Source organism: Alligator mississippiensis, chromosome 7, assembly GCF_030867095.1.
Source record: "Alligator mississippiensis isolate rAllMis1 chromosome 7, rAllMis1, whole genome shotgun sequence".
Classification (NCBI taxonomy): Eukaryota; Metazoa; Chordata; order Crocodylia; family Alligatoridae; genus Alligator; species Alligator mississippiensis.
Window position 1 is genome coordinate 43,737,153 of NC_081830.1, and position 221,854 is coordinate 43,959,006.

At 44.5% G+C, this 221,854-nt stretch overlaps 1 protein-coding gene and 1 long non-coding RNA gene across 10 annotated transcripts; one reads left to right on the forward strand and one right to left on the reverse strand.

The window, feature by feature from the left end:
• The first annotated feature begins 6,644 nt into the window (after positions 1 to 6,644).
• On the forward strand, positions 6,645 to 139,012 carry ST6GAL1 (ST6 beta-galactoside alpha-2,6-sialyltransferase 1). 9 transcript variants are annotated; one of them, XM_014602830.3, is made up of 6 exons: positions 6,645 to 6,665; positions 85,479 to 86,178; positions 105,213 to 105,310; positions 126,570 to 126,671; positions 130,061 to 130,235; positions 137,002 to 139,012. In XM_014602830.3, the coding sequence occupies exons 2-6, from the start codon at positions 85,530 to 85,532 to the stop codon at positions 137,241 to 137,243; spliced, it is 1,266 nt and encodes a 421-aa protein (XP_014458316.1). In that variant the 5' UTR covers positions 6,645 to 6,665; positions 85,479 to 85,529; the 3' UTR covers positions 137,244 to 139,012. The 9 variants fall into 9 exon arrangements, with proteins under 9 accessions (XP_014458316.1, XP_006266769.1, XP_059586902.1 ...); XM_006266707.4 differs by lacking the exon at positions 6,645 to 6,665 and adding an exon at positions 18,860 to 18,949; XM_059730919.1 differs by lacking the exon at positions 6,645 to 6,665 and adding an exon at positions 18,981 to 19,068.
• A 46,620-nt stretch (positions 139,013 to 185,632) lies between these two features.
• On the reverse strand, positions 185,633 to 210,882 carry LOC132243321 (uncharacterized). Its single transcript, XR_002087472.2, has 2 exons — positions 209,780 to 210,882; positions 185,633 to 188,707 (listed from the first exon to the last, which is right to left on the reverse strand). It is a non-coding gene; the product is annotated as an uncharacterized LOC132243321 (long non-coding RNA).
• Positions 210,883 to 221,854: the final 10,972 nt, after the last annotated feature.

Genomic DNA, 221,854 nt, shown 5'->3' on the forward strand with positions numbered 1-221,854 from the left:
CAAAGGAAGATACAGAGCTATCTGGCAGGTCAATACAGCTTGCATTTTCATGGGATTAGTGGAGTGGGATTAGTTCTGGTGTAGGGTAACTGAAAGTCTCTATTACCTGAGATGTTTTTTTTCCCCCTTGTATTCTCTTTCCATCTTGTATGAACAATTTTTTTCTAAGCACAGCAATTATATAAGCCACAGCATGTAGCTGTTGCGTAACAGGTGAATTTATCACAGAAGTATGAGTTATGTTTCTAAGGGTCCTTCATGCTGTATACTTCCAGAAGAGATTCTGTTTTGTTTTATTTTTATTCTTGAAGATGCATAGCTTTTTAACAGCTGCATTTGGGAGTCTTTTTTAAAGAGGTACAAACAGCAGGAGGCAAGACATAACCCTGCTGGATGAGAGGATCTCCATAATAAAATGCTTTTCTTACTGTTGCAAGTTGGTGGAGAACTGTTTGGCTTCATCTTCTGTAGCCCAAGGGTGAAGTGGGGTGAAAGACAAAGCTAGTACTTTTCAAGTTTGCTACGAAATGTTTTGATGCCCAAGGGTGTTTGGAGCCAAACCAATTAAGTATGCTCATTCCCCTCCCATTAGGAGACTATTGTTTACATTATAACAAACAGCAGCAATTTGCTTATTGGGCAAGTGTATAAACTGCTTACATGCATAGGAGTTCTTTGACCTCACTGTTTAGTTTTGCCTGCATAATTGATGACACTGGCTCGGTGTCCTCATTTTCGAGGCTTTTCAAGCAGCCTTGAGATGACGGTATCCTTCTACTAGGTAACAAGCCTTAATGAAGTGTGAAAATCTTCACTCATATTGCTCCTGCAGTTAATGGACAGTGTTCACACTGAGTTTGGTAAATGCATTTCCTGTGTAATTGCATAGCCTTTTTCTCACTTCTGAGGCCATGCAATTATACAGGAAATGCACAGTTAACTGTTACACAATATGCTATCTTTACTTGTAGGGGACTTCATTAATACTCAAATTCATGTGCCAGTTCACTTGTCCAGCACCCTTATTTTGGCAATACATTGGCAACAGGCTTTTTGTAACTATCTACACGTGGTATTTTGCATGTCTCAGATTAGTTTCCTATCACCATGCTAAAAACAGTAGGAAGGCTTCTGTTGCTACATGACACTTCTTTTTAGAGGCACAAGTACAGAGAGCTGGAACATGTGAGAATCATCCCATCACCACTCAAGGAAACAAGATTAGAAGCTGAACTGTTTCAGGAACCAGTGTCATACTGGACACTGATAACAAAGTATATTACCGCAGTAACAGTAATGTAAGTGCCAAGTTTTTGATAGATGTTTAATCTGTAAATAGGGTTGTAGGTTGTAGCCATGTTGGCCTAAGGACATAGACAGACAAGGTTCTTTAGGTACATCTGATATCTAATAAAAGATATCACATGTACCCAAAGAACCTTGTCTGCCTATGACCTGTATATGGAATTTCTGGTGGAAAAAAATTCTATGGGTGTCATGAAGCTCAAACCCTCACAAGATCGTTCACCTTGGTGCTAATCTGGATAGGCTCCAACATCTAGATCAGGGACTTGCAATTATTTTGGGTACAGGGCTGCTTACTGAGTTTTGGCAAGCCATCAAGGGCTGCATGGCAGGCAGCCTGGGGCAGATAAATATTAATTTTCTAAATTTTTTAGGGGCCCCGTGGGCCAGATAGAATGGCCTGGCGGGCTGCTTCTGGCCCGCAGGCCACAATTTGCCCACCCCTGATCTAGATTGTGATCTCTTTTGTCTGTGTAAATTCAACTGTATTGAAACTGATGCAACTTTGCTGGATTAAGAGCCATGTGTCCCAGGCATCAAAGCTCATATTAAAGTCTTTTCAGCCAGCAATGATATTTCTTATATGTGGTGTTTCTTCTCTTTGCTTCTGTTTGGATTTACATATACAATAATACATATTACAATTTACATATACAATACATGTACAATTTACAATATGCAATACATATTGTACAATACATGTACATGTATGTATTGTACAATACATGTACAATTTACATATACAATAATACATATTTCTGTTTGGATTTACATATACAATAAGTACACCTCTCTGAGGATTGTCACCTTGTTGTGGTGGAGAGGCTTGCGTGTTCCAATGACCCTGAGAGCAATGCCATCTGGAGCTCTTGCTTCCGGTAGGGCCACCCATGGTGGCAAGGTCAAGGGAGAGGTTCCAGACAAACAATGATCCAAGAAGTCCTCAACAGCAGAGCAGGCAGAGGAAGGCTGCAGCTCCAATGGCTGTGAAGGCGGGAGAACGCTGCAACAGAGAAGTGACCCCAGCCATCATGGTTCATCATGTCACTGAACCTGACCACCAACCACCAAGACTGCATGGGCCTGACTGTGCACTGGAGTCCCCACGCTAAATATGCCACGTGCAGATTTCCGTCAGGTCCAAAAGCCCTGTGGCGATGGAGGATTGGTGACAGGGGCAGGGCTGTAATACCTGGAGGCCCCCAGACAAGAATCTGTACACAGGCAGCAGATGTATGATGCTAGTCGGGCACCTGTGTCAGGACAGGGGTGTCCTTTGGCAGCTGCATCCACGACTGAACAGTCCTTTTTAGGATAGCCTCTGCTCACCCTAATGAGGAGGGGGCTAGAAAAGGTGATATGTGTATCTGGAATCAGGCTCCTCAGTCACCTGAGGACCCATCAAGCCTGATGGATGTCAGCCTCAACTCTGAGGGACTGCCGATGATGATGATGACAATAAGCACATCACATACCTTACCTTGAGCAGGCACTGTAGGGAGAGAGGTAGTTGTAACCAGAATCAAATCTCTTTCTGTCATAAGTAACGTTATAACACAGACCACTAACATAAGGAAAAATAGTCCTTACCAATAGCTGTAGTGTCCTGAAAGCAAGCTGACTGTTCCCCTTCTGCGTATTTTGTGGCTACCAACAACAGTGTCTCAGCTGAGATGGAAACACTCATTGGAATGAATTTAAAATACCTTCATATTTTAGACTCTAGATTTAGAACAGAAATAGTACTGAGGTTTGCATTTCAGTTAGACCATAGTCTAAGGCCCACAGACCTTTAGAAACTTTTCCCCTGAGAAGCCTGCATAAAATATGTCTGCAGTATTGACTGTCACTGATAGTCTTCAGTTTGCTTCACATAGGACATTTTGCATAATTAAGTGCCATTCTATCTGAAAAAAGGGTGCAGGATCTAGCTCCAAACAGCTATATTTTTGCCACTTAAAAATACAATTGCAACTATTTCACTATTCTACAAATCAGTTAAAATCAGAAAGGCTGAAGTGTGCTGAAAATGTACAACTGTATGCACTAAAAATAACACTGAAAGGATTTCAGTAGAACAAAAAATAAAAACCTCGCTTTCTCACCAAGAAATACTACCTCCATTGAAAAAAGGAAGAAACCCAAAAGCTTCAAGTCTTAGTCATTAGGGTGAGCAGGATCCCTACTTCAGGCATGTAACAGCATACCATCTCATGACCTCAGGTCTCTCAGGGAATGAGTTTTCTAGACCAGTGTTTCTCACTGTATGGGGCCAGAAGTGGATCACAAGAATATTTGAAAGGGTTGCAAGCAAATCTCAGAAAAATGTAGGAAAGCATGGGTTTCTGCTTGCAGGCTGGCAGCATGCCAGCCTTCAAGGAGCTGCTTGGGGCTATTGAAGGCAGCGGGCGCACACATGTCCATGCACACACATGCACATGGCCAACATTCAGCCAGGCAGGGTTGTGGGAGCAGTCTGAGCAGCTGGATGCAGGCAAGTGTATGAGGGGTGGGGGTTGGAGGTCAAAGGCTTGGGGGCTGTCTGTGTGTGTGTGTGTGTGTGTGTGTGTGTGTGTGTGTGTGTAGAGGGGATGGGTGTGTGAGGAGGAGGTGAGTGTCTGGGGGGTGTGTGGAGGGGATGGGTGCGTGAGGAGGGGGTGAGTATCTGCCAGCACTGGGGGAAAGTGGCCAGGCACTGAGGCCATGTTAGGACAGGGGGGGAGGCACCTGCCCCTCCAGAGGGGAAAGGGGGTGTGGGAGATCCTTCTAGGGTGGGGTGGAGCTGTGCGGCTGGTCCGACGGCACAGTGGCCAGTGCCCATATTTGCAGGGGCGGGGCACCTGGGAGATGCTGCTCAGGGGGCAGGTGGGTCCGTGACCAGGCTAACTGGTGTGGTACAGGAGCCCCAGCCCAGGGCAGGGGGTGCCACAGACCTCCCTTCCTCCTCTCTTCAGCCTATGCCAAGGCTGGATTCACTCTGATGCCACCTGCATGAGTTGGAGCTGCTGCAGCCACCGTGCCCCAGCCCAAGTGGGATGGGGGCAGCTGGGTGCCCTCTCTGGCAGGGCTGGTGGGGCAGTGGGTTGTGGGTTGTGAGTGAGGGCACCAACATGTCTGGAGGGGGGGCAGGGGATGATACATTGGGAGTGAGGGCACCAACAGGGCCAGTAGGCTGTGGCTTGGGAGTGAAGGGCATCATCAAAGCCAGGGGGCTGTGTGTCAGGAGTGAGGGGCACCAGCAGAGCCCAGAGGGCTGTGGGTCAGGAGTGAGGGGCACCAGCAGGATCAGGGGGCAGTGGATGGGGAGTGAGGGTCACCGACAAGGCCAGGGGTTTGTGGCTTGAGAGTGAGGGGCCAATGGGTCAGGACTGGCCTTCAATGTTTTGGACCAGGATGGGTCCTGGTACAAAAAAGGCTGAGAACCACTGTTCTAGACCAGCAGTTCCCAAGCTCTGACAGACTGCACGCCGCCGACTTAAAACGGTACAACCTTAAGTACCACCAGCAAATTTTTCAGTTCAAATGTAAGTGCCAACGGTAAATTTTTGTCATATAACATAATTATAATAAATCTGTTAACGAGTACCACTGACAGGTTGTCTGCATACCAGTGGTGGTACTTTTACCATGGATTGGGAACCACTCTTCTAGACCATTTCTTTCCACTAACCCTACAATGGGCAGGCAACCTGAACCATTATACCTAGTGAACACGTAGACTGAGTTGTAGGGGTGTAGGTTGTAGTTGTGTTGGTCTAAGGACATAGGCAGACAAGGTTCTTTGGGTGAATCTGATATCTTTTATTAGACCAACTAAATAGTTGGAGAACAATTTTTAAGCAAGCTTTCAGGTTCAAAAACCTTTCGTCAGGCTAAGGAAGTTTCAGCAGTTGGTGTGTGCTCTTCCTGGATGGAATGAAAAGTAAAGAAGCCAGGGGCTGGGCTGGGCTGGGCTGGGCTGCAGACAAGACAGGCAGTCAGTGAAGATGTAGACTGTGGAGTCAATGGGTGAGAGACAGGCTGGGGTGGGGAAAGAAGGGGGATGAATAGTGGAGACGTACCTGGGAATCAGCTGTCAGGCAGGTTATAATGTGTCATAAATCCAATGTCTATATTTAGTCTATGATTTTTAGTATCCAGGAGGTTGATGAAATGGAGTTCATAGGCTTGTCTCTGGGAAGTGTTTTGTAACTTGCCTTTGAGGATCAGGACTGAGAGATTGGAGAGAGTGGTTTTCTTGTGAGAAATGTGCCCCCACAGGTAATTGGGTATTCCTGTCTTTTGCAAACCTCACTAACTTTATCACCAGAAGCAAACTTCCTCAGTCCCAGAATACACCAAATGGATCCAGACCGTGCCAGGACAAGGAATGCAAAACCTGGTAACACATCTCCATCACCCCCACAATTACTACACCCCACAACACAGCCATCAGCATTCCCGGATCTTAAAGCTGCACCTCCAGAAATGTAATGCATCTCATCCAATGCACCAAATGCCCTAATGGAAAATACATAGGAGAGACCAAACAACAACTGCGCACCAGAATGAACACACACCGGAAATCTATCAAAGACAGGAATACCCAATTACCTGTGGGGGCACATTTCTCACAGGAGGGCCACTCTCTCTCCAATCTCCAATCTCTCAGTCCTCAGTTTCCTCAAAGAAAACTTACAAAACACTTCCCAAAGATGAGCCTATGAACTCCACTTCATCAACCTCCTGGATACTAAAAATCATGGACTAAATATAGACATTGGATTTATGACACATTATAACCTGCCTGACAGCTGACTCCCCAGGTATCTCTCCACTATTCATCCCCCTTCTCTCCCCCGCCCCCCCACCCCCCAGCCTGTCTCTCACCCATTGACTCCTCAATCTACATCTTAAATGACTGCCATGACTGCCTGTCTTGTATGCAGCCCAGCCCAGCCCCTGGCTTCTTTCCTTTTCATTCCATCCAGGAAGAGCACACACCAACTGCTGAAACTTCCTTAGCCTGACAAAGGGTTTTTGAACCCAAAAGCTTGCTTAAAAATTGTTCTCCAACTGTTTAGTTGGACCCAAAGAGCCTTGTCTAGACTGAGTTGTGGTACTGTGAATCTTATCATGTACTGTTCCTTGCAGCCAGACATAGAACATGACAGTGATGTGCTTGCTTTGACAATGTCCTTGCCCTCTAGTTGGTTCATCTGTTGCGTGTATTGACTAACTTGTGGTTAACCAGCAGTGAGGATATAGCTGTAGCAGAATTGAGCAACCTAGCTTTTCACCCTTGAGCTGGAGGGGCTTTCAGACTACCCTGGGCTTGATAGTCCAGGATTCTCCACTGGGTTTAAAGTGGAAAGACTCAGGTAAGCATTTAATTCTTAATATCGCTAGGGACACAGTTGCAGGTATGAGATGAGATAGCTGGAGGGGAGTTACTGCTTCTTGAGTTTTGCTTGGCTTCTTTGTTCAACTTCTCCAGAGTGGTCTAAAGCACTAGCATTCCTTCTCTGAATTTGTTCATGGGATCTTTAGGAATTGGTAGATACTCAGAGGTCCCAAACAGAGGTGGTTGGTAAACTTTTGTGGAAATCTTTTTAAAGATAAAATGCTCTTTTATCTAACTCCAAACATTTTGGCAAATGGTGATTTTAGTGAAAATGACAAAATATTTTAAAATGGGAAAAAGATTTGAGAATTTTGAAATTTCCTTTATAAATTTTACGTTATGGGATTCTCATTTTCACTTTTATGTAGGCATTATTTCATGACTTATTAATAGTGGTAACTCAAAAATATTGATACTCCTGATATGTCATAATATGACAGAATAAAATAGTTGAATTCTGTTTTTATTTTGAAATCATTAAGGACATAGCCTATTTAGTATGAACTGAAAAATATTCTCTTTTAGATCAATGTTTCTGTTTGTAATGAGACAGCTTGACACACAGTCCAATTACAATGGACTGACGACTGTCCACATCCAGTTCATTCTAAATTTTTTTGGCGGGGAGAGAGACAGGTGAGGAAGAGCAAAAATAAAGTTCATCCACAAATACTGACTTTCACTCAGAATATGTTTCTGAGGGGAAAAGTACCTACAAAACATCTGGCACATTCAGGAAACTCTAAAAGGTTGATATGAGTTGCTGTGAGCAAGATAGCCCCAGAATGCAGTGATGTATGCCAAAGGTCCACTGTGGTATAAGAGCAAAAGTATTGTATATTAAGTTCCCAAAGTAAAATTGTTCATCTTGTACTGTTGGTCTAATTACAGCACAACACTCTGCTAATGAGTAGGGCTGCTCTTCCCTTTACACATCATACTTTCCAGTTGTTCAGGTTTTATTGGAAATTTCTGTAGTTTGCGCCATGCACCAGTTGTTTCCAGTTTTGGCTAAATTCTGGTCAGCTGCTGGCTTGGTTTGAACAAAAGTTCTAGCTGCCCTCTCTTCAGCTTTGTAAGTGTCCTCCCTTCCTGTCTCTGCTGAAAATAAGAGCAGCAGAGGTTACTAACGCTCTGGGCATTAACCCTGAGTCTCTGAGCACGAGGGTAGTCCATGAACTTCCAGTTGGTAAGTGGGATGGAAAGGTTTCAGCAGGGGGGAGAATTGTAACTTCTCTGGTTTGTGTCTCCTGTTCCATCCCTTTGTTTACACTGCTCCCAAACTCCCAGTGACTGGGTACTGGGCTTCTCCCATATATCCCAGAAAGAAAAAAAGTGAGAGATCTCTCCAAAGAAGCTATATGGGATGTGACATCTTTCCAGGGAGGTTGATGTAGAGCTTGCTTGTGTTGGGACTGTGATAGCAGCTATGCCTTTTGTATAAAGCAGGGTCTGTCAACTGGGGGTATGTATGGAAAGGTCCTGGGGGGTATGTGCAGGCAGGCAGGGATGGAGTGCTGCCAACCACCACCCTGTGCTGCCACCTTCCAGGAGCAGGGCAGGGGGACGAGAGCAGCGGTGCCCCTCTGCGGGCCACATAGGTGCTGCCTGGCTGGTCGGACGAGGGCAAGGGGGAGCTCGCAGATGGTGGTCGCTGCCACCATCCACTGCTGCTGCCGCTGCCCGCTGTGTGCAACTGTCGCATGCCACTTTCCCACAATCAGTCATACACGTGGCTCCACAACCAGTCGCTGAATGGCAGCGTGCAATTGGCCAGGTGTGAGGCCTGTCAGCAGCCCACAGAGTCGCATGTATGATTGGCTGTGGTAAAGTGGGGCCCAGTGGCGGCAGCGCAGGGTGGTGGGTGGCAGCTGCCATGTGCAAGCCCCTTTTCCCCCGCTCTGCGTCTGACTGCTGACGGTACACTTCTTAAAAAATGTTGAAAACCCCTGGCATAAATCATACCTCCCACCATGAGCAAAATGGGAAACAGGAAAAACATGCCGTCAGGTCTGCCTGTGCCCAGTGTCTCTGTAAATATTGTTCATGATCTTTGAGACTGAAAGCGTATTTTCTGTACAATAGAAGTGAACATCTGTATGCTTAATAAATGTGAAAGTGCAAGTCTCCTAAATGAACTAGGGTTTAAACACGAGCCCAGACATGCCATTCCAAAGCTTTGCCTCCAGGGTATTGTACAATGCATTCAACTGTGACAGACTAAATCCAGATCAACATACAAGAACCTTCCTGACTAGCAGCTGCCATGGTCATGCTCTCATCGTTTATCTCTTGTATGAATACTGGTGCTTGTTTTAATGTAATTTCTGGTTTTATAATAGCAGCAAGTAAGGCTGTATATTGGTCATAGCCATGAAGTGGTAATGAAAACTGTTGGGCCAGATGCCTTTCTTCATTAGGAACTCTACTAACTGACATCACCAGAGGATCTAATTTTATATGGCATCTAGACTTCTATTTTTACTGACTTGTCTTGAGAAAGCTGCACTTTGGCTATCTGCAGGGTTGTAGAAAGACATTGTTAGGTTTGTAGACTGGTAGGTTTGAGGGGTTTTATACACTTTTGTACAATGAAATTTGTCCAACTTCCAATATGTGGATTCTGGTAGCAGTCCCCACTTCTCTCTCCAAATAAAACTGAATCTATTCTAAACTGAGTCTGGCATTATTTGGGGAATTAAGTGTAAAATTCCCCTCTACATTACTTCCTCGTAACACATCTCTTGTTGATTAGATTCTTTCTTGCATTGTCAATAGGGTTATACTCTGTATACTCTGTCCCAGAACTGAGATACAAGCTTTCAGCTTTGGAGGACTGAGTCAATATTTGAAAACATGGTTTAAACATGGTTTGGTTGTTTTAGCAAGATTCAGCTATGTTTTAACTTGTTCTCAAATTAAAGATGATTTAGTGGTACCAGTTTGGACCTTAATTTCAACTGACTGAAGCTCTGGTTTCATAATATAACCAGTATTCTAATCCCCCAGAAATGCATTGCTTATTATACCTGATTTGTGTAATCATTACATGGTAATTATATCCTAATAAGCACAGAAGATCAGGTGAAAAAAGCACCTAAAAGGATCTATTAAGCCATAGAAAGTATTGATTTTTCTCTACACAATATCATGTGCATTAATCCTCACTATAACAGTTTCATAATAAAGATGGGGGTGTAACTGTAAGCAATATCCACAAAATAGATTGGATCTTACTGGCCTTTCTAGATACATCCATCATATGTTTAACCCCCCCCCCCCCCGCCTGCAAAAGAGTGTAATGCTCTAGACTACTGGATTACTGTGGGAGGAATAGACAGAATTCACCTAATTCATCCTCAGTTCAGACTATGGGCAGACTCTGAACCCAGGACTCCTTGGCTTTGTTGACAGCAGGAAATTGCTTTTTTTGTGGAAACACTGAAGCCACCCTAGTGCTACTTGCAGTGTATGTATTAAGTGTAGATTTGGATCTAAGCAGGGTTAAATAGCATGTGACATTACACACTACAGCTATAGCTTCAGTCTGCTGAGAATTACAGGGAGGAAGCTTCTTAGTCTGGATATACCCCATAAGAGAGAAACCAGCACATATTCATCCCTCTAACCTGCTTTGTTGGATTTAGGTCTTTGTATGGTGTGATTTGGCTCTAATCCTGAGGTCCTTACACAGGTAAAGCTCTTCTTTATGAAGGCTGGAAGCTGTCTTTATTATCGTATTTTCATTCAACTTTATATTTCTCAGAACTTTTTGTTTCTCTCTGTTTTATTTGCCCTTCTTTTATGACTTTTTCCTGTCTGCTTCCTTGCAGAGGGGGTTTTAAAACTGTGGGCTTGGAAAAGAGTGAAGATCCAATACGAACAAAAGGCTAGTGGGTCATCTCTGGAGCCATTGCTGAGTACTTCCCATAAGGCAGGTTTAGATGCTCAGCTGTTGTAAATTGGCATGTCTCCATTCAGTCAATCAGTGACCCTAATTTATGCCTGCCGAGGACCTGGTTCCCTTTCTCTGCTGTTGCAGATTAAATGAAACTGCTGAAAGCAAGTTCACTCCTTGACAAACCAGGCTGAATTTTCCTGGTGCAAATCTAAGGCACCACAGAGAATATAGGCTGTAAAGAAACTAACAGCCAAAATCCATCCCTGGAGGAATCTTGTTCTAAGAAGGAACTTTATTGTCCTTCACTGCATTATAACGTAGTAGCACAGGATTTGCCAATGATAAATGGGTCCTTTCTGCTTTCTCAGGCTGTGTATCAGCAATCAGAGACAATTTAACCCCATTAGTAAGATGCTGAGTATATATTATGAATAATTCAATAGCTGAATGACACCAGGGATTGTAAATCTATCACTGTGATTGCTATTGGAACTTGGATCCTGCTTCTCATATGCTGGTTGGATATTTCTTATTTTTAATTGAGATCCACTATATCCTAAAATCAAGAACAGGAAATGTAATGCACTTGGGTAGATTTAACCAGTGCCACATGACTGCTAGAAGTCAAACAGAGAAAGACAGTGTGCCTTTATTGTTAAGAAGCCTAACAGCATACTGGGCTGCATTAGTAGAAATGTGGCCAGCAGAGCGGGGGAAGTAATTATTCCCCTCTATCTGCTACTGTGGGTGAGGCCACATCTGGAGTACTGTCTAGTTTTAGGCCTCCCACTACAAGGATGTGAACAAGTTGCAGAGAGTCCAGCAGGGGGCAATGAAAATAGTTTTGGGGTCTGGGGCATGTGACTTCTGAGGAGAGACTGAGGGAACTGGGCTTACTTAGTCTGCAGAAGAGAAGACTGAGGCAGGATTTGATAGCAGCCTTTAACTACCTGAAGGGGGGGTCCCAAAAAGATGGAGCTAGACTGTTCTCAGTGGTGGCAGATGACCGAACAAGGAAAATGGCCTCAAGTGCAGCAAGGGAAGTTTCAGTTAGATATTAGGGAAAACTGTCTCACTGGGAGGGTGGTGAAGCATCAGGATAGGATATCTAGAGAGATGGTGGAATCTCCATCCTTGGGGATTTTTAAGGGCAGCTCAACAAAGCACTGGCTGGGAAGATCTAGTTGAGGACAGTCCTGCTTTGAGCAGGGAGTTGGACTAGATGACTTCCTGAGGTCCCTTCCAACCCTAATGTTCTATGATTTTATAGACCCCATCCATAGTTCAATACTGCTAGAAGCCAAACTCATCTTACCAGGACGTATACATGACATCTTTAAGGCAATGACAAAATTCATGGTGAATTAGAGCACTATGATCATCTGGAGTACCTGAGGAAGCACTTGATAGTTCAGTCACTTTTTAAAAATCAGAACCATTGTGTTACTTCTTGTGGACAGCAGAGAAGAAAGGGGATTTTCAAGATGATGGTGTCATGGCATGATGGACCAGTGGTGGGAGTCCTAAATACAGCCCTACTGTGAGGTATATTGTGTATGGGCAATAAGGGAGTGTATGTGGGGGGGTGTGGTAGGGTCTGGATATGGTGGGTGGGGTGGGTGTGGGAATGGTGGGGGATGGGGGGTGCGTGTAGGGACTGTGGGGGGGGGGTGCTGGGTATGTTTGGTGGAATGGTGGGGGGGGCGTATGGAGGGGGGGATCCTCACAGTCCCCAAAGTGTGCCAGTCCCTGGAGCTGCATGTGGCAGTAGTGAGTGGGGCCAGCCCTGCCCAGCCCCATAATGTGCAGCTCCCTGCGCTCCCACCCTAGTCCCCAGCCACAGGTGGTGGCAGTGTTCAGGACCAGCCCCACTGAGCCCTGCACAATGAAGCTGGTGGTGCTGGTCATGGGGTTCGACCAGGGCAGCAAGGAGGGCCCAGCTCCACACCGTGGAGCTCTCCATCATTCCCTATGGCTTGTGTGTAGCAGTGAGTGGGGCCAGGCTGATGTCTCCATCACACGCACAGCTCTCCCAAGAGGTGTACAGCTCGGGTGGTCTGCATGCAAACTTTGTGCGATGGAGCCAGGCAGACCCTGTTCCCAGGCTCCACGCTTCTGCCACCCCACCCTGGGACCCTGCTGACCCTGGGGCACTCATGCGGGCTGCGCACTCCTGCCTGCTGCCACTTCCAACTCCCTCACTGCTGCCACTATCCCTGCTGCCACATCTGTGCTTCCTCTGCTGCTTCCCTACTTTCCCTCCTGCATGCCTGCCCACCTGCCACTGCTTTCTGCCTCCACCCTCCTGGCCAGGCTGCGCTGGGCTGGCTACAAGCCACACTGTGAGGTCCTGGCTATTCATCTGGAAACCACGTGATGCATGGCTGGGACCGCATGGTGTGGCATGGAGCCATTCTGGCTCGGCCCAGCCCCTGAAGAGTTGGGTGATTGCCACCAATCCTCCCCCCACCCTCCCTCGGCCTGTTCTTATCTGAGTTTCCACTCTTGGATGGAGGGAGGGCAGGGGAACAGCCCCATGGTCACCAGGCCAGAAATCTCTGCTAGTCAGAAGCTTCTGGTTGGCGGCTGGGGTGAGGCAGGGCCAGGTGGGCCTTGCTGCTGCTGCTGCTAGGTCCTGCCACCAGCTCCTCCTGCCACTGGCACCTTGTCACCTTCGATAGGCAGCCACTGGCAGGTAAAAAATTTTGAAATGGATAGAATGGCCTGGTAGGCCAAATCTGGCCCATGGGCTGTATTTTGTCCACCCTGTATCTGTAGCCTGCTGGGGAAGGCAGAATATCTGGCAGTGGCAGCAAAGGAGGGCTTTGATGTTCCTGGCATGGGTCCCCTCCGCCCTCTGTTTTTGGAACCATTTAGGCTTTTGTGCCCCCACATGGTTTGCCCAGGGGTCAAACCCTGTTTGTTATGCCACTGATCCCTTGATCAGTGATTCTCAACCAGGATTCTATGAGATTCTTTTAAGGGTGATGCCTAGTATTAGCACTGTTAAGTGTGCAAACACATAGATATAATTCACAAGATTAAACTGTGGCCACAAACAGGCATTCATTTGTAGCAATGAAAAATTTTCATCACTAGAAACATTTCCAGAAGAGGGAGCAGTACAGGCATTTGGTCTGTGATTGCCCCATCTCTCCTACTCCTTGTGCCTTCCCAAGACCCAATCTGGGGAGCAGTGGCTGCTCCAGTGCCCCCATTCCCCGGGGGGACTGGAGCTGTAAGGCAAAGCCCCTGCCCACTCCTCAGACTGGGGAGCAGCTGCTCTTCCACTTTGTTCTCAGTGGACAGGAGCTGAGCAGAAATAGAAGCACAGGAAAGCCCCTGCCCTCTCTTCAGTCTAGTTTGGAGGCTGGGTGAGTAATGGTCTATAGGAGGGGCAGGAGCAGCAGCCCATAGGGCATTTCCAGACCTCAGTGATCCTGGTCTGGGGAAAGCATGGGAGTCTTTCTCTGCTGCTTGACTCCTTTCAGGACCAGAAAGAGGCAAGCAGAAGCTGCTTCCTGTGCTTATGCCAGACTAGGGGGACCCTGGTCTCAAGAAGATGCAGGGAAGCATCTTTCCGCTGCTCAGCCCCTCTTGGTTGCCCAGATGAATTGAGCAACAGGGAAGTATGCAAGCATTTTTTTCTGCTGGAGAGACTTTCCTTGTTGAAAGAGGATGATTTTTCTTCCACAAGAGGCATTTTTTTTCCTGTGGGAGAAACTCGATGAATGCCTATACACTTCTGGTTTATATCAGGAAAACAGCGATTCTCCTGATAGAAACATAACACCTGTACATGGCCTGCATGTGAGTGCCAACTTCTACTCATGATTAGAAACAGAGAGTAAGAACTTCTCTTGCCAGATCAGAAAGAAGGCAGGGAAGCACAGCCTCTTCTTATCAGGGGTCCCTGTTTGTTTGCAAGACCTTGTCTTCTGATAAGCATAGCTCTGCTGTTACTGGAAGAAGGAAATAATTCTGGACATTGCTGCTCTACCTTGAATAACTTAAATCTTTCTCTAGTTAAGAAAGCTTATTGATACTGTGTAAAGCCAGTCTCCAAGATCATGGCTTACAAATCCCTAATCTCTCATCTGCAACCTCTCAGGGCCTTAAGTATCTGAATCAGAGCCTCAGTTTCTCTAAGGTATTTATTAGATCACTTAGGGTACAGACAGAAGCTACATTTGTCACGTGATTAGCTCCCTAAAAGTGCTATACAGCTGTACCATGACACGTGTGTATGGTTGCAGAACACTTTAAAAGTGGCCAACTCGGTGACAAATTAACCTTCATCAAATAAGTGATCAAATGAAGGTGCTCCACTTTTGAAGCACCTTGGGAAACTTCTGTTCCCTAGGGTCAATCTGTCGCATGATCAGGGTTGGGATGATGCAGCCCAGGCCTGGTCCCCAGTGCTGTCTACATCAAAGGTTGGGGGAGAGAGGAGGGGGAGTCAGCTGCAGGCTAGGGTTTGCCCAGCCTGAGCTGGAGAGAGGGGGGGGGGGTGGGTGGTAGCCATCCAATATTCCACCCCCTGCCTCCAGGTCAGGCCAGGAAAATCCCAGCCCACAGTTCACTCCCTCTCTCTTTCTGTAGACAGCACTGGAGGCTGTGGGGAGAGGCTGCACGCAGGCTCCTCCAGCTCAATCATCTCCAGAGCAGAGCTTGATTTCCCCCTATGCCCCTGACCCAAGAGACAAGTGTCTGTTGGACTGGGGGGTGACGGGGACAACACTCTAACTCATGGCGCTTTATGTAATGTGGCATGAATTAGAGCAGGGGCCAGCCAGTGTGTGTCTCAGTGCCCTTATGGTATCAGTTTACAGTGGTTCCCAACATTTTTTTGCTGTGACCCAAAATTGCCTCCCAACACGGCACCGCAGGGGCTGCTGGGAGCATAGTGAGGCAGTGGCAGCCCAGGGGCACCACCATTGCCCCCTTTGTGCACAGTGGCCGCTTCCACGTTCCTGGGCCATGCACTTGAATGTGCATGTGTGTGTGGGCCCTTCACGACCGTACTAAGGACCCCCCATGACCCTGATTTGGGTTGTACCCCTAGGTTGGGAACCAAGGGTTTAGAATCTGGTTCTGAACTTCCCTGTACCTTGCATAGTCACTTATACCAATGACAAATTTTGCATCCACTCTACAAATCAGAATTCAGCACTTACCTCAGTGGCAGTAAGAAAGAGTAATTTAAGAAAATATGGTAAAGTTTCTTGGAAAGCTAATATCTCCAATAACCTCTTACTGTTACCTGAGTTATAGTTTCCAAAATAAGGCTGAAGTTTTCCCTGTGTTTATCTTCAAGTGAAAACATGTTCAGTAATGGTTCTCCTGCATCTATGGCAACATTGAGATCATTTGGGAGGTTGCATCATAGCAGCAGCAGCATTGCCGGTCAGGAAAACCCCTTGCCAGACTTCCCCTTGCCAGACTTCAATAACAACCCCCTTGGTAGCATGAGTACATTCTCTGCTACCAAAACAGCATGCATCTTTTCCATTTCTGTATCATAGGATACAAAATTATGGGGCAAGGTGAATAAGAGCACAAGTGTATGCATTTTAAAAACTAATCTCTGTAAGTCAGTGCTAATCTTTCTGCCAGACTGAGCACCATAGTTTATAAACATGAATAAAACTCCACTATTTGTCTGTAATACATTTTACAGTATTTGCATACTACATAGCTCCCTTCATGCAAGGTTTTCATAGTGCTTTACAAATATTACAGCATATGCCATGAGGTAGATAAGCATAACTAATCCTCTCCATTTTTTGTTTTTCCTCTGCCTTGCACCTTTTAATCATCTGTACATGAGCAAAGCAGAAGCTGTAAAATGCTGCTGTTGTAATTAAGCAGTGATGGTTACCAGTTGAGATGTAGCATTCAGATGCCTGGTTGTTGTATTTTGCTCTCATGATTAAGGTCCAGCTGTTCCCCAGATGTGGGACTGGAAAGGAATTCCCCCCCCCCCCCCCGATCTGATTGATAGGTATTTTATGGTCTATTTCCTCTCCTACAGGTCAGCTGCTAGGATCATCTGTGCATAGCTCACCTATTACTCAACTCCCTGCCATTGTAGAGATCTTGAGTATTGGTAGCACCAGCCTGCCTTGTTCTTTGCTTCTGGTACAGAACAATTCAGCCTGCCAAGGACTGAACTGCTTTGGTCTAATGAAAGTTACAGGGTTTAATACAGGGGTGTCTGTGCAACATGATGCCCTGTGATAGACATAAGGTTAAACTAGATGATGTTCCTTCTGGCTGTAAACTCTGTGGAATACTTGACACCCAACTTGCACGTGGTCTGCATAAATCATAGAAAACAGTGCTGGAAGGGACCACAAGAGGTCACCTAGTTCATTTCTCTGCCCCAGGGCAGGATCCGTTATACCTAAACTATTTCTGACAGATGTTTGCCTCAACTATTTTAAAACACTTCCGGTGAGGGAGCTTCCACCACCTTCCTAAGAAATCTAGTCAGGTTCTTAACTTTTCTTATAGTTATTTTTCCTACTGTTTAACGGGATCTGTCTTGTTGCAATTTAAGCCCTTTCTTGTCCTTTACCCAGAGGATACAAAGAACAATCTACCTTCTTTGTAGCAACCTTTCTCATATTTGAAGACTGTTATCATGTCTTCCCTTTGCCTTCTCTTCCCAAGACTGAGCAAACACAATTCTTTCAGTTATTCTGCAAACACTATGTTTTCTAAACCTCTAATAATTTGTTGTTTCTCTCTTTGGGATTCTAGTTTGTGTACGTCTTCATTGAAATGTGGTGCCCCAGACCACACACGATATTTCTGCTGAGGCCTCACTAATGCTGAATAGAACATAAAGATTATTTGATGCATCTCACATAAGAAACTCCTGTTTGTACAGACTGGTATGATGGGGTCACTCAAGTTCAATTACCCACAATAACCTACACCATTTTAGTAGAACTTCTGCCTAGCTGGTTCCCCATTGTGCATGTGATTATTGCAACCAAAGTGCAGTTTTGCACTTGTTCTTATTGAATCGAATCCTATTTATTTTGGATCATTTCCCAAATTAGTCAAAATTAAGTTTGAATGCTCTGTCCTCCAAAGTGGTTATAACCCCTCCCAGCTTGCTATGTGTTTACGAAGTCCAGCTTACAAAAAGTTGTGCTCTCTCTCTATAGATAGATTTCTATATTATGGCTTGGTACAGAATATAGATATATATAGCACAAGCTTTTGTGAGCTGGGGCTTAGTTTATATATAGCACAAGCTATAAAATACACGTAGCACAAGCTTTTGAAAGCCGGTGTTCAGTTATATCTATAAATGCATATCTATATATATCTATATAGAACAAACTTTTGTGAGCTGGAGTTCAGTTAAGTATATATCTATCTATATATATTTATCTTTATACTGATATGTATATAGTACGAGCTTTTGTGAGCTGGAGTTCAGTTCATCAGACGCTGCCTTTACAGACACACCAAGCTGGGCAGGGTTATATGTACTTAATATTGCTTGCAAATATGTATATAACTAACTAACTCTATATCTAATTAGTCTATAAGGTGCAAGTCTACCTGCCTTCTACTTGACTTGAGGCTACCATGATTAAGTCTCTCTGCTAACTGAATAAGCACCAAGCTCAGGACTGAACCCAGGGGTGCCTCACTTCCCTGCTGCCCCTGAGCTAGAGAGAGCTGTTCTTTTACGTCTCCTTGTCCAAGCAGCTGAGTAAGCACCCCCTTGTAGCAGATGCATCCCTCCTCTCCCGCTTTGGAAGTTAGCTGGGGAGGATGTTCAAAGCCAGGACTCTTTGTTCATGGAGCTAAGTGGCCTCTGCGGCTGCTTCCCCGGCCTCAAGGCAGAGCCGCAGACAAGGGGCCGGCGCAAGCTGCTGGGTTCTCCGGGCACCCCTGCCGCCACTTCCCTCTGTTATGGCAGAGCTGCCGGGAGGAGGGCGGCTCGGGGATCTGTTCCAGCGTCCTTCCAGGAACTGAGAGGCAGCGGCGCTTGGAGCCAAAAGGAACCCTCCCGAGAGCGGCCGGGAGGGGAGGGGAGGGGAAGGGAAGAGGCCGCGGATGCAGGGGGGGAGCCCGGCTGCGCGCCAGGCCCCGGCGCGGGGGGCACAGCTCCCGGCCGCCTGCTCCTGCTCCGCGTGACTCAGGCCTCGGACAGCGCCGGGCCCTGGTGCGGGGGGCGGCAGCGGCCCCGGAAGCTGCAGGGGCGGCGGGAGCGGGGAGCCCGCACCCCGGGGCGGGGGGGAACGGCTCCGACTGCCCCACGTGCGCTCGGCGGGTCGCCGCTGGTCCCGCCCGCCGCTTTGTTTCCCTCCCCACGTGCGGCGGGCTGGCATGGGGTGAGTGCGGGACTGGGGCTGGGGCGCGCCGCCTCCGGGCACGGCGGGGACCGCGGCTCTGCCGCCTTGTGGGCAGCGGTGCGGGGACAAAGGCGGCGGCGGCGGGGCCGCAGCCCGCGGTGAGTAGCGCGTGGGAGGCCGGCTCCGGCCCCAGCGCGGGGCGGCTCTTCCTCCGGTGCCCGCGGGCTGGGACGGTGCCGCCGCCCCGCAGACATCTGGCAACTGTTGCGGCTCCCGCAGGACGCGCGGCTGCGGGCGCGAAAGCGGCATCCGCCTGGGGATGCAGCTGTGCTGTGCTGTGCTGTGCTGGGCGGGCGAGTTCCCGCTCGCAGGCTGGAGGCTGCAGCCCCTCCCCGGGGCCTGGGTCCTGGGTCCTGCGCCGGCCCCAGCTCCCGCCCGCTGAGCGCCGGCAGGCCCCGGCCCCGGCCCCGGCCCCAGGCTCCGAGAGCCGCCCTCGCTGCGCCTGCCGCCCATGGGGCACTTCCTCCTGCAATAGAAAGTGCCTCTACTGGGAAGAGCTCTTCGCATGAATGGGACTAGGTTAGGGCTGCCCCATCACTGCAGCAGCCCCGGTGCCGGTACCTATTAAATCTCCCTACTATTTATCTTTTGTCTCTGGCTTTAATCGTTGTCTTTCAAAGGCACATCCTGGGCTTCATTGGGATAGGAAGAGTCTGATGTAGGCGCTGGGCCCATCGCTGTAGGTATCAGCTATGCGGCTTTTTGTTTTCAACTTTGGGTGTGAAGGGATGTGGGGGGGGGGACGATGAGCACTGCCTGCCCTGCCTGCTCTGAAAGTTTTGTTCTCCGCTGGCAGGGTTTCGCGCTGCTTGTCGCAGGACTGAGTAAGCTGAATTTTTAAATTTGTGGAGTAGCGGGTGGCAGGTTCGGGTCTCAATGTGCTGCTGATTTATGGCCCTTTGGAAAGGGTCTCCTCGTGCAAGTGTATTGAACAGCGCTCCTGTGAGGTCTTTGCTCATGGGCGAGGCAGAGAGCTTGGCCCCTGGCTCACCCGGTGCCTTACCCTCATGCGAGGAATAGCTGAGAGCAACTGTAACAGTAATGGGGAGCATCATGTAAAGGTAACGTTGCTTTCTTGGTGGTGGGCAGATATCACAGGAACTGAGTTTTCTTAGACTTGGTGGGCAAGGATATTAATCCGCACTTGAAGGGTTCCCTCCATTTCAGGAACTGTATAAAATAAATCTCTTCGTTTTTGCCTTTATCACAAGCAAAATAGAAAAAGAGAGGTCTGACATTTGTAAACAGAGCTATGCTTCTTTATACGTATGGATGCCTGGCTGTCTTGTCCTCCAGGTTTCTCTTTATTCTGTATGCATTTAATTGTAATCTTCACTTCCCACATCACTGCCATCACCACCTTTTTTTTCTTTGTTTTATGTTATTCTGGGGAGGGCAGCAAAAGGAGTAGGAAAGGGGGCTTCCGACAGAATTGTTTATTGTTCATTTTCTCCAGATTGAATGGAGCCAGAACTGGTGTGAATGTTATTGTGTAGCAATATCCTACAAACATCTTTGTATGTGTTCATGTCTGGCCAGCTTTCTAGTTAGGTGCAACAGAGTCAGTGGGAGGCGGTGGAGAGTGGGGGAGGGGAGGGAGAGAGGAAGACTAAATTTTATGGCTCTTTATTTTTGCACTTAGCGAATAGAGTAGTAGGTTGATTTTTTTTTTTTCTTTTATCTAGACTGTTTCCACTCGGTAAAATTATAGTAGTAAGCAAGAAAGTCAGGGGCTTCAAACCCTTTGTTTCCCGTAGATGTTTTGGTTCTTTGTTCTGTTTTAGCCTGCCAGGAGCCAGTCTATTTTGTTTTCAGATAATTAATTTGTGTGATTTAATTGGCAATTTCTAACATAATTCAGCTTGCACTAACATGCTGATTATATCAAGGCGTGTTTCACTGGTACATAGAGAAATTGTTGGGAAAAAAATTGCTGAATAATAACAATAAAAAAGATAAACCGGAGCAGAGAAGGAGATAATTTAACCATCCAGTTTATTTTTCTCTTCTCCATTTGCTGTCATTTCAGTTTTAGGGCTAAATCTAATTTCCTTTCCTTGGAAGCCTAGTAGAGCACAAGTCACAGCCAAATAAAAGTGGTGAAAAAAAAGAATGAAAGAAGCTATTGTTTCATTAGCTTGGAGTGTTTTTGACATAACTATTTACTTGTTACCTGATCTCATCAGGGATAACATTGAAAGCAAAATATCTGATAGCAACAAGTGTCAGAAAGGTCCCATGGAAGCTGCATGTGATGGAAGAGAAAATGTTTCTTTGCTCTGGGTGAAGCACTATTTCAGAAGTTCCTACTGTTCCCCAGTGAAAAGGAATGAGATTTCTAGTATAAGGTCCAAGGCTTCTTCCTTGCAAGTATCCTTGTACAAATCACATGCTTTCATAATTTAAGCGTAAGAATTTAAGCGGCATCCTATTTTTTCCTTGTCTAAATAATACAGGATAATCAGCATTCTCTTTTCCAAAAACAGTTGAGAAGTTTCACTGGCAATATTGGAGAGTGTGAGATGCAGATGGGAGAAAAATGAGTTTGGATGCCTGAAAAATAGTTAATTTAATTTGTACTGAATATATTGTTGCTTTCTATTACTTGTAAAGTGTTATCATCATGTTTGAAAGAAGATTAAATAAACTGGGATACCATCTTATTGGTGATATTATGTACATTTTGCATCTCAATTTACAATATGACTATTAGCTAACTTTTGTTGGGCCTGGACTTAGAACTTAAATATTTGGAGTACTGTTCTCTGTATGTGTCTACATCCCTTCATTTTTCTAGCTTCCTAATTGCTTAGCACAATGCAAGTGGAGGCCTGTCTGTGGAAATAATCCCTTAAATTGAGTGGGAAGCCTGGATAATTTATTGTGTTTAAGCCTGGATATTGTTTGTTTTCCATTAGGACATTTTATTTTCTGTCTCCCAACACATTTTCTCTATCCTTTTCCACAAATCTACCAGTTTACTAGCTAAATTTGAGTTGGGCTTAAATTTAAATTATCACTGTGAAGGAAGTAGAAGAGGGATACCTATTTCCTGGCCTGTTTCCTGATCTCAAATTTTACTGTGAAGCTGCATGTTTAAATAGCTATGGTTTCTGGGTTTGAATGGATTGGATTCACATTCTAGAGTAAAAGGGGAAAAACTAGCGTATAATGCCACAGCAATTTATAATAATGTCGTATTTGCAGGAACTATAGTAATCCTCATAGTTTTAAATAAAAGAGGTAAGAACTTTTCTGTGTGTGCTCTCTGGGAGGTTCTTGGGGAAGATGAACTTCATTTTGGGGCGGTGACCTCTTTATCTTTCTGACTTTGGGAATACTCAGGAAAGGGAATTTATAATCTCAAGAGAAATGTCTTTTTGCTCATCTTCTGGTCTTTCTCACTGGCAGCAAAGCTGTTCATCTTATCCAAAGCTGCTGCAGATGCTGAGCCTAATGAAATAATCTTGTGTTCTTCCTTTAATGGAGCTCTCCCAAAGCATGGGCTTGTCTTCTGCTTCAGGAGGCCATCATGCTGCAGAGAACAGCAGCACCCCAGTCCCTCAGATCCCTGACACCCCTTGGTGGGCCAACCCAGAGAACTTGCAGCAAAGTAGCCTCTAGGGTCCCACAAGAAGAACAGTGTCTTGGGTGTTTTCTCAATATGTATGTGCCCAGTTAGATGTCTTCTGTTCTGTTCTGTTCTGTTCTGTTCTGTTCTGTTCTTCTCTCTTTCATAAGCAAAGTATCTCTCAATTGACCGTGGAAAGAACTTTCTTTCAGAAACCCGTGCCAAGGACTTTTATTTTGAATTGCTCCATTCTTTAATTAGGTACCTTTCTGACTAAATATAATAAACTGGGAGTTACGCTGTTACTCTAAGATGAGGCATTTCTTCCCAATTACTGTTTGTTTGGAAATTTGCTGTAATGGTTAAGTCAAATCTTGGAACTAGATGCCGAATGAAACCTGGCCTTTTGTTTACAGTGACGTGAAGTTATTTTGAAATCAACTATACAAATGCTGGACTCTTATCAAAGGATTTACAGTCATTACTATAGAAATAATGTGTTACCAGATTGGAATAGTCCAAGAAAAGGAGAAAGAGAGATTTTCATCATGAAAGTAGACATGTTTAATGGGGTCTCATGCACCTCATCTCTATCCCTAAAATGTACACATTTTAGTTTAAAGAAAAACTTGACTTTGGGGTTGTTATTTATTCAGATGTTTCACTTATCCATCTTTTCTTCATCTGTAATTGCTAGAGACTAGCAATTAGCCTCTAGCGAGACCAATATTAGGTTATATGTTGAAACACCGCTCTGTGCAAAGGGTGCTTTGTAAACCACATCGCCTCAGGAGGCATTTTTACCTGAGATAACTGAGTCACAATTTTCTCCTAGCATTTGCTTTGGCCTGGGTTTGAGGAAGTGGGAAATGAACATGTAGGGAATTGTTGTTGGTTTATAACCACAAATTATGGTATCACACTTCTCTCACTTTGGCTAATCTGTAACTGGCTCATGCTGTGAAAAGGTTGAAGATGCATCTTTTCCTCCACTTTGCCTCTTCTCACCCACTGTATCTGGTGGCTGGGTAGCCCAGGAAGAAGTGTAAATGTGTGTGAGAGGGTGGCCAATGGGGAGTAACATCTTGTTTTCTCCTACTTCCCTGAGCAGGCAGATAATTCAAATAGCTGTATAGCCTTAGGTAAGAACTATCATTTTCAAATTCCCAGTTGAACATTTATGAGGTTCACTGGGTAAAAAATCCTGACAGAATATTTTGCTGATGATTTAAGAAATGCCAGGATCTGCCTCATATCTTTTGGGTTCATTATTGTAACCTTTTAATGTAGATTGAAAATCTTCAAAGAGTTACTAACCAAAGGGCACTATAAATCAACTTAGTGTTTCATTTTAATTCCAGTCCTTCTTAGATTGCTAAAACCATATATAGGTTAGCTCTGACTTAATTTTTAAGGACTAGGCTTCCCATTACGTGGCATCGGGTACGCTGCTTGACTTTTGGAGTGATCACTTTGTATTTCCTGTCCTCTGGATGTTTCCACCTAGAATGCATACAGATATATAAAAAGGTTTGATTCATCCTGTGTGTATTCAAAGCTTGTGTCACGTGACTTACCTAATTTTTTATTCAGTGCCAAGGATTCAAGATTCTTTTTTAACTTAAATTCATGCTGAATATTCTAATTAAAAAAACTATGTGAAATGTGAAAAGGGCACTGTCAGTGTTGGTAGAAGTGATCTCTATGAACCTGTACTAAACATTTCCTGCATAGAACAAGCCAAAGAATTCTCTGCTGGTAAAGTATGTCTGCATTGTCACTAAGGGTGCACCAATAAAGATTTTTTTTGGACCAATACCGATGGCTGATTATTAACAAGCCATATTGGCTGATATGATCTCGTTGCCAATATGCAGCCAGGCAGCTTGGAGAGCAAAATCCGACTGGTAAGTCTGTTGAGGGGAGGGGGGGGGCAGATTGAGGCCCCCACGGTGAGGGAGGGAGTGGGGGTAGGGGTTGCCCAGCTGGGGTGGGGCAGGGCAGGAGACAGAACGGCGAGCAGCTCCTGCTGCTGTGTGCACCTTGGGAGAGTGGGTGCCCCCCAGATCTGTGCATGGGCAAGGGGGGGCTGCTGCTGTGCACTCAGGGCACAGTGTGGCACTGGGCTCTTCCCGGTAGGGGAGGTTGTGCCAGGGCTGCACTCAGGTGGGTGGTGGCAGCACTGGGAGGGAGCTTATGGGGGGGGCGGGCTAAGACAGTTTTGAGGTGGCTGTAGCCCATGCCATAGCCCTCTTTCCCAAGGCTGCTACTCTCCCCCCTCCCCCCATCCAAGTGCAGCCCTGGCCCCACCTCCCTGCTGGGAGGAATCCAGCACCACCCCTGACCCCAGCCTGCAGTGGGCAGTCTGCGTTTGCCCTGTGTACAGATCTGTGGGTCAAATGCCCCCCATGCCTCCCCTGGGGGTATGCACATTGGTGGGAGCTGGTCCCCTCCCCTCCCCCCCCCCGACTCCTGCACAAGCTGTTCATGGTTCTGTCCTGCACCTCACCCTGGCTGGGTAGCATCTGCCCCTGTCCTTGCCCCTTCCCTACCCCCAATCCCTTCCCCACAACAGACTTACCAGCCAGACGCTGCTCTCCAAGCTTCTGGTCTGTGTTCCTGGCTGTGCGCATGCTGTGTCTGTGCCCATGCACATAGCATTTATCAGCAACATTATTGGCCACATCAGCCAAAAAAAGCTGATTGCTGATAATGTAAAATTTTCTTTTATTTGTGCTGATCATAGATGTAGGGGCGGAAGGGACCTTGTAGATCTTCTAGTCCGACCCCCTGACCTGGGCAGGAGAGAAAACTGGGCTCAAATGACACCAGCCAGGTAAACGTCAAGCCTCCTCTTAAAGATCCCCAGGGTAGGAGCCATCACCACTTCCCTTGGAAGTTGGTTCCAGATCCTAGCTGCCCTGACTGTGAAGTAGTGCCTTCGGATGTCTAGTCTAAACCTACTCTCTAGCAACTTATGGCCGTTATTCCTTGTTTTCTCTGGGAGGCACTTGGGGGAACAAGGTCTCTCCCAAACCCTGCTGGTCCCCCCTAGTAAGTTTATGGATGGCCACCAGGTCCCCCTCAGCCTTCTCTTGAGAAGGCTGAACAGGTTAAGGTCCCGTAGCCTCTCCTCATAGGGTCTGCCCTACTGTCCCCAGATCATGCGAGTGGCCCTCCTTTGGACCCTCTCAATGCTGTCCACATCCCTCCTGAAGTGTGGCACCCAGAACTAGATGCAATATTCCAGCTGCAGCCTGACCAGTGTCACACGGAGGGGGAGGATCTCCTCCTTGGCCCTGCTTGTGATGCATCTGTGGATGCACGACAAGGTATGGTTAGCTCTACTGACCATGTTCTCGCATTGTTGGCCCATGTTCATCTTGGAGTCAGTAATGACTCCAAGATCTCTTTCTGTCACTGTGCTTTTGAGAAGGAAGTTCCCCAGCCTTTAGGTATGCTGCTGGTTCCTACTGCCAAAGTGCAGCACCCTGCACTTGTCAGTATTGAAACCCATCCTTTTTTCATTAGCCCACCCCTGTAACCTGTCCAGGTCCTGCTGTAATCTATCCTTCCCTTCTAGCATGCCCACCTCACCCCCAATCTTAGTGTCGTCTGCGAATTTAAACAGGCTGATCTTCAGCCCGTCGTCCAAGTCACTAATAAAGAAATTGAACAGTGCGGGCCCAAGGACCAGTGTACTGGATGTACAGTACCTGATGTACTGGACTGATGTATCGGTGCAGCTCTAAGGGTCACCCTTCATCAGCCTGAGCCTCCTTCCTAGCTGTATGTGACTTTCTGACCCACACTATATCTATACAGAGCATCAGGACCTTTTAGAAATCAGTCTTGTATTTCCTTCTGTGCTTTGCTTCAATTGTGGGCAGTCGAGACAGGAAGTAGCAAAAGGGCAGGACCTGGGGCATTGCTGCTGGTGCTTGGGGCCTGGAATGCTCGTGAATTTCTAACATGCTGTAGGGAGCAATGGGCAAGGTGGCAGGTTGAGCTGAGGTCTTGATATTCTAGGAAGCTGCTGCCATGTGGGTTGGGTTTAGAGGGTTTGCAGTATATATGGTTGTGTGTGTGTGTATAGGTAGTCCTCTGCATGGACTGCCACCTTGACAGGGCAGAGAGGCTTGCATGTACCAATGACCCTAAGAGCAACATCATTAGGAATCTTGTACTCCTGGTTGCGTCATCCACGATGGTAACATCAAAGGTGAAGTATCAGACAAAGAACAGCATAACACAACATAACATAAAGACCTCAACAGTGGAACAGGCAGGTGAAGAAGGCATATTTCTCAATGGCTGTGAAGGTGAATGAAGGCTGCAGTGGAAAAATAACCCCAGACATCTTGGATCGCCTTGCTACTGGGCACAAGTTCCTCTGTGCCAAGATCCTTGTGGTTGCTAATGTGTAACAGCCTCCTCACTTAAAACAAGTCACATGAAGGCTTCTCCCACTGGATCTAACATTTACCACAATAACCAGTCACCAATACACGTGCATCCTGAAATGTATGAACCCTACTAGATGACCCAAGCAGAGATGGACCTGAACATGGAACAGCTATTCTCTGTTTGCCTGAGAACTCTCCTGGTACAACATGGATATATCACTGCTGTCAGCAAGACCAGATATGCAAACAAAGGCCATCTGAGGGGGGTGGCTATATATTCTGGAAAGAAACCTGCAAATGACAGGTGAATACATGGTGATGGTTTCACTATTAAGAACCAGATTGTCACCTGAATGCCTGAATCTTCTGTTGACATTAATGAGCGCCTCATGGCTCTCTGTCCCCAACTGACCAGCAGTTGGTTTGTTATCGGTAAATATGAAACAAGACTGAGAAATCCATGATCTGACCCTCCCTTTAACCACCACCTGTGGTGTTTGCCAGAGACTCTGTGGCTCTAAGATCTGCCTTCTTAGCCATCAGTGGGCTCACCTAGGAACCTTTACTTGACCCGCGGGAGTGATGATTCTTGACCATAATGGATTGCTGCCGCTGCCGATATGCCTGGTGGATTTGGGTTTATGGTTGGCCATAAGGGTGATTTTACCTAGCAATGTAGTTATACCTTTATTTAAGCCATCGATCTACAGCAAAATTAAGATGGGATGGCCTTCTGAAAGTTATGCTGTAGTTCAGACTCCAGTTAGCAGAGAATCTACCTTTTCCCTTGGTGTTTTGTTCCAGTTGTTTTTTGCCTACATTGCAAAAATTACCTTGAGACTTGTTGACTTTGGCTTCTGCTCACTGGAACTTGTAATTCCTGTTCCAAGCTATGTGAAAAAGTCTTCCGCCATCACATCCTCTCCTCCTGTAGATAACTGTATACTGTGATCAGATTGCCTCCTAACTTCCTCTTTGATTCTGTTGGCACAAGAATAGATGGGTATAAACTGGCCATGAATATCTACTGCTGCAAATTGCAAGATTTTTAACCATCAGAGCTGTGAGTAGTGGGCTAGAAACCTATGTGGTTTTAAGCCTGATCAGTTTATTGAAAGGATTATATGGCATGCTTGCCTGCAGTTGTATGGGACAGACTGCAAGGACCACAGAGTTCCTTTCCTGCTCTGTGGTCCTACAAATTGGAAAGGTTTAGCTGCTTTGGTTTTCTTTGAAAGACATGATTTCCAGACTTGGATTTATTCCTTTCACCTTCTCAGAACCCTTGTACATCCACCTGATTCAACATACAGATTCTGCTGTTAGAAACTGATTCTGTGGCCATGCCTGTATTGCTTCCCTGTCAAGCCTGGTATCAAGGCCCCTAAGCTGGACTTTAGTTAACCTGGAGGGGTCTGGCATGCCTATCCCAGAGCATGTGAGTAGCACAGGAATGTAAAGGCAAGAGTTCTTTAAGCTGTCTGCTATGCTTGATTGCCAGGCTTGGGGGTGTGCTTAGTAGGAGTGAGTGAATGGGTGGGGTTTGCTCAACAGTGATCCTGGAGACTACAGAGATGTAGCCTTCATCTCTTTAAGTATACTATAGGCAGCCCTCAGATTTACGACACAATTGGTTCCTGAAAACCATGTCTTAAGTTGAAATGTTGCAACTTGGAACTGATTTTCCCATAGGAAACAATATTATAAAAGGCGAATTGGTTCTTGAACCAAGGCTCGATACTGTATTTTCACCAAAAATAACCCAGAATTTTGTACTCAGTCAATTATAGATGAGTAATATAGCTACATTAATGTATTTCTATTGTAAATAGTAATCATATTGATTTGGGAGGACTTCTTTGAGGTGCCTTTGCTGGACTTTTTGAAGGGATCTTGGCTGGAGTCTTCTCAGGAGTCTTGGTTGCAGGTTTTTCTGGAGTTTTGTCTGCTTTCTTAACAAAAGTGTCCAAAGAATTTTGGACAGATGTTCTCCAGGGAGATGAGCAACGCAGCAAACTTGTTTGCTAGTGTGGCATGGTGTTGGATCAAGTGTTGTAAACTTGAAACTGATGTCAGAAAGTTGAAACGGTGTCAATTTATAAACTTTGTAAGTGCAAAACATTAACTTGAAATGTTGTAAGTTGAGGACTGCCTGTACTCCAAAGCTGGCTGTTTTAAAGCAAAACTAAGTCAACTGTGGCAATCCCTCACAGTTGAGGATGATTGTCTTCCATGATTGCTTTATCTGTGGGTCTAAGATGGCTGATGAGGCTAGTCTGGGATTAACAGACTCTGTTGCAACTTGGGCATGTGTTTCTGTGTGAGGTGGGTGGCTCTGGATTCTTGATTTGTCTGCAACACACTGTTTCTGCCACTCCTGCTTTTCTGTCTCCTGTTTTCAACATAAGGTTGAAAAGTACAATAAAAGCTGCGCTATCTGGCACCTTACAAGCCAGCATGCTCTACTATCCGGCATGCTGGCTTGTAAGATAAAGTGAAACTGGAAGTGCCCACCATGGCACTTCCGGTTTCTCCGAGCCCCCACGGCTGGGGGCAAAGCAGCCTGCGCTGCCAAGCCCCCATGGCCTGGGGGCATAACAGGCTGTGCAGGGCCCACGGGATGGGTGGCAATGTAGTGGGAGGGACAGTGATGCCGTGGGAGGGGCGGCGGGACGCCTCAGGTATGGCAGGAGAAGCAGCAGCCGGGGCTGCTCAATTAACCGGCATATTTTATTATCTGGTATCCCCCATTGCCGGAGGATGCCAGATAACAGAGCTTTTACTGTACCAAGATCCTTGCAGTAAACTCTTCCTCCATTTGGAGCAGTCCTGGGCAATAGTCTCTCACGAGTTGATACTGATGTTACAATTTTTTAAGTTGGCCTTGAGGACATCCTTGAAGCACTTTCTCTGACGTCTTCTTGAGCATACACCTTGACTGAGCTGGGAGAATAGAACTTGCTTTGGGAGTCTGGAGTCAGATATCCAGATGGTGTTGCTGACTCACTGAAGTTCATCAGCGCTTTGATGCTCATGGTGTTTTTGCTTGTGAGAGGATGCCAATGTTGGCATGTCCGTCTTCCCACAGAATTCAAAACATTTTCCACAGGCAATGTTTATGGTACTTCTCCAGTGACTTGAGGTGTCTCCTGTACATTGTCCATGTCTCAGCTCTGTACAGTAAGGAGGGGATCATGACTGCTTGATAAACCATAAGCTTCTTTTCAGATCTGATGTTGTGATCTTCAAACACCCATTTCTTCAGGTGTCTGAAGATTGCACTTGCATTTCTAAGGTGATGTTGGATTTCTTTGTCAATGAATAACAGTAACCCAATAGATGGGTGTGGTATCATCTTTCAGCATCAGGCAGAGATCAGTATGTGGATGGAGAGAAGCTATTAATGCTGAAGCCAAGCGAGACTGAAATAATGGTGCTAGGAAGAAGAAAATGCTTTGAGGAACCCTTCTCCTTCATAACATCCCCCTCTGAGGGGACTGCCCACTAACTTTAAAACTGGTTGCCTCATAGCCTGTTAATGGATCTCATGTTCTTGAACTCACTCTTACACAAACAAAATTCCATTATCTATTCAAGTTTTTCCCTACAGAAAGAAAACAAGTGCTTGTTCTTTGTTTCTGTTAGCTCCTTGTTTGGGCACTGGGATACCATGGCAATGAAAGCCATGTAAGCTCATAGATGGTTATACAAGTTGTCTCCTTTCATTATAGCAGAAATAAATGCGTAAATGCTCTTACTCTATTAATATCACTGGTCTCATAGAGTGTTGATGTAAGAGCTAAGTTGAGACTTTAAATCTTGCACTGTTCCAGTTTAAATGTTTTAATACCATGTCCTTCTGCTCTTGGTCTTTCTCTCCCCAACAGGATAAACTGTTAGCATAAGTCAGAGTGGGGCCAGATTTTGTTGCTAGACTTCTTGGGGAAAAGTAGCCTGTGAGGCTTTTCCTCCTTCATTCATGGAGTTACTTTTTCAATTTCTTCCTCCCTCCTGTGTAAGGCAGGGCAGGGTGGCATCTTCAAACTAATGTGGCTAACTACCTCTCTTTTCTGTAGCAGGTGTATTGGAGAATGGACCCTTCACAAGAGGCAGTTGTGCACATTGTCTGACAAAATGACTTTTGTGGATTTAGTGACAGACCTAGAAAATTCTTCGTGACTATTTGCTCTTACTTGGACTGTCCTCTGGATTTTTGGCTGAGCTTGTGAGCCCAATTTAGCACAGTGCAGTCAGTGTGGGATGTCTCTAGCTTTCTGACCCTGCTGGCTAGGGTTATTTTAAAGCATGGAACTTAATTTTTTTCAGCTGATTTGGGAAACTGTCATAACATTCTGCAGAATATAAAACCTAACCACCCTAACTTTCTGCAAACCTGGTTTAGTGAAAACCTGTTGCAGTTAAGATACATTTTCCATACAACTAAGACAGGGCTTATTAGCTTGAGAGTGTCAGATGTTTACAAGTAGAGGCAGATACAGAGTGTAAGAGAGGTGTGTAGGTGCAGAGCCAGTCCTGTTCTGAGTGTCTGGGACTCTAACTGAGGAGTGCATCATTTGCATTAGCCTCTGGTTAGTGATTTATATGATAAATGGCAATGCACGCTTTTTACGTGGAAGAAGGAAGTACTGTGTGCTGCTATTCAACTAGTGGAACTACAACTACTAAAACACACTCATCTGAACATACCAATATCAAATCTGGTATTTGGCGCCTGCTCAAAGGAGTGGCTCTGTTACTCTCTTGACCTAATGATGATACTGATTGCCTGAGGGAGTAGACATTAGTATTGCTCTGCTCCTCCGCTCCTCCTCTGCCTTTCATTAATACTTGTGCTGCTTACAGCTGTTCTGAGTTTTCCCAAGCATTGGCAGAGTGAAGTGGACATCATTCTTGCTAGCTAGCAGCAGTGAAAATCTGTCAAAACTTAGATCACTGTTTGGTCAGCTGCAGTTTGGGAGACCTGTGAACTGTGACAAGGCCTTAGCTGTCAGTTTGAAGTTTTGGCAGGACTCTGAAAAATCTGCACTCATGTTGTATTCAGAGTTATAGCATTGCAAGAAAAAGAGCTAGTAGCTTATTTTTTAAAGGTTTACATTGTGAAGAAGCCTGACAGTATTTGAGAGCCAATATTTTTTTCAAGCCTTGTAGGCAACCTTCAGTGTACAGCCAATGTATCTCTGTCTACAAAGTGCCATGCAACCTTATAGTACTCTATTGAGAATACTTTTTGTTTTCAGACAGCATGCAACAAAAGTGTTATTAATAACTCTGTCAGACATCTTTAAAATCTATCTCAACTTAATGGTCACATTTAAGGAGGAAAATAAAGGTATGTGCTTACAAATGCTTGCTACCATGAATCTGTAAGCTAAACGTTTGTTGCGTACATGTGATTTTTATGAACGTGCACATGTTACAGATATATGCTCTGTTGTGCTAAATGCCCTTGCAAACAGGTGCATTTTTGCAGGTCTCAGGCATGAAATGCAACTTGGCAGTGTGAACTATTAGAAGCCCTTTCTCAAATGAAGCACTTAGGTTTGCTGATTCATCATTTTTGTACAGTTAATTGGCTGCTTCTCCTTCTGGGTTGATTCCTTATAGCTTTTACATCGTTTAATGCACAGTATATTGCTGCCTGGTGGAGCTGGTTTGGGATGTCTCTGGCTTTATAACTGTGCTGGCAAGTTTCAGGTTTTGAGCTTATTTTTTGGCTGACCCTCTGCCCTTTATTAACTGTCCTTTATCTCTCTCTCTCAATCAAGTACAATCTGTAAAGAAACTGGTGAAGGGTCCATGAAAGATGGCACCTTTTGTTTTCTCATATTACTCCTTAGCTTTTAAGACTGAACATTTCCTTTGACTGATCGTATTATCTAAAATGGAAATTGGTACAAATGATGGTATCTCTACTTCCCTGGTAAGGTAGTGCTGACTGGCAGAAATAATGCTATCGTACAGTTCCTCTCTTCTTTTCCCACTGCAATAAGTATGTCCTAGTCTGACAGAAGTATGTGAATACAGAAATAGAGAGCTCTTTGCTTATTCTTGCCAAAATTATATTGGCAACTTTTATTTCTTTTGCAAACTTGCAGCTGTCTAACACTACTAACTATAATATACCTCTATGCTACTGCAGTAACTACAGAGCCACAGATATTAATTTAAATAAGAAGCTGATATTTTCTGCTTATAAGAAGCAGAGCTTCAAATACTCCTCTCTCTAAGCCCTGTAGAGAGAACTTCCTGTTTGACTGAGTGGACTTTTCTAGTGAAAAAGTACATTAGATCATGGGAATAAGAAAGCCTGGCAGTTCCTAGACTGTGGCTGGCATTGTGCTGTTTGACAGGGGGTGAAAGAACACAAAACAGCTTTACTGTATTAACCAGAGTCTAAATCAAGGCTTCCTAACCTTTTTCTCAGCATGACCCCATTTAAACATTGGAAAATTTTTGTGATCCCAAAATGATGTAGCCAACATCAACAAGTCATAAATATGGCATTACAATGTTTATGGTCTTTATATTTGTCATTTAAAACATTTTAAATAATTTTAACTTATTTTTAGATTAAAAAACATTAAATACAAAGTCTAAAAAAGCTATTAAATGCATTTATTTGACATTTGTTGGGGTTTTGGTTGTAGTCATGTTGGTCTAAGGGCATAGGCAGACAAGGTTCTTTGAATAGATGTGATATCTTTTATTAGATCAACCAAGTAGTTGGGAAAAAGTTCTTAGCAAGCTTTTGGGTGCAATCGCCCTTCTTCAGGCATAGGGAGTATCTGCTGGTCTGAGACTCCAAGGAATAAGAGAGGCTAAACGTGTGGTAGGATGTCAGTGAGAATGTAAATAGGTGGAAGTTAGAAAGACAAAAGGTAAAGCAGGGAAGGGGGTGGGGGGCAAAGGGAGACACTACAGTGGTAGTGATTCAAGGTAGAAAAGAAGGCTGTCTGTGAAAAAGGACATAGTTGGAAATTAGGAAATTTTAGTTTCCCTCATTCCTTGGAGTCTCAGAACAGAAAAGTTTCCTAAGGCCTGAAAAAGGTGATTGCGCCCAAAAGCTTGCTAAGACCCTTTTCCCCCCAACTACTTAGTTGGTCTAATAAAATGTATCACATCTACTCGTAGAATCTTGCCTGCCTTTATTTGACATTTATTTCAGCTGCTTTAGCTGTGGATTATATTTAATGTGCTGCCATAACATGAAACAACCTTAGATGTTACGTATGCTAAATTGAGACTTAAAAGTATATAATACACAGAAATTGTACAGGATTGCCATTACTGTTCATTCTTAATGCTGCTATGCTTGCTCAACACAACCACCTCTCTAAACTCAACTGTTGTGTGTGGATGAATAACTGCCATGTGCAAGAATTGCATATTTATAAACAGGACTTTTACTCATTATAATCGGTCGACACTGTTGAGCCTCTTTGTGACTCCATTTTTTATTGTTGCAACTCAAAATGGGGTTTGGAAATCTAAATCTTCATGTTCCCCAAGCACAAGGGGACTGTTGCAGAACCCTTTGAATTTATTAGCTTCCCATTGAGTCCAGCAGCTTTTGGATTAGACCAATGAAAGAGTCCAACTCATTCTTTCTGGACTCCCCAGAAAAAGCAGGAATATGAGACCATTCACTTCTATGCCAGCCACTGGGATAGATTCAGTTTGCAGTGAGATGCACTCTGTCACAAGTTGGAAGCAGTCTCTGCTTTGTCTTGCTCTTCTTCTTCAGTGTATGCAGAGGTAGTCTGAAATCCAGCCATCATTCTTAAGTATGTGTTACTGAGAGAGCCTCTGCAGTTAAAATAAACTCCGTCTGTTTTCTATTTTGACTTCTATCACCTGTTTTCTTCTGCAGGAAAGAGTGCGGTCTGATCCACTGATTGAACAGATGGATGAATGCTTTAGTCAATTAGGCTGGTCTTCACTAATGCATGTCACAACAGAAAGGGCTCCCAGTCAAGAAGGAATGAATGTCTGTATGTGTGGGTGTTACACACATTCTATCCTCAATATGAGGTAGCAAAGATGGGATGCACTAGTTAATATAGTATGCAAACAGTTTGAGGCAGCATTTTGGCTGATAAGCTCAGTACTATTTATGTATAATTATGTATTACAAAAGGTTTTTTTTCCCTTGAAGTTTCCAAGTGTTAACTGTCTTTTCTGTATTTGTACAGCATCTGACCCAGAGTGATCTTGTCCCATAACCAGAGATATGGGTTTTCTGTAAGATTTTGAATTAAAAATTTTTCCAATTCAGAATTCCAACTTTCCAGAAAATTTTACAATGCCCTAAATAGAGCGTGAATTAATTTAGCATGTTTATTTGACCTATATTTAGTAAACAAAACTAAAAAAAGTACCCCCCATGTAAATTTTAGGCCCCAATAACCACAAGTATTTGAACTGAAATATTTGATTAGGAAAAAAATAAATACAGCACCCTTAATGTGGTTTAAATGTCATAGTAAAAAAGTTCAAAGCTTTATGTGGAAAGAAACTTCCCTTACATTGTTTGTTTAAATTCAAGAAAAAAATGAAGGCACAGAAAACTGTTGACACACTAATTTTAGCACACCCAAAGAACTGTGCATGATATGCTGTGCTTTGGTTTTGATTTGACCTGCACAGCCAATTAGGTGAATTCATAACTTAGTTTTTGGTTTGGATTATGTGGGTGTATTTATCCTCCTGTTTACAGATCAATAAAACATATATGTACTCTTTCTCACACGTCCTAGGGATAATCACCTGAAAAACATTAATTACAACTTTGAAACTGCTAAGCTTGCCTAATATTGTATTGGCATCCATGCATTGTTACTAATGAATTTTATGAAACAATGAATTTTTAGAAATGGAAAATTTCCCATGGAAAAATAAAGCACCACCCCACATCTCTGCCCATAACTGAGACTTGTAGGTGCAGTGGAAATAAGACTACTAAATAATAACCAGGTTAAAATTTCTGCTTTAAATATTTTGTTAGTCCTGCTTATCATTGGGGAAGTAGTGTGTATTTTTTAACTGTATTCTAAAATGTTGCAGAAAAATAAAAGTAGCTGACAGTAATGAATAACATTTTAATTTGGAGTGTGCTGTTTTAGCTCTTGTTTTTTGTAACTAGTATAACAGATACACGATATAGAATACAGTGATGATTGAAAGCAGTCTGACTGGATAGCTTACCAAACGTTCACTGTATGTGCCCTGTACATCGTAGCCTATAAGAAGAATAAGATGACAATATTATAGTTGTCCACAAATCTTACAAAAACAAGAACTGCCTCAGTAAAGGGGATTTTCCTAATTAATGAATTAGTAGGAAACCAAACATCTGCAGCAATTTTTTTTCCAACTCATTACTAACTCTTAGGAAATACTTTTTAGTGAGGTAGCTATTTTTTACCTACTGTGAATTAAAGGCTGATGTTCATTACTGAGGATTCCCACTCCACAGAACACCTTTTGTAAGTGAAAGATTACTAATGGAGGAATAGGGTAAAAGTTTGCTTGCCTTCTAGATAGAGTAACCTTCTAGATACAGTAACCTAGATGTGTACAGTACCATGAAACCACTTCTTTTGCCAAAACATGAAAATTCCAAGTTTCCCAAGAGTCTTGCTGATATTCTCTTCTTGTAAATTTTTATCATTTCCTTGTATCTTTGATAAAGGCCTTAAAGGAGAGTAACTGTTGGTCACCTCCTTAGGCTTTGATAGATCACAGGAAATATGTCCCTACATCTGAGCTGCTTTGCTGAGATGATTTGAAGCTTTGGTTTAAAATGCCAGTTTTTGTAGTGAATTGCCCAGAAAGAGCATGTTGATTTTGAACACCGAACAGTCCCTGAATAATCCTTTCAGTGATTCAGTATTATGGGTGAAGATTTTATGGATGCTTCTTTTTCGTATTTTACGGAAATCTTTGCAATCACTTGTTATCCAAAGCAGGACATTATGCTTAGTAAGGACCTCTGTCTCTTAGGGAACTTTAGTTCCATACAATGTTAAAAAATGTTGCAAGTGTTTGTCTATGGTTATTTATTGACCCACACTTGGACCCTGATCAGTGCAGACACAAGGAGGGTCGTTGAATTCAGTAGGGCACTGCACATTGTAGTAGTTCATTGCAAGGAGGTGATTGGCAGAATCAGTTATGTTTTATATTTGGTATTCATTCATCACTTTTTTTTTTGCCCGTAAAAGACTGGGGATGAGCTAGACATCAAGTATTTCTGCAGGTCAGGGTTTGGGTGCATTGCCAGAGACTTGAGTTGCATGAGGAACTGGCCATAAAGCTTTTACTGTTTGTTGTCATGGCAGGAATGCCTTTTAGAGATAAAATGAAAACTGATACAAACGTGCACCTAAAACACCAGCAAGCTTACTTTGAAATTAGAAGAGGTTTCAGGATGGACAAATGTACACTTGTGGCAGCTTCAAAAAGGGTGGGGAGAGGAGCTGCTGCTTGGGAATACACAGCAGCTTCCGCATGGTAATTGTCACATGTATGTGAGCCTGAGGGGAGACAAGTGAGCTAAATCCCTGGATGAAATAGGGTTAAAGTTGGGAGAAGTTTTGCTACACTTGGGCTGCTACACACTCATACACATGTTGAGAACCACTGCTGTAACTGTTACCTTTCTAGACTCAAGGCATCCTTCAGGACATGCCAACCCTTCCTTTTCATTTTATCTCAACACCCCAGGGTGCTGTAGTACCCTGCTTGAGAATCACTGAGTTATAGCATAGCAGCTGTCATGCTCAGGCTTGAGAGCCCCCCTCCCCTTTTGAAGTTGCACATCTGTCCACACCCTATGTACATCTGTTCATACTCTATGCTTCTCTGTCTCGCTTCTTATTTCTGTGCAGTCAGAACTGAAAGTACTGACACTGATTCTATTTTTGCTACAATTTAGATCAATCAACAAGAATGCCCCAGGTGCTGGTGTTGGCATTTCCTGGCCAATATGTAGTTTAGAGATCATGTTTATAACCTGTCCCCTGGGCATTCTTCATTGCTAGCATAGGGTATGAACAGAGGTATAGGTTTTAGCCATGTTGGTCTAAGGACATAAGCAGCCAAGGTTCTTTGAGTAAATCTGATATCTTTTATTAGACTAACTCAAGTAGTTGGAAAAATGCTTCTTTGCAAGCTTTTGGGTACAAATACCCCTGCCGGCCCCTCCCTGCCCAGCCCCAGCCCAGCCAGACCCTGCCCAGCTGCTCCTGCAGGAGCAACCCCAGGGCTGGCAGGACCCGGTGGGCATGGCGCACGGTCCCCATGCGCCGTGCCAGGTCCTGCTACCCTGGGCCTGGCCTGGTGGGAGGTACAGGGGCCCCGAGGGCAGCAGGGCCCGGCACACGGTCCCCATGTGTCACACCGGGTTCAGCCACCAAGGGCTCGGCTCAGCCCAGCCGGGCAGCAGGGGGGCCTCGAGGGCAGCAGGTCCTGCCACCAAGGGCCCAGCCCAGCATCAGAGAGGCCCCAGAACCCGGCTGGGCCTGGCATGCAGTACCTGCATGCTGCACCAGGTCTTGCCCCTGTGGCTCAGAGTGCCCCACTCCTGCTGCTGCTGCTAAAGGTAAGTTACGGGCCCAGGTCAGGTGGGGGCTGTGGCCCTCCAGGGAGGGTGCCTGGAACCTGGGAGGCTGGGGGGGCTGGGGCCCTCCAGGGGGAGCTGGGGCCCTGGGTCGGGGTGGGGGGGGGGGCTGGGGCCTTCCAGGGTGCCTGGGACTCTGGATGTGGGGGCTAGGGCCCTGTGGGGGATAGGGGCTCTGGCCCTCCAGGGGGGAGCTGGGGCCCTGTGTGGGGGGCTGCACCCTGTGGGGGCCAGGGGACCCACCCCTCCTGAGCAGCCCCCCCCACAAGGTCCCTCACACCCATAGTCCCCCCAGCAATCGCCCCACACCTACCCACACACCAACCCACATCCCTCCACACACCCATCTGCCTTCTCTCACACCCCTTCTCATGCCCTTCCTGCAAACACCACACACCCCCATCACACACCCGGCATGTGGAAAGAAAACCAAAAGTACATATCAACACACATAGGTATTTAGAATTTATTTTATAATGATGCTAGAGACACTGGTAAGCTTCCACATTGCTTTAATATTGCAAATATACCAATAAAGCATTGCCCAACTGATTGCTCTCTCTGTCTAGATATGTATAATATAGTGTGTATAGAGTGGTCTTTTGTGTTAACTGTGGAAAAACATGGATTTTGGGATATTTTTAAAAATGGATTTGGGATGCTGCTGCAGCAGTCCAGCTGGCACAAGGGGTAGTGTCCCCAGGTACCGAGTGGCTGAGCCCCAGAATTTCTAGAGAGCGAGCAGCCCTCAGCTACTTGCCAGGGCAGCTTTTTGTACTGATGGGGCCAGGACAGCGCAGCTTTTTATACTGCTGGAGACAGCACAGGTGCTGGCCCCGGGCTCTAGCTCCCCCTGGCTGCAGAGCCAGTCAGGGTTATTTTGCCCCAAGTGGCACAATTTGCTCCACAACAAAGTGCATGTTTGAGCATGTGCGCTGAGGCAAAAAGCCCCGGTTCAAACTTGCACCACTTCTATTTGAGCTGCTGCAAGCACAGGTGCTTGCATGTGTGGACGCACCGACAGTGTTCAGGTTAGAAGTATGGAGACTGGCTAAAGCTATTCTGTGGGAGGTTTTTCTGATGCTGTTGAATCCTTAATCTTTGACTTAATTCTGATTTATGCTGGTTGGCTTAGAAACAAATTTCCTGCTTCATATTTAAGAGCTCTGCTTTTTTTTTATCTCTTCCTTGTTCTTTATATTACACAGGAGGCAGCAGCTTTCTTAACTGGTACAGGTATTTGGCTGTTTTTCTTGTGTCAGTCTCAAGAGTTGAGAGAAGTTAATCATTGGTATATGTTGAGCACTTTTATCCAACCCCAATCTCTGGGTGCTCAGTGACGGTGTTAGCAGACTCTCTTTGCGCAGGGCAAAGTTCCCAACTTCTGCAGCAACTCACTCATCTCTGCTGACCTCAGAAATGGTAGGAGCTGCTGTGGGGACAATTAACTTGTCACATAGTTACTCTGAACACCATTAGCTTGCAAAATGCATAAAATAACAGTGACTGTTTGGAGCCATATCTATCATAGTGCTGCCTCCTTTTTACCAGATTTTCCAACAGCAGGGAAACTCGAGACAACATATCCTAGGACATACGCAACCAAGGTGTATGTTTTACTAGTGTATGGCAAAATTTGCGGTTAACAACCTGTTTTCATAATAGCTCCTCCTGTCCTGTGTCCATGACAGGGGCAGCAAGTGCTGCAGTCATCAAATTTGAGGTATGCAAGGCAACCACTAGGTTGTAGCGATACTACTGGATCTGTTGTTTCTGGAATACACAAAGGTCAGCTGAGTATATCCTCTGTCTGTCCTCAGACACTTTTGTTGATAGAATGGGATAGTATGACAAGGATACTGAACCAGTCCCTTTGCCATATTTATACCACACATCTTGCTGTTCCTTATCTTCAGCCTGACAGGTAGGGCACTGGACTGGAACTGTGTTCAAGTTCCAGGCTTTGCTGGTGGCTCGTGGGAAGGCTTTTGGCAAGATACTTTAACTCATACGTTTCTCAGTTTTGTTTTACTCACTGTGTACACTGGTAAGATCCGCTATGACTGAGATACAAAGTATCATGTAAAAGCTTAGTATTTATCTTTTCTTTTTCCTTTTGCTGTAGATGTTTTCAGCTGGTAGGAAGTGGGGACAAAAGCCTGGCTTACAGGATCTGATTAGCAAACATTTTGTCAATTCTTGATTCTGGAAGATGAACCTATAATGCTGGCTGTCCTTGAATATCTCTATTTGTAGGATGGGGGAAGAGAAGCCTACAGAACAAGGAATTAGCAGTAAGCAATCTTCTGCTTGTCACAGTAGATTAAAAACTTGTATACAGTACACAGTGGATCACGTTTGTTGAATTTTAATCTAATTTTAAGCCTCTTTTCCACTCTAAATGGAACAGGAAACTAACCCATTCTCCAGTTTATCCTAAGCTTGTAGGTTACTCAGTCTTATACATAATAGTATTGATTTGCAGTATATTTAGAAGCTGTTCTCAGGGCAAAAGGCTGTAGAGCTTGCAGCTGTTTCAGTAAAAAGTAATGTTCTTGAAAAATATTTCCTTTTTGCTCATTTGTATTCATGGACTGGCAGTTGGATTTCTATGGCTTTTGCATAAATATGCCACTGAAATGGTTTCATTTCTACAACACCATATCTATCTGAGGCTGACAGTATTTCCTCTGTAGGAATAAGATAAACGAGAGAGGAGACATTGGAGTGAATTACAGCAGTCTGCAGTGTTCTTTGGTTTGTCCTAGTGGCAGCCTAAAAGGAAACAGGATGGGTGGTTCCCTTGAAGCTTTTGACTTCTCTTTCTTCATAATCCACAGTGGGCACATCTACATGAGATGTTTACTGCACAGTTGACTAATTAGCTGGGCAGTAAACATCTTGGCCTCTACACATGCACCTCTATTAAGCTGAAGTAAATTAATTTATTCCACAGCAGTACATGTGTAGACACTGCACTGGCTGGCTGGGGCATGAAAGTGCTTTAGTACATGGGCTGCCTGCTGGCTAGCTGCAGTCTGAAGCACCCTTGTGCCCCAGACAGCCCTTCCACAGCAGAGAGAGAGAGAGAGAGAGAGAGAGAGAGAGAGAGTGAGTGGAGGGGATGTGGGGTATGGAGTAGCCCTGGGCTGGCAGCTGACCCCCGTGCCCTGTTGCCAGCTGAGACTGCTCTGGCCTAGCTCAACGTGCTGCAATCCTGGGCACATGTGCAGATGCACATCCAGCAGCAATGAGCTTGACAGTGATAAACTCCGGAGTATATTGCTGTGCATTAATAGGCATGTGTAGATGCACTCAGTCCTTTGTATCCATAGTTTCCTTCCTCAGCTATCTTTTGAGGTAACTGAAAGTGAAAGTAACAATGGGGTATAAAGAACCAGGTGGGGTACTTTAAAAAGGAAAAAAAAAGAGGAGTATAATCCCAGGAGATTGGATCAAACTTTAAAAAAACAGTGTAAACTACAAAAATCAGTCAGATTACAATGGGGTTCCATTTTGTAGCATAGGCAGTGCATAATTTAACCAGGCTAATAATCTGGAAAAAAATGAAAATTTAAATATAAATTCATAGTTCAACCTCTGCTAAGTAATAGTATACTGTTCCCAATATATAGTAATTCATCCCTAATTATGCTCTTAAATGTATAGTCTAATTGCTCTCACACAAACCTCTGTTAAATAAAACAACCACTCAAAGTAGGGAATGCCAGAATAGAGATTGCTTGGATAACTAATTCAACCCTGTTGTGTGTGTATATTATGACACGGTTTATAATGATATGATCATGTACTTTTTTTTTCTTCCATGGATCCCTTTGTGCGAGGCTGTGGCAGGGGTGACCAACTTGCAGCACGAATGATGCAAGTGCCACTGGCAGGTTCTGTGTGTGATAGGGCTGTGTGAAACAGCACCGTTTCACTTCGACTTCTGTTTCAACATTTCGACGGAACAGTGTTTTGTTTTGAGTTTAGTTTCGTTTTGAAAGCACTGTTCTGTTTCGTCAAAAGAATTTTGACGTTTTGACGCTGTTTCAACGTTTTGCCCAAGCTATAATGGGGAAGCACGAAAGTGGAGGAGGAGCAGCAACCCCTGATTGCAGACAGAGTGGGGCCTGCACCCTGGGAAGAAGTCCAGCAGAGCCCTGCAGCCCTCCTGGGGATTGTGGGTGGGAGGCTACTGCTGCTGCCTGGGACCGGTGCTGGGAGCTGAGCCAGTGGAGGGAGGTAGAGCGCAGCCCTGGTGCTGCGCTCTGCTACCCACCACCGGGCTCAGTTCCATGGGGCTGCAAACGGCTGGGAACTGAACCCAGTGGAGGTGGGCAAAGTGCAGCCCCCAGGTTGCACCGCACCTTCCACCAAGGTGCAAGACTGAGAACTGGGCCTGGTGGAGGCAGGCAGAGCGCAGCCCCTGGGGTGCAGCCCACCTCTCCACCGGGCTGCATGCTGCTGGGAACCCAGCCCGGTGGAGGTGGCCAGAGCCTGCCTCCCCTGCCCTCCTCCACCAGGCTCAGCACCCAGCAGCTCGCAGCCCCATGGAACTCAACCTGATGGCGGGAGGCAGAGTGCAGCCCTGGCTCTGCTTGCCTCCCGCCACTGAGCTGCACTCACTGGGGTTGGTGGAGCCGACTGGAGCACAGCCTGGCAGCGGGAGGTGGGCAGAGCTGGCGCTGTGCTCCGATTGGCTCCTCCAGCACCAGGGAGCACAGCCTGGTGGCAGGAGGCAGGGAGAGCCAGGGCTGCACTTCCCACCAGACTGAGCCACATGGGGCTGTGCGGAGCCACTGGGAGCACAGCCCTGACTCTCCCCTGCCACCTACCACCTGGCTGCTGTTTCGAAACTCAAAACATTTCAAAACTCTAGAAACGTTTTGACTGGACTCGTTTTGTTTTGAGGCTGTTTCGAAGCTTTCTGATTCATTTCAATTTTGCTGTTTCGAGCTCGAAGTGAGTCAAAACAGTGTCGAAATTAAATGGCTGGCAGCTGGAGCCAGAGCTCCAGGCACTGGGCAGAAGCTGCGGGGCTGAAGCTTCCACTTGCCCAGAGCTGCGCTGCGCTGCATGGCAGGGCAGGAGCAGGAGCTGCAGCTGGAGGTGAGGGGAGCAGAACAGCCCTGCCAGGCCCAGGCAGCATGTAGCTTCCCCTCGCCTCCAGTGGCTACTTCTTCTCCCACTCCCCTTCGCCCTTCTGCCCCTGCTGAGCTGCTTCTGGAGGCAAGGGTGGGGGGTAGCTTTAGCTTGGCAGCTTCTACTCGGAGCATAGAGCCTCCTTTCCACCCGCTTCCCCTGCAGGGGCTGCTCATTGCGACGGGCGGGCAGAGGAAGGCAGTCAGAGCTGGAGCCAGAGCTCTATGCTCTGGGCTAAGCAACACCCCCATTCCCCCCCACCTCCAGAGCCGTGCAACAGGGGCAGGAAGGGGTGGGAGAGTAGCCGCTGGAGGTGAGGGGAACGTGCGTGCTGACTGGGCCTGGCATGGCTGTTCTGCTCCCTTCACCTCCAGCCGTGGCTCCTGGTCCTGCCCCACACATGGCAAGAAGTGGGCAGGTGGAAGCTTTAGCCTCATGGTTTCTACCCAGTGCCTGGAGCTTTGGCTCCAGCTCTGGCTGCCTTCTGCCCACCCAGTGTGATAAGCAGCCCCTGGGGGTGGGTGGGGGGGTGGAAAGGAGCTGGAGCTGGAGCTCCATGTGTTGGGCAGAAGATGCCAGGCTAAAGCTTCCATCTGCCCACCCAGAACCGTGCAGTGCCAGCAGCGGCAGCTGGAGGAGAGGGAGGCAGAAAAGCTGTTTTGGCAGGGACACAGCACACAGCCTGTGGTGTGGCTGCAGCCTGGTTGGTGCTGCACAGGATAGGGGCATGGCAGGGGCTCTGCAAGCCCCCATGGCAGGTGGCTGCCAGGCTCTGGGCCTGCCGGCACCTCTGAGCCAGCCTAGGCAGCCTGCTGCTCGGCCAGCTGCCACCCATGCCCCCCAGCCCGAGCCAAGGGCCCAGTCTCTGCAGCCCAGCATGGGCCAGCCCCTGCGCATCCACACTCAGTAGTGCCTGCGGGCCAGCTTGGCTCAGCCCTGCAGCCCTATCCCCAGGCTCTGGCCAGGACCCCCCACTGTGCAAGTAGGAAACAGGTGGGAAAGCCGGGCAGACCCTGGCTGGGGTCCCCATGCCTGAGAGGGGAGACAGGAGTTCAATCCTCCTCCTCCTGCTTTTGGCAGCTAGGAACAAGCCTGGCAAGGGCTGCTTCTTCCCTCCTTCTCCTCCAGGCACAGCCCGGCTTAGGTCCCTGCAGGCCAGGGTGGGGGTTTAACCCCTCCGCAACCGAACTTAATGGCCTGCCAGGGCCTGGCCATGCCCCCCAGGTCAGCTTCCCTCCAGCCTTGTGACTGCTGACCTGCTGAGGAAGAGGAGAGAGGGCTTGCTTTAGTGCAGTAGCGTTGGAGGGCACTAACCCTGATGCAACCCTACTGTGCAATAGTGACAAGCTACTGCATAGTAGCTTGTTGCTACTGCAGAGTAGCATCAGAAAAAAAACTGCAGGGATGCTACTGTGCAGTTATTTAGTACTTGGTTATGCAGCTACTAAATGACTGTGCAGTAACAACTGCACAGTCCAGCGCTTGTATAGATGCACCCTGAAAGAGGTAAAGTTCTGTGAATAAAGCATGTAATCATATAATTCAAGGACTGTCTCCTAGAATTTTTTTTAAAAAAGCAAAGTGAGAAACAATATTCCCATCTTCTTGAAAACTTTAGACCCACTCCAGACTTCTTTCTTCCCCTTAAGTGTCTAAGCAACTGATAGTCATAGAACGATGGTGATCTTCTGTGTGGATCAACATTAAGAGAGATAATAGACAACTTTACAATTAAGTTTTGCAGGTATTGGCTGATGCTAGAGAAATAGTGATGTTTGAGGATCTTGCTTCCATGCCCTCTGTAATCTTGGCCAAGTTGCTTAGGATTTCTGCCTCAATTACCCAGCTATGAAATTGGGATAATAGCTGTTTTCTGTCTCAGAGGTGATGTGAAGATAATGACATTAAAAGATTGTGGGAGTCCTGGGAGGCATAGAAGTCCTTAAGAAGTAAATCGTCATCCTCTGTATGTGGGAACTTTTTTATGGATGCAGTTACTTAGATTAGTAGCCAGGTTTGTGACTGAATGTCAAGAATAAACACTTATATTTCTTCCCATTTTCCCTTGACCTGGAGAGGAGGATACACTCTGGTATCTTTGGAACATTTTGTAACAGGACTTGGAAGAAGTCCTGTAAAAACTACAAATAATGTTTTGAAAGATAGTAGAACAGCTGGTTCTTTATCAGTGTGCCTTGTGACCTTCTCAAGTCAGGGAGAGACTGCTTGAATATGTAAATAAAAGATAGCACTTGGTTCTGAGAAGGTCTGCTCCCCTCCCTCCCTCCCTTCCACACAGGAAAAAGAAAGCACTAATTCTGATGAGATTTTGGGAAGAGGTTTTCTATATCTAGATGTGAACAGAAGTTGGGATGGACCCACAGGGTTACTCTCTGGGGTGATAAACGGGGAAGTGGGAGCGATTGGGTATAGTGGGGTTTTCAAGTTTGGGGGAGTCTTGTTGTTTCTTATATTGGGGGTCGTTGGTCTCTTATTGTAAGCTGCCTTGAGCCTTGCTGAGTAGGGCGGGATATACATCTAAATAACAATACAAATATTTTTTTTTATCATCTCCCAAACTTCACTCCGATTTTTGGCATTGTCTGTCTCTAAAGGAAAACTGTTCCTTAAACTACTGTAGACCAAAGAGGCTAGGATGAGTGGCTAGTAACTGTGGTGCCTTGCCTCACAAACTTTTTGGGCTTGCTTTCTTTCTCATGATTCTGGTAATTAGCCTACTGTGCAGCACACATTTAACTGCTCAGATCTTGCACGTGAGAAGAGGAACAATGGAGTCTAGATCGTGGGAGGGGGCTAAGGTCTATGCTAATTACTGGCAGATATTTTTCCTTCATTGTTCAGTCTTGGATGCTCTGGTTTAGATTTGCTTTTGTTTTTCATATTCATAGTTTCTAGATATACCCCTATGTCTACAATTGGAAGACAAGAGCTGCTGTTGTTTTTGGCCTGAAGGCTTTTTCAAATTGTGTGCTGCTGTTGTAGTAATGGCTTAATGATTTTCTATTTAACTATAATTAACCTGACATGCAGGGTTTGATTATTATGTTTAGGGAAATTGCAGTGTTGGGCTTTTAATTTTCCTATGAATTAGGTATCAACAGTTAAGCAATAAAGCAAAATATTATTTCTCTAACAAAACACAGGACCTTGTGCTTTTTTCTTGTTAAAACAAGACTTAAATGTTTTTGCTCATGCTGCAGCTGTCTTCCGTTTAATGGGTTTTTTGCAATCGGTGAGGACCAGTGAATTTCTACTTCCTGCAATCAGAAGGAAATTGGAATAAAGCTTGGGGACTTCTTGCCTTATCTCTTATCAATAATTTCTCAAATCAACTATTACCTTGGCATGCCCATTGTATTAAAGGTGAGTCTGCTGCCCTCCTAAGATTCAGTAGCCTGAGCTTACAGGCATAAATATTTGCTGAAGTGTGAGCTGAACAGAGAAATAGCTGACTCTGTGTTAAGCATATTCTACTAGATCAGTCATTATTTTCATCTTAAATATGCTGATATTTCTTTAAACTAGTTTAGGCTGGCTCAGGAAGATGTTAATCTTCCTCTACAGGCCAAGGGAAAAGGGCAGAATAATAATGGCATAAAAGGGCTTGTAGAATCCTAATATGGATCACCTATTCCTGCCTTTATGAAGTGGAAAGATCCATTCCAGCTGCTTAGGGACTTTTAAGTGTCCCAGCATAGTCCTAGTCAGTTTTGGGGGATTTTTCAGTGGTGTGTTGGCAAGGTGTGTAGGTGCGAAGATGCGACTTCTCTCCTGGCTTCCATTTTTAGCTTTATAGGAAATAGAAAATTAGGGTTGGAAGGGACCTCAGGAGGTCATCTAGTCCAACCCCCTGCGCAGGACCAGTCCCAACTAGATCATACCAGCCAAGGCTTTGTCTAACCAGGGGTTAAAAACCTCCAAGGATGGAGAGCCCACAACCTCTTTGGATAACCTGTTCAAATATTTTACTACCCTCCTAGTGAGAAAATTCTTCCTGATATCTAACCTAAACTTCCTTTGCTACAACTCTGAGACCATTGCTCCTTGTTCTGTCATCTGCCACCACTGAGAACAGTCTAGCTCCATCCTCTTTTGAGCCCCACTTCAGGTAGTTGAATACTATTAAATCCCCTCCCAGTCTTCTCTTCTCTCAGTCTTCTCCCTTAGTCTTTCCACATAAGTCATGTGCCCCAGTCCCGAACCATTTTCATTGCCCTCTGCTGGACTTTCTCCAATTTGTCCACATCCTTTCTGTAATGGGGTGCCCAAAACTGAACATAATACTTCAGATGTGGCCTCACTGGTGCTGAATAGAGGGGAATAATTACTTCCCTTGATCTACTGGCCACACTCATACCAATGCAGCCCAGTATGCTGTTAGCCTTCTAGGCAACAAGGGCACACTGTTGGCTTATATTCAGCTTATTGTCCACTGTAACCTCCAGGTCCTTTTCTGCAGAGCTGCTGCCCACCCAGTCAGCCCACAGGCTGTATTGATGCATGGGATTGTTCTGTCTTAAGTGAAGGACTTTGCATTTGTCTGTATTGAACCTCATGAGATTCCTTTTAGCCTAATCCTTCAATTTGTCCAGGTCAATCTGAAAGGATCTTTCTTTGTGGCTTTTTGCTGCTGTTTGTACTGCTTGGTACTTACTGGGGGAAGAGTGCTCCCTCAGACTTTAGGGTGGCCACCAGTTGTCCATTGTGTTTTGATAACTTTTAGCCAGAAGCTGATAGAAAGGCTGGAGGGAAAGGCCATAGTGATTCCCTTGGTAGGTGATCATGTTAGCACATTGGGAGGTAAAGATTTTGAGCTGGGTCTCTGGAGGTGTAGTCAGGTTCTGGGGGAAAAGGGTTTATATATGCTTCCATTAATCTTGGCCTTTGCTGGTGACTTGTTCATTTATAGCTGTTTCCCACCTGTTTCACCAGCCCCAAATAGTTAAACTGCAAAGCATTATGGCTACACACCCAACTCCTTTGCAGGCATGACACTGACATACCCCTTTTTGAGGTGGTGTAAAGCAGAAAAGAGGGAGGGAGGTTTCACACTACTATTGTGATACTCATACCACCTGTAGATCCTCCAAGTTCCTTAGGAAGGATCTGGTTGCTTTACAGACTTTTTGTTTTAGTAGCTCAAGGGAATAGCATAGAATTGGTGCCATCATCTTTTTTTGGGCTATCTGGCTAGCAGGAGTCTCTTAAACTTGAAAAACCTTTGTGCCCTTCTTGTTAATCCAATGAGAAAAAGTTCTAGCTCACATTCTTCGCCCTCAGAAGCCATGTTGCTTCAGGTGTTTTCTGGCAATCTCAGCCCAAGGAACTGACTGCTGAAGGTTAGTGTACTTGGTTGTCTTTGCAGTGCTGGGGGTCTGAGGCCTGCAGGGTTGTCTAAAGGGAAAGAGCCATGTGAGTTCACTTGCGTACAGTATTCATCAACCAGCTTAGAGGAGGGTGGATGTCTTAGTAAAGAGAATGTTTTCTGATGTCTGTTCTGAGAAATCAGTCTTGTAAGCATATTCCCTCTGCTTCCTCGCACAGCTAATGAACTGGAGCAGTGAAAAGCAAAGCTGTATAGGGATGAGGAAGAACTCTGCTGAGATGCTGTGTTGTTCTGTACATAGAACTTTGATGTTGGTCCTGAAAGCTTGAAAAACTATTGAAACACCAAGGGTCTAATTTTCCTTTGCAGCTCACTTAGTCACTTCTGCTAGCATGCAGTGAGAGTAAAATGTTGATATCCTGGTTGCATTTTGCACTTGTGCCACACAAGCACATTTGTCTGTAAAAGATAAAGGAGAATTAGGCCCCTGAGTCTGAACAAACATAAATTGGCCTTTTGAGATTAGACTCCACCTCCTGGTTTCCTCCAAAGTTTCTGGTGCTGGTTTATCTTGTGCTTATCTCAAGCATTTTACATAGAGAATGTTGTCGGTTTTCATTGCCCCTCCCACTGCAAGAAACTTTCATGTACCCTGTTCCTTGCTCTGCCTTCACTGTGTTCAGTATGTGACTCATGGGAGGTGAACTTAAAGTATTAATTTTAAAATGAAATATCTGGTGCCTTCCTGGTAACCATTCAAACAGCAGTTACAGGTTACAAACTTATGAGTTAAAGGATTTCCTTGTTTTCAGTTCTGCATCTGACTGTAAGAGCTGAGCATTTGTTTAAAACGCAGAGTCCCTGATGTGGGACTCCTTAAAATGCCTCTCAGTTTGCTTTTTAGTCATGTATGAAGGGAAATTCAAGTAAGTCGTTGCAGGGGAACCAGATGTGGAATGTTGTATATGTTGTAAAGTGGTGCTCAAACCTTCCCACTTCTTTTCTACCTTTCACCACCGGGTAAGTGTCTGTCTCCTCATTTGGATGACTAACCTAATGTGGAGGAAGGAAGAATATAGACATCCAATTCCTTTCATATACCCTTGTTTGCTCCACTCGCACTCCCGTTTGAAACATTTTTCTGTGGTTTACAACGAGGGCAGAAAGTCCTTTGTGAATAGATCCCCAAGTAGGAAATTTTCTTCACTTGCTCTTAATCCCTGTGAAGCTACTGTCTGGGATTTCCTGGCCTGGTAAATGAATGCATGATGGCCCCTGACCTGCTAGGGCCAAGGAGTAAGCAGCTTCAGTGCTCTAGGAATGTAGTAGCATTCCCGTCCAAAGAATATCTTGTTCAAAGGACCTGATTAAAGAGTGATTCTCTCTTTCATTATTTTGTTCTTATGTCTGGCTTGTTGGGCCAGGGTAAAAGATGAAAATATACATATAGTGCTGATCTTTCACAGAAGAAGCAGACACTCTGGTCTGATATGACCCCCTTGCTGTTCCTACTGAGTTTCAGTATGACTTGCCCACAATGAGAACTGTTCCCGATTGAGTTTTATTGGAGAGTTTGTATTACTAATCTGACACCATTACTAAACTTCCTCTTTGTCCCCCCTGCCAGAAGGTGCAGAACACAGAACAGAGCCAGATCCAGGGGAGCCTTTCTCTGACATGTCCCACCTCTGCCATCCTGTTAAAAAGGGTCAAACCCAACACCTGCCTGAGCCAAAAGCACAGCTCCTGGACCAGTGGGTTAAACTGAATGTGGAGCTTCATTGTAACTAACCAGCAATTCCCTGGCTGGCATCATAGGCCCAGTGCATTTCTTTTTTTGGGGTTGTCTTTTTGTTTTCCTGTAACTGTAGCTGGTCATAGATACATACACATCATTTTCTTTGTCACTGACTTTTATATGCACACTCCGGCACTACATCCTCCTCAATGCCCTGTGTCTCCATTTGTTGCAAAGGTGAACACTACTAGCAGCATTGATTAGCCAAACAAAGAAGGGTTTATGGGGGCTTGAGTCTGTGTACAAGGCTACCTTTTCCATTCGTATGCCTGCTGGCAGTATAACCTGACTTTCTGGACCACCAGGTTAGGATTCATTCTCCTACTATCATGCATAGTTATTACACTTTGCACATGTTCCATTTCCTTGTTTCAGACACCAGTTGTGCTGGTCTCCCAAGCTCTGCTACTCTTCGTTGACTGTTGTAAAAAGTTATTGGCTGGTTCTTGATTGTTTTATTCTTTAATCTCTTGACATTTTGTTCATAGTGATGCAAATGTGCTAATATAACCAGCATCCATCTCTAAGTCCCCTGTCTGCAGACAGAAACTGTCCTCTTCCATCCTAATAGATAACAATACAAAAAGGACAGGCGGGAAAAATCATACCTTCATGCAGCATACTGAAACAGGTTAAATGAGTGAGTGGTTCGATATGTAGGGACAGAAGCATGATGTGGTATGCAACTTTTTTCACTAACATGATAAACGTACTTATATCAGTATGTTGATGGCAGTGGATAGAGACGCATTTGATTTGCATGGGACAAAGGCAAATTTGGATGGACTTTGGCAATGAAATAATGCTGAAAGACATGGAAGGCTGGCATATAATATCTTGTATAAATAAAACCACAGAAAAAGTTAGCATGATTACAACAAAAAGTATAGCTTTGTGGACACGATCCAGAATGTGGTAGAGCCACCGGAGATGCATGATACCTTCTCTCCATCTGTCAGGCTGAGAATACAGAAAGTAGTGCTCAGGAATGGTAGTAGTAGCACTGTGGATGTCCTGTCTTGGAGAATGGTGTGAGGGGGGAAAGGGGTTCCCTTCATGCTCTTCCTTAATGAATGTTTGCTGTAATCAATTAAAAAATCTTCAAAATGTTCGTTAAAAATGCAAAAAAAAGTTTGTTATGCTCCTGTGATGAGCTTTACAAGCTGTATTTTTCAGATATTTGCTGTATTCAAAAAGTACTCCCCTTCATTGTAAGTAATTAAGTATTTAAAGATCCAGTTTTCAATTTCAGCTTCTCTATGTGTGTTTGCAGAAGAGACCCATAAAAACATTTTAAAAAGTATCAGCCACTGATGGAGTAGAATTAATTTCAGTTGGCTGCTGTCACAACTGACATGCATGACTCCATACTGTGCTGAAAATATGTTAAAATCAGGACTTTTTCCACTTCTAACTTACAGAACCCCTGTAGTGTTGCAACTTTAATCTTAAAAAGTATGTGGTGGACTTAAGCTTTCTCAGGTGGTAAGTTATTCACGAAATTTGCAGTGCATTCATCTTGTAACATTCCTCAAGTTCTTTACTTTAGATTTAGGTGTGATCCTTCAAATCCCCAAGAAGCTATGAGGAGTTACAGGTCTGTGGGGCTGCTGTTGTGCATAAAAGTGATAACATGTCTGAATCCCTAGTCCTTCAAGGAGCTTCCTGTGTGCAAAATTTTTGAGCATTTGCAAAATTCACTTTGGGATCCAGACCCAGGAAATCTTTTTTTTAATTTAAATCTGAGCACTGTGAGTAATCCTGAGGAAGTCAATAGAGTTGCTCAAATGGTATAAAATGAAGTATCTTTCCATTCATCGTACAGAAAAAACAACAACCCCTTCCTTTTAAATAGAATTATAATGTGACCTGAAAAGTAAAAGCAAGTGAGAGACTATTGGTTTTTGTTCCCTTCTTGTATGAGAAAAGCTTGAACAATTTTTTGTGCTTTTTCTTTAGAAATATCAGGATTATTAAGGTTTTATTGAAATCTCTGCATTATTTTGAGTATTCCAAAGCAAAGAAGACCTGAACTTCTAATGGCAAAAAGAGAAGAAATATGCTTTTCTGGGCAGCTTTACATATTATAAATGTTCCCCACTTTTCAGATCATCAGTATTATCACAAAATTAAACACTGGTTTGTTCACTGGAGGAAAACTCATTAGCTGACCCCAGTCTCAATGCAGTGCAAGTTAGATGCAATGTCAGGTGCTGCACCAGGCCTTGAGTTCTGTCATTTTTGATGGGTTTACCTTTTTAGACCGTTTTTTATGACAGGTCCACATAAACATGGATGGGAAGGATTAAGGGCTTGAGGCATAACTCATTAAACTCGATTTAGCCACTCACTCTGACTTCAGTGCACTTTGCAGGATGTCCTAAATAACTTCCGAGGGCAAGAGCAGGACTCACTATATATAGAATGTAGTCAGATGCTCAAAGTAAACAGGTTAAAATGGGTGAGTTATTCAGCTTAATGTACCTTGGCTTACCAGTGTTGACTGAGCCTCTGGCCTCTGTCTGGGATCAGACTTTCAAAAAAGCTGAGGCCCCAGGTCAGCACAATGTTCAAGTATGTACCTAACTTTAAGCACGCAGGTATTTCTACTGCAGTCTGTAGATGTGATTAAAGTAACCACCTGCATAGGTATAGTGAATTAGAGTCCTAGTGTCTGTTTCAGGTAGTTAATATGCTCGCTCCTCTGGGAATGGCTGGGAAATGGCCTTTGGTCTTTTTCAGCCAGTTAAATGTTCTTTAATCTACGGTAGCTAATAGTGTGTCTTTTTTTCTTCAGAGAACTACTTCCCTTTAAGCCTGTGATTCTCAATTAGAGTGCCACAAGATCCTTTCAGAGGTGCCCTGGGGTGCCATGCAATGTTGGCACTGGTAGGTGTGCAAACATGATTCACAAGATAAACCCATATAGGGAAGAGATCATGGGGGTGTCCATTTCTTTCAGTCCATTGTGATTGGGGATCATTTGGCAAGAGTAGGGGTGCTCAACTCCTTGACCCATGGCCCAGATCTGGCCCTTGGCACCCTGTCATTTGGGTTGTGGGGCTCTGGAGAGCCCCACAGACCATGGCCCTGCAATGGTAGATTGGGCATGCAAGGTAGGGTGGGGCCCAGTCCCAGCTCATGGAGCTAAGCTGGGGTGTATGAAGCCAGGTGGAGGCAGTGCTTAGCACTGTTCCTGGTATATAGGGGTGATGCAGGGCCTGATTCTGGCACCCAGGTTTCAGTCTGGCCAGTGGACTGACCCTGTGTCATTCATCTGGTTCATGGGACCAAAAGGTTGAGTGCCACTGAGCTAGAGCATTCAGTTAGGTGCTGAAAGCCCTAGGAAGGAGTGTGGAATAGGTCTTCTGAAACCCTGCTGAAATGAATGAAAGAGAGCAGGAATGTGGCCTGTTGATTTTGCATATTATCCAGATCTATGTGGTAGGAACCGCCGCATGTGCAGAGGTAGCTGCATGGAGGGTTATCCATCCTGTGTTTCACTCTGGCAGGATCTATGTTGCCTTTGTCAGAATCTCAGAGGGACTCTTAGCAGCTGCTGGGGAAGCGAAGGAGACATTTCACAGATGAGAGTTATTCTGGAAGCAGCAGTAAATCCTGAATGGGGCAAGTTTGGATAGGCACTGTTCCAGAGAAAGCATGGTGCACAGGCCTTAATGATCAAGATGGGCCCCAACAAACTGAGTGTTTTCATCTTCTCCAAGCATTTGCTAATAACCAATTATGATTATATGGATTAAATGTAAGCGATTAAAAGGGAACTACCAGTCTAGTTAAGGCTGTCTGATGGTTTCCTTTCAACTTCCCCTGAATTTCTGCATCTTTTATATTTGGGTGTGAAATATTCTGGGTTTGGCCACTGTTAAAAGGTATCTTTCAAACAGGAGTTAGAACAAAAGAAGGAGAGAGACACTTTTCCATTGTATAGATAGCCTTGCTACCTTGCCCTCTGGCTGAACTGGTCTGAAAATTTGCACAAAATCACCCTTGTGGCCTCATTTCCAAAGAACTTGTACATTTTCACTGAGTATTTAGTCTTTGAAAATCATGTGCTGAATATATAAAGTGGGTTTGATTTAATTAATTAATCTATTTATTGCTATATTTTTCTTTGGTATGCTGCTTATAACTGGGGATCTAACTCGTTTGCTGCACATTTAATATGGTTACCCAGGGCTGAGGAAAGACCATTACAAAGTGTCTGAGGAACAACCGTGTTAACTTCATATTAGGACTGTCAGGAGCTCGGAGGCATGATGTGTGCAAGCATGGTGCATAGCTGAACAGGTTTCCAAAGGTATAGAAATGACTGTTGGGTTGTGGTATTTGAGGACGTAAGCATGTGATCAGAGAACTAGAGAATGTACTGTAATGTGTACAAAAATGGGGACAAAGTTAACTTTGTCTAAGCAGCTGAAGAGATAATAGCTGTTTCAAGATTCAAGTATATTTGCAATTTTTGATCTCTACTGCTATGAGACGTAATGCCTAAAACTGTCTTTAACTGAAAGGGTATGAAGAAAATACTCATAGATGTGTTTACTGTAAGCTGTCAATTTTACTTTCATTTCCTTTTCCCCGGAATAGAAAGACAGTTATTTTTCTTTTTAACTTAATGTGTTTGAAGTAAGAAGAAGCCCATGTTAACTCATCAACAAAACTCTATTTGTAAAACTCCCACCTGCCCCTCCTCACATACAGCACTGTATGTGTAAAACCCCTTTTTGTCCCTCCCAGTTTCTACGCTCTTTCTGTACTTTTGGCTCTCATCCCCAGGCCACAAATGTGTATGTTTTTTAAAAACATTTTAGAGAAGCTATTTCAGTGAAACTGTCCTTCAAATAACAATACCGGGACATGAGGGGAGTTGACCTCCCTCTCTCTGCTGCTGCAGAAAGCTCAGAAAAATGGGCTTTGAATTTGAAAAACAAACTACTGTCAACACAGTGTGACTTACAACTCTCTTCTAACGTATTTTTTTAAACATTTTAGCTTTGGGTGTTATCCCACTGCTCTAAATTAAGATTAATTCAGAACTTGAATTGGGGAAAGCACGACACCTCTCCCTTCCTTTTTAACTATGAAATGGGAGAGGAAGAAGAGTAGAGTAGGTGTGAAATAACTTCCATAAGAACATAAATTGCTATTTGCTGGCACAAACCAGAGGTCCAGCTAATGCAGTGTCCTGTGCCTCTCATGATGGCAGAGTGGATGCTGAGGGGGAGAGTAAACAGCATGTCTGGAGTTGTCCATTGCCCCACTTCTCTCCTGCTGCAGCTTCCAGGCTTCCCAGGCTTGGATTCCACCCCAAATACAAAAGCTCTAGTGGTCCCTTCTTGCCCACAACCCTGTGTTTTCACCTGAAATGTTTCAGTAGTTCAATTTCCCTGAGTGAGGAAGGGCAGAAGTTTTGTTTAGAAACACTGCCTTGGAGCCTCATGGGATTTAGGATCTGGAGGACTCATGTTCCAGTTCTCCTCTATGGGATGGACTTCCTGCTTTTTTCATTTAATGGTGTGCTTATAGGGCCTATTAACTATGTGGAGTCTAAGTTTACTAATCGGTAGTTATTGCTTGAGCCAGAACATCCCTTGGGTCTTGGACAGGCAGCTGTGCCTTGTGGTTGTTTTGCAGGTGGGAAAGTGGGAAATGTGATGATTTGGGAAATCTGTCTACAATGTGTGAAGTTGTTATGCACTCCTTCCTTGTCTGTATATTTACCTGGTGGCCCACCCTATTTTGGATATGCAACTCTTTGGCCTGGAGTCCCAAATGGCACTAATATTGGCCTAACAATAGAGGTGTATTAAGGTTCTCTATTCAGTTGCATACATTGTAGATGATGAGGTAGCTCCTGTCTTGCTATCCAGCAAAGAGTTGTGGTTCCTTGAGGCTGCTCCAGAAGCCACTGGACAAAGAGGCTCTGGGCTCTAAAATGGAAGGAGCTTGGGCCATTCACGTTTCTTAACCGCTTTCACTAGCCGTAGTGAAGGGGGAGTTGCCTGCACTTAGAGCCCAGTGAGGCAGGGACAACCTAGGTGTGTGTCTTGTTTACCCCAGAAGTGTACCTAGAGACCTCACCACTGGGGCACTGCCTAGAACCTGATCAGATGTTTTGGGGGAAAGCATGCACAATGGGATTCCCTGACACCAGTTTGGTGAGTTTCCATGATGGGGACCTGTCACAGGCTTTGTCTTCTATCTTCTCAACTCCTGGAGAGGAGAAGTGGTATACCATAGGAGACTGAATCTGGCAGAGATGGCAAAATAGTATTGTTTTGTAAAGGGGCAGGGAATTAGGGTGACCACCCGTCCCTAATTGGGTGGGACATTTCTGAAATGTGATATCAAGTCCTAGTCCTGGTCCTGGGCAGAATGACAGCATTTGTCCCAGATCCCCCTGCTCAGCCAAAGGATGACAACAGAGGGAGCAAGTGCCAAGCCTTGCTCCAGTGGTAGCCAAGAAGCCGTGGAGGCAGTGGTAACCAGGGCCAGCCAGATGCAGAGAGCGCCTCTTGGTGCGGGAGCTCTGGCATGACCTGTCCCAGCAGGGAGGACGTTGACCGCTGACCCTATGTAGCTGCCCACCCATATTGTTCTGTGTGTGCTTGGGCAGGTAGCGTGGGTCCTGCAGACAGCCCATTTCCCAGGGCTGGTGGCAGCAGTGACAGCATGGAGGGAGGGGGGTTGTGCTTCTCCCCCTGTGGGCTCCGATCGGGCAGCAGGGCTGCACCACATAATCCCCCCACGTGGCTGGCAGCCTTGTGTGTCTCACTTTTGCATTTTGAAAAAGTGGTCACCTTAGCTGGGAAGGGTGGTTAAGTCAAATAATGTTTCTGATGAAAATGTTCAATGAGCCCTACTGGGGAATGTCAGCTAAGATTGTGTCTGGACTGGAGAGTAGAGTATCCAGCCACTCTCGCTATATAAGGTGGGGGCTGAGGTGACACGGGTGCTAAAGCACACGGTTGACAGCCCAGAGGTCACAAGTTCAAGGCCATGGCTTGTGGCATGGCTCTGTCAGATTCCAACAAATGTGCAAATTCTGCTAAATTCCTTGTCACAGGACATGAGCCAACAGAAGCATTGGAGTAAATGAGGCAGTCCAGATTGCCTCTGAATGTGCAGCACAGAAACACCGACTGCATGTCTCAGGTGCTGGCAACATCGTTCCTTCTTTTTACCTCTGGTCAAAGAAACAAATGTGTGGATGTAGTTTAATTAAATAAAATATGAGTAATCTTCCCCCAAGAATTGAACTGAATCAAAAGTCAATTTTATTTAATGTTTGGTGAAGCTGTTTAAATAAATAGCAGAGTGGCACTTCACACGTTTTGGTTTTGGCTAGATGTCTTGCTAAACAAGAAAAGCTGCTAGAATCTCCCAAAATGAAAACTGAGAGTGATTAGATATGATGAGAGAGTCTGTCCTGGTGACATTTGCCCTCCTGTTCCAGAATGACCTCTTATTCGTTATTTTTAGGTTACAGGATAAACATCCAGTCATAGCTTTTGGACTTCTTGTGGTTAATTGGCTGCTATAGTAACAATTAATACTCACGATCTGTGCTCTGATCTAGAAAAGCTCTACTGCCTGGGAATTCACCTCATGTTTAGTGCTTTGCTAAATGTGTAGCCTTAGGTTCTTTTGAATGTTTATTTATGCCCATGTACAAATGCTGAGATACAGATGGTACTCACTGGAAAACTGAAGGTCACCTAGTTCAATCTTTTGCTCAAGGTAGGATAATCTGTGTTTAAACCACCTGAGACAGACATTTGTCTAACCTGCATTAAAAAAATTTCATTGACCGAGGTGGAGATTTCACTACCTATCTACATTACTTTTTGCAGTGCTCACCTATGCTAATAGTTAGAAAGTTCTTCTGAATATCTAACCTAAATCTCCCTGCGGCAATGTATGTGAATGGGGTTCTTATCCTGTGCCTGGTGGTCATAGAGACCACTTGATCACCATCCTCTTCATAAGAGCCCTTTTTGCATTTGAAGACTGTTAATTAAAAAATGTAATAAAAGCATGATGCATAGAGCTTGAAGACTGATATTAAAAGAGAATAAATTCATTTATTTATACTCGCTGCATAAAACTTCCCCGGATTTTGTTTCCATGTCAAGTTTTCTTTTGGTGCTAACATATAATGATTTGTTAATGCAGAGGTGTGCACTGATAGCCAACATTTTGGCATTAAAATCCTTTTTCCCCTTAAGAAAAAATATTATCTAAATAATTTGGTTTGGTTTTTTTGTAGTGTAGGAACATTAAAACACTTTAATATACTCTGTAAATAGGTTTTGTAAGACACTTTGTTAGATTCCTTTTTATATGAATGTGGTAGATCCGTTTTTCATCGTTCAAAAAATGCTGCTGGACCTCATGTTAATTCCAGGATATTTAACCTGGAAAACAATGTTGACTTTATGTATTAGAAGAAAAAAATAACTTCCTGATTATTTAACTGACTTTAAGACCCTTGACTCAAAATATAATTTCTTGTCTCTCATCTTTGTAAACAGACGTAAAACTATATCTGTCAGGGTTTATTAGGAGAATGAAAACTGAATCTTGGAAGATAGGGGGGCAGAGAGAAGCTAGTTTTCTTCTTATTTTGGTGTTGCTTCCATTAGGAGTTTCTAATGGCAAGTGTCAGTTTGGCTGGTAACATAGCAACTTAGAATGTAACTCAAATCAATTCTTTATTTATTGCATTTCAAGAAATAAGTTGAGCTAGGAGGACTATTCACTTGTTTTCAAGCATAGGAAATCTGATTTATGGTTTTTCGAGGGTTAAGTCAGGTTTAGCAACTGCATGAAATTAAAGGGTCTGTGTTTGAACGGCAAAACGCTAATAAAATTTATAGCATTCAAGTGTCTAGACAGGGCCAGTTCCCGATGCAAAAAGATCACAAATCAATTAAATCCAGTTGTTTTGCATAGTTCTTTAAAACTAGCAAATTGCCCATCAAGAATGGCTGGAGGGGTAGGGGCAGAGCACAGCATGCTACCACCTCGCGCCATCACCGGCTGTCAGGAGCAGGGGGCGGGGGGGCCACCAGCTTGCGCTGCCACCGCATTGCATCCAGCTGTGTGCTACTCTTCCCCCCGCCACCCTACTGCTCCACGTCTGGCCCCGCAACACTGCCCCACAGCCCTGCATCTGGCCGTGTGTGTGTGTGTGTGTGTGTGTGTGTGTGTGTGCGCGCGCGCGCAGAGCATTCTGATTGGTTGTTTCAGTAAGCATTGTGATTGACTGCCGAGGCAACCAATCGGAGTACTTGAAGAGCATTATGGACAGACAGACAACGCCATTTATATATATGGCGTTGTCTGTCTGTCGGTCTGTCCGTCCATAACGCTCTTGAAGTACTGTTTGAATATGTATGTTGTATATATGTTGTGTGTGTGTATGTATATATGTGTGTGTATATATATTATTTATTTATTTATTGGCTACCGTGTAAAATATAAAGCATTATATTCAAAATATATATTCAAATTCATACTGTTTTTGTGTGTGCATGTGTGGATTCTGTTAAACTAGGTATTTTGAATATGATGCTTTATATTTTACATGGTAGTAAATGACTTTTGTTTGTTGCAGTTGTGTTCCAAAAGCACAAGTAACTTTGGCTAGACATTAGTTGCCAGATTCTGTAGGTTGAGATGCATTAGTTTTTTTTCTTAAGGGTTGGAAAGCTTCTAGCATCCCTGGCTTTTCACCGGATTTGGGCAGTATTCAACTACTCGCAATGAAGCTTTGTGCTTCACAGTAATGCCCTGCAGGGCTCTAGTGTCTGTTCCTTCAGGAGATTTTACCACACCTTCACTTCTCCTATGAAATATCAGCTTTTATTTCTACCTAGGAGGACTTTTACAATCTTTTCACCTATGCCTGAAGAAGGGTGCCTGTGCCCAGAAGCTTGCAAATAAAGAAATGTTTTTGCAAACATGTACTTGGTGTAATAAAAGATATCACCTCTACCCTGAGTTCTGATTCCTTCTTCCTTCCTTTTGCTTTACTTTTCTTAGTATTGCTATCAGCTATCTAGGCTATGTCACCAGCTGGTCACTAGCTCAATAGGGAGTGAGAGCAATAGTTTCTCTCCACTAAACAGCTGGATCATTCAAATCAAATCAAATAAAAGCCTCTTGCAAGATACCAGGTTCTTGGTGCTTTTGAAAACAGCGCAGAACCATCTTTGGTTGAGTACAGCCCTGAGATTACAAGCAGGACAGCTTAACCTAGGTATGGTTGAGAGGTTGCTTAGTATTCTGTATACAGGATATCCCATATTTCAGGAACTTTTTCACATTCCTTTTCACGTAGGTGTGCATGGATCAAACTAATATCTCTAGCAGATGGAAGAAAACTACCTCACATCTCCCTGGCCATTTGCCTCCTTACCGGGTAGGAAGAGGAGAGGCTGCTAGGGAGCTACATGCTTGTAGAGCCCTTTATACCTGTACGAGGTTTGAAGCTGTAGTCTTCGGTGGCTTAGGAATTCTGTAAGGGTCTGATCCTTGGCAGTCCCACTTCCCATTTAATAGTTCACTCAACCTGTTCCACTAGGGAACTGGTTTGCTTTGAGGAAGCTAATTGTCTGTCTTGCTTCCCCTGGTCTTTGACTTGTGAGGCCCTGCTCTCTTTCAAAAAGCTCCTCAGTTCAACTTTATTAAATCCCTTCTTTAAAACTCTGCTGCCTTCAGGTTGCTTCCATCTGCCCTTGGTGCATGCTGTTCCTTGTTATTTGCCTGCTAACCCCTTGCTACTTTGTTGTTCCATCCACCCTGTTTCTCTGCTTCATCCATCTGTTGGGTCCATGTTGACATGCAGACCACGAGGGCTAAGTGTTGCCTTGTACAGACACACAAAATACATCAGTGGGTGCCTCTTCCTGATTTGATGTAAACGCTTGGGAAATGGAGTAACTGCAGTGGTAGCCTGGGTTGTCTGGTAATGCAGGCTGGTAGCACAGAAATTTTGGCAGCACCTAGTATTACTGACATTTAGCAAAGATTAGGTTTATCTAGGTGGTGCAGGACTTGTTACTTTCCTTGAGAAGGTGGGGAGGAAAACTTCACTTCTAATGATATTCTGTATTTATTAGAGAAAGATAAAGGCAGAATTGCCTGCATAAAACTTCAGTGAATTTATGTGACTGAAAGAAAAACTAACCTATTTTTAAAGGAAGCATGTATTTTCAGGGCAGTAACTGCAAGCCGTTGTTTGCATTTGCTTTAACCTTTCCCAGGCACCACGATCAACGTTGGTCAAACTTTTTATGATTGTTTCCAATGCACTGCCTCAGGAGTAGTCACTGGTGTGTGCGGGCACGAGCTCCAGGAGGTTTTGCCAGGTTTGTGCCTGATGTGCCATTTGAATGGAAAAGCTTTCCATGGCAGTTTTGCCTTATTTTGGCTTTATAGGGCTTTTCTATTTCTATGTTCCCAATTTTTTGTACCAAGTTTTCATTGTTTCTGTTTAGTTTCTCTGGCAACATACTTCTCTTTCTCTAGAAGTTGTGGTGTATGTAGATGTTTACTTCCCTGTATTTTAGCTTGTATCTTGCTCGCACACAGTTTCCCTATACAGCATAGCTTTGGCAATGATCTCCATGGCTGGTCTGTTAACCGAGTCTTGTTGAACAATGAAGACTCCCCCTGATCCCCAAGGGAAACAATTTCTGGTGAAAGTCTTAACTTAAAAAACATTTTCTACTAGCTCTGCTGGCAGGTGCCTGCCCCTCCTCGACTTATTCTGGTGTGTCTGGTTTTGATTTATTTTATTTACTTCTTAACTCTCTGTTACTCCCAACACAAAATACACTGAGCTCTCTTGCTCTCCCCCTAAGTGCTCCCACCTGGATCTGCTTAAATATTGGTGAACTTTGACACACATTTTGTCATTGTTTTTTATTTGAAAAATAAAAAACATTTTGCAAAAATGTTCTTTATTTTTGTTGACCCACTTTTGTACCACAGACTGCAGTGCAGAGCAGGCGAGAGGCAGGATACTAGTGACTGACTGTCCCCCTCTCCTCCCTTGCCTCTGCTATGTTTGGCAAGAAGCTCATTCTTTTTTTGATTGGCCTTAATGCTTGACTGCAACTTCCCACCTGGGGGTTAAATCATTACAAAGCAGCCCACTTAAAGGCATATCTTAAAATCATCAAGGAACTGAAACTAGCAAAGAAGGAAGCAATCCCCTTAGCAGCATTTCACACAGAAGTTCACACTGGTCAACATCGTCACAAAGTTTAACATTAGCTTTGGTGTATAAGGCCTAAAAATTAATTACTTGAGTGATTGTCATATCCACCTCTGCATGATCGGGCAGGAGTTGTAATTGTCCTGATTGAAGGCATTAGCGCTCAGATAACTTGGTGAGGTGCAGCAGCGCAAAACTCTTCATCTAGTGATTGTTAAAGTCAGTGCCAACAGCCTTTGATTTAAGCAGGTGATGGACTGAGGTTTAATGGGGAAAGAGCTGCTAGGAAGTAGGGCTGTGCAAAACGGCACCGTTCCATTTCGACTTGAGTTTTGAGGTTTCGATAAAAATGTGTTTTGTTTCGAATTTAATTTTGATTCGAAACAGTTGTTCCGTTTTGCTTCATCAAAACAGTGAGGCTGTTTGGAAGCTGTTTTGATGTTTCACCCATTAGCTATAATGGGGAAGCTCGAAACAGCCTCAATCATCTGGCAGGCAGATTGGGGCTGTGGGCCCCTGATCTGCCTGCTGGATGAGAGGGGGAAGCCAGTGCTGCCTCCTGGGACTAGGGAAGGGAACTGAGCCCGATTGCTCAGTTCCCCTCCCCAGTGCTAGACTGGGCTGGGGATGAGACCCCAGTTCCTTTCCCTAGCCCGATCCCAGCACTTGGGAGCCTGAGCTCAGTTCCCTTCCCCTGAGCTGTGATCGGCTTCCCACAGCTGGGCAGTGGGAAATGGGGAAAGCTGGGGCTGCACTCCCGGCTGCTGCTGGGAGTGCAGCCCTGGTTCTCCCCTGTCTCCCACCACCTTGCTGCTGGCTGCTTCGAAACTTGAAATGTTTCGACTAGCCTCATTTTGTTTCAGAGGCCTTTGTTTTGATTCGATTTTGCTGTTTCAAGCTTGTAAAGAGTTGAAATAGTGTCAGATCAAAACAGCCGGTGAAATTTCGCAAGCCCTACTAGCAAGGTGTGCTCAGCCTTGGTTTCTTGATCTGGCCACTCATTTTGATTTATCTATAGGCTACGGCTGAGTTGTGGGACCTCAATACTAGATTTCTCTTTCCCCCCAGGCTTCTTTGGAGCGAAAATGTGAGTAGCATTGGGGAGAAGGTCACCATGACAAATGTTGCTCAAAAGATCTAATTTTAAAAATCAGACTTTTCAGGGGTGTGTGCTTACTTGGATAACCCTCTGTCCTGGGAAAACTGGGACAGTCCCAGCCTCTGTAGTTTGCTCCTGGCTGGTTGGTCAAAAGTCCCAGAGCAGAGTCCAACGGGGAGATGCAGCAGCATAGCGGTGCCTGCCCAGCTGTCTGCTTGGCACAGTGTTCCTGTGCAGGAGCAAGGATGTGCCATGTATGGGGTGGGGAGTGACTCCTGCTCCAGTCCATCTGCCTTGCTCCCATATCGCAGCAGTGGTGGCCGCCTGGCCACCTGCCTGGCCCACCGTGCTGCTTGAATTAAAAGCACTGCAGCTTCCCCGTGCTTCAAAATGGTGGTGGGGCACCTGAACTAAAGCACATTTGGTGAGCTTTAGTTCAAGCATCTCTGCTGCCATTTTAAAACATGGGGATGCTGATACGTGAGACATGGGAGGCTGCTGGAGCATGGTAATTACACGGGACATGGCAGGGGCTGCTGGAGCTCGAGTGGACTCAATGAATTGTAATTAAAGTGTGTCAGAGCAGCCTCTGTGCTTGTGTACAGGCACTCAAGGTGCCTGAAGGTTTAGGTATGTGCACACAACATTGAAAGAAATAAGTAAATCACTTATCATGGACTATGCAATGTACCTATGTAGTTTCCTTGCACCTTTTGCTAAACCAAAGCGCAGTGGGCTAGGTTTTCAGCTGCTCTAATAAGTACAGAAGATTATTAGAAGTGAGGTAGTTCCTCCTTTCTACCCATGAAAGGCAGCATAATAGCTGATGTAGCAAGTATTAATTTACTCTTTAGAGACACTCTCCTGAGTGTGGTCAAAAGTCCTGCACTATAAACTGGTATCACCCGATTATCCACTACTGTTATTTACACTACAAGTGTTTTGCCTAGGAGGAGGCACCCACTTTTGTTCTGAGTTGTTGGGAGGTTTTCTAAGCTTGTACCTGGCAATGCTTCTAAACAACAGTCAAGGAGAAAGTAGCTATGTACTGTACAGACAAGTAACAAGGACAGTGCATTTTTCACAGAGCTTGTGGTCCATCTATCAGTGTGAACTCTGTGGAAACCCAACAGTTAGATGAAATGGAGGAAGGTGGTGTGTTGGAAAACAAAGCAGAGAGTGGTGAGCAGGCAAATATATCACTTCTGCTCTGGCAGTTCTGGAAAATGAAACTGGTTGAGAAATGAGGACTGGTTTATTTTTCTTTCTTTGCTTCGGAAAACAATTTTGGTGAAAAGTCTGACATTCTCAAAAATATTCTGTTTACTATTTTGGTGGGTGTCCTCTGGGCCAGCCATCATGGCTCTATTCATGTCTAAAAGTTAATCTTGTCTATAAGGACAACTTTGCTTGGTATCTTGTGTTTTGAAACATGTTTGTTGGTCTTTGTGTGTCTTAAGATTCCTAAATACAAATCATCATAGATTATAATTTGAATAATGTCTTATTTGAAATTAGTCTTTGAAATACTTTGGGAACAGAATAATAGCAAAGAATATTTGTTTAAACTTATCAAATCCAAATAGTGGGGAAGTAACTGCATTAGAATTCAGTTCAACTCACTGTTGTTTGTTTTCCAGTTACACTCCAGGCTTTAGTTTAGCTCATTGTTTCTCACAAATATTTTAGAAGTTTTTTGTTTTGTAGCTTCCAACTTTCATTTATTGTTAATTTAAATTTTTATTTTACCAGCTAAGGTGAGTGGTGCATGGAAAATCAGAGGTCCTGATTTGCTTAACCCATTCTTTCCCTTTTTAGATCTTCTCTGTCTTGGAAAAAATATGGATATTTTCACACTATTGTTCTTTGTTTCCCTCTTTCCTTGTTGCATGTTTAGTCAGTTACAACTTATTTTATGGTCTCTCCCATCCTCTTTTATATGTCTGCAAGCCTAATGTACAGAAGCCATATAGTAGACAGTGCTGTTTGGTTACAGATAGCCTTTTAAACTGTTTAGCTTTTACTTTGTTTAAATGCAGTTCAGATTTTTTTAAAGACATTCTCCTAACAGAGGTCTATCAGGTCTAATCTTCTTTAATAATACAATTAAAATGAAATTATATGTTGAGTTTTTCATTTGAAAAAAAAATTCTTACTGGTTTCAGTGTGGCTGTGCTGCTCATCAGTTGATTGCTTTTAATGTGTAGGTGTCAAACATACAGGTTTCAAATGTTTCAATGTTGTGTTGAACTGTCATGTGGATTTCTAAGTAAAAGCAAGTTGGTGTGAGGTTTTGGGTTTTTTTCAGTTGATTTCTTAGAGAAACCAAGTTGATTTTTGTTTTGTTCTGCTTTTAAGATCTCTCTTACTTAACTTCATAGAACAAAGCAATCTACTTTCATCTACATGGACTTGACTTACAACTCATTGAAATCAGTGGCAAAACTCCTGAGCTAGGGGCAGACGTTCAAAAAGCCTGAGCCTGAATTTATTCAGTCTTTGCAGGTTAGTTTAACCTGGTTAGGCTAAATAAGTTTTATAATGGGATAGACAGATCCCAGAAATGCAGACACATGCCTGCAGTGGCTCAGGCTAGAAGCCAGGGGGTATTAGAGCAGCCTTTCCTTCCTTCCACAGCACTGAGATGAGCGGGGCATGGTCAGGTTACTGCAGGACACTCTGATTAGTCCAGCAGGGAATTGATAACAGTGTTGATCACCCCCTAATTCAGTGTTTTAGCACTCCATTAAGAAAACAACAGAGGGACATCACCAGCTTCCTGTTGATTCTACCTGTTGATTCAGCAGGGACTGGAGCCAGCACGTGGTCTGCTAGCTAATACACAGAAACCTCTCTGCAAGGCAGGAGGTGGGGAGCAGCCTACACTCTTGCCAGAGCTGCAGCCAGGGAAGAGAGAGGAGGGGCCATTCCTGCTGTGGAGTAGAGAGCCCCACCCAGCCCAGAGAGCATACTGAGGGAGTCTGGTTTATTTAAACCAGCAAGGGGTCTGGGACAGACATTGCATAAACCGGTTTGAACCAAATCAGTTAAGTCTGATACTCCATTCAACCAGGTTCACAGACAACTGGTACCTCCTGAGTCTGGGGGAGGGCACTAGATTGCCAACAAGGTGTGGTGCCCCAGCTGCTGATTGCTGACTGGGGGGGTCCTCCAGGAGGTGATCACTGAGCCAGCAGTGCTTCCAGGGGGTGCACGGCGAGTCTTCCCCTACGCATCACCAATGACCGGGTTTATCTCAAACTAGTTTTAGCCATTTTCAGACTGGTTTATGTGCACTGAACATCTGTTCTGTTACAGGTTTAAACCAGTTTCTAATCACTTAAACCAGTGTATGTGTAATGTCTGTCCCTAGCCCTATTGACTTTAGCAGGATCTAATTCAAAGAGAGCTTTCACATTGACTTTCCTGTGTCTAGGATTTCACCTTGTATTCCAAACTCCCATTTACTTAATTAGGAATTACACATATGTTTTCATCAAAGAATAGAATCTGGCCCAGGTTTCCATAGCAAAGCCGTAAATGGCAACCAGGTGAGGTTCCAGTCGTGTTTTTTGTAGTACCCTTTATTCCATTTCCTCAGGTTTGCTGAAACAGATGGAATTGGATTTTTTTTCCCCAATTAGTAGGAGCCAAGAATAGTAACTCTTAAATCCCTCTTGAAGTGGTAGAAGGCTACCAAACAAATGATCTGTAAAAGCTAGGGAGAGATTTGATATTGGAATATAACTACAATTGGCACGTAAGTTATTACTTACACCTCATAATAGGACAGCCCAACAGAGACAGTAGAGCGTTGGCTTACATTTGTGCAGTGCCTTCCAGATTTTACTTGTGATATTACTAGGTACTTCATGTTGTCCTTTTTTTCCTAAAGTGATTGTAAAGTTTGGTGTATCCTTTTGAAAACATGAACTGAATTGGGGAAAAAGTCTTTGAAGTCAAGAGCATTACCCACTAAAACTGGGTACCCATTAAGTAGTTATCAGTGCAACTGGTGTGAGAAGAGAATAAACTTATCCCCCTCATTCCCTGCTTTGCCGTAGTAACTGAAGGCATGTGGTTGTGCTTTTCAACTAGGGGCATCTTTTTTTGTATGTGTAGCATCAGGTGGCTGCGGTTAGACTAGTGGCTTTTTGTGGCGCTTATTTGTTTAGGTTAGGGATTGGCAAGCTTTAAAGACTAGTAGGCCCAGTTAACATGATTCAACCCTAAAGCAGGATGTCACCTTCAACCTAGCTTCTGCCTCTGATCCAGATGCTGTGGCTACCCTTTTGGTCCCTCTGCCACCGTGCTGCTAATTTCACCTGCCACCAGATCACATCTCTTTGTGAGGTGAATCCAGTTCATGGACTGTGTGTTGCTAGCCCTTGGTTTTAGATCAATGGGCAAACAATCCCGTAAATATCTTGTATTTGTAAGGATGTATACTTAATAGTCTATTCATTATACTTTTTGCAGGATACAGACAGGAGGCTAAAAGTTGAGTATTGTCACAACATGTTACATTAATGCAAAATAAAGATATCTATCCTGGAACACTTTATTGTGACAAAACATTCTTATTTTCTAAAGAAAAACATGTAAAATGAGAGGGGAAATTACATCTTTCTAAGGTAAACTATTAAGGTGTAATGTTGCACTCAAAGAAAATAGTTGCAGAATTTTTTGGAGATAATTCTGTTTCTCTCACAGACATTACTAACAGAACACAGGGAAATCATAAAGACTTTTCTGATTCCTTTTGGGATTTAATTCAATTTCAAATTGCCACTGAGTCTGCTTTTAACATTCAAGGTAAGGCCACGTTTTAACAACTGCTTGTTTTTTTAATTGCTTTTTTCTGGAAGTCTCCAAATCAACTTTAAAACTCAAAATCCATCCAGTATTTGAATAAATCTTTTCAATAAGAAAACACTTCTTGCAATACCCTCGTTACACATCATTTAATAAGATTTCCAACTTTTCTTAAAAATAACAGTTTTGTGCATACACATCATTCTGAAAAGTTATGGGTTGCTTATTATTGCAGCTTACAATGGGTTTTAAAAAAATGCCCAGCATTAGCTGAATTGTTACCATCAACACCAATAGCAAAACTCCCATTTCCTTCAATCAGAGCATATGTAGGTCAAAGATGAGCACTTGTGAGGCTCTTCCACCCATCCTAAGAATTCTGCGACTATTTTCTTTAAGTGCAACATTACACCTTAATAGTTTACCTTAGAAAGATGTAATTTCCCCTCTCATTTTACATGTTTTTCTTTAGAAAATAAGAATGTTTTGTCACAATAAAGTGTTCCAGGATAGATATCTTTATTTTGCATTAATGTAACATGTTGTGACAATACTCAACTTTTAGCCTCCTGTCTGTATCCTGCAAAAAGTATAATGAATAGACTATTAAGTATACATCCTTACAAATACAAGATATTTACGGGATTGTTTGCCCATTGATCTAAAACCAAGGGCTAGCAACACACAGTCCATGAACTGGATTCATCTCACAAAGAGATGTGATCTGGTGGCAGGTGAAATCAGCAGCACAGTGGCAGAGGGACCAAAAGGGTAGCCTGTCTGTGAGAGAAACAGAGTAAAGCTAATAAAATCTTTACCCCAGCTTTGAAAACCATAAACCACCATTTCCTTTTGAACCCCTGTACAAAAAGAATCCTTTTGTTTGTTTGAACTCCTTGTAAGGAGTTTACTGTTAAAATGCTGTTTCACTGTGAAAGGCCACTGTAAGAATGACACCACGGGGTTCCCTATCTTTTGCCTTGCTGATTGTGCCTTGCCTGTGAGCTGAAGCCTTTCTGAACAGCCGGTCCTGCAGTTGGTCTGGGACTCAGGGAGGCAAGCCTAGCTCTTTACTCCTTAGCATCATTGCTAGTGATAAAGATTCAGCAGACTCCATTCTGCAGCTTATATAGCTGTTTTAGAATGGATCCATGCCAGACCACAACAGCTGAACATCTGGCCTTTGTCCAGTCATAACTGTTCAGTCCCTCTCAATGGTAATCCACCTGTGAAAAAAGCACAAGTATATTTAAGAGCCCTTATTTAAGAACAGGCTGTTCTGCTGGTTTTCTTGTGCATTGTGTATCACAACTGTATTTTTGTCTAAGGACTCGCCTGTGGCGGGCCCTGTGAGAATGCAGGACAACAAGCCATAATTCTGTCTTTGTGCCATGGCAGTCGTGCAGTCGGGGAGCATGGCTGCATGCACCCTCCCAGGGGTGATAGAGCAAAGATGAGCTTGTGGCCTGACCCCTCTCTTCCCCACATTGCTCAGTGCTGTAGACCCAGCATGAGACACAGTTCCATGCTGCTTTCTTCCAAATGAAGGCAGAGCTGCTGCTTCATCATGTCATGCCCTTTCCCAGAGCCTGTGGAGGAACTGAGTCTGAATTGGCCAGAATTCCTCTAGCTGCTTCTCTCTTCAGCCCTCCCTCTCCCAGAACGTGGATTGCAGCTTAAAGTTAGCACATGGGATGTATCATAATTGGGATAAGAGCCATATTTTTGCATGTATTGTACAAGACCAAGTGCACTGACCGTGCTCCAGAAACAATAAGTAAATGGCAGTAGCAGTACTGTTGATACTCTGCACAAATACCTGCTGCTCCCACTGATATTGCATTTCACAGGGAGGAATTCCACGTTTCCTATCACTTCATGTCTTGAAAAGCTGCCAGCAGTAGTCTTGGGATCTGCTGCTGCTGGATGCCAGAGTAGCTTGAGTGGTGCAAGGTACCACAAAATAGAGCATGCCACCTTCTCTTTGCTCTACAGACAAATGCAAGGCCTGAGCTCCACATCTGCGCCTTGCACTGCCACATCAGTCTATCAAAGCTCTCTATAAACACTGACTCCCCTATTGGAAATTCATTCTTGAATTCCTTCATTCAATCTTTCTCTCCAATGTTTAGTGCCCCACTGTGTAAATAGAGAACTGAAATATTAATTAGACGGATCCTCTGATGTCTCCCTGGTTGTCAATGTGTGAGAGTATATTTAAATATCACTTATTCAGTTCATAAATAAATTGTAATTTCACACCAGTTACAGCCAGGTATATCGCTACTGTTCACATTACTTTCTTTGTTATTTACTTTAATAAGTTGACTATTATAATCTTGTCAAAAAAAGCAGCATAATAAGGAAGCTTAATACATTTGCTGATTACACTTGTTCTGTGGAGGTCAGACGTTAAAATTCCATTATCTTTTTTTTTTTTTTAACTTAAAGTTTATTGAGCCACCTGTATTACATAAGAGGCAAGCACGTGGTAGTATGGAGAGACCACTTCATTTCTATGAACCATATTGGAATAATACAAAGGAGAAAGATAATACTTTTGGGCACATCTACACGAGACACTTACTGCACAGTAGCGTGCCAGTCAAAAGCCATGCTAATATGCTACTGTGCAGTGTTATTAGGCTACTGCACAGTAAGTGTCACAAAAAAACCCATGTGCTGGCACTACTGCGCAGTAACTGAAGTTACTACAGATTTAGTTAGTATAGTTCTTAATGAAATAAGTACTAAACTAAATTTACAGTAACTACTGCACATTAATGAATGTGTAGATGCACCCTGTGGCAACAATTTACCTCTCTGTTGAATGGGGGAGCTTGGTTGTTCTTGACACTGTAACTTAAGAGACAATGATGTAGCCTATCAGAGGTGGAGGGAGGAATTCCTGAGCCCTAATTATTTCTGTGATGTTGAATAAGCCTTTTCAGATTTTTTTTTTTTTCTGTTTCCTTGGTGCATATGTATGTTTTCAAGTGGATTTATAACTAGACCGAAACTGTAGAAATCAATCTTAGGTTCTTGTTTTCAAGTGATGTTTTTCTTGCCATTTTTTAGAAATAACCAGTGCAGTTGGACTTACTGTCTTTTGTTTAAATGTGCTGAGGTTATCAGAATACTTACAGAAGTAAAAGCAGAACAGGTTGTTTTAAGCCTAACGGGGCATGTCTACATGTGCACTTACTAGCTGTTTTTAGGCCAGCATCTACATATGCAACTGTTAAAGTGCAGTCAACACTGTTAAAGTCAGTCCACACACAGAGTGTTACTGCTCAGCAAAGCATCAACATGTGTTACTGTGCAGTAACTAATCGGGCATAAATTTGATACCTGCATGATGCAGGTATTAAATTTATGCCTAATTTGGTGTAAGGTGCCATAGTTACTGCACAGTATGGATGTGCACGTGTAGATGTCTGCACTGTGCAGTAACTTTCAGTTACTGCTCAGTAACCTAAATTACTGCGCAGTAAATGTGTACGTGTAGATGTGCCCACAGAGAAGGAAATGTGCTGGTAAATGTAAAAACAAAAAGCCTCCCCCCCCCCCAAAAAAAAAAAAACAAAAACAAAAAAACAAAAAACAACCAACCCAACACATCTGTGAGTGAATTGCAGATTCCTGAAACCAGAGGTAAGGAAGTGCTGACAGTCAGATGTGAGGGGCATTGATTTCACTGTTGTTTTTTTAACTTTGTTGACATCTGTGCTTTTTTTTCACTGGATGGGTTATCTGTCTCTCCTGCTTTCTTTGACAGTTGTTTTTCAGCTGTGTCATTTTGGCAAAACTCTTCTGCCACCTGCTTTTTTCAATTTATGCAATACTAATAGAACATTTTATTCTTCTAAAATCAAAATAGATAAGTTGTTCTGTGGCTTGTCACTCCAACGTCTCTTAAATTAAATTTAGCCACATTCTCTTCACTTAAAAACTGAGCCTCTTCCTCCCCTTAGTAAATGTGCTGCTCAACAGCTGTTTATTATCATTCAACACTAAGCTTTTCCAAAGCACTTTAAGCCTGCTAGGAGCCACTGATATTCATTGTTTATTCATTTGCAAGGTTAAGACCTGAGATCTAGAAACACGGTTTTTGCATTTTCTGGTGGGATTGACTGGACTTGCTAAGGGTAGAATTAAATAGCTCTACTTATAGTTCTCTGAATTCTTCAGAGGGATATGTTTTTATGAGCTGGCGAATGTACTACCATTTTACTGGAAAGTAATGCTTCCTGATATCAAGACTGAACCTGCTCTCAATCAATTTGTGGCCATTATTCCTTGTTATCCTAGGTGGTGCCCAGGGGAACAGAGCCTCACCTATTTTCCACTGGTCCCCACCGGTGAGTTTATAGATGTCGGGTTTTTAACCTTATCAGAGAGTTAATAATAAAACCAAAGTTACTACTTTTCTCTTCTGTAATAATGACAGAAGTATTGCTTATTTAGAAAGTGTGTGGGAATTTCGAGTTTATTAGTCTAGTTTTTATAGCATCTGACCCAGTAGGCTGTTTCCTACCAGTGCTCATGCCTTTCTGAACCAGTTAGTCTCTATAAAGGTGCCACCCTGCCCTATCCTCTGCTTAGGTTATTATTTATATCCCTGGGAGGGAATTCTAAATGCTTAGAATAGGCATGCCTGTAAGGTGTTTGTTTCTGGTTCTTCCCTTATCTTTGGATGCATTCTGAACTTCCCTTCCATTATTTGTTTCTTTAAAATTTGAAAACCCTCTTCTTGGATGAACTCAATCTCCTCTGCAAGCCACTTTTTGATCCGGCTTAGACCTCTAGAATACAAATAATGCTTCCGATTCCTCATATGGACAAAATTTATGTTCCTGATCTCCTGATGTTGGATTACCAGTTCCTGGGTTAACTCTTATTTTTAGTATGTAAAAATAACAGCAGTAGTAGTCACCAGGTGGAGGTGTAAGGCTGGCCTGATCTTTTTCTCAGAGTAGCAGCAACTTTTGGGGAAAGTCTTTTCCCTTGTCTCAGGTTTAGCCTCAGCACTGAGTCTGCTTTTTTTCTCTCTATTCACTGGCCAGGGCAAATAACATTAATAAACTAGCTGATGAATTCAATTAACAAAGCACCTGTATAGCTTTTGTTATTTGGGTTCTACAGTCTCAGGAATCTTGACCTTCAGACTGGATTAACAGAATCAGAAAAACAGCTAAGAATTTGGGGTTATTATAGAAATGTGTGTGGAATAACTTCAAATTATCAAGTAAGGTGAAGACACGAAGCTACGAGACTTGCGTGCCGTCGTCCCTGATTTATGATTCAGAAGTATGGACTACATATAGTAGGCACATCAAGGAATTGAACAGCTTTCACATGAAATGCCTGTGTAAGATCATGAAAATATAGTGAGAAGACAAATACCAAACACTGAGACTCATAGAATCATAGAAGTAGGGTCGGAAGGGACCTTGTAGATCTTCAAGTCCAACCCCCTGCCTGGGCAGGAGGAAAACTGGGCTCAATTGACCCCAGTCAGGTAGGCATCAAGCCGCTTCTTAAAGACCCCCAAGGTAGGAGCCAGCACCACTTCCCTTGGAAGTTGGTTCCAGATCCTAGCTGCCCTGACTGTGAAGTAATTCTTACGGATGTCTAATCTAAACCTACTCTCCAACAACTTGTGGCCGTTATTCCTTGTTATCCTGGGGGGCGCTAGGGGAAACAAGGTCTCCCCCAAACCCTTCTGGTCCCCCCCCAGTGAGTTTATAGACCGTCACAAGGTCCCCCCTCAGCCTTCTCTAGTGAAGGCTGAACAGGTTCAGGTCCCGTAGCCTCTCATTGTAGGGTCTGCCCTGCTGTCCCCGGATCATGCAGGTGGCCCTCCTCTGGACCCTCTCAATGTTGTCCACATCCCTCTTGAAGTGTGGCGCCCAGAACTGGACACAGTACTCCAGCTGTGGCCTGACCAGTGTCACGTAGAGGGGGAAGATCACCTCCTTGGACCTACTTGAGATGCACCTGTGGATGCACGATAAGGTCCGGTTAGCCCTGCCGACCATGACCTTGCATTGTCGGCCCATGTTCATCTTGGAGTTGATGATGACGCCAAGATCCCTTTCTGCCTCTGTGCTCTCAAGAAGGGAGTTTCCCATCTTATAAGTGTGCTGCTGGTTAATACTGCCTCAGTGCAGCACCCTGCACTTGTCCGTATTGAAATGCATCCTGTTTTTGTTAGCCCACCCTTGCAACCTATCCAGGTCTTGCTGCAGTCTTTCCATAGATTCATAGATGTTAGGGTCGGAAGGGACCTCAATAGATCATCGAGTCCGACCCCCTGCATAAGCAGGAAAGAATGCTGGGTCTAGATGACCCCAGCTAGATACTCATCTAACCTCCTCTTGAAGACCCCCAGGGTAGGGGAGAGCACCACCTCCCTTGGGAGCCCGTTCCAGACCTTGGCCACTCGAACTGTGAAGAAGTTCTTCCTAATGTCCAGTCTAAATCTGCTCTCTGCTAGCTTGTGGCCATTGTTTCTTGAAACCCCCGGGGGCGCCTTGGTGAATAAATCCTCACCAATTCCCTTCTGTGCCCCCGTGATGAACTTATAGGCAGCCACAAGGTCGCCTCTCAACCTTCTCTTGTGGAGGCTGAAAAGGTCCAGTTTCTCTAGTCTCTCCTCGTAGGGCTTGGTCTGCAGGCCCTTGACCATACGAGTTGCCCTTCTCTGGACGCTCTCCAGGTTATCCGCATCCTTCTTGAAGTGTGGCGCCCAGAATTGCACGCAGTACTCCAACTGCGGTCTGACCAGCGCCCTATAGAGGGGAAGTATCACCTCCTTGGATCTATTCGTCATGCATCTGGTGATGCACGATAAAGTGCCATTGGCTTTTCTGATGGCTTCGTCACACTGCCGGCTCATGTTCATCTTGGAGTCCACTAGGACTCCAAGATCCCTTTCCACCTCTGTGCCACCCAGCAGGTCATTCCCTAGGCTGTAGGTGTGCTGGACATTTTTCCTCCCTACTAGTATGCCCACCTCACCCCAAATTTTGGTATCATCAGCAAATTTAAACAGGTTGCTTTTCACCCCGTTGTTCAAATCCCTGATAAAGAGATTGAACAGTGCGGGCCCAAGGGCCAAGCCCTGGGGGACTCCGCTGCCCACTTCCCCCCAGGTCGAATATGGCCCGTCCACCACCACCCTCTGAGTACGACCCTTCAGCCAATTTGCAATCTATCTGACTGTGTAGGCATCGATGCCACAGTCACCTAGCTTTTTAATGAGGATGGGGGGGTCGACAGTGTCAAAGGCCTTGCTGAAGTCCAGAAAGACTACATCCACGGCGACACCTGCATCCAATGCTTTTGTGACCTGATCGTAAAAGGCAATCAGGTTAGTCTGACATGACCTGCCCCTAATGAAACCATGCTGGTTTCCCTTAAGCATCATCCCCCATGCCGGCCCATCACAGATGTGCTCCTTGATGATCTTCTCAAAGAGTTTCCCCAGGATTGAGGTAAGACTGACGGGCCTATAGTTGCCTGGGTCCTCCCTCCTTCCTTTTTTAAAGATGGGGACCACACTGGCTATCTTCCAGTCATCTGGCACCTGGCCTGAGCACCACGAGCACTTGTAAAGCCGTGCCAAGGGCCCTGAGGTGCTGGAGCATGCAGGACCAACACACTTAGAAACCACTATCAAGAAGAAGAAGGTGTGATGGCTTAGCCATGTCAAGAGAATGGGAGGAGACAGTATCTCCAAGAATATTTTGTACAGCAGGGGTAGGCAACCCCCGGCACGCATGCTGAGCATGGCACGTGAGGCCATTTCCTTTGGCATGCATTGGGGCTGAGGAGGCAACAGCTGTTTGCAGCCTCCCGGCTTCAGCCGGCCCCAGCTCTGGGTAGCTGTTGCCAGTTGGGAGCCCCAACTTCTGGCCGGGGCCAGGGGTGGGAGGACAGCAGCTTTTTGTAGCCTGCTGGCTGCAGCTGGCCCCGGCTCTGGATAGCTGCTAATAGCCATGGAGCCTGGGCTGCTCCTATGGAAGCCCTGTTGCAAGCAGCCCAGACTCCATGGCTATCAGCAGCTACCCAAAACCTGGGTCAGCTGCAAACATCTGTTGCCTCTCCACCCTGGCCCTAGCTGCCTACCAGTCCCAGACCCAGCCCTGGGCTCTAGGGAGGCAGCACATACTGGCAATGCTCCCCGCTGTGCTGCCCTTGCCTCATGGATCATGAGCAGGGCTGGGGGGCAGGGGCTTTGGGTAGGGGGCAAGGGGCACAAGCAGGGCATCCTGCCATGTACCCCTTGCCCTCATTTTGTTTTTCTGGCATGCTGGCATTCCGGCACCTTCCAAGGTAGGCATTGTGGGGTTTTCAGCACTCTAGCCAAAAAACGTTGCCTACCCCTGTTATACAGAAAGATTCGAGATGGTTCTAGAAAGCAGTGTCACCCTTTATGGAGGTACCATGACATGTAAAAATGAGATGAAGTTGTTCAACATTAATGTAGAAATCTGGGAGGAGTGTGCAGAATCTGTCTGACCTAGAGGGAATATCTGGCACTGGATACATCACAATATGAAGCTGTTTTGATCTAAAGGATGGAATAAAAGTGAGAAAGGAGAAAGCAGCATGCTGTAAACTTGGACTTTGACTCCAACACATGGATCTGTGAAACTTGTAACAAGCTTTGTCGCTCTCCAATTGGGCTTGTCAGCCACAATCAAATTCATCAGGCACCTGACTAGACCTCTTACATATACACCATGACAGTTGCCTATTTATATTGATTGTCAAAGTGCAACAGGGGCTGTGACAATGCTTATGTATGCAAAGAAAGCATTAGTTGTAACACAATGGTTATTAACATAGCACCTTAAACATGTTTTAAAAAAGCAGCAGCAGATCTAGATCAATTTGAATATAGAAGGACAATCTAAAATGTATCTTTTTACATGAAGTTCTTATTCTTTAAGGCCAGTGAGTGTCAGCCAGGGTACCATGGCACCCTGAGATGCTGTGAGATCCTTTTAAGGGTGCAACTGGGTACAAACGCCTACATATAATTCACCAAATAAACCTAGAGATTTCAAAAGGGATCTACAGTGTTTTATAAACATCCTGACCTGTTGGCTAAGTACAGCCAGTCAAAAAGCCTGAGGCTGAATTGATTCAATCTTTGTAGGTTCCTGTAAACTGCTTAGATGGAACCGATAAGAAAGTGAACTGATCAAAAGTGAAAGGCAGCCAGACCCCTGCAATGGCCCATACCAGGTGCCAGGGGTGCTAGAACATGCCTCGCAGCCTGCCAGCCAATGCAAAGAGCTGGAGATGCGTGATTTTCCCCAGCCATGCCCCCTCTTTAGCCTCCGGTAGGCCAGCTGTGGGGGAAGTGGGGGTGGGACACGCCTCTCCCTGCTGTGCCTAGCGGGTGGGGAGCTTTACTTCCATCCCAACTGGGAGCTGGGTCGATTCCCCTAGCTAAGGGGTGGCGAGGGGGTGGGGCAGGGGAATCTGCCTGGCTTCTTGCTGCCGTGGATGGAAAAGTCCCTCCTGGCAGCTGGGGGCGATCAATTCCTGATCACTTAAACCAGTTTATGTGCAAGTTCTGTTCCTAGCTGTTGTGGTCTTTCTTAGTTATTTGCAACAGAAGAATTGATCTTATTATTTTTCCATAGCCAAAAAAACAAGTGAAAGCCAAGAACTAGCACTTTCCCGGGGGGTGCCTTGCGTTCAATGAAGGGTGCCTCAAAGGCTGCAGCTTTAGGCAGAGCTCTCACAATGGGAAAATTTTGTTTTACCATCAGGTTGTGCCCTTAGCTAAAGTGTCATCCTAAAATGTGTTCCTATACATGTAAACCCAGTGAACGCTTAAGTATTTTGACTGAATCTGAACCACAGTGGTGAACAGAAATGAACAAAGAATGTTTTGCGGTTCAGTAGTCTCTCACTTTTTGAAAGATTTGCTCATTTCCTCATGGCCTTACAAAACAGCAGTTTATCATCATCCCTATTAGGATAACACTTAGAAGTTTCTTTCAGGGAGTGGGTCCCATTGTGCTAAACACTTGGGTCTCCTATTAAGCGTGAATGGGCAAGTTGTTCCTGTACAGAGGAAAGTGACTCCTAGTAGCTAAAGATCCTGAACACAGCAGTGATTACCCTACATAGTGGATGCGGAAGGCCATGGAAAAGCTCAAGCAACAGATGGATAGGTGCCTATTAGTTCAAGTTTGTACAGGTATTATGCTGCTGTAGGATTAGTTAGTGACTCTTGTAGACCTCTGAGTGAAATGAAAATACAGGCTAAGGAATCTTTCATTTTCCCATGTGATCACTGCTAACCGCAACAAAAAGAAAAGACATCCCAAGGTTAAATAAATAGTTTGAGGAAATTTGGGAAACATTAACCTTAGAAAATGTAACTGATTTAACGAATGCCATAGCAACACAAAAAGACTTCCAGTCAGTCTCCCCAGACAGTTAAACCCGGTTACAGATGCTTAAAAATAAGTTACAGGGAATTGTTGCTTTTTCATTTAAAATGCATGTGTGTGTGTATAGATACTTTTTGTATGAGCATATAATATAGAGGGCTGTCTATTAATAAATCACTATAAACAAACCCTTCATTTCCCTGAAGACTGGTGGAGGGATGTGCTTTTCAGTCTTGCTAGATTAATGGAGCTGAGCTGTGATAGTGAAGGATTGCCACAGCCTCCCACATAGTGTCACCTGCTGTCATCTCCTTCCTGTTTATAGAAGAGGAAGCCCTGATCTCCTGTGTGGTAGCATGACACACCTAGCTTGGCTAGGACATCTCACACTGATAACCTGACAAAAACTTCTGTATGTAAAATATGGCTTAGTGTAAAGGCTCTGACTTGCATTCTGTCAAAGGAATGTGATTATAGTTCAAGCTCAGTCTTTAGTAAATTATGCAGATACCTTGTCCCTCCTTATGCAAAATCTCCCTTGCTGTGATTTCCAAAGCTTGATAGCTGCTCAGCCTGTGTAAATTGGCTATTATCCACTCAAGTTAGTGGATCTGGCCCGGTTCACATGAGGTTGAAGATCTAGTGCACAGCCTATTTAAAAGAATAAGCAATGAGGGGAATGCATGCCTTTTTATTAAACTGATATGTGACCATTTAAATTTAGTCAGCTTTAACAATACATATATTTCAAGATTCAGATTCTATTCCTGCTAGAATTTAGGGAGAATTCCACTGAGGTTATGAGCTTTTGAAGAATTAAACCTGTCCATGAAGGATTGCAGAACTGGGGTCCAAATGAGAGCACAGGGGATGCTGTTAAACAAGATGAAATGTTAAACTGTTAAAACAGGTTTTCCTCTAATCTTTTGTCCTTTTATGTTACTTGAAATAATAGCAAGTAAAGAAAAAAAAAACCCGAAACAAACTGAAGAGCTAGGGACAGACATTACACACAAACTGGTTTAAGTGATCAAAAACTAGTTTAAACCTGTAACAGAACAGAAGCTCAGTGCACATAAACCAGTTTCAAAATGGCTGAAACTGGTATAAGATAAACCTGGTTGAATATAGTATCAGACCCTGTATCAGACTTAAGTGATTTGGGTCAAACCGGTTTATGCAATGTCTGTCCCAGACCCCTTGCTGGTTTAAATTAAACCAGAGTTCCCCGGCATCCCAAATGCTTTGTAGTCCTGGGCTGGGGTGGGTGGTCAGGGCTAAGCTGTGCAATCTGCTGCAGAGAACAGGCTAGCCCTGCCCCCCTCCTCCCTAGCCAGAGCTCCAGGGGAGACTGAAGGCACAGCAGGGTCTGCCTGGGTACCCTCGCTGCTCAAGCAAGGATTCCTCCCCTTCTCTTCCTCCCCCGCATCTCCCATGGCACAGACCCCAGCCCCATGGATTCTAGGCATGTGATATGGTAGCTAATGCTGAGAGGTGTCTGTGTATAGTGGTCCAATAAAAGATACCACCTGAAAAAAATCCTAGATTTTCACACGGTTTCCTGCACAGCTACATCATTCTAACACTACAATAATATTCCTTTAGTATTTCAAGTGACTTATAACCCCTAGTTAAATGTAAAACTGTAAGTGAAGGCAACAAATATTTTGTCATGTTGAAGAATGTTATTTTTGGAATTTGTTTCTTTTTAAATGCTTTGTTGCAGTTTGAATGTGGGGACGTATTTGAATTTAAACAACTGTTCTATGGGAAGGGTTAGGAGGAACATGTGTTGAAAATCTATCCTATTGCTTACATTTTAAAAATTTTGTATTGATTAAGATTTTATCTGGATTTTAAAAATAATTTAAAACAATCTTACAAACAGCTACATTCATGTGAATACAATTTGATTGATTTTTACAGTAATGTTAAAGTCAGTCATCTGTAACTTTGTGGAACAGTAATGACTTGTAAAGGTTCACATTCTCTCTCACTGAGTATCTTTAGCATAAAGGTGCACTTCCTTTTTATAAGCAGGAAATGGTCTATTTTAGATTTGTGTTTGTTCAGCACTGTATAATGATCCCTCAGCTGCTAGTACCCCATACAAATAGCAATATTATGAAAAGTAGCTTTAGGACTGAGAATAGAAAAGTTATCTGTTTCTGTTTTTGTGCTGATGAGCCAAAGAGATGAGATCCAGAAAGAAAACTTCGTTTTGGTGAACCTGCAATGAGATATTTGCAGAGCAAAGCCTTCCTGAGGAAGGCCCAGTCCCTAAGACCTTCACAGAGCAGCCTTAAAAAGATGATAAAAAAAAAATGCCAGTTCCACTCAAATTTTATATATGGTCTATTTTAAGAGTAATTCCAGTATGCAGAATAATTTTGTTATTTTTGCTAGGCCAGAAACTTGCAAGTAGCTGGTTGGTTTTGAACTTAGCTGTGAGATTTTAGCTTAACTTCTTGCTGAGAAAGATGATGGGTGACGATTGGCTTTTCTCACAGGCAAAATCTGAATCATTCGCCTTCATTTCAATAGATATTTACTCTTTGCTGCCAGAGGTGACCAAGATTTAGAGTTCTCACTTTGCAAGACTCCAGCATGTACTAAAAATGCTCTTGCTGGTCCCCCGTGACACTTACACAAATTTTTAATGCATTTTTCTCTTTTTGAAGGTGGTCCCTGACTTTTATTAAACAGCTACTCATCACTCTAAGGTTCTGGCTTCATAAAAGAACGCAGTTTCATGCCATTACTGGACAAAACCTGCCAATACTTGAAAATGACCAGCTGTTGCTCTATTTCAAGTGTCTTCCAACAACAGGTAGTGCAGTAACAGTACAGTTAATATATAGAAAACTCAGTTTTGCAGGATATATATAGCTTGTTACTGGAACAGTAGTTTGTTACTGGAATATTTGGACAATGTTTTCCTTTCCTTTCCATGTCCTTGTTGTGACAAGGTATTTAGCAGAATTCACAGATTCATTGGAATCTGACAGGGCTGTGCTGTAAGCTCTTCTGCTGTGGCCTCAAACTTTCAACCTGTAGGCTGTCAACTGTGCGCTGTTAGCACCCGTGCTACCCAAGCCCCTGGACAATATTTTGATGATGTAGTGTGTTCTCAAATAATTGTGTTGTTAAATTACCAAAGGCTTGATCCTACATAAGAATAGGTTTTCATGGTTGAGCCTTAATTTTGTAGATACTTTGTTATGACTCAGCCTGTAGCACTATTTGCCCAAAAGTGGTTCTTTCAAAAGTGCAATCTGGCCTTTGCATTTTTGTTCTCTCATTTGACTACAGCTATAATTACAACTATTTGTTCATTCTTTGACACAAACCAGGCACATGCGGATCATCTGATATTCCCCTACCGTCTGTTTTACAGGTACAAACTTAGAAATGAAAATTTGACAAATGAGAACTGTTCCAGCAAAGAAAGGGAGCTAGGGTCTTGGCCGGGCTGCAGATTAAGGCCCGTTTAGCATGGATTTCCACTTGGAGTTTTCTCTTGCACACCTCCTTTTGGATGCCCAGCTTTTGATTTAAGACCTTCCCCAACATTTTCTTCCTGATAATTATGGACAATGGAGCTATGTCTAAATCTTGCAGATTCCTTCTTCATACCATCTCAATGTGTTATGGCCTTCCCTAGCCATCTACACTGCCACCACTTTTGTCCAGGTACTCTTTTTTAAGCTGTTCACAATTTATCTTCATGCTGCCCATCATCTTTCATTTGCTCTTGAAATGCAAACTTTTAGACTAGGTTGGCCAATGCTGCCAGCCTTCCTCACCCACTTGTTACATTTTCAACTCTGAGCTTTCTCCTGGGCTACTCTGTGCAAGGGAAGAGGTCCTTAATTAACATCTCAAAGCTACAGCACTGTTTTCTTTTAAGTCTTCCATTAAAGCTCTCTCTTTCAAACTTGCAAAAATGTTTGACAGTGGCTAGGCTGGTGACATGCCAAGACCATTGCTTATTGCAGTGATGATGTTTATTTCTTTTTTCGCTTCCCCTATCTGTGTGTATACAATTGTGGTTTCTTGTCTTACACTGAGAGTTCTGCATGGCACAGAATGTCAGGGTGTTTTAGGTCTGTATTTTGTACGGTATCTGTCACAACAGAATATGCTCTGTGATGAGACCTTCTCAGTGCTACAGGTAATATGAATAATAATTGTATACAGCATAATATATGAAACAACAGATACTGGGCAAATTAAGTCTTTGCTCAGTATCAAGATGCACATGTGCATCTTGTGATGTCGTGAGGCCATGTGAGTGCATACAGCCTTCAGGCACAGTTGTTCTTGTGTGTAGGACATGGGGAAATGCTATGGGGATTTTATGCAAGGAAGAGAGACTTGCACTGTATAAAGCAGCATATTCGGGTAGGAGACGCTTCTTTCTCTGGGCCTAGGCCTGGGCCAGGAAAATGACTTCTTGCATTGATCCAGAGAAACTGAAATGGTGATATTTATTGTATCTCATCTAGTCTGCACAAGAGAAGACTGAGGGGGAATTTGATAGTTGCCTTTAAGTACCTGAAGGAGGTTCCAAAGAGGATGGATCTGGACTGTTCTTAGTGGTGGCAGATGACAGAACAAGGAGCAATGGTCTCAAGTTGCAGCAAGGGAGGTTTACGTTGGATATTAGGAAAAAACGTTCTCACTAGTAGGATGGTAAAGCACTGGTATGGGTTACCTAAAGAAGTATTGGCGTCTCCATCCTTAGAGGTTTTTAAGGTCTGGCTTAACAAAGACCTGGCTGTAATGATCTAATTGGAGATAGTCCTACTTTGAGCAGGGACTAGATGATCCTCTGAGGTCCCTTCCTACCCTAATTTTCTATGATTTTCCTACCAGCCCTTAGGTGTTTCTGGAGTAGGAAAGCACAGTCTAGTGTGTCGCATCTGGGTCCAGACGGACATAAGGGAGGCTCAAGAAGGGCCTGAATCAATATGTGGGTCCTCTGCAAATAGGTCATCAAATCACCTGCCATCTTCATGTTGATTCCAAACATACCTGAGAGCAGCCACATGTATGGAGATTGCAACCATCATTTGACCATCTCTATATCCCTTGTTTCCAAGTGGCAGGCATTGATGTAAATGCCACGGATACTTTTAGTCTGCTGGCATCTCTTCTTCTGTGTTTGTCTTATTGTGCTCCACTGGACCTTATGCAGAAGGCGAGATGTACTTTGTGCCTTCCTGCTTTCTTGTGATTGTTTCTTTATCATGTGCAGAATTCAGAGACTTCCCTATTATACAGAGTGCAGAAAAGTGATTATCCAGCTATGCTGCATGGATACTGCTCCCTTGCTCGCTTTGATCTCTGGTATAGTATCCAAAATTGCTGTCCATCTAAGATCAACTTTAGGAATTGAACAAAGCCCTACAGTTGAATCATTGATTTCAGCCAGAAATGTAATGAAGTTTCCCATTGGTGTACTCTCAGTACATTGTAGGTTTATAGAAGTTTCTTATGTTGTTGCTAGTGTTTCATAGCAGGTTTCTTAAAGTTTGCAACATTTATAATTTTATATTTTCCAGTGTTTGTCAAACATCTTTGTTAGTGAAATGGTGGTTTGACCAGAGGCAAGAATCTTAATAGACTTGAACAGGAAGTATTGATCTTGGATTTCCTGGCGATGTTATCTTAGACATTAACTCATTTTAATAACAACACTCCTTCCATTCCCCCACATTCCAACCTCCCCTTCCCCCCCCCCCACACAAAAAAAAACTAAGCTACTTTCACCCTAGCTGGCATGCAAGTTGCTGCCTTTGGAGGAAAGAAAAAATGGAATTGGGTTTTTGGGGCAGAGGGAGAGTCTGACTGGGTTAATAGCAGAATTAGGACATGATCCAAGCCCAGTGAAGTCTTTTGGGTGACGTTGGTGAGCTTTGGATCAAAGCTTTTTTAAATGTATTGAGAAGTCTTAAAATTCTTTATTTTTCCCCTCTTCCTTTTGACTTTGTTTTTTTTCCCCCTCTTTTTCAGGACCAGCTTTCTGCCCTGGATTAATCACTTCATTCTAACTTGTCGTACATTATGGTTCACATCCATATATTGAAAAAATCAATGTGTGTACTCTTGCTAGTACTCGTGCTTCTGACAATTTGCTTGTGGAATGAAACAAGAAAGAATTACTATGTTCCCCTCAAAACAGAAAGTGAAAGCTTTCCGATGCCTGGGGCTCTGGAAAAATTCAATAGACTTAATTCACGAAGTCTTTCAAATGATGCTGTCCATGAGAAGGGCCCAACACCTGACATCTTGCCAGACAACCTGAATAAAGTAAAAGGGAACATCTTGGAAAAGGATAAAGGAAATGATGCAGTGGCCAAGCTCAAGACTCCAGCGAGCTCTGTGAAGGTCTGGAATGAGAACAGTTCATCAAAGAATCTCATACCTAGGCTGCAAAAAGTCAGAAATAATTACCTCTCCATGAACAAGTATAATGTGACTTATCGTGGGAAAAGGAATGCTGTTAAAGTAAATTCAGAGAAGCTGCTGTGCCAGCTCCGGGACAAAGTGAATGTGACCATGATACAAGGGTTGGACAGTCCGTTCAATACCTCTGAATGGCATAACTACCTACCAAGAAAAAAACTCAGTGACGCAACAGGCCGCTTGGGTCGTTGTGCTGTTGTGTCCTCAGCGGGATCTTTGAAGTCCTCACACTTGGGGCCAGAAATAGGTTGGTATATGTTGCATGGCATTATGTTTACACTCTATGGAACAGGAAAGGGTCACCATCACACTTGGGCCACATGTTCCCAGAGGAGTTTCTGTATTTAAAATTCATCTAAAAATTCATGTACTCAGTTCAGCAATTTGAAATGGTCAGTTCTGATTCTCATGGACTGCTAAGGAGGTGTTGCAAGTGATGGGGAGGGAGGGATGAACAGACACCCTAGTGTCCATACTCTTAATTTCTGAATACTAATAACATTTTAGAACACAGTCAGTGTTTTTGAACTAAATATTGGATAATACCTATCTCTAGGCCTTTCCTGAATGGCATTTCTTGGAAACCCACACTTCTAGAATCCTCATTGCAGGTACAATGGGAAAGAAGCGGCTGTAGTTACAGTTCTCCTGGGTAGAGCTAGAGTACCCTAAAATGAGATAGCAGTATGGTTGTGGCAGCTGAAGGGTGTTCTAGAGCAGTGTTTCTAAACCTGTGAGTCGTGACCTAAAAGTGGGTCTCAAGAATGTATGAAAGGGTCGAGAACAAATTAAAAAAATGGATTCTCATTTAAAGGAGAAAAATGTGGGAAATGGTGGCTTTTCTCTTGTAGGCTAGCAGCATTCCAGCTAGCCTGCTATGCCCCTTCCTTCCCCACATACCCAGTCCCTACCCCACATGCTGGGGTGGTGGGGGTCATTGGGTCAGAAAGGAAGAGCACTGGATTGGGACTGTCTGCTGATGTTTACAAAAGGATCCTGATACACAGCAGGTTGAGAACCAATGTTTTAGAGTAGGGGTTTTCAACCTTTTTGGGTTAGTGTACCCCTGGCAGCCAGTCGAGAGGGAAGGAGTTCCCCAGCAGCTGATCAGTGAGCATGCCAGTGGCAGAAGTTTCAAAGGCAGCGCCCACTGCTGAATACCCCAGAGGCCTTCCCAAGTACCCCTAGGGTACCCCCTGGTTAAAAACCCTGTTCTGGAGTACATCCCATGGAGCATCTTCTTTGAGCAGTTTCTATTAATAGGGCTCCTACAAAGCTTGGCTATAACCCGACTCTGTAGCAACTCAACAGGAGAGAAGAAAGTGGGTCAGACTTTAAAGGGACCCGCCAACAGCACAAGCTGCACTTTGTCCCCGGCTCCAGTGCGAGATGCATTGTGCCCCTGTGAGCCCCAGGACCCCCAAGAGAACCCCAACCCCCAGTACAGCCAGGAGGTAGGTGAGGCCTGTGGTGGGAGGGCAGCTGCCGGGCAGCTGAGAGGAGCTGAGGAGGATCACGCCTCCACCCCTGGCTTCTACTTGGCCCAGCCCGCCAGGGAGCCATGTGATCAGTGCCACCGGGTGCATGAGACAGGGGAAGGGGGGGCATTTACCTATCCCCTCTTCCAGTGGGGCAGGGACCCCCAAGCTCTGAGAGTGGTGCAGCGCCGTTGGTAGGCCCTACTGCGTATGCGCAGACTTTAAAAGGGCCTGCCAATGGCACAAGCCATAGTTTGTCCCCGGCTCCAGTGTGAGATGCACGGGCAAAAGCCCATTGTACCCTCGTAAGCCCCAGGACTCCCAAGAGGACCCTGGAGCCCCAGCGCAGCCAGGAGGTAGGTGGGGCCTATGGTGGGAGGGGAGTAGCACAGCTGTGGGGCAGTTGAGAGGAGCTGAGGAGGGTCACTTACCCCCTCAGCTCCTACTTGGCCCAGCTCTCTGGGAGTCACGTGACTGGAGCCTCACAAACAGAATGCGCAAACAGGTGTGCTTATAGGCCTAGCACGGGAGTTACCATGGGTGTTTGCCCCAAATGGGGCCTGCAGTCCCTGCCGCTGGCTTCCTGTGGAGGCTGCCTGGCATGGGTGCAGGCAGCTGGGTCTGGGAGCACTGACACTTCCCCTTGTGGGGTGTGCTCAACAGTGGAGGCCCTGGAGTGCCAGATAATGGAACTCCAGGCAATGGTGCAATGGCTGCGAAACATTAGAGATGCAGAGCAGGAACTGGACACCTACTTCCAGGTGCTCCACCCAACGGCTGATGATGCCTTGGCAGAAATAAAGAGCCGCCATGAGGTCCAGCCAGGGGTTGTCTGGACGGAGGTAGTCTCCAGCCCTAGGAGGCACTGCACCAGGGGGACCATTTCCCTGGAGCTGCACAATCATTTTGAACCCCTTATACCAGCTCAGCTGGCTGAACTCCCAACTCCAGCACGTGAGGAAGGAGGGCCACCAACAACTGCACCCAGAAGAAGGTGCTGAATAATCACGGTGGGCGATTCTTTTCTGAGGGGGACAGTGGGTACGATCTGTCACCTTGACCCTGTAGCCCGTGAAGTTTGCTACCTCCCTGGGACTTGTGTCCATGATGTGACTAAGAGGATCCCCAAAATCATCCAGCCCTCTGAGCACCATGTGGGCACAAATGACACAGCTTGCAGCAATCCTGGCCAAGTCATGTGTACTACAGGGCTCTGGGGTCTGGGCTCAAAGGTCTGGGGGCTCAGGTAGTTTTGTCCTTGATCCTTCCAGTCATAGGTCACTGGCCCCGGAGGGATAGGTACATCAGTGAGGTGAATGGAAGATTCTGGCAATGGTGCCATTGCAAGGCGTTTGGCTTCTTTGACTACACTATGCACTTCAGTGAGAGAGGTAGTAGGCTGCCGGGAATGGATGGCCTCCACCTCACCTGGAAAGGGAAGAAGCTCTTCTCAGCCAGAATAGCTGACCTACTCGACAGGGCTTTAAACTAAGATCGCTGGGGGACGAGTGGTCAATCAACAGTTCTAGCTCATGTCACGCCAATCACAGGAGCAACAGAGTGGGTAGCCCAAGACAACCCACTCTGACAACAGCCCAAGGAAAGGTCAGGTTTCATCACATAAGGAAGTCTAAGGCTTCCTATAGCAGAGTCAACTGCCTCTACACAAATGCCAGGAGCTTGCGTAACAAGCAAGAGAAGCTGGCCCTTCTGACCAATAATGATTATGACCTTGTAGCAATAACAGAGACCTGGTGGGACTCCTCCTACGATTGGTCGGTAGGTATACAAGGCTATACCCTCTACAGGAGAGATCGTGTTGGGAAGAGGGGTCGGGGTGTAGCTCTCTATGTCAAGAAGCAATACACTTCCCTTCAAACTGAGTTCATTAGCCATGGAAGGTGTCTTGAGACCCTCTGGGTTAAAATACAGGGGGAGCATGGGGAAGGGGATATACTTGTAGGAGTCTGTTACAGACCTCCTAACCAAGAAGAAGAACTGGATCTTGGATTCAATAGGGAACTGGTCAAGGCCGCACATTCTTGATGTATGATCACTGTGGGAGACTTCAACCTCCCTGACATCTTGTGGGAAGAACACACAGCCAGACTGGTCATGTAACATTCTTGCCTGCATTCATTGATGACCTGTACCTGATGCAAGAGGTCTGTGGGTTAACTAGAGGAGAGGCACTGCTCGACCTGGTTCTGGCCAAAGGGGATGATCTGCTGAGTGATCTGAGGATCGAGGACAAGCTTGGTGACAGCAACCATGATCTGATTTACTTTGTCTGTCCAACGCAGGGTGGGCAAATCCCTTGGCAAAATAGAAATCCTCAACTTTGGGAAGGCTGACTTTCACCAACTCAGGAAACTGGTCAGTCAGGCACTAAGGGACAATGGCCCTTTAGGAAGGGGAGTCCATAAGAAATGGATGTTTCTAAAGAACTCAATCAAAGTGCGAGGGAAGTCCATCCCATTCCGCAGGAAATGCAGTTGGGGGCAGGGAAGCCCCGTTGGCTCAATAGGGAACTTCTAGATCTCCTGAAACCAAAAAGGAGAAGCCTACACCAGATGGAGAACTTGAATCATCACCAGGGAGGACTACTCAGCACTAGCCCGTACCTTTAGGGAGCTGTCCAGAAAAGCCAAGGCAGCAACTGACCTCAGGCTAGCCTCTGGAATCAAAACAAAAAGTCATTCTTCAGATATGTGTGAAGTCGGAGGAAGAACAAAAGCAACATTGGCCCCCTGCAAGATCAAATGGGGCAGCTGATGTCTGATGCTCAGGAAAAGGCCAGTCTCCTAAATGATTACTTTGCATCAGTTTTCCACCCATCCAAGGGTTTCATGCTGTCAGACAGGATGCAAAGCATCCAGGGCTCGGGAGATGGGCCTACAATTGATGTAGATCAAGTGAAAGAACACCTCCAGAGGCTTGGCATCTGTAGGTCTGTGGGCCCAGACAGATTGCCCCCAAGAGTCTTAAAAGAGCTGGCGGACATCATAGCAAGACCTATGGCCAAGATATTTGAAAGCTTGTGGTGCTTGGGTGATGTACTGGAAGACTGGCAAAGAGCCAGTGTGGTCCCAATCTTCAAGAAAGGGAGGAAGACCTATCAGTCTGATGTCCATCCCTGGAAAGATCTTGGAGAAAATTATCAAGGGATCCATCTGCACCAGGCTAACGGAAGGCAACCTACTGAATGCCAGCCAACATGGTTTTATTGCTGGAAGGTCTTGCCTGATCATCCTCATCTCCTTCTATGACCAAGTGATGCATTGTCTGGACAAGGAAGATGAGGTTGATGTTATTTATCTGGATTTCATGAAGGCCTTTGACTTGATCTCCCATGATGTCCTCATGACCAAGCTGGGGAGCTGTGGCCTCAACCATCTCATGGTCCAATGGCAGGGGAACTGGCTCCGGGGTTGGACGCAAAGTGTACTAGTTGATGGGAACAAATCAACATGGCACAAGGTTACCAGTGGATCCTCCCAGGGCTTGGTGCTCAGGCCAGTACTCTTCAATATCTTCATTAATGATCTGGATTTGGGAATCCGATGTGGACTTGCAAAGTTCACAGACAACACTAAACTATGGGGGAAGGTGGTCATGCTGGAGGACAGGCTGGGGATATAGGCCAACCTGGACACACTTGTAAAGTGGGCGGAACAAAACCTGATGGCATTCAATGTAGAGAAGTGCAAGGTACTACACCTTGGGAGAAAAAAACAGTGTAATACTTATAGGCTCAGTGGTACTACACTTGCTAGCACCGTGACCAAAAGAGACTTGGGGGTCTATATTGACCACAAGATGAACATAAGCCACCAATGCGATGCTGTGGTCAGCAAAACCAACCAAACTCTGCATGCATCCATCGACGCATCTCAGGCAAAACCAGGGACGTCATTCTCCCATTTTACTTGGCCTTAGTGAGGCCTCAGCTGGAGTACTGCATCCAGTTTTGGGCCCTCCAGTTCAGGAGGGATATGGATAAGCTCGAGAGAGTCCAGAGGAGAGCCACCCATATGATCAAAGACCAAGAGAGCAAGCCTTACGAGGAGAGGCTGAGGGACATGGGATTCTTCAGCCTGGTGAAGAGAAGGCTCAGGGGAGACTTGGTGGCTGCCTATAAATATATGAGAGGGGTGCATCAGGGTTTGGGAGAACAGTTGTTCACCAGTGCTCCCCAAGGGGTAACTAGGTCTAACAGTCACAAAATTCTAGAAGGCCGATTCAGACTTGATATAAGGAAAAACTTCTTTACAGTCTGAGTGCCCAAGGTCTGGAACAGATTCCCCTACAGGTGGTGCAAGTACTCATTCAAAAGGCATTTGGATGTTTATCTTGCTGGGATCATTTGATTTCTGCCGACTTCCTGCCTCTGGCAGGGGAGCTGGACTTGATCTCACAAGGTCCCTTCCAGCCCCTAATGTCTATGAAATCTATGGAGTGGCATTCCTTGACTTCCTTCATGTGAAGTCTTCCTCAACTACGTGGACTAAGATGATACATATAAGTGCAGGTGTTACTGAAACCACATCTCAGATGACACTAGCACCTTGTTTCTACTCACATGTTCAGATTGATACTCATCAGAGCAGATCAGTTTCCGGAAAAGGGAGAAAATCAAGATTCCCTTTGGTCCAAAGTGTTTATTTCAGGGAGGGTGTGGTATGGTGTGAGGGCTCTGTTTCTTTTTAGATGAGCCCTGAACTAAAAGAAGAGGAAAGAAGAAAAACCTTTGTGGCAATAGTTCTGGTTTATCTAGACTGTGTCAGAAAGCACTTTCACAGAGTACATAAATCAAGCCAGGGGTGAACAAACAAGTCATATGCCAGAAACCAAAAAGACAGGTACCCATGTGTGGCAGGATACTTAGGGCACCTGCTACTTTCAGAGCTGAAGCAGCCTGCAAAGCAGCACAGGTGCAGGCCAGGGGTAACTGCAGAGTCAGATCAACCAGGGAGCCTGCAGGTGATGCTAGAGCTGAGTGGTGGAGTCATCTGACTGGAGAAGGGCTGGGCTTAGGCAGAATATAAACTCAGACCCCGAGAGCAGAGCTGGCAGTAAGATCCTGGAAGCTGGTGAGGTACCATTGCCCAGTAGGTCCTGAATGCCAGCAAGGAGAGAACAGCAGAAAGCAGTCTGGAGGTTTGGGAAGGAACTATGGGGGTGGAGGAGGTTCCTGGGGACCTGGTATGGGATCCAGAGCCCTAAGAGAGGGGCTGAGTTCATGGGGGCCTATTTAGGGGTCTGGGTGAGCCCAGAGAGAGGGGCTGTGTTTGTGCGACCTGGGTGAGCCCAGAAAGAGAGAGAGAGAGGCAGAGAGTGAGAGATCTGTGGAGGGACCTGAGAGGGCAGACCCACAGAGGAGAGGACTGACCCTCAGAATCTCAAGTGGCCTGTCCAGAGCCAGGGCCCAAGAGGGGTCAGAAGGTTGAATTAGACCACTGCAGAGGCTGCCAGAGCCGAGGGAGCATGGAGATCTTGAGTGGCCCAAGGTGGGGCCAGTGCCTTGGAAAGGAGAAGCTGAAGGTCCATGTGTGGCCACAGCTGAGAGGAAGGGGTCAAGGGGTATGTGGCCCAGGATGAAGGTGGCTGATGCAGTATTAGCTGAGGAGGGTTCAAGAGAAGGGGTCTGAGAGAGAGCCAGGACCAGGAGGGTCCTGGAGGTGAGATTGAGCCAGGGACAGGAGGCCCAGAGGTGTACAGCTCCAGAGGGGCATAGGACATCAAGGAGGAGCCCAGAAGTGGCCAGGACTAAGATCAGAATGGTCAGAGACTGGTTGTGGTTAAGACCTGAAACTGTACCCTACTGGGGCTGGTTAGCATGGTGGTGCTGCCTGTGGTAGGAAAGCCTCCATAAATTGCCATGTGTTGTCACTCCAGGGAAAGGTTACTATGTGGCACCTTAAGCCTCAGCTTCCACTGCTTTATGGGTTACCATGTGGAGGGGGAAGGCTAAGGGATCACACCCTGATGGAAAAGGAAGGGAGAGAGTGGGACCAGAAGGGTCTAGAGCAAGGGTTTTCAACTTTTTAAAATAAGTGTACCCCTGGTGGCCCCCTGGTGGGGTGGCGAGTGGCCAGACATTGGGCGGGGGGGTGACGAGTGGCCATACGTGGAATGGGGGTGGTGAGCAGCTAGATGCAGAGTGGGGGGAGGGGGAGGGCAGCCAGTGTCTGTACAACCCTGCTCTCATCCTGCCTTGGCCCTGGTCCTGTGAGGCAGCAGCACGGGGTGGTGGCATTCCATCCTTACGCACCCCCACATGCCCCCTGAGACCTTTCAAAGTGCCCCAGGGGTACGTGTACCCCTGGTTACACCCCCTGGTCTAGAGGTTCAAAGTGGGCTAAGAGAAAGTGAGATCAGATGGGTCCAGGGGCTCAGAGTGGGCTAAGAGACAGAGGGGCCAGAAGGGTCTGGAGGCCTTGTGAAGGGCTGGTAATCGAGTGGGACCAGAAGAGTTCAGAGGCCTAGAGAGCAGCCAGGAAAGTGTGGGGCCAGAAGGGTCCATGAAGAGACCAAAGGGGCCTGGCATCCCAGGAAGAGGTTGAGAGAGGGACTCAGGGGTCTGAGGGCCCAGAGAGGGGCCAGATGAGAGACCGAGGGGTCTATCAACTCAGAGAGGGGCCGAGTGGGAGACTGAGGGGTCTGGCAGTCCAGGGAGGGGTTGAGTGAAGAGACTGAGGGGTCTGAGGGTCCAGAGAAGGGCTGTGTAAGTAATGGGAGAACATCAATGAAGATGACATCTGTGAAGCTTGGGGCATGGTGCAGGGGCAGAACAGAGCCATGCAGTTGGCCCATAAGGCCTTGACCATGAATCTGGTGGTCATTACAATAACACCAGGGCAGCCTCCCTCATTTTACTAACAATTACCATCTAGGCATAGTGGGTGATACAAGGGCAGACTGTTCACAGAGCAGGGTACAGAAATTTCCTTTTTGGCCTCTAGGGACTTTACAGGCACCCCTACAGATGGTACCCTGTGACACTAAGGTGCAATAGCATCTTGACTTGGTTGACAAAAGGCCAGAGACTCTTGTGGTATCAATTGGGGCAGCTCTGCTGATTTTAAATGGAACCAAATTGTTTGATTGTGCCCAGGGACGTGACCTAATAACCACTTCCAGTACAGCAGAGAAGATGGGTAGGACTTTTGCAGTCTGATTTATGAGAACACTATAACTCCAACAGTCAGAAAACAGAGCAATCTCCTGTTTACCCACTAAGATCAAGAGAAAACATCTCTTTTTGGCCCCACTGATTCCTCTGGGACCAAGATCAGACTTGAATCTGTTGTTGTGGCAGTTTTTAAAGTGTTTCATTGTGATTATTGACACTCTTCATTACTATTCCCTCACAGATGACTCCCCAGAACTTCATTCGTTTCATTTTATGGTTGAAAGAAATAATAGTCAATCCCGTCATACCACAGAAGTGGTTTTGGGCCATAACAAAAGGTATCTCTGTCCCTTTAAGAATGTTTGGCCAATGAAAATGAACGTTTAGGCCTGTAACTCCAAGATTTCATGTTACGACATCAAAAATGCCATTTAAAAAAAAAAAAAAAAAAAGCTTGTGTTGCCTCCAGTTCATTCCTTTTGCTTCATATATTTATAGTTGCAGGGTTAGGACTCCAGTCTAGCAGAGACTTAATATAAAGCCTGCCAGTACAGGTACTTCTCACTTAACGTCATCCCATTTAACGTTGTTTCATCATTTGAGTGTCCTGTTATAACATTGTTTGGCCACTGCCTGCTAGTGAGACAGGGAGTGCCATGTGCATGTATGTATATGCACATGGCCCCAGTCAGCCTGCAGATCAGCTCCAGCAGGTAAGTGCGGGGGAAGAGGACTCCCCTCTCCAGAGTGCATGTGGCAGTGGGGAGCCAGCTCTCCTCCTGCCCTGAACGAGCCACCCATGGCCCCATCCTGCTCCCTGCTGGAGCTCTGCAGCTGCATATTCTGGCCCCAAGCACCGCCCAGCTGGGCAGCGGCCCCAGCCCTGGCCAGTTCCCTCCCTACAGGGGCTCAAACCCTGCCCCCACTTACCTGTGGGAGTGTGCATGGCAGTGGGGAGCTGCCCCACCTGAGGCCGCAGCATGAAGGAATGGGGGCAGGGGGCTGCGAACCCGGGTATATAATGTCTTTTGTCTGGAGAAAAAAAAAATTATCTGGAACCTAACCCCCCCCCCCCCATTTACATTAATTCTTATGGGGAATTTGTATTCATTTAACATCGTTTTGCTTAAAGTTGTATTTTTCAAGAACCTAACTACAATGTTAAATGAGGAGTAGCTGTAGTGACATGTTTGGGGGTTACTCATAACTAAGCTTATAAGAAAAACCATGTGCCTAAGTGTCTTGTTGGGTCAGAGCCCTGAACATCTAATGTGGAATCACACTGTCTGGAAGCATTTGAGTTTCCTCTTCTCTGTTACTTTGCAGTGCGCTGTGCAGAGGTGCAGGCATAATCATCTGCCAATAATCAATAATCATATGCCAAATCCTTGAAGTGCTTTAGGATCCTACAGGATAGGAGATGTTATAGAAATGCAGCAGTTCTGCTGCACACTTCCTGGGTGACTAAGAACAAATCACTTAGACTTAAAAAGGGAGTGCTCATTTTGAATGCCTGGATTTTTGAGGCTTCAGCTTGAAACCTTAAAGTGTTTCCCAGCTTGAGCTTTCCAACATTTGGCAAAGGTGACCTTCATCTATGTGTCTGTTTTCCAACATCGCACATAAAGAAGATGTCTGTGTTTCATAAGTCTTTACTAACTTATGCATAAATGTCAGTAAAGGTTTTTTTTGCTCTTCATAGCAAACCTGCCCGTCAGGATCTGAAAATACTATTTTAACATGTTGTTAATATGTTGTTCCAGAAGAACATTATCCGTGTGCAGATCTGAATGGCTAAGCAGTATAATGGACTGTTATCTAACTGCTGCAGAGTCAAAAGCATGTCAGACTCAAAAAGCAATTTTACTGTTCATACAATCAGTCTGTCAACTTGTCTCTTAAACTGAAGTGCCTGTTTGTTCCATATCACAACAGATGAATTCTGAAAAGGTCACTGTTTAATGTAGCCAAGGCTTACACTGCTAACTCTTTGTGGATATTTCCAGAGGCTTTAATATTCTGAATTTCAAATTCATCATTCAGTTTTAGAACAGAATTCCCCTCTGGTAAAGAATTTGCAAAGTGTCCGGTAGTAAAATGGATAGATTTCTGCCTGCAGTTAAATCTGCTGTGATTGAGTTGTGAGGCTAGGAAAAAACCTAGGAACAGATTAGGTTTTACCTACTAGTATAATGGTGATGCAAACCAGACACATTGGACCAAAATGAAAAACTATTATAAGCTCTGACCAATAAAAACATTTGCATAATTTCCTTATAGGCAGATAAAGTCTTACAGACAGATAATCCTTACAGGCAGATAAAGTCAAGTTTTAACTGGGGAAAGGAACTCAGTTTTAAAGCCCCATTTCAGCAAAGCTCTTAAGCACATAGACTGCTGACAGATGTGGGGGAAAAACCCAAAAAGGTGTTTTACCAGAAGAGGAGCCACGTCAGTTTGACCTATTTCGACCAACGTCTGTATAGATCACATGCTTCAGTGGGGCTTTTTAGCTCTTTTATCTAATAGCTGATTGAATCAGCTATTCAGGAAGCCCTGCTGAAGTATGAACTTCCAACAAATGTTGGGTGAGCTGGTTCAAACTGGCGAATCTCCTCTTCTGGGCATGCGCTGGGCTTGGCATGGGGATGTGCTGAGCTGAAAGTAAAGCAGTGGTGGGGAGTGTTGTTCCCCCATCCTCCCCCCACATCTGTTGGCAGCCACAAATTCAGTGGGCTTTAAGCAAGCATAAAATTATCAATACTTTGTCGACTAGGATGGACTGTATTGGGTCTTCCTTTTGATTAGGTTCCCAAGGCAAGTAGGCTGTTTTGTAAACATGAGGCCCATTTGCTTAGTGAGGAGGAGTGAAATGAGCTGCTGAATTAAATAGAGCTGTGGAAGACAGCTTGTTAATGAGAAGTCCTTTGTCACACTTTGGCTTTGACACTGAAAGAGACAACTAAACAGAAGTGATAAGTTTGCCACCACTTAATATTCTTAGAAGAAAAACATGACTGACCAAAGCTTTGGCAAGACCAGTCTGTGGGCACATGATCAATGCTAAATTTATCAGATACGTGAGTAGTAGGTATCTTTAAATGGAATTTTAGTGACTAATCTTGCAAAATCATGCTGTATGAGTTAAACACACTCACCATCTCTCAAGATCAGGCCCAGGTAACTAGGTTAGAGGTTGTCTTCATGTGGAGCTTTAAGAAGGGTTTGAATATAAACTGCTGTAGTGATACTGGTATAACTTAGGCATGTTCTCTTATTTACATATAAAATTATTCTCCTTCACTTTCTCTTATTTTTTTGTAAGTGGTTAAAGTGAAGTTGAAATGAATCACTCTTTACATGGAAATGATACTGTTAAAGGTCTTATGGAAGGGAAGAAAGGAGAATGACACAATAAAAACACTGGACTTCAGACAAACAGACTTTAGCAAACTGAGAACTAGTGGGTAAAAACCCACAGAAGGCAAGTTTAAGGTGAAGAGGAGAGCTGGAGAAGGGCTGTGCTTTTTTTTTTTTTAAGAGTCTGCTCACCCACTGTGAAAGAAGGATAGGATATATAGCAAGAGACATGCTTGGTTAAATCACAAGCTCCCTGATGATTCAAACCCTTAAAAAAAAAGATCTTGCAATAAATAAAAGTGTGTGCCACATTACTATGGATGAGTAGAATACAGCATGAGCATGGGAGGAGGAAATGGAAAAAAAACAGCGCACACATTAAGATACAGCTACAAAGGGACATAAAAGGGTAAATAGAAGCATTTTGTAAATACCTCAAGTCAGAGAAGGACCTAGGAAGGTGCAGTTCCTTACTGAAAAGGGAGAGGAAATAGTGATGTATGAAGTAGGGAAGGATGAGATGGTTAATGCCTGTTTTACTCAAGTCTTCACAAAAAGGTCAAGAGTTAGATGACTAGAACAATTACCATCAAGGGCAGGGAAGTAGGTCCTCAGTCTAGAATAGAAAACAAATGAGTCGGTTGCTCTTAGATTTAGTTACATAAGATAACTAATGTTTTAAATCCAAAGAATCTAATGAGATCCATCCTGAGGTACCCGAGAAATTGGCTGAAGTAATTGTAGAGCCACTGGCTATTACCATTGAGAACTCCTAGAGATCAGGTGAGGCCCCACAAGATTAGAAAAGGGCAAATACAGTATCCATCTTTATAAAAGGAAAAAGAGGACCCAGGAAATTACAGGCTGGTTAGTCTAATTTTGGTATCTGAGAGATGATGAAAAGTGTCATCAATCAATTTGTAAGCATCTAGAGGATAACAAGGTGCTAAGTAACAGGTCATATGGATTTTTCAAGAGTAGATTATGTCTAATTACCCTAACCTATGACAAGATGACTGGCGTACTGGATGTGGCATACCTGGGGTTTAGTAAATTGGGGCAGGGGGAGGAAAGAGAGAGAAGAGGTATCAGGTGGGGTTCCCTAAGGGTCTGTCCGAAGTAGAGTACTGTTTGGTATCTTTAATACTTGAAGGATGGAACGGAGCATAAGTTTATTGAAAATAAGGTGAAATGGACATCATGAGGTAATCTAGCCCAGCCCTCCACTCCATGTAAATTCATCCCTGTCTACACCCTCCCAGGAAAGCTTTTGTTTGACTTGCACTTAAAAGCTTCCGCTAATAGAAAACCCTAAATGAATTTCAACTCATGACCCCTGGTTTACAGCTTGCAGAGGACACCAAGTTGGAAAGGTCTACAGGCACTTTAGAGACTAGGATTAAAATTCAAAATAATAATGAAATAAATAGCATGAAACTGAATAAGAACAAGCGCAAAATATTGTTCTTTGGAAGAGAATGTCAGATGCACGCATACAAATGAGAAATAAATGGCTAGACTGCAGTACTGCAGAAAAGGACCTGCGGTTTTACAGTGGACCACAATATGAGTCAACAATGTATTATTACTGCAAAAAAGATAATAGCATCCTGGCATATATTAACAGGAGCATTGCATGCAAATCATGGGCAGTGATTCTTTCATTTTGTTCATCGGTGAGGAGGACTCGCCTGGAGTACTGTGTCCAGGTTTGGGAACCAAAAATCAAGAAGAATGTGTATAAATTAGAGAGTCCAGAGGAGAGCAACAAAAATGGTTAGCTATATTAGAATGGCATATAGAGAAAGGTAGGAACAACTGGGATTATTTAATCTAGAGATGACAAGACTGACAGGAAAATTAGTTGACAGTTTTCAAATACAAAAAGTGTTGTTATAAAAAGGATGGTGAGCCATTGTTCTGTTTGCTGGCTTCCTGTCCACTGACAATAGGACAAGAAATAATGGGCTTAAAATGAAACATAAGAGATTTAGTTTCTAACTCTTGGAGTGGTTAAGTACTAGTATGGATTGCTGAAACAAGTGATTGAATCCCTGGCACTGAAAGTTTTTAAATGCAGATTTGACGAGCATGCATCAGATCTGATTTGACAAGAATGTTCCTGTGTGGAGCAGGGAGATTGGGCTGATGTGACTGCCCATAGGTTTCTTCCAACTTTACTTTTCTGTAAGTCAGTGTCCATGAGGAGGCAGTTATACTGTATAGAGCTATACTGGTTTAATCATTCTTGAATAAATGTAAAGCTTGCCTGTGTAGACAAGGCTTTTTAAGCCCTGGGGAGATGCATTTAGTGTAGTGTTTCTGTGTACAGGTTTCCCTCGTTTTATGTGGTACATGCGTTCCTGGAAAACTGTGCATAACTTGAATTTGCATAAAGGGAACCCAGTTTATAAGGTAACAAATAGGGATAGGTTCCCACAGCGGTGAGAGAGGGAGTGAGGTTGGGGCTCAGGGAAGGGGTGTGCGGATGGGTGCGGCGCAGCCCAGTGGCTGCAGACAGGCAGCGTAGTCCGCTTCCAGGGCTGCAGCAGGGAGCAAAGCAGAGGGAACTGTCTGTGGGTGCAGGGCACAGGACAGGGGGTGAGGGGGCACAGCTCTTGCTGCTATGTGAACCCCGGGAGGGCTATGGGCTGGGGGGCTATGCCAGGCTCTTCCTGGAAGCTGTGTGCCCCTGGATCCACACACGGGACGAGGGCAGGCTGATGTGGGCTGGGGCCGGGTTCTTCCTGGCGGGGGGCTGGGCCACACTGCACTTGGGGCAAGCAGCAGCAGTGCTGGGAGGGGGGCTGTAGCCACCCCAAAATCTGCCATAGCCCCCCCCAACCTTCCCTCTCAGTGCTACTGCCTCCCTCTTTAAGTGCAGTGCGGCCCAGCCCCCTGCTGGGAAGAGCCTGATGCCACTGTCAGCCCCAGCCCTCAGCGGCAGCCTGCCTTTGTACTGCATGCAGATCTGGGGCACACACCCCCAGGAAGGGCCTGGCATAGCCCCCAAGCTCTCAGCCATCCCGGGGTGCGCGTAGCAGCAAGAGCCGTACACCCCATCCCGCACCCCACACCCACTTGACAGTTCCCTTCAAATTGCTCTGTGCTGCAGCCTCAGGAGCGGCTGATGCCACCTACCTGCAGCCTCTGGGCTGCTCCGTGCCCTTCCCCTACAGAATTACCTTGCATATAACTAATTTACCTCACATATGAATTACGGGTGTAAAAAGGGTCACTGCATAAGAGTGTATTTGCATCTATAGAACCCACATAAAGTGAAGGGAACATGTAATGACAACCCCTCTGGCCTTACCATGAATGGGACTTCCTACAATACAAACAATCAATAACAATCATATGGAGAAAGGTGCTGTTGGAACGAAAAGGGGAGCGAAGCTAGGTAGAGAAAGTACAATACGACCAAAAGCATGTAACAACTTGTATTTGAGAAGGTATGTAATGAATACTGGGCAACTGTTTTATCCCTTTTGTGTTCAGGAGGCATGATGTTTGGTGTGAAATAGTATAATAAAAGGAGACCAAGGAGCCAGCAAACAGGGCAAGCAGTTTCTAGGCCAGGGCCTGGCAATTATTTTGGGTGGAGGGCCGCTTACTGAGTTTTGGCAAGCCATTGAGGGCTGCATGACAGGCAGCCAGGGGCAGATTGATATTAATTTTCAAAATTTCTTAGGGGCCCTGTGGGCTGGATAGAATGGCCTGGCGGGTCGCATGCAGCCCCTGGGCCACAGTTTGCCCATCCCTGTTCTAGGCAGTTCACTGGTCAGTTCGCGAGCTAGTTTGCTTCCCCCGCCCCAAACTGAGGGGAGAGCCTTTCAGCTCGGTGTGAGCAAGCAGGAAAAAAGAAACCCTTTGGGGCCAAGGAACAGTAAACAGGCCAGCTTCTACAAAGGCGTTCTTGGAAGAAGGGCAGTAAGAGAGAAGAGACAGGTTAAGAGACCTGGGGAAATAAATGGCTGGAGGACATCGCAATGTCAGAACCACTGCCACTGCCTCTGCTTCTGCTTCTGTTTGCACCTGTGAGGTTTATGTCCAGGCAGGACCGCTCACCATTGAGGCTTCCACCCAGGTCCAGGTTTGGAGCTGTGGGGACTCTGGTTTGCAGGTTCCTCCTGGTGACATCCAGGCAGGGGAGTGCCTTCTGTTGGCATCTCAGGGAACAGACAAGAGAGCTACAGGAGGTGATGAGGCTCCAAAGCATCCTCCACCATGAGGAGTTCGTTGATTTGATGCTGAAGGAGACCTCTGGGACTGTGTAAGGAACAACTGCCAGAGGCATAACTAGAGAAGGGAGAGGACATGGACTCCCAGGAAGGTGGAAGCTGGTGACCTGGCAGCAAGAAGAAATCTTCATCTCCACCTGCAAGCAGTTCATCTGGAGACACAGAGCCCTAGGAACAGAGGGCAGAGCACATCCTATTGGTGAAGAAGGACAGGACAGACCTCCCCAAGGTAGGAAAGATCGAAGCAATGGATGGTCGTGGTTGGAGACTGCTTTCTGTGGGGGACAAAGGGAAGGATTGACAGGAAGAGACAGGATCCACCTGACAAAGAGGGGGAAGAGCATCTTAGCAGACAGGCTCACCAACCTAGTGAGGAGGGCTTTACACTAGGTTTGCTGAGGGATGGAGACAAATGCTGTGAGGTAAGTGGGGAAGTGGGTGACCTGGAGGAAGAGCAAGCAGGAGGGAACAACAGGGGAGGCATTCTCATTCTTCCTAAGAAATCAGGGCAATCAACTAGTTACCTCAGGTACCTGTACATGGTTGCACAGAGCTTGGGAAACAAGCAGGAAGAACTGGAAGTCCTTGCATAGTCACGGCACTATGACGTGATTGGAATAACAGAGACTTGGTGGGAGCTTGCATGACTGGAGCACTGTCATAGATGGGTATAGACTGTTCAAGAAGGACAGGCAGGGGAGAAGAGGAAGAGGAGTTGCACTTTATCTAGAAGCCGTATGATTGCTCAGAGTCCCAGTATGAAAATGGAATTAGGCCTGTTTGACAGTCTCTGGGTTAGGGTCAGAGGGGAAGAGCAACAAGGGTGATGTCATGTTGGAGGTCTGCTATAGACCACCAGACCAGGAGGAAGTGGTGGATGAGGCTTTCTTCAAACAACTAGCAGAAGTTTCCCGATCATGGGCCCCGGTTCTCATGGGGGACTTCAATCACCGTGATATCGGCTGGTGTTTCATTTTAATCATGGAAAAATGTGGATTTTGGGTTACTTTTTTAATCCAAAAATTGAGGATTTTTTTTTTTTATCAGAGAAAACCAGGATCCCCACTGCTCACGTTCTTTTCCCTCAAGTGCTTAGAAATGGATTTCTTGAGGATCTGCCCCATGATTTGTCCAGGGACTGAGATGAGACTGACTGGTCTGTAGTTCCCTGGATCTTACTTTTTCCTTTTCTTAAATATGGGCACTATGTTTGCCCTTTTCCAATCATCCAGGACCTCTCCTGATAGCCATGAGTTTGTAAAGATGATGGCCAGCGGCTCTGCAATCACATCAGCCAATTTGCTTAGCACTCTTGGGTGCATCCCATCCAGCCCCATGGACTTGTATATGTCCAGCTTTTCTAAATAGTCCGTAATCTGCTTGCACTGTTCTTTTGCCACTGTTGGCTGCTCACCTCCTCCCCAAACTGTGCTGCCAGATACAGTAGTCTGGGAGCTGACCTTGCCTGTGGAGACTGAGTTGAAAAAGACACTGAGCACTTCAGCCTTTTCTGCATCCTCTGTCAGTAGGTTGCCTCTCCTATTCAGTAAGAGACCCATACATTCCCTGATCTTCCTCCTGTTACTGACATACTTGTTGTAATGCTTCTTGTTCCCCTGCACATCCCTTGCTAGCTGCAACTGCACTTGTGCTTTGGCCTACCTGACTTCATCCCTGCATGTCCAAGCAATACAGAGGGTTTGTGTGAATGGTGTTTCATTTTAATAATGGAAAAATATGAATTTTGTGTTACTTTTTTAAATCCAAAAATTGGGGATTTTTTTTTATCAGAGAAAACCAGGATCCCTGGAGATTTAGGAATAGTCAGCATGGATTCACCAAGGGCAAGTCATGCCTGACCAACCTGATTGTCTTCTATGATGAGGTGACTGGCTCTGTGGACATGGGGAGATCGGTGGATGTGGTGTACCTTGATTTTTAGCAAGGCTTTTGATATGGTTTCTCACAACATTCTCGCAGGAAAACTAAGGAAGTACAGGCTGGATGAATGGACTGTAAGGTGGATAGAAAACTATGTGGAGCATTGGGCTCAGAGGGTAGTAATTAATGATTATTCCGCTCTATTCAGCACTGGCAAGGCCATATCTGGAGTACTGTGTTCAGTTTTGGGCCCCAAAAGTCCAAAGAGAATCTAGTAGAGGGCAATGAAAATGGCGATGGGGCTGTGGCACATGACTTCTGAGGAGAGGGTGAGGAAACTGGGCTTATTTAATCTGGGGAAAAGAAGACTGAGAAGGATTTAATAGCAGCCTTCTACTACCTGAAGGGAGGTTCGAAAGAGGATGGAGCTACACTGTTCTCAGTGATGGCAAATGACAAAACAAGGAGCAATGGTCTCGAGTTGCAGCAAGGGAAGTGTGGGTTGGATATTAAGAAAAACTTTCGCACGAGGAGGGTGACACTGGAACAGGTTACTCATAGAGTTTGTGGACTTTCCATTCTTGGAGGTTTTTAAGACCTAGTTAGACAAAACCTTGGCTGTGATGATCTAGTTGGGGCTGGTCCTGCTTTGAGCAGGGGGTTGGACTAGATGACCTCCTAAGGTCCATTCCAATCCTAATTTTCTATGATTATTGGTTTCTACTATGGCTTTTAGATATTGTTCTCAGGGTAGTAAGAATCACCTCTTTCAGTTCAGGGCAGATAAGACATTGTAGTCTATTCATACCCAGTTTCAATTGTTTCCCTTTAAGAAACCACTATGAGGATAGTTTGTACAGACATATTCTAGGGAAGTGTGGTTATTTTGCATTTTGATGGATTCTGGATTACACTAATGATTTTTTTAAAACAGATTAGAAAACTGACAAAGCAGACAATTTAACCATGAAAATGGCACCGTGTAAGCTATTGACCTTTTATTATTCCTGATGAGTCCAACTGCACAGCTCTTAGAAACCATTCACCATGTAAATTTATGTACATTTAACTAGATCTACTTAATTATTTGCTATATCTGTAATAGTCCTTTAATAGATGCTTTTCTTTTCTATTGCATAATAGCCATTAGTGACCTTTTGATAACTCTTTTTACTGCTTTCAGATGGCCATGATGCAGTTTTGAGATTTAATGGGGCCCCTACCAAAGGGTTTCAGCAGGATGTAGGAGAAAAGACAACCATTCGTCTTGTTAACTCCCAGGTAAGTCTGACCATTACACGTTTACTGCACAACCAACTAGAAGTTCATTGAGTAAGTTAATGGGAGCCTAATTAAGACCTCTTATTGTGCAGTCTCTGTTTTGCACGAGTTTACACACACATGCTGCCAGCAGCAGAGAGTCAGTGCTGATTGACAGTTTTCCTTATTATCTTTAAAAAAAGAATAGTATCATTTCTGACTCCAAGAACACAGAACTGTTACTGCAGACTGCCTTGAATAGAGGCCTAACAGGGAAGCTGGGTGCTGGGGGCTGCAGTGGCAGCTCTTTTTTCCCCTTCCCAACCAAAGTCAAAGCCTGGGGCTGCAGCCCTGTTGCCCTACCTTAGCTACACTACTTCCTTGATGTACCATTTGCAGGGAAGAGCCTTGAAAGGAATTCAGTAATCAGATTGAACAAATTTAGTTGTAGTATTTAATCCTTTACTAGACCCAGTCCTATTTTAATTAGCTTCAGAGGGCAATAATAGTTCCTCTCCAGAGTGTTGTGGGAACTGTAGAATTGGTTAAGATTCATGGCCTATCTGCTCCTGTATTGTATTGAAGAGTGGCCAGCATTGGAAGATTCAGAGAAACGTAGAAGTATCCTAATGTAAGGAAATACCTACCCCACCATAGTGTTCTCCTCTTGGTCTCAAATATCTGCTATATTTCAAAAGTAGCTTTTCACAGTTCAGCCCTTAGCACAGAAAACTGATCACGGGATGCTTATTGATTATCACCTTAGAGGCATCCAAGACTTTTCTGTGGAACATCAGCATAATTACACAGGCACTAGAGATGCTACCCAAGCTCCCTGTCGTCATCATCTTTATGTAGTAGACCACCAAAGTTTTTTGCTTTTTTTATGGCTCTTTTTTAGGGGTTTCTACTGCAGCTATCTTCCCCTTTGGCTTGTTGAGTTCCTGTCAGATTGCAGCCTCCTCATGATGGACAACACAGCTCAGCTTGTGGTTTGAAGCTCTTGGTCTTCCTAAATGTGTAAAGCCCAGAAAGCAATTCCAGATGGCTCAGAACTCCAAACAAAATCTGAGGCAGAGTTCTCCCTCTAAGCATTGTGACCTGTCCAGGTTGCTGCTCTTATGCCTCAGTACTGGGTGGCAGATAGATATAATAATAAAGTCCAGTACAACATCCCAGAGAGGAACTATAATTACACCTTAAGTCAATTAAAACATGACTCAGCATGACTGGCTCTAGCAACAGATTTAATCTAATTTGTGTAATCTGGTTACTGAATGACTTTTTAGGCCCTTCCCCACCACAATGAAATGACACCTTAAGGCAGTAGTGTAACTAAGGTGGGGCAATAGGGCTGCAGCCCCAGGCATTGACTTGAGGGGAAGGGAACAGAACAGCTGCCGTTGCAGCTGCCGGGTCACACCAGCTGCTGGAAGTTTCCACTGCCCCTGGCACCCAGCTTCCCTGTTAGGCCTCTACCTCAAGGTAGTCTGCAATAACAGTTTTGTGTTCATGACATCAGAAAATAGATTAATCTATTGACAAAAATCTATGTAAATCTTTGATATGCTGAAGGATGAGAAGGCTACCTCTGCTGACAATGCTTGTAAAAGGAAAAGGTGAAAGTTAGATGGATCGTAGTTTTCCCATCCAAGAAACCTTTAAAATAATGAGACTGGATCATTCCTGCAAAGAAGGAAAGCATTTGGTAATGCTTCTGCAATACTTTCTATTAACCAGAGGGGGGGTGGGGGGAGAGAGAGACGTTAGCGTGGTTCCAAAGATGGAGTGCTTTCTGTACACTGACTCATTTTGAGGAGCAGAAGAACACAGTGAGATGTGTTGCAACTAGTGAAATAAATGTCTGTCACAGCATGTTAGCTGCCCATCCAAGAAAAAAAGTTTTCATTCTAAACATCACAGATGGGTGTGGTGTGAAGAGCTTACAGAGTTTTGTAGCCCCAGTGATATGGTGCTAGAACAACACTAGGAATGGAGAAAAATAAATTGTTAATAATTTAGAATTGGCAGAGTTGCTACCTGCTCTTGCTATCACGCCATCTCCAGCCTCTACAGAGCTGAAGTTCTGTCACCTGCTTGCAGATAATGAATCTTTGGGGTTTCTGCTTTAGTCTGCAGTTTTTAGTGTGATGCATGGTAGTTAGCCATGTCTTCTCTTATCTCGAACAGTGAAATCTCCTGCATTGTTTTGAAAATCTCAACCAAATTCTCTAACCCAGGTCTCTGAAATTATTTGTATGAATTTTTGTTTCTTAAAAATGCATTCTTCTCTTTCTTTCTTCTTCTTCTGAGTTTGGTTTCTCTTTCCCTATTTGTATCTTACTGCTTCATCTGAGTAGGCTCTACTTCCTTCCTAGTAGGTGCAAATTAAAAGTGAGACTCTCTATTCTAAACTGGTCTTTACACAACATATGTACACTTAGCAGTATGGAGACCTCTCCCTCTTATTTGTTACTGTTTGTATTAGTGGATCAAAAATATGTTCTTGGCTTTGGTAGTCATCTCCTCAGGCTACATGCCAGCCTAACTATGTTAAGCAAATATTGCCAACAAGAACACTTGTGCTGCCTCTGATTTTGGGCTTGTCTACCTCAGGAACTTTACCATTTACTTGTGCTGTAAAAATTCCCCATGTGAATACTCATATCCTGGAATAAACATCCACATGGGGTGTTTTACCATTATAATTTTATATTAGTCATTTTTTCTGTGTAAATAAGCCTACCATGAGTGTCACTTGCCTACAACCTGTTCCTGCTAATTGGAGAAATGTATCAAGGAGAAACTTAATTCATAGATAGAGAAAACTAATGCTGGTTTTAAGCTAACATTGTAGTCTAAGTGCAGTGTTCATTTAGAAGCTACCTAAATTAAATGTCTGGCATTAGAATATGGAGACTTTTGCCTCTGCGTTATGGCTGAATGAATGTTACAAGGGTCAAGAATGGCTGACAGACTTTATCATTTGAGGGTAGTTTGGCACCCTCTGTGAACAGTTAGTTTGGAGTATAATTTCTAGTGGAGAGGTATATTGTTCAGAAACTAAAGGGCCCTACATTTGTAAAAATGTATAGAATGGACAGTATAGACTTTCTTTCCACAGCCACAATTGGGTTTATAATTTCTGACATGGATTTCCTGTACTCTGGAAAGGATAGTTTTGCCTTTGTGCTTACTGAATCCATGAACTCTCTAGTCATTACTAATGAGGGTGAACATTTATGATGAGGTGAATGGTTGCTATCTAGGAAACCCTCTAAGAACAATTTCACTTCAAATTAACTTCACACTAGAGTGGGTTGAATAGTAGTATTTTGAGAATTCTCTATTCTAGAGTCTAATATATACTAGGCACATCTACATGCACAGTTCATGCAAATGAATAAATTGGATCTTATTGCTCTGGAGTTTTTTGCTCCTGGGTGCACCATTTGAATGTGTGCCTGGGAGCAAAAAACTCTAGAGCTTATTCGGGCGCAGCACATGGAGCCTGGTTGGAGCAGCCTGGGCTGGCAGGGGAGCTGGGGCGGGGGACAGGTGTTAGCCTACCAGCCCAGGGTTGCTCTGATTGTAGTCCAACTCCTCACTCCACATGGAGTCTGGTCAGAGCATCCCTGGGCTAGCAGGGACCTGGGGCTGCTCTGCAGCAGCCTCTGGAGCAGCCTGCCAGCCTGGGGCTGCTCCAACCCAGCTCAACATGCTGCAGAAGTCAGGGCAAAAGGTTGCAGTACAAGTTTACTCCAGTACATGGCTAGCTGGCAGCCCTCATGCTGAAGCGCCCTCATGCTGAAGCACCCTCATGCTTCAGCCAGCCCTGTCACCGTCTTCATATGTGCTGCAGCTCATGGAAGAATTGCACTGCAGGGTACTATTTGTGTTTAGCTGGACTACCCTGTGGCAGCATTTATTAGTCTACTGTGACCTAATAGGGTCAAGCATGTAGACAATGACATTTTATTGGGGAGCTAATTAACCAGCTTTGCAGTAAACATCTTGTGTAGATGTGTCCACTAAGAAGAAAAAAAGGTTAATTTACCAGTTCCTCTCCTCTTCTTACCATCTTAGATTAGGTATTATTTTTGGGGTTTTTTTTAATTATTACCCTCTTCTTCTTTTTTGGCCCTGCAGCTGGAAAATGGTGACCCTATGTTTCACCTGAACCATAAGTTTGCAAAAACTATGATTTTACTCCAACTGCTTTATTTACTGTTGATAATCAGCTATTGGAGACAGCAAAACAAATCTAGCATGTTGTTTCCAATATTAGTAGCCATTACAGCCTTCTATCGTATAGCTAGATTCTGATATTTATTAATCTTTTGTTGTCCTGGGATAATTTCAGTGAAGTCACTGGTGCTGTGCATAGAGCAAGGGGTTAAATATGAATAAGTATATAAGAATCTGGTCCACAGAGTGTAACAAATACAGACTTTGAACCAGAAACAGTTCCAACCAATGAAAAGACTCCGATTGATTTCAGTGATAATTAGGTCAGGATTTTTCATTTTAACTATTTCAATTCACAGGTTTGTGACTTAATGCTGTTTTAATCATAGCAAAATCCTTTTATTCATCCATATTTTTATTTTCACACTTGCCTGATTACCTTCTCTGCAGCATGGCAGGAAGCCATACATTACCTTACATGACTGTTACTAGGCACCACTATTGAGGACAGTGAGTAGTGGAGCCTTTAAATGTAGTTGGAAAGCATCTTGCGTTTAAGAGCTGGGAGAGGTTTGGGCTGGCAGGAGTCTCCAGCTGGGTTGACTGTAACATGAGAGAGGGAATATGGAAACTTCTGTTGTAGCCTATAACTGGAATACAGGTTTCCCTCGCCAGCTACTGGGGTTAAATTACTGAAAGTTCCCGTGGTTGACAAGACAAAAGACTTATGGGGAAAATGTCAGGTGGTGGGCTGATGTGCAGCCATGGAAAACCATGGTTACTCAAAACTGTATACCGTGGTAGCCAAAATGGTATACAGAATATTAAGTGTGGATACTCAAAAGCATGGTTGGCAAAACCGTTGTTGGCGAGGGAAACCTGTAATGTTCTTTGGGCTGTTAGAAGTGGTCATCAGCAGGAAACAGCACAAGGAGCCTAGGTTGATTTTATTTATTTATTTATTTTGCTTTAATGTTAATTCTGGACCATTTCCAAATTGAAGGGGATGTGTGATCTCTGTAATATAGTCTGCCATGCTTAATGTATTTCTCTTTGTCCTGCCATAGCCATGGTCACTAAGAACCTCAGTGAAATTGAATATGAACTTCCCACAATAAACAAGGGCTGTATGGACTTCAGAATAGTTATCAGAGTTGTATTTTAGTTCACTGACTGATCCTACTGTAAATCAAAGTGGACCTAGTCTTAAAAGAAGACAGAGAATTTAATCTAGATCAGTGACAGTTTTCTGCTTGGCACATACTTGCAGTGTAGGACCCCTGCATCCTGGTGACAGTGAAGTGTTTCATTTGAAGTTTAAAATGACCTCATTGTTGTATGGAACATAGTCTCTTTATCTTTAGCTTAACTAAAAACCCAGTAAATGACTGTTCATTGAGCATCTGTTCTTGGTTTCCTTGCCTGACTTAATGCAGCTACCGTAACTTTCCGTGCTTTTCACCTGTGTGTCTCATCCCATTAAATAGTATCTGAAGTAATTTATGGCCCATTTTATTACCAGGCATTCCCGCTCAGTAGCAGAATAACTGGTCTTGGCGCCATTTAATTTTTGACTAGCAAAAGCAATCAGTCGCTCCATGCCTTCTTGCTCCTGACACAGGACTGCACCTACAGCAGTTTCAGAAGCATCCATCTGCAGAATAAACTTCTTAGAGAAATTAGGTGTTACTACTACCATGTCATTACACAGGGCCCTTCTGATACCTTTAAAGGCCTCCTCCATTTGAGGGGTCCACTGTATCAAACTCTGTACTTTCCCCTCTTATGGCGTCTGTTAAAGTGGCTGCTTTTTCTGCAAAATGAGGAATAAACCTTCTATAATAATTAGTCAGCTCCAGGAGGGATCTCATTTGCCACTAGGTCTGAGGTGGTAAGTACTTTTCTATCATCTACATCATACTGGCCAGCGGATGTATGACTCCCTGTCCTACCCTAAAACCGGGGTAGACAGTTTCTTGCATTTCTAGTGAGCACTTCTTAGGATTGGCCGTCATCCCTACCCAACGGAGTTGTTTCAGCACCTTTTTCATGTGTCGCAAATGTTGCCCCCAGGATTGAGAGTGTATGACAAAAATGTCATCAATATAGGCCGTGGTGTACACCGTATGTGGGGCGAGAATGTGATCCATGAGTTGCTGAAATGTTACTGCTGCTCCATGAAGGCCGAACTGCATTCTTGTAAACTCAAATTAGCCCCAGGGCGTACCAAAGGCAGTTTTCTGTTGGTCCCTCCTCACCATAGGTATTTGCCAATACCCTTTTGATAGATCAGTTGTTGAAATATAACAGGCTTGGCCTATTCTCTCCAGTAGTTCTTCCACGTGCGGCATAGGGAATGCATCAAACTAAGCGATTTCGTTGATTTTCCTAAAGTCAATATTCGAAGGGATCCATCAGTTTTGGGTACTGTTACCATGGGACTTTGCCATGGACTGCATCAAGGTACGATTATCCCTTGTGCCAGCATCTTTAGTATTTCCTGACATACTCTCCTGTAAATGACGTGGAATGGGCCTCCATTTCTCTCAACTATAGTTCCCCTCGGAGTGTTAATCTCATATCTCACCCCTTGAGCCTGCCCAGGCTTTTCCTTAAACATGTCATTAAATTCCTCTGTAAGCATTTTTAAATGTTTGTGTTGCTCCTTAGTAAGCTTTGGGCCTTGTGTTTGTGCCTGCCTGGCTTCAAACACCCATTCATGTGCTGCCTTGGCTTGGGCGGCCGACGGTGGACGTGCTGAAGCTTCATGTGACCACTGAGACAGACCTTGATCACCTCAGAGACCACCCTTGAACTCACCTGCCACGACTTTGAATGTAATACTAGTGGAGGGGTTGGCCTCTGAAAGTCCCTCAGGGGATGCTGAGTAATGCTGGGGTGTAGGGGACGTGGAGCTTCACTTGACGGATGTTTGTGGGGCTCCACGTCCCCTACACCCCAGCATTATGCCAACCTCCAGCAAGACACCAGGTCTTGGAACGGTCATCTCTCCGGTGTGGATGTTTATTGATCCCAGTGTCTTCTTCTGGCTTTGTTTCCCAAACTTTTATTTTCTGTACTAGGCCACCCGTCTACTGGTTACTCCTGCTGTATCTCTCCTTGCCACCTCTGACCGGCCAGTATACCTGGGGCTGCCCGATGACGTATTGGCAATCGGGTCCCTTTTGTGGTGGACCTGCACAACAAGACCCTCCCGGGATGAGAGAAGGGGGAAACAAAAGGAAATGAAACCACAATAACAATGCTCCACTAATATGCTCACTCCTGATGCTCATAGACCCCTGAGATCACTAGGCTCAGAAAAAAAAAAGAACCTAAAGGCTCTCAATAGCGAAAGGGGGGGGGGGAGGACAAGAAAGAAAAAAAAAAAAAAAAGAAAGCTCTGGGCGGACTATTGGGTCGCTCCTTTGGCCCCACCGCCAGGGCTTGATGGCGTCCCCTCAATGCCGCTCCTCCAAAGTCTCCCCTTTGTTGCCTCTAATACCCTGCCTCCACGACCCAATACCTGGGAGTATCTGGGGTAATGAATCTCTGCCTCCTCCGAGTCTGCTACAGCTCTTTCTCCAGTGCCGTCATTGTCCTCATGCCAATGGGTAGGGTGCTGTACACTGTGCTCCCCCGTCGCTGCTTGGGGTACCCCGCCCCAAGTGCGCTCCGTCTTCCTGTGCCAGGGCCTTTTGTTGCCGCAGCAGGGAGCTCCCGCAGCCTCTGCTGCTACTCCTTGCCTGGATCGCCCTTCTTCAAGCTGGCACTGCCTGCCATCAGCTTGGAGAGCCTCCGCCGCCTCTCTCGCTCTCCCCGCTTTTCTCTCGGTGTCCCCTTTTATCTTTGCTGGCCAGTGATTGCCTGTGACGTCACCCGCTGACTCCAGTTGAATAAAGGCATGGCTTGCGAATCACATGGGCTCTGTTCTTTGTTCCCTTGGCGTTGGTTACCCTATGGCTGTCACAACCCAGTAGTTTTGGTGCCTCGGCACGGTGGAATTTTCCCGCCACATGAGAGCCTCTTGCAAAGGTAAAGGCTTTCTGTTGCTGCAGAAAACCCCCGGTGCAAGAGAGTTCCCGCCATTCGGATGTAAATTTGTGTCCCGCTATTGGCCAGTTCTAAATTATGCACACGTGGTGGCTAGTAATTGGCTTGCTGGCCGTTTAAAAATTAGCGCGACTTCCGCCCAAGTCGGAGAACTTTGAGCACGCTGCAGAGTGCTTTTGAAGAGATCTGACTCGTGGCTGAGCTAATCGACAGCCTGATCACCTATCGATTCGTCTCCCCGTCGCCGAGCGCAATCCCAGACGTATCCCTTTCCCTGCCGGCCCGATTTGTAGATGGACGTGCTGGCTTGAGCCCTGCCAGCTGGAACAACTAACGTGGTTGTTCAGACGACCGGACTGTTTTTCGTCGCAATAGCAAGTGACGTAAGTAAAGTTTTACAACCATAAAGCTTTCTCGGCCTCTCTATTCACCAGCCCACCCCGACGAACGAGTAATTATTGAATCACCTCGAGTCGGCTTTAGCCGTCTGAGACATGGCGACGAGGATGGGATTAAAGGGCACGGTGATGGAGAAGAACCTCATCAGGTGCTGCCCCTGGCGCACCGGAAACCGCCACGTAGAGAATGCTAACCATCTATGGGCGCATATCGCTTACCACCAGGCGGTAGAAGGGGATGAAAGAAATATTGATGGTTACTTCTCCGTAAAGAGAGAAGAAGCCGTAGCAAAGGAATGGAGAACTAAGCTATCCCTTGGAGAATTTGGATTCATAATGGGGGGTGACCGGGTCTATTATTGACCCCTGGAGGAAACCTCGACCATATCCTTAGCCGGGGTAAAAACGCGGAAGGCAGAGAAGCTGACCCCTGCTCAAGAGTTCGCTCAATGCATTCGGTACTTGAGGGAAGGAGAGGAATCCACCCCCACGGACTGGTTTAACTATCCGGAGTTGGTGCCGGAATCGCGGGGTCATGAGCTTCTCGTTCAGCTCCGGGAGGATTTGAAAACTAAGGGCCGTCATGTGCCGAGATGGGGTCTAACCAAATGGAAAAAGGGAAAAATGATAAACGTGCTGTTCCGTACAGTAGCGAGTCTACTAAGGGAATACACAAATTTAGAGGCACAGATGCATACGGCGGGTAAGGAGTCTCTGGCGCAGGCGGCTAAAGGCTCCGGAGCGGCGCTTATTAATAGCACCGGCCGCATGATACCGCTAGCAGAAAATGTCACCGAAAGAAGCGCGAGCCATCCGGGGAACCCAGAAAGGAGGGGCGGAGATTTAGAAGACCTGGCAGGGATCCGCCTAGCGTCTCTGCCCCCTGAGGTGACGTCATTCCCAGCGGCCCCGCCTCCTTGCCAAGGGGAGGGGGCAACGGGAGGAGAGATGTACCCAACGCTCTCAGATGAAGAATTTAACTCTTTCTCTACTGCAGCTCACCCGGTAGCTGTGATGAAGCATGTTGCAGATGAGGATGGTGCTACACGTACCACTATTATCTCACGCACATGCACCAGACCAGAGATTCAAGAGCTTTGTAAAGAATCTAAGATAAGATCAGGAGAAACCTTGGCAATGTGGTTAGGGCGGTTAATAGTAGAATTTGGATCTGACACCTTGGATAAAGAAGAAGCAAGTGCCTTGACCCGACAGGCAGCATGGAGTGGTGGACGTGCTACCGATTTGAATGTGGTCACAGACAGTGCCCACTGGCCCATCCCAATCCCGGCGCTCGTACCGGGACAGGTAACCCACAAATTTCACACCTGGCACGAAGGTCGTCCACAGAAGGCTACTGCGGAGCAACTCCTCCTAGCTATAGTTGGGGTGTCATATCTCTCACGGAGCCCGAGAACAAATCCAATGGGACTAACAGCTGTACAACGAAAAGAGAGATGGGCTCATCGCCACCTATTGGACCCCGGGGCAATCCCAACGCCTTTGGAAGCTATAGAGGCCTGCGTGGAGGTATATGGAGGAGCAAATGCAGTTACGCTTCGACTCTTCTTGAACCCAATGGCAGGTCAACCGGTGGGAAATCTCTTGGGCCATCTCCCACGTTTACAAGCACTTATGCAACAAAGTGAAGAAGCTTCTGACACCATAAGGGACCAATGTTCAATATGCCCAGCCGGAACACTGAGATCCAGAGGGCAAGAATTTATCCCTCAATGAGAGCAAGGGTGGTCACCTCCAGGAACCCTGAAGGAGAGAACCCTGAGGGAAAGAACCATGTTTGGTTTTCTTCTTTCCCGCACTGGACTTACAAAGGCGCAGCTACGAATTTTGGGAGAAAAGGGCCAGTCCCGTCTGGCTAAAGCATTGGGATTCAAATTCGAGGACTCCTCAAAAAACGAGTGATGGCCGTCGGCTCTGCCGGCGGCCTTCTCCAGTTCAGACCTGACCCCATGGATTCTCGACCATACGCCGAACTCACTGTTTGCAATCCTACCGATCCGGATGACCAACAACAAGCATTCTTCCTTCTCGATACTGGAGCTCAGACCAATGTGGTGACCTCAATGATACCTCATCAGAAGACCGCCAAAACGATCAAGGTACAAGGGCTTAACGTTATCGCTGTCACAACGAAGGTCAAATTTTGGGTCCAAGGCTACCGATATCCCCTAGAGGCTGTCCTAGGGGGCATCAACATTTTAGGAATCCCGGGGATAAAAGCGCTTGACCTTAAAGAACAAGTGCTACAGACATTACTCGTTATTATCCCAGAACAGGATTGGCATCGACCAACACTTCGTAACAACTCCACCTGGCGATATCGACCAATCCCGACTAAGGGATCACTAAAGCAGTCCCTTACTGACCTCCTGAGGCGGCTCGAACGACGAGGCTGTATTAAGACTGTAACAGGTAGCACCTACCTCTCATCAGGATGGGGGGGTAGTGAAACCTGGAAAGCCTAATGAAGACTTGGTCATAGACTATCGAGAAGTCAACAAAAGGTGCCAAGTACTTCAACAACCTAATCCGTCTACTCTGCCACAGTGTATGTTTGAGATGGCACAGTTCCAACAAAGTAAGTGGGTTGGAGTTACATTGGATCTTAAGAATATGTTCTTTTCCATCCCGATAACTGACCCGGAAGGAATACTAAACATGTGTATTGATGGCATCATGTATAGGTGGACAGTTTGTCCACAAGGATATCGTAACGCTCCATCACTAGCCACAGGTGCCATGTGAATAACACCCTGAAGAATTTTCGAGCTTCATATTCTCTTCCTCAAGAGAAGGAACTAAAGATTTGGAGTTACATGGATGATATCGCCATCATGGGTCGTGATAGTTCCGTAGTTACTAGTTTAGTCAGTCAACTAGTCACTCACCTTCAAAGTGAAGGATGGACAATCAACGAGGACAAGTCGTGTTTGCATCCTGTAGATGACATTACATTCCTTGGTACTCGATACATCGGTTCCATCCGCCACGGAATTTCTCATGAGGGTCCTGACGTCAATCCATTGAAAACATTCTTCCCTACAACCAAGAGGCACTTTCAACAGCTGTTAGGTCATTTGAATTGGTATCGACATTATGTTGAATCTGGTGATTTGGCACTTCTCACCAAATTGCAGCGACAGATCCGTAACAGATCCTGAAAGTCCACGCCTTGGACAAAAAGAGATCAGCAGAACCTGCTTCGCCTGCTAGCTACGGTTAAAGATGCACAACTCCATGCCATTGATCTGGGTGAGCCACTAACCGTAACCCTTGGGTTCACCACCAACCATGTGTGGGCTGTCGCACATAATTCTCGTGATGAGTTAGTATATACAGCCCATAAAACGCATCAAGCAGCACAACATAGATATGGAGCTGTGGGAAAAATCCTCCTAGCTGAACAATTGGTGGAGCCTTTAGCAAGGGGGCATGGGACGTTACGCGCTCCCGGTGCCACATTGTTACCCTTGCTGGATGCGGACAGAGTTGACCCACATTTTCAGGGAGAATCTAAGACCTGGAATATGCTAGTACTTGCCCACCATTATAATTGGCATTGTTGGAGGTTGGAAGACACGGTACCTGATCCAAGCCCAGAGGATGAGGAGGAGGTCCCTACATTGTATGGAACTTCTGCCCCGGCATGGATGGCCTCGGACGGAACCTCCCGACATGGCGGAGGATATGGATATTATTGCAAAGCTTGGAATGATAAGGAAATCTTTCAAGCCGACCCAGATGATAATTCGGCTCAAAGATGTGAATTATTAGGATTCCTTAAGGTACTGAAACATTGTTTGACACATCATAACGATACACTCCCATTTCCGATCATCGCAATTGATTCACAATACATTTATAAAATTCTTACGGGTACAGCTTTTCCGTCTGAACATTTGAATGATTGGCAAAATATTTGGGAAACGTTAACTAAATTTGTGCGCCTCCCGTTAATTAGGCACACTAAGTCCCATCGTCCAGACACCGATCCAGTGCATGAGGTAATTGATAAGCTCTTGGAAGATTCACTCTGAATCGACATAGTCCTGCCTGTCATATCTACCACTGATCCTGTAGTAAATCCGTTCCTCGTGTGGCTTCATGAGAATTGGGGTCACCCGGGACCACGAGCTTGCCATCAACGTTGGTGCCAAACCCTTACGGAGCCGGCTTCATATGGAGCTCGGCGTGATTGGGAAAAAGTAGCTCAGGCCTGTGAGATATGTGCTAAAGAAAAGTGTCATAGAACCAAGCACCAACTAGGAGCTTTCAATCCTTCGCAGTTTCAAGCAGGAAAAGTTTGGCAGGTAGATTTACTGGGACCTCTCCCAGGGTCTAAGCCGCCAAATAAAGGACTAGTTGTTGTCGATTTGGGAACGAGACAGTTACAGGTTATCCCCCTACGAAAAAGCAATGCTACTGCTGTCATTTCTGCTTTGACCGCTGTATTTGCTACTTGGCAACCTCCTCACGAGATTCAATCTGATGGAGGACCCCCGTTTAACTCAAATGCCCTGGACAAATTCGGCCGTCTTTATAATGTAGCCTGGCATCTTCATTTGCCATACCATCCGCAGTCCAACGGTGTTGTGGAGAGACACATAGGTTTGTATAAGGAGCAGCTTTGCCTTATAGGAGGAGGGACGTTTAAGAACTGGACTAAATTTAATCACAATGTCCTTATTTCACTAAACACCGCTAAACCGTTATGGGACGAAGCTAATGTCCAAAAACCTCCACCTTGGGAGCCCAAGTTCCAACCTGACGAGTTAGTGTGGATTTCTATACCGCACCCCCATCAGTCTCATCCACAAGTTCACAAAGGGACAGTTCAAAGACCGGGACAATATCCCAATACCTATTCTGTTCAATTGGAGGAGAAGCCCGATCGTCCTCCTATTATCGTTCATCACAACTGGATGACGCGCCGTTCTAACGTTCATCCGGTATCCTTATAGTAAATCCAATTATGAGTCTTTTGTCTTGTGTTGTTGTTTTCTCTCTTTGCAGGAATAACCCCAGAAAAGTGATAATCCATAACCGCCTGAGTGTGAGATTCATCGAGCACCAGACTGCAGTTCGTTCGAGTTAATAGAGTGACGGTTATGAAGAAGACATTGAGACGGGGAATGTTTATTAGCTCAGGACTTGCTATAATACTGTTTTCTCATTTTATTAAACATTTTATTGACATTGTCTGTTAGTAGGAGAGGACGGACTGATTACCAGATGAAGGAAGTCCCAAGCCGTTGTTCTCCAATCAGACGATGATCAACAGTTGTTGTTATATGTTCGAAGTTATTGTATTTTGTAACTTGTTGAAAAGACCGGTCTATCAAGTCGTTTGTATAATATATTACTGGTTGTTAAAGCTTTGCCTCGTCAGTAAGTCCCGAAACAAAGATGCCGGATGATAAGCTCATGTGTCTAAAATTCCAGTTGTGCCGTTGGCAAGGGGGCATGTCACAACCCAGTAGTTTTGGTGCCTCGGCACGGTGGAATTTTCCTGCCACATGAGAGCCTCTTGCAAAGGTAAAGGCTTTCTGTTGTTGCAGAAAACCCCCAGTGCAAGAGAGTTCTCACCATTCGGATGTAAATTTGTGTCCCGCTATTGGCCAGTTCTAAATTATGCACGCGTGGCGGCTAGTAATTGGCTTGCTGGCCGTTTAAAAATTAGCGTGACTTCCGCCCAAGTCGGAGAACTTTGAGCATGCTGCAGAGTGCTTTTGAAGAGATCTGACTCGTGGCTGAGCTAATCGACAGCCTGATCACCTATTGATTCGTCTCCCCGTCGCCAAGCGCAATCCCAGACGTATCCCTTTCCCTGCCAGCCCGATTTGTAGACGGACGTGCTGGCTTGAGCCCTGCCAGCTGGAACAACTAACGTGGTTGTTCAGACAACCGGACCGTTTTTTGTCGCAACAGCAAGCGACGTAAGTAAAGTTTTACAACCATAAAGCTTACTCGGCCTCTCTATTCACCAGCCCGCCCCGACGAACGAGTAATTATTGAATCACCTCGAGTCGGCTTTAGCCGTCCGAGACAATGGCAAGTAAGTGATTTTGTTCAGGGTTTTCTTTATTTCTGTATATGGTCCCCATCCTGAGGTGCTCTGAGAGCATGGTTTTGGGTTCCCCCGAGTTAGTGCCCCTGGGACAGTGTTATTTCACTGCTTGGGGCCATTCTCTTTTGCTGGTCTACTATCTCAGGTTCTAATTCCTGTGTCAGATCCTCAGGGCTTAGCATCCACCCTTCAAGTTCCTGCCAAGGATTGTTTCTTCTGGTGCTCTGGACGGTACACCTCGTAGTCAACAGGACCGGCTTGTCAGGCTATCTCTAATGGGTCCCTGTCAACTTGTCAATAGCTTGTCTGCCATGGTAGGCAGTAACACGAGAACTTTGTTCCCTACTTGAAAGTCGCATACGCAAGCCTTTTTGTCATACTCATGTTTCTGCCTCTGTTGGGCCTCTGCTAGATTTTCCCGGGCCAACTGTCTAGCTTTTTCAAGTCGGGCTACTATCTCTTGCCAGTGCCACTGTACGCCAACTTCCGGCTAGCCAGTTCTCTCCCACTCCTGTCCTGAAATAAATCCCATGGTTTATAACCATAGATTAACTCAAATGGGGACAATTTTGTAGATGTCTGTGGTGTGTCTCTTAAAGCAAAAAGGAGTGGTATCAAAATCAAATCCCATCTTCTGGGTTTTTCCTGTGTGCAACGTCGCAACAGTCGTTTAATTGTTCCACTTAGGCGCTCTACCAGACCATTGGTCTGGGGATGGTACACAGATGTATGCAGTTGTCATATTTTTAGCACTTGGCACATTGCTTTAATCACGCCGGACTTAAAATTTGTACCCTGATCCGTTATTATTTGTCTCAATACCCCCACCCTGGATATCCATTTCAGTAATTCCTCCTCAGTTCGGGGTGCCGTTGCTGACCTTAAAGGTATTGCATCTGGGTAGCATGTGGCATAGTCAACTATGACTAGTATATACTGATATCCAGCGCTACTCTTTGTCAGGGGTCCCACCATAACGTGATTCTGTCAAAAAGGTTATCAATAAGAGGCATTGTCTGCAATGGTGCACGTGGTGTCCACCTTTCTTGAACCCTTTGATACTCTGGGCAAGCCTCACCCCGTTGTGTGACTTCCTCTCTCATCCCTGGCCAACAAAACCACTGCTCAATCTTGGTGAGTGTCTTATTTACCCTGAAATGACCTCCCATGGGATTGGTGTGTGCCAACCCCCACACTAGACTACGGAAAGTACAAGGTACCATTAACTACTGGGTCCACTCACCCCAAACTGGACATTTTCTAACCTGATACAATAGGCCATTATGTATCACAAAATGAGGATCACTTGCATCCAATTTTGGTCAGATGACTTTGTCCTCAACACAGGCCACCTCCTCCTTCCGAATCCTCTGGAATTCCTCATCTTCTTCTTGTGCAGTCTGGAATTGGGGTCCTCTGGCACCCGTCCTAAGATTAATACAGTCTTCCTCCCCTGAAGAAGTTGCCTCTTCTTCAGCTATCCAACCCTTGACATGGGGTCAACCTTTCCATTGCAATTCATCTCTCCGGACTTATGCTAGCACTTCATATAGGGGTGGCCAGTCTCGCCCCATGATCATTCGTTCATCCAATTCTGGTGTGAAACCTACCCACATCTTACCCTTGTGATTGGCAATCCTTATATTCACAAAACCTCTCTCGTACTGTTCTGCTTCTCCATGAATACTGCGCATCCTCACCAGGCAACACCAGTCAGTGGCATTTCTGGGCACTAGCCCCACCCAGGTTAAGGTTTGAGAAAAGCCTGTATCTAGAATGGCCTGAATTGGTTTACCAACAACCCAGGCCGTCACCATAGGTCTATCCCATACGGGTATTTCTTCGCTGTGTCCAAAGCTGCAATCCATCTTCTCAATGGGCTCACTGGCTTCTGGTCATTCTTTCAGCCCCGTGCCCACACCTTTTGATTTCTGCCTTTCTTGCGAGCCTATGGTGCATTCCCTGGATATGTGACTGGCTCTCCTGCACCGGTAACATATCACGCCTCGCCAGGAATATCAAGAGGGCCCCTGGCGGGGTTCTTCTTCCCTCTTCTTCCCTCTTAATGACTGCTCCTGTACTTTTATAACTCTTTTCTTTGACATGCTCCACTTCAGATGCCATGAAGGCCTCAGCCACTCTTAATGCCTCCTCAGCCATCTTTGGTAAGTGCTGCCATACCCATATACCCATAGTTATACCCATGTGTCTCATCATCTAAATAATTTTGATAATGCTCAGGTGTGAGCTCCAGCTGGTATAATATTGCAGCCTTTACCTCTTTCATAATCGTAGGCATCTTCCCTCGGTAGAGCCCAGTATGCAGCTTGTGCTTTGCCAACAACAAGAGATCCCAGCTGGCTTGCCCACTGCAATCTGTCCAGCCCCATTTGTATAGCTGTATGCTCAAATGATTCAATATAAGCTTCAGCATCATCCTTATGGGTCATTCTATGCATCCAGAATATCATCCAATTCCTTTGTATCTGTTTATGTTGTTGTAATACCTGCTGCTGTTGAACTTCCAATACTTTCGTCACTGAGTGTAATGTTTGACCTAGTAATTTGATCTGAGGGGTTATGTTAACTTCCATGTGGGACTCCAGGGTTACCCCTTCTTCTGAAATCCCAGCCAATGCACCAATTTGTGCCTTTCACCTGTGTGCCGAGTCCAGGTGGATTTTTTTGGCTTTGCCATTGCTTTAAGGGAAGAAAAAGCTTGTTAATGGTCTGGACCTCTGTCGGTATCCCCCCATGGGGGGTGTTCATCTGCCACGTCTTTCTGGAAAATTAATTTTGATGGGGAGGAAGATGGTTTACCCTATCCCTCCTGGTACCTTCCTTTAGTACTTCCACTTCTCCTTCCTGCTCAGGGCTCTGCCTCCCCTGCACCCTGCCTAACACCAACTGAAGACGTTGTTGCTTGAGCCACCCAGATTATTATGACGCACTCTTTTGGTGCCTTAGACCTTTAGATTTACTGTGGCAGAACCAAGACATTATTTTACTCATTTGATCACGGCCACACCTTGCCTTACTTATGCATCTTGTGGGTCAACGACTGTCGTGTTCCCCGGTGTCCCGCTCTCTTCTGGTGTCTTATACTTGCTGTGGCTTGGTTGTCTTCTGGCACCTGCTTTCCCTGATTCTGTGGAGATTCAGTCTGTGCTGTGGATCTCTGTCTCCCATGACACCTCCTCCAGTAAATTATGGAGCCATCTCTGGCTTTGTCTCTTCAACGAAACCCTTTCCTGGGGTAGCCACCACATCCCTGTGCTGGGACCACTTTCAATATCTGGCCCCTCTGCGCCAGTTGGGAACCTCACTTCTGATCCTCCCAGCTGCTTCCCTGCTGGGCTTTTTATCCCAGCTGTAGTGTTCTGGCCCAGGAATTGGCCTCTACACAGTGTTATAAAGTTAAGAGTTGAGTGGTAAATAAATAAATCCCGGCTCCTTCTGACTCAGCGGGGGAGGTTTCTTTTCCTTCTTCACCACGGTGGGTGGGAGTGCTGTGGTTTCACTCCGCTTGCGGCATGGCATCCTGCCAACTTCTACCCACATCTGACAGAGGTAAGTCTTTCCCACAGCCAATAATCTCTGTCTTAGTTTATGCAGCAGGAATATGTGGCTCTTATATGGATACTAATGAATATAGTGAGGGAAGCAGAGAAGATGAGGAAGCAGAGCAAAAACGTAAAGCAAAACTCTGTAGTGGATGAAGGGAAACTATGCTTTGAGTACAGGTCAATGAATAGGGTAACAGGTTATAACCAAATTAATTTGAGATTATAGCACTTTAGGTGGTGAATTAGCAATAAACAATGAATCAACTAAATAATTGCAAATCTAGTAGGCAGTCAGTGAGTCAGGCAATTAGGAGCAAAACTGCCAGGCAAGACAACTGTGGTAGCAATTTAAATGCCAATCGGTCTAGTGGAAAAAAATCAATCAATTGATTAACTACAGAACAAAAACAAAATTAAAGGGATTTAGTGGGGAGTAGATTAGATAGGTAGCTAATTTAAAAGAAATGCAGATGACTCTCAGGCAGCTAATGGAAAGGCCTGATTGAACTCGCAGAGTTATCAGTAATTGCAGAAGCAGGGGAGAGTGTCACCTTCGGTAAGGTTTGTTGTCTCTATCCTTGTTCCTGGTACTTGCCCTACTTAAAAATGGAGGCAAGGAGAATGGCAACAACCCTTCAATGGAATACAGTTCTCTCACTTTTCTCTCTTCTCTGCTTTCGTCCTGCTGAGCATTTGCAGCAGCAAACCTGTGACTGTGAAGGACTCCCATTTCTGTTCTGTCCTGACTCCTTTTCCTTTCTGAACAAGTCTTTCCTTGTATTATTCTTGTGCACTGAGTACCAGAAGTTAGGCTTTTTCATGAACACTTCTGTCTGCCCAGGGGGTGCTGAACAGATCCATATTGTTTTCTAAAATCTCTGGCAGTGTTTTTCTTCTTCCTGGCTGGGGTTCTGTTTCTCTTTCTACCTTTGCCTTTGCTCCTGTCTCTGGGATCATGCCGCTTCTAGCTTCTGACCTTTTCTCTCTCTCTGAAGTCCCATCTTCCCCAAATGCGTTTAGTACTTACACACTAGCACTAGAAACTCAGATTTTTACAGTTTGTAACCCCCAAAGGATTGTGCATGCAAATGGCACCCACAACCTCTGAGGTCATGTGAGGTCATAAGTAAGATAAATACTGTAAGGAAAGGAAACCATTTTTATATCCAGCAACATGCTAGGACTCAGACCTAAATACTAATTCTCTTTCTTTTTAAATTAAGAATGGGCATAAGGAAGCCCTTTTCACAAAAGAAGTAAATGTGTTGTCTGACCAGGCTGACATATCTGTAATACAATGATAATGGAGCCAAAACAGCAGTTGGGAGCTAGCTATGGCATAGAGGGCAGTAGCATATTTTAAAAGCATGACCTGGCTAGTTCTTAAGTAGTCTGTGGCTGGCATAGTAAGGATTTTGTATCTGTGCTTTTCCTAACCAGATATTAACAAGTCACATCTGTATGGATTGTACTTAAAAAAAAAAAAAAAAAAAAAAAAAAAAAAAAAAAAGGATAAATCCTGTCAATCTCATTTTATTTTGTATTTACACTACTGCTAGTAGAACCATGTCAGTCAGGGGTATAAAGAGGTGTAAACTCTGGCAGGCATAGCTGGGTTTGCAGAGTAGACATTATACCAGTAAAACTCTACTTCTACCACAATAGTTGGGGACTAGTTTTACTCTGGTTTAGTCTGCACCAGCAGCTCTGCTGGCATGACTATTTTGGAAAAATGGTGTGAGAAGATCACATCCTTAGCTGACATAGCTGCACTGGCAAACCCTGGGTTGGACAGAGCGAGGCTGACAGAAGGTTTTTGTTGACTTAACTGATGTTGCTAGGGGAAATGGTGTAGCCAGGCTGGGAGAGAAATCCTTTCTGCAGGTATAAGCTGCATCTCTACTTGGGGCTCTGCAAACATTGGTTCAGAGCAGAGGCTCTTATGCACGGTAGCCCCATGTCAGTAAAAGGCATGGCTCTGTTAGTATAGCATCTAGGCAAGGAGTACTTTGCTGATATTGTATATGGTTGCTCCTGTTCTGACAAAGTATGCCTAATGTAAGTAATGGCTATGTTTTTCCTATAAAGATGGGCATCCAGCTCCAACCTGTCTCACCTCACCTGCCTTGTATCATACATTTATTGGAACACTGAAAAGGAGAAACCAGTACTGCGGCTTGTTATTGTATACTGGCCAATTGCCCATCAAGAATGATGGGGGGGGGAGGTGGAGGGAAGGGGGCTGGGATGGAGTGCCACCACCTAATGCCCCATGCTGCTGCTGTTCTACCTCTTGCTGGGAGTGGGGTGGAGGAGCTGAGGCCAGCACTGCTAGCCTCGGCACCCCACGCTCTGTCCAGTCCTCGGCGCAGCTTTGGAATCATGGCAGTGCTCCCCCATGCTTGGAGCACTCTGATTGGCTGTTTCCATCAGCCAATCAGAGTGTGAATAAAACATTATGGACAGACAGATAGACAGACAGACTTAGGCTTTTATAATATTAGAGCTCTGGCTCTAAAGGCTGTTCTGGGGAAAACAACACTGACAGCGATACTGTGGTATTCAACATGCTGCTGTTGTGAACCATTACAACTTGTCCTCCCAAAGACTTTTCGGACAAAATGTGATCTGACCAGCCTATCTGCACTGTTCCTTTTTATGCTGTGTATGTATAACATTATCAGGGAGTAGGTAATAAAAACCGGTAGAAAAGGAGACTTTTTTTTACGGTGAGAAGCAATTGCTTGTTTGACGCTTCACTGAATCTTCTTTTAGGAGCAGGACTAGCATTTGGGCTAAATAGGCAGTCTAGCCAGCAGCCCTTTTCATTTCTATAGCTCATGTAATCCTAGGATAATAGACTACTTTTTGTACCCATTGGTAGGTAGCTATAGCTATGTTCAGTGATTACTTTTGGTGTTTGACTTTTGTACATGCTTCTAACAGAGTAGAATACATATTGATCATCTTTCCTTTTGTTCTTCAAGCTTGTGACTGTTGAGGAGCACAACTTCCTTACAGAAAGCTTGTACAATACTGGGATTTTAATTGTCTGGGATCCAGCACCATACCATGCAGAAATTCATGAGGTAAGTTAAGAGTTGGGTGGTAAATAAGCCTCAAATGGTTTAAGGGCAACTCTTGGGAGCACCTATGCAAAAGCACGGAGGCTGCTCCAACGCACTGGAATTCTAGCACGTTGGAGCAGGCTTGATTATTTGAGTCTGCTGGAGTGTAGCAATTGCGATGCTCCAGCAGCCTCCTGTGTCTTATGCATCAGCATCTCTGCATTCGAAAATTCAGCACCATTTTTAAGTGTAGGGATGCCGATATAGGAGATGCAGTAGCACTTTAATTAAAGCACCTCTCGAAGTCACTCTAATTAAAGCACTGCCCAGCTCAGGCCGAGAGCACCTGTAAAAGTGCCCTTGGCTCCTTTCTTACAAGACATTCCTGTGGGTCAAGGGTCATTTTTTAAATGCCATTCTTGTTCATTTCTGTGTTGTACTAGAGTAACAGTGTACAGTGCTGAAAGTGCCTATTACATCTTAATATGTAATTAACTCATGAGAAATGCAAGCCTGAAAGCATCTGTGGTGTCTCTCGTTTATTACTGCACTAAGTTCCCCATGGTTCAATCCCACGTTAAGGTGACCACTGCTGCCTATAACAACAGACTCGCTGCAGCGAGCGAGAATTCTCATTTTTTCTTAGATTTACACTGGAGGGTCTGAACAAAGTGGGTATTTTGTTACTGAAGACATGAGTCTTCCATGGACACGATTTGGGGTAAGGTAAATAGTTTAGGGGAAACCCTATGTAAAGATCAGCAAATTCTTCTTATTGGTATTGGCTAGATTTTTTTTTAAGATTCATAAATTAGAGTCGCTTATGCAGTAACTAATGTAGCTAAAACTTGTGCTGGCGAATTTCAAGAGAATGCAGTCTTGACAGAAAAAAGCTATGTACTTCCCCTAACTTAATGTAAGCAGTGCTCAGCACCAATACTAGAACAACCCACACTAAGCTTTTCATGCTTTGGTAAGGCATCCTGTACCTTGTTTTTAGAGTACCGTATGCCACTAATGTCATCCTGGAAATTGGCAAGACCAGGACAATTCAAGACTCTGGAGAAGCCTTCAGATTGATCACTCCTAGTCAGCTATATCAAATATGTATGGAGAGCAAGACTGAAGAGTTTCTATTCATTTAAGCAATTTTTCACTTACTTGACATATAGGGCATGTGTAGACGAAAGGGGGGCCCTAAGTTGAAGCAGTGGGTTTTTAAAAACACCGCTTCAATTTAAGGCTGAATATACTCTGTCGTGCACACACCTGACTTACCTGCCTCTCTGCTGGCAAGGAGGGGAAGGTGAGCTGCTAGCCAGTGGAGTGGTCCCTGCGCTGCTGTGGGGCTGGTGCTTCCCTCTGCAGCAGCGGTGGCCCCCCGCCAGGTGACACTCGCCTGCAGGCACCCAGCTTGGGCGATCCTGGGGGGCACTGCAGCCGCAGAGGGAAGCACTGGGCCCCTGTGCAGCATAGGCAGGCTCCAGGGGAGCAGGAAAAAAAAATTGGGTTCACCGCTTTTCTTGGGCAGAGCCTGCTTTCCTGGGCTGCATGGAGCCCAGTGCTTCGCTCTGCAGCTGTAGGGGCAGCAAACTAAAACTCCTCTTCCTCGGAGTTTTAGTTTGCTGAGCCCCAAGTCATTTATGGTGTGTTATGCTGCCAAATTTCCTACAGCGGCTGGAATTAATGTGCAATATGCCGCCAAGGCATGCAAGCACCAACACCATTAAAGCAATACAAAAACATTTAGCTGCTTTAAAGTGTCATGCACACACCCCCCTCATTTTGTCTACACATGGCCATAGATAACTGGAGTTTGTTACAGTGTAAGCAGTAGGGAACACACAAGGGCTGGCATTGTATTAAGTAGTTAACCAATATTCATGTAAGTGGAGTACACCATGATTGCACAATGGGTCCATTAGTAACCATTCCAGTTAGGTCACTATTACAGTGAACATTCCTCTCTTTTGGTAGTTATATAGATTGCTCCTTCCTGGCACTGCATTAAGAACCGGTCTATGTTTATTTGGTCCCTTCTTCCCCTCAGAATTGTTCAGCCTCCTAGCCTCACTTTAAATTATAATAGAATAAAACCAAAAACTGCATAATGTTGAGGGTAGGAAATAGAGAAAGTTTGTTTCTTTCTTTAAATAAAAACTACTTGTCAGTATTTGTACTGAAGAGAGATTTAGTAACTTGAGGTACTGTAGCATTCTTGGGGCTTTGGTCTTCTTCCAGGATCAGTTACTGATGTAAACTGGCAGTATCAGCAGTAAAATGAATAGGCACATCATCATGAGTTCAGGACTGAACCCATAGGCTAAAAACAGACCAGTTTAGCCCAGGACAAAGAATTTTAGCTTGGGTTCCTAGAGACTACATGCTCATTGACCTACTTCAAGTACCTGTGAAGTATGGGGACAGTCGGGGTTAATTCAAAGTAATTGTCATTCAAGCTCTGTGTGTAAATGATTGTCATGACCTGTTTTGGTTTTGATTTTGATTTTGAGCCAAAACCCAGGACAATCAGCCCTGGGTTAAACTGGTTTTAGTCTCAGTTTTCATCGTTGTTGGTGATCTCACACGGTCAAAGATGATCAGTACCCTGGGTCAAGTAAAGGGTTGTAGATGAGTCTGTTGATGGCTAAGAAGGCCAATCATAGAGCCACAGACTCTTTGGCAAATGAAGTTTGAGAATGATGTAAAATGACATGCTGCATTTCATGTCGTCTCCTCAGCATCTTCTTAGACCAAATGGACAGTTCCACGAGTTGTATGATACAGGGGAGAGGATACAAGGTGGTATGTTTGAAAAGTTTGGAGGGAGAAGAAATGGGACGTTCTGCGGACTTTATTGCCATTGAGCTGTTCCATTCAGGGTTAAAGTTAACTTGTATTACTACAGGATGACAGAGATGTAAGTCATGCAAACTCCCATGTGGCAGCTCCCCTTGCCTGTAAAAATTACATCTCCATAACCTAAGGAGGGTGGGAATCATACCTTTGCAGTGAGACTATGTTGTTCTAAATTGAGTTGAAGTGGGACCTGAGGTAACCTGGTGTCATACACTTGTTCATTTGCATCATACCTTTGAAGAAATGTGGTTCATATTATCTTTAAAGCTATACACTGGTATTCCTGGAAGGAACATTTTTGTGGATGCTGTGCCAGGGTTCACACTTCTGGTGCACAGTATTTGTTCCACTGTACTTGAGTCCTTCCAGCAGCCTATTCTGTGAGTTAGAATGCAGGTAGAATACTGATGGAGGACAGGTTGTTACCTGAAACACGAGTCATTGGGCTTCATGGCAGGGGTGGAGCAATAATACACTTCTTAGGTTAATGGTATCATGAGAGATGATGATGAGAGGGAACACGACTCTCCCATGTTACTTTTGTTTTCAAGTGGTATAGAAAACTTGACTACAATTTTTTGGAAACCTATAAGAAGTATCGCAGTCAGCATCCTGAGCAACTCTTTTATATACTGAACCCAAAGATGGAATGGGAGCTCTGGGATATTCTGCAAGAGAACTCCTTGGAGGACATCCAGCCTAATCCACCTTCTTCAGGAATGCTTGGTAAGACAATTGTCCAGCAAATGCTGGTGTTGATTAATTTTGTATGGGGCTCTTGCACTCATTGAAAAAACTGAGTTCTGTTTTTCTGTTTATCAGAGTCAAAGCAGCCCATTAGAGCTTCCTAACAATGATCAACTTCTGTTAAATATAGTTTCCAACACAAATATATAGCAGCCTAACCAAGTAAGAAATCACTAGGTTTTTAGTACCTTCAGTGTAGCATAGATTTAGAGGATAGCCAGACTCAGCCTAATCACAAGTTCAGGCTACAACATCAGTTGCAAACTTTTCCTGGTGCCTGGTATTACTAACCTGTACAACCAGAGCAACACTCAGGAGGTACTAATCTGAATGCTGTCAAACACTTTTCATGTCTTTCACTGTTACTCAGTTCCATTGCTTTTTATTTTAGTATACAAAGAAACTTTCTTGCTATCAGTAAATAGTTTTCAAATGGATAAGTTGTTACCCATCTTATGTATTGAATCAATGTAGTTGAAAGCAAGAGTGGACATAAAGAAGCTTGTCAGAACTTAATGACAGATGTGAAAATGGGAAATACAGGAAACCCTCACTATTCGCAGGTTCAGCATTCTCGGTTTCAAATATTCACAAATACTGAACCCGCATTTTAAATGTACGTTACACACTTACAGGAGCTCCTCGGGACCTCTGCACTTGCTGCCGCTGGGCTCCCACCACCCTGCTCCCACCATCACCGCCGGAGCTGTGCCCCTCCCCCCCGCTGCTGGGGGCACTGTGTTCATGAACGCAGATGTCATTCACGAACACGGTGCCTGATTTGCAGATTTCGCCATTCGCAGGGGATACAAGAATGTATCCCCTGCAAATGGCGAGGGTCGCCTGTAATTCCATTTTGGCCAGCCCTTGTCCAGCAAGTTGAAGTATGATTTATCACCCTGTGCTGCTCAAAACATTAGTGAAGAGCTTGTTATTTCTCTCATATGTAATATTCTGTTGTGGCAGAGATTTTATTTCTTTTACTGACCTATGTAATTGGGAGCAAAATGAAAAGGAACCAACTGCTAAGAACAAGTTAAAATTAAATGACCTGAAGAATTAAGTTTACCATCTTATTTTCTGGGTGAATATCAAAATTGTTCTACCTCAGTTATCACCTTATTGATCTCAAGAGGGCACTCAGTTCTGTAAGATATACACACGCATACAAACACATGCATACATACTAGACATTGTATGAAATAATGAAATCACATTTCTGCTAACCAGAGTTCTTGTTTCTCGACCCAAGCTCATTTCTGACTCCAAGACTATTCAGTTAATGCTACTGTGAATTAGTATAGCCTGGCCACTGACTTTAAAAGCAAAACGTAATGCAAATGATAGTTGTTGGTTACTGCAAGTGCAAGACTTCTGCACTACTCTGATGAATTGCTCTGCCCCTTGTCTTTCTTGTGATCCAGTGATTGGATTATATTGTATACTACAATGTCACATATATTTGCAACATAAAAAAAAAAAAGAATCTGTTGTAGCATTTGAATAAGTTCCCTCAGTCTTCCTTCCAGATCACAAATCTGTTCAGATCTGAAATACAAAATATTTCACTGGGATGTGAGAAAATAAATATTTGGGCTAGGTTCCCAGTTACATACTGTCTGTTTTATACCACACTGTGATCAAATAAAGCAGGCCCTAATTATCTTGCATGTAACGCCATTTGAGAGCTGCTTTGCACAGGATACAGCTTATCAGTTCATTTGGCCTATTGTCATTAACTGCATTCCAGAATTACTCATGTGCTTCACACAAAGACACATGAGGGCAGCACAACCTCATATAGGGGATCTGCTGTAAGCGTGGAGAGTAGCAAACAATTCACTTGTGTTGAACTAACTTGGGGTGGGCAGTTAGTTGAGCCTGAGGGCCACATAGGAAGCTTTGATCAGCTCTTGCACCTGCAGTTGGTGTATGTGCTGTTCCTGGATGGAAGCAATAGCGAAGAAATCAGAGGCTGGCATGCAATGCAGGCAAGAAAGCCAGTCAGTGAAAATGGAAATGGAGGTGTCAGGGGGTGAGGGACAGGCGCGTGGGGAGAAGGGAGATGTAGCAGAGCAGGTAAAAGTGGAGAGGTACCTGGGGAGTCTGATGTCCGACAGGTTGTAGTGCATCAGAATTCCCATGTCTATATTCAGTACATGAGTTTCTGTACCTAAGAGGTTGATGAAGTGCAGTTCATAAGCTCATCTGCGAAAAGTGCTTTGTAAATTCAAACAAGCACTGAACCTTGGAAACCTCATCACCAGAAGCCAACTTCCTACAGCCCAAAACACAGTGAATGGATCCAGGCCGTGCCATGACAAGACATGCAAAACCTGGCAACAATATCTCCAGTATGGAGATATCTTCACGATACAATGCATATCTCCATCAGGGCACTTGGTGCCATGATGGAAAATATGTAGGAGACACCAAGCAACAACTGCATACCAGAATGACTGCACACTGAAAATCTATAAAGACAAGAACAGAACACCACCTGTCTCATCTCTCAGGCCTGATCCTCAAAGGGAATTTACAAACCACTTTTCACAGATGAGCCTATGAACTCTGCTTCATCAACCTCCTAGGTATAGAAACTCATGGACTCAGTATAGACATGGAAATTCTGATGCACTACAACCTGCCAGACATCTGACTCCCCAGGCACCTCTCTACTTTTACCTGTGCTGATACACCCCCTCTCCCCCCTCCAGCCTGTCCCTCGTGCCCTGATGCCTCCATTTCCATTTTCACTAACTGGCTTTCTTGCCTGCATTGCATGCCAGTCTCTGGCTTGTTTACTATTTCTTCCATCTGGGAACAGCAGACACTCACACCAACTGCAAGTGCTTCCTCAGCCTGACGAAGGGTTTTTCAACCCAAAAGTTTGCATCCTAGGCAGCTAAGCTGAACTTACCTGGAGCCTCGCTACTCCACTGGGACCAGCAAGCCTCAGGCCTGTCAAAGACTTGATGGGTCTGGGCTTTCCCCAGCCAGAACTGTGTGCACGCGTGTGGTGGCTGAAGGTTATGGCACCACCTACCCGCCTTTCACCAGGAAGATCCTTGGTCCTGGTATTTCCTGGGGCTGCTGCACTGCCGGCAGTCCCACCAGGCCTCCCAACCCTGGCAGAGTGCAGTTTTAATGGTAGTGCCCAGGACCTGGGGCCTCCTCCTTCCCCATAGCCCCAGGCCATACCTTCAACTTAATCTTGGCATGGGAGCTCAGCAGGGACATGTTCTTCCCCTGATGGCTGGTGATGCAGTGAGTGCCCCCTCCAGCTCTGAAAGTGGGCCATTAAATGTTTTTAAAAAAAGGAAAAAAGGAAATAGGTGCAGATGGAGTGAGGAGGGTGGCACTCACCTGGACCTTGGGGAACCCCAGCAGCAGGAGGTTCTCCTTGAGGAAGACCAGCTGCTCCACCACACCAGGATCCAAGCAGGTGTGGTGGGGTGTCACTACATCCCCAGCAACACTGAACACCCTCTCGCTCAGAACACTGGTCAGTGGACAGGACAGGTGTTTCCAGGCAACTGTGGCCACATCTGGCCACATCTGGCTATGGCTTGCCCAGTAGGCCAATGGGTCACACAGCAGTGGCTCCACATCCTTGGCAAGATAAGCAGCCACCAAGGCCTGAGTGCTACCTGCCTGATGGTGGGGTCTGGTGCCTCTGGACCCCACTGTGGAAGCCATGCCCCTGGTCCACATTGGCAGCGCCTGTGGTGGAGGAGGAGACTGGCTGGTGGATGGTGTGCTAGCATGGGACAGTGCATCCCCCTCTTCCGTGTCCCCCCACCTCCACCCTTCTGCCTCCCTGACTCTTCACCAGCACCTCTGTCCACTAATTCAGGCTTTGGCTGCTGCATACACTATCCTTCACCCTTGGGTCACATATGGTAGCCAGCACATGGATCGTACTGGACCACAAGGGATCAAGCCATTTCCTTATGTCCTTGTTCAGCTGCCTCACCAGTGCTTGGATGTCTGGTGACAGTGGCTTGCCCCAGCCAGGAACATTGATCTGAAGTTTCCTCACTACAGGGATCACCTGGCTAAGGAGGGCATTGCCAGCTCTGAGGGTCTTAGTGGCCTCAAGGAAGGGCTTGAGGACCAACACCTGAGACATGGTATCCCCAGTTAAGGGGGCTGCTGATCCCAATCTTCCCGAGCAAGGCCATCTTATGGATGGCCTTCTGTTGCTCCACCAGCCTCTCTAGCATCAGGCATGTGGAGTTCCACCGAGTCTCCACATCTTGCATGATTTTGTGCTGCAGGATGTTCAGCTCTGCTTGTTTGTCTCGCAACAACTTGCCCCCCTTGATGCTCCAGTGGAAGTAGCCTGCCACCTTCCTGCATTTGGAAATGAGCTTGCTGGTGGTGCTGGCACCATCACTGGCAGCCCTGTCCCCCTCCAAGGCATCCTTGACTACTAGGTAGAGCTTGTGTGCTACACAACAGTTGCCAACAGAATTGGCATCACAGACCACCTTGACAATATTGGCCTCATTGTCAGTGAGCTAACCCTGACCAGCAAGCCACCCCTGCACCAAGCACTTCATGGCCCCCATGATCTTGGTTGCCATGTGGGACTCATCCATCACCTTGGCTTGAAGGAGAGCCCACCAACTGCCTGACTGGTCTCACCAGTGCCCTGTGAGGGAGAGGTAGGTGTGATCTCCACCTTGGCTGCTCCAGATGTCCAAGGTGAAGTGTAAATACTCCCTGCATGCCTCAGACAGGGAGGGCACCACTGTCCTGCTGAAGGTGGTGCGTATGGGCGCTAGGTACAATGGGGCCATGAGTGCCATGAGCCACCTGAACCCAGGCTACTCAACTAAGGAGAAGGGCTGGCCATTGGCAGCACGCATCTCCCCAGTGCTCTGGAGGATTTCGCTTGCCTTTGCAATGTGCCCTGCTTTCTGTCTGCCTTTGCCCCACTATTCCCAGGTGGCCTGCCTCTGCTTTGGGGGGTATGGGGGCTTTGGAACAAGAGGGGGACTTCCCTTTGGGTATGCTCCCACTGGTGCCAGGCTGAGGAGGAGAAAGGGCAGGGGGGTGGTGCCCGCGGAGTTGCATCAGCATCCCCTTGGTGCTCATATGTTTTGTTCCCTTGCCCCAGCTGGTTTTGGCTCAGCAGTTCAGGCAGATAGCATACATGGGATCAACTGCCAGCTCAAAATGATCCCAGGCTACAGTACCCACTCGCTTCTGGGGTGTGGGTGCATGTGTGGATGCAGCTGCACTTTCTTCCTCCTCAGCAGGCAGAGGCACAGCAACAGGAGTGGACTCGGCTGAGCCACTTGCCTCCAGGTGTACATCAACCTCCTCCAAAATGCTTTCTGGGGAAGGAGACCTGGTTCTAGGGGAAACTTGAGAGGTGTGGAGAACAAACTCAGATGATTCCCACTCCTTCCCCAGAATTTCCCTTGCTGTGGCACCCAGATCCAGATCCAGCTCCAGCTCTTCCTCTGGCACTGGAAGGCTCAGCATGGGAAGTGTAATGGGGGTGGAGACTAGCATGCTGGTGCTGCTGCTTGGTGGTGGGGTGGGGGTTATGGCTGGTGCTGTTGGAAGGGATGCAGACTCTGCCACAGGCAGTAGCACCGCTCCCCTCTCCTTGGTGCCTGTAGAACTGGAAGCCTCGTGCCTGCTAGTTGTAGGAAAGAGGCTGTATCTCAGTTTGGGGGGAGGGGGTGGAATTTACAGCTCTCCCTCTACCCCTTCTTCCGCCCCTCCCTGAAGGCTTGCTAGCTGCCTTGCCAGCATGCTTCATGGTATGTTAACAGTGTATTTGCCTTGGTGTGCTGGAAAATCTGTATTTTTCTGTAATGTAATCTGATTTATGTAATATATGTAGATAATATGATTGTATGTATGTGTATTTATGTTATGTATGTATTTATGCTATAAGTAAAACATATAAGTGTATGTAGTATGTGTTCCTGAATAAATTCTATATTATAATGCAATATATGCTGTGCTTTCCTGCAAAGTGAATGGAATGCACACTGTGAGAGAGCACAGATTTCTTTTCTGGGGGAAAAGAATCAAAATAGACTAACAAAAAAAAAAGAGGATTTTTGGGGAAGAATAAATTGAAAGGAATGAATGAATGAATAGAATAATAAAATAAAAGGGTATAGAAAGCAAAAGGTATTGATGAATCCCACTTGCTAGGAACAGGCCAGCAAGTAGGAAATGCTAGCCTTTGTTGTCTGACACTGCTGAGCTGCTGGAGGACACAACTCAATAACTGACCCCAAGGCAAAAAGCAGCTCAGTTCAAACGATGCTGCTTTTTATGCTCTTTTTCCATCCTTCCCCCAAAGCACTGGTATTGGAAGGGAGCTCAGGGAAGGATCACAGTCACCAGCCAGCTACTTAGGTCAATGTCTGAGGAGTCCATCCCCACTCTTTTCCCTCTCTCTCCTTACTATCTGTTTCCCTGCAAGCAAGCCCAGCTTCAAAACTCAAAAGGTTTCAACTGCCCTTGTTTCATTTTGAGCCTGTTTCGAAGCCTTTCATTTTGTTTCATTTCACAGTTTCGAGCTAAAAACTAGTTGAAACAGTGTCAAAATGAAACAGCTGGCAAAATTGCATACAGCTCTAATATTTCCCCAACTCTGCTATTTCAGTAAACATCTGTTAGATATTCTTCTCACTCTTAAAAGAGAAATGTATTTGTTTTGTTTTCTCTCTCTCCGGCAGCCTAACTAGTGATGGTTCTTTTCTTCTCATAGGTATTATAATTATGATGACGATTTGTGATGAAGTGAATGTTTATGAATTCATCCCTTCTAAACGGCAGACGGACATTTGCCACTACTACCAGAAGTTCCATGACCATGCGTGTACCATGGGAGCCTATCACCCGCTGATGTTTGAGAAAAATTTGGTGAAGTACCTAAATCAAGGCACAGACTATAACATTTATGCTCATGGGAAAGTAACTTTACCCGGCTTCAGAAATTTGCGTTGTTAGCAGCTCAGTTGCTACTGTGAATAGAAATTCCTTTTAAACTTCAAGGCACTTTTATAAGGATTGTCAGGATTACTAGGCCTATACACTGCTGCATCTTGATAGCTTTTTCCATGTTACAAGATGTTGCCTGAAGGACAGTTGTCACACAACTTCTGCAGCCTGTGGTGATGCAGTGCATCATGATTTCCAGCGTGGATTTACTACAATCCCGTACCTAAATTACTGTGTGCAGGCCACTGAAATTAGATAGATAAGTCTGCTGGCACTTAGGGGACAGATTGCACAAGAGATCAAGCACCTTCATCTGCGTTGGACTCTAGAGCCATTTTCTCCCCTGGTGCAATGTAAACCAGTGGCAGAGTTCTGGCACAACACACAGGGCCAAATTCTCATGTCTGTCTATTGAAGTTTGTGAAGCTGGGTCAGAAGGAAATCTGGCCCTTTTGAAAAGAAAAGATTTAAAAACAGTAAGAACAAAAAAACCTAATCCCATAGTCCTGGAATTCTTACAGCCAGACCTATGGTATGGAACTGTTGTCAAGGATGCAGGCTGAACATTATGTTTTTGTTTCAACACCAGCTAAAGCCTGTTGTTCACATTGTAGTTCTAATAACTGTAGCAATTTTTTTTTTAATTCTGGAATTTCTGAAATTATGAAGAGGACTGTGACAAATCAATGTAGAGATGATCAGTGTTGATTCACTGGAAAGTGATTTTTTTAATTTTTACTTAATAAAGTCTTGATTTTTTTTTTTTTTAAACAAATGTTAATGTTTTGTGAATGCTCATTCTCTTGTATTTCACACAGTGTCCTGTTATGTACAGAGGATGCTTTATTTCCAAAGCATTTTAGGGAAGATTTTTCAAAGGCAATTTGAAACTCAGTGTGAATATGTACCCTTTGCATGTTCCCCTTTTGTAATTTAGGGCAATAATACTTGAACACAGCCACAGCCAATGCACATTCAATGTCATGAAGCTGCTAGCCAGCTGAGTGTCCCTTCTCTCTTCCTGGTTTATCAGCTATTCCAACTGACCTCTGTTAGATATTTCTGATACTTTAAACGCACTTATGCTCTCTCTCATCTACTTCCCACATGCACTGGAAAAGAGCACATTGAGTGACTTGTGGAGATGGAGCCTTTTTGCTGATTCCAGCTTCTGTGTCCTAAAAGTCAGTACAGAAAAGGAGTAGACAGAGCCCCGGTCCCACATACTCCCTGTTGTTTGAAATTACTTGTTTGTGGAGTAGCCTGTCTGATGACCCTAATACAGGAACTTTAGATTTCCTTGGTCTGGGCATAAAGGTCTTTTATCTTTTCCCTGCTAATAAGAAAATGTGCTACACAATAGCTGTAGAATGCTGTAGAATGCACATTGCTGTTGTTTTGAACAAACACTTGTGAATTCATTGGCTTATTCTTGGTAAAATGATAAATTCTCATTTAAGCATAAATTTAGTATTCAGCTGAATTGCTCTATATTTATACCAGGATAAATAAAATCAGAATTGAGGTTAATCATGCTTTTTGCAGTTCTGGCTCGACAAGGGCTGTGTTTGGGTAGAACATTAAGAGATGGCTCATCGCCCATTTGTTTAGCTGAACAGAAAGCAGCCATGAAGGTATTATTACTAATTGTGTAGCTGCATTTCAAACAAGCTCCAAACTTGGAGAAAGTTGAGTTTTTCTGAATGCTGATCATTTGAAATAGTCTGAAAAAACACTGAAGGTGATGTACAATTTGTAATAAAGTTTGCTTTTTTTAAGTTGTCCTTGTGTCATCACTCAATTAAACTAACCTCAGAAAAACACAGATTTTTATTTTTTTCCTTTTCCCTTTGCAGCCAGTTGGGAAGCTCAGAAAATCATAGAACCATAGAAAATTGGGATTAAGAGCAGGAATAATTCAGAAAAGACAGGAACCCTTTTGCATGTATCAACCCAATCAAGCTGTAGCACTCTGTTCTGATCATGATATTCATATAAAGCCACTTGTCAAAAGTGTGGGGGGGAGGGAGGGGCATCAAGATGGACAAATATTTATCAAGGCTTAAAACTTGGGTTGTTTTCTTTCTATGATGAGTTAATCTTTCAGGCAATTCCAACTCAATCCCTTCCATCTAATGGCCTCATCCCTGTTGATTGGGGTTATGCTCCTTTGTTGGATGCAGCTTATTTCTTCACATGTGGCTGGGTGACTTTGTGCTTGTTGGGTGGCTAGTGAGGGCCCACAGCCTTGCTTCCTTCCTTCTTACTCTGGAAATGCTGAATGGTCTCAGGGAAGTAGAGGCAGCTACCCCTTGAACACAGGGACTGGAGTTCTGTTTGATATTGTACATGAGCCAAAAAATGGAAAAGCTTCTTGCTCCTCTCCCCTCCCCTTGCTTGCCAGAGAGCTAGGTACAGACTCAATTAAATCTGTATACACAGTCCAGATCAGCCCTTGTTAGGTAGTTTTTTCCAGTATGCAAGAGGACCCATTAAAGTCAGTAGGACTACTTGAGCGCTTCTACACATGTGCTGCTGTGCACAAAAAAACTCCGCAGTACTACCCTGCTGTAGAATTAATTAGTTTCCTGTAGCTTAACAGGGCTACATGTGTAGATGTTTATTGCGGAGCTACTTACTCTGCAGTAAACATCTTGTGTAGACATGCCCCTTGTGTAGTAAGCTGCTGCTACTCCATGAATGAGAGAGGAAGAAATAGGACTTTATTTACCTTATTTTTCTTTCTAGCAGGATGTTTTTTCTTTAAAGGCCAGTCGGGGGCTATCCCAGTCCAGATCATGATGGGAAATCTGTCGTGTACTTCTCCAGTCTGATGGGAATGCTGGACTAAAAGCAAAATCTGCTGGGAAGAGGAAAGCAGGATTTTAGAAGCAGCCTTTTCTCCAGTCAGGGAGAAGATGAGAAAGAGTCTAGATCACTACAGAGGCTTCCTCAGTGGATAGTTCTGAAAGGAAGGGGACCTGCCAAGGCTCTCATACATGCAGTTGCTGATGAGCTGCTCCCCAATGATGTGATGACTGAGATCTTCAAAGAGCTTTCTGCAGGAGACCACATGTATAATCAAAGCAGCCCTCTATATGAAGGAGGGAGGCAGAGCCAGGCCCTTGGAATATAACAAAAACGGATGGTTTCACAGATCAGATCTTAAAGCAGTTGCTTTAAAAACTATTTTGCATACATTAAAATACAGAAGAATCTAGTTAATGGAGTGGGTTAACTTGTTGCTAAAGTCAAATTAGCTGGTGCTGCGACTCCCTACCAGCCCCGATATTTTCTACACAAAACACTGAATCATTTGCCATCTGTTGAAGCACGATTACCCATTTCCAACTGTACAAGCCAGAGTGGAACTTGCTCCTGATAGTCATCTTAACAGGTGACCTAAGACTGCCAAAAAACCTGTCAGGCCAGCCAATGCTTACAAATCATGCAGTTCTCATATGGAGAGACAGAATTTGAATTCTGATTTTTTTGTAATATACTTTTTTTTCTTCACAAGAAATGTCAAAAATCATTCTTTACTATGCCTCATTATAGCGTGCAAAGTTTGATGAAAAGTTGGAAACTGATAATTAGCCAATTATGGATAATTAGCCACAATACAACCCCTGAGCAACAAATGATAACCCAGTTTTGCTACAAAAATGGTTTTGTAGCAGGCTGCTGGTGTCCCTCCATTTCATTTCTGGATATTTACATTCATTCAAATCTACTATCAATTATAAATGGACAGAAGTTTGATGTCCATAAAAGCCAAATTCTTGAAGGACCTGTAAACCCATTGCACCTGGGCAGCAGCAAGCTCAGTGGAATAATTTTCTGACCCTTTTTAGTGCCTGTTTGACACCTGACCCTAGGATCCTATTTGGCATTTGATGGACTTTAAACTCGCTGCCCCTCATCTGCTTCTGTGGACTTTCCTTTAAAGCACAGTTACTGTTTTATCTATTTGGCCAGCTGGTGAATATTGTTAAGGCATTTTGGGGGGTCAGAGCATGAGCCTCTTGGAGAGAAATTTGGTGTGTAAGTAACTGCATTATGTGAAATAGGACTTGTCTACATTTATTTCAGCTAAGCATGTCCTGCCCTCTTGATTCTGCACTGCAGGTACCAATCACAGAAGTGAGGCAACGCTCATGTCTTCTTAGAGTGACTGAGCAGACATCAGTGAGCACACCTGAGACTTAAAAGCTTAAGAGTGATACTGGGTGGCTGCATCACCCCATTTTGGAGAGTTGATGTGTGTGGAGTGGGAGTGAGTAGGTGAGGCTTTCGCAGTAGCTGTCTCAGGCAAATATAGAGGGGATAGGTATGCTTAAACTACACAAGCAGCGTGACTAGAGGGCAAGTGGGGCACCAATCCTGGGATTTTGCAATGGTTGCTGCAGTGCCATTCCCAGCAGTGGGGTGGAATGATGCCCCACAGAGGACTTTAATAGCAGGCACAGCCCTGCTCTGGGGAGTGAATGGGACACCAGAGACGCCTGTGCTGCTGCCAGTCCTTTTAACAGCAGCAGCCCAGCCTATGCAGTTCTGGCAACAGCAGTAGCAGCTGCTGCTCAAGCAATGAGAGCCCTGGCATGTAGGACTCTCCCTATCCTACTCTCTAGTGGTTATCATAATTCTCTTCCCCTCACCCCCCACTTCAGGGATGAAAGCGTGCTAAGCCTCTGGTCTTCACTTACAATTTGATATTCTAACTGGTATGGGTTTAAATAATTTTAAAGACCCGCAATTATAAAAGTTAGAGAGACACCAATTGAAAAAAGACTGAGTTAGCTTAAGTTGTGAAATTATGCTCCCTTACAAGACCTACTGCCAATCCACAGAGGGGTACTGTCCTGGCACTAGATAAAATAGGGGAAAGACTATTTCTAAATCACTAAAATTCAAGCTATGTTACAAACTACCTTGTCTTGTGTTGATGTCCAGCAGTAGGACCATTTTCTGTGATGATGGGATATCGGTTCTAGCTTTTACTTTGATTTTAACCCTGAAATTATAGTAGTAGGCTCTAGAGGGGTCCACAAATGCATGCTGAGTGTTATGCTTCTGTCGCATGTGATAAAGTTTGTAAAACCTACCTGGAAAAACAAGAGCAGTCCCATAGGTAAATTGCAAATAAAGTGCGTTTATGGCCCAGGTAGATGATCGTGTCTCATTCTACCGTCTCTGGGATAATAAAGAATGAGTCAAGGAGAAAAAGTTAGTAGTGGAGGTTTCCTGGTTGGAAGCTGTACTGAAAACCCAGAGATGACTGGTGCTTCAACTACAAATAGAGGAGCAAAGCAGAAACCTGAGAAGGGAGCAGGAGCTATTGAGCATGGAAGCCAGGGATGGGAACTCACCTAGGGGTCTGAGTGTGATTTCTCCTGGGGGAGCGGGGTGTGGCTGAGAGTAGCCCTTTTTGGTATCTGTCTCCACTGAACAGGGCCTTGATTTGGGATGTAGTCGAACAAGTAAAGTATGCCAGAATTGCTTACCTCAAACTTCTTAGCATTAGAGGAAAAAAGGTGACCAAGAAGCCAGCAATTGTCCATCTCTGCCACCTGCCTGCTTAGTTCTTATAGAAAAATGGTATTAGCATATTTGGGTGTCCAAAAGTAAGGTTGTTGCATACTCCTGTACCACTTTTAACCAAGAGAACAAAGCAAACAAATAGAGTAGAGGAATATTACCATCCTGCGTGCAGTCTGCAATCATTTATCTTTTTAAGAGAACACATAAAATTAATACTGTTCTGCTTGATGATTCCATATTATGAAAAGTTTGGAACACGGGGATATATAGTGAACTAGATTGGGCTGGGAAAGGGAACTCAGCCTGGCTTAGTTCCCTTCCCCAGTGCTGCGATTGGGCTGAGTTCCCTTCCCCAGCCCAATAGAAACATCAAAACAGCAAAACCATTTCAATGGAACGGAATGGAACAGAACACTGTTTAGTGTAGTGAAAACTAAATGAAACTTGAAATGAAACACTGTTCTGTCAAAATGGATGTTTCGCACAACCCTAGCAGACAGCTTATTCTTTCTCAAACCCTAATTCTTTCTCACTTTTCTAAGTTATCTCAGGATAACTTTACTCCATAGGGGAGAGACTTATTCTAAAGCAATGCTGTGTGTCATGTTTCTGCTATGCTTTTACTATGAACAAAAGCCAATATAGTCAGTAGTAAACATGTGTCCACTTTCTCAGTCAGCAGGCGATTTCCCATTAAGTGGTTAATATCAGTGGTGCTAAATGTGAAAATTGCATTTTCACTTCAATTTTGTTTTTGTGCAGCACTATTGTATTAGAAGGCCTTCCCTTCAGACTGGTCTCTATACTTGAGAATACAGTAACAATCCTACATGAACATAGAGATGGGCAACCTGGCCCAGAAGGATGTTTGTATCCAGAACTTCTACACTGAGGTTGCTTTATTTGTTGTATTTGGTCTATTTTTGCATTGAAACTTTTCCATTGCATCAGCTTATCAATTCATTCTTGTCAATTATTTGTTCTGAAGATATATTTATTGTTGGTTTGTGTTTCTGATCTGTTTCTCCTACACTTGAAAGTCTCTTCAGTCTGTAGTGGAAAAATAACATTTCTGAGAATATAAGGCCTGAGTGTTTAAATAGATCTTCAGTTCAAGGACTGCTTCAGTAGTAGCTCACAGAAGTATGGTGAAGAGTTATTACTGGAATGCTTGCAAAAAGCTGACCTTGAAATATTTGCTTTAAATGCCTTTGAAAATCAAATGACTACAAACCATTCATATGTGTCTATTACCAATATTGTATGAATTTTCCAAAATAAGGCAGAGAAATCTCAATTCCCGTGGCAGTACAGAATTGATGGATCATATTTACATTCAGCGCAGCATAAATGAATCCAAAGGACACATTTAATAAGAAACATTACTGATCATAATTTGTTTGTCCTTTTATCAGCCCACCCTCTTGCTTTGAATTCTGTGAGAGTTTATACATTAGGTGAACAACAGAAAAGAAATCTTTCTCTACTTCCATCCACTGAGAAGTAGTTCTAAGATTGTTCATAGTATTCAACTCATTTAAAATACAGGATAAGGATAGCATGTGACCTCAGGAGCCTGTCCTGTTCTAAACTGATGATGACAAAGCCCTTTGCAGTAAATCTAGGACAGCTGTTCTTCCCATATGAAAATACTACAATTTTTAGTCTTCATGGCTAGAAAGTAATCCCATGAAATCTGAGGAATTCACAACATTATCTGGCTTTATAGGATAGGTACAGACAGCCTCATAAGTAAAAGAGATGTTTCTTTCAAGAACTGTATGTTTGAGATGCTCAGACTCATTATTAATAAGTTTTTGCAAGTATCTTCACTGTCTTTCTCTGCAGTGCTGTATTTTGGAGAGGGAATTTCTGGAGGGATCTTCATGGGACAGTAATTACCAGCACTTCATAACCATTCATTCCCATTTCCTTTATTCACATGAATAGTGACATGGAAGTAAATGGAACTACTTGCTGTGAGCAGATGCTTAGCTAGTATAAATTGGCGGAGCTATGTTGGACTTGCATCTCATGAGAGTCTAAGCTACAACTCACTGCATGGCATGATTTAATTAAACTTCGTGCCTAACAAATCACTAAGATGGCTGGAGCGCACAGTTTTTTTCATGATGTCCTGATGAGAGATGCTTCTATGGCCTTGTCACTACTCATTTAAATGAAGTTCTGACAGGAGATGGTAAGGAAATTATATGATCTAAAGGAGATGATATGAAGACACGGTGAGTACATTGCTTTATCAGCAGAGAAGAAATGTCTGTCTTACTCCTGAGAGCATGACAAGCAGAGAATAGTATTCAGAAACACTGCAATTTGAGTGAATTAAACCATTAGAAATTATATGCAGGCAGGTGTAAATGAGCTATAATCTAGCATGTATAATAGTAACTAACACCTGTGCATGGGCGGTCACAGTGTTCTCAGCTTGAGTTCTGGTTTAGGAAAGAAATTAACTTCTGAGTCCCCTCCTCCAGCTTTGCCATTCTGCTGATGCATCCCATAACTGCAAGATGTGTGCATTTTCCCTTTTGTACCCCCCGCTCCCCAGTTTTTGTCTATCAAAATAATCTTTTTGTTTAATAAAACCAAAAGTAACTAAGAATGGCTGAAGAAATGAGGAAATTGGACACTGGCCTTGGCTGGCTTTGTGAATAACCTGAACTTACTATGTCTTGTACCATACTTCCCTTAGAATCATGACATTGCCCAACTTCTATGTGCTATTGTCTGAGAAGGATATTACATGGTATTGTCCAATTTTTCACATCAAGTTGAATTTTTATGTGCTTTTTCCCTTTGATGTCCCATGTGTTTTCTTATTATCTTTGCAAAAAAGCAGTCCTTGGAGGGTGGCCCTTCAGTCACACCGTTCTTATAAACCAATATCATCCCATTCATCCAGACCTTCTCCTATAGTCAGAAATCCTTAGGTTTCTTTACTTATTCTACAAAATGCTCTTCCTCCATGTTATTAAAGGGCTTCCGCTTTCCAGGTCTGATTCTGGAATCCTTATGAGACAAAAGTGTCACTGACTTAGCTGGATTCAAATGCAGACTGCAGGATCAGACCTTTATTTGCCAGATCCAAGTAGAGTACTTTTCATACTGCTGTAGCTCTTAGTCTAAAAACTGACATTTTGAGATCTGTTTCTGTACTTTTTTAACCATAGTTCAGAAAAGTGGCACTAAATCTACAAGCAGCTCCCTTGCCATGTCTGGTTCCATTCCATAGAGTTTAATTTTGAAGAAGCCAGCAACTCTGAGCGCAGAAATGAGTATGCCTTCACACACTTAATTTATTTATAGTCTGACCATGATGCATGCAGATCGTCAGCTTGCACATGCAAACAGTGTATGTGTTGCAATAACTGGACAGTGGAAGGTCTTGAACAGTATAGGAATACTTTCCAAGCTTCTTGAACAGAGCTGGTAGGAATTTTGACCAAACTGTTTCTTGTTAGAAAATGTGAATTAGTTGCAACACTTGTTTTGTGGGAATGTACCAGCTTTAGCAACATTTTCAATGGGAAAAATCTTACAGCTGCAGAATGAACTTTCTGGTCAAAGCAAAGGGAGATGCCCACCCAAAGGTAAGCAAGCAAGCAACTGGTGGTCAGAACACTTACCTGGAGAAAATGGTAGAGAAGGGAATTAAAACCTAGACCTCTAAAATCCCATCCTTGCCTGTAAGATATTTGAACGTGGCTAATAGCAATCTAAGCTGAATTTTTGTTTGTTAAATGTGCTGATGACAATTAATGCCTAGTTTTACTTCATGTTCAAAATATATTCTGTGTTAACCAGCATGGTAGCATTTTTACTGACACCAGTGGCTGGAATCATTTTATTTATGCCTGCACTGGGACACACACAACACCACTCACAAAGCTATTGGCTGCTCCAGGGGACTGTTTTTGGGTGGGGTTTTTTTTGGGGGGTGAAAGGGAGGGGGGAGGAAGGGGGTTGGAAAAAACCTTGAAAGGTCTTTTTTTCCATGCCAATGGGGCCAGAATGACTTCTGCAATATCAAAGTTTCATGGACTGGCAAACTTCTTGCACTCCAGCATTAAACTTGGACTTTGCTGATGTGGGATGTAAAAACAGAAAACCTGATTTCAAAGAGACTCTGATCTGAAAAATTCAGAGAAAATGAGAAAGGATCTGCATTTATTTTTTTACATTCAGATGTGTACATTCAAGCCAGTTGTATACATGCAGACCCTTTAACTTGTGCAGCCTGGATTAATGGGACAGATAACCTGAGGTCTCGGCTGCTTTTGCCATTTTTCCACAATGAACTTTCTGCTGAAGGAGCAATCTTTGTCCAAGGAAACTCTGCACAGACTTACATGGTTCTAGTAGTACAATTAAAAAATGCCAAAGATGGCAGACAGGACAGTGTGAAAGAGTGTAGTAATTGCCATGATCCAGCAGACTCCAGCATTGCATGTATTAGCATCCCTCTTCTGAAAAATGAGCCCTTTAACTAAAGCTCACTCAAAGGGACTCTGATACATGTGACGCTCTGGGTGCTTTAATTAGAGCAGCTCTTGGAGCCTCCCTCCTCCGCCTCCTGGAGCACATATAAATCCTGGCCCCTTTGGCATGAAGAAAAAACAACCTTTTTATTCGGGCTACTGCGCAGTCAGCATCTTGTGTAGACATGGCCACTGGGAACTCTATGTTTACTTACAGAGGTTCCTAACTGGGTATGGGTGTGCCAAGTTGAGTTTGCACAGATGATAGATAATATTTTTTGTAAACTTCCTTTTTTCCTGAGTCACTGAAAAACAGCATTGAAACCCTATGATGCCATTTCAAAGAAGTCCTCAAGATGACAGTTGAGGGTTTCAGGATGGGGGAAGGCCATAGATAAATAGGATTAAGGAATCTGGAGCCTTATTTTTTTTCTAGACTGTATGTTCTTGTTCAAGGCATCTGTACCCTTGACGGTATAAGCTACTATAAGAGACATTGGCACTCGTCCTTTATCACATTCACCAAAGCATTTGTATGTGCATGTTGTTATGCCTCAGCTCTGTATTCTTGGGCAACTCTGGCACAGGATGCAGTCTGTCTGACTCACAAAGGACTCACCCCCTCCCTCCCCTCCTCTACATAAACGAAACTGATTAAGATGCAGTGAGAGACGCACCTAAAACTCTCCAGATAAGGGTGATAAGAGTGAACAACTGCCCTCGGTCTCATTTGCATCTGAGATGGAACCAGATGACCATTCATTTACATGAGAGATGGAAAACAGAAAGCCTGAAGCAGAGACTGCAGTGAATTCTGGGACCAGAGAAGCAGGAGAGCACTGCATGATGGGGAATCTGTGCTTCCAATGTTAATCAACCCACGTTCACACACACCCAGCTCAGCATTTATCAGACCAGTTCTAATCTGGATTTGCTAAGGACTTTTCCCTCCCAGACACACACACACAGCTCTAAGTTTAATAGGCATCTTGGGCCGTACATTCCCTGGTCCCACTATGGGAGGCCTATTTAAACTTGATTGACTAAAACTCGGTTGCCCGGTTAGGGAATGCTGAGGCAAGAGACCAAGTCCGAGGGGGTATGGTCAACATTTGAACGATGGTTAAGGGTTCATCACAGCATCCAGCCTGCTGGAGCCCTAATCCCATGTGTTGTCATATCTTTCCCGAGACGACTGGTGGAAGTCCTCTCCACAAAAGGTTATGAGCACCCCAATAATTGCTTTAAGTCTGTTAAAAGACTATAGTAAGATCTGGAAAAGTCATGCTAAGCTGAGGCTTGTGCACAACAAGTAAAAATCCAAAATCCTGATGCTGCAAGCTATCTATTCCTGAAGAAACCATGAGATATCCCATCAGTATATCTGTCATCCATAGGAATCTCAAGCTGGCTCCCAAGTATTTGGGTTACTCCCTAATCTTAAGTGTTTCCTGATTATCAATCAGTTTCCTGAGATGGTCCAAACCAGATAACCCCTTGTCAATAGAAAAGACAATGATTTACACTATTGAGGGTGCTTCAAAGCAGCTGAACTGAGGGTATAAAAATCTGTAAGTGTGTGTACTTAGAGAAAGAAAGAAAAAGAAGAAGCAGGAGGAAAGAGGGAGAAAAGGAAAGAAGAAGAAAACTCCTGTGCTGACACCATCCCCTGTCATTCTTGGGACACTGGAAGAACAGATCGTCTCTCTCTTCAAGGACTGTGCTATGCACTGTGCCTGTCAGCTTTGCAGCCTGAGTACCGTGGACTAGGTGAGACCCCAGCGTTCTCTCTCTTCTGTCTAGGCATAAACTTCTGAACCTGAATATTTTTCCTTCTCTGCTTCTTTTTCCTCCCGTGCTCTGCAACAACGCTTATTTTACCTATGCTAAAGATCCCTGTGAAGCCTAAATTATTGTGGGGTCTGCTCATAAAGAGGCCAAAGATTGGGACGTGCTGAGTTTGAAACACATAAGGGGATCAGCTTGTACAGGCTGATTGACCCAGTTTGACTCAGATGTGCCCTTATGAACTGAATGCTGGCCCATGAGGGTGTCAGCTGGACACCCAGCCGGATTCAGAGGGATTCTGTTTACCTGTGTGCTTGTGTTTGACTGCATTTTATTGTTGCTCTTATGAACTGATTCTTGGCATATGAGGGTGTCAGCCTGTCCATGCTGATCAGCCCGGACAGGTCAGGCGTGTCACGTTAATTTGTGTGTGTTTGTGTGTATGACTGATTTGGTGACTGGAGGAACCCAGTCCCATTGAGACTGAGTCCTGCAAGATAGCTCCACTGGGGGTGAGGGCTTGCAGAAGGGAGAGATACAGCTCCATATAGTAACACAAGCAGCACATTGACAGAATCACCAAGACCCTAGAAACTATCCCTAATAAATGAGCACACCCCAAAGTAATGGGCAAATTTGGTAACAATGTGTATTCCTTATGTGAAATACTTGTGGGTGCTGACAGATGTGGGGGTGGGGGGAAACGTGTTTTACCAGAAGAAGCAACATATAAGTTCAACCCAGTGCATGCCCAGAAGAAGCATCACATTAGTTGGACCCAGCTTGCCCAATGTCTGTATAGCCTGAGCACTTCAGCAGGGCTTTTTGGCAGTTTTATAGATAAAAGTACTTGACAGAAGCACCTGATCTATACAGATGTTGGGCAAGCCAGGTTCAGCTAACACAACGTCTCTTCTGGGTATGCACTGGGTTTGGCATGGGGTGCATGGAGTTTAAAGTGCTGTTTGTGGGGGGGAGGTGCCTTCTGTAAGCAGCCTGTGTTTTTAGGGCATTTGGAGATGTGGACCACTATTACAAGAAGCAAAATTTCAATCCTTATATATGATATTTCTGACTTATTCTTACTACGTCATTGTGGCTTTAACATTTTCAGAAGATATTGAAGAAAGCGAAGTTAGAGCTCTCATGTTTACAGAAAAAGACCATGAAGGTGGCACAACAGTAGTCAGGGGCCATAATCCTGCCAGTGTATAGCTGCCTTTTTAGGCTTACATGTAAATCTTTTATTCTAATGATATCAGTTGGGTTATACTCCTATACATAAAAGTGAGTATGTGCCAAAATATCTGTGGACTGAAGAATGGAAAATTCTTAATGTTTACTAACTTTAGGTCACTGGACTGACTGAACTGAGCAATCATTCAGGAAGAGTGATTTGTCCTTGACACCAATGAACCAAGCTCTTTGTACAGGAAGCAGTAAATCTTTAATTGAACCTAATGATATGGGAATGTTGGCTACAACCATAAATAATTATTCATTAAATTGCAAAATGTACTGCCCTGTTGTTCTGAATAGAAAGAAGCAGAAGTGAAATCTAGGAATACTTCCCAAGCTTCTTAGTTCATTGTCAAAGCCTTACAGAACCTTGGCTTTCACATGGTTCTTATTCAGAACTTCTGGATTTTGTAATAAGCCTTTTTTACACTACTCTTATTTCCTCAATTAATTTATGCCAATTCTTAGCACTGTAGCCCTTGAGATATCCTACTTCTGGCACAAAAGAAAATAATGACCTAAGATGGTAGGAGCAGTCTGATTTCTTTGTCTATCTTCAGATTTTTGGCTTGCTATCATCTACTTCATGTACTCCAGGGGACTTTACATATTGAAAGCTACACTGGGACTCATGCTTTCTGGCACAGTGTCAATGGCATCACACTGCAGGAAGGTAGCTATGCCTATCATTTTACCCAGACAAGTGCCTTGACTGTTAGGCGTCATCACAAAGTTGCATATTGAAATAACCTCTTTGATAAATCATAAAGGAGAGGTAGTGTTGACAACAGCTAATCTCATCCAGTGGCAAAAGCAACAGGTACACAAAATGAGGCACTCAAACCATGATGGAGTTTGTTTTGAAAATGTAAGCCTTAACCTAGTTTTTAGGACTTTAAGTTTAGTTTTCATGGAAATTCAAATAGTAGTTACTATTAGTACTAAATGGTTCTACTGTTGATTAACACATTTGAGAAACAACAGAAATGTAGAATAGATTTCAAACAAAAAATGCCTGACAGAATGAAAGAAAAAGAGCTGAATGTGTAGGCCACAAGGCAGGCAGAACAGTAGGAGTTAAAGGCCTGCAGGTCTAAAGTTCTGTGGAAAGCAACAGAGTGCATCAAGACATTTGGCATTTGGTCAAGAACATCCTGAGAAGGATCGACTCAGTATGAACTCCTATCATAGATAAGAAAAACGTGTAGGATGGTGCAGCCCAAATCTGGTACCATAGACGGGATGGTATGTAGGAATGTTGTAATTATAAAGATCATTAATCAGCAAACTGTGAAATGCAATGATGTGTGCTTGATGTAAGTGCTTCTCAAGTTGTTATTTTGGGGGGTTTTTTAAGTAGACTGGAAATGCGCTTTGGATTTGTGCTCTATCCTTGCTGTAGGCTAGTCCGAGTAGTAGCTGATAGCATACATAAAAGCTACACTACGTTTATATTCACTGAATAGCTACTATGTGGTTATTCAAACTATGCTGTAGTAGGACCTAACAGGTCTTTGAAGGCAAGAATATCAAGTATGTAAGATCAGTACTAGATGATGCTTGCTGCAGCAGCCCCTCTGGGGTCAGTGCATCACCAGTGCTCTATCTCGCCTTCAACTTAATTTCCCATCCCTTAGTATCTCTGTAGTATGTACAAATGTTTGGGGAGCTTAGATAACTTTAAAAATTGCCACCTGATTTAAATTTAGCTCACCTGGGTGTAGGCCTAACACTTATATTGACCTACCTAGGAATTTAAGTGTGAACTATACAGAAGTTTAGGACAGTTAGCTCAGTCTAAAATGGTTAACCTGACTTAAGTTAACCCTACCTCCAAGTCTAACTTAGATCAGTCTCACCTGGCCTGATTTAACTGAACTTCTGTATAGTTTCTAGTGAAGCCCTGAGGCTGGGAAAGCCCATCTGCTGGCCCCAGACCCAGGCCTGCACTTTTCCTACCAGCTCCCCTGGCACTGGGCTATTTTTAGCTTCCAGCCCCTTGCCCCACCCCCAAATGGACATTTCCCTCCTCCACCCCACCATGGACCAGCCAGCTCCCCCTCCTCCCCCCCATCCCATCCCATCCCATCCCATCCCATCCCATCCTGCAAGCCACTCTTTGTGCCAGAAGCTGATGGAAGTAAGTTGGGGTGAGGGGTGGAGTGGGCAGTACTGGGGTGGGGAAGTAGGTTGGCTGGGGGAGAGGGGGGTGTTCATTTAGGGGTGGGGAGGGTTGGGTTATAAAGCAGTCCCAGGGAGGTGGCTGCTCCCATCTCCTCAAGCACCCCTGTGGACCCTGCTAGGCAGCCCAGTCCCACCAACCCCTCCCAGTCTCCACCAACCCCCCATGGACCCCAATCTTCCTGAAGACTCTGTTTTCCCCAGATCCACACTGCAGACCCTGCTTCCCCACCTCCCCCCACCACCATCTCCTATCCCCTATTCCAATTTACCATAGATCAAGTGGCCATAGATTGAATCTAACCTTCCCTAACCTAACCAAATGCCTGTACCTAGCCTGTGTGGAACTGGGTTGGAGGTGGTAGATGTTAACAAATACTTAAAAATAAGGTATTTTTTATAGATAAATAGTCAATACGTGAGGTACCAGTAGATGGCTTGAGTAGGCAGCCTGTTTATATTAAGCTCTTAACATAGAAGACTTGAGAACAGTAAATAGCATCTGGATGAGACATGGATTAGAGCCAAACTCTGCTTTAATTTATGCTGGCATAAATGTAGTAACTTCCAATGAGTTAAAAGGAGACAATCCAGATTTGCTTTAGTATTAAAAAAAAAGGCAATTCTTAGTTCAGTGCATTTCATGTACTTAGCCCTTGTCTGAATTATGCTTTTAGTCTAAGTTATTCTCAACCTTTTTATGGTCAAGTAACCCCTCCATAACTTCTCTGAATTTAGCTGCGTCCCATTAAAAAATAATAATTTATTACCATGTGTTATTTGACTATGGAAAAATAATAGAGTAGTTCTTTTGTTGCAAAGAACTCAAAAAGACCACATCAGGTCAGAGTGCTTTTGACACTATGGATCCTTATTTGAAATCTCTGGGTGTATTATGTGAATTATGGCTAGGTGTTTGCACACCTATGGAATGCCCCCTGGTACACTTCAAAGGATCTTGTGGCACTTTAAGGCTCACTTTCTAAGAATCACTGGCCTAATGGAAAGCCACTTTTATGCATGATTATCAGGAGTTTACCCAGCACTGTTTTGTAATTTAGAGTAAATCAGCACTTTCCAGGAAGCTGGCATAGCATTCTAATCCCATCACAATTCATTATCCATACTACATTGGGAACAGATGGTTCCTGAAGATCTGATTTGATGTTTCTTATACCGAGCATAATGTACGTTACTTAAACTGTAATTTTACTGAGTAATCAAAGAGCTTTTTAAAATGATCACACTGAAATTTATAACATTGAGCTCATTCTGTAATAGGAACAAGTAAAGCTTCACTTTCACAAAGCAAATGTCATTCTTTGGAGCTCCTTTTTGTTAGCAGAGCTTTTAAACTCCCAACTGTCCACACTTTTAATTGTGAGCAAGAGATCAGAAGATAGCTGCCTGGAGTGAAAATGATAAATAATTTGTAAGTGCAGGCTTTCATATCGGAGCTGTTCAAGTCAGCCTTACCTTGACATGCTCTATAGAATCATTTCACTTAAATACAGTGAGAAATGAATTATTAAATATGGTTCAACTCTGATTTTGCAGTTCGTCATAATGACATTGCCAGTTGATGGTATAGAGTACTGCAAGCAAACATTCAAATAGGCTTTGAGTAGATGCAGCATTTCAGCTTTTGTAGCTCTATGTGGCTAGGTACAGCCAGTCAAAAAACCCGAGGCTGAATCGATTCAGTCTTTGCAGGTTAGTCTAAACTGCACAGATTAAATTGAAACAGAAGTGATTCAGGAAATGCAGCCACATGCCTGCTCAGGCCAGAGACCAGGGCGTGCCAGAGCACAGCTCTTTGGCTGTATTCACTTCCTCTTCCTGCTGCCCCTGAGGTCTTTGGGATTTTCAGTCCTGACTTACAGCGGCAATACTCTGCAGGGTTGTTCATCACTTCCTCTTCCTGCTTCCAGGAACCTTTGTGATTTGTAATCCGCAGTTGTAACCAGCAGTAAGTTTGAGTGTTGGGGGGGAAGGGGGCAGGTGTGTGGGGGGTGTAGTCCCACCCCCTGTAGACTGGGCTGCATTCCCAGCTGGGCTTGCCCCCTCCCACCCCCTTGTCAGCCAGCCCTCATTGCTCTAGCTAGGGAGTGGAGGGGTGGACCAGCCCTGCTCTCTGGAGCAGACAGCACAGCACAGCCCAGCCCAGAGATGCAAAGCATGCTGGGGGACTGTGATTTAACTTGAAGTATGAAGGGGTCTGGAACAGCTTGACCCAAATCAGTTAAGTCTGATACTACATTCAGCCAGGTTTATCTTAAACTAGTTTCAGCCATTTTGAAACTGGTTTATATAAACTGAACTTCTATTCAGTTACAGGTTTAAACCAGTTTCTGATCACTTAAACCAGTTTGTGTGTAATGTCTGTCCCTAGTCAGTATGACTATTCTACATGTCTTTGGTATGATTTTGACAAATGAGCCCAAGCTAGGAGCAGCACTCAGTGGATGCTAAAACTGATTAGACAGCAACTACCCATGTCCTCAGTCCTACAGCTGGCTCAGGACAGGCAAAACTCTATTGACTTCAGCAAAGGTCGATGGGTCTTTTAATAAAATGGCAAATCACAGTGGCCCAATGTCTGACTTGTCATGATCAGTGTCTGGCCCAGTACTTAAAAAGAAGATAAGCAGTGGTCGTTTAGTGTTAGTCTACAAGGAGGATATTCTGTGGTAAACTCCCCACAAACCTGCTTTCCTTGACTACCATTCTCTTCAAATTAAAAATTTGCTTCATGTTTTTTTGCTACCACTGTGGCTAGGAAATCTTTTTCACCTCAAGAGATGCTGAATCAAGCCTCTTCAAACCAACAGTTAAAGCCTCCAAAGACACAGGGCCCCATGTTGCAGTCCTTCAACATATCTACCTTAGTCAAAGGGCGTTTTGCTTGACTGAGGACAGACAGGGGCTGCTACAGTCACCTGTCAACTAGGACCTAGGAACTAGTAGCAGAAAACTCTATCAGTGTTAGAGAGACTGACTGGAGACTGGAAGATCCTGTCATAGCTGAAAGGCGTAGGATACAACATGAGTTCCAAAAAAAAAAAAAAAAGCTTGCAGCAATGAGATATCTAAAGGCAAAATTATCTGAACATAACATTGTGAAACCTGTCACTTCTTTGCTGTTAGCATTGCTACCAAAAATGGAGGTTCAATGGAAACTAACAAGGATCTCAAAGGTACACGGTGGGCACGTCTACATGTTCATTAATGCACAGTAGTTACTGTGCATTTAGTTTAGTACTTGCTTAATGAAGTACTAACTAAATGTGCAGTAACTGCAGTTACTGTGCCGTAATACTGGTGAACAGTTTTTTTTTGTGATGCTTACTGCACTATAGCCTAATAACACTGCACAGTAGCATATTAGCATGGTTTTTGACCAGCATGCGAATATGCAGCGTTATTAGGTTACGGCACAGTAAGCATCTTGTGTAAATGTGCCAGTCAAAGCTCGATGATGTTGCAACATTTATCTTAAGAACTTTTCTTGAAAGCAAAGTTTCTTGACACATCTATGATCAATGACACTTTGATATCAATAATTATGTGTGTATATATATGTGAAAACAAGTCCTTTGGCTTGTGAAATCTCTCCAGGGCAACTGATATTGGAATTGGGATTTCAGGGGCAGTAGTGAAAGGAATAAACTTGTGTTAGGCGTGCCTTGTTATTTTTCAGTTTAAGTGAGACTTGCATTAATGACACTGAATTCTTTCAGAAAAGGAGTTGCTGTCTCTCTCTGCCATGTAATACTCATAATTGCCCAAGTCTAAAAAGCTTTTGTAAATATTTCCAAGAAGCAGCAGTAGTTTCAGAAAGATTACTAAAGGGAATAGTCATGGGTCCTATTTGAAAAGTCATTTTGTTCCATCAATTTCTGTAACCATATACTTTCCTACTATTTGAATTTTACACATTGTGTGTAAAATGTTTATAATACATAATGCATATGTATTATGTTTTCTGTGCTCAATAGCCAGTTTAGTCTGATTTGTATTTCAATTCTGAAATCTGATAGAGTGAATCAGGAAGTTGAACTGGTCCAGGATTGTTCTTCAGTCCTTATTCACACAGCCTCTTGGACCACATGGTGCAGGGATTCTGCTTGTCCCCTCACCAGTATCAAGCTGTGCTGCAAATCTTGGCTGCCAAGGTAGCCATTCCTCTCTTCCAGGAGGAGAAGCACACTGGCAAAGGAAGTAGTGCCATCCCTTTGCTACAGACTGTAACTCATAAAGCAAGAAGTCCAGTCCAGTCCAGTATCCAATTTACTTTTCCTCAGGGCTACTTCCAGCCCTGCTTTGGTTTGACTTGCCTGTTGCCACAGCCTTCTTGGGACCAAGGGTAAATAACCAAAAGGAAAAACCTAACAAGTCATGCTAAGTCTTGGCTCCACAACATAAACCCCAGGCAGGGTTGCACTTAATCTTGTTCCAAACCCCTGGTCCCTCTCAACTATGAAAGATAGCTCTCCTGCTTCCCTTGGCTGGGGCACACAAGAAAAGGCCATTTCTTTCTTCCTCCTGGATCCAACCCAATTGGCTCACTCAGAGCTAGGGAGTGTGGTGGAAACTTTTCTTGATTAGCACACAAAGCAGACTGTGTGGAGTGAGGCAGTCCTGCCTGGGTCTCTGAGAAATTAACCTCTTTCTTGCCTAATCCAATAGGTACATGGTGAGGCCTAAAACATCTCCCCTCTCATTTATCTTCCAAAAGTGCTTTTATAAACCAGGGAGGATCTAGTATTAATCCCCAGTTTAATTTTTTCTTTTCATTGTTTTTCTGAATACTTTGTTTTGGCAGGAAAGGCCATCAAAACCTCATATTAGTGCAGAATGCACCCTTTTCCAATCTCCATTCTGCTGTAATTGGAGTTACTCACTGAATTGATTGCTGCTTTCCATCTCAGGGGGTAATGAGAAATAGATGAATCCTAAAGTAAGACCAGTGATGGATAACAGAAGCAATAGGTTTGTTCTGTATCCTTTGGATACTACTTACTTCTCTTTCTGTGGAGGTAGGAGATGTATGTGCTTTCTCAGCTATTCTGAATGTTTTGGAAGAAGAAAGAATCTGGTGAAGCTAAGGAGGATTTTTCTTTTATAAACTATGTCCATTCCCACTCTCAATACTCCAGACTGGGTCTGAATTATAAATAATATTCAGTGCAAGATTTAGCCCTTGAGTTCCTGATTTTATTAATATGTAGGTGGTTTGCCTGCATTCAGTGAATACTTTACATAAACAAAATCTGGGTTTGTTGATGTTTTGAGCTTCAGCTGAAACCAGTGGGAGATGGAAGGGCTCCACTTTTCTGAAAAATGTGACAGGACATTAGATCTCACTTTTTTGTATCTGTTCTGTGATTGGATGATTCCCTGATAAGGGAATAAGTAATAGTATACTTCTGATATGAATTTTGGTGTGGACCCCAAATTCTCTAGCCATAATTACCTATAACAAGGCCTTGCCAGGCCTCTTTGTTATATAGGGAACAGGCCCACCAAGAAAACTAAGTCCCCCTCAATTAGGGAGGTCACTGGATACATAACAACTGTTTTCAGTACCTTGGGACAACAAAAGAGAAAACAGGAGTGGGAGCACTGATTATATCTTGATAACAAGGCTTTGGAGAGGGGACACTGAGCAGAACACAACAACCAGCACCCACTGCCCCGCAAACGTGTCTAAGGAGCCAGTGAAATTCTGCCTGACAGTGCTAGCAGGGGAGTGAAAGAAAAACAGCCCCACAATTGCCAGGGTCCTCCCCAGCCAGGATCTCCTCTTGGTCTGGTAGATGGTGAGTTTGGATAGAGCCAGAAGGAGATTGACCAGGAGGTCCAGGGACCTGGTGGCACCATACATGGGGAGTGCATGAAAGAAAAGGTGCAGGGAACTACAGTCAGAACCTCAGGAAAAGGTTCCTGGGGAGGTGGTGGAGGGGCTGTGGTCTGGTACACTCGGGGTAGGTGTGTGCCAGGGTCCCTGACCAAAAGGGCAGGTGTTGGGGGAGTTGGTGAAGAAAGCCAGATACATGCCTGTGGAGATGGTTCTATGCAGAAGCCACCAGCCTATGTCCCTGGCAGTATATGGAATTAGAGTATAATACAAGATGGTTCCACCTGGGAGCCTCACCCTTGCCGAGGGTGTCCTGCTGCTTGGTGTCTGGGTGCAACACAAGGGATGGTGAAGCATGTGAGCACAAGCCTATAGAGTTGGAGGTGGTGGGCTTCATGGAAATGGACTGGCTTAATATATCCTGAGATGGGGAGTGCTGTGGGGTTTGCTGTGGTAGGGGCCCCATAACAAACTCCAGGGGGCTGGGGGTATGGGTGAGCATGGGTCAGAGGACCTCCTGGCTGTAGGTGAGGGAAGTGAGTGGTAAGGTGGCTTGGACCCCCTGGAATGAGCGATAGGGCACATGTGGTGTAGGCAGTTCCAGAAGGAAGGGTGCTGCTATATAGTAGGGCTGTGCAAAACAGCAGCATTCTGCTTCAACTTCCGTTTTGACATTTCAGTGGAACAGTGTTTCATTTCAAATTTTGTTTAATTTTGAAAGCACTGTTCTATTCTGTTTCGTTGAAACGGTTTCCCTGCTCAATGTTGTTTCAATGTTTTGTCCATAAGCTATAATGGGAAGGTACAAAACAGCCTATAACTTTGTCATTTCTTGCCTTATTCCAATGAAACTTGCAGGGATGGTAGCCTCTTCTGAGAGCAAGAAGTGTGCCAACTTTCAAGGAGATTGGTGCAGGGATTTCTAGGAAACTGCACCTCAGGCTGCTGACAGGCAGGAGTCAGGGAGCAGGACCAGCATCCTGTGGTCCGGCAGGCAGATCAGGGGCCTGCACCCCTGGGAGGAGTCCAGCAGAGCTCCCACAGCCCTGGGGAACTGAGCCTGGTTGGGGGAAGTGCCTCCTGCCACTGGGCTCAGCTCCCAGTGGCTCACAGTCCCATGGAGCTCGGCCCGATGGTGGGAAGTGCCAGCTCTGCCCACCTCCAGCCACCAGACTGAGCTCCATGGGGCTGGCAGAGCTGATCAGAGCACAGCCCGATGGTGGAAGGTGGGCAGAGCTGGCGCTGCACTCCTATCAGCTCTGCCAGCCCCACAGAGCATAGCCCGGTGGTGGGAGGTGGGGAGAGCCAGGACTGTGCTCCCCACTGGGCTGAGCCACATGGGGCTGCGGAGCCACTGGGAATGCAGCCCTGGCTCTCCCCTGTCTCCCACCACCCGGCCGGCTACTTTGAAATTTGAAACGTTTTGAAACTTTCAAAATGTTTTGACTGGCCTTGTTTTGCTTCAAGGCAGTTTCAAAGCCCTTTGTTTTGTTTCAATTTTGCTGTTTTGAGCTCGAATCAAGTCAAAACAGCATCAAAATGAAACAGCTAGTGAAGCTTTGCACAGCCCTACTATATAGACTATATTTGCATACACTATCTACACATGATTCCTTTTTTGACATTTCAGGCTATGTTAATTTGGATTGTAGGCTCCTAGAAAGAGTGGGAAGATATTGAGGGTAGGACCAAGATGTAAGTGGCTAGGGTTTGACCCTCAAGGGTCACAACCCAGGGATCAGGAATAAGGAAGAAAAGAGCCCAACTAGACTCAAGGGAGATGAAGCAAGTGGGTCAGGATGTATATAGGCAGTCATGGATGTGTATAGGCAGCCCAGGATATATATAGGCATTCATGCTTGGTTGAACTATGAGCCAGCAGGGATGCAAGGATCCAGACCAGAGTCATTAGGCAGAGAGCCAGAGCAGGCAGCTATAGCTGTATGGTACCAGGAAATAGGCAATTACCAAACTAAGCCATGAACCAGCTGTCAAAGGAAAAGGATCTGGACTGGAGTCTGTAGCACAAGGGGTTGATGAGCCAGCAGGGCAGGGTGGTGCTCAAGACGCTCTGGCTGGAACCAGGATGAAGTCAGGAAGCCACCAAATAGGACCACAGAACAGGGAGCCAAGAGTAAAGATGTAGGACCCAGGGACTGAGAAACGAGGAATCAAAGGTATGAACCAGGAAACTAAGAGCAAGTGGCCAGAAGCACAAGGCTAGACAGAGGCATCTATCCTGCATAGCCATCTGAGCACCCGAAGGCAGTGGTGGCCTTAGGGTTGTTGGGGCCTTGGGCAAGAATGTCATTTAGGGCCCCTTAGAAGCTTAATTTTGATGACCTATAAGTAATTGGACATTTTCGATTTCAATTTCACTTTGCCTTATCCATGAAACTGCAATGAAAGTATCTTAATACAATATTGATAATACAAATATTCAGTGTAATTAATTAATTTTTATTATAACTGGAGTGTAGAATATTACATAATATATTTAATCAACACAACACTCTGAACACAAGTCATAACAAACCTATTTTATTGAGAGACATATTATGAATATATAATGGCAGATCTTCGCACCAAAATAAATTGGAGTCAACAGTCAATCCATTGCTCCTACACCTATTTCAATAATCAATATTCATAAGTTGAAGAAATAACAAAGTTTTTAATAAGTTGAAGAAAGAAAGAGTTTTTTTAATATATTCTAGGTTCAAAATTTTGGGGCCCCCTAAAGTGTGGGGCCCAGGGTAGTTGCCCCATTTGCCCTCTCCTAAGGCTGCTACAAGCGAAGGCCTGATGCTTATGAGAGGCAGTCGCACCCAGGCAGGGAACTGTGCCCAGCTGGGGGTAGTAATATCACTGGCAGCCAGGACTGGGGAGTAGGGGCAGTAGTTTAGCCTGCCTGTTGGTTTTACTCCTGATAGAACTCCTACCTTGTTACAAAGGTTATACTTGGGTAGCTAGGTCTCTCCTGAAAGTTTCTTTGTTCCCATCCTGTTGGGGTTGCACTGTGGGGGAGATGGCATAAAGAACAGATCCTGTACCAAGCATATTCCAGTGGGGCTTTACTTACCCAGCACTGTAATTAAAATGAATCTGTGAGCTGGGTTTAATGGTTTTCCCAGGTGGAACCAGGCAAGTGCCTTATGTGGGACTAGAGAAAGAAATGCAGCGAGATACTTGGATTGCAATGCTGCTTACTCATCCAATAGTAAGTGGGGTTTGGTGGATGGGCAAGGGAGCCTGGCCCAAGATGTGTCATTGCTGGTTGAAGTAGCATAGGTGACTGCCAAACATTCCTGTGTTCAATTTATATTCGATTTAATATCTATATCTCTTGCTGCTGGGCTTTCCCAGGATTTGACTTGAGTTCCTGTTTCTTCACTAAAGACACTTGTTTGTGTGCCATTTTTGACTGCTTGCAAATAGCAAACGCTGAAGGGCTCTGAGTGAGCAAATGGTTGACTTTCCTCTGGTTTCTAAGTGAAGATTGGGAAAGGGAAAAATGCTGTGCTGCTTTGATGAAAGGGATGAGGAAAAATGCCTTTTATAGTAGTTTAAATCTTGTGCGCTTGGTTAACAATTCTGCTCCTAGGAATAAAAAAATAAAATAAAGGATGACCAGGGTTATATGGAAGTTTTGAGCAAAAGCTTGCAATTTCTACTTACGTTCAGTTAAGAACGTTGAAAATGAGTTAAGAACCATGCAAATTAAACATTTCCATCAAAAAAGGGAGACATGAAGGAGCTAAAAGGCCCAACATGCAAATTTATTCTCCATCAGAAAATAGGACTCCTATATTAGGACTGTACTAAGCCAATGAACATGTACTTGTTATTTGGTGTGTGTATCTAATATAGATTTGTTGCTCATATAGTGATGGAGTTGGAACTAAAAATAAAGTCTTACCATTTATGTCTCAGCACTGCTCTATTATATGAGCTTGAGCAAATTCAGCAAGATTGCAAATCCTTGCCATGAGCGCCTTCAAAAGACCTACTGCTGCAGATGGTTTAGAGACAGCGTGGGTGCAACCATTTCGACTGTTGTTTCTGGAGCTGGTAGCTGGTGTAATGAGCACTGAGACCAGACCTCTGCACGTTTCAGCATGGCTGGCAGAATTCCCATGTGGTGGAGAGACAGATGACTGTGAGCTGTTTACCAACAGCCTTCCTTAAACTAGAAGAACACATTTCATTTCACTGCTTTTTGTTTAGACTCAAAGCCTCTTTTTTATGCATCAGGATCAAACTTCAACAGGCAAGCAAAAGTATTTGCTGATGTCTGCTCCAATTGCTGTGTGGAGTTTGAGTTTCAAATAAATGAAGGTGAAGTTTATTGGTATTAATAGAATTTTGTTTATTAATGTTTACTTAGCATCATCCAAATATAGCAGTAAATTATCAAAAGCTGCCTCTTGTTGGGACTAAGTTGTTTTCCCTCATTTGTACTGCTTAGAGGGCACTTGTCTCTTATTACCTAATCCTTTAAAACTGATTTTGGATTTATTTTTTCTCACTTGTTGTGAGTTTAGAAAAGGTCTGATGCTTGTGAATTATCTAGCTGCAGGAATTCTCCAGAGCCATTTATAACTTGCTAGACCTTCCTCTTATGAGCTGCTCATGGACTTAGTGATACTGCAAGCCAGTTCCTTGGTTGATGGGATAATTTAACTAAACAAGATCGTTGCCAAAACGTTTTATAATTCATAAAAACTTTTTTGGCACACAGGCAGGTTTCAATGTAAATTATTACTGTATTTTGTTGTGTATAAGTCGAGTTTTGGAGCCCAATTTTTAACTTTTACAATTACCTAGATTTATACAACGTATAAATACTTTTGACCCTGGCCCAGCCCTGACCCAAATTTCTTCAGCTACCAACAGCATCTCTGCTGCTGGAGGCCATGGGGCCTGGGCCCAGCCTAAGCACAGCCTGGGGGCCTTGCCATCACTATGGAGATCCCGCTCAGCTGAGCACCGAGCCCAGCCCTGTCCTCTGTGAGCAGCACTGCCTGGGCCATGCCAGCTGTGTGCTGAGCCCAGCCCCATCCCATGCAAGCAGTGCTGGGCCTGGCACTTGTCTGGTGTGGTCTAGGCAGTGCCACTTGCAAAGGACAGGGCCCAGCCGAGCAGCGCCTCCATAGTGCGCTGGCAGGGGATGGGGCCACACCAGTCGAGCCTTGCACTGCTCACAAGGGATGGGACCAGGCTCGGCGCTCAGCTGATGCAGTCCCATCCCCTGCGAGCAGCGCTACCTTGGCCATGCCAGCTGAGCACCAAGCTCATCCCCGTCCCCTGTGAGCAGTGCTGTGGTATGTGTCCACCCCCTGGGTGCCTGGCCTGCAGTGAGGGTGTGCAGGGGCTGGTATAAGTCAACCCTATATTTTTCTTCCAAAAAGTTTGGTTGACTTATACGCCATATCTATGAAATTCCTAACTTTTTGGATCAGAAAAATGGGTTTGGCTTATATACCGAGGCCAAAACTGAGGCCAAATATTATGGGGTATGTTTTCAGGAAATTCCCACATCTGGACATTCCCAAATTTTCTGAACCTTGTTATTGTAGGCAAACTTATTTGGGGGCAACCTTCTCTGGAGGCAAACTTATTTCTTCTAGTCAGCATGTTTTGACAACAAACAAGGAAAAGATCACACATCACACACGGAGATCCTATAATGCATCTCCTAGAGACTAGTTTTCATACTCACAGTAGTATGTACACAACCATTCCTCTTCATTTGCTATTCGGTCACTAAACTGGTTGAACTACAGAGCTTTTGGCACTGCAAAAATGCCAGGAAAAAGGTATGGGTTACCCATACAGGGGCTACTTGAAATCTATGTTCTTGCTATCTTGTGATGGAATCTAAATATCTTCCTCCCTGTGGATACAGAAATACAATTTTGTACCTCTGGGTGACTTTTATCTGAAGGGAAATATTTTTTTCTGTACCACATCTGAACTCCTTCCTGTATGGCTTCCAGTGTCATTGGAGGGCCTTCCTTAACAATAGCTACCGTGAATAACAGCTCCTAAAAAGTGACCAATATTTGAAACAAACTGAAACGCAAGAAAATTACGTACTTACTATCGCAAGGAAACAGCAGGTTCTTTAAGAAAGGTTTGCAAGGTGAAGCTCAGACTACAAAGATTAAATTTACAGAACAGGATGCGAAGATTGAAAGGGAGGAAAGAATTGTTGTGAGAAGATGAGGAGTAATCAACAAGACCAAATTCTTTAAAGGAATACCCTGTTTTCAAAATAATAGAAGGATATCAAACATGCCTGAAAATATTGGAAAAGGCAAAAGCATGGGTTTTATTTACATAACTATATATAAAATAACATTTTTTCTTAAAAGAATATCTGAAATTTGATGAAAAAAAATCTCTCTGAACAAGGTCAGAGCCTTTTTCTGGGGGGGAATGAGAGATTCTATTTGAGTATATTCTCTATAAACTGACCTCTGAAAGATCCTTAAAAAAAAAGAAAAAGGAATCCATATGATTCCAAACAGGTGTAACTTAACATTTCATATCGGAAATGAATACGACATATAACAAAGGCTTTTTAAGAACAGAACTGGATGATAAAATCATCAAGAGATGCATTTCTTTCTAGCCTTGTTGAACTTGATCCAGAAAGTGGCTCAGACTCCAGGGCTTCTTACAGACATGGGGAAAAACAAACAAACTGTGCTTTACTTTCAGCTTGGCATGCCCCTGCATCAAGTACAGCACATGCCAAGAAGAAGAATCACGTCACTTTGACCCAGATCACTCAGCATCTATATAGCTCACACCATAGGTGCAGAATACATGGGGGCCTGAGGGCCCTGGTTCCCCCTGGGAAGAGGGTAGGGTGACCACCCATCCCTATTTGGGTAGGATAGTTCTGAAAGGGATGATGAGGTCAAATGGTTATAAACTATAGCAAGACCGTTTCAGGCTGGACATAAGGAAGAATTTCTTTGCTGTCCGAGCCCCCAAGGTCTGGAATAGCCTGCCATCGGAGGTAATTCAAGCACCTACATTGAACACCTTCAAAAGAAATTTGGATGTTTATCTTGCTGGGATCCTTTGACCCCAACTGACTTCCTGCCCCTTGGGCAGGGGGCTGGACTCGATGGTCTTCTGAGCCCTAATGTCTATGAAATCTATGAAATGGGAACATCAAGTCCTGGTCCTGGGCTGCATGACTCCAGGACAACATTTGTCCTACACAGGGATCTGGGTTTTCCATTCACCAAGGAAAAATGCAGAAAATGGCAGGTTTCCCTGTTTGGGGCAGGGGGGAAGGGAACGGGGCACCAAGTGCATGTGTACACGTGCACACATGCATGTGGTAGTGGTGGAGAGCAGCTCCCCTGCCCTGCCATGGGCTCTGCTCAGCTCTGCTCTAGCTGTGCTACTGGGGGCAGGCATCATCTTAGACCCTCCACTCCCTGGCAAAAATAAAAGTCAGCATCTATGGCTCACATGCTTAAACAGGGCTTTTTGGTATTTTTATCTAATACCTGATTGGATCGGTTAGATAAAAGCACCAAAAAGCCCTATGGAAGCACGTGAACTATACAGGTGCCGGGGAGCTGGGTCAAACTGACATGATTCCTCTTCTGGTAAAGTGTTGGGTGTCCCCCGCCCCCCCGGCATCTGTTGGTGCCCAAGGATGTTGGGTGTTGAAATGCCTGATCTGTAGACTCCTGGTCCCCTGTAGTGGAATCTAGAACCATTAGTTCAGTGCCCAGATTTCCTACACAACAAGGTGAGTTAGGTGACTCTGAATGTGATCCAAAGCAGCCAGAACACTGACCATAGGGCTAGTCCATAGGGACCACTTTCTAGTCCAGAACACTCATCTGAATTAAGAATCGCCATTTTTTAAAATGCCAGTGTCATTGGAGGACAGGAAGATGATAGTGGTGCCATCTGCCTTTATAATGCCAGATAAATAGAGTAGGACTGTCCAACTGGGTAGCTGGGGCCTGCATGTTCTGTGGGTGGCCCCTGTCCCCCATGCCCCCTCCACCATGGGGGCTGCTCAGTGCCCCATCTTTGCATAGCATAGGCAGCCCAGTGCTGCCCTACTCCACACCATGCATGCTGCACAGGCAGCTCCATAGTACAGACACCCCAGCTCCTTGTGCGCAGCCTGGTTCCCCTCCCTCCCAGCCTGTGTGCTGCCCCCTCCCTCTCTGCCTGCACCTGTAGCACAGGCAGCTTGACCCTCCCCTGCCATGTGTATAGCATCTGTCCCCTTCCAACCACAGGCACCACCCATTTGCAGTGCAGGTGGGCTCCCTTCTTTACCATGTGCATAACTTGGGCACTCCAGCCCCCTCCTGTCTGCCACAGCAGAAGCAAATAAGGAGGAAAAATGGCGGCTGGGCAGGAGCCTGTGGGTCCTTTGGTGGCCAGTTACAGCCCACAGGCCACCAGCTGGACAACCTTGGTTTAGAACATGTTATACAGAATAGCCTGATGTTCAGTTTCTCCTTGCTGATCAACATCCTTTCTCCAGGAAAGTTCTCTTGATTGCTGGGCTGTAGGCTATGCTGAGTGGGGCACTTTCCAGCACTTCTTTAGGAGCTTTTCCAGTATACAGGTAAAGTACATAAGGTTTCTTGGGCCAGAGGTGGAGCAAGAGTAAACATTGCTCTGTAGTGTGGGGTTAGGATGCTGGTAGGGGAGGGCAGAGTCTTGGGTTCCAAGGCCTCTTGCTGTATCTTATAGTCATTAAATAAAATATTGTCAGCTGGCATCTATGGAGTTAGGTGACTATTCAATTAGGGGGTAACTTGCTAAAGGTTTTCAGGGTCACATTTTTGCACTGAGGTTGCTAAAATCCATGCAACCTGTATGTGCATCTGGCTCCTTCTCTGTGTGTTATCTTCTTTGGCTATAGGTTGCTGACCTATGGATTAGATGGACAAAGTCATGCAAAGTGAATAGAAATAGCATTCAGAAACAGGTGATCCCTTCATTACCGGAAAGTTATCTGAGCAATACTTCAAGTTGGCAGTTATGTTTGATTGGAGATGCATGATTAACCCTGTTTTTTACAGGAATGAGTCGCTCTAGCCTATTACGAGCATTGCAAAAATCAAACAATTTCTAGAACAGCAGCCAGCTAGCTGTACACTGCTCCAGGGATGACCACCTTACGCCTTGTTGCAATAAAACCTTCCAAACTTTGGCATTTTTACTGGATACTAGAAACAGATTACTTCATTGGACCTTAGAAAGGATAGAGAAAGAGGAGGAAGATATTTACTTAAGTGAGGTGGCAGGGATGAGATTGTGCTTGAATAGATTGAATTTAAAAGCTGGAGGCAAAGTCATAGAAAGCACATTATCTCAACTGCCTTCCAAATTATTGGCCATTATATTTCCCATTCTTATTTATGTTAAAGCTCCTTAATGATAGTTTGGTGGTATAAAAGGTATTACAGTGTTCATAATTAATATATGGCCATTAAAAGTTCTTGTGTGTTATCACAGTAGTATAAAGGGGGCTTAGTAAAATAAATGAAAATATCATAAATGGTCCTTCATTGTCCACTGCCCTTCGATTGCTCTAGCGTTATCAGCAGATCCTTTAGAATGATTGTTTGAATGAAGATTTTGCCATATTCATTTCCTCCACCTTTCCTTTGTGATTTATTTTTCACTTTAGCATCAGTTTAAATGTTGCAAGACTGACTTGTGGCTGAGGTTTTACATTTCATTCTTTTTCATTTAGACAGCAGTGACAGCTGAATATACTCTAATCTGCAGATCCTCTTTCACTTTTGGGGGGAGATCTTATGCATCTATTAAAGCATCACAGGCCTTTTATTTTACACCTTGAAGTTCTTTCCCCAGTTTATTGTTTGTGAAAATATGACAATAATTTGTTGAAAGTCAGCAGTTATCTGACAAAAGGCACTTCTGATATTTATACTATCTACCATAATAATCTGTCAAAGGACAGCTTCCAAACTTTTTTATATTTTTAGTCTTCATTTTTAATTATAACTGTAGCACAGAGTTCTATTGGAATAATCTCTGTGTCAAGCTGTAATCAATAGAAAACTTTGCAGTTACAGTTTGTAGGCCTGTGAGAAGCTTTGGGTACTGATTCGATTCGGAGGAGATTTGGCCTGTTTCAGCAGCTGAATCTGCAGATCTGAATCGAATCAAATCAGGAGACCAAGTAAAAGGTCCAAATTGATTTGAAGCTGTCCAAATCGATTCAGAAAAGATTCAGAGAGCTTTGGAAATTTAGGCAGTTCTCGCTCAATACTTCAGGGAGCTGGACCTGGACTCCGAGCTGGTAAGTAGGAGGTGGGGGGGGGAGGCTGGAGGAGGGAGGAGGGGACCATGAGGGGGACACCTGCCAGGCCCCATCCCCTGCCTGCTCCCCCAGTCTCCCTGAGCACCTCTCCGACCACCACCTGCTCTTCCAGCCCCCACCCCATGGCTGCCCTACCTGGCCCCCGCTCCCGGCTCTTTAAAAAAAAGCCCTGCACTCATTGGCTGCTGCAGCAGCCTCAGGGTTTCTGGGGGCTCATGACAGAACACTCCCATGCAGCGCAGGGCAGTGGGGGCAGCAGGGATCACCCCCTGCCTGGTAGGAGCCGGTGAGTGGGGGCATTTTTTTTTAAGTGCCTGTAGCTGGGGCAGGCAGGGCAGCCATTGGGGGGGCGGGGCTTGTGGCAGAGCCTCCCATGTGGTGTGGCAATCATCCCCTGCCTGGCAGCAGCCAGTTAGTGGGGGGCTTTTTTTTTTTAAAGAGCCAGGAGCTGGGGCTGGGAGAGTGGGTGGGGTATGGGGGCTTATGCAGCATGGGGCAGTGGAGGGCAATGGTGATTGCCTTCCCACCTGGCAGCAGCTGGTGAGTGCTGGGCTTTTATTTTCAAAGAGCCGTGAGCTGGGGTGGGCAGGGCACCCATTGACGGAGCTGGGAGTGTGTGCAGGGGATGGGGCCAATTTGGAGATTCAGCTGATTTGGCGGTGGACAAATCTCCAAATCAGATTCAGCCGAATTGATTTGGGACAGTGATTCAAATCACCAAACTGAATCACTGTCCTCCAAATTTGCCAAATCCAAAGCAAATACTAGCTGCTTTGCAAAGGCCTAACAGCTTGTTCGAAAGAAAGATTTCCAGGAGAAAGCATCATTTTTCCATGGATGGGGCAAATCAGCATACAAGAAACTCTTTTAACAGTCTAGTGGAAGTGTTAATAAAGGGTTTGGAAAGATGTAACATATTGTGCCAACCCTGTAGCCCCAGAAAACGGCAAAAGAAGCAAAAAAGAATTTCTACTTTTATATAGAAAATCATAGCAGTTGCTGTCACCAGCCAGTAGGTCAAAGGAAGGGAATAGGTAAAGAAACATCAATGCTGTGGTAAAATACACTCCAGCACCTTAATTCTGTGCCTTCTCCCCCCAACACCTCTGGAGGTCACCCCAAATAAACCTTTAGTCTCTAAAGGGCTCATCAGCAGTCTACAGCTGTCCCCAAGTCTGAGTCCAGCTCTTGCAGTCCACAATCCTGGCTGACCAAGCCTGTGAGATCTCCAGCTCCATTGTGCACTCCTCTGTGTAGGGCTGACCAAGTGCCATGTGCAGGCTTCTCTCTCTCTTCCCCTTACTCCAATCTCAAGCTTCCTCTGCCTTTTGCCTTTGCCTCCAGACCCTGGGGTCTTTGGGGAAGTGTAGTCCAAATAAACAGTCAGCACAGCCCTGCAAACTGCACCCTGGTTCCTCCTGCTGTTACACACATTACCTTCACATTACAATATGAAGTGTTTCAAATGCCTTCGAAGCACTTCTGAGGGCAAGTGCTCAGACATACATGTCTTCTGAAGTGCCTTGTAGGAAACGATGATTAAAAAGTGTTTCCTGATACCTGTGCATGCTCAGAGCAGGGATGGGCAAAACATGGATTACAGGCCAGATCTGACCCACCAAATGATTTTACTTGGCTCTGAAGGAGAATTTTATCCAGCCCATGGCAGTCCTAATTTTCAGTGCCTCTTCTATCTAACCCCAAGTCCACAGCAGGCAGGAGCCCTGTGAGCTTTGCTGCACCCACATGGCCCAAAACAGCATTTGGGAACACAGCACAGCACTGGTCCAGCTGTGTGCTGGGGATTTCGGGTGGGGGAGGGGGTGCAGGGAGAAGCATGGAACAGAAGTTAGGTTCCTGTAACCTTTGTTTTCTCTGCCCAGGGTTGGGCAATTATTTGGACTGGAGGGTCACTTAGGGAGTTATCGTGAGCTGTTGCCAGGGGGGAGAAGGGCAAGGGTGTGGAAGGAGTGCTGACCCAGCCTGTGACAGCTCACCCAAACTCCCTAAGTTGGCCTCCAACCCAAATAATTGCCCACCCTTGCTCTACAGCTTAGCCCTCCAGCATCCCACAATGCTATGCTCTTCCATTTCTGCATTGAGGGAGGGGCAACACCAGAGACCGTCAGTGAACATGCTCTGCCTAGCTCTCCTGTTGCTGGGAGAGGCACAAGGACCCTGGTTTTTCAGTTTTGGGATAGAGGGGAGAACCCTGGAGGAGCGGAGACAGTGCACAGAAGAATACTCATTCCTAATCGGCTCCACTCCCCGTGCACCTGTAGTAATATTTGAAGAGCTCCAGCTGCTGCACTTTGAAATGCTTTGGATTGTTATGTCTGTATGCAAAGTTATCCAAAACTGCATTAAAAAGAAAAGTAGCATGGCAACCTGTCAGTAACCTCTAGCAGATCTGGGTGAACTATTCAGTGAATTTATTGTTTTCCATTTGGGAAATGACTGTGAGTTGTGGGAGTGTGCTAACTGGTGCTAACTTGCTGGATGATTCTTAGTAAACAATGGGTTGTTCATGACTGTTCAGTTTGGGGCTCAGAGTGAGGGTTATTCAAGGGATGATACATAACAGAAAAATTGGCTATATTTACATGCTGCAAGCTATTAACTTGCCTCTAATCCAAATGCAATCTCTGATCCAGCCATTAACTTTTAGTAGCTCAAGTCCATGCCTTGGAACCTATGATGCCTAAGGGTATGTTGGCAATGCGCTCATCTCAAGGGAAGAATGTGATTCACAATTTTAAAATAAGCCTGAAGATGGTGCCACTGTCTTAGTCATGTAACACTTCCAGTTAAACTACGCAAGTCGTCTGACAGATTGTACTAACCATAACATTCATGCTTTTATTCCAAAATTTTTGTTTTCAGAGCAAACTCACTCTCTTGTTTCTCATGTGATTAACGTTGAAAGTGACTGTAGTTCGTAATGGCATACACGCATCATCTTGATAAATGCCCATCCAGGAAGCATAGCAGTGCAAATTTTGAAATTACTGTCCCTTTGTAAAATTAATGGTAATGCAACATTGATAATCCACCCTACTTAAAATTGCAGCATTAAGTTTCAGGGCATGAAATAGTTGTACATCAGACTGCTGTTCTATCTGCTCAATTCTTTGTGGTGCCATGGGATACCCTGACATGGTCATTCAGGGTATCAGGGACATTCTTTATTGGAGGCACACCAAGCATCCCCTGTGCGACAGCCTGACTGAACATACTTCTAGACTATGCTTCTACTAAACATTTAAACTGCAAAACATAACTCAGTGGACAATTACACAATGAAAAATCCCCAGCAACTACGCTTGTATAATGGACTGGCTTGCAGCTAATGGTGACTGTAGGTTTAACATGGCTGTACTAAGCTAGACCAACACAGGTGTACATGCAAGTATCCTTTTTCCTTTCTAGTTCTCTATGGCAATAAACGAGTTATATCTAGCTCCATCAATTTTTTGTTTTCTTTTAACAGGGTCTGGAGGTAACATGGATTGCATTTTCATTTTTAATGTTTTCATTTTTTTTAATTGAAGGTCATCTTTGTCCCATAACTGCATGAAATCTCATTAGAGTCGAAGTAGTTATGTTGCTGACTGATACATTTGATCTGTAGCATGGATCTGTACATTTGATCTGTAGCACTTTTGATATGTAGCATGGAAAAGACATGACCCACAAATACGATAGTGTCTAAAATCCAAGAAATAGATACCTAATCCAGGTAGTTGGGTCTTAATAGATGAGCATTTCAACTTTGTCATGTTGGTGTACCAATGTTTTACAGTGGTGGAGATGATCTGAGGTTGATATGATGGAAGGGATAAACCACACTAGAATGAATTTAGCATTGAAACTGAATAGAAGCGTCTGTTTCTAGTATTGTACCTTCAAATAATCTTTCACACCTCCTCAGATTTTATGCCATCTTTAGTTTGATACCAGAATGAGTAACATTTCCCCTTCAGAATGGTATTCCTACTTCTTTAATGCTCCCCACTGCCTTCAGGGACTGTACAAATCATCAGGGAAGGCTCACTGAGATCATTTAGGAGGAAGCATGGCCTTTTGATGAATGCCTGGAGATCTGGGCTCCATTCCCATTTATTCTACAGGCTTCCTCTGTCACCTTGGACAAATCCCACTGGAGCTCAATTCAAAGCCCACTGAAACTAATGTAAAATGGACCCTGCATCAGGTCCCTAATCTCTGCCCTATGGTGATACCAGTATTATGTCCAGTCATAATGTAAACTCGTTGGGACAAGGCTTTATTTTCTAATTGCATACATTCTCTTGGAATAACATATATTTATGCTATTGAAGTACTGGAGGCACTGTCAGAAACACTTAAGATGACTAACTTTTGATTTATGAATCTGAATAAGAGATGTACATTTAACTATAAGGACTAATGAAACAATATCTTTTCATTATTTTTTTTGCCTAGTTTGTGTTTTTTAAATGTAATGTATAACCTAGAAAATTAGTGCACATTCCAATAAAGTTCCTTGCTTTTGCTTTGATTTTAAAATGAATAATGTAGCACTAGGCCCCTACCTTATTAGTAAAGCTTCAAGTTTCTCTCTAACTGTGTTGTGTTATATGTAATGATGTGCCACACCATCTACACCCCCTTCTTCAGAATCCTAGATCTGCCCATGGACATTGTCCACAGTGAATTGTACAGGACTGTAATCCTCTGTCTCCATTATGCTGTATGCTGTAAGGAAAGAAGTAGCTGACTTGTGGTTCAAACCTCTCAAAGCTGTTGTCTGTATTGGTTACACATGAGACGAGTATTTCTCTGTGACCGCAAAAGTGAGGAATGTTTTTTAATTAAACTAAAATTCTGGAGAACAAGATGGTAGCTCCTAAGAAGTGCCAGGATGGCTCTGGGGCATACAGTTTTTCTTCAAGCTCTGCCAGTTTCTTGAAGAGCAGTAGTTTTAAAATTCTTACCCACAATGTAAGTATTACAGCATTTATTTTAATATTGTAGTATTTTAGTATTATAGTATTTTTCTAGTTTGTGTATTGCAGACGACGGCAGCTAAAATATCTTTTGTGAATATCTGCAAACAAAGTTATACAAAAACTTGGGAAATACTCAGTTCAGCACTATAAACCATGTAGGGCCTCCTCTTTAGCCTCAAGTGAATACTTACCCTTCTGGCTACATACTTTATAAGGACTTGCATTATCAAGGGTATACTTCAAACCTTTCTTGAAAAAAGTCAGTTGCCCGTGCATTTGGACTGCTCTGAGAAATTTGAACATAAACTGTTTCAAAGCAGATCAATTAGATTCTACAGACATTTGGTAAAAGGATTTGGAACAACATCCCTTGGGACACATGAAGTACATGACTCATGCATTACAGAGCTGACTTTCTTGCTGAGATTATGCCTGAATTTTGGGGAAAAAGCTTTTGTTTGAAAGAGGTGCAGATTTAATTTCATATAGACATCAGTTCAACAAAACAGCAAGGCTTATCTAGAGAGATGTAATGTCATCCCCTTTGTTTACTTGCAATGAAATTGCCTTAGATTTGTGATATCTCAGTTTTTCCCATGGTAACAGACAATACTGTCACCGACAGAATTATGACTTTGCTCTTCGCTGCAGGATCCAGCAGCAAATTGAGGTGGACTGTGATGAGAAACTAAACACATCGAACACCTGTACTGGTTGTTTGTTTGTTTGTTTGGTTTTTCTTGCTCTTTTTCTGTCTTCTCCGAATCACAGAGGGTTTTTTGGTTTTTGTTTCTTCCTTTCTGCCAGGGAAGGTGTCCTCTAGGACCACCTTGCTGTTTCCCTGCCTGCTGCAGATTCACATGAGCGCCATACCAGGATGACATTCTTTGGAAGAGGAGAATTGGAAGCTACAGTCTGAAGGGTTCATAAAAGCCTGGCAGTGGGAAGTGCTTGAAACAAAATTTAAGGTTCTTCTTTGTCCTGGGGTGGTGTGTTATCTGAAGTGTGATCTCAGATGCTGATACAGAAGGGAGGAAAATGTTGAGTCTCAAATTTGTTAGTGCTAGACCATCACAAGAGAGAGATATTTACTTGAGCGTATCCTGTTGGGTACCCTGATAGCTGTGACAATATCTATCAATGTTACTTTGACTATAAGTAATATAATGATTACTCTGATTATAAGTGACTATAATGATTACTATGAGTAAGACTAGTAGGATATGACATCCCATAGTACACATAGCTTGTTAGGTGTGTTGCAATCTTTCTCAGTGAAAAGCATCATGAACAAAAGATGCTGATGTTAAAAGAAATATGAAAAGGTAACATGAATGATGTCCAAAAGTAGCACACTGGGGAGGATAAGGAACAAGTTTACTCATCTTTCATAGTTTCATAGTTGTTAGGGGCTGGAAGGGACCTTACAGATAGTTGGGTTCAGCCCTCCTGCACTTGAGCAGGAAAGACTGCTGGGGTCACATGACCCCAGCCAGTGGCGATGCGTACGGGGTGCACGCCCCCTGAGAGCACTGGTGCACCCCCTGACCGGTTGCTGACTGCTTGCTGGGGGGAGGGCCATGTGCCCACCTGACTAAGGTGGTACCAGTTGCCCATGACCCCAGCAAGGTGGACATCAAGACACCTCTTGAAGATTGCCAGGGTAGGTGACTGCACCACCTCTGGGGGGAGCCTGTTCTAAACCCTTGGCACTTGGCTTGTGAAGAAATTTTTGCTTATGTCCAGTCTGAAGCAGTCTTCTATCAGTTTGTGCCCATTGTTTCTTGGCCTCCCCTGGGGGGCCTTAGTGAACAGATGCTTCCCCAGACCCTGATATACACCCCTAATATACTCGTCAGCTGCCACCAAGTCCCCTCTGAGTGACCTCTTCTCCAGGATGAACAGTCCCAAATCTTTCAGTCTCTCCTTGTATGACCTGCTCTCTAGGCCTCTAATCACGCATGCAACCTTCCTTTGGATTCTCTCCAGCTTCTCCACATCCCTCCTGAAGTGCGGCACCCAGAACTAGATGCAGTACTCCAGCTGTGTTCTCACCAAGGTCAAGTAGAGTGAGAGGATGACATCCTTAGCCCTGCTTGAGATGCCTTGGTAGATGAATGCCAGTGTCTGATTAGCTCTGCCAGCTACAGCATTGCATTGGTGGCTCATTTCATTTTTTGGTCTATCACAACACCCAAGCCTCATTCAGTTGTGGTGCTGGCAAGCATACCACTGCTGAGCCTTTGTTGAGGATTTTTTCTCCCCAGATGAAGCACTTTACATTTCTCTGTGTTAAACATCATTTGGTTGAGGTCTGCCTACCTTCCAAACCTGTCTAGGTCGGCCTGTATTTCCAGCCGGTCCTCAAGTGTGACCATGCTCTTCCATAGTTTGGCGTTGTCAACAAACTTTCCCATAGTTTGGTGTTATCAGCGATCTTCCCCTGGTGTTATGATGTTGAAAGATATGGCTGTACTTGTTGCAGGTGTTAGCCCTGTTCAAATGATTCTGTTTTTTTCATTCCCTGTAAAATATGCCAGTGATTCTCAGTCGAGATAATAGTGAGCTCTGTCCAAATTCAGCTGTACATTTCCTGGTTACAGTACTAGCTACAGGTAGAACCCAAGAACCTGCAGCATGCACAGGCCTCATAAAGCTCTGACTCACTGAGTGGCTTTCTAGTGAGGATCTAAATTCTGCAGTGGGCTTCAGGGAACAGTGGTGTCTTGTCCTGTATAAACATTTATGATTTCAAAAACTCCCTTTTCACATCAATACGGGACTGTTGGGCGTTTTGAAAGACCATCCATTTCCTAATAACCCAATAAGGAGAACACTGACCTAAACCTCAGTATCCCACAACCCAACTCCCATGTGTGTGACTTTGGCAAAGCAGGGACTTGAACCCGAGTGTAACCCTGGGCGTGACACTACTTGTGCCCTCACCTGAATAATGGGATCCGGGGGCACCCGGTAGCCAGTAGCCCTGCCCAGCCCCCCTGGGAAGCTGCTGCAGTGCCCCCGAGCAGAGAGCCTCCCCTTACAATCAAGCACCCTTGCAGACAGTTCTCAAACTATTTACAAGATTTAATTATTTACAACATAACAAATAATCATTAAATAAGCACATGGATATGTTGACTACTAAACCCTCAAAAACTTATTTACACAGTCTCTCACTTGCACAGGGTGTTCTGGGGATCCCGTGTGCACTGCCCCTGGCAGGGTATGTCAGGGAGCGGGACTGTCTGTGTCCCTGCATGTGGTCTGTGGACGCTCCCTGGTGCTGGTGTTTGTCTCTGTGCTCCTGGGGTCTCCAGGCAGCAAGCAGCAGCTCCTCTGCAGTTCCTGCAAGACAGCCTTCCCCTGCCTTTGCTCCCCTTCCCTGGTTCTGCTGTGAGTAGAGTCTGGGCTGCAGGCTGTAGCAACCCTCCTGCCCCACACAGCCTCATGGCCCCAGCAAATGCAGCCCCTCCCTGGGCTTTGCCTGCCCCTGGGGTCCCTCACCCACCAGGGAAACTAGGGCAGACTCCGGCAGTCCTCCCTGGCTCTGCTGTGCTCACCCACCCACACCGGCTGCAGTCAGGTCTCTCCAGGCTTGGATTCTCCACACCAGCAGTCCCTGCCTGATCCTTCTTCACTGCTGCTCCTGCAGGCCTCTCTCAGGGGCTCTCCAAGGGACCACTGTGCTGAGACTCTGAATCTGGTCTCCAGCCTGACCCTCAGCCCCCTCTCTCTCTCTCTCTTGTTCCCCCCCGTGGGAAAAACTGCTCCCCCTCTTATCCAAGCCTCTCAGCCAATCCCAGCTCAGGGCCCTTCCCGGGCTTTTGCTAAGGGCTCTATTTCAAAACTTTGCTGGGGTTATATCACCCCTCCCACTTCCAACAGCTGCTCCCAAACAGCTTCACTTGCCCTCAGAGCCTACAGTGTCTCCTCTGGGACAAACTCTGTCTCTCTGCCAGGTGGCCCTTCCCATTCTGTTCAGGTGGGTTTATTTTTTAAAGGCTGCTACATAAGTCTCCCATAGTCAGGTGTTTTCTGACCAAAGACTATTTTATTTGGAAATTGATGATCAGATTTCTCCTATACCTTTGCCAACCTAAAACTAGTGCTTTTATTTGTCTGTTTCCCTGCCTCTGCCTCTTATTTCTGTTTTTCCTTTTTCCTTTAAAATTCCCATATAGTAAAATATTATATTTTACTATATAAAATTCCCTGTCCAATAGTCCCTATTGGATTCAAGATCTCTTTAAAATAAACACAGCCAAAGCTTTGTTATCTGGTACCCATGGGGAATGGGTGGGGTGCCAGATAACAAAATATGCCAGTTAATTGAGAGGCCCAAACAGGCATCTTTGCCTATTTGGGCCGCTGCTTCTCCTGTCGCGTCCAGGGCATTACTGCCCCTCCCGCCACATTGCCGCTCCTCTTGTTGCATCACCGACCCTCCTGTGGGTCCCAAGGGACAGGGAGGTGGGCCCCGCACAGCCTGCTATGCCCCAGGCTGTGGTTGGCTCGGCAGCACAGGCTGCTTTGCTCCGGGCTTGGCGAAACCAGAAGTGCCATGGTGGGCACTTCCGGTTTCACTTTTACCTTACAAATGAAGAAAGGTCTCCCAGTATTTGGGGCAAATTGTAACCAATCTGGAAAAATCAGACATTAGGTTTTTTGGAGTAGGTGGATGAAAGGAAAGCCCCTCATTGTTTTGATCCAGCCTTTACTTCCTGGCTTAATTCTAGAGAATGGCTATAAAATGCTGAAAAAAGCATTAACTGACTTTCCATATTTTTTCTTTCGTGCTTTGGCGAAAGAGAGATCAGGGCCAGGGTTTAACAGCCATATAGTCTGTTAAATAAAAACTACTGCTGTTCTGAAACATTAAGTTTTATTACCAGATGTATCATTTTATCAAGAACAGATAACCTGGTTATGTGATGATAAGAAGTAATATTACTTGCCAAGTGATGCCTCCTCTATAAATAGCCTCTGTGACAGTCAACTTTCTTTTGAAGCTAAGTCTGACTGAGTCTAGTGGCCCATCAGGCTAGATTTCTGTAATCTACAGCATCCAAAGGAGTAGTGAAACCAGCATCGTGCCCAGCCACTGAAGACTTTCCAGCTTGACAGAGCCAATGCCCATTTACATTAGGACTGATTAAAATAAAGCCTCCGGAGCAATAGCAAGATACCTTAACTATTCTGCCACCATACCCCATACCTGTTGGAGTCAAGGCATCATAGTCTAGGCCAGACTCAGCAGTATCCTTCAGAATGTGCCCCAAATCTCCATGTCAAACTGGTAAGCATATATTCAGGAACACTTTGCTATAAATCTTGGATAAAATCTTGGATTAAGTTTCCCCATAAACCTAGGTCCTTTCCTTTAACATGCAAATGCCAGTGTCCTACACTTATGCTTGACCTGCATGGCTTGGTCTAAGGGGAAGCAGACTGAGAGCCTTCTAATTTGTTAAAGGACACAATTTTGAGTTTTCTGATGTTTAAAACAAATTCCAATATTCAATTTAAAACTGTTTTGATTTAGGTGTGTTCCCGCAGGCAACACAGGCTCAACTGCAACTACCACTCCCGCTCTCCCCAAGACAAAACGCAAAGTGTTTGTTGTGGGAGACTCCATCCTGAGGGGGACTGAGGGGGTAATCTGCCTCCCTGACCCCTTAGCCCAGGAAATCTGCAGCTTCCCAGGGGCCCGCATCCAAGACATTGCGGAGAAGATCCCTAAGCTCCTCCAGGCTACAGACCACTATCCCATGCTCCTTATTCATGTGGGCACCAATGACACAGCTTGGAGAGCTCCCAGCCAGGTCATGAGGCGCTACAGGGATTTGGGAGTGGGGCTAAAGGGTCTGGGGGCACAGGTGGTAATCTCTTTGATCCTCCCAGTCTCAGGGTATGGGCTGAGGAGGGAGAGGAGGATCCAGGTAGTTAACCAAAAGACTGTGGTGCTGGTGTCATTGGGAAGGCTTTGGCTTCCATAACCACAGCCCATTCTTTGATGAGAGAGGCAGTGAGCTGCCAGGAAGAGATGGCCTCCACCTCTCTCTACTGGGGAGGAGGCTCTTCTCAGCCAGACTGGCTGACCTGCTCCGCCAGGCTTTAAACTAAGCCCGCTGGGGGACGGGGGGACTACCGCCACTGCTGGCCCACTGAGCAACCCTTGCAAAGCCAGCAGGCCAAGGCACTTAAGGGAGCCCACCCCTGCCCCAGCCCTGGTACAATCTGTGGGCAAGGCCTGTACACACATGCCAGGAGCTTGGGGAATAAGCAGGAGGAACTCATCCTCCTGCTTAACACAAATAATTATGAAATCATAGGGATAACAGAGACCTGGTGGGACTCCACCCATGACTGGACCATGGGTATAGACAGCTATACCTTGTACAGGAGAGATCGAGTAGATAAAAGGGGCGGGGGTGTAGCTCTCTATGTTAAGGAAAGCTACGCATCCCTGCAAGCTGATGTTGGTGACCAGGGTGGACAACTGGAGACCCTCTGGGTTAAAATCCGTGGAGAACACGGCACAAGGGACACAATGGTGGGAGTCTACTACAGACCTCCCACCCAAAGTCAAGAGCTTGACCAGGAGTTCACCCGGGAACTAGATGAGGTTGCATACTCCAAGACCATGGTTGTCATGGGTGACTTCAACTACCCAGACATCTCGTGGGAGGATCACTCAGGAAAATCTGAGCGGTTGCAAAACTTCCTATCGTGTGTGGATGACCTCTACCTGACTCAAGAAGTCTATGGGCCAACAAGAGGTAAAGCGCTGCTCAACCTGGTACTGGCTACTGGGGATGACCTAATCAGCAACCTAGTGATCAAGGGGAAGCTGGGTGACAGCAACCACGAGCTGATCACCTTCACCATCTGCCGTAAAGCTGGCAAGTCAGTCAGCAACACTGAAGTCCTTGACTTCAGTAAAGCCAACTTTGACAAACTCAGGAGGCCTGTCAGTGAGGCCCTAAGGGACCACGACCCCAGGGGGAGGGGAGTTCAGGAAGTGTGGTTGCTCCTCAAGGAAGCGCTCCTCAATGCACAAGCTAATTCTATTCCATCTTGGAGGAAAGGCAGCAAGAGGGCACAGCAGCCTCCTGGCTCTCCAGGGATCTAGCAGACCTCCTGAGGCTAAAAAGAAAGGCCTACAAAGGATGGAGGATGGGAGTCACCTCCAAGGAGGAATATTCTGCACTGGTCCAGCCCTGCAGGGAACAAACCAGGAAAGCCAAGGCTGCAACTGAACTCCAACTAGCTTCGAGTATCAAGGACAATAAAAAGTCCTTTTTCAGATACTTGGGGAACCGGAGGAAAAGCAAGGGCAACGTTGGACCCCTGCTAAACCAGATGGGACAACTGACAACTGACACCCAGGAAAAAGCCAACCTACTAAATGGGTACTTTGTGTCGGTCTTTCACCAGTCCCATGGGATGCCCATGCCCACTACGGGACAGGGAGGTCCAGGTGAGGGAGTTCCTCTGCCCTCCATCAATGCTGACCTCAAAAAGGAACACCTTGAGAGGCTGGACACCTTCAAGTCAGCTGGCCCTGACAATCTACACCCCAGGGTACTCAAGGAGCTGGCAAGCATCATAGCTCAGCCTCTGGCACAGATCTTTGAGAACTCCTGGTGCTCTGGTGTAGTGCCCAAAGACTGGAAGAAGGCCAATGTGGTGCCTATCTTCAAGAAAGGGAGGAAAGTGGATCTGGCAAACTATAGGCCCATCAGCCTGACCTCTATCCCGGGGAAGGTCTCAGAAAAGTTTATTAAAGAGGCCATCCTTAATGGACTGGCTGACGCCAACATCCTGAGGGCTAGCCAGCATGGGTTTGTTGCGGGTAGGTCTTGCTTGACCAACCTCATTTCCTTTTACGACCAGGTGACCTATCACCTGGACAAGGGAGAAGAGATTGATGTCATATATCTTGACTTCAAAAAAGTCTTTGATCTGGTATCCCACGATCACCTCTTGGTGAAACTGGCCAATTGTGGCCTTGGGTCCACCACAATCTGCTGGCTGGGAAATTGGCCCCGTGGTCAGACCTAGAGGGTGGTAATTGACAGAAGTCAAATGTCATGGTACCCTGTAACCAGTGGGGTCCCCCAAGGCTCTGTCCTTGGACCCATATTGTTCAACATCTTCATAATGATGTGGACATTGGAGTCAGAAGCAGACTGGTCAGGTTTGCCGATGACACCAAACTTTGGGGCAAAGCATCCACACCTGAAGACAGGAGGGTGATCCAGGATGACCTTAGCAGGCTCAGCAAATGGGCGGACAAGAACCTGATGGTGTTTAACACTGAAAAATGCAAGGTTCTCCACCTTGGGAGGAAAAACCTGCAGCATCCTTATAGGGTCAGCAGTACTACACTGGCTAGCACTATGGATGAAAGGGACTTGGGGGTCAGGATTGACCACAAGATGAACATGAGCCTTCAATGTGATGCTGTGGCTAGTAAAGCAACCAAAATGCTGGCTTGCATCCATAGATGCTTCTCAAGCAAATCCTGGGACGTCAGTCTCTCCTTGTACTCGGCCTTGGTGAGGCCACAGCTGGAGTATTGTGTCCAGTTTTGGGCTCCACAATTCAAAAAGGATGTGGAGAAGCTTGAGAGAGTCCAGAGAAGAGCCACACGCATGATCAGAGGTCAGGAAAACAGACCTTACGATGACAGGCTGAGAGCTATGGGGCTCTTTAGCCTGGAAAAGTGCAGGCTCAGGGGTGACCTGATGGCCACCTATAAGTTTATCAGGGGTGACCACCAGTATCTGGGGGAACGTTTGTTCACCAGAGCGCCCCAAGGGATGATGACTAGGTCAAACGGTCTAAACTACTGCAAGATTGTTTCAGGCTGGACATAAGGAAGAATTTCTTTACTGTCTGAGCCCCCAAGGTCTGGAATAGCCTGCCATCAGAGGTGGGTCAAGCACCTACATTGAACACCTTCAAGAGAAAATTGGATGCTTATCTTGTTGGGATCTTATGACCCTGCTGACTTCCTGCCCTTCGAGCAGGGGCCTGGACTCGATGATCTTCTGAGGTCCCTTCCAGCCCTAATGTCTATGAAGTCTATGAAATATTAATTTATTGGATAGTATAGATGGGATGGGGTAGACAGATCCCGAATGAGTCAAGGAGAGAGTTAATAGGACACTGGAGGTCCAATCTGATCAGCCCTGCTATATCTGAGACACACTTTGAGGTAAGAGGTTAAAAAGGGAGAGCCCAATTTACTTGATGGCTGAAGAATTAGGTAGGTCTTCAGTGTCTGTTGTAGGAAAGTAATGTGCCTGGGATTAGTAACTCACAGAAGACTGCTTTCTCTCAAAGCCTCACTATGGGAAGATAGGATTGATTGTCTTCTTAAGCACTGGCCCCAGAAGAGAATTACTTTGTGCATCCTGAAAGGAGTGAGGCTTATGACCTAGTTGGAGTGTTAAGTCACTGTGTTAAGTCCTGGAAGCTGGGGTGATCAGTTAAAGACAAACAGGGGTACAATAGTGGATGTGCAATGACGGCAGGAGCTATGCAGGGTGTGTGGTGCTGTATTCCTTCAGAAAACCATGAAGGAATGTGTGTGAAATGCTAGCAAAAAGGAAGGTGGAGAATAAATTTGATCCTGAGTATTTGCAAAGCCTTGATGACAATCATGATGGAAATCAAAAGGAGCTGGAGTGGAGGATAGGTCTCTGAAGAAATGGGAAAGGTAGAATAAATCAAAATCTGGAATGGGTCCAGAATCTCATATGTATTACTTCATGATAAACTTCATGCCAGTGGCAAATGACTTTAGTTAGGTAAATCTTTTAAGTGGAGTAATAACTTATGGGGGGAAAGAGTGCATGGAACAAAGACACTTCTTCCATGTTTGAGAGCCATGCTCACCTGTTGGGAGGTTTAGACCATGATACCATAACACATTGATGGGAATGGCTTCCAGCCTGTTGGACAACATGCTAGTCTTGATTTTGATGCTTGTCAAAAGGTAAAATAGTGTCTAGGGGGGGTTGCTGCTGCATTTGGAAGGATTTTTATAACATGTAGATATATTTGAGCTCTGAGCTAACTCTACTATTAATAGGCATGTAGCTAAGGCAGGACTAGTGTGTCTTGCTGAACTGATGGGGCTTGGGCTTTGGAGCCATGTATTTACTAATGGAAATACATACAAAGAAAGAATGGTGGGTGTGCTTACATGTGCATCAATGTGCTATAATTATGGCACATTAAGTTTAGTACCTGTAATAGCCAGTACTAACCTAATGCATTGTAATCAGCACTACTGTGCAGTAGCACTAGCGCACATTTTTTACACTATGTTAATGCACAGTAGACTAATTCTACTGTGCATTAGCATGGCTTTTGCTGTGACGCGCTAATGCGCAGTAGAATTAGTCTACTATGCTTCTAGCATCTCGTGTAGACATGCCCACTAAATTTAATTTTCTAATCCTTAAAAGGTAAAGTATTATAGTGGATCAGTGCAGACAGACCAAGGAGTCATTCACATTTTTAAAAAATCTAACCAATCTGGAAGCTAGAGACAACTTCTGAGTCACCCAGGTGTAACCCTGCTTATATTATACATGCTTTGTTGGTTATACTCTGTATGGTAACTATGTGTGTATGCTCTTCTGTATACCTTCATTAGTTTGAATGTTCAGATGTTTGGGGTCTCTTTCGCTCTGTTTTACTATTTGTGGGTAAAGTCTGCAGATGTAAGGGTCACATGGATCAGATCTTTGTGTTCACAATCCCTCCCTTCCAAAATTGTGGATTTTATAGATGCCCAAATGTTGCAAGGGTCACTGAGGCATCAGCACTCATTGTGAACTGTGTGGATGTCTTCAGGTGGGTGGCTCTTGGATCTGGAGTTGAAGAAATGTATGTGGGGAGTAAGAACAATTCTAGGCAGGAGTGACTTCTTGGATGGCATTGCAGTTGGCCATGAATCTTCAAGGTGAAAGTGTCCTTGGATACAAGTCCCTATAGTGGGTTCAGGTGGTGGCCTGCTACCCTCTGCTTCTGAAAGAGCTGAAATCCCTCAGCCTGCTGTTGGGTAGGTTCGGGCCTGAAAGAGCAGAGGTTGCACAAGCAACCAGAAGAGAAGCAACAATTCACTGTGGTAGAGTGGCAGCGACTCCCCATCTCTTCCTAAGTCGCAGTGAGAAGTAACAGGTGGCAACACCCAGGAGCAGTGAGGAAAAAAATATTTTTTTGTGCTCCCTCACCTGCAACCAAAGGTGGCATTTCAGCAAAGAGTGATGATCCCTGGCAGAAATGTGGCAGTGACCACCAGTGTAGGCCTCCCTACTCAGCACTTGTCACTTTGGCAGGAATAGGTGGTAGCGCCCTTAGAGCAGAGTAGCGACCCCCAACAGGAAGGAACAGCAGGAACCTCTGGGGTGGTCCTCCCTACAGAGCACCTGCCATTTTTGTCTAGCACATACAATGGAGTCCCTGCACAGCAGCCCTCCATGAGTATCTTTTTCCAGAAGCCTGGGATAGGTAGTAGCTCCCCTAGGTTTGTCTGGTGGTGCCTGTGATAGACTTTGTGGTTTTAACTAACATTGAACAGAAAAAGTTTTCTATAGGGTTGTGCTTTCCCCCTTCAATATTTCACTGTTATAGAGGCCATAACACAAAATGGCTGCATGTGTCTGTTTCACTTACACCACATAATGTCAGAAGTGGACCGGATTCCTCGCTCTGTTGGGAGTGGGGGAGAAAAAAGAGAGAGAAAGAGAAGCCCCCAAACTGCCAGAGTGCAGATAGAATCAGGGACTGTGCACAACAGCAGGGAGAAGACAGGTTGAAAGCCCAGTGCAGGTACGGAGGCTATAATGGAAGATGGCTGTAAGGGTCTCTGTTTCATTCTCATCACAACTATTGCTTGTGAGTGGGGAAGCATGTTCACTAAGGAATTAACATTTAATATTTATTAGCATTTATTTTCCCTGTGTTCTGGGTGGGTGCTCAAGTCAAAATAAAAAGCGCGTGTATAATGTCCAAATTTGATCCTCCACTACTGCTGTCCTCTGTGTAGCAGAAGGGTTACATAGGTATTCATTTTATTTTGCCTTCTCTTATTTCAGATAAGCACTTGCTCTATTTAATAATAAAAACAGATTAAACAGGCTGTAATTTGAAAGAGCAGATTAAACAGGCTGTAATTTGAAAGCACAAGACACTCTACTGGTTTCATTGTTCATAGAACAGAAATTCTAATGGCAGTTCTAATTCATTGTGTACTGAACTCTTGATGTATAGAGTCAAAAGGTTATCAAGTAGCTTGTAGCTACATAGCTGATACTGGAATATTAGTATTTGTCACAAGGCATGAGTACTCATCTGAGAGATCTTTGAAGTAAAATGGGTCTTATAGGATGTTTTGTTCATCAGAGATACACATCTCTAATGCACAGAGCAGCAACCAGTCACTGACTTGGGTCATTCCACTGGCTGAGACATCCATGTTTATCATGGATCTCCATGCAGGTGGCTTGAATACTCTGTTCTTGAGTGTCCTGTCTGGAAAGGTTTCTGGACTTCTGCACAAGTGAGAGAGTGTGCATATTTGTTACCTATTTGTAACACCCACACACACACTTGGGTTGTATATGGTAAAGCGTATGGTTTTGGTTGTGTATGGTGGCGGGTTTTTTGGTGTCTGTGTGTTTTTATGTGGGCAAGATAGCCTCTGTTGTTCTGTCCATGTGCTCAACACATGGGAAGCTGGGGCGTGTATCTAGGAAAAATATGTAAAACCCTTTGGCCTCATTGGCCAGAGGAAGCAGAAGATCCTCCAGGCAGATGAGTAAGAGAGAGGCTGGAATGTGGCACTTCCTAATTCAGGAAGGGGTGGGCAATTATTTTTGGTGCAGGACCACTTTATAAGTTCTGGCAAGCTGTTGGGAGCTGCATCCTGCCCCTTGACTGTTGCCCCACACCCTGGTCACCACATTGGGACCAGAAGTCCTGCCCCCTAATCCCTGACCTTTGCCACCAGAAGTCCCTCCCCTTGCTGCCCCGCTCCCCCAACACACCTTTTGGGAGGGGGAGTTGCCATCTTAGAACCAGAAAAAAGCCAGATCATATACTACAAGTCAAATACCTACCATAATAATTCAATTTTTTTTGAAAAAAATACTTGTCATGACTTGCGATTGTGTACTGTATATAGAAGGGATTGCATAATAAGTCAAAAATAAGGTGTCACTCTTTTATATTGTGGGGGGGAGTGTGGGTGTGTATGTACGGTGGGGCATGGGGGTATGTGGGGGTTGAGAGAGGGTGTGGCTATGTAAGGGGGCATAGGGTATGTTCTGGCATATGTATATATTGATAGGGGTTGTGGGTGAGTGGATGTGAGGGAGGGTCGGGGGTGTAAGGACCCCCCCACACACTGTCCCCATGTCATGCAGACCCCGCTGCCAGCAGCAGCAGCAGGCAGGGAGGTCAGGGTGCTTGTGCCCAGATCCTTATGGGGCTCGTGCCTGGTGGGGTATGGCTCTGGCCAGCGCTGTGCACAGGCGGGGAACACATCCTGCCTGGCTGACTCTATCACTGGGGCTCCATACCGCACACCTGCAGGTCCAGTGCTTGCAGCGAAGGAAGCCCTGTGCTGGAGCCTGCTGCCTCCCCCGCCCCCTGCTGTGCTGGTCTCTCCCCCCTGCTTCCCTGTGGAGTCCAGTGCATGGCTTCCCTGCTGTAGGTGTGTGGTATGGAGCCTCTGTGAGAGGTGGCCAGTGCTGCAGTGGGGCGAGGACTGTGATTTCCCCCCAAAAAACAGAGATTAGTCTTCCCCCATTCTAGAGCCAAGACTATGATCCCTAAGATTTAGCTCATGCTCTACAATTATGATTCTGCTATGAACAAGGTAGCAATTACTGACTGTTTCTATTATTTGTATATCCAAAACTTAAATCTCTTTGCTTAATTTACTTAAGCAAACAATACAATCTCTACCAAATATTTCCCTACAATAATTTTATACTGTAGCTTATATTTCTGTCATTTGCATGTCTCCCTAAATGAGGATCCTTAAGATCCAAAAAATGTTTAATTGTGCCTTTACTAGTTTGTCCAGGAAACTTTAAACTGTGAAAAATGCTTTTGACTTAAAGATTATGGTTCAAGATATTAAAAACAACTCTTTATAATCTGTGTAGTTTTGCATGGAAAAGTCATGATTTTTGATATACAGTATAATTCAAAACACATAGGTAAAATTTGATGAAAAGAGTGTACTCTCAACTGTTGTCTGTATAGGGTAATGGAGAATAATTAACTCATTCTCCCTGCATGGGTCAATAAGGATTTATCATGATACACTTCTGGGTGAAACACTTGACACTTACTGGTATAGCAAGATACGGGGGGTCTCTTGTATTGTACACATCTTTTAAAAAGATTGTGTACATCTTTAAAAAAATATTTAATAAGACATTCTAATTTTTAAAAGGGGAGGCTTTTTTAAAAACCATGTTTAGAAAGATCTTCAGGACAGTTGAACAATGGCTTATCAGTAGAATGATCATCTGATAGCACTTGAAGAAACAGGTTGGTTTTGTTTTGTTTTTTTAGCAAGTACAGTGATGATTAAAAGCAAGCAGTGTGTCTATTTTTGCTCATGGACTCAGGCTCCTAATGGTAGTTACCAATTGTCTTTCTTTCTACCACCACCCCTCAAATCAAATGGGTTAAGTGATTGTATCCTTTGATTGAGCATTGTAGTGAGCTACAAGTAGCAGTACATGTTTTGGTCTTGGGCTGTCCTTTCTGGCTGGCTCTAGGTTCTGCAAGCCAATACTGGCATTCTCAGGCACTGAGGATGGCTGTTCGAAGGAAGGCTGTCCTGCAAAACCAGCAGCAAGCATTTTGTGGTCCTGGGCCCTCTGGGCAGTGCAGCCCGCTCGAGTAGACTTTGAAGAACATTTGTTGCTGGAAGTAGCAGGCGTCTTCTTGCATTTTAGCATCTCACAAAAGCACCTGTAAAACTAATGCAAAAAGGTAATTAAAGAAATCTCTTTACTTGTCTGAAGTAGCCCCACTTAATTCATTGACCCCAGACTAGAATTGAGTGAAAATTTTCATATTTTTAAATGCATATTCAGCAGTGATTATGCATTTCACAAATGTGGGCTATATGTTTTTTGTGTCTTGTTTCATCTTACCAAAAATCTGAAATTTGAAATGGACAATTTTGGCCCTTTCAGTTTAAAATGACTTTTCATTCTGAAATTCCCTTCTCATTCTTGAAAATTAAAAGAATAAAACTCTGTAATCAAAAGAAAACTTTCCAATAACCTGAAACTATTTCTTTGGAAGGAAATTTGTTTAATGAAATTGTTGAAAAATTGTCTTCATTCTAATACGAAACAATGTTCCAAAATTTTAGAATTGCTGGTGTACTGCAATCCATTTTTCATCAGGGTCTACTTCTTACTAAAGACTTCTTTCGTGCAGATGAAAGAACCCCTGGCTAATAACTCATTAGGTTGTATTTCATAACGACAAACATCTAAAGTAAAATGAGAGATTTAGTTAATGATTCTGGCAAATTGATCATATTAGTCTGTGATTAATGTATTAGTGCATCACCTAAAAATGTAATGGGCATTCAGCCAGTTAACCAAACAGTAAAGAAAAGTAGTTTGTTTAAAGAAAAGAATGAAAAGAAAATCATGTCTGTATTTTCTCACATACTATATTTTCTCACATTTTCTCAAGGGTGGTTCCAAAGAGGATGGTGCTAGACTGTTCTCAGTGGCAGCTAATGCCAGAACAACGGGCAATGCTCTCAAGTTGCAGCAAGGAAAGTTTAGGTTATATATTAGGGAAACCTTTCTTACTAAGAGGGTAGTAATGGTCTGGAATAGGTTACCCGGAGAGATTGTGAAATCTCCATCCTTGGAGGTTTTTGAGACCCAGTTAGGCAAAGCCTTGGCTGGGATGATTTAGTTGGGGATGGTCCTGCTTTGTGCAGGAGGTTGAAGTAGGTGACCTCCTGAGGTCCTTTCCAACCCTAATTTTCTATGATTTCTATGATATGACTAATAAGAGCATCCACAGTTGGCTTAGATGGGATAAAGAGCTTATGGGCTATAACTCCTTCAGCTTCAGAGCAAGATCCAATCAGTGTCTGGGGTTAGGTGCCATAGGGTTTATCTAGACAATTTTTTGCTCTTTCCTCTGGAGCATCTGGTTCTGGACACTGCCAGAGGTACTGAGTTACCAGGTTAGATGAGCACCTGGTCTGCCATGGTTTACCTGCCACACTTTGTCAGCTTGACTGCCCAGGGATGCTCTACCCTTGTGGATATCTAGTAGTTCTCTTCACTAATGATATTTCAATCCTTCCTCTGGCAGTGTCATTATGCACCTAAAGGCCAGTTTATATCACCGTGGGCACATGTGACGCTATGTCGCTGCAGCAATGCACAATAGCGATGTAAGGTCCAGGGGCAAAACCCATGATGCTGCAGCTACATTGCTGTAGCAATATGCTCCCCAGTTATGGTGTGTTGCCACAGTGGTAGAGTGCCCAAAAATAACTGTGCGCAGTATGCATGGTGCAGTGCCAGCTGTTATAGTGCTGCCTTTTAGCACTTCTATAAGTAAATACTAAATGATGGCACAGTAACAGCAGGGTCATAGTGGCACATATAGACATGTCCAGTGGTGCCTTTTAGACTTGTATCTCTGCAGTCCTTAGATTATAGCGTGAAAGGTAGGTGACAGAAGACAGGACTTAGAGAAATATAACGATGGATAAGAACAACGCCTCTGACTATTCTACTGAATTCTTATTTAAACGAATTTGAGCAAATTTTCATCTCCTGGCTGATTTCCAGAAAGTCAACATCCAAGCAACAGTTTGATTGCACAAGTAGTTAGTGGACTCTTCCATTTGACAGACATTTGTGAGAGAGAGTACCTAGGATGTAAGCCTATCCTTCATAAATACAACCACATGCTTACCATCACACAGATACACCTCCTAGTTAGGCTGGGCCTAAATGATACATGCCAGAGTCTGGAAATAGCTTGAAAGAATAGTTCCAAGACGTGCGATTGCCTGATTTATCTAGCTCTGAAATCTACTGTTCCAAAGGATGACTTGACCATGGCATAATGATTTGACAATGAGGATGTGAGTTTAGGTCCTGAATAAACTAGTCTTGAGTCAAGTACATACATGAAATACAACCTTTAAATACATCTAAAGACATGAAAGTCACTTGTAAATACCCATAATTGTGTCAGTGAAGAGAGTGAAATAAAACTGCAAGGTGTCACATACATGAACTGCTGCTGTGTAAGATTGATTGGAGTAATTACAACTTTTCAGTAAAATGAAGACTATTTAGCCCCCAGACTTGGCCTGAGCTTGTGAGGGAGGAAAACAATTGCATGTTAAAGACTCATAAATTACCTACATTCTCTGTAGTTAGTACTGTTTTAAATCCCTGGCAAGAGCTGTAGCAGATGGCCAATTGACAACTCTTCCATTACTTGACAACTATACCGCATGTCATTTACTGCATCAGTCTGTGAGGTAAGAAAATTATTTTTCAATCTTTGCCTTAACTACCATGGCAAGTGGGAATGAACTCTCCATACAGTGTTTTTGGCTTCACTACAGATTGTGTGATGAAGCAAATGAATTCAAATCATGCAAGGGGTAATATGAAATTTAACAGTGGCTAAGGAAGTCAAGTGTCATGTTATTTGTGTATGAACTGGTTGCATGCTTTGGGAAGTTGTGCTCTTTGTGTTCCTAACTGTATTGCTCTCCCTGCAAATATTAACTTTCTCTTTGTATAAAAAGAGAAAGCTAATATTTGAAAAGGAGAAATGGTGAGGAAATCTCTGACTGACTAACAGCATTGCTGCATAATGTAGAATTTTTACTTTTCCTTCAGGGTTGTTGGCTGTAGGTGTGTTGGTCTCAGGACATATGCAGACAAGGTTGTTTGGGCAGATGTGGTATCTTTTATTAGACCCACTAAACAGACTCTCCCTACTGCCTGAAGAAAGGTGTTTGTGTCCAAAAGCTTGCAAAGAACAAATTTTCCAAGTATTTAATTGGTCTAATTAAAGATATCACATCTACCCAAATAACCTTGTCTACTTTTCCATCATATGCTCTTGATGTTCTCTGTATGTTGGCTGCCTCATGGAGCAAGCCAATATTAGAAATTTCCAGTTTCAGTATTTGCGTGTGCTCTATATTCCCCGAGATGGAGGATGATGCACCTTGTGGGGCAGGGACATTGTCCCTTTCCCGACAGAACCGGTGACATCTTTCAGCATTTACTCCAATCTAAAAGATAGGGCAGGAGAAGCTCCCTGCAGTTCCATGAGAGATTGGTTCTGTAACAGTTCTTATAAATCCCTTAGGTTAGGCCAGATTCTTCACAGCACACTGTGTCACAATGTGTAAATGGAGCATACCGCCAGGGAAAGTTCAGGGGCAGAAGATAACCCAGTCATCACTGAAGAATACAAAGCTTTACTAATAAGAAACCAAAGTTGTGATGTAAATTTAAGTTTAAACAGACGTCATGTTGCAGGTATATCAGTGTCCGGAGGTACTGGCTTCTGCCCGTGCTGTTGTATTTTGCTTTTCATTAGCACAAATGTACAGAATTAGAACTTTTTCCCCTTCTCATTTTTTTTTGTAAATCATGAACATTACGGACAGGTGATTGTTCCTAACAGAGTCATTTGGAGCATTCTCATTGACTTCAGAGGGAACACAACTGGTCTTGTTATGTCTATAACTTCAGAGTGGGGGACTCCTTACGGGAAAGCTTTAGAGAAGAGGAAGCAAAATACTAGTCCCATTTGAGACAGAGGCAAGAGAATGCTATCAATCTGAGACTTGGGTTAAAGTGTTTGAGACCCTAAAGAAGTCTGATTTTTTCAGATCAGACTTTCTGTACTTTCTTAAAATTGGGCCCTTTTAATATGCCACAGCTGAGTGACCTAAAACCGAGGCACCCAAATCATTAGTTACTCAGAAAATCTTTGTCCTGGTCATTTGAACAATGTGGTTGCGACTGCCTTTGAGACTGTTCTTGCAAGGAAGCTGGAATAAATTAGCACTGGGAAAGTAGAATGGAATAGTAAGGTGAGAGTGGCAGGCTGGATTGTAGGCTGACAAACACATGCTCTGTGGTAGAGATCCTGCTGGTATGTGCTCATCCAGGGATTCCAGTATAATGAAGACAGACATGTCACATGCATCTTCACTGTCCTCCTAGCCATCTAAAAATGAGTGAAAAGGCAGAATGTGCTGACTATCCCAAACTGTGCAGTAATGAATGATAATGGAATGAAAAAAGCCCAGGAATGTGGTGTTCACACATGTTGTACTAAATATGGAAAAAATATTTAATACCAAAATGTAAATATGAATGTGGCATTGTTTTTAAAATAATGTCCTCTTCAGTAGCTTGGAGTGGGCCAAATCCCTAGCTGGTGTTGACGTACATAGCACCATTGATTTCAGTAGACGTACATCAAATACCACCAGTTGAGCACTTGACACATTCTGGATACTTTAGCTCTCTACATCCACAGCTTCCTAGGAATTTCACTCCTAATTAGTTTCTATTCTAGCTTTCTTGCATCACTTGCCTTAGAATCCCTTGAGTAAACCAGTATGCTAGAATATCAGCTCCCATATCCTTTCCTTTTTTGACTTCACCAACATTTTTCCAATTTTCATCTTTATCAGCATTACTCTAGAGCTCACATTTGTATATGTAACTCCTAACAGGCATTTTGATATAATTTGTTTAACCTTTTGTAATTGTTTTAACCTTACAGAAAACTGATTATGTCTTTACAGTTTAAGAATTCATCAAACAAAAGAACACCCTCCTCATCTTGCCCAACTCCTCGGGCTTCACTTAGCCCCATTATTTAGAGAATTTTTGCTATGTGCGCATTCCCTATTTTTCCACCTTGTTGTCTGGATCACAGGTTTTAAACATCCCTTCTACCGCTGCCACACTTCCCACCTCACAGCAAAAAAAAAAAAAAAAAAGAAAAAAGAAAAAAAGAAAGAGAGTGATTTAGCAGAAAGGTCTGGAGAGATTTATTTAGAAACAGAGTATCAAGTTAGAGGAAACTATGCCTACCTTGCTTGGGTCAACATCCTCCAAGTGAATAATTAAAGCTTTAGAAAGGCGCCCACATTAGCTTTGTGTCTCACTGAACTTGGTAATTTAAATGGCCAACTCATTTTTAATTTAGCCAGTACATACATATGAAGTAACTTGAATTTGCAAGTGTTTCTCTTCCTCATTTTGCTTTCCACCATAGGAAGGAAAAGATAGTCAGTAGACTGGAACTTGGAGATCTGGATGTGTTCGTAGTTCAGCCACAGACTCTTTGCCTGACTGTAGATATATCATATAATCACCATGTCTTCACTTCTCATATCTCACATAGTTGCTTTCTTGTCCATTTAAGTAGTAAACACTTTGATGGATAATGTCCTCTACTTTTTGAATATTCAGCATCTTACAGAAGTGGCCTCTAGGGACACCTACTTCTAGCCATTCCTCACTGATCCTAAAGCTGATCCTCACTAATCATGTTCCTGGTTCATTGTTCTGGCCATGTCACCTTTTTTTTATTACATCCTTGATTGGCTCCCCACCTGTCACATCAAAACAAGCTGTGTGTTCTCATTAAGGCTGTTCATGGCATATCTATACCCTACCAGTACTCTCTCTTGGTTCAGCCTAACTCTCCTACATTTCAGATCATTCTAGTTTTGAATGTCTGTGAAATCATTTTTTTCTGAAATGGGTCTCCACATTTTCCCTGATATTATGTATGAGAGGAAAACTACAAAAATCTGTAGTCTTTTTTGGATTCCAACCTAAATTTTCTCTTTGCTACAGTGTCTCCAGAAAATTTGACAATAGTAAGGTAGCCAGTATCCTATGATGATCAATGAGTTTTGTTTTAGTGTTGCCCTACTCTCCCTTGATGCAGTCTCTCATCTTATGCATTAGATTGTAGGATCTCAGGAACTGAGACCATCTTTGTTACATTTGTCAAATACTTTGCATGTTGGGGCTGTAGCCACAAGTGCACCAATATTAAACAAAAATACAATAGCTACAAGAGTTCATGATGTACCACTTTGTCTGTGGTACAAACTGATGCAACTCCCAAAGTCCATGGAAATGTTCGTGTGTTGGAAAGAGATATGTAGAGGATAGTGTTGGGTGACTAAGCATTAAAAGTGAGAGCATTTCTGTTTTGTGTTTCCATGGAAATAATGGTGTAGTTTAGGGTTATGTTTGGAAAGAGGTATGCCAGGGACAGTGTTGGGTGAACAAGCATTATTTTCCCCTGGCTGGAAACACAGCTGTGAGGTGATCTGTTGGAGGGAAGTCACAGCAGCATCTAAGAGCCCAACTCTGGCTCACCAAAAGTAGCTGGTTTAGGCTAGAGAGGGGCATGATTGAAGCATCAGTGTTCTGGGCTGATTTATTGATAATGGGTGAGGGAGCTTCTATGCTATGCAAGCCATAAGTTAAAGTTACCCACTCTGGGGAGGGAAGAGTCACAAGACTATATATGGCACTCAATATGGCACATATTGCATTTGTTTTGTACTAGTAGAAATGATTTAGACCTGACATTGGCATGGCTTGTTCAAACAGAACTTATAGTTACTAAAATCCTCAGGGGCCTCTTGAGTTTTTCCCAGTTCTGTCAGCCAAGCCAGATAACCTGGGGTAAGACCCTTCCCCACTCTGTGGCTCATTGTCCACATGTGTGAAATGGAGATAAATGGATGCAAGCTTCCTTTATGAACTGCTCTGCAATTTACAGATGAAAAGTGCTACCTGTCAAACAAGGTGGATGCCAAGTGAAGTCTTTTCACTAACCTGACAGATGTCAAATAGTTCAATAGGACATTCTGAGCTCCCCTGGCCCATGAAAACTGATAGAAAAACATCTGGTGCCCCAAATGGAGTGAGGACAGGTCAGAAGGTTTGTATGAAATGAGAATAAAGGTGGTTGAATATCATTTCCTGTCCAGGAAAAGGGGAGTCTACTGAATTTGGGATTTAATTAAAGAAAGCCTTCTGCAAGGGACATCTGAACTCTTAAATGCAGGGCAGCCTATTTAAATGGTAAATGCAGTTTCATTTTAGAGGCTGCTTGGACTATTAAATTATGAGGACCGAATTACCTTAATTCATTTGACTCATAGAATATTTTCTATGTGACCTCTAACATCTTGTATTAAGAAGTTGCTGCTTTAGATAAACATGAGGGCTTTTTGCTTATAGTTATATAAGGCAATGAAAGAGAAATGTCTTTCAGCTCTGGGTCCTGATTTACAACATTAACCCATGACTGGCATGCTTTTGTGAATAATAAACTAATAAGGGGGATTCCTGGAGCATAAACATCTCTATGGTAAATGGGTAGGGAAAAGGACAGCTAGCAATTGGTTTTGATCATGGCAGAGGAGTTAATATACAAGACTTAACTGATGATATGTACACTTTGATGCTCTTTCACACACACTTTTTTTTCTACTGAAGACCTTTGCAGGCTCTATATTGCTTGCTTTTCAATATACCTGAAATGTTAGAAAGTATCCCCAAAATAGCAGAGCCCTAGTTACAAGCCAGGTTGCAAAGAAAAGGAATGTGAGATCTGTACAGCTAGGAAATGACCCATATAAAATCCAGTGGCCTTACTGAGTCATAGTTTCAAAGGCTACCCCTACATTGGCTCCTGCAATTATGAAGGCCTCACAGGGAAATGAGTGAAAAATAGAGCATAAAGCAAAGATTTTCAAATGGGCTTATCATTCTGGTCCATTTGAACTGAATGGGACTTTTACCATTCATTTCACTGGGAAGTTAGACTGATGTTGTTTTTGAAAATCCCACTGCAAAGAAAATCCTCAGCTTTGCTTATGCAAATAAATTGAATTAATTAATAGGAATGTTGATCTTTTAATACATATCCCAGGAACAGCATTCAATTAAATTAATCAAATAAACTACCTGGCATTCAGGTTCATCAGGTTCAATAGTATCATCAGATACTATAGGTTCCCTTTACCTAATATAGAATTGATCTATGGTAATTGTGTTGTAGAATTTTGCAAATGCTGACTTTTCAGTGGTCTGTACCACCTATTGACTAGTCATTTGTAATTACTGCATATTTGGTGATACAAGAAGTAGACTAGGGCTAGGTACAGATGTTCAAAAAGCCCAAGGTAGAATTGATTTAACATACACAGGTTTTTTTCAGTGGCATAGGTTAGATCAGGAGTGAACAGAACAGATGTTGATCCTTTGGTGTGGGCAGGGGTGCAAGGGGGGGGGGTCACACAGGCTGCTTGCATTGGCCAAGGCCAGCAGGTTGGGGGTGGTCCCACAATGCCAAGCACTCAGGCCACATTGGCTGCTGGACACGGTTGAGTACCCCTTTGCCCCCCTCCCCATCATCGGCAGACACAGGCAGGTCAGCTGCTTGCAGGAAGCAGCCGGTGGCCAGCTTGCCCATCCCCTGCAGCCAAGTTGTGCTCCCTGGTGCTGTGCCTGCTTGCAGGGGGCGTGGGGATCCCTGGATGGGCTCCTGCACAGGCCCGCAGACTCCCATGCCCCCCTGAGCAGGTACAGCACCAGGGAGCACAAGTAGGTCTCAGGGCATGGCCAGCCACCCTTTCCCCCCTCCCCTGTAATCCCATAATTGGCAGCCACTGTGCTGACTTGGCTGTGACAGCCCAGGGGTGGGGCTGGTTGGGTACTCAGCCAGAGTAGCTGAGCATGGGCCAAGTACTAGCATGACTCCCTGTGAGGGAGGGCTAATGGGGGGCTGCAAAGGAGCCTGGGATGCTGCTGGTCAACAACCTAACATGATTCAATAGGCAGGGCCAGGTTAACCCTTTAGTGAGCCCTAGGCAAACAAACTCATGGGCCCCTACTTTTTTTACTCAATAATTATACTATATAAAATAAGCACAACTGGGCCCCTTCTTCACTTAGGACCCTAGGCATGTGCCTAGTTTTCCTATGTACTAATCCGGCCCTGTTGATGGCAGATCTGGTATAGAAGTTCAGTGCACCAAACTAACCTAATTTGAATAGGTTTGAGTTCACATCGATCCAGGACTATCTTAGACTGGCTTCTGCCATTTTTTTCTATATACCCCAAACTTCTGTATGGTTATGGATTTGGTTTGATTTCCAGTCACTTACTCTGAATTTTGTGTAACGTTTGTACCTAGCCTAGGTTGGACTGAAAATTGGGGGAGAATGTGGGTAATGGCTGAATTGAAGAAGTAATGCTTAGTAAGTGGTTTATCAAATATCTATTAAGAAGCTAATATGGCTACTCTGCATATTTTCTGTGTTGTTCTATACTGTGGTCCTGCAAACTTTTCACATGTGTTTAGTTTTAAGTGTGTCCTAAGACTTTAAGTGACTTCTTTGACTCAAATTGGACTACACTGATGTAAAGTTGAGCATGTCTGTCTGCAGAATTGTGGCTCTTGTTTGTAGAAATCTAGCACACACACCCAATTAACATCATAAAATCCAGTCATACTGCTTTATGCAGCCTATTTTAGTTTAACTTAAATATATTTTTTTACTGCTTAATGTGAGTCAATTCACATCAGTGAGTAGGCAGATCATTTATCACAATTAATTCAAATCTTCAGTCTTTGGCTTAGACATGTGGATTAATGCTCTAAAGCCATGTATTTTATACACTTGGCTCCTGCCCATGCAAAGGTTGTGTCTGAGAACATGATCAAATGTCCTAATGGCTGCAGTAATAGATATGAAGTATTTCGCCTCCTTGCCAAATATAGCCTGTGGATGCTGTCCTCCACAAAGCATGTTAATGCATTTTCAGTAGTCCAGACAGTTAAGTGGGTCAAGCAAATTCTGTAGTGAAGGGAAAGAGCCATCAATGTCACATTTAAAAAACGCAGTGGGGAGCTCCAGGAGCTAAAAGACAGGTTGCTGAGCCAAAGCAAGCTGCTTTTATTTTTCCAGCTTGTTAATCCTTAACCCATATAGGTTGGGGGTACTGTGGAAATTTCTTAGTCACTGGATTTTTTTCACCCTTCAGTAAAAATAACAAGGACAATTCCCAGAATAAAAGCTGTTTCCGAGAGCTAGCCAGAATGCATAAAAGTCTGTGGGCATTTTTCCATGTGTTTCCAGTGTAGTGCCGGGCACTTTAATTAGCGAGCAGTGCTAATTAAAAGCGCCTGTGCATCACATGTATCAGCATCACCATGCATCCCCACACTGAAAAAATGGTGGTGCGGTGCTTTGAACTAAAGCTGATTGGATGTGTTTTATTTCAAAGCACACCACTGCCATTTTGTCAGTGCAGAGAGGCATGGTGATGCTGATGCATGTGACACACGAGGCTGCCAGAGCACATCAATTTCTGTTCTCCAGATTAATCGAGTCTGCTCCAACGTGCTGGATTTTCAGTGCATCAGAGCAGGCTCCCCACATGTGTGTAGGAGCTTCGTGTGACTGACTATTAGCCCTTATCTGGAGGATTTGTGATAGACTTTTATCCTACTTTAGCTATACATCTGCTACCAATTTCTGATACCAATGGTGTCAATTTCTGTGGCAATGGGGACAAAACAGCCTGCAAGCCACCCTTGACAGCTAGCCACTTTGTGGGCTGTCAGGGAGCCAACTGTTCTCTCCCTACCTCCCCCTTGGGAAGAGGGAAAGCAGAGCACTGTGGAATAGTGAAAGGTCTAAGACCTGACCATATGTTAAATTTCTGTTCCAGAAAGACAAAGAAGTTTGGAACAGCAACTTCTTTGTTGTAGATCTGCCATTTTTGTGACAGACCAGCCATTTTTATCTGGTGATCAATTTCTTTAACATATGACATGTTATGATTTGTCATGAGAAATCACATGCACCTTTCCTGAGAGATTCTACTTTGGGCTTTGAACTGCTTCAGTCTTCCCTCAACACATTTTCTCACTGTCTTTTACTTCTGGTATCATGTAATTTTAAGGAATCAACTGAAATCAATGAGTCAGACAGAGGTAGGCTTTGTTCAGTGCCTGAGTTCTAACAGATCAATATTGCATACCTGAGCTTCTGCATAATATAATAACTAGTTCCTACAATCTCTTCTAGCAGCCTGGTAGAGGCACAGTCACTGGTTTCTACAGGTGACTTGTAACAGATAAGGCAAGATGGAGTACAGATAGTATATCGAGAAGGGAATTTTGATCTCTGACGGTGTGACCAAAATATAAAGAATTTATTGACCTTTATGCCATTGCTGGGCAGGAGAGAGAGGTTTGCTCTACTTGCAGCTTTACTTACATCTATCAGCCTTTCTGCTTCATGAGCTGGTCAGGTTGGTGAATCCAGGATGCCTCTCAAATAAGTTGATCTTATCAGCTATTAAGACTTTTCTGTACTAGGATGCTTAGGGTACATGGTTCAACATTAATACAATATACTGCTAAACACCCAGAGGCTGAATCGTGCTCTGACTTGCTCTGTGTAAATTCCCTGAAAGAAGTCATTGGAGCTACATGGGATGCTCTCCTGTCTAAATTATTGCACATATGCTTTATCAGAACTACAGCATAATTCATTGTTGATTTTTATCGTAGCCTAAATCATCAGACACTAAATTTATTATTAATGCTAAATGTATTACCAATGCTTCTTATATGTTTGACAGCCTGGTATCTCTCAGTAAATAGCTCAGGTGAGCTCATCTTTTGGTTATAGTGATGCATATAGCCATTAGTTTCGGTACCTTAGAGAAGCAAGTGAAATAAGTTTTTAATAGAGGTGATTTTTTTAGCTCTAGTTTTATGACCATTTTTACTTCTATGCTAATATGTATTATTATGAACAATGAAAATTATCAGAGTATCCCTACTGATGCATTTTATTGTCCACAGACAATAGCTCTGATCAGGAAGTATGCAACAATAATTACAGAAATAAAATGTTTGCTTTTGTAGTTTATCATTAGGATATTTTTTCATACTGCCATTTCATACTTTATTAGTTGAGTGCAAGAATCTGTTACTTGCAAATCAAATATTCAGACCTCTATGTTATTTTTGAGAATGACTTTAACCTTTCTATGACATTCTTTAATCTCATGAAAGACTGATTTATAAGCAATGTGTGCTTGAATAACTCATGAACTTTGCTGTTTGTTCGTATGCAAGCCCAAGAGGCCCTGTATAATTGGATCAGTTCTGTTTTAAGGTTCTGCAAACATAACTGTCACTACATCTGGTTAACCATTCTAACATTGTCATTTGTCCTAGCTACAGCAAACATGGCTGAATGGTGACCACATATCCACTTCTTGCATAACACAGCCATGTGCCAAGGGAGTTTATGTACTGTCTCTTAATCCTCACCATGTTTACATTTGTGTTTTCTGGGAAATTGTGGGCAGCTTGCCTGTCAGTGCTTTTTAGGTGCTCACAGTGATTGGGACTGCAGCACATGGGTTCTGTTGTGACCTCTCACACAGAGAGCTGGGGGAAAGAGGACCAGTCAGCAAGTAAATGCATGACCACGCAGGATGCAGATGTAGAAGCACAACCATGTGCCATTCTAGAGTACAGCATTGTGTGACTGCCACAATTCCCATTACTATTTATTTCATTTGTGCACAGAGGAAATCAGCTTTATGTTAACAGATTCTACTGCTGGTTTAAAACAGTGATTTCAACTGAAGTCTAACTGACTACTCCCCAGGGCATTTCAATTCTAAAACTTATAGAGGGTCAAACCATAAAATAGCCTGAAATAACAGCAGTGTATGGAAACAGTAGTTTATCCTGTGGGCAAAGAAAGAAATACAAACAGGAACATGACTTGAGATCTTTGAGCTTTAGAGGCTGCCATCTGTGGGCTCTGGGTGCAGCAAGGTTAACTGTTTGCTTTGGTCTCTGTTTCTGTTTTGTTGTGTTCCTTGGAACTCACTGGCTATCCAATTATTAATGTGTTGTCTTCTTGCAGAGCTACCACCTGGTCTAGAGACAGAAGTTACACATAAACTGGTTTAAGTGATCAGAAACTGGTTTGAACCTGTAACAGAACAGATCAGTGCACATAAACCACTTTCAAAATGGCTGAAACTGATTTAAGATAAACCTGGTTGAGTGTAGTATCAGACTTAACTGATTTGGCTCAAACCTGTTTATGAAATGTCTGTCCCAGACCCCTTCCTGGTTCAAGTTAAATCACAGCCCCACACCATCCCAGCATGCTTTTCAGGCTTGGGCTGGGCTGGGTTGGACTGGGCTGTCTGCTCCAAAGATCAGCGTGGCCCCACCTCTCTGCTCCCTAGATGGAGCAGTCAAGGCTGGCTGACAAGGGGTGGGGGGGCAAACCTACCTAGGGATGCAGCCCAATCTGCATTGGGGTGACAGTCCCTCCAGGCAAACCCTGTCTGGAGCCAAGGAAGGGGGTTAAATACTCCTTCCCCCACTCAAACTTACTGCCGGCTACAACTGTGGACTACAAATCCTAGAGGCACCTGGAAGCAGGAAGAGGAAGTGATGAGCAACCCTGCAGAGTTCTGCTGTACTAAGCCTAGACTGCAAATCCCAGCGACCTCAGGGGCAGCAGGCAGAGGACATGAACACACAGCCAAAGAGCTGTGCTCTAGCACCCCTGGCTTCTGGCCTGAGCCACTGCAGTCATGTGACTGCATTTTCTGAGTCAATGGTATGTGACTGTTCACTTTTATTTCAATTTAATCTCTGCAGTTTAGACTAACCTGCAATGATGGTTAGATGGGTGAAAAAGGTGGATGGGTAAAAAACTGGCTGATGGGCGCTCCCAGAGAGTAGTGGTGGACAGGTCATACTCAACCTGACGAGATGTGAGCAGTGGGGTACCCCTGGGCTCAGTCCTTGGGCTCACACTGTTTAACATCTTCATCAGCAACTTGGACGAGAGGGTGAAAGCACATTGTCCAAGTTTGCTGATGACACTAAGATGTGGGACAAGGTGGACACACTTGAAGGGAGAGAGAGGCTGCAACTAGTTTTAGACAGACTACAAAAGTGGGCAGATGAGAATAAGATGGGGTTCAATGTAGATAAATGCAGGGTGCTGCACCTTGGGAGAAGGAATCCACAGCATACATACAGTCTGGGGAGTTCCCCTCTTGAAAGCACAGAGGCGGAAAGGGATCTCGGAGTCATTATTGACTCCAAGATGAACATGATCCGCCAAGGCCAGACCGCAGCCAGCAAGGCCAGCCATACCTTGTCATGCATCCAAAGATGCATCTCAAGCTGGTCCAGAAAGATGATGCTCCCCCTCTATATGACACTGGTCAGGCCGCAGTTGGAGTACTGCGTCTAGTACTGGGCGCTGTACTTTAAAAGGCATGTGGCCAGCCTGGAGAGAGTTCAGAGAAGGGCCACCCACTTGGTGAGAGGGCAGCAGGACAGGCCCTATGAGGAGAGACTGAAGGACCTGAACCTGTTCAGCCTCGGCAAGAGGCGGCTGAGGGGGGACCTGGTGGCTGCCTACAAACTCATCAGGGGAGATCCTGAGCAAATAGGAAGAGCCCTATCCTCCCCAGCACCACCTGTGGTGACGAGGAACAATGGACTTAAGCTGATGGAGAACAGGTTTAGGTTAGAGATCAGAAGGCAATATTTTACAGATAGGGTGGCCAGAATCTGGAACCAACTTCCTAGGGAAGTGGTCCTCGCCCTTACCTTGGGTAAATTCAAAAAGAGGTTAGATGATCACCTGTCTGGGGTCTTGTGAACCCAGCATTCATTCCTGCCTGTGGCAGGGGGTCAGGCTAGATGACCTGTTCAGGTCCCTCCTTACCCTAGCTACTATGAAACTGTGAAACTGTGATGGAATTGATTCAGCCTCAGGCTTTTTGACTGTTTGTACTTAGCCTGAGAGGGAATTGATGATGCTTATTTTCTTGTTTGTGCAGATTAGTAGTGGAGTCTCATTAGTTTTGTTAACATTTTCTCCTTTCTATTTTCTTTCAGGGTTAGAAAGGATAGGTGGCAGGTGAAAACTCACTGTTAAAGTCAGGAAGAGGTGGGAAACAGAGGTATTGAATGTTCCGTACTTTCCCTCTTTTATTTTCATCCAAAGGCAGTGTCTTTGGGGTGGCAGACCACAAATGAGATCTTTTTTGAGGAAATACTGTTACACATCTAATACACATCTAATGGACTGAAGTTAGTGGTAGTAAGAGTGTTTAATTACCCAGACATCTGTTGGAAAAGCAATCTTTGAAACAATCAGCAAAATCTAGCAATATAAGAAGTGGGCCTTTAAGTTCCTGGAATGTATTGGGAAGAACTCTTATTTTCTCAGAAGGTAGAGCAAGTTACTCCAAGACACCTACTTTAGCTTTAGTTCTGATTAGTTGGGAAGAAGAAGAGGTGGAAGGCAATTTGGATGAAAGTGATCATGAAATGATAGAGCTCATTATTCTGAGGAAACGAAGGGAGTGAGAACAGCAGAATAAGGATAATGTGGTTCTAAAAGGTATACTTTGGCACTCTTGATGACTAATAGTAGGTAGGTAAGGTTTCTTGGGAAGATAATTTGAAGGATAAAGGAGTGAGGGAGAAGGAACAGTTACCAATAGAGACTATATTAAATGCACAAACTATCCTGATGTAAAGGAAAACTAAGAAGCAAAATGGGAGACAGCTATCTGAATAGCTGCATCAGCAGCTCTTTAGTGACTTGAAATTCAAAAAGGAATCATTCAAAAAATGGAAATGAGTGCACATAACTAAGGCTGAGCATAAAGAAATAGCAGAAGCACACAGGAATAAAGTCAGAATGGCAAAAACATGAACTACTGATCTAAACTATGCTGCTTATAGAAAACCACATAATTTTGATTTTGCCTCAGGCTTTTTGAATGTCTGTACCTAGCCAAAATTAGTTAGTTAACCAAGAATATAAAAGGTAACAGGGGAAAGATCTATAAATGCCTTGAAAGTCAGAAGAAAAGAGACGTATTGGTTCAATACTTAACAGGAAAGCAGAGCAAATAACAGATGAGGCAGAGAAGGATGAAGTAATCAATCGCTTTTGATACATTCTTTACAATGATGGTAAATTGTGAGCAGGAATGGGATGAAATTCATTTCAACCAGGAAATAGTGCAGGCCAGAGTGTAGAAACAGGTTAAAAATATTTAGATCAGTGGAGTAGGCTACTTAGGGAGATTATTGAACCTTCTTTTCTGGAGGTTTTTAAGAGCAGGTTAGACAAAGGAGCTGAAAGGACCTCACTAGGTCATCTAGTTCAACCTCCTGCTTAAGGCACAATTTTCCAGACAGGTGTTTGTCTAACCTGCTCTTAATCTGCAAGGATGGAGATTGCAGAGCCTCTTTAGGCCATCTCTTCCAGTTCTTAAACATCCTCATCAGCAAGTCCTTCCTTGTTCCTTGCCTCAGTTCAGGGAGAGGCTAATGATCACCTGAGATCCCTTCCAGTCCAATGTCTATGAGTCTGTGCTCACACATGAAATAGTGTGGAACTAGTGTGCTGATGCTCACTGAAGATTGGAAACCCAGAATCAGATCTGCAGAAGTGATTCCAGATTTTACACATGTTGTCTACTGCTTTGTAGTAAATAAATGGCATTTCTAGCTGGTTATTTATCCACTTTTGGTAAGTAATAGATAGGTTCAAGTAATAGCAAGTTTATGTCCAGACAGATTGATCTTACTAGATTCTGGTTCTTTAAATGGGCATTTCTTTGCAATTCTACTGTAGTATCATGTTGCAAAAATAGATAAATAATACATAGAGATTCCATTTATTTAATACAAAATTAAACGTCTGCTTTTCTGAACCACTGGGCTCTTTCTGAGAATATTGGCAGCTGTTCCTCCTCCAATTTGCTAACAGAAATGTTTTCTTGGATCTTGGGAGAGGGAAGAACTCTGTTGGTCTTTTGTAGCAGTCTTGACTGACTGGTCTTTCCTTGAAAGTGGGAACTTAAGGAGGAAGATTGAGTTTTATCCTGTGCAGGACTGCAAATCATATGAGGGCTGGATCTTCCTGAGTCATCTCAAGATGGACTTGAGTAGGATGAGGAAACCTGCTTATGATGCAATTGTGGGAACTTGCAGTAATTTTAGTAGAAATGATCTTTACAGTGGCTCCAAGGCAACTAGTACAAAACGCAGAGTGAAAGTCTAAACTTCTCCACAATTGAGGGCTCCACTGCTTAGACCTTCAGATTGGGGGTTCTTCAACATGGGTGATGTCCCTCCCTTTTCACTGCAGAAGCCCCACAATACCCAAGTAGCAAGGAGGGGAAGGCTGGGGTGGAGTCGCCACACAAAGGCTCTGTGCCCCCCACAAGGTGGAAATGAAATCTCCGCTGGTTCTGAGAAGGCTGGTGGAGGTGGAGCTGGGGGACAGGCAGGGGAGGCATGGTAGATCTCTGTCTGAACTAGGATGCTGTTATGCAGTACCACATTGTAAATAGGTTAATTTAGTGAAGTAGATTGTAAGCTGGGGAGTTGTATACTTCTGTATACAGAGAAAGCAATACTTTAGGAGAGCTTCCCCCTGTATCTTCTGTTCAGCACTACACTCCATAGCCCTGCTGGATTTCAATGTGCAGGCAAGCCAGGGATTACTGTGGTATCAAGCTGCATTAACTCCCTTTGGGCTAAAGAAACTGGACAAGCAAGTGAGGCACAATCAAGAACATGGTATGGATCTGCATAGGTAAACTCTGTTTTCCAAGAAAACTTTCAGGGGTCCTCATCTTTGACTGTGAGAAGAGAGCATTGAACCAAGTATAGCTCAGTCCATTACAGCACGGTCTCAACACCAGGCAGCTGGAGGTGAGGAGGGAATATAAGGGAGCTTTCAATGGGAAGCTTTTCCAAGTGTCAAGTTATTACAATGATGAGATTCATGGAAAAACAAAAATCTCTACTTCTCTAAAATCTCATCATTTCCCTGAGCCTTCACATCACTTAAATAGCAGAGATGCCTGTTTCAAAGATTCTGCTTTCAAGGTTAAGAGCTAATGCAATATGAATTAAACATAGGGACAGAGTGAACTGAACAGAGAAAGCAAGACCAGAGAAAGTAAGCTACTAAGCTACTAATTGAAAACCTTACTGTTTTGCCAAGCACTGACTTCCAAATAGAGGGGAAAGCATTATGGTTTAATTGTGCTTGTTCATTTCTCTTTTCAGTACTTTATTTATTTATTTATTGGAAAAAGGCATTAAAAAGTGAATAAGTACCAAAATAGTGTCATATAAGTTATAAACATTTGAAGGCAAAGGGTATATGTTGTCGCATGCTGGTAGCTGGTGCAAAATTTTGGCTGATGAAAACCCACCACCCCTCACTCTTTCTTCTCTTTTGTATGGTATCCAAGTTCCAGATCCGTGACTCACTGTCTGTTACTATCGCTCAGTGTTCAGATTCCATCTGCCCCATTGGGGCATTTATAAAAATTACTACTTTTGATTAAGTGCTGTGCTGTTTGTTGGACAGCGCATTCACACAGGGGACTGTCCAAGATGTTCATCTTGTGAAGTGTTGTTTTGAAACATCCGTATCCACATTTCAGTCTGTTCAGCTTGACCCATGGTTCTCTGTTAAGGCCCAATGAGGAACTCACTTGGTGTTGGTATGAAATGCTGTAGGAATAGGTCTGACCTTTCCCACCAGTTGGGTCACACTGTTGCTGTCCAGAGGTTTGGTTCAGCATCTCCAGTTTCTTCTAGGAGCTTGTGGGTTTCATGCATAAAAGATTTTCAATTTTTAAGCCTCTGAAGCCTCCATCTATTTGGGCCTTCAGTTAAGAGTTGATGGAGCACGTGATTCTCATCATCTCTTGCATCTATTGCCAATAATGATGTTAGGGTCTGTCTTCTTATATCACTTGGTCTAATGCCTGAGAGTACAGGGAGTACATCTGTGTGTAAGTTGTGCAGCTTGGTACAAGTCTCAGTTCACTGTTAAGTACAGCGTCACATTTTTTAGTGTGATAACTTCTGGACAATGCAGGAGCATAATATTCTGATGGGGCATATACCATTGTAAGTGAAGTGGTTCTGAGCACTTTTCAAGTTGGCACCCCATGCTGTGCTGGCTAAACATTTTAAGGTATCTATGCAGAGACTTTACTGTTAACCTCATGAATGTGTTCATAGGTGAGGGAATGGTCTAATGCAACTCCTAGGTAGGCTGGGGTTTGCTCATGGGGAAGGATGTGGTTGATTACTCTGATATTCAGCATGTTCTTCGCTCGATGATTGTCCAGGTGGAAGTGTGTTGATACTGATTTATTGATCCTCAACTTTACATGTCACTTGTGGAGATAGTCAGCAATGAGTTCTATGTCAGTACTAGGTATCTGACTTAAATCACCTTAATTTAACTGCTCTCATCTCTGACAGCAAGATTGACACAACTATTAAAGTGATCAAGACTGGCAAGGCTGCTAGACCAGATAAAATATTTTGTGACTTTGTATCAAGCTTGGAACCACAATGAAAAGATGGCTTCAGAGATTCACATATAAATGTCTAGAAAGTAACAGACTTTCAAAAATCTGGAGAAAAGCTGATGTCATTGCAATCATGAAACCCAATAAACCACCAGAGGATCCAAAGAGTTACCTACCTATCTCACTACTCTGTATTATATACAAACTCATGGCGTGCGTCTGCATGAGATGCTTTACTGCGCAGTAGCACAGTTTATTGTTCAGTAAGCATGCGCATCTACACATACACATGCTTACTGAGCAATAAACTTTGCTACTCGTGAGTAAATTTGCTACCTGCAAATGCAAGTAGCATATTTACTCATAAGTAGTTACTGCACAGTAACGCAGGTGTAGACTGCCACTAGGGGGCTAGACTAACTACAGCCCCAGGCCTGGGAGCCTCTCCTGCCCCTGGGGCTGGGCCAGCTCTACGGCAGCCCCAGCCACAGGCCCTTAAGCAGGCAGTTTGAGCCCTGTGACACAAGAGCAGGGAGCCTGGGGTGACTGCTGCCTCTACACAGGCCACAAGCCAGCTGTGCCAGCCAGCCTGCACCCTGGCACTCAAGTGCTGCATGGCGGCCAGGCCTCCCTGAATGCAACCAACAGCCAACCCCCAGCAGCCTGGCCAGAGCCTGCAGGTGCTGAAGGGCATTGCCTCCCTGCACGGCTGCTAGTCCCATGCCATGCCTCTGTGCTGGGTGCTGCAGGGAGCTGCCCAGGCCCAGCAGCACAGGAACAGCCAGGTGGAGACCCAGACAGCTGGCATAGGAGCCCCGATGGCATTGCCAGTGACACTGCAGTGCCTCCCGGGGCCCCAACTGATCCATGGAGAAGACCGGTCATTCGCGCAGGGCATGCACTCCAACACACGTGTCTATGAGGGGCTGTCAGACCGGATGCAGGAGCGCGGACACAACCAGTCGGTGCTGCAGTGGACAAGGACAAGGCCTTGCGGGCACAGTGGGTTACCATCACCGACCATAACCATTGGTCAGGGAGTGCCCTCAAATCCATGCCCCTTATCTGGTAGCTGACTGACATGCTCACACCCTGGGACCCAGGCTGCATCTGTGCTGTGTATTGCAGCACGGGCAGCCTGCCTGAGCCCTGTTTCAGCCTGGCACCCATGGGAACATATCATAGGGGGAGGGCCCCTCAGCCTGCCAGCAACCCATCTGAGTTTCCCCACCCCCATTCTCCACCTGCATGCTGTGCCCCTCTGTTTGATAAATCCACTGGGTGCTGCATACAATTGCCATCAGCCAGGACTGACCAGAGCCTCTGGGCACACCAGCCCTGTCCATATGGTAAGTCCTGCACTGGGGGAGGGCCTTCCCAGCCCCAGCCCCTTTCCCCGCCTACCTTGGCTGCACTCCCCTGGCCCCCAAGTCCCGTTCCCCCCCCCTCCCCCCCCAGCATGCAGGGAGGCCAGAGTTAATGCAAAACTTTACAGAGCAGCCTGTGCCCCTGCAGCTAGGTGGGCATGGGCCTCTTACCCCGAGGAAAGTGTCAATGCCTGCGGACATGTCCTCCTCAGCTGCAGTGGGTAGAGATGTGTAGCTCAGCCACAGGTAGTCCTCCAGGTGATGGCAGAGGTTGCAGGGCAGTGTGGGCTTGCCTGCTACCCCATCAAAGATCAGGGTCCCATGCCAGATACACACCAAGCCCAGCAGCAGCAGCATGGTATACTAGGTTGGGCATCCCTCAGTCCATGCAAACAGCTCCTCATGCTGCCCATTTACTTGCCCCGATGCCAAGGGCCTATATTCATGGCTCGGACCTTCCCTATACCCTGCCCCATGCCTCACAGATGGCATCCATGGCCTAACATCCAGCCTCAGCTTGTTTGGTCTAACACCTGGCCTATAAGCCCATGCTCTAGCACTGGGACCTGCACTCCAATGACTCACATTGGGACTCTCACTCCCATGCCCTCACATTGGAGCTTGCAATCTCTGTGCCCTCACACTGGGTTCTCATTCAATCAATTGCTCAGGACTCCCAGCTCCTCCCTATTCCTCAGGCTCCTAGCCTAGCTTAGGACCCTCCTGGTCCCCTCATGCCCCCACACTGGGGCTTCAATCCCCTGCCCCATAATGGCCTGAGGTGCTTCACACTCATTTCCCTCATGGTTCAGGGCTCCACCCCCTGGAGCCTCACATCCGGCTCCTAAATGCGACCCAGTACTTACAGTGAGTCTGGATGCTGCCTCAGTAGTCACTGTGAGCCTGTGCTCTTGCTTTGACTTCGGGGTGTGCTCCCTTAGCCTTTCCCCTTCACGGGGTCACCTGTAAAGCAGCAAGGCCTGAAGCTTTCTGGCACCCCATACTCTCCCTTCATTGGGGAGGCATAGATGTGGCACTTCCTGGAAGCTGCCCCGCCACCGGCAGTCCCACCACACTATCCAGGCCCAGCAGGGTGTAGTTTTAGGTTATGCTCCAGGACCAGGAGCCTCCACCTTCCCCATAGCTCCTTCCCTGTACCTCCAAGGTGTAGTGAGCAACAGCTCCAGCTGGGTGATGTTCTCCCCTTGGCTGCTAGCAGCAAACTGTTGGCTTCAATGCTCAGAGCCCTGTTCTTATAGGGAACAGCCACCTGCAGGTTGATTTGCTGTCTGCTCATACAAAATTATCATGCTCAAGTTCATATTTTCCACTTGCCACTGACTAATGCTTATCCAAAGAGAAACTATTTTGGGATCAGTAGTTGTATGGCACAAGAGAGGCATCCAGTGGGTGCCTCTGGTATTAAGAAAAGTATGTATGGCCCATGGATATTTATGAGATTACAGGCATGTCTTTGAATAGGAAAACTAAGTACAGTAGAGGCACCAAACTCCTGCCACCATGAAAGTGCATTTATGCTTGCATTAGATATTTGAACAATATCTTACTAGTACAGTTTGACTAGACCACTGTTCCCAGTCTGTATCGTGCACAGCAGCAGTGCCACAAGCCCACCTCAACTGTATCGCATTCTGTTTTAGGCAAGAACAGGAACTAAACATGAAATGAAATTAAAAAGTAAAATGTTTGGGGGATTTTCATATTTTTTTTTTATGTACGTGTTTTTCCTGATTGAAATGATCTTGTGAATTCAACACACGCTTGCAAAATGTGTTAGTAGATCTGAATCTACACTTTTTGGTGGATAAAAAAGTATGATCTGTACTTTTTTGGCCAGCTGTAATTCGTCCCAGAGAGAGAAAGTGAGAAAGAGATTAATTCTTAGATGAGTCTGGAATTACTCCTTTTGAAGAATCTCACTGCAGTATGGTTCCTGATAATTCTGTCCAGTGCCAGCCCATGTGTAAGCCACAATCTACACCTTTATATTGCTTTTTTTCATTTTAATTAAAGCAAACACTCTGTGGAAATGAAAGTGAGAAAAAGGCCTCGTCTTCAAAGACCGTAAAGGTGTCAATGTAGCTGCCTCAAACAGGGCCAGAAAAATACACTGAAGCTTTCTTTTAATTAAAGTGTCCATGGTGCATAGTTAAGAGTAAGGTGTTGGCAATTCTACATTAAATATTATATGGAGATTCATCCAGGGTCTGGAGAGAAGAATGGACACTATTTTTAGAGGCAGATATATGGGATATGATTTTTGTGTTTTGCAAATGACTTTTAATCAGCTCCATTTTAAACATCTCATTTTTTTTGGAAGTAGGTGGAGAGAAATAAAGTTTTAGGTTTCCCCTACTTGTTCCAACCTAGATTTGGGCATCAGTGAGAAACTGTTATTTCTATATTTTTGGGCAAACTTCATGGCAGCGTGAGTTGGCATCACTTCACAAAAAACAGTGGTGTAGCATTAACTTAACTTGCTAGGGACCTGCACAACTCATAAAGCTATTGGAACATCATAGTCAAAATGCAGTCCATGTAAAGGCTTTTCTAGGCATGTTTCATCTGCTAGAATTTCACCCTCCTTTTCTAATCTCCAAGTCCTTCCCTTTTGTTATTGGGATGAGTCGGATGAAAACAGTGTGGCATGGGTTAATTAACCATGGCTGGACTAATCACTATGTCCTGACTTGAAGGAAAAGATGAGCAGAAATGCAACCACACCTTAAACACTGAGTTTCAAATTAGAAATTTTAGAAAACAGCTTAAATTTCTGCTCTGATTCTTTCCAGCCCTCTCAGATTCTTCTTTGGCCTCTTTCTTCCCTACCTAGGCTCCTGAACAGCAACCTTCAATACTTCAGCAGTTTCTTTATCCTCCATGTAATTGCCAGTGCCCTTCATGATTTCTTTGAGAAGATGGCAAGTGACTCAGGCATGGTATTGCTCCTGGTGGACTCTAGTTGGGGTAGTAATAACCAGACCAACTCTTAGAGTATCACTGTTCTCTAATGTGCAAGGCAATATGCAGTTATGCTGTGTCAGTGATTCTCAACCAAGATGTTGCAAGATCTTTTGAGGGGTGCCTTGATGTCTGGCACCTGTAAGAGGAGGCAAGCTCTGACTCCTGCAGATGTTGGGCACCCTGCATTCGCCTTAGCATCCTAGCAACACTCCCTTCAACCCATCCTGCCAGCTCTGGGAGCATGGGAGGATCAGGGAAACAAGCTGTGCTGAAAAGCACAACTCCTATGTTGACCACCTCCATATTTTAAGCAGCAGCATCTGTGGAAGGGGGGCAAAGGGGACCAAACTTTTTCAGCCTGGATCCTTCCCCCACTTGGCCTATGCTCCTGGAGCTGGTGGGAGGGGCTGAGAAGAATGACCCAGCATTCAGGTCCTTGGAAGAGCAGCCACAGCAGCAGGAGCTGTGTTCAGCCCCTTGGGTACAGACTGGGGGTGGGGAAGGGGGCATGGAAGGGTCCTGTCCCTGCCACCCTCATGTGGCACTAGCCTCTATACCAGAGGCCACTGTTATCCCTTTCTGCTTAATGCAGGGACAAGCTCCCCAGCCTGCCCTGCACTCCAGGCACTGTGAACCACTCTCTGCCATGTTCTCAGAAGTGCCCTGCCCATCCTGCCACCCTGTGAGGTCCTTTTAAGGGTGCATCAAGCTCTGAGAAAGTAAACACTATAAGAAATACATTAGTCATAAAATTGGGTGGCACTAAATTCTGAAAAGTTATTAAGGGATGCCTTGAGATTTAACAGACTTTTGTTCCATGTCCAATTAACACTGCAATGAATACACTTCCTCTTCTTTTTCTTCTTCCACTTTTTGTCTTTTTTCAAGTCACTTGCACAGTTGGTGTCCATTGTGTTGGTTTGTTGATGATCTTTGTTCCAAACGTTGTCTAAAGTGGCAATGAGTTGCTGGTGATCAAAGGAACCCAAGATAGGCAAGGAGAAACCAGATGTCTTGATGAGGTCAGAGGGACATCTGCCCACCTAATTTAGCTATGTTGACATCTGATCAGTGTCCTCAAGTCCTGATATGTTTGACATCTTAACATCATATCACTTCGTACTAAGAAAATGCAGTGGCAGCCTATGTTGTCATGCCTCCAGGCTCTGTAAGTCACTTGTCAGTAGCATCCACATCACTGATCTGTAGAACAACATGAGTAGGACAAGAGATCATGGATCCTGATTTTTCCCACCAATTCTCAACTTGCAATGTCTCCATACCTTCTAACATTACAGATATGGCTAGAGCAATCCTTCATAGCACATTATTCAGCCAAGTGGGGGCCAACCTTTGTGGTAGGTATGCCACAAAGCAAGCCCCACACTCCCCCTGAGGGCCACTTCAGTCCACTTCCCATGCACAATCACCTGCTCTACTTTCTGCCCCCTTTCTACTCTTGTACTCTGCTTTCTGTTCCCTGCTCTATCTGCCCCCATATTTCATGCTCCCCCTCTGATCTGTTGTGTGCCACACACAGAGGCTGCCTATGCCACTTGCAGCACATGTGCCAGTTTGACAATCCCTGCTTCAGATACCTGTCCAAGAAACACTGCTTGGAGCTGAGATAAAACATTCTTCAACTCTTTCAGCATAATGACAATACATTTGGATGTTCTGTATGGTTAGGGACAGACATTACACACAAACCAATTTAAGTGATCAGAAACTGGTTTAAACCTGTAACAGAACAGATATAAACCAGCTTAAAAATGGCTGAAACTGGTTTGAGATAAACCTGGTTGAATGTAGTATCAGACTTAACTGATTTGGCTCAAACCAGTTTATGCAATGTCTGTCTCACACCCCTTGCTGGTTTAAGATAAACCAGATACCCCCAGCATCCCAACATGCTCTCTGGGCTAGGCAGGGCTCTACTCCACAGCAGGGCTGGCCCCTTCCCTCTGCTCCCTGGCTGGAATACTGGCAGAAACTTTCAGGCACAGCAGGGTCTACCTGGTTTCCCCCTGCCCTCCCTCCTCCTGCTCAAGCAGGAAATCCCCCCCTCCCTCCCAGAGGAGGAACCCCAGCCCCACAGATCCTAGGCATGTGATAAGCTAGCAAAAGCTAGCATTAGCAGGGACCCTTCTGCCAATCAGCAGTAGGGGGCAGGGAGGGGGCAGCGCACAGGGGAAACTGTAGGATTAAAGGAGCTGCCACACAGCATACTTCCCACACAGTTTTCACTAATAATATAGTGCTGGGCCCCTAACATATTAGTAAAGTTTCTAGTTTCTTTTGAACTTGAAAAAATGTTTTTCCATTTTCAATGGGATGATGTATAACCTATGTTAAAAATCCTAGATCTGCCCACGAGGAGTGCCAGTTAGTTATAGAGGCTAGGGACAGACATTCAAAAAGCCTGAGCCTGAATTGATTTAATCTTTGCAGGTTAGTCTAACCTGGCTAGGCTGAATCGGTTTGTACCCTGACAGACATTCTCTCTGGACTGAGGAAATTCATGCCTGCAGTGGCTGAGGCCAGAAGCTGGGGGGACTAAAGCAGCCCTCCCTTCCCTTGCACAATGCTGAGCTGAGGGGGTGTGTGGCCAGGCCCCGGCAGGACGCTTTGATTAGGGAGGTCTGCCTGCACCATCCAGGGCTTTTTCCTGCTGGCTGTTCAAGGGGCGGGAGTGTTGCCAGCCCCCAGCCCCCAGCTCCCTGCCCCCTACTGACACTTGGAGATACAGTGCATGGATCTGTTGATGATACGGAGCTTTTCAATCTCCCTCCCCCCTTCTTTATACTGTCTGCAGCAAACTGACAGTGAGCAAGCCAGTTGGGAGCTGATAATAGTGTTTATCACCCCATCAGCAAAACAATAGCCTCTCTTCATTAGTTCAAACTCTTCTTAAACAGCTTACCAGCTGACCTGTTGATTAACTCCAAACAGCCCTAAGCCGTCACTGTCCTGTCTGCCTGTCCCAGTGAAATTAGAGACGCACACAGATACCTCTCAGCATTAGCTAGCATACCACATGCCTAGCATCTGTGGGGCTGGGGTCCATGCTGTGGGAGATTGGAAGGATGGAGAGAGGAATTCCTGCTTGAGCAGTGAGGAGGGGTAGGGCAGGGGAAAACCAGGCAGACCCTCCTGTGCCTGCAGTCTCTGCCAGAGCTCCAGCCAGGGAGCAGGAGGGAGGGGCCAGCTCTTCTATGGAGCAGAGAACCCTGCTCAGCTCAGACAGCATGCTGGGATGCTGGGGGAGTCTGGTTTATCCTAAACCAGCAAGGGGTCTAGGACAGACATTGCATAAACTGGTTTGAGCCAAATCACTTAAGTCTGATTCAACCAGGTTTATCTCAAACTGGTTTCAGCCATTTTTAAATTGGTTTATGTGCACTGAACATCTGTTCTGTTACAGGTTAAACCAGTTTCTGATCACTTAAACTGGTTTATGTGTAATGTCTGTCCCTAGCCAGAGCGGCACCAGATGCAAAGGTCAAATGCATTGGCTACAGAATATTAAGGGCCTAGAAGTCCAGGCCCTTAAGTTGGTGTTTGGCTGCTCAGTGTTTCACATCCTGCAGTATCTGTATCTGTTTACTTTCAAGAAGGACTCCTGCCTAGTTCTCTGCTCCTGCTTACTCTGTTTGGGTGTCCTGGATTCCCTAGCTTCTGGCGCTGCCTAACAACAGAGATGGTGTCTTATTTATTGATTTGGATTTGATCTTGGACTCTTTGCTTCTGACCCTTTTGTGCAGCCTCAGCTCTGAGTCTGGATCCTCCTCTGGTTCAAGTACTTGTCTATACCTGTGTTCCTCAAGATTGCCTATGATCTAATCCTTATTGTCCCATTGCAGTCCACGATTCTTATTGTCCCATCAGCCCATTGCCATAATTCCTGGCAGACAGTACCTGTTCTGAGATCTTGCTCACAAGACAACAGAATAATGGTGGGACAAGAAGCCTTGCTGGAATGAGTTGTGATATTGAACCATTGTGACAGTCTTCTGCCTCATGCACTGTCATCAAGGTTGTGTACTAAATTTAGCAGAATACTCATGACACTGATGTGACTCATAACTTTCCATAAAGAATTTCTGTCTATAGAATCAGATGGTATTTTATATTTAACAGGGTGGGATCCTGGCCTGTGAAAAGGGAATGCATAGGCATATCATTGCCCTGGACCCAAGTGATTAACCAATATTTTGGGCCTTGTAAATAATTACTGGTTGGAAGAAACTGATAATAGTCAGATATGCTTTTTTGGTTCAAGTCCTGCTTATTTACAGAAAATGTAAGTACATAATTTTTCTGGTTCCCTGCACCTCGTAGGGACACCAACAAGCAGCTTCTTCATTTGTAGTTTCTAAGTTTGCTTCTCCATCCAGTTCTGTGTCCTATGTTGCTCTGCCTTTGCTGCCTCTTAGGGCTGTGTTCATAGATTTCCCCTGCTTCTCCTACCTTGCTTTTTGCTCACTTTCTCTTTTCTTTTTGATTTCTGTTAGCTTCACCCTGATGTATCAAGTAGAGCCTGGCCCTTGCATCTTCAGTCAGTCTCCTGGAAAGCTTCCCAGCCATCCTGGTTTAGCTGCTGATTTCCTTTGCATACGTCTGGTTCCATTGCTTCCAATTCTTATCTTTCATTAGGAGCTTAATGCAGTCTCAATAAAGGGCAGATAGCAAACTCAACAGCTTTAATGAGGTCTGAGGTTGCCTGTAGATCCAAGGCATGTTTCATGGCAGGTATTATCATCTTCCAGCTTAACAATACAGGAGACCCTTGCCATTTGCGGGGGATACATTCTACAGATTCCCTTGAATAGGGAAATCCATTAATACCTATACTGAATCATCTGTGTCCATGAATGGCATGTGCCTCTGGCAGCTGGGGGGGCACAGCTGCACTGGCGGTGGTGGGAGCATGGTGCCAGTGTTGGGAGCCTGGCAGTGGCAAGCCCAGAGCTCCCACAGATGACGCCGGCGCTGTAACAAAGTGTCATCACATTGCGTGGGGAGACTGAGTGGGTTGGTGCGGTGCACCACGAATCACAAATCCACAAATAGTGAGGGTTTCCTGTATAACTTTTCTTGCAAAGTCCAACATTGAGTGGCCGCTGACATCTGGAGTAGGGAAGCAGGAAGTAGGTAGGGCTCCTTCAATTCCCCCCACAAATCTAGTGTTTCACATTTACACCTTTGTGAAAGAGAGGAGATTAAGGCAAAACAAATGCAACATCCACAAGCTAGAATAAGGTGACATAGTATGGTAGTGCCCCAGACCTTTATTTATGGACTACTAGCATGTTTATGGGTTTGCTCTGCCCCATGACTTCCCTCACAAATTTAGGTTTGCCTTCCAGGAAAGTTGTACCTTCACCTTTGCAGCCATATTGTTAAAAGATTAACCGTCCATCAAATTACTTAGCAGGTGCCTGATGTTTCACTTGTCCTCGAACTTGTAAGCACATTAGGAGTGAGTTCATTAAAGTGATGACAAGGACACTTGTTTCAGCAATGAGCTTTTGTAACAGGGCGCCATCCCTCAGGTTGTTGACAAGCTACTGCCCTGCATTTCTGTCCCTTTTGTAGTACAACAGGAATTGAAAAAAACTGGTGTGGTTTTATAGATCAGTGCCATTTGCAGTTTGGATCTAGGTCTGTTTTCCTAAATCTTTACACTTTTTTGAGAAGGTAATAGATAATGTTGATATGTATCATGTCACTTAAAATGTACAGCAAACACAAGGGTTGGTATTTATATTGAATTTAAAAGATAAAATGACAGCACGTCAGCTATGTATTACTCTTTGCCTGGGAAAAGCTGACAACCTATAAAAATGGCTAAGAGGGTGAGTATGTCTTGTATAAATTCCCTTTTTGGCTGACTGGTAAAAGACACAAGCATTAGGGAACATGATGTCAATCTTATTAATATTTCAGTTAGTCTTGAAAGGCCCTCAGGCACCATGCTATGCACAACAAATAAATACTTGAAATACCATATTGCTTCAAAGAACATTTTTGCTGATCAATATGTGCTACTTTTAACCATATGAAATGTCACTAATAACAGGCATGTAATGTAGAATAAGCAATAGCTGAAACAACAAACCAAATGATCTGAAGAGACCATCAAGAAAGTCAGAGATTTGATTTTTTTTCTTTTCTTTTCTTCGAGAAAATTCTCCAGGGCTGAGTGAAAACTGGCTTTGATTGGATTGTGAACTCTTTTGAGATGGAAAGAAAACCTAAGGGGTTTTAAATAGCTTGAAATTATTCTGGTTGCTTTTTCTTCTACAGAACAACATTCAGGCAGTACAGTATTAACTTTGCTAAATACAACCTACGTTGTTTTCAGCTATGACAAAAACAAGACTGAAGAGAAACTTGCAGTGTGGTGATGAACTTGATTCTATTCTCAACACATAAGTAACACCATGAGGGCAGTAAATATTGACTGTTTAGCAATGTGGAATATAAAAGGTCATGGATTAGGGCAGGGGTGGTCAATTTACAGCACCTGTGGCACAAGCAGGCTTTGTGTGCCATGTGGCAGGCAACACTGCAGCAGATAGGGCAGAAAGGAGAGCAGCAGATCAAGTAGGGCAGGAAGCACATGGCAAGGTGCAGAAAGAGGAGCAGCAGATTGGGCAGGGCTAGGGTATTAGAATGGTACTTTGGGGGTGGGGCTAATTTGTGGAACACCTGCCAGAAATGTTGGCCCTTACTGGATTAGAGGAAAGCTTTTAAAACAGACTGAATTGATTCAGCCTTGGGCTTTTTGGCTGCCTGTACTTAGCCACCGTCATGCCTCCTGCTATGGACATGTGGCATGGCAGCAGACAGGATTGTGTGGATTGCACATTTAATTCCATTGCTCTTTTATCTGAATATTTAGAGGAGCCCCTGGAACCATGTTCTCTTTCTCTCAGATGCTTTAGCTTTGTGGTAACAAATGCTTCTCCAGCTCTGAGAGCTGTCTTAAATTTCCTTGAAATAATGGTAAATGCAAAGGCAAAAGCTGTCGCTGTCTTTCTTCCTCTCCCCCCACCCTCCCTCCATCCCCCTGCTCAAATATGGAGATTTATTCTGTTACCTAGGTACAGCCTATTGAAAATGTAGATGTAAAATTGCCATGCCCTCTATTGCATTTTGACATCCAGTAGGTGCATAGAATCAGGATGATATCCTCTTATGGTTCAGATGTGGGGAGTAGTTCCACAGAGATGGCTGACCCCTTTCGTTCTGTGTAAAAAGGAAACAAATTCTTCAGATTCTAAGTTTAAAAATTCCTTTCTGCAGTGATTAATTCAAGAAATCTCTTAGAGCACTGGAATGAAAGGAAATAATATCGAATCCAAAGATGCTAATTGTTAGGAATATTGAAAAATGTAAAGATTTGTATGTTAAATTATCCTTTGTTTTGGAGGTAATACCAGAGGGATCAGAGAAGGGAAACAGATCCACTCTGGTGTTTAATTTGGCTTTTAGGATGGCTTTTAAAAATACATTGCTAGTTTCTCTGCTGGATTGCCTTTTCACTTGTATTTTAATTGTGTTTTCCAAATAGCAGACCCCACACCTTCAAGAAAAATGTCCTTCAGCTTCCAACAGATAAAGAAACAAAACTTCATAGTATACATTAATCTCACTCCATCATAGCCTACAAAATCTTAATTGAAGTAACAGCAGATATTCAACTCTGATTTATTCACAGATTAAGTTGGTAGTGTGTTTCCTTTTAGAGGTGTTACATTGTGCTGGGCACTAATGTCTTATGCATAGGTTCTGTAACATCTATTTAATGAATTATATCAAATATTTAATTAAAAAAGAATTTAGAACATAATTTTTTATTGTGGTGCAGGATGTAAGTGCATAGCTGATCCACTTCTGATGACACAATGAGTTCCTGAATTCACTAAAAAAATTAGAGGAAAATTAGCTATATGCAAGGTTATGGAGCAGCAGATTGGGCAGGGCTTACCCTATCAGCACACATTATAACTAGATGTGATTGCCTACTGCATTAGTGAAATAATACTAAGAGTTCATATTCAAGCAACTAAGAATGTAATTGGTCTCTCGTGTGTTAGTATAATAAATTTAGCATACTGTGTATAGAAAAGAACATGTCAGACATAACCATGATCTCTAGAGAAAAAACTTTTACCCAAGAAAGAAAGGTGTTCTATTATACAGGCTGAAGGTGTTGAGCTTCTCTGGTCTTTGCAGTGAGATGCATGTCTTTTGGTAGGAAGAAAGGTACAAAGCTGTGCGTAAGACCAATTTATCAAATCTTTATGAATATGGCCAAAAATATGGGTTGGTAAAATTTGAAGTTGGCTGAATTTCATGAATTTGCAGGTGCTATGTTTACTCGACTAATTTGGCAAAAGACCTTGACCAGAGGGTAAGGACTAATGATCAATACAAACTTTACTGCCTCCCTGGAGTTTCCTTCATTTGGGTTTCTTCAGGGTGAATAAAGGGCACTGTTGAATCCCCTTTTCAACTAATTACACTGTCTCATTCCATTGGTATTGGATAACCTGATATATTTTTATATAGGCCTAAATGACTAGCAACCAGTTGAAAAACATGCCTGTTGCATCATCTGAATCTACTCATATCTGTCACTTGTCATTGAATTGGTAATTAATTGTCTTAGAAACACTTTCAAGTAAGGCTGGAACTACCAGCTTGGGGTTGCCATGATGCACAATAAATAATCATTCTGTTTCATAACTAATGTATCTGAGGCACTTGATTTCTAAGTTGTTGAATATAGTCCAGCAATATCTGTTTGAGATAGTAGTAACCGAACAGGGTCCTCCTGTTCTAACTAATGACATTACCTGATACCTCTCTTCCAGGTTTGCCAGTGGCACTTCCAGGTTTTGCCACCAGTACTTTGACCGGTGATGGTGATCGGCTGCTGGGCCACCCCCTCCTCTCGCCCTCATCGGTGATCGGCCACCGGTGCCCCCCCAGTATCAGGAGGCATCAGTCACCCACGTCACTGAGTAATTTCTGCATTAAGTCCATAAGATTTCCAGTTCTGTCTTAAAGATTTCAGTGATGAGGAATTTCTAGGTAGGTTATTCAAGTGGTTGGTCACCCTCATGTTTGAAACTATGTCACCATTAGATCTTATTATACATGTTGCTAGATAAAAACTATCAGCAGATAGTTTCCTTCTCCTACAAGTACTTATTTATATGTTTTATTTTCCCTTGGCTAAACAATACA

What these genes read in the sequence shown, in the direction of transcription:
- ST6GAL1 (XM_014602830.3), top strand. Translation starts at nt 85,530, where the DNA reads ATGGTTCACATCCATATATTGAAAAAATCAATGTGTGTACTCTTGCTA. An exon ending in ACACTTGGGGCCAGAAATAG is followed by an intron (nt 86,179 to 105,212) that starts GTTGGTATATGT and finishes TACTGCTTTCAG; the next exon opens with ATGGCCATGATGCAGTTTTG. An exon ending in ACCTTCTTCAGGAATGCTTG is followed by an intron (nt 130,236 to 137,001) that starts GTAAGACAATTG and finishes TTCTTCTCATAG; the next exon opens with GTATTATAATTATGATGACG.